General features: G+C 39.7%; 7 protein-coding genes and 1 long non-coding RNA gene across 10 annotated transcripts; 5 read left to right on the forward strand and 3 right to left on the reverse strand.

The window, feature by feature from the left end:
* Positions 1–4,003: 4,003 nt before the first annotated feature.
* LOC146332126 (uncharacterized) lies at positions 4,004–9,090 on the reverse strand. The gene is made up of 5 exons (XM_084739497.1): positions 8,052–9,090; positions 6,693–6,860; positions 6,152–6,330; positions 5,820–6,060; positions 4,004–4,890 (listed from the first exon to the last, which is right to left on the reverse strand). The coding sequence occupies exons 1-5, from the start codon at positions 8,664–8,666 to the stop codon at positions 4,381–4,383; spliced, it is 1,713 nt and encodes a 570-aa protein (XP_084595623.1). The 5' UTR covers positions 8,667–9,090; the 3' UTR covers positions 4,004–4,380.
* kctd6a (potassium channel tetramerization domain containing 6a) lies at positions 8,543–28,244 on the forward strand. 3 transcript variants are annotated; one of them, XM_084739518.1, is made up of 6 exons: positions 8,543–8,564; positions 15,340–15,441; positions 18,370–18,539; positions 23,217–23,469; positions 26,043–26,201; positions 27,454–28,244. In XM_084739518.1, the coding sequence occupies exons 2-6, from the start codon at positions 15,415–15,417 to the stop codon at positions 27,562–27,564; spliced, it is 720 nt and encodes a 239-aa protein (XP_084595644.1). In that variant the 5' UTR covers positions 8,543–8,564; positions 15,340–15,414; the 3' UTR covers positions 27,565–28,244. The 3 variants fall into 3 exon arrangements, with proteins under 3 accessions (XP_084595644.1, XP_084595636.1, XP_084595652.1); XM_084739510.1 differs by lacking the exon at positions 8,543–8,564 and adding an exon at positions 10,204–10,347; XM_084739526.1 differs by lacking the exons at positions 8,543–8,564; positions 15,340–15,441 and adding an exon at positions 10,216–10,347.
* A 5,004-nt stretch (positions 28,245–33,248) lies between these two features.
* ccdc71 (coiled-coil domain containing 71) lies at positions 33,249–56,822 on the forward strand. The gene is made up of 2 exons (XM_084739542.1): positions 33,249–33,404; positions 55,546–56,822. Exon 2 carries the CDS (start codon positions 55,556–55,558, stop codon positions 56,630–56,632), a length of 1,077 nt encoding a protein of 358 aa, XP_084595668.1. The 5' UTR covers positions 33,249–33,404; positions 55,546–55,555; the 3' UTR covers positions 56,633–56,822.
* A 9,885-nt stretch (positions 56,823–66,707) lies between these two features.
* Positions 66,708–92,038, forward strand: LOC146332129 (uncharacterized). The gene is made up of 3 exons (XR_014772080.1): positions 66,708–66,818; positions 90,940–91,095; positions 91,442–92,038. It is a non-coding gene; the product is annotated as an uncharacterized LOC146332129 (long non-coding RNA).
* Positions 86,255–183,021, reverse strand: stab1 (stabilin 1). The gene is made up of 70 exons (XM_084739564.1): positions 182,423–183,021; positions 179,866–179,993; positions 179,619–179,734; positions 175,163–175,248; positions 174,389–174,458; positions 174,164–174,259; positions 172,361–172,474; positions 171,397–171,584; positions 171,050–171,186; positions 170,245–170,372; positions 169,543–169,619; positions 166,240–166,362; positions 160,397–160,534; positions 159,916–159,987; positions 159,179–159,292; positions 158,543–158,596; positions 157,081–157,161; positions 156,827–156,985; positions 156,161–156,223; positions 153,654–153,746; positions 152,130–152,216; positions 151,918–152,029; positions 150,263–150,449; positions 148,786–148,879; positions 147,252–147,410; positions 146,094–146,189; positions 144,876–144,971; positions 144,484–144,531; positions 144,042–144,175; positions 140,535–140,646; positions 139,340–139,417; positions 138,203–138,304; positions 138,001–138,105; positions 137,431–137,565; positions 136,556–136,684; positions 135,112–135,165; positions 133,629–133,742; positions 132,739–132,934; positions 131,633–131,728; positions 131,487–131,532; positions 129,665–129,744; positions 129,442–129,567; positions 127,454–127,527; positions 126,122–126,193; positions 123,760–123,879; positions 123,611–123,658; positions 121,662–121,745; positions 121,311–121,457; positions 118,713–118,847; positions 118,569–118,628; positions 117,036–117,212; positions 116,176–116,265; positions 113,891–114,037; positions 113,248–113,304; positions 112,990–113,152; positions 111,169–111,318; positions 106,245–106,349; positions 104,363–104,479; positions 102,257–102,389; positions 102,048–102,108; positions 101,163–101,307; positions 100,135–100,268; positions 99,541–99,706; positions 97,897–98,003; positions 95,999–96,118; positions 94,920–95,054; positions 94,686–94,790; positions 90,933–91,082; positions 89,172–89,276; positions 86,255–86,937 (listed from the first exon to the last, which is right to left on the reverse strand). The coding sequence occupies exons 1-70, from the start codon at positions 182,474–182,476 to the stop codon at positions 86,869–86,871; spliced, it is 7,653 nt and encodes a 2,550-aa protein (XP_084595690.1). The 5' UTR covers positions 182,477–183,021; the 3' UTR covers positions 86,255–86,868.
* LOC146332131 (nuclear factor 7, ovary-like) lies at positions 162,114–164,524 on the forward strand. Its single transcript, XM_084739557.1, has one exon. It carries the CDS (start codon positions 162,999–163,001, stop codon positions 164,400–164,402), a length of 1,404 nt encoding a protein of 467 aa, XP_084595683.1. The 5' UTR covers positions 162,114–162,998; the 3' UTR covers positions 164,403–164,524.
* Positions 183,022–193,139: 10,118 nt separating the features above from the next.
* On the reverse strand, positions 193,140–225,061 carry nisch (nischarin). Its single transcript, XM_084739583.1, has 28 exons — positions 224,826–225,061; positions 223,178–223,261; positions 221,392–221,574; positions 218,585–218,633; positions 217,562–217,725; positions 217,344–217,439; positions 215,434–215,529; positions 215,184–215,336; positions 214,347–214,415; positions 213,692–213,877; positions 212,674–212,802; positions 211,558–211,671; positions 208,657–208,840; positions 205,716–205,834; positions 204,617–204,708; positions 204,165–204,443; positions 203,752–204,053; positions 202,616–202,827; positions 201,621–202,078; positions 200,074–200,258; positions 199,864–199,927; positions 198,614–198,752; positions 198,270–198,420; positions 197,438–197,557; positions 197,065–197,226; positions 196,687–196,859; positions 195,674–195,864; positions 193,140–193,779 (listed from the first exon to the last, which is right to left on the reverse strand). Exons 1-28 carry the CDS (start codon positions 224,904–224,906, stop codon positions 193,452–193,454), a joined length of 4,563 nt encoding a protein of 1,520 aa, XP_084595709.1. The 5' UTR covers positions 224,907–225,061; the 3' UTR covers positions 193,140–193,451.
* A 4,802-nt stretch (positions 225,062–229,863) lies between these two features.
* LOC146332133 (uncharacterized) lies at positions 229,864–231,677 on the forward strand. The gene has a single exon (XM_084739596.1). It carries the CDS (start codon positions 230,338–230,340, stop codon positions 231,037–231,039), a length of 702 nt encoding a protein of 233 aa, XP_084595722.1. The 5' UTR covers positions 229,864–230,337; the 3' UTR covers positions 231,040–231,677.
* The last annotated feature ends 23,176 nt before the right edge of the window (positions 231,678–254,853 follow it).

Below are 254,853 nucleotides of genomic sequence, written 5' to 3' on the forward strand. Positions count from 1 at the left end.
CAATATAGCCACCTTAATTGGTGGACAGAATCTGAAGGGGACCTTAAATAGTATCAAAACAACACCTGTGTTTACTCTAAGATTTCATATCAATATGGCTGCCGTGAAGAAAGGTCTATGTCGTCGTATAAAGAAGGTAACCCAAGTCGTTTTTGTCTCCAAATTTATGCAGATTTTAACCAAGGCGTTGTCTCATTGTTAAAAACAAAACTAAACAAACAAGCAAACAAACAAAAAGAAGAACGTATATAAATCTCGCGAGAGTTTCGCAGGTCTGGGGTTCCAAAGAACCAACCGTTGGAATCTTCTGTAAGTAAAAACGGAGACGGTTGCTGCTAACATATGAGCTGATCAAACACATTGTTTTAATCCCATCTTTACATTTGAATCACGCCTTCATAAACTGCTGCTGTTGTGCTTTTTGTACTGGACAACATAAGATTAGTTCGACAGGTCTCGCTGTGCCTGGCAACGGTTGCTAAGCTATGATTGGACGGTAGCTGTGTCGGGGGCGGGTAGCAAAAAAAGTTCTCTGCCAAGCCATCATGAGGAGGCTAAGGAGGCCAACACGTTTTTTAGCCAGACAGTGTAACATTTTGTATGTGCTCGCTAGTAATGTAACGTTCTGTTAACTTTCTAGCTACCTAGCAAACAGTATACATTCTGTTAACTTTTCAGCTAGCTAGCAAACAATGTAATGTTCTTTTAACTTTTAAGCTAGCTCAGAAACCGTGTAACATTCTGTTAACTTTTTAGCTAGCTAGCAAACAATGTCACATTTTTTAAAACTTGTTAACTTTTTCACTAGCTCACAATGTAACATTTTGTGATTTTTTTTAGCTAGCAAACAAAATGCCTTTTTTTTTAGAGCAGCCAAAAGTTAATGGTTTGTCTCCTCTTCTACACTTAGAGGTCCTACAAGAACTTTTATTTATTTATTTATTTATGTATTTAAATTTGGGCAGGCAAGCATCTCCATATTTATGAACCTCTGTTTTATTTAGGTTTACATCAATAAACTTTAGATTTACTAAATAGATTAGTGTTTAATTGTGCCAAAGAGCTCTGCTTAATTTTAAATTTGGATTAACTCATAAACTTAATTTTAAAACAGATCAGAAATAATCACAGATTAAACTAATGTACAGTCTCATTATATACTGCATTGATTCTTGTCCCAGTTAATGGACAAGTTATTCACCTATTCCCAGAAAAATCAAGTACAATTAAGGCTAAATAAAAAAGAAAGTAAACATCTAAATGTTTCCCATGTGGCCAAATAAACACAATAACTTGAAGTGAAATAAAAAGTAGTAAGTTGTGAAAGCCTCAGATATGTAACACCTGACTGAGTCACTGACAGAGAAAAAGAGAAAGCTGAAAACCAGGTGAAGCCTTAAACGTTTTTATTGGCAAACTTACAAGAACCAGCAGGATCTGATAATCTTCATCGGACTCGCTGAACACCAGAAACCGTCAAAAACAGTCAGAAAAACACAGTCCTCCTCAAGTAAAACATAAAAATATAAACATTTTCTAAAGAAACTTTGAGAAACTCAGAAAACAAACCGCTCGTTACAAATCAAACTACAGTATATTACAGCATCTCCTGGTTCATAAACTCATCTTCTGACCAGGAGAGAAAAAGTTCAGCCAAGTTTTTGTAAATGGTGGAATAATTCAGTGGATGCCACAGATCAGGATCATTAAAACCATTTATTTTATGAGTCTTTAATTTTATGATAATTTCCTGTAAAAGAATCATATTATCTGGCACTGATTATAGGAAAAAACTGTAAACTTTGTTGTTTCTTCATCTACAGACAAATCACATTCTGCCCATGTACAGCTGACCTTTATTTTAAATGATGAACTACACTCTCTTAGCGATAACGTATCAATTGAATTTTGTCTCTATTTTCACCATAATTAGTACCATATTAAATAATCCTTTATTTGAAATTATTAGGATTTTTCAGAGATTAGACTACCAAATTAAGAGTTACAAAAAAATCTGAGAAATGTCTGAATTTGAAGAAAAAGAATAAAGTCAGATTTATTTATTTTTTTAACAAAATTTACTTTGACGTGGCTCTACTGCTGTGTTCATGTCATTACCAGCTGAACATCTTGGCACTTAATAATCTGTAAAGGCCTGAAAACCAAACATTAATCATTGTTTATTGTTAATCACTGTCTGTTCTAATGGTTATTTAGCGGTTATGGTGATTTATTGTCAACTGACAGTATTTTTAACCCTCACATGACACACTGTAATTATACGACCCTCTTGAGTTGTCAGATAATATTAACACTCGCACATGACGTGAACACAGCACAAAGACCTCAGCATGCTTCAGACGAGCACACCAGAGGCTTGATCCTGTTGGGTTCACTACGGCCATCAAAAATAATAATAATAATAATAATAATAATAATAATAATAATAATAATAATAATGATAATGAATTCCAGGTCCTTTTCTCAGGTGTGCCTCCACTCGGCTCAAAGAAACTGTTTCAAACGCACAACTTTAAACAGAAACATCCACAGTGTCAGAATTAGAAAAAAAAAATCAAGCCGTTTTCTGTTCCTGTGAGTAAATAAACATTACTTTGTGTCAGAAGAACCAAACTCTGAACTAAAAGAGCTGCGGTCACTTTTAATCAGGAAATTTCAACCCTTATCAGGATTAGAAAATAACTTCCATCATACAGCTTCAACAGAAGAGACTCCTGCTGTTCACTCATCTGTAATGTACTTTCCTTTGTGCACTGTTCACCCCATGTGGAGTTTTTTTCCCTTGTGAAGGCCAAACATCAGTCATTGTAGTAAAAAAAATAAAATAAAAAATACCATTGGCAATTTGGTACTAATTACACAGGAATATTCTGAGATAAAGCCCAATGTTCAAAAAGGAACTCTCAGAAATAATACAGTAGTTGGGCTCTAACTAATATACACAAGTTTTACTGTTTGTGAAGTGTAAAGTTTAAAAACTTAAGAAAAAAAAAATCAGTCTGGATCTTGAAAACTATTCTGTTCAAGATACATGGAACCTTGGGGCTAACTAGTGAACCAGCCGCCGTGTTCACCAGTGAGCAGAACCACTGCAATCAAACGGAGAACGTTGCACGCTGACCTGTAGAATATGACCCACCCAAAAGAAAACCTGCAGTTTTTTTGGTTCCAGCTGGGAACCAACCTTCCAGGTTCTGCATTTATTTTTGGTGGAAATGCTCCAAACGGTTAAAAATTAGGTGCTTGAACTGAACAAGGCCAGTTCCAAGTTGGTGGAAAAAGATTTAAAGTAATTTTTTGTGGTCACAGGCTTTACTTACTGTCGACCCGAACAGGATCGATGAAGAAAAGTTAAAAATAACCGTCAGCAGCCATTAAATGTATTTATTAATTAGAACTAGAAATTAGCACTTTCCTTAATCAGTCATTGGTAACATTAATGATCAATTAAAAAAAAAAGTATTACTGAAAAAAAAAACAAATGCATAAAGGCCTACATATTAGATCTTTATTTGATGGTCGAGTGATTACATTTTTTTTTTTACTTGATCTGCCAACCAATTTATTGAGCTTCAATTAATTGTTATCACCCCTAGTTATAATTAACACTTGGCTTGTGTGTCAGATTGCTGCTGGATGTGACAAATGTTCCAAGGCCTGATACTGATCTAATCTACCTATAACTGCAATTTTATTCTCATAATATTGACTTTGTTATGTTAAACTGTGGCTTTAATCTTTTTCTTCCAGATTACGAAATTATTATTTCAAATTATTATTATTACATTATTGTCAAGTGTCAAATTTCCTAGTATTCTCTCACGCGTCCCTATAATTAGTACCAAATCACGTGTTTCTGTCTAGAAACTTATCTAAGATTTGAAAATTTAATATAATTTCCTTTATAGTGAATTACCAGGAAACATTGTAAAAAAAACAAAAACAACAACAAAAAAAAACTATAAAACAAAATGTTACAGGTGTTCCATCATATATGCAGTGGAACTGAAGGTTTGTTGGTTGGTTGATTGATCCAGCGGACCTGAGACACACGACCATCAGGGTTAAAACGATGCAGATGATCATGTGATCAGTCAGCTGTGGGTGTTTTTCAGTGGAGCAGCTTTGCGTTTCAGAGGCTTTTCTGGGCTCAAATTAATCCACCTCCGACTCAAACTGATTATTTTAACGTCACAAAAATGAAAAGATTCAAAGTAAAGCTCTCATCAGTTTCCCTTTTCAGTCACTGACCTCCTACAGTTCCCAGAATGCCGTTCATCATCTTCCTAGACAAGAGGGCGGGACCTCTGTCCTGCTCTCTGATTGGAGGCGGGGGCCTGTTGAGTTCTCGGGCGGAGTCTACAGGGTCGGGAGCAGGTCGCGACAGTCGAGCCTCACCACCACCACCCGCCTCTTCTTCTCCTCCGACCCTTCATCGTCGTCCTCCTCCTCTGCTGCCGCCGCCTCCTCTCTCTCCTTCTTTCGCTTCCCTCTCTCCTTCCTCTTCTCCTCCTTCCTCTGCTTCTTCGCCTTCTTCCTCCTCCTCTTCTTTTCCATCTCTGCCGTTTCCTCCACTGCTTCATCCTCCTCTTCCTCTGCTTGCTTTTGCACTTCATTCAGCACCTCATCCTCTTCCAACTCTACTGTCGTCTCTACCATCTCCTCTTCCTCCTCATCCTCCTCCTCTTCATCTTCTTCTTCTTCTTCTTCCTCCTCCTCTTCTTCTTCTTCCTCCACCTCCTCCTCCTCTTCCTCTTCTTCCTCCTCCTCCTCCATCTCCTCCTCCTCTTCTTCATCTTCTTCCATGTCTGACATCTGTTCTCCTTTGAGGTCTTGTTTCATCTTCATCCTCTGTCGTCCATTTGTGAGCTGACAGGAGGAAACACAAAGTTAAATCTGAACATCTGCTCTGAATGATGCTCCCGTGTGTCAGATCAAACCAAGTAATCTGATTGGTATTTCACATGTTATGTACTTCAGTTCCCTGGTAACACCCGAGGGTTTGACTAATACCTGGAATAAACATTAACACCCCATAAGGTTCCCCGGCTCACTACAGTAAATAGGACAGACCTGAAATACGAATTGGCAACTAAGGAGATATTTCTAGTCTGCTGAACTCATAGAAGCCCCTGGCTTAGCTATTAGCCAGAAAGTTAACATATGCAAGCAAGATTCAAAGTCAATAACATTGAGTACAGTTGACAAAGAGTAAATATAATTTCACAGCGTGTTTGACAAGATTTTTCCAAACAAATGATCAGCTATGAGCGCTGTCGTCTGGCTGGAGACTAGCTGCAGTCGAAAGAAGCGAGTTGAATGGCCAATGGGATGTGAAATAATCATTTATGAGTTCAGAGGGGCACAAAAAGAAGTTCAGATGGACAGTGTACTTCTTTAGATGTATCCTGTCATGAACTTATTTGTTAGACGTGAAAGATTTGACCTGACTTAATGAAAAGTCAGAGGATCCCCAAAAGATTGGGTAAACATTTCAGTTCAGTATTTCAGACATTTTAGGAGTGAATGAATTCCTCTTCAAGCTGTTCTGGTCAGCTGATGCTTGAAAGCCCTCTTTATTGTTAGCTGTTAGCCTTTAGCTGCCAGTGTAGCTGATGAGAGACTGGGAATGCAGACTAGGTGTCAATTATTGTCAGAGGTTAAAGAAAAAGTCAGCTGTGTTCCATATTTTTCTTATTGTCAACAAATTTCAGGAAAACCCAGAGAATCTGGTTTAATAATGGAGAGATTTGTTTGTTTAGCAAGTTAGTTTTGAGCTCTTGAATCGTGACACTCACCATCTTCTTGCCGTTTCGGAGCCTGTTCAGCAGTAACCTGACGGTGTCTTTGTTCTGACACAGTCCCATGGTGTTGAGGGCGTCCAGGGCAGCGCCAGAGCAGCCCTGCAGGCGGAGCTCTGCCCCCAGAGCAGCCTGAAGGAAGTTGTTCTTCCAGATGTTCCTGGTGAAGAGCGGGATGGAGAGCGCCACCACAGCCCGCCGCTCCAGCAGCGTCTGTGCCTGCTCCTCCGTCATCAGGCTGCCACACAAACAAAAAGAACAGATGTTCAACAACTGAAACCAACTGTCTGGACCACCAGGATTCCTCAACTTTCCTGATTTGGACTTACTGGCTGCTCTTGGTGAGGGTGTTGAGGTCAGGGAACAGCGAGGTGAGACAGGAGAGGACGAGTGGAGCTTTGTCCTGGGCCCAGTTCAGACAGCGACGCCAGGGGAATGACGACAGCGGCTTCCTGCTCGACACCTTCTGATGGAAGGGATTGTCTGTCTGCCGCGTCAGCGCCTTCATCTGAACCACCACCACGAAACAGATTATAACACCATCACATAATAAAAAAAAAAAAGCGCTAGTTATCAAGACTTAAAGGGGTAGTTTTAAGTTTCTGAAGCAGGGTTGTATCAAAATAGTAATTTAATAATCGATTTATAATTAATTACATGATTAATGGTTGCAGCTCTACATTGCTTATCTTCGTACACCGGTACACCTGCTGCTTCTTTAAACTGGCAGCGTATCAGCCGCCATCTACTATAATTAACACTCTGACTATTATTAAGTATACCATACAACTCAATTTAAAATAATCAGAACTGTCCATTTAAAGCAGGGCATGTTTGTCCCTGACTGAAAGATGTGTCTTCTGTCCTCACCTCCTCTTTCAGCATTTTGCTCCAGAACTCCATCATGGGTTTCCGGGCACCTTTGGCGGACCAGAGCGTTTTCAAAGCGGCCTTGTAGCAGGACTTGCTCACCAGCTGCGCCGCTCTGCTCTTCTTTCCCATCCTGCGACTCTTCTTTCTTTTCTCTCTCGCATCCGACTGCAGACGCCAACACCAGAAAATAAAGTTGCAATTAGGGAGATGGGTTAAAAAGTTTGAGAGATTATTTTTAGTAGGGCTGCACGATATTGGAAAAAACTGACACTGCGATTTTTTTTAACCCTGCGATATATATTGCGATATGAAAAAATACAGGAATTTTCACCAGATGACTTGAATAGCACTTTATGCTACTGCTGCCATCTCGTGGACAATTAACCTGTACTGATCTTGCGCCTCACTCCATATGCAGGGGCGTGATGATTAAGAATGATTAAGAATGATTGTGATTGGTGGATCACTGCGCACAGTGTGTGTCAGGTACCCTTGAAATCGTTTGCCTCCTACATTGCCTGACCTGCGATGTGACTATTGTGCATACGTACATTGCGATGACGTTGCTCAAACGATATATTGTGCAGTTCTAATTTTTAGTCTCTGATTTTTCAGAAAAATTAATACTTGAACTCTCTGACTTGACTTCATCAAAGGGACAGTTCATCCCAAAATCAAAAGTCTATGGTTTTTCGTCTTACCTGCAGTGCTTTTTATCCATTGATACAGTTTTGGTATGAGTTGCAGAGTTTTGGTGATAACTTCTGCTTTCCATTGAATATTGAGGTGACACTCTGGTGCTCAAAGTGCCACATAGTTTCTGTCATTTTAGGTCGTTCTTATCAGGCAATTTGTTCAAGTGGTTTTAATCCATTATTTGATGCTATAAAGAGGGAGTTTAACATCACGTTTAACACCTGATCACTGCTGACGCCATTAAAGAGCTGTGCGAGCATTTCAGCGACAGAAGTAGGGATAGAGTAGTGTTCGCTGCACACATTGTCAAGTTGTGGTCGGCCATACTGCTGCTGTCAAACTGAGCGTGCAGCTTGCTCATTGTTTACAAACTGTAAGAGGGTCTACAGGTTTTGGAATACAGTATGGCTTCATCTGTCATCCATCTTTAGACAGACATCTCTACGGCTGATTTCTCCAAAGCTCTGCTGCTCTCACCAAAACAATCTAGATGGATAATTTGCACTACAGGTAAGAGGAAAAATGTGCATTTTTGATTTGGGGGGGTGAACTGTCCCTTTAAGAGTACTGTGCAGAGACGATATGGGGCTAATATGGTAGAATCAATTGTGACATCACTGTTATCAGTATATCGTGATAGTATCACAGTATCACACACACCGGTTTGACCACAGGCGGTTTTAGCCACAGAGATCTCTTCCCGCTCGTTTTACGCTTGCATTTGCTCCTGATGACCTGCGCGCAGATCTCACACAGGAAGGACTTCTCGTTCACGGTGGCCTCCGGGAAGGCCCACCGCACAGTGTCCGGGGTGGTGAAGGTGAACACCGCCCTCCGGTTGAAGCTGCGGCCCTGACGCTCGAACTCCGTCCTGCAGCACGAGCAGTTCTTGTCCTCCGGCCGCCTGACGCGCGGACGGCCGCCGACGCTTCGCGGCTTACCGGAGGTGACCACGGTCCTCTGCGAGGGTTCTCCGGTCTCCACGTCGTTTCCACCGGGGCAGTCCACCTCCGCACCCACGGCCGGTTCCGGGAGCTCTACCGACATGGTGTGCTGCCCCGGGGCGCTGTGCTCGGGCTCAGCCGATGCAGTGAAGCTTCCCATCGCGGTGACTCCATTGTCAGCCACCGGTGCACCGGAGGAGGAGGAGGAAGACGCCTCCGTGGAGATGAAGTTAGTGGCAACGGTGTGGGCATAGTCGTGCTCGTTGGTCTCTGTCGGGGGTCCGCTTCCCTCCTCGTTCCCCGCGGCGGTCTCGGTGTTCTCAGTCGCCATGATAAACGGAGGAGCTCCGGTTTTAATCAACAACGTGAATCTGCATAAATAAGAAGCGTGTCGGTGGTCATCTCTGTCCACACAGCAGCAGCTAACAGGACAAGCTAACAGTGGAGCCCGCCACAATAAAACCCGATACTTCACACTGATGTTTCAAAGTAAGAGCCTCCCGAACGCTTCAAACTGCGCGTGCAGTAAAGTCTGCTTAATCTGACAGAACAGCGGGGACTAAAGGAAGACTGTTTTTAGTGTGTATAGATCCAGAGCAGATGGAAAACAGAAGAGCTGTGACCAACAGGATGTGGAAGACAGTCATAAACAAAATAGTTTCCGTGTTTTCTGTTAATGAGCAGGTTGTGCTGGCGCCCCCAGGTGGTGGGAGGTTTATACTACATGTCTCTATTAAGTCCACACCATAGTCTGCACTAGATTAGAGGCTCTCAAGTTTTTTCTAAGACAAGGACTCCACATAAGAACATATACCAGGGATCCCTCCTATGAATGTCGCTTGGAATCATTTTATATTTTTTAAACTTCTACCATGTTATCCTATTCTTTGCAATCTTTATATTTTTATATTCAGTTCTGTTATACTATGTGTATTTGTATACTTGGTATAGTGTATCATTGTATATTACTCTCGTATATTTTTATATTTTAGTATAGTTTGTTCTTGTATATATTTTCTATATTCTCAGATATTCCATAGATATCTATCTTTAATATTTATATAATGTGGCAAGGATTTTCTTATACTGTGTACTCAACTATTTTCATTTAGTTAAATGTTGGGATTTATTTTTCTGTCTATTTTTCTCTTTTGATGTTTACACATATATTTACTGTATACTTACTTTCCACGTGCTGGTGACTTGCTGAAAGAAAAAAAAATAGATGGATTGCAGTGGCATATCCAAGAGGGTTGATAAAAAATTTACTAACTTAATCCTTCAGTTTCTCACAAACATTCAAAATCAGCACATCTGGTGATACATAGTTTTGACTGAACAGGAAGGGTAGTGGAGAACAAGTACAAAGTAGCGGAAAATTTTAAAACTCTTGTAAAGCAGGCTACAAGTGCTTCGAATTTGTACTTAAGTGCAGTACTTGAGTAAAAGTATTTAGTTACTTTTCACCACTGGGAGAAGGGGGCCATTCTTATGAGTTCATTATTTTTTAAAACCTCACCTACATCTCTGAGTATATCCACTATGTTTAATTCTGTTACTCTCATCCTCATAGTAACAACTCTTATTTCATACGGTCTTATTTTGATAGGTCTCACCGGAAGTTTGCTAAGAGTCTGTGCCCGACGGTCGTGCTTAGAAGGGAAACTCAGATTGGCAAAACGCTCGCGAGAATTGTACGCGTTGTTTACTGCATTGTGCACGTTGTGCAAACTAATTATGTTTTAAGCTGCGAAAACACTGTGATTAAAATCTACACAGATTTGGAGACAAAACGAATTAGTTAGAGTCGGGGGGGGGGGGGAAGTCATCTTTTGGATGAAAACGTTGCCTCTCGCGATATCTTTCGCGTGTCTGGGGTTACCTCTAGATCAACCGTGTCAGACTTGAAGTGGTGTATCTGATGGATGTAAATGGACAGGTTAGCTAGGAGCTTTTACCCCCAGCTGTGATTGGTGTGAAAGGAGCAGGCAGCAGTAATGGAGCGGTTATAGGTAAGACACGACTGACTTTCTAAAAAAAAATATTCAATCTGTCAAAATGACGTTGTGACGTCTTCTTTTACACATCATGCTAACTAGCTGTTAACCGCAGCGAGGCACTGCTGCGATTAGCTTAATTCAGGAGGATGGAGAGACAACAGCGTTTAGCTAATCATCACTTACAACAGGTTAACATCACCTAAATTTATCACAATTGTGTGGAAAAACAGTTTACAGTATGACACAGTCAAGTCCAGCACCACCATTGACCACAGTTTAAACAGCTGACAGTGTCAGCAACAGCTGACATGGTGCCTGTATTGTATTGTATTGTATTGCTTTGGACTGCACGTGTATTTAATAAACTGGTCATTCAGGGCGTGATAAGGTGCTAGTAAGGACTGCAAGTTAAGGTTATTGTCATTGTCTGAATAGAGACAGAAATGTCTGAAAATAATGAAAAATTATACAATTTCCTGAAGCCCAAGATAAGTCTTCAAATTCATTGTTTTTCCAACCATCAATTCCAAATATCAAAATTATTCAGTTTACACTGATACAGAATACAGAAAAGTAGAGAATCCTCACAAATAAGAGGGTGGAACTAATTAATGTTTGGCTTGTTACTGTAATTTTATGCCAGTCGGTTTGTTGATAATGTCTTTCCACTATTACTTCTATCTCATCCAATTATATTTACTGTTAATGAAACAATCTTTAATGGCAGAACGCGGGAGAAATGTAATGTAATGTTCGTGTGTGTTTTCATTAGGGCATAGTCACCTAAAAATAAGAATCACTGTGTTTTTGTTACCTTCAAACGAGGGTATGATCATTTTACATCATTTTCATTTTAATCAATATTGTCAGATGTATCATTATTCAAATTTATTTACTCTCTAAGGTTGCTATCAGTATCAGCTCCAAAAGTCCAGTATCAGCTGCTGGACTCAAATTAAAATGATTGTGGTGTGATTTTCATGAGGATCTGTGCCAAACAAAGATGTTTTCTTAGGTCTGTAGAATGTGATGTGTAGACCAGGACATCAGCTTAGAATGAGCCATTTATATCTATCTGTGATGCAGGTTCTCTTCCAAAGACGCCATTTATGTATATTGGTCCTCTTCCACAGATGCCACCATGTTGCATCATCATGTTTCTTTAGCAGCCCACGACAGACAAACCAAACACTGGCTCTAGAGAGCGACTTTCACATTTTGCATGAGTTTTTCATGGCCACCATAGGTTTTCCTACATGCTTGTAGGGGGAAGGTGAGGCAAGTTGTTTGCAACCTGCAAGCTCATCATCAGATACTAAATCCTACACACTAGTTCTTTAACTTAGGGAGACAAGATAAGCGGTCACAGATAATTACCTGCTTTTCATGGCTGACACTAACCAATAATTTCACTTTTTGTATTTGAAAATTATGTGTATATAACCTGCACACCTGGGGGTAAGAAAGGCTAAGCTGTTCACTTCACCAAATATAAGTGACATCACTATTACAATGAGAGCAAAAGAACAGTTCTGACTTTCATTTCTTCTAGTAAAGTACATAAAAAAAACTTCAAATATACTTTGACTTTTATAGAACATTGTGCCTCAGAATTCCAAAGAAATGCTTTGACAAAATCTGTTAGATCAGGTGTTATTATAGTCGATATTTATTGACTGTAATTTAATTATTGGAATAATGAATAACAATTGACATCTTCAAGAGTCCAACAATCCAACAGTCCAAATCCCGAGAATATTCAGTTTATTATGACATTGAAGAGAGAAAAGCAGCAAATCCTCACAATTGAGAAACTGGAAACAGTGAATGTTTAGCATTTGGCTTAATAAGTGCCTCTGATTATCTAATTTTCTATTAAACAATTAATCAAACAATTATTTCAGCTCAAGGACTGATGGAGTCAAAGCTCTGCAAGCAATATTTATGTTGACTTTATTTTTTTAACCTTCAGGTACCTGCAAGTCTGCTTTTTATTCAGTCTTAATCAGTTTATTTGTCAGAATGCACCACTGACTGACAGAAACTGCTGTTAGTCTGGGAAAATACATCAGTGTGTTCATTTCGCTGACCTAAGCCTTTCCTTTAACAGTTCAATAATCAGCTAATGCATCATCTTTATATGCAGGCTATAAATAATTAATATAGAAACACAAATTACTTGTGCTGTGAAAAAAATAACATTTTAAATCCATCATAATTTCACATAATATCATAATATCACATCCAGCAGATATGGAGCAACATTATCATGTATATGTCTATTTTATAAGGACCAATGTGAAGGATTTAGCAGTGTCTAGTGGTGAGCTTGCAGACTGCAAACACCTTGTCTCACTCTCCTCTTCCAAGCATGTAGGAAAACCTAGGTTGGCTGCAAAACTTGCAAAAAAAATACAGAAAAGGCCATTTGTAGAACCAGTGTTTGGAGTGTAAATCCTGTAAATCTTACACGCTGCTCCCGGTTTGGTCTCCACCAACCCCTGAGAAAAATAGCTGATGCTTTAGCTGCCAGGTGTTCAGTTTGATGCTGGGCAGCCAGTGTGCAGTGGGTTAAGCTGCCTGCTGCTGCTGCTGCTGCTGCTGCTGCTGTTGGAAACGGGGTTTATGAAAACAGTGAGACTGACTCAAAACAGTAAAGCTGCGGGCTGGAAAACTTAAATAAGAGGCTATAAAGCTCAGCAGAGGCGAGAGTGACTGCAGAGCAGGGTGATACTTCTCTGTTGGTTTTTCCCCTCTCTTAAATACGCAATGTGTAAATCCTGCCATGTGTACTCTCTCACATTAAAATGACAGAAATGTAGTTTGATGATGTTGTGAAGAAGTGAGAGAGTTATTCACTTTTAAACAACCACCACAGCTAGAGTTATGTTCACATTATGACTTGTCATGTGCACCAACGTCCTTTTTCACTCTCTGATGTATCAGAAAATATCCTGTTTTTTCCTGGAAGCTGTAGCAGTTAGTAGCTTGCTAACAACTGTTAGCAGGAAATGCCCCGTTACCTGGAATAATTAACAGATTTCTCTGCATTTGAACATTGTTGGAAACATTTGATTTGGGATAAAGTCATGTAATGTACACAATTCAGCAAAATATCTAAGACATGCCTAGCCTTTTTAGAGTTTTTAATGTGGAAATGTCACATATTATAGCTTTAAACAACTGAATGTTTGATAATACATTTGGATGCTTAACCAGCTATCTAAATCAGATTACAGATAAATTCATCATCATGGCCTCTAGAGGAAAAAATGCTTCACTGGATGTAAAATTTCACCTATGTGAACATCACAGAACACTGTAAGTTCTGTCTTCAGCCGTGGAAATATTATCAACATCCAAGGACTTCACATCTAATAAAAAGAAACTTTTAAAGTTACAGGGAAGATTAACATCAAACATTAGTTTTACAGAAATCGAGTTAGCCAGCTAACCTGTAATACTACTACTACGGCTGCTGCTGATTTTGATTTTGGGACTTTAGGTCTACTAATGCTGCTGACTGGGATGATGTGTGGGTAAAAACTCAAGCCACAGAAAAAGTTTGTAGCAGTCTAGTTGAAGTTTTAGTGTGAAGTGTGAATAGCGTAAAGGCAGTTAAAGGCATAATATGCAGAATTTTCCTGAAAAATCATGGAAAGTATAGCAATTAGTTACTAGCTAGCAACAATTAGCAGGAAACACGCCATTACCTCAAATAAATTACCCGTTTATTCTCATTTATAGACTCAGAAAAATATTCCCTTTGAATCATCACTTGACTCACTAGAAATGTGTGGTGGCAGCTGTATCTCCCTGCTCTCTGCCTGTATTTTTCATTAAAAAGTAACGGAAAGTAATCAAGTTACATTACTTAAAAGTTGTTTTCCTTTGATTAAGTTACTGCATTTTTTAAACAAGTAATTAGTAACTGTACTGGAGCAAATTGGATAGATTACACACAGCTGTTTTTCATTTTCTTCCTTGAGCTTAAAAAATCTCCACACAGCTGACATGATGGCAGCTCTGCTGACTGGTTACTGTACTCTTCACATGACACATGCTGCTCATCTGTGTTACTGTGACACAGCTCTCTTTACGGCGTGTCGCTCAAAGTTTAATTAAGCATTAACGGGACAGTTTAAGCTAATGAATCGTATCAGATTATACTCTTTGTTTGTTTGTTTGTTTGATTTCCCGATATCTGGTCCAGTGATTTTGGCTAGTATTGGGCCAGTGCTGATACTGAAGCTCAGATCACCACATCTGTAATGCAAAGACTGATAAATTGTCACTTGAGGCAACATCTGGCCAGAGTGAAGACTGTAGGTTTGAAAACTTTAAAAAAAAAGTGGGGGTAAGAAAGAAGTGTGTTTTCCAGACCTCTATAGCCCGCTTCTCAACTCTTAATGAGGCTAGCAGCTACAGGCTAAATTAGCTGCTGCTAGCATAGTACACATGAATATCTGATTAAACTGGTCTAGTGGGCAAGTTTCATTATGGGTAATTTAGGTGCCAGATTTTGACAAGGAAGAAGAATGAGTGCAATAAAAAAAGATGATTTTTCCTGGGTGTTTTTGATAATTTTCTAAAACTGTCTATTAATTAAGACTGGTTTCATACTCAATTTGCAGCACACTGAATTCAAATTGACATTAAAATTAAAATTGAGAGGTATCTAGAGGTTCCCAACCTTTTAAACCACAGCTGGGTCTGAGTTTTGATGTACGATTTAATCACAGCTTGTTAAAATTCAGAGTGAGTTTCATTAATCCGCCACAGGGAGGTTCATTCATGTGTTTTAAATCTCAGTTTGTCTCTGAGACATAAGAAACGAGGTCCACATCCCCTCCTCCTGTGTCTCTCGCTGGCTGGCAGTTTATGGACACATCAGGGACGCAAGACTAATCAGCCAGATGATGTCTGGGCCATGGCAACGCAGCATCAGCTGGCTGCCTATATCCATGGCAACCATCTCACAAGCTGTTCGTCCTCTTGTTGCAGGTGTTGGAAACACAGAAATGATCTCCTCAACAGTCTGACCTGAAGAGAAACAACACACACAGCCCAAGGCTGCAGATGGAGAATGGAGACCTGGGTCACATGGTGTGTGTGTGTGTGTGTGTGTGTGTGTGTGTGTGTGTGTGTGTGTGTGTGTGTGTGTGTGTGTGTGTGTGTGTGTGTGTGTGCAGAGGTGTTTTTTTCCTTTGCTGCAGACATTTTTCTGTCTGAACTGTCCCACTTTCTGGCAGTTCAGCCTTTGGCCAGTTGAACAATGTTTGACATTTCAGTGATGGCACATTCTTTCGTGTGTGTGTGTGTGTGTGTGTGTGTGTTTGTGTGTGCGTTGTCTTGTACGTCCATCTCTGGTCTGTCCTCAAGGTGGGCTGGACATTCAAATAGTTGTTTGAAATAGAGCTGCAACAATTAATTGATTATTTAATTAATTGCCAACTATTTTGATAAATGATTAATCCGTTTGAGTCAAAATTCTCTGATTTCATCTTCTTAAATGTTAGTATTTGTTTGTCTCTTTACTCTTTTATTACAGTAAACTGAATATCTTTGGGTTGTGAGTAAAACGAGACAGTTGAGGATGCCAACTTGAGTTTTTAGAAACCAATGATAAACATTTTTCACAATTTTCTGACATTTAAAAACAAACAACTGTTAATCTACGAATGAAGAAAATAATCGGATTCGGATAATAGATTCACTTTAGCGATGCACCGATTCAACTTCCTCTGTCCTTAAAGCCACTTTTTAATTGGTTATGAAACAGTCTCAGTTTAGCATTGATGCCTCTGTATGACCTACATAAGCAAACATGACCATCCACGAGAAGATTGGCTATTTCCGTATAGTTGCCACCTGGGTCGGATTCTCCATGAAATCAGTTTAAATAAGCCTCGGTTGACATTTTCCCAGGCAAAGTTACAGTGAGTTGTATGTTAGCCAGTCAGATACAAGCAAGAGAGATATTAATTTAGATCGTTTTATTTTTGATGTTATATTTTGTGGTTATTACAGTGGAAACACTAATACCTTTGTCCACAGGGGCCTCCAAAATCAACACAGTATGAAAGTTCCATGTTGTAGCTTTAAGTCTGTGCTGATATTGAGTAAAGATCTGATACAAGAGCTCTTATTTTTCCAAATTCAAGTCAGTATCAGTGTAGCTCACTGTGGATAACTCAATCCCACTGCGACTTGGTTGTCTTGGACCTGTTCTTTTTTGATTATCCATAGACAAAGGTTGTGGATCATAACTGGTAATTTTTGTCGAGGTTCCAAGTGAGATTAGCCGAAACTAAACGTTGGCAAGAAAACACAGATTGGTCAGAAGGAATCATCAGCTGCTTGACACCAAGCAACCAGACTCGTCTGTCTTTTTAGTCTCGCTGCATTCAGCCATTTGTGAAATAAAGTTTGTCTCCCTGCTGTGACAGACATACTGAGAATCAAGAACACTGTTCCCTCAATATCCTCCGTTGTTCCTCTGTTTGTGTTGTGTTGAAGATGATATCACAGCAGCTTCATGCAGAATTGTTATGATGATCAGATAAGGCCCCGTGTTAATAAAGCGTTGTTGTTTTTTTCCTGGCAAAGGGGGCTAGGGAGAAAAAAAAATACACTGCATGTGGTTTATGATTGACATTAGCAAGGAGCTTTATTCTCCTCCATTATCATGATTACCAGGCTGACGAGTTCCAATCTAATGTATTGTTTGCTTGAAAAAAAAGCAAAGGTGACAACACCAGCGCCTTTCTAAAAAGTCAGTTTTATAAGTCGAAGCGCTCGGAGCGGCTGCACAAAAAAGGCGGAGCGCTCAGGAAGTAAAAACTGGGAGCTGCATGCTGCCACGTGTGCTGTGTCCTCATTGGGAACATTTGAAAAAAGAGGCTGATGCTCAGAAAAAAAAAAAAAATACAATGCAGACACCAGCTCTAAGAATCCCACCTGCCTTTAGGGAGTATTACCTGCAGTCGAAAAGAAAATCAAGACATTGAGTTGTATCATGCAAGAAGGCTTAACCAAGAAACAAAGGATCTTTTTGATATTTAGTGTATCTGTAAGAGATCATTCAGTTTTAATGGTTTGGATTAGTCATTTAGGTGTAATGGTGAAAAAAGGGGCCACTGAAGTGATATAAATGACAGTCGTGGTTTTCACAGTTTTCTTTGTCAACAAACAGTTTAGATATCAAATATTTAGTTGATACTTGTTAGTTGAAGTTACTTGAAAATTTGCAACCCTTTGATGTAAATACAACGTATTATGAACATCTTGTAAGACCTGGATACTGGACCCAGAGATGGCGTCTGTTCAGTCCAGTAGGAATGACTTGCCTGGCTATATGCCAAGAAAGCTTCCGGTTTTCCTTAAGAAGTATGCAGCCCGCTGAATATTCACAATAAAGTTTCTCCTGCTGGCCTCGCCCGCGAGTTCCTGCTCGGCCCATAGACTTATAGATTTATCATAACCACATCTTCGAAGAGCTTACGCAAAGATACTTTTACAAATAAAAAACCTCCATGGGTCAAAAATTCATATTAGAAAGAGTCATAATTGATCTTGTTTGCAGATGGAGATGTCCTGTCAACAGGTTTACAGATGTCTTTTTTTTTATAATGGGGGGAAAATTCTTGCTGCAGGGGAATTTTTCGCTGTAATACCTCGAGTGGCCACTGGGCAAAATTAAAACCAAGGCTGAGGGGCGGCACTAGTGTCTCTTTATACGTTGAACATCCATGGGTTGTATATGTAGGTAAAAACAGAGGCACTTTGCTTTATGGTGTCAGATTTGGTTTTATTTTGTTTATACATTACAGTGAAGATAAAAAGGTGTACATGTATTTTTAGGTGTAATCACCTGATTACGTGTCAACAATAGCTACTGTTCTCCCAAATAAAAAACTGAGCTTACTACGTCCTTCTGTTCAAACTTACACAAACACAGATTCCTTCTTGGTGTAATCTGTATTGAGAAATGCCTACAGTGTTGTCTCTGACTGCTGTTTCTGCTCTGTCCAGATGGGGGAGCCAGTGACTCTGAATGTGGGCGGCTGCGTGTACAGCACGTCTCTGTCCACGCTGCAGCGCTACCCAGACTCCATGTTGGGAGCCATGTTCAGAGGAGACCTCCCCACTGTCAGGGACGCGCACGGAAACTACTTCATCGACCGTGACGGGCCGCTGTTTCGGTGAGTGTCAAGTCAACAAATTCAAATTCAAATCCAAAATTCAAATCACAAGGGGCTTTTCAGTCTGTAGAGTGTCCAACTTCCTGTAGCCTTAGACCCTCAATTCAGATCAGGAAAAAATACCTCTGAAACTCTTTTTAATGGACAAAAAAATTGAAGAAACCTTAGAAGGAGCAACTGAGAAGGGATCCATCTTCATAGTTGAACAGATGTGCAGAATTGTGTGTCTGTGTGTGGCAGAAATATATATTTTTGAATAGTAAAATCTCCTGCTAGCTGATCAGATGAATCACTTTTACCCTGCTGTAAACTCCAGCAGGGATGGGAATCAAGAAACGTTCCAAATCGTCTTATCCATCAGAATCGTTTGCGTTCAAGCATATCCATTCATTTTTATCATTTTTTATGTATTTCTGACAGTTACAGATTAGGGCTGAACGATTTTGAAAAAAAACATCTGATTGCAATTATTTTCACTGATATTGCAATGTACGATGTGATTTACGATATTAGAGGTAATGGATATTTTTACATCATTATTCTTATTTTGATTGAAAAACTTTTTTTAAATGACTACAGAGTGATTTCTTTGCAGGATTCTGTATGAAATTAAGATTTTTTTTAAGTCTGTAGAATCTGATTTGTAGGACAGATCATCTCTGCCTCACACCATTCATTAATTTAAAGCTGTCTAACACACTCTACCTTTAAAAGATATTGCACCTCCTGCAATCTGAAAATTGCAGAAAACTGTATTGCGATTTTGATAAACATTTGAATGATTGTGCAGCCCTGTTACAGATTGCAAAACAATGTCAAACTCATGCATCTACGCTGCTGGAAACTTACAACAAGAAGGAGTGATGATGGAGAGGAAGAAGAAGAAACCACCAAAGCGTGGCTTCTTTTCATGACGAAAGATAGACACAGTATTAGTTATAATATCTGTAAAATGAGAATTTCAAGTAAGAGCCAAGACACCAGCAACATGGTTAAACATCTTTTAGCTCAACATGGGCTTGAATTCCAGGAATGCCACTCTACGACACTTAATGCTTGACACTCAACGCACAAGTGCCACTGCTTCTCAACCGAGCAGCACGTCCGTTACTGAGGTCAGATATCCTGTGTTATACTGTAATAACATTAGTTTCACACAGGGGGGATTCAGGATTTTTTTCTTTTTCTGTTCTTCAAGAAAACCTAAAAGAAATGGAATGCAGGACAAATGTTTTCTTATTTCATCCATTATAGATGATGACAGACTGCAGCTAGCTCTGAGGCTACAGCCAACAGAATCACATGTATGTCTTTTTTTCTACACTGTGTTCAGACTCAGAGATAATAAAACAGTAACATTGATGCTGTAAAGCTGCGTAGGCCCACTGTTTTAGGAATGAAAGAATCTGACCAATAAGCAGAATCAATCATTATTGGTCATTATTGTTAGTGTATCGATACATTTCTAGCAATTCCCCTCCCTAGTATTGAAGCATTTGCAAATAAATATGTTTTTGGGTCATCTTTGTGGTAGTCGGCTTGTGAAGCTAGCAAGCTAAACATGCTAAACACTGGCACGTTAACATAATTTATTATTATTGTTCTTGCATAATTTTCATGCATATCAGCATCTTAAAGGGACAGTTTGCCACAAAATCAAACAGAAATATTTTTCCTCTGGCCAACTAGATAGTTTTGGTGTGAGTTGCAGAGTTTTGGAAATATCGGCTGTAGAGATGTCTGCCTTCTCTCCAGTATAATGAGACTAGAAAGAACTCAGCTTGTGGTGCTTGAAGCACCAAAAAAATGCATTTGAACAATTCAACATCAGTGTCTCTTTCCAGAACTCGTGACCCAGTTATTCAAGATAATCCACAGACCATGTTGTGAGCATTGTCATGCAGGAACTGTTTTTTTTTTCCTGCACTAGAATCTACAGGAACTACTTTCTTTCTGCTAGAAAGAAAGTAGTTCCTACATGAAACAACAAGCTCTGTGGATTATCTTGAGTAACCAATTCATGATTTTTGGAAAGAGTTGAATTTAAAAAAATTTTTTTTTTTTTTGCTTTTTTGCTTTGAGCACCACAGGCTGAGTGCCATTAAGTCCCATTACACTGGAGCGAAGGCAGACAGCTTTACAGCCGATATCTCCAAAACTAGATGGATAAATAACACTACAAGTAAGAGCAAAAATCTGTATTTTTGATATGTTATGCTGAAGTCCACGACTGCACAATTTATTGCAATAAATCTGCAGTATGGCCAAGTGCAATATCCAAATCACAGAACCAGAACCAAATCACAATTTTTTTGAAAAAGGAAAAATGTGTGATAAAAACAGCTTTATAATGAGGTACTGTGGTGCTGCACAGATGGCCTGGACTTGACCTCTGTTGCCCCCTTCAGGACAAACGCAGCATGCTAACATGCTAATAGTTACACACTCAGGAGCCACTTTATTAAGTACACCTTTCTTATATTGGTTAGGACGGCCTCTGGCTCCAGAACAGCCTGAATTCTCAGTGTCATGGATTCAACAAGGTGCTCGAAACACTCCTGAGAGTCTCTGCTCCGTGTTTGTTGACATGATAGCATCACGGTCGCTATAGATTTGTAGACTCACAGTGATGTTGCCCAGTCTGACGTTCTACCTCGTCCAAAACGTGTTCTACTGGACTGAGATCTGGTGACTGTTGGGGTCATCTGAGTGCACTGAATTAATTTTCATGTTTATGGATCCAGCTTGAGATAACGTGTGTTTTGTAACATAATGCGTCATCCTGCTTGAAGTACCCGTTAGAAGGTGGCCAGACTGTGGTCATGAAGGGATGCACCTGGTCAACAACAATATTCAGATGGCTGTGGTATTTAAACAATGTTCAATTGGCATTTAGGAGCCTGATGTGTGCCAAGGAAATATTCCCCACACTCTCACACTACCACCACCACCAGCAGCAGCTGGAACCACTGACGCAAGGCAGGATGGATACAGGATGTTTACACCAAAGTCTGAACCGACCATCTGCATATCACAGCAGAAATTGAGATTTTGGCCTTTCTTCTCTGACCTGTATTTTTCTTCATGTCAACAAATCTCATGAAAAGACCCAAACCAGCAATTCTATGATCAAGTATTGTCTGTGTATCAAAGCCTGATATATCTTATTCCTCTGCGTCATAGAGCTCCATTAGTCGCTTTTCCACTGTAGAGACAGAGCGCATTTAAGCCCCACCCACACCTCTTAAAACACCACAGTGAGCCACACTGTTGCTCTGGTTGACATGTTTAGTCATCACCATGAACTCACACTGTAGTTAATTTTGACTGAATCCCACATTCAACATCCTGCTGCTGGAAATACTCACAAGAACAGCAAATGTGGATTAATCCGCCATGGAAAATAGTCCCAAGCAAATTCACAATTTCCTCCTGTTTTCTTCCTGACATTTGTTGACAGCTACGGTGACCAGCTGTTTTAGGACACAACTGAGCCTTTTTAAATTAAAATGATATACATTTGTGAGCTGTTTTTAAAGATTTACATTTTCTACGGGAATTAATGAGCTTAGCTGAGTGCCATTTATCTTGTGAGGCAGCTGGATTCGCAAGATCACGTGTCCATGGAAGTGACTTGTCTTGAAACAATGGCGGCTGGTGAGGAGGTTTGCATAGATACTGTGATAGCATCAGTTATGTCAGAACTAGAGAGTATTTATTTGTTGAAAGAAGAGCAAAGAACGGTACTGAAGGCTTTTCTCCATGGAAAAGATGCTTTCAATCTTCTCCCAACCAACTTCAGCAAGAGTTTGATCTAACTGGTTGAAGTTAGCTCGTGTTAGACCTGAAAGACAGACGGTTCATCCAGTCCCTGTCCTTTTCCAAACATTTTCTAAGGACAACTTCCCAGATCATTCTGTGTAACAAACCATCTGGCATGACTCAACATCATTGACAATAACTGGGGAAACAAAAGGTGTGTCAGAATGACAGCATCAACAAACTCTTGTTTAGGGCTGAAACTAACCATTATTTTCATTAGCAATTCATTTGTTGATCATGTTCTTGCTTAATCGATTAGTTGCTTGGTGCATAATACGTCAGAGAATGGTGAAACAATCAGTTTCCCAAACCTGAAGATGACGTCCTCATATGTCTTGTTTTGTCCACAACCCAAAACTATTTGTCATAGAGGAGTAAAGAAACCAGAAAATATTCACATTTAAGAAGCTGAAATCAAAGAATTTTGATATTTTTTCCTTAAAAAATGGCTCAAAACAATTGTTCGATTGTCAAAAAAGTTGTTAATTGATTTAATCGACCATCAATAATGAATAAATTGTTGCATGTCTAATGAATTAAACTTTGCTTGACTCTAGGGAAATCAAAGCGTAGAGACAAACAAGCACAATTTTGTGTTTGTTTTTTTTTTTTTTTTAATGGGTTTTGCTGACAATACGAATAATTCAGCACAACAAACACCTTGTCCCATAAGAGAGAAGTGAAACAAATTTTGCAGATAAAGGTAAAATTAAATGTCAGACAAACAGAAACAAACATTTCTCACTCTGCAGTTGAACGGCAGCTCGCTCACCTCCTGTCTTGACGGTAACTGACAGCTGAGAATCATCAGCTCAGCAGTCCGGACTGATCCTGTCTTTGTTTCTGCTGTTTCAGCTACATCCTCAACTTCCTGCGGACGTCAGAGCTGACGCTGCCGTGCGACTTCAAGGAGACCGAGCTGCTCAGGAAGGAGGCTGACTTCTATCAGATCGAGCCCCTGATCCAGTGCCTGGGAGACCCCAAACCCCTGCTGCCCTACCCGTCCGACACCTACGAGGAGGTGGTGGAGCTGTCCAGCACCAGGAAGCTGTCCAAGTACTCCAACCCCGTCGCAGTCATCATCACCCAGCTCACCATCACCACCAAGGTCAGTGGGAGCAGGTCTGGTCAGCGAACGGTCGACACGTCATGGACTGTATATTCCCTTCATTCATTCATTATCTTATTTTCCTGTCGATCCTGCTGTCTCCTCCTGTCAATGTATGTTCCCTGATCATTCATGGAGTCAAACGATTCAGAAAAAACACAAATTTTTACTAAATTTTTAACATTTTCTCCACCTGAACAACAGCATTCCTCACACTTGAGGTTTACTTTAAGGGGGGTTCATACATTCACTTGTTCCTTCTGTGAATGGGAACATTTCCATCTGTACATTTTCATATTTCAGTTTTAATGCTGATGAGAATAGAATTTATTTCTGTTTAATTAAATAGCATCATAACAAAAGGTGTATGTAGATGATTCAGAGAACTAGTGCTGTAAATTGTACAAGAAACCCTCTAACCTGGTGCAATATTAAAAATATGAATGTTTACATTAAGAAATGACCCCAAAACAGTTAAATTAACAGTACTATTACTTTGAATGAATTCTTCATTTTTAGACATTTTAATTTAGATACATTAATTTCAAAGTATGTCCGTAAGTTTTCTTCTTTTCTGCAGCTCTGCTGTCTGTCATGTTTCTGGCTTCGTTGTGAACTAGAAGGCTCAGACGATGTGCTGTCAAGCTCATGTTGCACAATATTTGGATTCTCTATCTGTTGTTCATGATTTTGTTCTGTCTAGTTGTTGTTAAGTGTTTTTATCGGACCGGTCTAATGTCTGTAAAGACTCGTTTCAGTAATTATCCTGTGGAAATTTGCCTTACCAAATGATAAGCTAACTGGCTAGCCTAGCTCGGTGTGACTGTGAACACGCAGTTAATCTGGTCACTGCAACGGTTGTATAGTATTCACACAGGGAGTATGCTGATCACATTTTACAGTCCTTACATGCTTCAGTTAATGTTTCTGTCCATAGCAAGTCACAGATATGAAGTAAAGAACTGAAATATAACTGATGACTGACTGACTATGTAGCTAGTGGTCATTTTGCGGCGCATCAGCGAGATCTCGTGCCAAAGGCTGGTCATGTGAGACTAGTGGGGTTAAAACTGCAGGCTGCACCACACATCCATGGGAGAAAAGACACATATTGAAAGACCGATTTGGGGATTTTATTAAAAGATATTGGACTATGCAAAGGAAAATTAATTTGAATTGAAAACCCAGCTCTAATAGCTGGTTAATCAGTAACTCTGCAGGTTGAAACTTGCAGGAAAATTAATGAAGAACTTTTGTAAATGTGTTTGTGCATTTGTCTCTAATTAATTAATTTAATTTTCTCCCACTTTGCATGCTGGGAGGCCACAGCATTTAACTGTTCTGTTACTGGAAATCTGCTGTTATCTCCAGACGTGGGAATACTAAGTTGTTGTTTTGTAAGTCTCAAGTCTTTGCACTCAAGTCCCCAGTGTTACAGACTAGTCACGCTGAGGGGTTTATTTATAAGTTCTGGATACTAGCCCTGACCTGGAGTGTGTCGGAGAGAGAAATCTGGACTGGTTTACAAGAACAGAGATTATAGCCGAGAGGTGGGTTAGTTTACAGCGGTGAGCAGGTCCCTCATCCCAGGCCTCGTCAGCGCTTGTCGCAGCCCTTGAGAGCAGCGAGCTCCATCTTGTTTTTTCAGTTTAGTTTCAGTTGGATGTTTTTTATCATTAAGTTGGAAGTTGTTGCGTCTCCATCTGTAATTGTCGACCTGCACTTTTTGCATACTGCATTTTTTGTTGACCACCTTGTAGATTTGTACAGCAACATAATTATCTTTCCAGCTGGAGCTCAGTAATGCAACGTTACTTCTTCATGTTTCTCTCCTGCAACTTTAGGTTGGATCGGTTCAAACAAAGTGGATCTGAGGAATTAATTAGTTATTGATTAATATTGTAAATGTTAGTTGAATCAGAAAATGAAGGAAAATTAATTGATTTGTGGATTCAGACTTTCTGGTGGAAGGTATCAAGTATTTTCAAGTGAAAAGGCTCAAATTCAAGTGAAGTCTTGAGTCATTTTTGTTTAAGTCCAAGTTCAGTTGCAAGTCTTCTGGATTTTTGTGAAGTTGAGTCTAAAGTCGTCAGATTTGTGACTCAAGTCCACACTTCTCCCTATTTTCTTTTGGGAGTTACAAAATAAGATTGGCTTTTATTTTCTGGCTGTATTAGACCATTTTTGGTAAGGTTGGAAATCAAAGAGCCAATACTGATGTACGGAAATATAAATTTCTATGATTTTTGCATTAATGTGATAAAGTAACTTAATTTTTGAGCTATTTAAATATCTTACCATTGGTTGGTTTATCTGTTTTGTCCATAAGTTTATAACCTTTGTGGAAACTTTCAAGGCTCATGGTGATTGGGATTTTACATAAAAAATATAATTACATAATTTTAAAAAATACCGTAGAACAAAATATATCAAAAATAATATTGATTTTAATGAAGTATAAAAATTCAAATGCATATAAAAACAAAATCATAGTTAATAAATAACACAAGATAGAAAATATTAAATAATACATTTTAAGTAGTCACATGACTCTTTTTTTTTTTTTATTTTAGGTCCACGCAGTGTTGGAGTCCATCTCGAGCAGTTTCACAAAGTGGAACAAACACATGATGGACACCAGAGACTACCAGGTGTCCTTCACCTTCGGACCGTGTGACCACCAACAGGAAGTCAGCCTGCGTGTCCACCTGCTCGACTTCATCTCCAAAGCTGTGAGGAGCTTTTATCTCATCTTTGAAAGTTATCCTCCTGGCAGAAAACAGTTTAGATCAGACAGAGTACTTCAGCGTTAGCTCAGTGGTCGACATTACAGTGTTTATTTGTTTTAAAAACGTGATGTTTCTTCATGAAATCCACAAAAAAAGTCACTTCTTTGGTTTCTGGATGTTAAAAATAAGTGGTCACCAAGAATGAGTCTGTTTTTGGCTGAACTGCAGCAAAGCGTGGCCAGCACCATAAACTTTAGAGTCTGTCCCTGAGTGAATGACTGGTGATGTTATTGATTAGTCATTGATCAGACGGGTGTTGGAGTTTGACCATTGCTCTTTCAAAATGAATATCCAAATCACAGAACTAGAACCAAATCTCAGTTTTGTTTTGTTTTTTTTTGGGGGGGGGGTTGGAAAATGAAAAATGTATGATAAAACACCATTATAATGATGCAATCACAGAGTCCTGACTTACATCTTCACAAGCCTTTTAATCACTGTTTATGCTCACATGACGTGACAAAGGCCTCTGCAGATGGTGTGTGAGCTACAAGCGTGCAGAGAGGCGTGTCGGGGCTCGACATCAAGAACCAATTCCAAAATAAGAATTTCAAAGGAGTCGTTAAGAAGTGCTTATTGATTCCTACACAAACTTCGCTGATGCTACTTTCAGATTAATCCATGTACTGCAGGTCACCAGGCTGCACAGTTGCTAGAGCATTCGCCCCGTGTCCTGAGGCTGTGAGTCCTCTGCAGCAGCCGTGGGTTCGACTCGCGCCAGTGGCCCTTTGCTGCATGTTGTTTCCTCACTCTCTCTCTCCCTGTCCTGTTGTATGTTCAGCTGTCCTAAGAATTAAAGGCATAAAAGCCCCCAAAAACATATTTTTAAAAAATTTATACTGCGAACACCCACTGTACATCGACCTAACGATATGACTGTATGACGACCTGACCTGTCTATCTTAAAATGAAAAACCATCTGCACGCAGCGGACGCATAGACCTCAGAAACTGGGAGGTGCACAACAACACACATGCACCCTTATATTGGGAACACTGTCGAGCATAAACACAGCTTTACAGCGCGATGAAGACAGTCCTCAATTACGTCCTCAGGAGCACATCGACCACATACACACTCCAGCCATATACGAGTCTGAGCTTAGTCTTGTTTTTAATAAAACAGCATTTTTAAAAATCATATGGTGATAATATGTGTTGCGGTGACTCAGTTTGCCTGTGTCTTTATTTTTCAGGGTTTCACAATACGCAACACACGTGTTCACCACATGAGTGAACGGGCCAATGAGAACACAGTGGAACATCACTGGACGTTCTGCCGACGAGCGCGCAAATTTGACGACTGATGAACGGATGGACTTAACTGACAGACAAAAATATATGTGATCGGAGACTTGCTGGTGTTGGTTTTGTTGTTCGTGTTTATGTTCTGTATGTTGTGTTGTTTTTGGATCATTCCCTCTGTCTCCTTGGAGCTGAAGCACAAGTTGGTACATCATCACAGATTACCTTTGCTTTATCGTATACACTATATGGCTAAAAGTTATTGGACAGCCTTCCAGTCTTAACACTACAGCATACAATAACATTTTAGTCAACAGCGTGCCTCTAACTTTGTGTCACCAGTTTGTGGAAGGCTCTTTCCTGTTTCAACATGACAACGCTGTACCACCTTGCACAAAACCAGAAAGAATTTTTTTTCCCCATTTGGTGAGGAAGAACTTATCTCAACTCCATCCAGCAGCTTTGGACTGAATTTTAGCGCTGACTGTGAGCCAGATCACCCAACATCAGTGTTGGAACTCACTAACGCTGCCTGCAGACAGGTTCCAACATCTGGTGGAAAGACTGAAACCAGAAGAGCGGAGGCTTGTTACAGCCTCAGTGTTTGGGTAAAAATATGTCCAGATACTTTTGACCACACAGCATTTGGGACAGGAGCTACTGTACATATCTCTGGAATATCAGCAGTATCACGAATCTATTGTACATCAGTCAATATTAAGTGCAAATAAAAGAATGTGGAAAAATATGATCTCAGGTATTTTCTTTTATTTCGTGTACCATTCTCACAGATATTTTGGACCAATATATCCACATTTTTTAAAAATCTGTCTTGAAACAATAGCCGGGTGAATACTGACGCAGGTGTTTCTTGTTGCAATTATTTCTTTAGTTCATACTGGAATCCTTTCCTAAAGTGCTTCCAGTGTTAATGATGGGTGATAAATTCACAGTCCTCAGTTCTGTGTAAAAATATGTGTTCAGAAGTTTATCTGAAGCTGATATGAGGCTTCTGCAGTCTGAGTTAGACAAACTGAGCATCATCCAAAGGTAGACTCTTTTTTTTTTTGTTTTCATTCCTGCTACTGGATCATGTGAGTGAGTGTATGCGCAAGTGATCAACAGACCTAAAGCTCTTCCTAATCTTGCATGCTGCTTTACCAATCAGACTATTTTTTTGTGCACATTCATGACTGTGTGCTGAAGGACCTCTGTGATTCAGAATTTTTGAAAAACCTTGAGAACCCCTTTTTTTAATGGCTCCACGCCGGCGACAGCTGTGAACACAGGCATTGTGTTTTCCTTTCATTCCATTCTTGTGAACACGATATCTCGCTTTGAGCAGGGGTCTGCAACCTTGATGAGCAAAAGAGCCGTTTTTAGCCCCCAAAAAAGAGAAAAAAAATATCTCTGGAGCCACAACTATTACTACTATTATCTCTTTTCCCTGAACGTTTTTTTTTTTTTATTTGACATCCTTAGCTAGCTTATGGAGACTCAAGAAGACACCGTTTAACTTTAGAGGAAAAGCCATAGATGCAAACGGGCTTCATAACTAAAAACCAGCTGAGACCATTAAAAATTTCAAGGGAAGGTACTGCAATAGATTTTTGAGCCCAACTCAAACTCTTATGCAGTTAGACATTAAAAAGGTTTGGTGATCTAAATCTTTAGTTGAGATAATTTCCTTTTCTTCTGTAGGTAAACTTTGTGTTTTAGAAACTCAAAAAAGTGCTTATAAAAGTTTGGTCACAGTGAGCTGTGAACCTGATTTGTCATTTGGTGCCTGAATATTAAATGGTTTAAACTGAAAATACTAAAATTTAAACACAACATTCACTTCAATTGAATGAATTTACTCTATAACTTTTTTAATACAATTTGTGAGTTTCTAAAACTCAAATATTCAAGTTTATCTAATGAGGAAAAGTAAATAATCTCAACTAAAGATTATTAGTTGGTAAAACTTTTTCAAAACAATCAAAACTCAAAAATCTACTGCTGTATGTTGCCTTGAAATTTTGACTTATCTTAAGTTTTTCATAGACCTAAAACAATGATAATTGAAATTTAAAATGTAAAAAACATGGCTCCAGAGCTGCAGATTGCAGACCTCCAATCTTGAGGAAATTTCTTCAAACTTGGCACAAATGACCACTTGAACTTAAAGATGAACTGATGAGATGTTGGCGGTCAAAGGTCACAGTAACCACACCGCCATAACCCAAGAATTCATGTATTAATTATAACAAAATTACACCAAAATGTGTGAAAATAGTCTCTAAATGAAGACAACATGTTTCTCACTGGGAATTATTGACTGGAATTGTACAAGTGTGTTATAACTTCCATTTCGCAAAAAAATACACTTAACACTTTTTTTTAATTAAATTCCTTCAGAGTTACAGGTCAATATGTTATGAGTTCCATAATAAATTCTTTCAAAGTCTTCACTACATAGATTATATGAGTCTAGAAATAACTTGACGGGTTGATGGAGACAAACAATTGTGAGGCAGTAATTTTATATTTTGATGATCTGTTTTATACGACCACTGACAGCTGACCTCTCACTCTTCTTAACCAGCCACTAGGGGCCACAGGTGATCAACGACAGCTTCAGTTTGAGTTCTTGCTTCAGTTCGGGACGGCGCATGTGGAGGGCATGTTAGAGTTCAAACGATGTGTGCAGAACTTTGCAAATCTCCGCTGTTTGCAGTTGTGGTGGCATTGCAGTAGGTGCTTCACCATCTGTGGCCTTGCTTTATTTCAATCGACCCTTTGCTAAGCCCCGCCTCCAAACAGCAACTGTCCAGTCATAGGTTAGCAGCTATACTTAGAGCTGTCAAGCTTTCCATTTTTCTACATGTTGAAGATGTGCAGGAGGCTCTGAGAAGAGCGATACTTGGTGTGTCATGAGTCTGGAAGGCGACGTCTTTTTGTAGTCTCTCGATTACGTGCAACACAAGAACACGTGTGGTGAATTGATTAAATTTTGTTTTCATCTGCTCTAACATAAGATGCAAACGTTAGCACACTCTGGGGACTGCTTGGGTTTACTTTTTGCTAAAAGAATAAACTCTATTGCATCGAACTCTGACCAGTGACTTCCTTTGAACCTTTGGGACTCCAGCAGACGTGCAGCTGTGTCGTAGGTTAAGTGTTGGTGTAGAGATCCAGGCTTTTCCTCTGTCCCAGTATGGACTTCTCATCTCCAACACTTGGTACCAACCCTCCGCAAGACTCCCACTGTGGAGAAACTGAAAGTTAAACTTTAGGCAAAAGTCCTCTGACGAGCAAGAACAACAACCAGGAAATAAACAATGTATTTTGATTAATCTGAGTAATATGTTTTTAATTTCACTTATTTATGTAAAAGAACTTCAAACAAAATGGAGGAAAAAAATGATTGTAGAGGGCAATGGCTTGTCAATTAAAAAAAAAAGTGACTTGGACTTAAAAGAAGAAAACCAACGTGTGAGACTGAGCAACAGGAGATTAGACTGTGTTCACACTGAAAACAGAACAGCAAAAACAAACACAAGAAGCTGGACTTGTGTTGCCATGTTGCTCCAGTTAAAGGAGGTTTGGTTTAAATAAAACATTTTTGAATTTGAAGACTCATCAGATGGCAAATCACTGCACAGACTCACACTGTTAACAATTTCAGATTAATCCACTCATAATGTGTGATTGCTCATATGTGATGGCCAAGGGCCAAGTGGCCAAGCTCGACTTCCTCTCACCTTTATGTCATTGCTAGAAGCTTCGTGTCAGCTGTCTCTGAATGAGGAGGCAGTGTTTTGTGATGTAGGGCTATTGTTGGTTCAAACGCCACCTGGGTGTCATTTTTAACAGCTTGTTGTGTCAGTACATAGGTGGACCCCAAACAGCCTATGTAAATTCACAAATGGCACATGCACTTTGGTGGTACAAAAGTTTTGGTTAAATTAAATTCATGCAAATAGGTCCAATGTTTGCTGCACAATCAGCCATGTGTTTTAGCTGCCGTTTGGCCTCTGGTAGAAATTCATTATTCAGCTGGTCGTACCATTTTCACAGTATGGACTCAAGTCTATGTGAATACATCTTTTTCAGTGTGGCTCAGGTCTGATCCAGACCTGGAGAAATTCAAGCACAACAACATGTAGACCAGATTCTTCACTTTTTAATTGCTCCAAACCAGCTCAGGGATTTACTTGGCAATTAGATGAAAAGACTGTGAATGTGACACTATGCAGCAAGGCACGGCACTGGCCAAGTACACATGCAGGGTAGGGAGGGTTACTTTAAAAATGTATAAAAATGTATTATGGTACAATTAAAGTTAGCAGTTGGTCTGTGTAGCGAAGGTTAGTGGTTGGTCTACGTAATTAATAGTGGTTGATCTGTTGACTAATATTAGCAGTTGGTCCGCGTAGCTAACATTAGAAGTTGGTCTGTGTAGCTAACGTTAGTGGTTGGTCTGTATAGCTAACATTGGAAGTTGGTCTGTGTAGCTAATGTTAGAAGTTGGTCTGTGTAGCTCATGTTAACAGTTGGTCTGTTAGCTAATATTAGCATTTTGTCTGTGTAGCTAACGTCTGTGGTTAGTCTGTGCAGCGTATGTTAGTGGTTGTTCTGTGTAGCTAATGTTAGCAGTTGGTCTGTGTAGATAATATTAGCAGTTGGTCTGTGTAGCTTATGTTCATAGTTGTTCTTTTGGTAAACATTAGCGGTTGGTCTGTGTAGCTTATGTTCATAGTTGTTCTGTTGGTAAACATTAGCAGTTGGTTTGTGTAATAATGTTAGCGATTGGTCTGTGTAGTTTAAGTTAGCAGTTGGTCTGTGTAGCTAATGTTAGCGGTTGGTCTGTGTAGCTAATGTTGGAAGTTGGTCTGTGTAGGTAATGTTAACAGTTAGTCTGATGGCTAACATTAGCAGTTAGTCTGTGTAGCAAATGTCAGTGGTTAGTCTGTACAGATAATAGTAGTGGTTGTTTTGTGTAGCTAACGTTAGTGGTTGGTTTGTCATGAAATATTAAGGTAAACACAGGTTTTATCAATTAAGGTTCCATTCTATTTAGTTCAAACACAGTGAAAGTAAATGAAGCAGGATATTAATTAGTGTCATTGCTAACACCTGTGTTTACCCTACTATTTCATACCAATATGGCTGCTTTGAAAAAGGTCTGTTACTAAAAAAATATATATAATTGATTCCCTATTATTTTTATTTTTGCAATGGATTATTTCAGTTGAAATGTGTCCAAAAATGTTTTTCTCTCATGACAGATCACATATTTTTCATCCAATAAAGTTTGACATGAATTTTATTTCAGAGATTATGTCTTTTGATCAAAAACATTATTATTATTATTATTATTATTATTATTATTATTATTATTTTACCTAACACTTGTGACTCATGATTATTGGGAGCATCAATTCAGGGTCAAAATTGCTCAATTTGTTCTGCAACTAATGCCTTATGTCACTGGGTTGTTTGTTTGTTTGCCGATGCTAAGACTTTCAGCCACAAACACATAAATAGGTTTAAGCTCCGCCCCGTCATGACGTCACAGATCACTTTCTAGGCTTGGAGAGCCACTGTTTACTTTCCAGATAGTTGTTGTGTTGTGAAATACAACACATGTTTGAGTTCTTGTGAGATTTGTTGCGGATTTCCTTTCAGAATGTGTTTTTTTCTCGATCAAACCTAAGATTATTTTTCTGTCACTTGTGCCCGATCCCCACCCCCACCCCTCGGCGGGGTTAACAGAGCCCGCCCCCTCTCCTCTCTCCCCGGCAGCCTCCGCCTCTCTTCCCGGGTCTGTCATCCACACCGCCGTTGTTGCAGCCATTTTACCGTGGAGCGTCGGCACAGCGGCGACCGGAGGATGCCGAAACAGCAGCGTTGAAAGGTAAACCTGCCTTTTTGTTGAGCACTTTGATTCGCGTTGCCATCGTTCGCGTTCCCGACTCAGTAAATGACGTTAGGCGGGATAATGTGTGGCGAACGTTTGTCCAGGCCGGCCGGAGGGGCTGAGGGAGCCGACACAACTAGTAGCAGCTCAGACAGAGGAAGGATCGCTGGGAGAGTGTTTGGCGGCCCAGGGTTGTCGCTGGCAGTTCACAAGTCTGTGTAAAAAATGGCGACGTTCACCAGACCACTCAAAGTTGTAAATAGGGCTCCGTGTGGGGGGTAGATGACTGTGTATGTGACTACAGTTTAACGGTACTGGTCACAAATTCAACTGAGTCTTATCAGTGCGTTCGTTAGGGGGGCGCTCGAGAGCGATACAACGACGTAGGTTTGCGCACGCATTGTAGCTAAGTCCTTATTGGCTAGGCTAGTTTTTAAGAGCTCTGGAATATTTTTTTGAAGTATAGTTACACTGTTTTGGGTTTCTTTGTTCTTAACCACTGCATAAACATAGCAGTTTGTGTGTGTTGTTAGTCGTACTGCCCGAAGAAAGATTTTCTTAGGTGACTTGTAAGGCTGCACAATTAATTGCAAAAAAGTTTCTTTTCAGTTTCTTTTCAGCGAACATGAAACTTGACACTAACTGCATCACATATCGCAATTTCAGTCGCAATTAGTTGCAATATGACACATTTACTAAATCAGGCTAGTAGTTGTTAGTTAAGCCATTACTTGACTAATCATCACATCTTTGGTGATATTAGCTAATTTAAAAGAGCAGTGTGTAGGATTTAGTGCCATCTAGTGGTGAGTTTGGAGATTACAAACATCTCATCTTTCTGTCCCTTCCAAGTGTGTGGGAGAACCTACGGTGGCTAGGAGACTTTAAAAAAATGCGAAAAGCTGTATCTAGAGCCAGTGCTTGGGTTGTCCTTTCTGGGCTACTGTAGAAATTTGGCAGCCTCCACGAAAGAGCACCCCAAACCTCTGTAGATATAATTGGCTCATTCTATGCTAATAAATCCACGATTCTTGTGTTAGCATGATTATGTGTGCAACTAGATGATTAAACGTCATTACTCATTCTAGTCAGCACCAGAAATACTTGACGCTGAAACTAGGGGCTGCAACAAATGATTATATTTATTATCAATTAATCTGATTATTATATTGTCAATTAATCGATTAATTGTTTGGTTCATTTAATGTCAGAAAATGCTGAAAAATGTTTTCTCCACAACCTAAAGATATTCAGTAGATTTCAGTAGATATTAGATCATCGAAATAGTTGCTGATTAATTTAATAGTCAATTAATTGTTGCAGCTCTAGATCAAAGAATTTATTAATATTTCTTTAATATAGTGGTGGTTAACTGTTGCCTCTAAGATGATACACATCCATTCCAGCAGATGACAGCTCCCCTCTCCCCATGCTAATGCCTGTATGGCCCAGATGTTACTAGCAAAATGGCGCAGATGATCAGGTAAACCAGCGTGGTTTGGCAAAATTGTGATCTAGAAATTTAAAATAATGTTGTGTGTAGACTGTGTCTGAAAATAAACTGGCATACAACCATGTGATTCAGCACAGGTTGGTGGACGTTAACCACCACAGAGAGCAAGCTGCTTTTATGCTGCTAATATTAGCCACATTGTGCGGCAGCTAATGTCGGCTCCAGGTCAACGTTTTGAGCCTGATTGATCTAATAAGATAACTTATATAGTAAATAGCTGACATGTTTTGTTGGATATTGTGTAATGTAGTCATAATGCACTGTGCAAAGTGCCACACATTTAAGCGGCATTTAAAATATAATTTAGTCATTGAATATTATGATTGATGCCTTCAAATGACTCTTAACATGAGAAAAAAAAATTCGGACCCTGTTTTGCATAATCAATTAATTACTTTACTAACTGTTTTCTTGCTTTCAGACTAGCTTACAGACAAGTTACCTTGCTAAACTTGCTTCTCAACCGCCTGATGCTCTGTGTCCCCACCTGAACCCACAGTGTATTCATAGTTTCCGGAGTCAGACTCCTGGTTGGAGCTGTTGTAAATCACCTTGGTACTGTATTCCCGGTTGTGAAACTGTCCACTGTTGGTCTGGGAGGCTGTGTCTGCTGTCTAACAGGGTCGCTAACTGAGCTTACTAACTAATAGCAGCTACAGTACAGTTAACAGCAGCACACCACTGATTTCAATGTTAAAAGAGAAAAGGTCTGTGTTGCAAAGATTACCTGATGCTTTCATCCCAGGCCTAAAAGTAAGGCCAGCTTCTCAATGGAGTTTTTTGGACTTACTTGCACCATTTAATGTTTCTTTGTTCTTATAATTTGCATAAATGTCAGTTTGTGTGAGTTGTTAGTGTTGTTTACCTGTAATCTTGAAACACAGGTCTTGATAGATTCATGGCTAAATACTAGCCTGTTTAGTAATAGGAAATCATTACTGACAGTGCTGACATTTGAAGGAATGAAGAGCCAGTCCCGCCTGGTCCTGTGCCACTGTGCTGTGATTGGCCAGTACTATTGTGCTGTGACTGGCTGGTACTCATTGCCTCAATGTTCTTTGTAGTTGCCCGAAAGACTTTATAACATTATGAAAGGGTCTTAAATCTGCCAAGTAGTTTTGGTGCCTAAACCTAACCAAGTACTTTTGATACCTAAATACAATCAAACAGTTTTGGTATCTAAACCTAATCAAGTAGGTTTATTTCCTAAACCTAACCAAGTAGTTTTGGTGTCAGAACCTATTGAACTAGTTTCCTTTCCTACACTTAACCAAGTAGTTTTGGTGCCTAAAACTAAGCAAGTAATTTTGGTGCCTAAACCTGATAATGTAGTTTTCTCTCCTAAACTTTTCCAAGTACTTTTGGTGCCTAAGCCTAATGATGTAGTTTTCTCATCCAAACCTTACCAAGTACTTTTGGTTTCTATACCTAAAGAAGTAGTTTTGGTGCTTAAACCTAACAAAGACATTTTGGTGCTTAAACTTAATTAAGTTGTTTTCTTTCCAAAACCTGACCCAAGTACTTTTGGTGCCTAAACCTAACCAAGTACTTTTTGTGCCTAAACCCACCCAAGTGTTTTTGGTGCATAAATCCGAACCAAGTCCTTTTGGTGCCTAAACATAACAAAGTAATGTTGGTGCTTAAACCTAACTGATAACTTTTCTTTACAAAACCTAACCAAGTAAATTTGGGGCCTAAACCTAATCTAGTTGTTTTCTTTCCTAAACTCAGTCAAGTAGTTTTGGTGTCTAAACCTAACAAAGTGGTTCTGGTGCTTAAACCTAGGTGTGTTTTTTTTCCCAGAACCTGTTCAAAATAGTTTTGTTTCCAAAACCTAACCAAGTAATTTTAGTACTTAAACCTAGCTCAGTGAAGTGGTTTTGGTGCTTAACCTAACCAAACTGTGACTGAAAACTGAAAATATTTTAAACTAATTAATCAAATTCTAGTCTCCTGGGTAAAAGTCCTCTGTTTGATCTGTTTATCCACTACGACCTTTTTAATATTCATAGAAACAAAACCTATATGCAGGATTTCTATTACAACACAGATGCTTCGTCCCAGCCCTCGGCATCACCCTGCTAGTGCCAGGAAAAAAACCACTCTATTTGTACACGGGTCCTGAGAGAGCCATGTGACAGACTGGTGCTAGCATGTTCCTGGCTAGCTAACATGTTAGGCATTGCCTCACCAGTTGTAGTTGTTCACAAGCCAGCCGTACAGTCCCTAGGTCGCCAAGACTTTAACACAGCTCATTTTGCACAGGAAATTATTATGTTATTTGTTGGTCTGACTTGGTGTAAAGGCCTGTTATAAAAACAACCCACAGTGGACACTCAGCAGAGTATAAACCACATTTCCACATTGTCATGATAACTTAATTTTGGACATGGTTAGTATTTAGAAATGTAGCAGCTTGTTGGAAACCAGTCGAACAATGTTTTACAGGTCAATTTTACCCTTTTAGTACTGTCCCACAATGTAAAATCCATGGACCAGCTCACTAGAAGGTAGTAATTGCTATTTCTGCAGTCTGAGCTAACCAGGTGGGTTCAGTCTTGAGATAACGAACATTTCCACCAGGCTTGAGTGGTATCAATTTTTTTAATGCTTTCATACCTTCCTGGCATTTCTACGGGTAATTGTGTAAAACAGCTCAATTCAACTCTGCTCACTTTTGTTTGGCTTTACTTCAGTTAGTACTCCTTCAACATAGCAGGAACTGATCATCACAGCAATGCTGTTCCCACAGCTGGGAAACAACACACACACACACAGGAGCTCTGCTTTGGTCTTGAGAAGCTGCAGCCTTTATTCACTGACAAACTGAAACCTACACTGTGCTGCCAGACTGACAACTTGACTCCTCACCCTTTCCTGCACTCAGCACACATTGACCGTTATGCACTCTCACTCAACTAAAGTTACACACCTGCTACGATATACTACTTTGACCAGTCAGTGGTCTGCAATGTTTGCTGGTTAAAATTATCATTGGCACTGAATCTAAAGTACCTACAAGCCATCTTCCTGTTCCGTCCTATCTCTGCTGAGAGGTGCATATGCACCGTAGTGACCAAGAAGTGGCAGGTAAACAAACCATAGCAAAATGGTTAAATTCTTGTAGCATTTCACCCTCAGTGCAGCAAGGAAAAGGATTATCTGGCAGATTCGTAAGGCACACCATGCTTATCATGGCAGACAGTCAGTAATGCACTCACATTTGGAGGAGGCATGTTGGACTTGTGTACAATGCGCACTTGGACTTGCATCTGCAAGATAGCTTGTTTGCTTGCTTGCAGTTAAAAGCCAAAACCACCCTATCTATACCTGCATGCAGGATTCCAGAATCAAGAGCAAAAGTTATGGCTTGAATGTCAGTGTTTCCCATACATGTTTTTATTGTGTTGGCGATCTGACACAATAAAAACATGGGCCACCACAAATTAATTTTCTGTTTTTGGATTTGTGCTTCTCTCTCTCTCTCTCGGTCGTGTCAAGAAGGGAACCCTTGATTGTTTTTCTGCTCAGCTGTACAGAGACTGCCCCCTGGTGGTTCAGCAAATATTCCTCACAGTCCACTAGCTCCACATTATGTGTGTGCAGTGGAACTGATGTTTCTACTCAGTCCTGGCTCTGTAAATGGGATATAAACACTGGCATGGACATAGCGACACAACGCTATTTCAGACAATCAGCAACAGGTGGCATTCATGCGCAGGACATGGGAAGGGGGACGGGAGATGAGGGGAGCAAGGCTGACTGTAAACTGACTGGGGTGTTCACACCAAAAGCGAAGTGAATATTCGTCTTATAGTACTCGCGTGAGTTTGATCGCCAAACCGTTTGGGGAATAAGTGTTTTTATTTACATTACTTATGTGGGTGTTTATTCAGCCCTAACAGACAGCTGTAAGATAATGAGCAGCATGTTAACAGCTACAGCCGGCAGGCACCAGCTGCGCGTGTGTGATTATTTGTGTATGACCCTCTGCTTGCACCAGAGAAGCTGGTTCCTTCTGTTTTGTGCGTCCTGTCTCCCTTCTTTCCCCTCTCTTCTCTGTATGTTCACTAAGTAATTTTAAAATACATTACTCCTGCAGTCAGCAGTCAACAGACAGAAAGACAAATTGGCTTACTGTAAACAGTTGAGCGCGGGTGGCTTCTCCGTGGGTTGCTGCTGCAGACAGGTTGAGAAGCAAGAGGGAAGATAAATCTGCTTTTTATTCCCAAAAGTTTGAAACAACTCTGAGCTCTCCTCCTGCCAGAGAAAGAGTTGGCGTTAAGGCTGAACGATTTTGAAAAAATATCTAGTTGAAATTATTTTGACTAATATTGCAGTAATAATAAGTTTTTTGACACACATTTTGCCTTTGAGAAATATTGCACCCCCTGTGATTTGAAAATTGCAGAAAGCCATATTGCGATTTCAGTAAAATTTGGATTTATTGTGCAGCCTGTTGGCATCAGAGCAAAATCAGCGCGACTCCCATGTCTCTTCCTCCAGAAGCTCTGCTCTGTCCCTGGCTGTCTCCCCCAAAGCTCCCTAGCTCTCAGAAGCTGTCTGTTAGTCCCGGGCTCTCTTGCATTTTCGTAGTGATAAAATATTAGCCTCCCTCATTGGGGCTACCAGTAACTTGCCTTTAGACTGCTCTTCATTATGCCATATTGCTCAGTTGTTATTGTTGTTTCCTTAGCAATGCATGTTCATGAGTTTGAGGGGCGGACCTATTGAAGGAGCACTTAAGGGAGGGGGTCTATTCATTTGGCTGTTATGTTCACAAACCATCTGTCTTTCTCCAGCATGACTCATCTCACCTTTAATTACAAATTGGTCAATACTTTATGCTGTTTTTCCTTTAGTAAATCAGGCGCAGGGTGTCATTATAATAAGCCATCCTTTCATCCTTCAGTCATGTGATGCCTACCATGGGGTTGGACTCATTACCGTCACCACCAGGGTTGAAAAAGAACTTTTTAACATGTGAATATCTAACATTCACAAACAGAAAAATATTCAAATTCACCATCAACTTAATAGTAAATCATTATTTTGTACCAGCCACTTTAATATTTTACCAGCATTTGGCTGGTGGCTGCTGTTATTTTCCAACTCTGGATCACCTCATATTTTCTTATGTAGTACTGATGCACAGATGGGCTCTGAGTTCAAAATTTTACACCTAAATTGTCCTTTCACTAGGGTTAGGCTGATGGATGACGCTTTTTTGCATTGCGATGGCTGGCAGGCATCGACCATTGAGCCCTCTATCTCAAATACAGGAGGCCTTTAAATCACAGTGTTGCACTGGTAGTTTGTCTCCTCATAGTTGCCATAGAGTTGTTGCCCAAGTTCTGTTTTTGACATGTGGGAAAGAAAATAACAAGAAGCTGTTGCTGCTGTTCATTGCACTATGGTTCCATGTCATGTTAATTATTTTCTTCTTAAACACAACTAAGTTCTGTGGTGCTGAGATGAAGACCCCTTTAGACCCACCAACATTATTATCTTCCATTGTGATGTTTCACTGTGGACATTGTTATATGTCAATTTAGAAAGCATCACCCAACCTTACCACCTGTCACACTCCAACGTAGAGACCCACACCTCTACCTGTCCCTGTAGTCTATATTACCTTTTGAATTATGATAAGCAGTGCAAGCTTTCCAGGTCATTTCTTTAGGGTGTGTTGTATGTTTTGTGTTCTTTTCATTGTGTGCAGTAATGTCACTGCAGCATGTCTTGTGGCATTCAAGCAGCAAAATTTAAAACTGTTGTCATTAACTTTGCAGGAAAGAACAAACAGATTTAAATAATCAAAGAAGTTGTGCTGCTGCGCCTCGTGCATGAATGTGCATATAGTGACTCCCTCTCTCAGAATATTAATTTTTGTGTTCCAGCCTGCCTGTGTAACTGCAGTCTTTGCATTTCTTATTTGTAGGGCCTCATGTTTTTCCATTGCTCAGATCAGTGCTGTCACACAGGGCAAGTCAGGAAGTGATTGGTCAAAATACTTGATGCAAGACATTGTGGAATTGCCAGTGGACAACTAACAATACGGAAAAAATGCTAAATCATCTCAGAAGACATTCAGTGTTGGATTTTTCATCATGGATTTATTTTACAATGTTTCCAAAAAAGACACTGCAGTCCCAGGCTGGTTTACAAAATTTCTGAAAGGGGTACTGGATCACCAGAGTCGATATTGTATGCACAAAGGTACTTCTATTGTCAGCCTTTCATGCTCAGGTTACTTCGGGGCCAAGCCCCTTCACTTTTTCACCATGAGACATAATTATTTGGGCAGTGGCGGTAAACCATGATCCAGCGGGAACAAACTGCTTTGTCACTGTGGTAAGAAAAAATCTGTATAACCACAGCCTAATTCTGTTTTACCAATCTGTGGTCTGCAGTGTATTCATTCCACGATTTAGTAAATGCTTAGCTTGCTTGGAACCTCAAACAAGGTGATACCAAAAAAAAAAGTTCCCAGTCCTATCCACAACTTTTGATGAGGGAAAACCAAAAGAGAGCAAGCAGAGTCAGCTTGAGACAAGTGAAGTCGTATCATGCAGTTTAAACACAGCAAAAGTGCTTTATTTTGGGACTCTGGCAGAGCAGCGACTTACTTAAAAGCTGTGGCTTTCACCTTGCCTGTGAATGAAATCCCGCTTTGACTAAGCATGTTCGGTGGTGTAACTGGGAAACTGGGCGTTCTTGTCGTCATACCGATGGAATATGAGATTGTGGTGTTTTTGCATCTTTAACAGTATCTGCTGCCTTGCCTTTGAAATGCAGCTCTGCTCGTTCACCGGAGCAGCTTCGTCTGTTCCTGTCTGTGGCACAGAACTTTCAGTGTTGGTAGACTAATGCTTGTGACATAATGCTTGCTTGTAACCAATCACATAGCGCTGTGAGCAAGACGTTTAATGAGACTTCACAGTGGTTTCTAAAGACAGAGAGGGGGACAGTTACATCAGGGCCAACATAGCGATTTTTCAGTTGAATAAAAAAAATCTATTACACACAGCAGAAAGCATGACTAGTCTGCTTGAAGTAGATAGTAAAATGAGCCTGTTATTTGCCAGAAATCATGCATTGACCAATTATTTCTAACTGTTTAATAAACAAAAATGTATTTTATGTATTGGCTAAAGAAACTAAACACAACAATATGTGACCCCCCCTCATACAATTCTTATTTTTTCAACAAAAACGTATTGCACTCTTAGACACTCAAGTAAAAAGCATGTCTGAGACGTTTGCCATCTAGACAGGGCTTCAACCAGACGACATAAACCACTGTTTCCTCTACCATCCCCACACCCGTGAAAAAACAAATATTGTTTTTATTTATTTTGTGAATTCTGCGCATTCAGACATTTATGTTCCAACACCTTTTATTTTGAAATGTATTTGTTTCTGCTTCCTCGCCTCTCTATGTTTCTGCTGTTGTTGTGGCTCAGACAGCACAACAACTTGGATCGTCTCTCTTTCTTACATGATGTCCTGTCTAGTTGATGCTAAGGGCACACATTGTACTGCTGTAATGTCGGTAAAGACTTGTTTCAGTAATTGGCTTGTTCTTAAATTTGCCTTGCCAACTCTTAAGGTAACTAGCTAGCCCAGCTAGCTTGCCTTACGGTGTTAACTATGAACACACAGTTAATATGGTTACTGCTGTAGTTGTTTAGTATTTGTACCTTCTCAATAAGTATATGCTGATCTCATTTTACAGTCCTTAAATATTTGTAGTTGATGCTGGCTGTCAGTAACAAGTTGCAGATCAAACTGTTGACTCCGGTTTCTCTCACCAGAACCATGTAGTGGTCGGTTTTCCACAGCAGTGTGCTGTGAATGAGAAAGTGTAATGAAAGAACATTGACTGAGTTGTACCCGTGAATCCTGTGAATGCAGGGCTGCTTAATATGATAAAAAAAAAGTCATATTGAAATTAGTTGACTGAAATGGCAATATGATATGATTAGTGGGACCATTTTTGCATTATTCGATTTTGATTGTTGTTCAATTGATTATTTCGATTGCCTGTGATATAGTAACTTGGATTGTTAGGAAGTAAATAAGTCAACACAGGAATGCATAGGGAAGTGGGAGCAAGTGAATTGTCTACATAGAGAAATGAAATGACATAGATGTATGAAACAAGGTAGTGTTTTGTTTTGTTTTTAAGATTAATTGTGCAGCAGTAGTTGGTTATAATAGAAAATAATCACTCTATCCTAAAATGCTGTTGCTTTGCTTATTTTAGTAAATACAAAGTATAGAATATTTTTAAGTTTCAACGGGCTGCATACAGTAATGAGCCATGTTGTTGCGGTGGAGCTGTATGTGATGCTGTACTGATCAGGTGGATTTTTAGTAGAAACGTTTTATTACTCTTTAAATGAAGACATGAGCAACATATTTTGACAGTGTGAAATTGTATGAATTAATCATCTGATTAGATGAATTAAAACAAATGTTTGTTCACCGTCAGTAAACTGATCTTGCCCAGACTGTTGGCAATAAAACTCAGATTAAATAGACTACTACTGTTAAAACCACCAGGAGAGTCTGGTACAGGCTGACCATGGAAGCTAACAGAGATCTTATTAGCGCTAGCTTGAGACCCAGACAAAACAATGCAGCTTAGCTGGCTCATCCAGCACCCGCCACGTGTAAAATATAGCAGCTGTGGATGACCGCTGGAAGTCAAATATGTTGTACTCAAGTTCATGCTCTGTTTGTTCAACTGTTTTTAATAAATTGCTATTAAACACATTTGGAGAGGATTTAAATTGCTATTTTAGTTCTGTTGTTTTCATTTTGGCGCTGGTGATTTTCCCTTGTCGCTGACTAAGACCTCTTTGGGGGACGGCAAAAATTCCTCTAAACAGGAAAAAACCCAGTTATTCTGCCAGACCATTCTGCTCTGATTCTAGATTCTTAAATATGAATATTGTCTGGTTTGTTAACTCATCTATGACAGTAAACTGAACATCTTTGGGCTGTGGACAAAACAAAACAGTTAAAGACGTCATATCCTGTTTTAGGAAACACTGATCGCCATTTTTTGCTATTTTCTGACATCTTGGACCAAACAATTAATTGACTTAATCAAGAAAATAATCAGCAGATTAATCAGCAGTTGAAATAAGCTGCAGATTAGTTGCAGCCCTAGAAAACACTAGCATGGTGCTGAGTCTGTCAGTGGATAAATAATGTAATTTGGGGTAAATGCACATTTTATTTTGGACTGAATGGCGCCTCATTCAGTCTGATTAAAGTTGCTCACCGAGCACATACACCTGAAATGTTTTCGGGCTTCCTTGAACATCCATGTTTTTCACAGAGTGTGAGCATTACACAATATCCATATAAAGGGTGAGTCAGTGGCGTCGTCAGGCCTGTTCGTCCAAGGCTACAGCGCCAAATGTTTTATGACCTGGACAGGAGAGGGGAGAGGAGGACAGGAGGAGCGAACAGAGGAGATGAGGAGCGCAACAGACAGATGAGACACCAAAAGAGTATCAGATAGACAGATAAGACACAGAGTTAACACAGTTTGTCACAGTTCAGAGGGAGCCTTTGTCACACAATGGAAGCAGAAGCTATGAGATCAGTGTTGGTCAGTTTTCAAAACTGGACAAAACACTGGAAACATTAAATCTAGTAATGACTGCTTCGTCAACATTAAGGCTCTTATGTTTTTTTTTCTTTGGGTTTTACACCCATTTCTGAAAATAAAAATAATAACAAAGTTGAATGCACAGGTAGACATTTATATTTTAAAGCACATGGGCGCCTAAACCATTCAATTTAGTGGCCAGATGGTGGCCCACAGTGTGAATTAGGGTTGCAGAATTAATCACAATCGCAATAAAATCACAATCTGACCAAGTGCAGTATCCAAATCGCAGAATCAGAACCAAATTGCAAGAGAAAACAGTATTATAATGAGGTACTGTTGTGCTGCATTGATGACTTGGCCTAAAAATCTTTGTTCTCCAGATGAAGGAAAACATGTTTTTTTGGTACACACCTCAATAAATATCACATCATTACAATTTTAATGTTTTTCCCCAGTCGACATGGAAATTGCAATGCAGAACTAATCTTTTCCATTGCTCAGATTGCCTATCGCAATTTCAGTCATAATAATCGCAATATGACTTTTTTGTACTAAATTGTGCAGCCGTAATCTGAATCTGGATCAGTGTAGGTCGGTGCAGAAAATACAAGCAAAAACTTTTGCTTTTTTGCATGGATAGTCATGCTGGAGTGCTGGAAAAAGTCTTTGGGTCAGTGTGTGTCACATGATCCTGCAATGCAAACTGTGGCCACCAGGACAAAGTTTGTAGTTGCTGATGTTGTCAGGTCACATCTGCTCAACCAATCACGGTTGATAGCCCTGCCGTCAACCCCTGAAAGTATCTGGAACTTGAATTTAGAGCTTGGTGCAAATTTTGTTTCAGGAACTGTTTCAGAAACAAGCGGAGAACAGTGGAAATAAAAGCAGAAGCTGCTGCATTGGACACGTTTTAGGTTGCATTTCAACAAGTTCCTGCAGTAGGAAAAGGGGCTGCGTGTGCCTCAACATATTTAAGATGCACATACATACGGTTTCCAACAGTAACTTAGACTGGATCTGGCTTCTAACCTGCCATGCTTTGTATCTAGAGTTCCAGCTTTGGTGCAGCAAATGAAATGCCGCTTAACCACCAGTTAACTGACCAATCACAAGCGTGTGTGGCGGCTCACTCTGATTAACTGCTGTGTAACCACATGACTGCAGCTGCAGGCAGCAGCTGCATTTCTCTATGAAGGAAATCTGCAAGAGAAACGAAACTGTGTTCACATAGGAGCCAGAATTGCTTTTGATTTGGTTACCAGTTATGGTTGGGTGCCGTTCGCATTTAAACCAGTACCGATACCCAACTGTACCTTTTTTCTGTACTTTTCCTTCCCCCCTTCTCCCCTGCCAAACCCATCCCTACAACCTGCAGCTTGTCAGTCTGTCACCAGGCTGTTGTTTGTGTCTCAGAGGAAGCACATGTGATGTCCTTCCTGTTAGGTTGTCGTCACTACTGCAGGGTCTGCATACTCTGTTTCCCGTGCAATTCATGCACTATTGGGTTCAGACTACTCTCACATCTCATACTGTTCTAGCATCTGAAATAGCACATTGCCAAGAATTTTCAGATTAGCTGAGTGGTGACTAAAGTTAGCATCCACCAGGCTAGTGAAAAAAAACGTTATCTGCCCCAACTTTTCCAACTAGCTAATTAATTGCTTGAAGTTGCTGTAGTTTGTTGAGTCGTCCATGGAGGGTTAAGGTTAGCTGCCGTTGCTGCACAGAACTTGCCTTTTCAGGCTATCAAACATGGTACACTGAAGCTCTTCAGCGTTTAGATATATTTTGAGTTTGACCAGGTTAGATCTGTTGCCCTCAGCAGCTTTGCATTTTGCATCACAAATATATCAGCAAGTGTTGTCTGCGCTGAGTAGGGATGAAACGGTATGAAAACACAGTGTTTTATATTGAAATCCTGTCAACAGTTTGAAATAACAACACGTCCTTTTAAACAAACCCACTTAATTGCTGCACCAGCTTCTGGAAGACTGTTGCTAACTTTGGTTGATGTTGGACAATATTTACTGTGAGTTTTTCAAAGCATGGTAATCACAAACAAGCTTATTACAATAATTAAAATTTGAAATGATTTTAATCTGCAGGAATTTGCAGTTTATCATTAAACTGATCATCATTTCATCCCTACGGCTGAGTTTTGAAAAGTGTAACCATAAACCACACTTGCAACCACTTTCAGCTCGGGCTGAATGGTTTTGAAAAAATTTCTGAATTGTCATTGTAATTAATATGATTTATGATACTAGAGGGAATGATAATTGTTACACCATTATTCTCATTTTTATTAAAAAAGATATTAAAACGATTATGGTGTGACTTTTTGCAGGGATCTGTACCACAGATGTTTTCTTAAGTCTGTAGAATATGATGTGTTGGCCAGCGCATCTCTGCAGCATGGCCATATTTAATTGAAATTAAATAGTATTTAAGTATTTTAACACACATTTAGTGCTTTTAACAAATGTTGCGCCTCCTGTTGCCCGATTTGAAAATTGCAGTGGGCCACGATATGATTTCGATAAAATTTCTAGTAATTGTTCAGTGCTACTTTGAGCTTCTCTTTGCCCCCACTCACTGTCACTTGAACAAGCTGTGGAGGGATGCAGCTCTCTCTTTTTCTCTCTGTACCCTGTGACCCAGATGTGCTCTCAGATCCTGACATTTGGCGCAGATTGAACGTGAATCAGTGCTTGGGGGTTGTACCAGGGCAGTTCAGTTGTTACCCCTTAAAAGTACAGACTTGGCCAACCACACACTCTAAGAGGTCACGTGTGAAAAATTGTTGTTTTCACCTCAAATTATGATTTTTTTTTTTTGTTTGTGTTGTTTTTTTATAAATGCAGTATAACAGTTGTCTCGTGTTTTTTTCCAGGTGTGGTGGTGTGAAGTAGGTTCTTTATGTAGGCTTATCTAAAAGTTTAAGCTAATATGTAAAATTTCTGCATTAAAATGTCAAAAAGCACATTCTGTATACTTATATACTTAAATTTAGGGATGTACTAATTGATGGACCAGAGACCGGAACCGGACGGTTATCAGTGTGACTGGCCAAGACCTGTGATGGACAGGTCAGCATATCTGATTCTGTACTGTTCAAATTCACGATGGTCACATCATGCACGCAGTGACACAGACAGTAACGTCACTGCCACCACAGTGCTGGTCACAGCCACACGCTCAAACACATGCATGCGTGAAGTCGGTGTCAGTGACAGATAAAGAGAAAACACAGTCCACAAGGACATGGAGCAGCTCAGTGGCAGATGGTGTGGCCGAACAAAACTAAAATTTCTCACACTTCAGGCTAATATTAATCAGAAGCAGACTGCTGTTCCCAGACTGACAGTTAAAATCTCACCTCCTGTTCTGGCTGAAGAATAAACAACCTGTATTGATCCGTCTCCCTGAACATTTTCTCATCCACACTAGTTTAACTTCTCCCTCTCCCTGCAATATTTTACTACAGAAAGCTGTTGCACTGGGCGCATCTCCGGTTTGTTTACATCTACTTCCACAGAATCACGTGAAATCACTTTTCTTACAATATAAGATATCAAAATTGGCCAGAATCAGAATTGGCAGGTCCGACACTTTTAAAAAAAATTGGAATTGACCAAGAAAATTGTAATCGGTGCGTCTCTACTTACGTTACCCAAATGTTTCTGGCATATGACAGAGAGTCAGGAATTACGTTGGCAAATGGGACTAAACATAATGCGATGCATTACCTCGTCTGTGAACATTTCTGTCTGGTTGTGTCAGATTTTTATTGGCAACGGTTGTTTAACAATGAAGAAAACGACTCCCATGATCCCATGCTACTCCAGATGTCATCAAAGTACGTCTTTTGTTATTGTTTTATTGTGCAAGAGAGACCACTAATGGCAGAACTTACATATAAGTTCGTTGATACTTGGAAAATGTTGCATGTAGCTCTGAAATAACCTGCAGCTATGTCAACTGCCTGCCATGTCAGAAAACTGTTATGTCATTTGTTGCTATTTTTCATGAGTGTCGCTAGCTAGCTTGACCTTGCAAGGCAGCTGGATTCACGAGATCATACAAAAATCCATTTTGCCAGGCTTCAAAGTTCTGTTATCTATCTCAAAAGTGTAACCCTTATATCAGAACTGGGAGTATTTCCTCAATGAGAAGGAGCAAAGAACTGTACTAAAGATGATTCTCTCTGCAAAAGATGTTTTTCCCGGTGTCAGACTTGACAGGTAATTGGTTCATCATCAACCTGCGAAGTGTTTTTGAAAGTGCCTGCCCTTCTCCAAACAGTTTCTAAGGACGACTTCCCAGACGGTTTTGTGTAACAAATCATCTGGCGTGTCAGGGTATAGCTAGCTAGCTATGTGGGAGGATTTTGTCTGGCAGTCGATGACCACAGATCTATTTGAATTACAGAAACTGAGATGTGGCAGTTCAGATTCAGTGGTTTGAACCAGGCAAATACTGTGTGAAAAGGCTTTGTTTGACGCACGAGTGTGTCCGAAAAGTTTAGCATGGATAAAATCACGCCGAACACCAAGTTAACTGTGTTAAACATCAGTGACGATTAACTGTAAATGAATCATGGTTAACTTGTGTGTATCAGGAACTTCACCCTGAAGACACCGGCCTTAACCTTCAAATCCATCCCCCCTCCGTTCATCCCCCTTTCTCTGCCTGAGGAAACTGCTAATGTAGAGAGTCCCTGTGAGCGTCATACAGTCATGGTGAATCATGGGAAGTCGGCTTGTTTGTAATGTCCAGACAGAGATCCTTGGTATGCGAGCCTTTTCTTTCTCCTTGTCGTCTTTTGTCTGGCTCTTCATCTATCCATCATTTACTCCTTTTCCCGTCTTCTCTTTCAGTCCTCCATTCTCTTTTCTTCTTTTTGTCTCTTGTTCCTCTCCTCATTCTGCACGTCATTCTTCTTTTTTCACCTTTGACTGACAATAAGAAATGCATCTTACACCTTAAATAAGCGCTGCACAATTAATCAAAATATTATCAAAAACGCAGTATTTCCAGGGCAGCGTCCCGATCACAGAAGCAAATTACAATTTTTTGGGGAAAAAACAAAACGGCGTTATAATGAGGTACTGTGGTGCATTTTAGAGCAGAGAATCAGGGTCAAATGTGGAGAAAATAAGAGGCGGGGAATCATAAATTTGAGGAGATAATTATTCATGTCATCCTTATCATTTTGTTAAAGCACTGAATTGGATCGTCTTGAATTTATCTATACAGCATGTGGCTTTAGGCACTTAAATGTTTTATTTTCTTAATTTGCTGTGGTCATGATGTTTTTGGGCGTCGGCCTGTGGGCAGTGGTGTGTAGCTCTCTGTAGCCGTTGGTTCCAATAACTCACAACTCTAGTTTAATGTTTTGACAGATTTTTTAGTTTTGAGCCCAACTCAAAGTCGTAAGTTTTGAAAAAGTTACCTCCTACCAGATAAACTCATTCGATAAAATGAAATCTTTGAGTCTCAGAAACCCCAAGAAGTTGAATTTAAAAAAAAAAAGAAGATTAAATGCATTGATATGGAAGTGAATGATACTTAAAATTCTTATATTTTCAATAAAAAACTTTTGGGCACAGCTCACTGTAACCAGTTTGAAATACATATTTTTGTTTGAATTCATAAAACTCAAAGATTCAAGATTATCTAAAGAAGGAAAGTAAATCATCTCAACCAAAGATTACAGGTCAGCAAAACTTTAAAGTGTATCTCAAAAGTCAAAACTCTATTGTGGTACTTGAAATTTCGAGTAGTCTTAACTATTTTTTTTTTACAGTGTGAAGAAATTCTCATTCTCCAACAGTAAACATGTGGCCTATATATCGTGCTTTAAAAAAGTGTGTCATAGCCTTTATCTATGACTTTGTGCCTTTTCTCCAGGCATTTCTTTTTTTTTTTTTTTTTTGGCCAAAAATGTCTCTTTCGATTGTAAAGGTTGCAGACCTCTGACCTAGACAGTAACATTAAGATGTTAATGGCACCTGCATCAGCTGTTACAAACGAGAGTGGCTGAGCGGCACGCACTGCAGCATTAAACGACTTGAACCACAAACCCTGTGTCAGCTCTGCATCCTGCACAGCGACGTCTCCCCTCTCAGAGCCGATGGTGCAGCAGAGACGCTGCTCTCATAACATAAACACCACGGAGGACTCCGCCTCCCCCTCATTTTTTATTCTCTTACAGAAAGGAGACTGTATGATGCTTTCAAACTGATGAAATCATTAATTAATGAAGTTAACTTTTGAAAATAAAAAGGCTGCGGACCATTTAAGTGCCAGTTAGTTTTCATATTGTATTTTTTAGGGAAACTGGAGCAAGAGACTGAAAATTGTTCACCCTATTAATTCAGTCAAGAATATATTCTGAATCAAATTTAACAAAAGGACTCCCACCTCTAATGTAGCCTGTGCGTCATGGTAACTTCCAAGTAGAATAATTCTTGAGTTTTAGGGAGGATGGCTGAGTGCGAGCAGCTGCAGACGGATACGATCAGACGGGCACTTCAAAGCTTAAGATTTTGATGCCTCGAGAATCGTTTTATCAAACCTTAACCTTCTGAACAGGAGTCGAATCTTACGTTAACTTGCTAAGCCTTAAGCCCAGTTCAGACCAAAGCTTCACAATGAGACGAAACTTTGTTGTTGCGGGGAAAAGTTGCCGCAGTGTGAACTTGCACGTGTCGCCTGTGACTCAGCTTGTCAAGTCATCAGTGGCTGATTTTAGAACGAAAGGCGCATCACCTGTTTCAGTGGCAAGAGTGAGTAATGGGTTTTGGGTGGAGGAGGAGGAGATCACTTCATCTCCACTAAACCACACTCCCACCACAAACTAACAAAAAAAACTGTGTTTTTGCCATTTAGTCAATACTAGAAATGCAACTGTCACAAGTAACTCACTATCACTGCGCTTATTATGTAAATTATTTTCAGCGCCAAAAAACTGAACAGCCGTCAGTTAGAATGGAAGTACAAAGAATTGTTGCAATGGAGGTGGTGCACCATCTCGTCCCATCGCATTAGTGTAAACCGGGAGGTTTTCAGAAAGCTGCAGACCAGCGGATTTCAAGTAGTTTCAAGTTTCAGCTCATCTCGTTGCGAATCCGTGGTCTGAACTGAGCTGAAGGCTGGAGTGCAGCTGAATGCTCGGTCAGACTTGAACTTGCAACAGGATCCTGTCGCAGGTCTCCTGTATGTAACCAGGAAATATCGAGCAGAGTATCGGGTAGCAAGCGGTCTGGGCTGTAGCGCTGGTGTCACTGGGCAGGTGATGATTTCCTGAAGAGACAGCTGCCAGTCATCCACTTGATCCAATGCAGTTGTGTTTAATAACAAATAATCTTTATTTATTTTATAGAAAAAAAAACAAGTCAGTTATGCTGAGTAGTGGCAGGGTTGTTGGGGTTCATATTTATTTTTAAAAAGGTGTTTGATACACTGAATCAGTAGGTTTTCTTATCAGAACTGTCACAACTTAACAGAACAACACAGCAAACTGGATGCTCTAGAATAAACTGTCATTGACTGACCTTTCTAGACTACACTATTGGGGTACGTCAAGGTCCATTTTAGGGATCCCTGTGGTTCATTGTAAATATCCGTGATTTTTCTTTTTCCTCATCTGTGCTGATGTCCAAATACAAATGTATGCAGATGATACAGTCATATATGTTCATTCTAAATCAAATTAAACAACTCAGTGGAGAAAATAACTTTTTCACTCATGTTTGTCTTTAAATTTGTCCAAGACTGTCGCCGTGTTATTGTCAATCAGATGTCAGAAACTAGTCCTTCTTAGACTACAATTTCTCCCTTACTAGGATCTAAGGCTGTTTAAAGTATTCAGGCTTTATTGCTGAGTTGTAACTTATATTTGAAAAAAAAAATCATACCAAGGATATTTCAGAGAAAGTCTAATGTAGTAGGACTGCATGATTTGTTTTTGTTTTTTTTAAAAGTTGTATTGCAATTATTTTGACTTAAATTGTGATGCAATATGATTAGTGGAAATGATCAGTTTTACATTATAATTTTCATGTTCACTGTTAAAATGGTGATGATGTGATATTTATTGAGGTCTGTACCAAACAAACATGTTTTCTTTCATCTGAAGAAGTAGGGCATCTCTGCAGCACTGCAGTGCCTCATTATTATGCTGTTTTCTCACATTTTTCCTTTTTCAAAAAAATTGCAATTTGGTTCTGGAACTATGATTTGGCTTTGGCATTTTTATTGCAATTGCGGTTAATTATGCAGCCCTAAATTATAGTTAAATAAATTTTAAATGTATTTGTAATTTCTTAAATACAGGGTCAGCTGTGATGGACATGCACTCTATATCATCACATCTGTCTAATTTTTTCCACCTCCTGGTCTCAGCAACACCTGGAGCAAATTTCTTCACATTTGTTGCAAACGTCATGATTAGAATTTGGGTGTCAAAGGTCGGATGTCAAGGTCAAATTAAATGGAGCACTTGAAAAGTCAGAACTGTTCTTCTTCATGTTTTTTTCTTACCAGTAAGATTTAGTCTTGTTATAGGTAAAGAATCTTGATTGATCGCAGCATCCTTTGTTTTGCTGCTGCGAATAAAAATGATAAATGTAGTATTTGGCAGTTTTCCTTCCTAGAGACTCTCATGAACTACCAGGTCAAGTTTTTCTTATTTTCTGTGTTGGAAGAGGATCCCAGGGCATTGTTTCCCAACGGTCCTGGTTGCCATGGCAGCTAACGAGGCTCATTTAGATGAAGGGTATAAAGGTGTGGAGCCGGAGCTGAACTGAGAGAAGGTCGCAGCGGCTTCTGCTCGACGGCTCAGAGTAACGAGCCAGCTGGGGTCGTTCTCTCAGCGGACATGCAGCTTTACTGTTTCTTAATAATCACTGTGTTCCTGTGTGTCGCGAGGTGTCTGATTACACTGCTGCTGACAGTAAACTAGCTTCTCCCCCGAGCATTAATCTACCTATTAAAAATCTCCAGCCTGTGTGTTCACAGCTGCAGCAGGACGCGTTCATGTTAACATTTTATGTTCAGGCAGGTCTTATCAATAACGGCGTGCAGTGAGCTCAGCTGCAGAACACGCTTTAGTATCTGGATCGCATTTAACGAGCAGTCGTGAGGTCAGGAGGTCACAGCATCTAGAGCCAGCAGAAATGATCCTTATAGAAGAGAAGAAGATGATGTTTAGAAAACTCAAGAGCCAAACCTACCAGAACTAGGACTGTACGATTAATCACAGTATTATCAATATTGCAATATGGCCAAGTGCAATATCTAAAAGTGCAGAACCTGAGCCAAATTGTTATTTTTTTGAAAAAGGAAAAATATGTGAGAAAACATCATCATAATGAAGTACTGCAGTAGGGCTGCAACAATAAGTCAATTATTAAATTAATTGCCAAATGTTTTGATAATTGATAATCAATTCCAGCCTCCTAAATGTGAGTACTTTTTGGTTTCTTTACTCCTGTATGACAGTAAACTGGATATCTTTGGTTTGTGAGTAAAACAAGACAAACAATTTTATGTCGTCATCTCTGGCTTTGGGAAACACCGATCAACATTTTTCACCATTTTCATCATCTTAAAATAAAATAACTATTAATTCGGACATTAATCAACTATGAAAATAATTGTTAGTCGCAGCCCTGTCCTGCAGTGCTGCATAGATGCCCTGACCTAAAAAAATCTTGTTCTCCAGATAAAAGAGAACATGTTTATTTGAAACAGATCCAACAAATGTCACATCATCACGACTTTAATCATTTTTTTCATTAAAAATAAAGATAGTTATGCAAAAAATAATTATTCCCACTAATGGTATTGCATATTGGAGTTTCACTAAAAGTAATCACAATATGACTGCTATTGAATCATGCAGCCCTGACTTAAACATGTCTGCACTAATGTGGATGAAATTGAAAGCAATTTTTTAACTTTTGTTATGTTTTTTCATACACACAATGCTACCACTTTACAAACATATCCAGCTTGGATGTAATAGAATTTAATTGTTTGCATATGAACATATAAACACACCTTGGACCAGTGGTTACTGGTTTTGTAAATTTTGTTGTTGTTGTTACCCGATTGTTGTGCGCTCCTCTCTTGCACGGTGTGCCATGTTTCTAGCAGTTTATAGATGTGCATGAGAGTTGTGCACGCAGCCCCGCTCCACAGGTGCACTCGCTGTGTCTCGTCTCTCTTCTCTCTCCCCTCCTCTCTGTACATTCACAATCATACATTGCTCCTCCACATGGACAGAGAGACAAATTAGCTTACTGTAAACTCCTCCATGGGTTGCTGCTGCAGACATGTTGAGAAGCAGGAGTGAAGATAAATCTGCTACTTAATCCTAAAAGTTTGAAACATAAACTGAGCTCCCCTCCTGCCAGTAAGGAGTCGACAACAGGTCTGTCCCCTGCTCTCTCCTCCAGAGCTCCCCAGCTCTCAGCAGCTGTTTGTCAGCTCTGTGCTGCAGCTCTACCCCAGTCCTCTCCATACTTGTATTTTTATAGTGATAAAATATTACTTTCCCTCATTGAGACTACCGGTAACTTAAGCCTGCGAACGCACTGGATTCAGCAGTATTACTCAGTTGTTACTCTTGTTCCCTTGGCAATGCGCATACACAAATTTGAGGGTTGGAGCTACTGAAGGACCACTAGAGGGAGTGGTGTTTTTGGCTGATGTGTTCAAATACTAACTGTCTTTATTCAAAATGACTCGCCCAAACTTTAACATCTTTTGTTTTAAGACAGAAGTTTTCCTGTTGTCTCAAAATTTACCAAATCTAACTTCCAAGTAGAACCATCAAACTCACTTTGTTATGAACAGGAAAATATTAAGTCCTTAAAAAAAGGAGTTGTAATTATATAATGTTGCAAAATGCATTGTTGAATGCATTGAGAATGTTCCTCTCTGTGATTACGTCTAACTGAATGCTTTCTTTATTTTTCTGGTAGGACTAGAAACATGGCTGACACGGCGCGAGGTCCCGTGGTTGGCCGGCCATTGGCATTCGCCAATGAAGAGCGGAGAGCGGTTCACTCCTGGTCCCGGATCTCGTCAGCTGGGCACAGCATCCTCCTTGATGCTCTGAAGATCCTCAGCCCAATGTCCCGTGACCTCTCAAGCAGCGAGGACCTGGTCAGCTTCCTGCAGGACCTGAGTGAAGAGGGCCACAAGCCCACCGTGCTGCGCAGCAAGGACGTGTACGGCTACCGGTCCTGCACCACCCAGCCCCTGACACAAGACATGCTGAAACCACCCAATAAGAACGTCAGACCAACCGCCAAGAGGAGAGCGAGGAGGCCCCCTGCCAAGAAGAGAGAGGTGCACCCGTCCTGGAACCTCTCTGAGAGCAGCAACCCCAGGATTCGAGGAATCCGCCCTCCAGAGCTGCTGGTGGACCAACATGCCATCGTCTGCAGCAGGACACCCAGTCGGACTGTAGAGATGTCGCAGGCACTGCAGGTGCGGCCGTGTCTCAGACTTACCAACATTGAAGGCCGGTCCGGCTTCCACACGGCCAGACTTCAGATCCACACTTCCTGGGACTCATCCTCTGAGGCGCCCTCTGTTGGCTTTTCACAGCAACAGCATCCTCCAACGCTTTCAGGAATACCTTTGCAGCCTTCTCAGAACGGTGGTGTGGCGCCCACCAAAGCTGTGGCCTTGTTCAGCCAGAAGAGCCAGTCCTGTCCCCTCAGATTGGACGGCGCCCTCATCGGAGATTCTGCTCCAGTCTTCTACGCTAATGGCCGGGCGTTCCCAGAGACTCACACAGAGCTGACCAGCAATGGCTGGCGGAGCAACGGCCTGCACCGGGATGGTCGGGGCCACAAGGAACTGGGCATCCCGACCCGGCAGAGAAATGGCTGGAAGGAAAAGAACCGTTTTAAATGGAAAGTGATAAAGGTGGATGACTCTCGCTCAGTGGCTGAGGCTCGCAGAAAAGCGCAGAAGATCCTACAGGTCAACCTGTCTCCTGTGATTCAGATCCAGCCTCTCAACCACGTGCTGAGAGACTTCAGATACCAGAATAAATGACAATTGCCCTTCAAACCCACACACATTGTTTCGTTTAGCAGATGTTAGTGTTTTACATCCATTAGCCTCTACCTGGCTGAGCCCCAGTGTTCATAGCAGACGTCTTACATGGGTGTTTGTGCTCTCTGCTGAGTGTTGGAGGTAGAGAAGTTAGAGAGAAGTTCTGGTTCCTGACAGAGGCACTCGGGATTAAAAGTTAGGTGATGCTTTTCTCAGCAGGCTGGGAAATGACTATCGGCCGAATGCTGGTACATTTTCACTGTCAGTACTACAACCAACCATCATCCTGCTTTGAGTTGACTGGCTGCTAGCCGATGTTGCTGATTAATTCTGGGACGCAGCATCCACTGTGACTGTTAGGTCAAAGGTGCATTTTCTGCCCTTCAACAAGGCACCGCGTGTGTCTCGCAGTTGTTCGAAGAGTATTTATAACGCATTTGAAGCGTAGCACCGATTTGTTAAAAAGTATTTTTTACTTGGACGACCAGGTGAACTGGTGGATGAGCACGCCAGGTTTCCAAAGTCTACAGACGAGCAGACGTGGTGGTTGGTTGGTTCCAGCAAAACAAATAAACTAAACAAAAGGAGGGAAAAAGAGAACCATGCTTAGTTTGTCTTCCTTTATTGTATTTTTGTTGTTTCCACTGGAAATTAGGAAGTTTCTGGGAGCGAGTACAGCAGGGAATCAAACCCGCGGCCCATACAGAGAGATCGATACCTGAATGAATTATTTGAACTACAGTCCTTCACAAAGTGTTCCTTTTGGTTTAGTTTATCCAGACATGGAGAGTATTTTTGACTGTTGAGAAGATTTGATGTCTGACAGTAAAAAAAAAAATGTGGAAATAGCTGCAGAGAAAAGGAGTGTTTGAAAGAGGACTCCATTCCATGAAGTGTCCGTAGTCCACCTCCATAATTTAAGAGGTTTTACACCAGATACAAAAACACCAAGATGTGCACTTGGGCTGGGAAACAACCATCAGCTGCTGGTCTAATGCTGCTCATGATTTACTTTTGTCCAGTAGATTTTCGTACGATACAGGCAACCAGCTGTTCTTTGGCTAATTTAACAATGTTTGAGGTAGCATTTATTAACTCGAGCCGTTTCCTGAAAAGTTCAATTTGAAACTGCAGCATTAGAACGTTTTATCTTGAATCAGAACTCATCTGGTCTCCCCTCAGTTGGGTTGATGGTGAGACTTGCCCAACAAAGTCAACATGACAGATTTCTTTTTTTTGTTTCTGGAGTTCCTCATCTGTGATCAAACTGTTGTGGCTCATCTTAAAACTAAAAAACTTAGAGAGTGTGAGGCAGCGCTTCATTGTCGCCCATTCCTGATCAAGAAAGTTCTTATTTTCTGTGACATCTAGAAACTATTTGAGATGATCTCTAAGATTTGGTTTGACTTTTTTCCTTTGTACCCACACTGGTTTTGCCACAGGTGCTAACTTTGCAAACGTTGGTGCTGAATTTAAATGACTGGCACAAGAATGTTCTTCTAGTTCAGATTGGAGCATTTCAGAGCAGTGACTTCCTGTGAGACTGATAGCACTGCTGCCCCCTGCAGGTTGGGACGAGCATGCCAAACCGCCTCGTGTGCTTTCCAAAGGGTTTCTACTGTGAGGAACCACCTGAATCCATTTTCATGTTTCCATCTGTGAGAAACCCCCATGTATTCCCCTGAAATAATTTAGTTTGAGATGTCTGGGCATGGGAAAAATCACATTCCTCATAACAGATACATTGTTATTAAGCGCTAAAGATTATTTTTTACCTCAGAATCAGTGCTTAAACAGAAAATCTTAAAGGGACAGCTCAACCCAAAATCAAAAATATGTATTTTTTTCTCCTCTAGCCTGTGTGAGTTTCTGAGTTTTGGAGACATTAGCTTCTCTCCAATATCATGGGACTAGATGGCACTTGACTTGTGATGCTCAAAGCACAAAAAAAAGGAAAGAAAAGAAAAAAAACTCACAGTAATGTCTCTTTCCAAAAATCATGACCCATTTACTGAAGATAATCTACACGCCTTGTTGAGAGCAGTTTCATGTAGGAACTGCTTTGTTTCTATGGTCGAGTCTGCCAGAACGACTTTCTTTCTACTCGAAAGAAAGTGGTTCCTACATGAAACTGCTCATAACAAGGTCTGTGGATTATTTTGAGTAACCAGGTCGTGAATTCTGTAAAAAATAAATAAATAAATAAAAGACACTTTGAGCATCACAGGAGTCAGACATCTTTGTGGCCGATATCTCAAAAACTTGGCTTCTCACACCAAAATTATCTAGAAGGATAAACAGCACTACAGGCCAGAGGAAAAATCTCTGTAATTGATTTTTGGGCGAACTGTCCCTTTAACTCAGTCCCCTTGCTATCCTGTTTTCAGAGCTTTTACTGATCTCAAGAGCATTAAATGTGGATGAAAGCTCTATAAAAAGACAGTGAGCAGACCTAGGTTTACAGTTTTTTGGGTTTTTTTATTTTTTTTGTGAAAGTACATATTTATTTTTCCTTTTTTCCAAAAAAGAGAGGGGAAAAAATATTGACTACTTAAACTACCATATCTAATGGTCTTGGTAAAACAGAACTAGACCACTGTCAGGTCAGTAAATGACTTCGAAACACGGAAAAGATACAACAAAAAATAAAACTGGATTTCTAGACATCTGTTTCTTGTTTAAATGTTGTGGAATCTGTTACAGGCCACTTGGTAGAAAGAACTAATCAGATTTTAAGTGGAAATATGTGTTTTCTGACTTGAGATCCATGCACTATGAATTAGCAATCTGTTACCCCGTTCAAACCGAGACGCTGAGACCACATCCGTGTTTGTTGGTCGGCCCTGCAGATTTCCACGTCTCTGTTCTGGTGAATTTTACGTTCTGGAAGAGTCTCTTGGTTTCCTCGCGCCCCTCTCCTCAGACCTGTCTGTACACAGTCATGTTCACCAACAACAATTCCCTTTTCTAGATCTTCTTTCTGTTAGTCTTGTTTGTGCAACACTTGTATAATATTGTATTTCCTACATGATCTTTGAAAAGTTTTTTTTTTTTTTTTTTTTTTTTTTGTTCAATAAAACTGATTTGAAAAGAATCTGTAGTTGTTGTTTTTTTTTTTACTCAGCTACAAGTTTTCACAGAATGTGACTCACTTCAGCAGGAACAGTACGATCTCTGATGCTGAGAAGGTTTAAAAGGACAGTTCGCTCCAACAGCAGAAATACATATTTTTCCTCTTTTCTGTAATGTGATTTTTAGATTGTTTTGGTGTGAGTTGCAGAGTGTGGAGATGTCTGCTTTTTCTTGCATATAATGGGTCTAAATGGCGCTCGGCTTGTGCTCAAAGCACCAAAAAACACATCTGCAAAACTCAACAGCAGTGTCTCCTTACAGAAATCATGACCTGATTATTTAAGATAATCCACAGACCTCGTTAGCAGTTTCATGTGAGAACTGTTTTTTCTCTACCAGGACTAGATCAATACTTTAAAGGTATTCCAGATAATGATCTACTAAAATAACCAAGTACCAAGGAATATCAAAACTTCTCAAACAATATCTGCAACAATCTTTTTTGTACCCAGATTTTGAGAAAAAATTATTTTATATAGCTTTGCTTCTTCAGTTTAAGGCAAACTGATTGGCCTGACTGCTACATAAAGTTTGTGATGATGAGTTGACAGCTGAACAACCAAAACAAAAGAAAAGTTATTGAATTGGGTGCTCAGTATTGGTATCACTTACAGGGTACTGGTATTGGCATTGGACTGGTAGTTTTTAAACGATACTCAGCCCTTTACGAGAAAGTGTGCATCTACTCATGGAGCAGAGGCTCTTGCTTGTGACAACATGTGATGTAAGCATTAATGGCATCCTCCTCAGCTGAGCTGTAACCTGTCATCTGTGAGTTGACGCACACTTCCCTCTGCGCAGTGATACACTCGCCAGGTGTATTTTGTACATGAAACTGCTCACATCGAGCTCTGCGGACTATCTTGAGTAACTGAGTCACGATTTCTGCAGAGACATTGCTGTTGATTTTTTTTTTTTTTTTGTACTTTGGACACCCAGTCTGTTCCCATTCCCAAGTTGTCACATCCCTCGGCGACTCGCATAGATGCACGAGGTACCTGAGCTACTCTGGGCTTTCAGGTGATTTCCATGTAAACCCATTTGTGGCTGTATGAGACGAACCAGGTCAACAAAACTTTCACCCATGATACCAGGGTTCATGTCACACATGAAACTAAAACATAATAAAAAGTCACATAATGTTAATGTGCATCTTGTGACTTTCATCTTGTTTTTATTTTTTTAGTTATAGTTTTATCATTTTTATAGATGCTACATACAGATGAATGTGTAGACAGATACATTACAAGGATTAAATTATACATAAACAGTGCAGAACAACCCCTTTACAAGGGTAATGCATTAAAGGGATAGTTCACCCAAAAATTAAAATTCAGTCATTATCTACTCACCCTCATGCCAGTTGAAGGTTGAGTTTAGTGTTTCAGTCCACAAAACACTGCTGGAGTTTCACAGGAAAACAGCGATGCAGAATCTTCAAAACAAGTGAAGTGAATGGTGACCAGTTTACAAACATAAAATAACAACAACAACAAAAAAAAACAAAACATGCACATGCACACCATCTGAACTGGGTGAGTGTGGTGTGACAATTAATATGCACAAGTTAACGGTATGTTGGGTCTAGGAGGCTTAGACAAACGGTATTAAGGCATTTTTTTTTTTTTCTGTGTTTTCTTTTAATGTTGGAAAACTGAGGGCGAGTTGATAATGATGATTTTGATTTTTGGGTGAACCATCCATTTAAATAAACCAGTATCTAATTCAAGAAATGGAGGCATGACAAAATATTTGTAGTGCAAACAGAACCTAAAAAGTACCAGAAAAGTAATTTTTGAAAAAAGATAACAAAAATAAATAACTGAGTACACATTAAGATGTCCGCATGTTAATGTTTTCCTATTCATAAGTCTATATGTCAGCTTTTCTGGTGCTCCCAGATGACCAAGCTGGTGAAAACAGGAATTGACAGAGGAAGCATTGGAGACCTTCCATTCACACATAATTGATTTGCGCCTCAGCTCGAACGTTGTCTGAATCCACTCTGCATCTGAGAATCTAAGATGTAAAGGATCACCACAGACAAATGTACAAGGAGAGAAGGGAATTTTGTGTCTCTGAATGCGCTCAGTCTGGGCAAAATGCTCCCCCCGGCATTTCCAGAATAGGTGAACCATATAATTTTGATGGTGTCCAACAAACTCTGTTCAAGATCTTAAAATGAAGGAGTCTTGTTTAAAGATATTTCATCCTGTGACTTGTTTCATTTATGTCACATCGTTGTGATCTTTTCCTAAAGATATACCAAGCAGTTTTGGTGCCTAAACCTAACCAAAGTGCGACCATTTCACAATGTTAACCATGTGTTAAAGGGATAGTTCACCCAAAAATGAAAATTTAGTCGTTATCTAGTTATCCTCATGCCAATTGAAGGTCAGGGTTAGTTTTTTAGTTCACAAAACACAACATTAAAGAATCTCTGAAACAGTGACCAGTTTTCAAGTATTAAAAAAATGGAAAAAAAAACAAACATAAAATGCCTCCATACTGCTCGTCCAGTGTGATCCAAGTCTCCTAAAGCCCTGACATGCAGTTTCAGTTCAGACAGTGTGCGTCTACACATGAACGTGGCTCCAAGCTAAAGATCTACCATGTCTACAGATTCAGGATCAAAATATGGTGTAAATAACTTTTTTTTTTTTTGAGTCAACTTGCCATGTTGGGGCTTTAGGAGACTAAGATTACACCAGATGAGCAGTATGGAGGCATTTTGTTTTTGTGTGTGTTTTTTTTTTTTTTTACATTTGAAAACTGGTCACCATTCACTTCCATTGTTTGGGAGATTCTGCATCGCTGTTTTCCTGTGAAACTCCAGCAGTGTTTTGTGGACTAAAAAACGAAACCCAACCTCCAGTGAGCATGAGGGTGAGTAGATAATGACTGAATTTTAATTTCTGCGCAACCCATTCCTTTAAAAGTGGCTCATACAACCACTAAGGGGTCTCTTGTGCATCGGTATGAGACATCAGTGAGTTTGACAAAGCAGCGTCTGTATGTTGGAGTATTACAAACCAAGTGCCATGTAGCTCCATCACATTGGAGAGAAGGCAAACATCTCTATGGTTGACATCTCCAGAACTCTGCAACTCACACCAAAACAATTTAGATGGATAAATAATGCTACGGGTAAGAGGGAAAATATGACTTTTTGATTTTGAGGTGAACTGTCTCTTTAATTTCATTACCATGTGATCAGACCGTTTGTGTTCTTAGACCCCTGACTCACCAGACCGAAAGTCATGTGTCACTGGGCTGCTGTTGAGCTTCTGAGAAATACTCTTATTCCCTTTCTTTTTGAGCGTGAGAAGACTTTTACTGATAGAGCTGAAACAATAAAGGGATTAGTTAGTCGACAGGAAATTAATCAACATTTTTTTCTATCAAAAACGCCAACATTAATTGACTGCCTTTCATATTCTCTTGTGATAAAAAAAAAAATGAATGTCTGTTTTTTTGGGCTGTTTGTAGGACAAAAGAATTTTTAGATGAGGGCCTTGTGACTCTTGATCCTTTGGTTCCTCTGGTTGCTCTGGAGAGAGTGGATATTTGACTTAAATAAGAGTGGTTTCCTGTTGGAAAAGGCTGTCTGATGGCAAGATAAAGCAGTGAAAATATTCTAAATATGGTGTACACTTAAACTTATATTGATGTTTTTAGATGGACCCTTTTAAAGGGACTATAATACTTAGCTTCCCACACCAGTACTCCTGTTTGCTTTTCCAGACTGGGGGGGTATGTTGACTGCCATCTACTGAACCTCTGCTTCAGAAGATTTGAATTATACCTTTAAATTGTCTGTTGAAAAATCTAATACTGTCTTTTTTTTTTTTTTTTTTAACAAGCAAAGTCAGTGAATATCTCTCTTTTATCTTGATAAAAGGCTGAAGAATCAGTGACACTTTTTAAATCACTTCTCAAAACACAGAAAAAGCTTTTAACTCATGCTAACACCATTTTATTTTTTAATTATTTCTAATTCTGTTGTTCCAGTAAAGCACTTTGTAACTTTGTTTAGAAAAGTGCTGTATAATAATAAGTTTATTATTATGTGTGTATGTTCACTGGTGGGTCTAAAAACCATGATATTGGTAAAACAAGCTGTGGATTTTATGTTTCAGAGTTGAAATTAACAGCGACAGAGAACAACTGACCACACAGCAGTATATTCAGTTAAAATTAGTATTTTTATTTTCCCTGCAGTGGATAGAGGAAATAAAACCCCTGTGAAATGTTCGAAACAAACTTGCCCTCATGGATGCCCCTTTGGTTTATAAAACATGATAAACTGCCGTCTGAGGTGTGGGCCTTTTTATTTTCAACATTTTCACCCAAAGTTGGGATGTTAAAGGAAGGCAAGTTATTTGTATCAGGTCCAGTAAAAGGTAGGAGTGGGATGGATGGATGGATGGATGGATGGATGGATGGATGGATGGATAGATAGATAGATAGATAGACAGATAGATAGATAGATAGATAGATAGATAGATAGATAGATAGATAGATAGATAGATAGATAGATAAAATTCATATCCACATATCATCAGTAAAATGGAAACTATTGTGTCTGCAAACAAATGTAGACTTTGGATGTCGTCTTCATACTAAATGGACAAAATTTGAAGCAGTCTTCACATATAGGTGTGGAAATTCACGCCTGAAACCTGTTTTACATTTATTTTATCTATTAATGACAGAACAGCTGGTGGCGATAATATTCTGCCCAGTTAAAATTCGTCATCAGAAGAAGAAGCAGAAGAAGAAGAAGAAGAAGAAGAAGAAGAAGAAGAAGAAGAAGAAGAAGAAGGAAGAAGAAAGATGGAAACTCAAATTTTGTGAAGATCTCGCGAGATTTCGACGTGTTGTTCTTTCATTGTGCACGTTGTACAAACTAGTCATATTTTACAATGTGACCGCACGTTTTTTAAGTTCTGCTTAGGTTTAGAGACAAGAAAAACTTGGTTACGGTAAGCGAAATATCATGTTTTGAGTTAATTTGACCACTCTCGCGAGATGTCTCACGGGTCTGGGGTTCCTTCTAGACACGAAGAACGAAGACCGTGGTCTACATGACGACCCAAAGTTTGAGAACTCTCGCGAGATTTGTACGCGTTGTTTATTCAGTGTGGACGTTGTCCAAACCAGTTGTCTATTTATAATGTGGGGACACTGTGGTTAAAATCTGTGTATGTGTAGGGACAAAACACACGTAGTCTGGGTTCGGGAAAGATCATGGTTTGAGTTAAAGCGGTAACTCTCGCGAGTCTCGGATCAACTCTGTCCCCACGTCATTTCAAAGCTGATGAACAGCCAGGTGAAGTTAATTAAAAGTCTATAACTCTGCTCACTTCGCGTTTGCCTCCACGAAACGTCCAAAATGTGTAAAAACGACAGTCTGACCTTACAACAAACCAATTATATGAAGTTAAAGTCAAGTCATCAAATCTAGCAACCACATCAAACCACTTAAGCTAGCAGCAAAGCAGGAATACCAGCAACAAGTGCGGACATGTAACATCCTGGATATTGACCGTTTTGCCTCTATGAAGAAGGAGAAAATGACCATCTTTATAATGTGAGTTAAGCTGTAGATTTTTCTGCAACGCTGGAATGTAATTAAGTACAATATGCTGCAATGAGTAATAAATTAATCATTAGTTGTTCAAAAGATAATTAATCGCCAACTGTTTTGATTGTTTATTAATAATTTCAGTCATTTTTCAAGCAACATTTGCTGGTTTCAGCTTTTAAAATGTAGAGTTTGCTGCTTCTCTTAATCATTTATGATAGTAAATGAGCGGTTTTTGTTTTTGACTTAAACCTTTCACTTTTTTTCCTCTTTACATTTCATTGACTAGGCTAACTGATTAATCAATTAATTGTGAAAAAAATCAGCAGGTTAAACAATAATGACAATAATTTTTGGTTACCATCCAAAGTTTCTGGTGACAGAAGTCATTGTAGCATGTCAATGCTTTGTTTCTAATATGCAGTTAGCTGTCTTAGACAAGTCCAGATGGGTTTAAATGCTTAGAATAAAAGAATATATAGGAAATAATTGCCCTTATTCCATAGATTCTTGCTAAAGGATCCAATGACACTTGTTGCCATGGATACCAGAACATCATTTGGCTGAACAGAGATGATTTACAGATGTGGCTGATAAACTGATTTTGTAGTTGGAACATGTACTCTCAAAATAGAAAACAATTATTTCTTTTCTACCTCCAAATAATTATTATTTTGGTTAAGTTCCCCATTGTAATAAATTAATTTCATTCTCTACTTTTATTTTACATCAGAGAAAAAAAAACAGTTGCAACTTCTATGTTTTCAGATAACTTTATTTACGACAAAGGTATTGAAAACCATTTCTAAACACCTCCTTATACCATAACACCTTGATATCTCCAATTAGTTGTATTGTTTTATTGAAACTTTTTTGGTCAAGTTGCGTCAGTGTTCAGCTGTTTCCTTTCTTTTTGTCACAGTATTATTTTCATACTTCTTAATTTTTTCATCCTCCATTCGTTTCACAGATTTCTAGCATTTATTATGTCAGTCACTTGTAGCCACCTCTTCTGCTTGTATGTGTTTGTTACAGCTGGATTAAATTTACTTGCTGACAATACTAAGGCTACTGTCAGCCTCTCTCTCTATATTTATATATTATATTTTGAATGCAGAACTTTTACCTGCAGTGGAGTATTTTCTCGGTGTAAAGGATGTGAATACTTCTTCCACCACTGGATACATGCACTGATTCTTGTCCATGTGAATATCAGCTTTTAATTATTATCTGTGATTGGATACTGCAGTTATACCGAGTACTGTTTATTTTCCAGCCGTTACAGCATGTGTCTAAATAAAGAGACTGGGGTGTTGAAACCTACTGAAACATTATTTGCTTATTGTTTCATTGCAGTAACAGACCAAGGAAGAAAATTAACTTGGAAATCCACTAATGGCCTGGCTCCTCTCACCCAGATGATGGAAGTGACACATCGGGAGATGAGTCGAGCTCAGCGGGGTTCAGGTAAGGCTTGGATCTTTCTTGTTGGTGTCGGCAACAGATGGCACTGAGTACATGCATGTTGTGGCCTGTTTGTTCCTGGTATAGCCTTAAATATAGCCTGAGGCTTAGAGTTAATTAATTCCTACCAGTCCTACCTGTGCTGTGACACTAAAAGATATTTCAAAGCCATTCATTCTGAACAGTTTGTCACTCTGATTTAATTTAGTAATTTATAAAGACAATGCATAATGATAAACATTTATTTAAATATGCCAGTAATAGCCAGCTGGCTAATTTTCACCTCTCTTAACGATTCCTCAGATGCAGTAGAAAAACAAAGAATAATGGACAAAAAGTATAGGCCTAATCCTTTTTGACTAAGTATTTGCAGGAGCTATGAATTCACAGGAACTAAAGCCCAGAAACAGGAAGTCCTGTTTGTGTTTCCGTTGAAAAACATTGAAGATTAGGCAAATTAGTCCGTTGACAGGTAAAACAAGTGATGTTGGCTATTAAAATACAGTTTCCATGCATGAGGAAACAACAACACAGAGTTGGTGTGTTGTTCTTTGTATTTACTGCTGCACGACTCAGGTGTTTGAGTTAGATTTAATGAATAAATGACAAGAAAACAGGAAACTTATCAGTTCTCTCCAAAAGGACAATCTGCTGAGTGTTTTGTAGTTGTCCGCCTGTTTTTTTGTGATCAGAATTTTTTTATTTTCATTTTAGAACAGACAAGACAAACCAACAGACAACAACAACAACAGTGCAGCAAACAAGCCAACAGGTAAAAAAAGTAAAAGTAAAACATTAAATAAATTCGTAACAGTGATAACTGAAAGCAAGAGGCAGAAATACTAAAGCAAAACAGAAATTATTATAGAGTGAAGACTCACTATCCACCATGAAACAGTTTGTTCATGTGAAAAGGGATGTGCTTTCTTATTCAATTAAATGTTGCCTTTTCTAGATGGCACCAGGAATACTAATTAATAATATTTTATTAATGTACAACGCCGGTTAAATGCTGTAATGCTGCAGGGTCCATGCATTTAGTGAATTGTTGTCATGTTTTGTAGGATAATGTGTCATGTTCATAATGTCCGGTGCAAAGTGCCTCACTTGCAGTGGCATTTCACATAGGATTTCATTATTGAAGAATGGGATCAACGGCTTCGGATTGTTTATCACTTCATATTACCTGTGTGACGTCACTGTCACCAGTGTGGCTAACGTTGGCTGTGTGTGTCCAAGAGTCTCAGCGGCTGTGGTGTGATTAGCCTCACTCTGTGCAAGGAGTCATGGTGCTCTCTGTCCAGCAGAACTGCACCTGAGCACCAATGTTTTCATGCTACACAACATTGTCATGTTTCTCCGCTGCTGAATTTCGGCAGTTCTCTTCTTTGAGTGACAAATTTTTGTCAGGTGATGTGTCACAGCGTCCCCTACTGCCAGGCAGTGAAAACGGCAATTGATGGAATATCTCGGCGGGGGGGAGAATTGTGTCTTCAGTGATGAGATATCTTGTTAATGGTGGGGGAAAAGTAAATATTGACTCTAGCAGCTTCCAGTGTTTGTTTACTGTGCAATAGTACACAAGCTGAAGCAGCTGGGGTGTTGCGATTGTTTCTGTGCCAGTGGAAAGCACTAACCCCCAGAGCAGGGACGTTTTTGGAACCAGGAAGTATGGTCAAGGAACTAAATGTAGTCCATGGTTCCTGTGGTCAAAAGAGGTAAAGGTCTTGTAAAAGTTTCTGATCCCCTGCTAAACAGGCTAGTAGTTTTTGAGTCAAGTTACTGGACTGTTTGGTGAAAAAAAAACTCCAGTAGTTTTCTCCATCTTTTCCTTGTCATGACTGGTTGCACTCCATCAATATGCTTGTTCTCTCTGGGCAGTTCACACCAGTGAAATCTGTGATAGAGTTCATTTCCAGAAGAGTCAGTGGAGTGGAGAATCTATTCCCAGGGAGTTTTAGGAAATCTGATGCTGCTCCACCAAGGCGGAGGCTTACCTGTGTGCCCTCCAGGGAGTCGAGGCTTTGTGCTGTCTGCTGGAGCCTGAAAAGTGAGAATACTCACCCAAGTTTTATGATGTTTTTGTGATCAGTGTTTGCCCTTCAGCCCACTTCAAAGACTTGGCTGGGTGAAGGCGGTGTTGTAGTTACCAGACACACTGATCCTGCGTCTTCTGGACCGCAGCTTCCTCTAGAGATCCCTTTGTTCAGGGAGACGCTGGTTCATACCTTTCCAAGGACTTTAACAGGACTGACTACTAAAACCCCTTTCATATATGAATTGCAACTCTGCTCTTTTGTGCACACTCTTAACCCTGCCTCGTCAAAAGTCTGTGCGTGAGCGAGTGGGTGCGTTGATGACATAGAACAGTGTGGAGCTGCTTTCTACTCTTTCATTGATCGTTTCATTTTCATACAGACTGCCGATCAATATCAGGCTACATGAGTAAGTGTTGTCTTGCCCTCTCAGTCATAATATAATATCCACATTACTAATGATTATTTATCAAAAAATCTCTTTGGGTTCATATTTTGTGACCGTAATATTTGATGAAAGTCATCCCTGCAGCATCAAGGTGTTTGGTCAAGAATATTGCGATTTTTACTAATTTTATCACCTCAGCCACTTCCATCCCTTAGAGTGTACAACATATAGTCAGTGACACACTCTCACACCTCATCCTTTTCACAAAATACTACACAAGAGGCACAAGTTGACTGGTTTCCAGTTTGTGTTACAGAAAGCATATAGACCCCTGGCATTGCAGAATATGTTTAAAAGTGAGGTTCCCGATTTGGACCCAGCCTTTGACTGGGATACAGTTTAGTCTAAAATATTTCAGTCACAGAACATATTTAACCCCTAGGAATCTGAAAGCTATTCCTGATCCTTCCTGTTCTCGGTGCCCATGTGATCTGGGAATGTCCTCCAGTGTCCAGGTTTTGAGAATGGTTGTTTCTAACCTCTCTGAGATGTTTGAGGTCAGCATTCCTTGCTTGTTTGTTTTACTGTTCATCTTGTAGGTTATCCTGTTGAATTTGAGTCTAGCATGTTGCTAAATGTAGCTGATCCCTCAGGCTGGGATGATGTTGGACTAATTTTGCAATACTTAGAGGCAGTTAAGAGAACTGTGCAGGGCTGGGGCAGTTTGTCGATGAAATGCATGAGTCTGAGGATGTAGGCAGCGATACAACAGTTCATGAAGCTTGTGGCCGGTCAAGGAAACAGGGCGGGACAATTAAGCGAATTTCAAGTTCAACTTTGGCTTCTCGCGATCATTAAAACAAGATAATCGAAATAAAACGTATTGTGCAGTATGCCATGGTGCAGTGTTGCATTTTGTCTAGTGTTGTACAGCAGCGTGCTTCCTCTCCAGTCGGTTTTGGTTTAAACTCATTTTGATTGGATTTAAGGAAGCCGGCACGGCGGGACAGGACGCTGTTGAGTTACATGTTCGCTGCTGTTTTTATTCCGCATAATTGTCAGCTGTTTTAAGCAGAGAGAGGGAGGGAGATGAACGCACACTTTTTACAGCGCTAACACAGAGCTGCACTAAACAGACACACACACAGAGACAAACGGGAGGAGAGAAATCCTCCCCACAGACAATCTCACAGGACTTTGATCATTTTAATTTATCTTTATCAGAGGAAGCGATGGCCAGGAACATATAAAAAGGTAATCAAGAGGTTATCAGCTCAGTGTGTGATTGTAAACAAGCAGAATCAGCTGATGACCGGTGTGTTGTTGTGTTGAGTCACGCCTCTTTTGATTTTGTGATGTTGGCTCACAGTGTAAAAGGCCACACTGTATAACATAGTTGGTGATATTAATTTTTATTTATTATATACATTTCTTTTTTCTTTTTTTTTTTTTTTTTACAAAAAGTGAAGCGAATGGAAAATGCTGCTACATTTCCAATAGAAAAAGGCTGCGGTGAAACAGGCGCGGTAAAAAAAAGCTGGTACAGCAGTACTAGGCCTTGCTGCCGCACTAATATTAGCCTTGAACTTCTCCAAAATGAACAAAAAACTCAAGCTTCAAGCTGCAACATATATGTCCTGAATAATTTCGGCCCTGTAAAACTCAGGCAGGTGATTTTTACTACTTAATCTCGCAGAAAAATGATCTTTCACAAGCTCTTGGTATTTACCCTGCGATCAGCTGGAATATTCAGTTGAAGCAGAGGCTCATTCTGTTGCTCATGTCAGAAATTTGAATCACCTGCGTCACCTTCAGACATCACTTTACTGTGACTGGATTTACCAGCTGGATATTTGGGCTGTCCCTGACTAAGATTTTCTTTAGTTGATAAAGATTTGCCCATCCTATACAAATATTCAACACTTCATCCTTTTTTTTTTTTCAGTGCAGTGTGCCACACTAAATTCCTGTATGAGCCTACATGAACATGTTTTACCAGATAGACTTTGGTTTTAATGTCTTTTTTTTCATGATTTGTGATGTGAAAATATCAATATTTTCATGGAGTCAGATAAATTAAAAACATGCACCCTCTGTTAGGACAGTGGAAAGAACAAACAAGATGTTTTTGGTGAGTTTTATTTAGTTTCTGAGTTTGAATGAAGCTGATGATGATGATGCAAAAGGATTCTGCTGACGTCGGTGAGATCAATCAAACAGCTGTTTCCGGTTAAACAAAATGTATCTTACTCTTTAAAATAAGGTCTCTCATTGTCGTGATCATTTCCACAATATTGTCAGACATTAACAATAACAATCTGAGCCTGCCAGTGGCGAAAACAAGTGCAAACAACAAACAAATAAGTGTCACCTGCTCTCTCTGCGTCCTCTGAGCGCTCTGCAGGTGAAACTGGATGAGGTGTCTGACAGCACATCGGGCTGTTCTGCATTTCCATAACCAGTCTCATCTTCCATCACAGTTAGTTTTGTGGTTTGTGGTGATTTAGAGACTCGGTTTGTAAAGTTTACGACCTGTCATGCTGTTGCATCGCTCTGTGAACAATGACGCAGATAAAAAAGCATGAGCTGAAACTTGTTTACCAACCACTCCTTTCACTGTCTCTCAGCTGACTGTGTAGTCCAGAGGATGTTTTTTAAGAAGTACACCAGCTAATATAGAAACATATTTATTATTCCCTTTAATTCATCATTGAAATGTTCTCTCTGTGCATTTTTATAAGCTTCTATCTGTTTTATCTTGTAACTGTAATGCACACTGACTGACACAGGAAAGAAAAACAAACGCTCGACTGGAAGAATCTCAGTTGACTACAGGTCACTGATTTGAATCGGCAGCTATCAGGGAGCAGCCTTACTGGAAACATGCTGTGGAAAGTGGCAGAGGACTTATTAAAGCATCCTGCAATGAATGAAAGACCAACAGGTGTGTGAAACTATGGAGAGATAAAGAGACACACGCAGACAGGACAGGGGATCTCCACTCTCATCAATACAGATCAGCTGATGCATGATCAGCACTACCTGTCATCAGTTATTGATGTTGTGGAATTTATCGTGGCGAGCACTCAGAGGAGATCATGATTCATTTGACAGTGTGGATGAGGCTGGAAGTGGATTATTCTTGTCCTTATTTGAAGACAGTATGAGCAAAGGTCAAGAACTGGCCAAAACAGCACAGACTGTACCTCACAACAGGTCCACCAGTGTGTCTGTGACCAAGTGTGATAGGCATGGGAGGAATGCATGTGTACCCAACTCCCTCGAAGACTGGAGAAAATGTAACCACCATTGTTTTCAGACAAGAGGTAATTTTGTGGAAAGTATCAAGGCAGTGAGATAACGGTGTCTTATCTATTCAAGTTATAAATAAGTGATGATGGGAGTCAACTCACATTAAAGAGAGAGTTCACCGAAATATGAAAATTGAGTCATTATCTACTCGCCCTCATGCTGATTGAAGGTCGAGTTTAGTTTTTTAGTCCACAAAACACTGCTGGAGTTTCTCAGGAAACACTGTTGCAGAATCTCCCAAACAATGGAAGTGAATGATGACCAGTTTTCAAACATAAAAAACAAACGGACAACAAAAACATAAAAAGGCTCCATACTGCTCGTCTGGTGTAGTCCAAGTCTCCTAAAGTCCTGACATGCTGTTTGCACATCGTAACAATGCACACTCAGGTTCAGACTGTGCATGAACGTGGCTCCAAACTAAGGATCTCCAGTAAAAATTCAGGCTAAAAACATGGTGCATATTGGGCGAAGTTGACTCTAGATCCTTATCTTGGAGCCACGTTCACCTGCGTGTGCACACCATCTGAACTGGTTGTGCGTGGTGTGATACTGTGTGCACAAAAGTAATCGGCATGTTTGGATTTAGGAGACTTGGACTACACCGGAAGAGCAGTATTGAGTAGAGTTGGGTGATACGTTAAAAATGACCATCGCCAGGCCATCAATCAGCCATTGGCGATATCTTTGTCCCCCCTCCCACCTCCTCCAATCCTCTCCAGTCTCAGCTGGGAGATGTGCGCAAGTGGTGAATTCACTACGTTACGCACACTGTGTACATTCAATACGTCTTGTAGACAAAATAAGCTCTCAAAGTGTGTAGAAATTAAATATTCTCACACTTACACACTTACTTTTCTTTTTAAAAGGAGAAACCGTACACCTTCTAAATTCATGTTTCTGTCTTTTACTGAACTAATACGACCTTAATTGGCTCATTAAATCCCCAGAAAATTCACTTCATTCAAATTCGACAGAAAAACACAACCACCAATTCTGGTTTGGTCAAATTAAAGCCTTAATTCAGCGTGTGAAAAGAGTGCAAAGAGTCTGATTGTGCAGGCTGTTCCTCTCACTCCTCATCCAGCTCAGTGCACTCATGGCCCATGAGTGGGTGTGTACTGTGCCGCTGGATGAGAGCGCGGTGCGGAGCTGCAGACCATTACATCAGCAAAATAAATGACAAATATCGCCCCCAAAAAAGCAACCAGCAATGGATTCAGCCCATCGTCAGTAGACGATATATTAGTCCCATCACCCAACCCTAGTATGGAGGCATTTTCCAGCTCCAACCTGTTTGAAACTTCTGTCCAATTACTTTCTTTGGGAGTTTCTGCAACAATGATTTACCGTGAAACTCCATCAGTGTTTTGTGGACTAAAAAAAAAACAAACTAAACCTGACTTTCAATCAGTATGAAGGTGAGTAGATAATGATTGAATTTTCATTATTTGGTGAACTATCCCTTTTATTTTGAAGGTTGAAAAGTTGTGGTGTAGAACCTGAAGACACCTGGCACAGCTGAGGAGTCTTCAGCGACACCAGCCACGTCATTCAGATTCACATTCACAGTAAGTGAATTGATAAGGATCTTGTTGACAGATGAAACCGAGCGATTTGAGAGTCATTCTGCACGATAAACCATCATGTGACCTGATGGGAACAGAAAACATCTGGATTGTTAATCATTTCTAAATAAAGCCTCTGATGTCTGTGAATAACCATCACGACTGCCGACCGAGAGGATGCTGTCACACCAACAAACACTCTCATTCAGGAGCTAATGAGGTGTGTGACGGTGCCGCCTTGATGTCAGGGAAACATGGAGGTGCGAAGAAGCTTCTCCAGGAGAAAGTAGGCCGTGACGTTCTTTTGCTTCAGTCGTCAGCTACATTTGGTTATTGTGCATGCTTTGTCAGGTGAGCAGGCTGTGACTGACGTCTTCAGTTTGTGTTTTACAACTTCTTAACAAACTTTGCTGATTTAATGGTCTGCAGAGTGGCAGGTGCTGCTGTCGCTGAGGACGTGAGAGTAAAACGGCCTGTAGGGTCCGGTTGTTTTCACATCGAACACAGTGAATTTAAGGATTTATTTCGACCAAATTGGTGATTGTTACAACAGTGGAGAGACGGGACTGGATGGTTTTGGGGAGTTTAATTGAGTTGTGTTTTATGGAGTTTAGAAAAAACTTTAATTCAGAAGGCGATCTGTTTGTTAAGGGAAAAAAATGTGAGAATATTTCCTTTCTTATCATTTTGTTTATTTTGTCGCGTCTCTCACACATCTCCAAGGTTTCACATAGAGGTCACATGATCGGTGGTGGACATAATGAAGTACTTTTACTTGAGTACTTAAGTACATTTTTTGAGTATCTGTACTTTACTTGAGTATTTTTAATTTTTAAAATTTTTTTTTAAACTTATTACTTTCACTCCAATACATTTCAAAGAAATGACTCCACTACATTTCTAGGAAGGTTGTCGTTACTCGTTACTTTTAGGCTCAGCAGAGTTTTGAAGTCAGCTGTTGCTGTTTCTTCTTTTCTAAAATGTGATTGGCCGCACGCTGCGTTCCTCACAGAAGGAAACCAATCACAGAACCCGCTCTCAGGTGGGACTAATGTAAAAGCAGAAATGCATCATCCAGGCGCTCTGTAACAAGCACAAGCAAGCTCTCCATCTTTTATTCAAACAAACTCGGTAATGACGACGGCAGGAGGAAGACAAAATTAAATCTCAAGACGTTATGTTATGTATATGCTGCCCCTGAAGCCAGAAAGAAATCTCAGTTATTTAACAGACCTGGAGAACTTCCTACAGTTGGCTTCAACGTGGTGATTTTAATAGTTATATCAGAAAATGACAATAGCTGTCCTTTTTATTTTTGATTGCATTTTTATTCTGAAGTTTTTATAGGTGTTTCTATAGACTTTGTGTAGCTGAGTGGTTCTATAAGCAAGTCAGTGCATCATCAGGTGGTTTCAGAGTTACAAGGTTCTGTAAATGCACTGTGAAAACAATACAGCAATGTATTGATATCAGTGGTGGACAAAGTACTTGACGCCAGTACTTGAGTCAAAGATACTCCTGGTCAAATATTACTCAACTACAAGTGAAAGTTGCTCAGTCAAAACTTTACTCAAGTTAAAGTATTAGAGTACTTGCTTTTAAAAATACTTAAGTATTCACAAGTACATGTTTTTAAAAACACTTAAGTATTCAAAAGTACAAATTACAAAGTACATTTTCTAATATCAATACATGCTGTATTGTTTTCATGATGCATTTACAGGAGCTTGTAACTCTCTGAAACCACCTGATGATGCACTGACCTGCTTGTTGAACCACTCTGCTACACAAAGTCTGTAGAAACACCTATAAAAACTTCAGCATAGAAATGCAATCAAAAATTTAAATAACTGAGATTTCTTTCTGTCTTCAGAGGCAGTATATATACATAAATTATGTCGTATTTTTCACCCTTATAAAAACAATCCAACTTTAAAAGCTACCTGGAATAATGAATAATTATAATAACATCTTGAGATTTAATTTTGTCTTTCTCCTGCCGTCACCATTACCGCTTTTTGTTTGAATGAAAGAGGGAGAGTTTGCTTGTGCTTGTTAGTGAGACTGGACGTATTTCTGCTTTTACATCAGTCCCATTTGAGAGGAGCTAATGTGATTGTTTTCTTTCTGTGAGGAACACAGCATGTGACCAATTATATTTTAGAAAAGAAAAAACACCAACAGCTGACTTCGATGTGTTCAGTGAAAAAAGTAACAACAACCTTCCTAGAAATGTAGTGGAGTCAAAAGTACAATATTTGTCTTTGAAATGTAATGGAGTGAAAGTCATAAGTTTCCAAAAAAACAAATACTCAAGTAAAGTACAGATACTCAAAAAATGGACTTAAGTACAGTACTCAAGTAAATATACTTCACTACTGTCCACCACTGATTGATATTAGAAAATGTACTTTGTAATTTGTACTTTTGAATACTTAAGTACTTTTAAGAGCATGTACTCTAGTACTTTAACTAAGTTAAATTTTGACTGAGGTTGAGTACTTAATCCACCACTGCCCCTGATGGTGTTACAACTAACCAAATCGACCTCATCTTAATCAATGTGAAGTGGCACAGGTCCAGTGTTAGTGGTCTCTGTTGGCATCTGCATGTCACAAGCTCTGTCTGGTGACATTTTATATCAAGCTGAAACTCTGCAAAGTAAAACTGCCGTGTCAATGCAAAAGACAAGGTGACACTGGCAAACTGAAATGCCAGAATATCAGTGAACAGTTTGTGCTGGAGATGAGAAATCGCTTCGGTGCTCTTGATGCTCTGGCTGATTCATCTGATGATGACCATGATATTCACACCAAATGGGAAACCATCAAGAACACCTGTGTTCAGACAGAAGAGAAAAACAAAGACTGGCTGTTATCTGGCACTTGGCAGAAAATTTAACCAAAAAAAAAAAAAAAGAACCAAGAGGCTGAGCACCAAGTCGCTGAGGCTCCAGAAACAAGTCCAGAAAGTGTTTAAGACCAAGGATAAGGAGGCCAAAAAGAGTGCAAGGAATTACAAAAGGGCCTTTGATGAGATGCTAGCAGAAGCAGAATGTGCCGAACTACATAAAACATGTAACAAGACAAAAACGATGTTAAAATGTAGCAAGATGAAAACAATGTAAGATGAAAAATGAAGGAAAAGACAAGATGAAACATGATGATGTGACGTAAAAGACATAAGACAAAAACTGACCGATGAAAATGACATGAAAGATGTAACAAGATAAAAACACTGTAAAAAAATCAAATGAAAATATTTAACAAGATGAAAACGACAAAATGAAGAATGACGTAAAAGACAAAACAAGATGAAAACGATGCAAAAGACGTAACAAGATGAAAAATGATGTAATGAGATAAGAACTCTGTAAAAGATAAAACAAGATAAAAACAATGTAAAAGACTTGAGATGAAGGAGATGCTAAAGATGTAAAAAGATGAAAATGACATTTAAGGGAAAATAACAGCAGACAAAACAAGACAAAAATGACGCAACACAACGTGAACGTTAGAGACGCAACAAGATGAAAATGACATGAAAAAAAGAGACATACAAGACATAACAAGACAAAAAAGATGTTAAAAATCTAACGAGACAAAAATGACATAAGAGATAAAAAACAATGAAAAAGATGGAGAGGCAGAGAGAGAGAGAGAGAGAGAGGGAGACTCGACCATGGAGTAAAAGAGGTTCAGTTTAGTTTTGCACAGAAACAGCCAGTAGAAATGTCCTTCAGAGGACGACTTTTTACTTTTATTCTTTGAGATCGTTTCAGAGCCTGTATTTTTTTTCCACTTTTATTTGAGTAAAGAAGTTGAATCTGTCTACTCGAGTACAGAATGTGTGCACTTTTGCCACCTCTGAAGAACTCGTCGTCCATAATGGTGATAAGTCGCAAAGTGTTTTGTTTTTTTGTAGTTGGAAGTTTTTTATTCTTGTGTTTTATACAACGAGACTTGTGTTATAATGTTATAATGTGTTGAAACATATGTACAAAACGTTCAGTCTCCTGCTGGTTGTTCTGACACTTTCAGAATCATTACCAGTTTTGCAAATGGCCCCCAAAAATATATATTTAAATTAAACTAGTGTCATTAATGTGCTAGTCGACCAGTGGCTTAAACTGACAACTACGTGTCGACTTGGTAGCCCTAATATTTATATAATATTTATATTCCGGTTGTACATAAGACTGTAGGCTACAGGCAACATATGTAGTAGGCCTGCATTTCGCGCAATTCAGTGTACCGTCTATTGTCCCCACCCCCAAAAAATCGAATGCCGCCCATTGTCAGTAAACCTGCCGTCGGGTCTGCAGTGGCGGCAAACAGCCAGCCAGCCTGTAGCAGTGGAGGTTGGGGTCTTCGGTCTTCACCGGCCCCCCCTTTCTCCCCCACAGCGTTCAGCTTCTCAGGCAGAACCATTTCCAAGCTGCTCCGCTCTGCAGCCGCGCAGCTCTTTGTGTGTTGGGGGGGGAAGGGAGCTCAGCAGGCAGAGAAACAGCCGGAACGGTAACCTCCGCAGCTGCTCGCGCTCCATTTTGGAAAGGTTACCTCGTCACAGATATTCTCATCTCGGTGTGGCTTGAATGTGTAATTACACTCCACGTAGACTGTGTGCAATGCTCTGAGCTGAACTGTCAAACCAATAAACCGTCTGACAGCCACATGGACGGCAGAGGGAGGAGGTCAGGCTTGTTTTTGTGTCTTGAACGTCAGCAGCAGAGGTGGAAAGCTATTTAAAGTGAAGGTCTACAGAGAGAGGAAGCGTTTGGGGTTTTTCAGTGCGAGCCAGCCGTAGACGCAGCAGAATAACAACAATCTCTTTTTCTGCCTGGTTATTCGAAAAGACGAGCCGAGAAGCAGAGGAAGAAGAAGAAGAAGGACGAGAAGAAACAAACTGGCTCCTTTCATCGTAAACAACATGGCTGCTTTTGCACAGAAAAACCAGAGTGAAAAAAAAACTGCTGGCTGTGTAAACAACACACATTTCTCGTGTTTAGACAGCCACAAGGAAAATAAGGAGTGAGAAGAGAACAGATGTGGAGGCCAATGAGAGACACAGACACATCAAATACAATCAGCCTGACGACTGAAACAGATTTCTGTGGTTTTGATGTTTAAACAAAACGAGTAAATATTCAGTTCTGGCAGCAAAGAAATTAACAAAAAAAAAAAAAAACAACAGAGGATCATAACTTCATGTTGTTGTAATTGAAACACCAGCAGTTCTCAGCTTTGACAGATGTTACCATCACAAGACTGTTCTTATTTGTTTACGTGTAGGGGCGGGCGGAGCAGCATCACCAGACATGGGGGCAGCGTAACCAATGGTCAGCCAATAGTTAAAGCTCAACACAACCACAGGACACAACAAGTTGAAGATCCTGGATGGAAATAAAAATGACATTTGCCGTCAATTAACGGCCACATAGACCACTAATTAAGACCATTAATCGATAATTAATTGATAATTAAATTAATGGCCAACTGTTTTGATAATTGATTGATCAGTTTGAGTGATTTTCTAAGAAAAAAAGGTAAAAATTCTCTGATTTCAGCTTCTTAAATGTGAATATTTGCTGGTTTCTTCACTCTTCGCTGACAGTAAACTGAATATTTTAAGATGTGGACAAAACATTTGAGGACGTCATTTTAGGTTTTTGGAAAAAACTGATCTGCATTTTTTACCATTTTCTCACATTTTAAAGCAAACAATATTAACTGATTAATCGAGAAAAGAAAATGACCGTTAGTTGCAGCCCTTTCTACAACACTGCCTCTTTCTCAAGAACGTTCCTCCTCCAGCGTCGCCGTGTTTGCTGATGTCAGACACTTTTAATTTTCTGTCTTCCTCAGGATAACTTTTGACTGTTGTCTTGCTTGTTTGTTCCAGAGGATGTGTTCCACTCATTCCTGAGAACTGGGGGAAAAAAAATCGTATTTTGAGAGTGCTTTGATTTTTACTCTTCAATTATGCTGGAAAATACATTTTAAAAGATCAAACTCCTGGCTGTTAAATCTTGTAAAAGACAAAAGTTGATGAAATGTTATTCCTTTTCATTTCGCAGCACAGTTGTAGTGAACAGCCATTTTATGTTTGTAAAGTTGTTGACAGTCCTCTTAACTCTGTCACAAAATGTTCAGTTCTTTGAATATATTAACGTTGAATATATCAAAAGAAAGTACAGATCTTCTAGTTCCAGACACAAAAAACATTTTGTTCAAGCTTCATTCGGCATTTTTGTGAAAGACACATTTATAAGCAGAATATCAACTTCATGTTTTTGTTTATCTCTTCATATAATGTGTGTGACATCACTGTCAGCAGTGTGGTTAATATTAGGTGTGTGTCCCGCCCCCCCGTCTGTAACTCTGTCCGAGTGGCCTGGGGGGGGTGGAGCGCCCTCTGCCCCGGCTGCAGTGTGATTCTCTGGGGCTGTGGTGCAAGCAGTCCTGCTCTGTGCCCGGGTCACGATGCTCTCTGACCCGCGGATCTGCAGCTGAGCACCGATGATTTCATGCTAAAGAACATCATCATCTTCTACTGCTGCTCACTTTATAAAAATGTATAAAATTTATAAAACTTTATAAATTAAAAAATAAATAAATAAAGCAGACCAAGACATTTCATAAATCAAATATATATAAATCCTGAGAGAATACATTTTCACCAAAAATTGGAATTAGAGTGTTTGTAGTGTGACTTATGTCTGCTTTACGGACCTCCTGCCACTCGGCTTCTGGTGTCAAATCTGCATTTTACATCTATGATCACCAAAGTTCTTTTTTATCCCGAAGTTATTAAAAGTTCGATTTGTACACATTGTTAATAGTTTACCATTTGCTTTGTATACAGTGTGTATTTGTGTTAAGGTTGTATTTTTGATCAGTTTGGTAATCACATAGGTGTTTTTAAACAGTGAGGTTAGCCAGTTAGCTAGCCTTGCTGGCTGTAAACATGACGAAAACCAAAGTGAAGTTTACAAGGAGGGCGGTCAGCTGCACAGAAGACCTTTTTACACCGATTTCCAGACTTTAAGCTGCCTTTGTGTTTTACACTGACCGAGCAGTGCCGCTGTCTGTGTCTGCTCGGTGCACACAGCTCGGTGTCAGCGCTGCAAACAGTGTCCTCTCGCCTTCCTACCAGCTCAAAACAGCTGACGGATATGTGGAATAAGTTTTTAATTTACCCCAAACAGCAGCAAACACGTTATGCTCACGTTTACAATACAGTGTACGTTTGTCACCCTCACTATTGGCAGCTCTTCCGAGCACAGTGTGTAGAAAAGAGCTATAGCAACCTAATGCTTGTGGCTTAATAACAGTTATCTGTACATCAGAGTGATCCTAACTATTAATACGAAACACAAATACACACTATATACAAAGTGAACAGAAAAAACTATAAACTATATGTTAACATCGACCTGTAAAAAGTGAAGTATTTTAATAACTTGGGGGTAAAAAAGACACTCTGGTGGCCGTAGACGTATACTGAATCATGGGTGGTCCGTAAAGCAGATATATGTCACGCTACATTGTGCAAGTGGAGAATGTGTGTAGGGCTGCAACTTAAGTGATTACTTGCTTGGTCCACAAAATGTCAGAAAATGGTGAAAAATGTTGACCAGTGTTTCCTAAAGCCCATGATGACGTCCTCAAATGTCTTGTTTTGTCCTCAACCCAAAGTTATTCAGTTTACCGTCACGGAAAACAGAAACTTTTCACTTTTTTCCCCCCCATGTATTTCTGTACATAAAGGGGACATAAATGAGTCTTAAGCAGTACTTTGTTTTTCACGTAATGGATGCCATAGCTGATAGAGAGATGGAGCATCACCAGTAGGCACCTCCTACTACATATATTGCTTTGAATATTTTTGTGTCTTCTCTCGTTTGTCCTTACCTGTAACTGTTAGGTTAGCAGCAGTTGTAGCATGGCTAATGTTAGCTGTGTTAGCCTCACTCTCCGCACTTTCACCAGTGGTTTCTTGAGGTGGAGGGGTCAGAGTCTCGTGCTCGTGAAGTTACACAACGATCCATTGTGACTCACAAGAGTGTCTGTGCGCTTGGGATAATAATATAGATAACGTTCACGGGTATGGATAGGTGCCGCACAGTGATTTAGTAAGTTAGCTAAGTCGCATCGCTGTTAAGGTAAAGGCCAACGTTATAGTGATCACCCAACCATACAGAGTACGACTATACAGAAAAATTCATTCTGTATATTTGACCAATCATAGTGCAGTAGCAGTGGGCAGCTACTTTACACACTGGGAAGTCCTCCAGCTGTGAGACATGACCTTGGTGGAGAATTCCAAGGTGCATATCGCCCACAATGCTCTTATGCATTTGGTGCAAAAAATATTTATTTATTCAGTTACCAGTGACAAGACACGTTAATCAAGATATCACAAATGGGGAAAAAAAACAGACACTTGCTTAAAACACCTTTGCCTCTTTGAAATGAGTCTGCAGCTATTTCTGATTAACTGTAAAAAGAAGTATAGTGCTACGCTAAAACCGGCGGTCAGTCCACGACAGTTTGGGCTCAAAGTGAACGAGGACGAGTGTGTTTCATTAAAATCCCTCTCTCCTCTCCCGCCTGCTGCTCTCCAGGTGGCCTCCGTGCATCGTATGCCATTACGTCACGCGGGGGGCTGAGGATAAAGTCAATGAGGGGGAAGTGGAGCTCCTAATGAAACGCAGCGTCGAGCTGTAAGCTAGCAGGCAACGGGCGCGCCAAGTGAGCGTGTGGGAGTGTGTCTGTGTGTGTTTGTGTTCACCGTGGCCTCTGACTGAACTCAGAAACTCTTTGTCCTCTCTGTTATTTTCTTCCTGTCTTTGTACATTGATGAAACAGGTTCATAAGCACAAATTGTTTAGATCAAGTTGCACCGCCTGAAGCAAATTCAAGTCTAATCACGCTGATGTAGAAAATTTTGATGAGAATTAACTGGAGTCCCAGTTGTTTTTACTTTAATATGATTTTTTTTATTGCGCAAATCTGTTATCACAGATGATCTTGTGCATCATGTATGCGTGAACACAGTCAGATATAAAAGCTTTAAACAATCCTAGTCCATCCTACAGCTTTATAAGGCACCTAAAGTCCTCAGGAATCACACCACCTGGGAGGAAGAAAACAAATACGGGTTACTTTCGGTCAATGTCGTCTCTCCGTCAGTATTATCAAGGGAGTCTGGAACCCCTCCAAGGTCCGTCTTATCAGTACCTCCGGACAGACAGAGCCTCCCATCATAAAGCATAAAGCGTGCCAAGTGTGTAGGACTGTGGAGCCTCTCAGGTCAGCAGCCATGAAGCATAAATTAGACATTATTTCATATCCATAAACTGTGTTAATGGGTGAATGAGCTTAGTTCAGTGAGGTAGAAAAGTGCTAAATAAGTGCAGTCCATTTACCAGTAGCGCTGCCAATAAAACCTGCTCAGTATTCTGTATGAAAACTTGATTTACTAAGATCCCAAATAAAGAGTGCCAAATTGCGTGTGCGTGTTAACATACTGCACGTTTGGTTGGTGTGCGCTTTGCAGGTGAACAACGAATTGAATAATTGTGTAAATGACAACAGGTGCAAACACTGTGGAGGCAACAGGATTTAAATGAGGGTTTTGAGCGTTGTGCAGGTTTCTGCCATGAGGAGTTTGGACAGAAAGCAGAATGACTGCAAGCGCAACATGAAATTCGATCCCATGTAGGTGTTAGTGGAAGAGGCAAATAAACATACTGTTGAGCTTCAGCAAAAGGGGAAAAAAAAGTCAAGAACAAAAAGATAGAATTAAGAGAAGATAGCAAAATATAAGGGAGGAGAGGCGAACGCTGTTGGAGAGAAGTGGGAGGGGACGCGCCCCAGTGAAAAATTTAATGTTGCCAAAAGGAGGAGTCAGTCAAAGGTCACTGTTAATTTTCTTTAGGCTACAGCGGCTGTTAATGTTCAGCTCTGTTTGGCTGCAAATAGGCTGCAATAAATGTATGTTTAATCATGATGGGGTTTTTTTGTGATTATTGAATGAAAACAAAAATAAATGCATACTGCAAACAGCTCAAAAAATTACTTTAAATCAGAATGTCTCCTCCTCGCCACGGTAACGGCAGCCATCTGTGGGTGCCGCTCAGCCGATTAGCACATTTCTATCAAACGTATTAAATACAAATGCAGTCAGAGTCACCGGAAATTATTTTCAGGCTCCGTAAATCGCAGTGTGTGCGCTAAATGAACCTATCTGCATTTTCTCTTCCCAGTATTTTGCACACCTTAAGGTAGAAAAGCCCCATATTGCATATTCATTAAGGCAGACGCACTAAATGGACAGTGTGTGCTCGTCTCGCACACCTGAAAGACACAATCCTCAGTGCACACCGTTAACAAATCAGTTTGTACATTTGTGCGGGTGATATCAAGTTTGCACAAGTTTTTACACAAACATTTAGTAAATCATAGTCTTGTTTTTTTTAATGAAGATTCCAGACAATGGTGAAAAATAAATAATATTTTTCATCTTACAAGATGTTTGTCCTCTGAGAATCCAGTGCCTTTGTTTGGCATTTTATTCATAATAAGTGACTTTTTGCACATAGTCTACTTTACACCTGAACATAGATTTAAATTGAAACTCACTGACAGTGATGTTTGTGGTGTTTTCACTCTGAAATAGGAACTTCTATGCGTTTGTTTTGGGGTTGTGTAAGTGTGAAATCTCTCTGGGTCTTCTGCTGCTGATACATCGGTAAATTTCCTTGATAGCCCTCCTCCATTTTGCCCTTCAAATTTGGCTCTTTGTTGTAACCCAAATGTTACACTGCCATATGCAGTAAAACAAATAATTCCTGCTGCCTCAGCAGCTGCAAAAAAGTACCATTCTGCAAAGCTGGTTTGAACTGAGTATTGTTATGAACAGAGTCTGTTTTATGGTATCTGTCCTCTAGAAAAATCTACAGCCAGGGTTAATGACGCAAAACCCGAGACATTATCCACCTGCTCTCATGCAATTGTTTATATCCCTGGGCTGTTCTAGGGTCTGTTGTTTCATTACAACAGGCCGTTGCTATGGACAGCAGGCCGTTGCTATGGATGCAGTTCTGATCATAGACTGTAGATCGTAGACTCCGGAGGAGATGATTTTTAAAATCCATAAAATCATTTTAAAATTGAGTTGTTGTTTTTTTTGGTAGGTAGCCATGTTATAGGCGGGGTGATGTGTGGTGGGCACGTCTCTTAAATAAACCGCTCATTGTTTTTATTGCTAACGTGTGGTTAACGTTATCTTGTTGTGTGCGGTTCGCTCTGTGGACTGGATGCATTGACAGATATTTTCTGTTGAAGTGCTGCAGTAAACAACGCTGTTTTCTGTTTTACAGTAGTCTTCTGAGTGTGCAAGTTCACGGATGAGGCTGATAACAAATATATACGTTCTTTTTTTTTTTTTTAAGGTTCAGTCATTTCCTAAAACAGCTGTTACATGTTACTGAAACAGGAGGAAGTAGTTGACTTATTTGGAACTATTTTCAGTCATATTTGGCACTCTTAAGTGAATATTCCCGGCAGCAGGAAGGTGTGAGACTGACTCATAATGAGTTTCACTGTGTGTCAGTGATGATGAAGGAACATGTCACCTAGTCAAACAGTGTTTCTCATTGTTTTTAATAGTATTTGGACAACAACAGAGCTCTATGGCACAGAGGAATAAGACATTACAGGATGTGAATTAAGAAGCAGCTCTGCACCTCTATGCAGCTTGCTTTGGCTTCCTGGACTGACAAAACCTGGCTTGTGTAAAATCTGCCGAGCATCAAAAGGCACAGAAAGTTCAAGATTTGCTGGTGAAGAAAGTGGAACATTTTGCAGCTAAAGATTCAGATATTTCTCTCAGGCGTTGGTGGAGCCCAAACCAGAGCTTCATCAGAGCTTGTTTGATGAGAACAGCTGCTTTCTGCTGCAGGAAACACTGAGATTGAACAAAACGTTAAAGGGACAGTTCACCCAAAGATGTTTTTCCCCTGGCCTGTAGTGTTATTTTCTCCAGCTAGATTTTTTTGGCATAAGTTGCAGAGTTTCTGATATATCGACTTTCTTTCTGGTAAAAGAAAGTAGTTCCTATATGAACCTGTTTACATGGAGGTCTGTGGAAAATCTTGAAAAACCAGAACATGATTTTTGAAAACAGACACTGGTTTTGAATTTTTCAAAGGTACTTCTGATGCTTTGAGCCACACAAGTGTCCTTTAGTCCAATTACATTGGAGGGAAGGCAGACATCTCTACAGCCGATACCTCCAAAACTCTGCAACTCACATCAAAACTATCTAGAAAAGCACTGCACAGGAAGGAGGAAAAATATGTAGTTTTCATTTTGGGGTGAACTGTGCCTCTCGATGTAAAACTAGAGGCTAAAATGCATCATAGAGCTGCAGAGTTGGTGACAGTCTCTCTGTGTGTAAACAACTTCCAGAAACACTTTCACATTGCACAGAGTCATTTGATCCATTGCTGATAAATAGTATTGATTTGGTTCTCCTCCCAGAGAGCATCTGAGTTTAGTAAACAGAGAATTTTCATTTCTTATTTGGAGTAAAAGCTGAACCATGATGAAGCCAACAAGTAAACAGACAGCTCCAGTTGTATTGATACGACAGGTTTCTTTGATGAGATGTTATAACATGAGAAGATGACAATAAACAGGTTGTTTAAAAAATGTAAACACGCAGCTCCAGTTTGACTGGTTCTATTGGTCCAGGTCCAGAATCTTTGGAGGTTCTTCAGGTTCTTCTGGCTCCACCTCTGGACTGGCCTCCTGTAGTGGGGAGAGGAAATAGTCAAACCAGGAAACCCACATCAAACGTACACTCAAGTATGTCCACATACTTTGGTCATTAAGTGAATATTTATGACCATTCAGAGATTAATCCTGTCTGTGTGTTCAAGGACAGTAGAGGGGAGGACAAGGCAAAGACAACAGGGAAGACAGATTCATGCACAGAGGTAAAGGAGAAATATGATTTCAGTCTCTTGCTGAACTCGAGAGAGCAGAAAGTGTCCTGGACTTAATGAGTCTCTTCACCTTTGACCTTTACAGTTTCATATAGAGGCTATAACCTCTGAGGGTAAACAAGAAGCCAGTTGGGTTTTTTTGGCTAATTTTTGGGGGTGTTTTTTGTAATTTTTGCTGCTTTCCACTCTTTTAATGCGCTGAATTAAGGATTTAATTTGACAAAACCAGAGTTGGTGATTGTCGAGACAGTGGACAGACTAACAAAGACGGTTTTAGTGAGTTTAACACATTTTTCCTGTTAATTTTGAATGAAGTGTGTTTTAAAAGGATTTAACGAGCCGATTATGCTTTTCTTAGGCTCAGTAAAAGACAGCAGGGCTGCACAATTAATCGTAATTGCAATAAAATTGCAAGAGCAATATCCACATTTTAGAACCAAATCAAAAGACAAAATGTATGATTAAGCATTATAATGAGGTACTGTAGTGCTGCATAGATGACCTGGCCTAAAATTTTGTTCTTCAGATGAAAGAAAACATGTTAATTTGGTACAGACCTCAATAAGAATATTTAATTTCTTGACATGTTGTGACGTTATTCAGTTTATTGGGCGTAGTCAACGTACGCAGCGTACAATATTTGTTAAAGGCAAAATGTGTCAAAAACCTTTAAATGAATGAATGTTGTGAGACAGAGATGTCCTGTCCTACAAATTAGATTCTACAGACTTAAACCATAGTTATTTTAACATGTATTTCAATCAAAATAAAAAGAATAATGTAAAAATTATCATTACCTCTAATATTGCATATCATATCACAACTGCTATACCAGTCCAAATAATCACAATTAGATCATTTTCAAAATCGTTCAGCCCTACTGATGACTGTCTTCATCAGCAGGAAGTTTTATAAATTCGCCTTTTGGATTTTTTTCACCCATGATTCTATTTTTTACAGCAGCAGTTGAGCTGCAAGTAGGAGACTCCTTGTTAATGATGGAGCCGATTAAATCGTTCGAACCAATGTGGCACTGAATGATTGAAACCAACCAGGTGCACTAAGGAGCGTTTATAAAACAACTGCGTAAGTAGACATGCATATTAAACAGGAGACTCTCTGCTCTGCGCAGTAACACACAGACAGAGTGTGACGGTCACACAGACTGCAGCAGCTGTGCGTACAGGAGAGGGAGGGGGAGAGCGCGGCAGAGCGTGTGGAGATCGTCCACTAGACCAAGTTACTCGATCACATATGGCGTCATTCTCTTGATGGATAAAAAAAAAAATGTTAAATGGGTAACCAAATCTACTTTGACGGCCGTTAATTTACCTGGGCGGCCCTCAAAGGTGCTAAGATGCTACTTTGACAGCTGTGAGCGCTAACAGCAGCCATGTTTGTTGTTTACATTCATAATGGTAACGGTCAGTGTCAGGCAGTGTGTCTTCATGTGTTTTGACTGAGTGGCTTTGGAGAAGGAGCTGAATGGTGGGATTTTGTTTTTGGATGGATACTTTCAAAATCTATCTTGTGTTCACTGGTTTCTCCAACGTTGCCATCAGGGTTCAGCATTAACATTTTTATCATTTGCCTGGTCAGGTAAGTTGGTCAGAAATCTGCTTGCCTGAAGTCGATGTTTACTTGCTCCTGTACAAATTGTTTGAGTCATTAGCTGTTTCAAAAAACAACAATTAAGTTAACTGTAAGGTCGTTAAATGTCTCATTTTGCATAAAACCCAAAGATATTCAGTTTAATATGATGATGATCAAAGAAAAGCAGGAAATCTCCATATTTTAGAAGCTAAGAACAGCATTACATTAAGGATGAAGTGAGTTGCTGAACCAGGCAAGTGGGCGAGTCTTATCGTTGAGCCCTGACCACGCCTACTAGACTAGAGAAAGCGACTCAGCACCAGCTAAAACACGAGACGTTTCTCACTTCTTTGCTAATGATAAGTAGCATTGTACCTTAGCAAAACTGTGCACTTTGCCAACCTCATAATGTTTCACATTCACACTCAGTTTTCTTCGACTCACCCCAAACGGCTCGGTAAAGGCTCTGGAGCCGCTGTACAGAGGGTTGGGGATGGAGACCAGCGTGGGCTTCTTCCTGCCGCCTGCTGCACCATCCTCATCCTCATTCTGTCACAGAGGAAACAACAGGAATGACTGTCAGATGTTGGAAGGGCGACTGTAAACTACCAGCGGCTGAATCGGGCTCAGCTCTGATTATAATTTGTAATGTTATGAAAAATGTTGCGGTGATTAAAGCACTGATTTGGAGACGTGCAGACTTTAAAGGGATAGTTCGGATTGTTGAAGTGAGGTTGTACGAGACACTTATTCATAGTCAGTGTACAGTATTGTAGTCAGACAGCTTTTGAAGCTGTATCACTCTTTATATCACTCTCACCAAAGCAACCAGACTCCTTTGACAAAACCTGTAATTTACATCACAGAGCTCTGCCGCGATCAGTTAGTTAGTTTGTGTTATTATAGTAATTTGGTAACACTCATCTAACCTTTTAAAACAAGTAAGTCATACAATATTTCAAACTAATTAACTGATGGAGACAGTGGTAGACCAGCAGCTCCATTTTCTGTGGGGTAAAATTACTGTTTCTGTCAAAAGAGTTTAGTTTGTTCGAGAAAGTGATGTTTGTCTTATTTAACAGTGGTCTTCTGTCGGAAGTCTGGCTGTCTGACAGCAAGGTAACACAGTGAAAATATTATAAATATAGCATATACTTAAATTGCAGGTAACACACTGACTATGGATAAGTACGTCATACAACCCCACTTAAACCAGACAACACATGATTTAAAACATATTTCAGTTAAATTCAACTTTGTTTTGAAGAAAATGACTTCCTAACTGTATTTATTTATTTTATGGCAGCATAGAAGCAGCAGATATAACAATAACACACCAGTCAAAACAATACTAGAAGGAAAAAGAAAACTAAGAACAGAGATTCCCGTGGAGTGGCCAAGGAAGAAAAGCTGTTATAAATCATATTTTCTACAACTTAAAAGGGATAGTTCAACCAAAAATGAAAATTCAGTCATTATCTGCTCGCCCTCATGTCGATTTAAGGTCTAGTTTAGTTTTTTACTTCACAAAACACTGCTGGAGTTTCACAGGAAAAAAGTGTTGCAGAGTCTCCCAAACAATTGAAGTGAATGGTGACCAGTTTTCAGATAGAAAGAACAACCCAAAAAAAAAAAAAAAACCTCCATACTGCTTGTGTGGTGTAATCCAAGTCTCCTAAAGCCCCAACATGCCAAGTTGACTTGTAAGACGTCATTTACACCATGTTTTCAACCTAAATCTTAACTGTATATCCTTAGCTTGGAGCCATGGACACCATCTGAACTTGGTGTGTGTTCAGGCAAGAGCTGAAGAGAAAATATCTAATTGTGATTATTTTGATGTAAAAACTGGTCACCATTCACTTCCATTGTTTGGGAGATCCTGCAACACTGTTTTCCTGTGAAACTTCAGCAGTGTTTTTTGGACTAAAAAATGAAACGTGACCTTTAATCGTCATGAGGGTGAGTAGATAATGCCTGAACTGTCCCTTTAAATGAATTAATAAGTTAATTAAGGGATGTTACTGACAGCTGTTGTAAAAATGTGTCCTGTAACCTTGACAACTAAAAACAGTTTCACTTTTGAACCAAATCCGGTCTTGCTTTAACCTGCAGGTCACCGAGTCGGTGCTTAGAACAATATCAGCTCACATCAGCTCTGTCACTGTGTGTGTGTGTGTGTGTGTGTGTGTCTGTCTGTCTTACTCTGAAGTAGTGGAAGCGGAAGGCGTCGGTCTTGTTTTTGAAGACGTAGTAGCCGAGTGCAGCCAACACACACATCAGCAACAGCGATACCAAGATGGCCGACACTGTGCCACTTGAGTGGGCGTGGCCTCGGGAAGCATGAGGGGAGATCTGGAGACGACAGGTGAGACAAACACATGAGAATCACTTGATATATGAGGACGTCGCACCGAACCTTTTAACCCTCACCACACACACATACTTCATCTGTCCAACTCTAATTACCATGGCAGCTACACTGTGCTGCACTGTCACCATGGAGACAGAGCGACCCTGTGTGCTGGGTCATCATTTTACCAGAAGAAGACATAAGAATATTCATCGAATTAAAATGAGCCACTCTGGCAGCCATTTTGTTTTTCATCACAGGAAGAAGAAGTTGATCACAGGATGTGGAGGGAAGACATAAAGATGGAGCTCTTCTCATTTCCCTGTTTTGTGTCTCCTCTCTCCTCCTGCCTGTGACCCAGGAATCGATCTCAGCCCTCTTGAAGGTCTCGATTTTCTAAAATGCATCTCGGGGAGAGAGGAGGCTTGTCAGAGGAGCTGTCAGCGAGGATCCACAGGTGCGTCCTTAAAGGAAGTCCCATGATGTATAAAACAGGTGTGACACACAGCTGGAAGATCCAAAGCATGGTGGGAGCAGGACTCTACAGATGTAAGTCTTCCTTTTATATTCCCGTTAGTATTCCTTATTATGCATCATGTATTACTCCTGTATTTATTGTTGAATGAAGGCTACAACTGACAGAGACATAAAATAAGCTCTAGTTGTCTACAACGAAACAATCAACAAACAATAGTCTTCTGATCAGGACTCGAGTTTAGTTTAATTAAATAAAATGACCTGGTTTAAGGAGGTTCTGTGATACTCGAGTGTTGTGTTTACCAAACTGAACGCTGTGAGTTTGACTGTTTCTGACCTCATGTAGGTGTGTGATAATCTGATGATGCTCAGAGGAGACCATAAAACAGCAGCACTCAGGCCTGTTTGTGGTTAATCCTCCAGGCTCCATGTTGTCTCTCATCTGACCCTTGGGAATGTGCTCAAAAAAAACAAAAAACAAACAAACAACAAAAAAAAAAACACCGCTGTGATTTCAAAAAACAAAGAAAAAGAAAAAACAGAAGTTGTTTATATAGTTCAAATGGTGAGGATCATAGAAGGAAATAGTTCTCCAGACACTGATTTAGAGAGAAAAAATAATGTGACATTCTATACTTAATGAATGATATGGATGGTGTTTGAGTATGGTTGAATCTTTTTATTGACTGTATTCGATTACATATTGTTGAAGCTTTTTATGTGGTCTGTGAAAACGAAAAAGACCATCTGTAGTTATGTTATTATTAGGAAAGGGGCAGGTAATGTAAAATTTATCTTCCTCCTGCTTCTTTTTCAGTCATTGAATGTGTATAAGTTGTTTGTATTAGTGTACTCTCTGTTTTGTTAAATAGTTGTTGGAAAATACACTGAAATGAGTGAAATAAGCAAATTTAAATTATTTTTATATACATAGATATTTGAGTTTGTTGCAATCTATGTTTGTCTTTTTATAATGACCATAATTCTGTATTTTTTTAATTGCAATTTATAAGTGTTTCACAGTAATTTATGGAACTGCCAGACGGCCCCATTAATTCAGGTGTGTTCCTCCCTTCACGTGTCGCAAACAGCAGTGAGTGTTTTTCGCCGCAGTGAAAACGTTGTTGAAAAATGCTAAACACCTGCAAATATGAATCAAAGCTAAAAATAACTGTTAGATGAAAACGTGTTGTGAATTTTGCAGATGATTACATCAATAAATTTTGACTTTTGGACTTAACAATGTTCTGGAGTTATTGGAAATGTTTGGATAACACAAACGAGAAAGAGTCCTACTGTTATGACCCTCGGACACTTGTGGATTTATGTCTGTCGTTTGCTGCAGTTTTCTCCCTCCTGCCCTCAGTGAGTGTGTGTGTGTGTGTGATCTCTCTCTCTCTCCCTCCCCCTCTCTCCACTGAGGAGTGTCTGTGTAATTGTGAACAGGTGGGGCCTGGTGATTGGCCCATTCAACTTGATTGCTACCGCAGGATTGGTCGGGAGTGTTTGACATGCGTTAGTAGAGTAACTATCCTCCTAGGAGAGTTTTGTGGAGGTTTTGTTGTATTTTGTAACTTAGAGCTGCAGAGATATTAACGTAGTTGGGAGTTTAGTCTTTTCGTTGTTTATTTAGATTTTATTTTTGAACAGGAAGAATTAGGGGTTATTCAGGAAGTGCTGTTTGTTGTTGTAGGCAGTGATCTCCCTCTGACCCTGAATGAAAACAGCCATCACTGGAATCTAATTATACATATAGTTTAAATCTAATAGTATTGTAGCCTAATCTGCATGTGCAACTGTGCAGAAATACCAGGCAAATGTGTGCAACTAGAAGTTAATTCATTTACGTCCATCAGCTTTTATAATTTTTCACATAATATTAGCAACCTTGTTTAGGGTTTGTATACAAGTGTTTTTTGTTCCTTTTATTTACTTTTTTAAAATGTTTGTTTATTCCATTCTTTGCTATTCACTTTGGTTAAAGGTCACAATGGTACATCACATTTTGAAAAAACACAAAGAAGCCTATTCGCAGTTTATCTTGACGAAATAATTGCAGATTAGAACTTTAATGTTAAAGTTCAAAAACCAGAAGAAGATTACCGTCTGAGATCAAGATGTGTTAAACCGTTTCCACAGTGGGTGGGGGAGGAAGGGGATGAAGACGAGTGGAAATAAGGTGAACGTCAGTCTTTTGGGGGAATAAAATAATTTAGCCGAAGGCTTCGTATTAATCTGTTGTGATTCTCATCTTTTGTGTCCCACATCATGAATATTGATCAGAGTTCTGATGTTATCAGGGTGGAAACTCGGCTGATTGAATCTTCATTTCCTGAAAACTGTGCCAAGAAACTAAACACAGCCATCTGCTCTCTGCCCACAACTGTAGCTGTTGCCTAGCAACAACAGACAGGACATTCTATCAGGAAGCGCCGCAGACCGGAGGTCGTCGCGTTGCCTCCTGGTGGGAGCGGTCAGAACTGCAGCTGTTCACGACACAACATGTCAGCTCGTTATTAGCAAACTTATAAAATTTAGAAATATATATATATATATATTTCTGATGAATTAAGTTTTTGTTTTGGAACAACAAAATTTCAGTTCACTTCCAGAGAGCAGGAAGGTTTCATCAGGATTAAATTATTTTTCTGTTAAAGTTAACATGCTGCTGCTGAGGGTCAGAACGGAAACAGGAGTAAAGCGAGTCCATTGGCATTTAAAATACGATAAAGTTATTGAAGAATGTGATTAATGGCTTCACATGGCTCATTATACACGCATTATTTTTTGGCCTGTTTATTTTTATCAATTCATCAAGTGTGCTACATTGTGATGGCTATATGATTGTTACACACACAAATACGATAGATACAATAACATCTTAAGTTAACTAATGTAGAGACACTAGCTAACTTCTCTGCTAACTATTGACGTAGCATTAGCTATCTAGTTAGCTAGCATTTGGCTAACATTTGATGAGAGACTATATGTCACTTTTACAGGAAAGTTGTCTGAAGTTCTACCTGGTATCAAGCTTGCTCAACTGTTATTGGACCACAGAGCGAAAAGGAGTGGGACATAGGAAGGGTTAACTTTCTGCAAACTCTGGGTTAAACATCATCACTCACCAGTGGGGGGGGCGCCGTGAGCGGGGCCTCAATGACGTGGATGATCCCGTTTACAGCAGGAATGTCCCAGTCCAACAGCAGCCGCTTGTTCACCAGCTTAAAGCTCTGAGGAGAGAGCATTTTAAAGAATCACAAAGGCATGCAATCAAAAAAAACTAACTTCTTAGATTTTTGTCTTCCTGGGGGAGGTGTGTGTGTGTGTGTGTGTGTGTGTGTGTGTGTGCATACACTGACCTCATTGTTGCCATGGGTAACAGTCAGGTTGAACCCAAGCCTGGATATGATGACCTCGTGATGTTTTAGATCCTTGAATGGTCGTCGGCTGTGATTAGCTGAAATGTGATACTCGAGATCTCTACCAGACAGAGTCTAGACACACACACACACACACACACACACACACACACACACACACACACACACACACACACACAGTAGAAACTGATTAGATTTAATTGAAAATTCAGTTGTAAAGGTTACAAATTTAATTTTGATCCATTAAGTAAAGGTTAATTGTGTCAGTCTGGATCTGTCTGTTTCTTGAAAATTGAAGCATATAGTTCCATGTTCTCTGTATAAATCCTTTAATAAAAAGCAGAAAATATAAAACACAATGAAGATATTAAAAATGTTAAAATACTACTGTACTCTCTACCCTCCATAGCTTCATTTAAAGTCTAACAAGCACAGTGATGACTTACTCTAAATATTAACCAATCAGAAGTGAGAGCTTTCTGAGGTTGTATTTGGTTACTAGAAATACAGACCTAGTTATATTTTAAGTATTTATTCCCACAATATGTATTGATAAACAGTTAACTTGTGTATTTTAAAGTGCTCATAGACTTACTGACTGAGGCTAATATGTGTATCAACTGAATCTAAGATATAATGTATGATTAACAGTTAAATATTAAAAAATGTATGCATGTTTTTAGTAAATATATGGATTAGTATTTTCACTTTTAAAAAATGAAGTATGTTGATAAAGGCCCTACCTTTATTTTAATTGCTAATTATGGATGTAACTATACTAACATGATTGGAGTTCCCCAGGGCTCACAACCTGGGCCCCTTTTTCTCCTTTAGATGTTTCCAGTATCCAACCTAATTCTTTATTTCTAAATGTTTTTCCATGTCTTATTTAAAGCTCTTTTAGTTGCCTTTGAGTATTAAATGTATCATTATTGTTAATGAAATGGTAATAGACTTATTAAGGATATTATTATCTTTTGCAAATCATGTAAAAAAAAGTAATTGGTGTTATATTTGTAATGAGTTTAGTAATTAATAAGTGATTATTGAAGGGTTACCTTGTTTGGGATGAAGCCGGTGTTATGAGGAACAAACAGTGTGACCTCAGATGTCCTGTGAGACAGAAATTCAACAAGCTGTTTCCCCTCTGAGGACGAGCCGCTGTAGTCCAACAATAACTAGAGAGACAGACAGACAGACAGACATAGGGGTTATTTAAATTTACTACTGACTTCTTGTCAACAGTCAAAAATATTCCGTGATGTGTGCTCATAATTTATAAAAACCTAAAACTATAACACCAAACGTAGACGACGGTGTGGACGTGGTCAGGTTGAGTCATCAGAGGGGCGTTCCATCAACGTCTGGATTATTTTGATAAATCTGGATAATTTACGACTGTAACCTGCTCAGTAACCATGACATCTGATAATCTGAACTAACTGTCAAGATTAATTTGTGCCAGAAAATTCCCAACGGGTGGAAACGGAACCTCAAAAGACAGATCCACCAAGTGTCTTCACATCCGTCTGTGTGGAAACAGAAGTTCAGACATGTTCGTGTCTTACAACTTTTACTGTCTTCAAAAGCCAACTGGTTATTTGACATGGAGTGAACCCTTTTACTTAAAGTCCAGTCGTGTTTTTAATTAGACTACAAGACCCGAAGACATCTGTCGTTCACAAGTTCTGTCCCATAGCTGAAAGCAGCTGACTTTTTTTCATTAATTTTTCCTTGTTGTCTGGAAGTTGCGGTGGTGGTGTATTTTCACTACCCTGTCCACATTCCATTCCTGTTCATGTTGGCGCTTTTTGGAAATGTCAGCATCTTCTTTTCTTAGATGAAGGTCAAACATAGAGATAAGAGAACACCTGGTATACTTACTACTATACTGCCAGGAAATGTATCCACTGAGTTGTTTTTATAAGTAATATTTTTTTAAAAACAGCTGACTAAACCTAAAGATGGTAGACATTCTTGACCGTGGCTCATGAAAAGAGCTGTAGGACAGGAAAAAGCCATACACTGCTATCAAAACGTTCAAGAAACTCTCCAGAGTCTCTAGGTAGTATAAAGGGAGATGTGTTAGGTCTCTTTCTTCAGTCTGATACTGGAAGTTTGTTGTTTTTGTGGCACCAGAAAGACTAATAAACTCTATATAGCAGAAGTTGCTAATTTACAACCCAGTTCTGATCTCCTGTAACGACCAGGCTGTGCATTTTTTGCAGCTGAACCAGTAAAATGGTGAAACTGAAACATGTGAGGGATGTTTAAACTCTAAATCAGTTTACTTCTTGAGCTTTGTTGAGGATGGCTGAGCTTGAGCAACTGCAGATGGCATCTAGCAGTGAGCTTACAGATTACAAACACTTCTTCTCACTCTCCCCTCTTGAGCATGTAGAGGACCTTGCGGAGGCTGCAAGACTTGAGCAAAATGTGAACGGCCGTATCTAGAGCCCGTGTTTTGTTTGTCAGTTCTGGGCTAGTGTAGAAACATGGCGGTGCAACATGGTGAGCTCTGTGGAGGAGGACCTGCATCCTCTGCAGATATAAATGGCTCATTCTAAGGTAGCAAAAACACAATGATTCTTATTTTTCAGGTGATTATAAACTAATGAAAACATATATATGAATATTATATGCCATTTCTGCCATATTCTGCGAACTGATCTCCACAAATCTTACACACTGGACCTTCAATGTGTTGGTATGAATGTATCAGCAGAGTAATATTGAGTTAAGGCAGTGATGTACACCTGCATAAATATGACAGGACTTGAGTCAGCTGACTGCCAAACAGTTTGTATTTAAATATGAATGAAACAGCTAATCAGCTCATGCAAACAACACTGCACTGAAAACAGTGTGTTATTATTACTGTATGGAATGACAGACAAAACAAACAAAAGAACACAATTATCATTTTACTAATAAACGGTCAAACTGTCACACTCACCTTGTAAAAGATGGAGAAGTTACTGTATGTCGCGAGGACGTTTGTCAGGACGCCGTTACAGAAGTCTCCGTTTCCAACGTAACCGGCGGGACACACACATGAAACATCTGCACGCAAGCACACACACACGCACACACTTTAGCATCACTGGGAATATTTTGCTTGTTTAAAGAGCATCGTGTGTGTCCTTCTCAGGTTTGGAGTTTTAGGTCTGATGTCTCAACTCAAACCATTGATTTGTTGTTCAGTAATTTTTCACCAGAAGTCAAGGTTGTGTAATTGAGTTATAACTATTATTATTGTTGTAGTGAACAACTCCCACCATCTATCAAGTCAGTCTTTAATGTTCTGGAGAGTTCCTGCTACAGTGAAATAAACTGTGATGGATGTTAGACTTGCTGTTCACACTAATTTAATTTATTGATCTGTTGTTTCAGTGTATTGCACCACATAATTTAAATTATTAGCTTGACACAAACAATTTGTCTCCTAATTGAAAACCTAATGGGCACACACTGCAGTCAACAACAGTTCTGATAATGACTTAATAATTTAACATTCAATTTTCCAATTTTTTAGTTATTTCCTGACAAGTTTTTTATATTAACTGTCTGCTGGAAATAGGTCCAGGACTTAATCCCTCTTTTCTTATTAAAATCTAACATGTCGAATTTTAAGAATATATTACAATATTGGCAATAACGTAAACCAAATAATATTGTAATCTAAATGTTTGAAATTTTAAGACGTCACATAGAACTCTGGGAAATCTTGATTTGCATGTTTCACCATTTTCTTTGTTTGGTAACATTTTATGTATGTTTATGACAGTTGTCATTAAGTGTCATTTGGTCAAATATGTCATTTTTAATGCTACATTGACATTGTTTGAGATTTTTATGACAACTTGACATAAACATCTCACAGCAGGCCTATTTATCAGACTTAAGAAACTACTGTACTGTACTGTACTGTTGGTGCTGACATTGGTTGTCATAATGGTGTCATGAATTATTCCTTTGACCTCAACTAAAGTGGAATATATTTTATATCACTTTACTTGAGGTCAAAGAAAATATTTATGACACAGTTATAATGGTCTCATGACAGCCAATGTCAAAATTAACATGACAATATGATAATAAAGCTAAATAGTTTCTCGAAGTTCGAGAATTAGGCCTGCTATGTCATATTTATGACAGGTTATGTCATCTAGGTTAATGTCAAATTGTCATAACAAAGACATCTGCAACAGTCATCTTTGCATTACAAATGACATAACTGACTGAATGTGCCTTCATGACAACAGTCATAAACATTCATTAAGACTGTTCATGACAGCTGTCATGTAATGGTTATGAAGAGTGTCACGTTAGTGTTTTGCACACCCCTTCAAATAAAGTGTCGCCTGTTACTTAATTAGTTTCTGATTAATTAGTTGAATTAATTAGTGACAGAATAAATAATCCCTGGATTAAAGAGCCAATAAAATCATCCTGTTTGTGTCTGAATCCACAGAGAGCTCGTCTGTGATGCTGCAGCAGACCAAAACAACAAGATTCACTCGTCAGGAACTAAAACCTCCACTGATAAAGACAACAGGGAGCTGCATGTGTCTGTAGACAGACTGGACGGCTGTAATACCTGTGACCCTGTAGCAGTAGGCGTCGTACGTGCTGCTCTGGTCCACAGGGTCTTTGTAGATCACCAGGCCCACGTGGTTGTCACCACACCTGACCGAAGGAAAGCGGGTCGGGTACCCCACTTTTCCCCCCTCAAACCAACCGGCCACACACAGATGCATCCCCAGCTGTCCAGACAAGACGGCAAAAGCAGAATAAATGACTGATCACACGTACTGGCATGGGGAAATATACTTTTCGGCTTTCTTTTCAAGAGTGAACAAGAGGATTGATACTCATGCATTAATGGATTACAGGTTCAATAAACTGTTTTTAATCGAGACAACAAAAGGACCGGTAATTTCCATAAACAGCTGAACACTGTCCTTTTTTAAACAAACATCACTCAAATGAGGAATTTAAAAAAAGTCCAAGGTGATCTCACTCCCACAGCTGCACAGGAGAATGCAGCTGCTGTCTATATTAAACACAATGGTCTTCATCTTTTCAAACAACTGCTGTATGTGTATGTACATATGTATATATATATATATATATGTATATAGAGTGAGGGGTCTGATGTCTCTACAGAAACCCCCTCTGTAGGTGTGTTTACCTGTTGTGCATCTCCCAGCTGTTTAAAGCTGGCCAGCGTGGTGCCCTCAGCCTGGCAGGCAGCATCGGCCTGACTGAAGTTCATCTTGTACTTCCCCTCCGGAGAGCGTAGGTGGAACACTCCAGCTGTCTTGGCTGAAACACAATAACCAAGTTACCTCAGATTACTGCTGTCTCTTACTGCTCAGTGCAACACATTAATCTCTGCAGGTGACGACAAATGCTTAATTTAATTTTGTTTTCACCTGTAGAGATTAAACATAAAGGACTACATTACAGCTCAAGAAAATCCTGGTCTCCGATTGGCTGTCAGGTGTCTACATGAAAATTAATGAACTTTGACCACAATACTACACTATGTATCAAGTCCATCTCTAGGGATTAACAGGCTTTCAGCCTTAACGAGCTCCATGTTTAACAAGCCTTAACGAGCTCTGGGCCGTAACGAGCTCTGGGCGTTACCTGCCATATTCCAGCTGAGAGCTTGTGGACGTTTGTTTACCAGTGTCAGAAAAATCAGTATTCCAACCTAGAGCTAAAAAAACCCAAAAGTTCTCCATAGCATCACTTGGTGACATGAAGGCTATAAAGGTCAGCTGCGGTAGAATCAAACAGTTACCATAGCAACTGTAGGTCTGTTGTGCCAACATGGCTCCCGCTCAGAGGCAATACAACACATGATTACACTGCAGCTACTGGTTCATTTCAGGTGAAACAACATCTACTCTTACCATGGTGACACAAGATAGATGTCTGGACACAGTAGAGATGTGTTACTATGGTAATTACCAGTGTAATAACAATCAGTATAGACGTGTTAACACTGTAATAACCATTGCAATAAAAGTCTGTATAAGTGTGTTAACCACTGTCATAAAAGTGAGCACAGCTGTGTTACCATGGTAATATTTATTGCACTAAAAGTCTGCACAGATGTGTTACCACAGTGATAACCACTGTAATAAAAGTCAGTACTGATGTGTTACCATGGCAATAACATTGTGATAAAAGTCAGTACTGATGTGTTACCATGGTAATGCAGGTCCTTGCAGGTGGCCACAGGGTCACAGTCTCCGTTGTTCTCCAGGCAACGGTCGACAGGAGGCACCACCTTCTCCATACACTGGACTCCATTACCCACGTACCCCGGCAGGCACTCACACTCGCGCTTGTTCTGGAGAAACCAGATTACTGAGTGATCAGTTCAAAGCAGGAAATCATGCTTTATGTTTAATATGCCTGTATCATGTTCATTACGAATATTTGACGATTTGTTCTTTTATTTGTTTTTTTCCCCACAGTTCAGTGCACCATGAATGTGTCAGAAGGATTAAAATAGACTGTTCGTTACTGAGATTTGAAGATCAGTTACAGATTTTGAGGATGATATGAAGCACGGTGTCCTAGATGTGTGTCCAAGATGCATGAACCATCACACAGGTGACAGGTGTGTTAGCACAGTCATTTTAAATGTCTTTTTTCAGCAGATGTCATTAATCAGCAGGAGCTTATAAACACACTTTTTTTTTTTTTTAGATGTTTTGTTGTTATTTTACAAAAAAGAAACAGGACATTTTAATAACTAAAAGATGGAATTATAGCCTTCAAAAGTGATTTGATTAGAATATTTTCACTGATTCATGTGTTGTTCATATGATCTATCACTATAACTGTTAATTTTTTTGGGGGGGGGAGTCCGGAAGATTCGGGACATCCTAGCATATTCATATGCAGGTATCTTTTTAAAGAGATCAGCTGTACTGCTGCCTGCTAAACTTTTTCTGTCCTGGATCTTGTTGAAACAAACAAAAAAATCCAACAAAAGAACCACAAATTCTCACAGGTACTGTAAACACACTGTGAAGAACAAAAAGAACATTTCAAAGAAAAAAAGACAAACAGGTTTATACTCACTGGACCAGTGAACTTGCAGGTGGCAAAGTCACTGCAACCTCCATTATTCTCTTCAACACACCTGAATTACAGACAGAAAAACAGCAGCCTGATGTCACACCTCTGACCGGGAACGTCTGACATTCGTATAAAATCCCCTTTGATAAAGGGGAGAAAAACACAGGAGCGAAGCAGAAATTTAATTCAGAGAAAAGACGGACCACGCCCACCTGTTGATGGGGTCGCAGGAGTAGCCGTCTCCTTGGTAACCACTGTGACAGGTGCAGTTGACGAGAAGTCCCGTCTGGTTACAGTCTGCGTTCTGGTGACAGCCACCGTTATACTCTGAGCAGAGGTCTGGAGCTGCAGAGTGTTTAATAAAACTGTCATCTGATCGGCTCACATGCTGGATTCATGTCAGAACAAATGACAATATCTGATCTGTAAATATGTGTCATCCTCACATATTACACAATCACATCATTATTACTGTATGAACAATGTTGACAGCATACACTATGAGATTTCAATCAAATTTTACTTAATTGTTTGCCATTTATTCTTTAAAATGCTATAAATTGTTCAGATGATATATAATAAATATAAGAAGATGAAAACCTGTGGAAAATATATCAGTTTTTGGTACATTTTTATCATCTGTTTTCTATCATATTGGATTTGAAGCAGTGACTGTAAGTTTTAAGACTTTCAACCTTGAGGGGTTTTTATATCCAGTATGGGTGAATAGTGTTTGACGTGTGGGACGATAACAAATCGAACAGAAACCTGATGAAAGCGAGCTTTCCCTCCCCCACCCCTCATCACCTTCTGTTGAGACCAGCTGCACCATTATTGGGTGTGGAAATTGTAGTCAATCAGACAGAAAAATCAACCTGATCATGTGCTTCACTGCTAAAGACCAGGCTGAAGGTAAAAATACGAAAACCCCAAAGCTGGCTGCGCTCCAGACCTGACAGAGCGTTGCAGGGAAGAGACCAGGAGTCCACTGAATTTATTCCAGTTTATGTAAGCTTTTCCAGTAGTGATGCACGGATCAGCCCCAGGTTCATCCACATCAGCATGTACGCATAAATCATCCACCCGCCACCCAAACTGTTTTCTTCACTTTAGAGTCTGCACCTGCATGGTCATTTAATTCCAACTCTGCCGGTCCCTGCAGGCTACGCTGCCTTTTAAATTATGTGGAACAGAGTAGAGCTGCAACAATCAGTGGACTTATCGACTGTTTTGATGATTGATTAGTCATTTAAGTAATTTTATATGCAAAAATGGCAGAAAATGCTGGATTTGGCCCTCCAATAGGGAGATTTCCTGCTTTTCTTTGTTTTATTTCATATTAAACTGAATATCTTTGGGTTTTCCCCCAGCCGGCTGGGGAGTTTGTAGCTGAGCCAAGGCTTTTCTTTGTGGAGTTTGCATGTTCTCCTAGTGTCCGTGTGGGTTCTCTCCAGGTACTCCAGCTTCCTCCCACAGTCCATAAGTTAACTGCTGACTAAAAACTGTGTGTAGGTGTGAATGTGAGCGTGAGTGGTTGTCTGTCTGTATTTGTCAGCCCTGCGATGAACTGGTGACTTGTTCAGGGTGTACCCTGCGTCTTGTCAAGGGTGTACTACAACTTTTTCAAGTCAAGTTCGAGCACTTTTCAAAGTGCATTTTCAAGCTTAGTTTCCATATTTAAATACAAATATTTAAAATGATTATTTCACTTCTTCATCACATTAAATCCAATGTCATTATACTATAAAACAGCCAAAATTATTATTAATTAATTATTATTATGCATTATTATGCATCTACAGAGGGGTGACAAATTAAATGAAAACACAACAAAGTGTTTTCAAGGATTTCCAGCACCCATACAAACCCTGTTGTGAGGTAAAAGTTGCAGTTCCTCCGCTGTTGATTCAACATGGATGTAAACTCCCTCAAATTAAAGCTGAAAGTCAACACTAGAACTCCAGAGTCACAGCTTTTTTTCACCAGAATGAGAAAAAAAAGTCTGAAGTTGTTTATTTGAGCCACAGTGAGGTTAGGGTGACCTGACATCCTGCAGCAGGTCTTCAGCCAAACACGTAGCAGTATTCATTATTATGAAGTTTTATGGTGTTTCTGCTTTCTCATTCTTTTGTGACTTTAGCACTTTATAATCCCTTATTTAGTTATTATTACTTTTATTTTATGACAGCATCACTCTGATCTGGTTAGTTTGATATGTCCTACTATGTTGCTACTAAAAGAATCACTGTGATCATGCAGACTACAATGCTGCAGAAGTTGAGTACCTCTGCGTGATAAAAGAGCTGCAGAACACTCACGTGGCTCTGGACTGCAGAAGGTGCCGTTCCCCTGAAACCCAGATTTACACTGACAGCCAACACCTGGCACACAGTCGGCCTGATCATGGCACTGCTGGCACTCCTCTGGGATCGATCCTGGACGGACGGACAGACAGACAGATGGACGGATGGATGATTCATCAGAGAAGGAAGTTAAACAGGGCTTTCAAACTATCAAATAAGTTGATATAAGCAAACTAGAAAGCACTCAATAGAGAGGAAATCTCCCCAGAGCTGCACAATCTCCTAAATTAATTTTAATCTGCATCTACAACCTGATCAAAATACACACATACATTAAAGTATATTAGTTGATGAAACCTAAATCCTGTCTGGGAGTATTAAACAGATGAATTCAAGGGAGTTATGACCATGTTACACCTTTTAAAATGTGTCATGTTGCCGGGACACCCCCTGTTGGTGAAATGTTCATAACAAGAATACAGTTAAAGGGGCAGTTTGAATTACCAGAAGTGGGGTTACATGAGGTACTTATTAATAGTCAGATGGCGGCTGGCATGGCAGCACCTAAAAAAAACAAAAAATCTATATCACTTTAAGTGTAAGCTGTATTTCAAATATTTCCACTACTTAACCTTGCTGTCAGATAGCCTTTTCCAATGGGACACTGCCGTTATATAAACCAAATACTGATCTCTGCAAAGCAACGAAACTCCATTGAAGATGGGAGTTGCTGGTCTACCGCTGCCTCCATCAGTTACTTTGTGTTATTTTATGACTTTAATGAAAACGTTCTACACACACAATAACACAAACTATCAAACAAATCGAGGCAGCTATAGACCAGCAACTCCCGTGTTCGGCAAGCTACAATTGTTGATTTTATCCAACAGAGTTTGATTGGTTTGAAGAGAGCAATATTTACTTGTACAACAGCGGCTTCCCATCAGAAAAGGCTGTGCGTCTGACTGCAAGGTAAAGCTGTGAAAATATTCAATATACAGCATACACTTAAACTGATACTGATTTCTTTTTAGGTGGCTAAAATATGTTTTGCTGCTGCAGTACACTGCTCAGCCCCCGTGCTGGTACTCCTGGAGGCGAGTCAACCACCATCTACTGTAAATAATACACTGACTATAAGTAAGAACCTCATACACTTTTGATTTCTGTAAATAATTTAAACAGCTTAAAATTTTGTGAGATGCAGTATGAGAGTTACACTCCAAATACTGAAGGAGTTACAGTTTCATTTGAAGAACTGGCAGTGAAGTCAGTTGAACTGTCAGTTAAAGAGTAAGTCAGAAAAGTAGTGGAAACTTAAGGTGTATTCATTTTGTAACAGTGGGGGAAAAAAACATCAAAACCATTTGCAAGTCCTTAACCAAGAAGTCTTGGAAATACAGAATTTTGCTGCTAAAGACAAAATTTCGTAATAAAAGGAAAGTCTGATAGTAGTAGTAGTTTATTCCTCTCTGCCATAGAACTTTGTTGTTGTGCAAAAACTATTAAAAACACATCAGTGAGCCACAATGTTGCACTGACATGCCCTTTCATCACGACATACTGTTTAGTGTTTAGTTTAAGATCCCCAAAAGTGCACTTTATCTTCCAGTTTGTTGTTACAAACTAGCCTTTATAAAGAAATGAAACTAAATGTATGTGAGATGTTTTCAAGATATACAGTCTGTCTTTAGTAGGAGCCAATGTGCTCCGGGCTGAGTGCAACAGACAGGGTGGAGAGGTCAGAACGCACTGAGTGAGAGACTAACACTGTTGGTTTTTGTTTTTTCATTCATTTGTTGACAGTGAAAAAATATAGAAAATCAGCAGACTGGTCGTTTTAATATCCTACAACATTCATTTTGCTCATCTCCTCACATTCAGGAGGGAAACTCACCGATTTCGATCTCACAGCGATCACCCTTCCAGCCCGCGTTACAGACGCACTCTCCAGAACCTTCGATGCCCGAATCACACCGTCCGTGTTTCCCACAGTTGCAGACTGAGAGAGAGAAACAACATGACTCAACCTCCCTGACACTGATTATTCAAAAGTAATCTGACAATAGAACTGTGAAGATGAAGGAGTTATTTCAGGCCTCCAGGTATCCTACAGTAACAGTCTATTTAATTTTCTCTAAACACAATGTTAGGCTGACTGACAGTCGGGGCTCTTTGAGGCTTGGAAAGATGAGAAGAAGATGAGCGATTGCATTGGAAGATTGTAAGTAAAGTAAAAGGTACAAGCCTGTGGACACAAAACATGAAGAGGACAAGTTAACTACAGCTTCCAAGGTGCACTAAAAACACTCAAATTCTGTTATGTGCTCCACTGACATGAACACTGAAGCTACAAATTATATTTTGCAGAACCCTGATGCAACATTCAGCAGTTCAAATCAGTTCACTTTCTGTTTATGGATGACTGTAAAAGATGGACGCTTTTCATACTTGCCAACCTTGAGAAAAACAGAGATGATTTTGATACCAAAAAACCTGAGTTATGGAGACTTTGTTTCCTGTATTCTGGAGACTTTTTCATGCACGTTTCATTTTACTTTAAATTCTTAGGAAAGAATACAGAATAATTTGCACATCCATACACCTGGCTGAATCAATCTTAGGCAGAGCTCAGCTGTCAATCCTGATGTGAACCCCCCCTTTATATAGAACCCTGATTCCCTGACTTTTGTAAAACTGACAGTATCATGATTGGGTATGAAAAGGACATCCTCAAAAGGCTCAGTTGTTCACAGCCAGGATAAGAGCTAAGCTAACTCAGCTTTCTCCTGAGACAGTGAGCCAGAGAGAGATGCATCGTTGTCGACCCACTTTGATTCTGCATCAACCCACATCCTCCTCCTCAAACCCCCACAGAACAAATGCATGATGCAGCGGTATCTAACAAGTTTGGATGGAGGTGAAGTTACTGTAGCTAGTAAGCTAGTCTCAGTTAGTCAGACATGCTAACATTTGCAGCTTATGTTAGAGCAGATGAAGACAGAGTTTAATCCATTCATCACATGTGTGCTCTTGTGTTTCACATTTCTGAAAGACCACAAAAAAGACATCACTGTCCAGACTCATGAAACGCAGACTATCGCTCCTCTCAGAGCTTCCTGCACACTGCGTCAATATGGAGAGAAATGGAAATTCTAGTTATGGTTGCAAAGCTATGGTTGAACAGATGCTGTTTGGAGGTGGGGCAAAAGTGACATGATTGTATAAATGATATTACATCATGGACTTGGGAACACATTGGAGCTGTTAAACACAGTTTGTTGCTGGATCTACAAAGACTCTACCAGACGAAGTGAAAGCCATATATCATCAACAACCAGAAACTCTGCAGACTTCTCTGGGCCCAAGCTCGTTTGAGATGGACTGACACAAAGTAGAAAAGTGATGCTGTGGTCTGACGAGTTCAAATTTCAGATTAGTTTTCGAAATGGCTGATTGTTACCAGCATAAAAGTTCAAATCCCAGCATCTGTGATGGTATGAGGATGTGTTAGTGTCCATAACATCATGGTAAACTGTCACATCTTTGAAGGCCCCAGTGATGCTGAAAGGTTCATACAAGTTTTGGAGCAACATATGCTGCCATCCAAACAACAGGTCTTTTTCAGGGATGCCCCTGATTATTTCATTATCATTATGTTTTTACGTACATTTTACACAGCTTCCCAACTATTTTGGAATCTGAGTTGTAGCTTCAAATTACTAAGTTAACCAAACTTATCAGAAATACATCAGTGTCATAAGAACTACCTAAAATTATAGAAAGCATCTTTGGGGAAATTGTATTTTGACATGTATTTTGGTTTTTTTTTAGTTTGGCCCATGTCTCATCATTCAACATGGAGGGGTTGGAATTTAAGACCTATACTGAAGCCAGCCACCAGGGGGCGATCAATATTGTTTCTACACATAGATTCGTATTCCTGTTTTCTTAGACAGTCACGGGAAATTTAAAATGGAGGACAAGAGAAACTAATTCTGGTTTGTGTAAAAATAACTTAAAAATAAAACCCCATTTGTTATATGACATTTGTCGGGATTTTTCCTAAAACTAACCAAGTATTTTTGGTGCCTAACCCTTAACCAAACTGCGGCCGTTTCACATTTCAACACGCAGAGGCAAACAGTGAACAAGCTTCATTCTTATTGCGTTCTCCGCACCGTGTTCTCAGCAACAGGCATACAGAGTTTTGAATTTGCTACAGCTCTGATTCACACCTCTGACTGGCTTTTCTCTCCATAGCAACAAGACTCGTGTGTTGACAAACACTGAGGAAACCACTGAAACTTTGAAACCTCAATGGAAGACGATCAGCAGCTGTTTCATATTTTTAACTCGATCTGCTGCGCGACCCTGAGTGAAGACAGCTGGCAGGTTCGTCCTGAGCGAGAAGCACACCCAGCTGTGTGATGGTGAGTGTGGAGGGTTGCTATGGCGACAGACTGCAGGAGAGCTTATGGGGGTGAGACTGTCTGCTGACTTGCTGACAGATTTTTGTGTGGGTGGGGTTGGGTGGATTAAAAAGACATTAATGGAGGATAAAGAAAAGTTTTTATGTCCGTTGTGGTCCAATAGCTGTATTCAAAATTGTAAGGGTTTACACCGCAGCTACGGTAGCTACTGTAGCTAACGCTCGTTTCCTCAGAAATATAACAAGACATAGGAGCTACTGCGGAAATAGAGATATCCCATGGTAGAGCTGTTCTGAATGTCTTTTTTAAATGTTTTTGGGGTTTTTTACATTCAAAGCTTCTACTGACATTTTCGAAAAGAAGTTTCAAGTTTCTCTTGTCAAGGAAAAAGAAAAGCTGTAGTGGGCTTTCTTTCAATGGCGACAACATCTTGACAATTTCTGCAAATTTGCTGTTTGTGTTTTTTGCTGAAAAAGCATGCTGCAGCTGTGTACAACAACAAAAACTGCAGACAAATCAGGTGAAAATAGAATAGTGCAAGAATGAGATCTATAACCTGGAACTGATTTCGCATTTAAGAATGTTTTTTTGCCTGAAATAAGGTCTGTGGTTAACACAAGCTTAAGAGATTTTTGTATTTTGTTCCACGACATTAAATGCGTCTTAAGAAACGTTGCCAACAAGAGGCTAAATGAGGCGACAGATTGGTACAGACATCAAACGTCATCTAGTTGCTTTGTGGCGGTGACGTGGAGAAATCCTATTTTTTTTTCTATCGAGGGAACCAGAGTGATGGTAACTTCCAGGTTTGCCTACAACAATACAATACATGCAATATATTAATATCTATTTGTATCTTTTGCTGTTTAACTGTCCACAGAGGATCATATTACACAAAACTACCACCATGACTATTACTGCTGCCATGAAGGCCATCAGTGATAAAACTGAAGCGCTAGATAACACGCTGTGCTTTCTTACTCTAACATATGGATTTTTTCTAAGGCCTTTAATACCGTTACTCACAATACTTTAACTGAACATCTTATAGCTATTGGTTTTTCTGAAAGTGCATTTAGCTGGTTGCAAATAATGTCATACACAAAACCCCGGCTATTCAATTAGATGGTGCTACCTCACACATACTGCAAGTCCAAACAGGAGCCCCACAAGGTTTTGTCCTCTATTATCACTCTATTCATAGTTTTAGTACGTGACGTCACATCCATATGGGAACGCTCCCTCGGAGGGCAAAACAATGCTGTCTTCCACTGCCCACCAGCACATCTTTGTCTTGCTTTAGTTGAGAGGTGATCCAAATATTTGTGGCTTGAAACTGAGGGAAATTTTAGCAGCTTGTGCTGTGTCGCTACAGAGGGTCCAGTGTGAGTCGCCATGTTGGCCCGGTGTTTTTGCCCTCCAGGTCACCGTCCATGTCACATGACTCAAAACTGTGACTTAATTGCATTGGTCAGAATATTCCAAACTCAGCTTTTCATTTCTACACCAGTGACGCTGTCATTTATTGCTCGGTACCCACTCACGCTAAGGTTTTTGATTATCTTCAGCAAGCGATTGATAGAGAACAAGAACAGTTTTGCCAGCTGCAAGTTGTTCTGAATGCAGATAAAACAAAACTCACCACTTCAAGAACAATCAGATGAGCTTTGTCCCAGAAAATTGTTACTGGCAATGGCTCACAAATGGACTTGGTCTACTTTTAAATACCTTGGGATGTTAATTGTTGACAGCTTGTCTTTTAAGGTGCATATCCAGTTTGTTGGTCTTAATTTGCTTCTTGTGTGAAACGGAAGCAGCAGTGTCTTTTATATAAAATGCCTCAGCTCATTGTCTTCACATGCTGGATAGCGTGTATTACAGGGCTCTGACATGAGATAACTGTGGTTATATTACTCACCACTGCGGATTATATTCAAAAGTGAACTGGTCTGCTTTATTTGCATGCTGCCTCAGTCAGCATTATGTGTTTATTTAAAGAGCCATTCTTGGCAAAATTCCTACTTATTTATCTTCTCTTCTAATCTTGAAATATGGAAATAATAATTTTTGCTTTCTGCAAAATGTTGTGGTTTGTTGTTCCCAAAGAAGGAAAGTTTTTAGGTCTTCTGCGCCTGGAAAAATCTACAGAATGATCTTAAACTTTAAAGCTTAGCAATCCCTTCACGATTTTAAAGTTATGGTGAAATCCTTTCAGTCCAGGTTGTCTGTGTGAAAATGTTTTATATGATACTTTCAGTGTCATTCAATTCTAAATGTCTGACTGTAATTTACTGGTCTCCCCTGTAAATACACGCACATACGCACTCTTGTGTTCCTGTTTTGGGCTAAAATAAAACTCAACGGTGTGTTTCTTTTCTTTTGGTCTACCTGTGCAGTTGGGGCCGTAGCGGCCGGCGCTACAAATTTCGCAGGCTACTCCTCTGAAGCCTTCGTGGCATTTACATCTTCCTGAACCACGCACATCATCGTCGCAGTCGCCGTGGTGGTTACAAGGGGCCTCCACGCCACCTGGACAAACTGAGACACACAGGGAAGGGTGGAGTTAAAACACACAGTGAGGACAGTGAGGAGAGGTCTTTCTGGTAACAAAAGAGACACTGTGCCTCAAACAAACTGCTCTTTGTCATGGCTGACATTTTGATTTGTTAAACACAGGTGTAATTAACAACTTCAGCTGAGGCTGCATTCCTGAGGCGATTCATTGTCACCTGTACTTCTACTGTAGCTGTTTTCAGATATGAACTCCGAACAATGAGCCTCATGCATGAATGTTTTCTCATTTTTCCCTTGTATTTGTTTTTAACAAAGCAGAAAGAGGAAAATGCAAAAATCCAACATGGGATTCACGACACATGCACTGACAGCCAAATCTTTTCTTATCCACCAGAATGTGTTGATGAATTGGGTTTGTTCTTAAATTGGATGCACGTGCCTGGAAGTTTGTAATTATCATATGGAAGCGCCCCAACAGCAGCAGACTGAAGTGCTGTGTGCAAAACTCTAAGCAACAAGCCACTGACATTTGAGAGGTGACGTTAAAAACATTAAAAGAAAGAAAATAAATGAACAGGAAAGGGAAAAAAAAAACGCTTGAACAGGTATGGATGAGCACACTGGAGCATCACTGGAGAGGTTTCTCTGTTGGGGGTGTCCACCAGGTGCGGCCAGGTCATTCACCACACCATGACGAGGAGGATTAGATTGCTTTGTCTCTGATCAAAGTTGAGGCTCCAGAATCACACAGAAATTTTGAGGAATCTGTTTCCAAAACCAAATCATCTTTAAATGTAAAAATTTATGGTAAAAAGTTGTATAACATTTGCTCTGTAGGTTCATAAAGTTGGCTGTAATTACTTTTTCTTCATTTCACAGCACAAAAATGCTTTTGCGCATATTTGCTTGTGTGTGGTCAAGTGCACTCATGATCTTACCTAAGAACAAACAGAAAATACAAAACTACTACTGAATGCCACAGAAGTTCTTCGACTGTTCCCACGTAAAAATAAAGATCTGTGCGAAAGAACAATTCATGACCTGAGAAACAGGTCAGGCCACAGCACGGAGCCGCCACCACAAGACAGAAATGAAAAAGTGAAAAAGGGTGATTGAAATGGAGGGCAGCACAACTGACTGTAGGTAGCTGCTAACTATAGCTGCAATAGTGGGTCACCCACATGCCACCTTAAATCAAAGAATGCTACACACCAAACTACACAATTCTTAATATTTTCTAGACCCGGATAAAAAAAAGTACTGAATGTATTAATCATCTGACTGGAGAAGTTTCAGTATTGCTTGATTTATTTCAATCACTGCCTTAAAGGTACTGAGTACTGATACCCAGCCCTGCTTATGAAAAATCCCTACCATGGAAAAGTAAAATTACAATAGTGGGAAGATGTTCGTAACAAAAATAAAAATAACCAGAGGATAATTTCAATTGTTTTTGGTGACATTTTTTTTTACAGCAGCAACACAATTTATCTTTTAATCTAATGTGCAGATTGGTATGAAATGTCTTGATCCCATCCAGGCCAAACCTAGATTTCAATGACCCAAAGACCTGTCCCCCTTCACAAATTTTAAGGCTCTAAAAATGAACACTGTACTGTCAAGGGGACACAAGGGGACACTCCAGGCCCCAGTGGGCTGAGGTCTGAATACAGGTGGCCTTCCTTCCTTCCTTACCTCGACATTCTCGGCCGTAGTGGTTTTTGCAGCACTTTTGGACCCAGGAGGCAACCTGACAAACTCTCTTACAGCCTCTCCGGCTGAAAGGACTATCCAGGTGCCAAGATGTGTACATGCCTCCGTACCTGTAGCGATTGTTGTAACAACTCTCCGTCTTTCCCTGGAAGAAGGCAGGACTGACATTTATCTTTATAAATTCTATATGTTGTACAAGCTGCTGATGTTCAGAGTTGTTAGCGTACAGGCAGGTCTTACCGTGTCGAAGTGTCCGTAGGGGCAGGGTGAAGGGCTGATGCAGCTTCCACAGCGCCCCTGAGAAAATTTAAGAGAGAAAATTTCAGTCCAGCTTCCAACATGAGGACAAAGGATAACATCAATACAATAACCATAGCAGTGTGGTATCAGTATTTGTAGTAGTGGCTTCATACTTGAAAAAGTTGTTCTAGTAACAATAATTATGACAGTATTGAGGCCTGGTCACATCAAAAAGTGGCAGAGTGAGTGTAATCCGTAAAATATTTATTCAGTGCCTTTTTATTGGGCGTCAACCTCACATTTACACACGTATTTAAAAAACAGACTTGAAGCGTAAATAAATGCTTCAGATGAGATTTTACCTCACAGCTGAGCGGGCTGAGCTGTAATATTGCTAGAAGTGCATTATGTATTAACTTAGTTTTGTGTTTTGTACTTCCTGTCAGCTCTCACTGTCATGTTACATTTGGCTGTGTCTGAGATTTTGTTTTGTGATGTTCTGTGTTAAAGAAAAAAAAAAGGCCTGATCTCAACACATTATCCAAGTTAAACAGAGGTAAAAAAGAAAAAAGTTGGACTAGTAATTAATTTTGTTATAATTAGTAGTAGCAGTATTAAAAGTAATCGTATTAGCACTACTAACGTTAGTGGTTTTGTTCTCCAAGGTGTCGCAGTGCGCTCCCAGGCCAGGGGGCTCCAGTAACTGGTCGATGCCATAGGCCATGCCCTCTTTGAAGATCATGAAGCGCTCCACTACCTTCGCTGCGTTTTCATTGATCAACACGGCTCCCTGAAAACACAAACACAAAACGGTCCACCACAAGTAGAGAGCAAGAACGGAACAGAATAATAAAGCAGCAAACCCCAAGATGCTGTGGTTTACAGTTATTTTAGGACAGCTAAGAGGCACAGCTGCTCAAAAATCAGTGTAAATCCCAGCCTTGGACGGCTTATTAGCTTTATAAAATGGTTACTAAATATACCTGGTGGTCTTTCATAAAATAAACACAGAGCAACAAAAAAATGCAATAATTAATTGATAACAATCATTCGACCGCCAGCGATGTAATTCTTCAGTGAAATTTAGCAGAATGGTTGCCAAGCAACACAGACGCAGCAACACAAAGCTGCAGAGGAAATCAGGTCTCACGATACGTAGGCTACGTGTCTACCGTCGGAAACTATTACGCTCACTCTCTGTTTTCACTTTCCTATAATCGTGTTTGTTACAGTGCAGAGTAACCACACTGTAACACTATAAACATTACATCACTGGCAACTGACAACTAGAGAAAGATGAGCATAATAGGCGATAAATAAAGACGTGCAAGTTAAAGTTACATTGTTAGCAGTTATGTTGGCCTACGTGCGGAACTTAAGAAGTCAGTTCACCCAAAATCCAAAACATGTTTGTCCTCTGGCCCGTTGTTCTATTTATCTATCTATGATGTTTTGGTATGAGCTGCAGTGTTTTGGAGATATTGGCCATAGAGATGTCTGCCTTTTCCCTAATCTAATGGGACCAAATAGCACTCATCCTGTGGTGCTCAAAGTGCCAAAAAATACAATTATTTTATAATCTTCAAATAGAAACAAGTTATTCCTACATGAAATTGCTCAAAACAAGGCCTGTGGATTATCTCGAGTAACTGGGCCATTTTCATCTAGTCCCATTATATTGGAGAGAAGGCAGACATCTCTACAGCTGATATCTGCAACTCACACAGATGGATAAACAGCACTACAGGCCAGGAGAAAAATATGTGTTCTTGATTTTGGGGTGAACTGTCCCTTTAAGCTCACACGTAGGCCAACATAACTGCTGAAACCATAGAGATTTTCTTTCCCGTTTTTCACTGTGGCATAAACGTGATGGACTCCCTGTTTAAGCTCCATTTTGGAGATTGTTTTAAAATCAATATCCAGATTTTCTCTGCACACCGAATCTAAAAACAACAAATAGACCACATGCCGGCTTTGTTTCTTGAGTTTTCCAGCTCTTCACTTTCTCTGTCATTAATTTCAACGTGTCTCCTTTCTTTTTTTATATTCCTCCTCTATCCCGTTCACCTCTCTGTGCCACCAATCCTCGCTTAGCCCACACAGAAACTCAAAATTCATGACAAAAGCTGACATTTTGAAGCAGTTTGTTTCTTTTGTCATAGTGACGAAACAGTCACACACAATGTGTATTTTTATAGAGGTTTTGAAAGTGGCTCAGCCAATCATAATCAAGGACCAGAATGATCAGTTTTATAAAATAGATTACAACAATATAAGCTGCTTTCACACCTGACCGGTTTGGTTCAGTTCATTCATATGAAAGTTGTCAATGAACCTCTGGTGTGAATTCAAATGAACTATTATTAAATCCATCTGCTGATCATCAGCAGTGAGGAAAGCAATCCGTATATTTGGGTTGTAAATTTCTGTAAAATCACTGACTGACCACGGTAATATGTCACATCTGAGCGTGGGAACTTCCACTTATACACCAGAAAGTGAAAAGCAAGAGACCACATAGTAAATAAACCCCATAATATCTAAGAGGAAAATGTCTCTTTTTATTTCCATCTGTTTGTCACTATTAATAATAAAGGAGGTCCAGTTACAGATCTGAGCATTAATACACACCACCTGGCCAATAAAAGTCACCACCTGGAGTTAACAAAGCAAATAGTTCAGTCTTCAACTGGATAATTACTGCAGTGGTTCATATGTTTCAGCTGGTAACAAGTTATTTAACCCTGACTGATGCAGTGAGTAGCTGCACTACATGACTACTCCGCTCTTTTAGCCCCGTTTCACACTGGCACAATGAGAAAAAGTGTTCTCTCCAGCATCACCGTGGTAACACGAGACAACAGCAGCACACCAGTCACTATAGCAACAGCCAGCTGCCACGTGTGTTTGTGAGTGTTTTCCTACCACCAGGGTCCTGTCACAGCTGTACTTGATGATGGATCCGTGCATGGTGCGATACGACGAGTATTTATCCGGCTGACTGACACGCATCACCTACACACACACACACACACACACACACACACACAGTTGAAAAATAGGTAAAAAATTGTGGACCTATGTTCATGTGCATGCTGTTGCTTGGTCCATAAAATGTTGATCAGTGTTTCCAAGATGATGTCATCAGAAAGCTGAACATATTCACATTCAAGACACTAAAATCAGATGATGCTGGCATTTTTTCTAAAAAAAAAAAAAAATACTCAAACTGATTTATCAATTATCAAAACAGCTGATGATTAATTTTACAATCAATTCATCATCAGTTATTTGACTAATCGTTACAGCTCTAGAAGGGATCAATATTTTTTCTATTTTGATTTTTTACTCTGGGAATAGAGGCAAAACACACTGATCATATTTCATGCAACACTAAATGCAATAAGGAGAAATAAGGGCTTCCAACCTGACCGCATTAGTATAGTATTTGCTGGTATTAACAAACATTTAAGGCAAAAGGACATAATTTATGTTAATCATCATTGAAATGAAGATAACATAAACTGTGCATGCAGCTTGGACTCGGACACTACAGCTGTGAGGTTGAAATGGCAGGCTCAGTCTGTGATGGTAATTGTTTGTCTGAACAGCCTCATGGAAAGAAGCAACAGACATCTCTACAGCTGATATCTCCAAAACTCAGCTCACACAAAAAAATCTAGACTGTTAAAAATAGCTCTACAGGCGAGAGGAAAAATCTGTATTTTTTATTTGGGGGTGAACTGTTCCTTTAACTGATGTGGCCACCCTCCTCCTCCTCTTACCCTGGCGTTGCGGATGATGTGAGCCTTCACCAGGGCAGCCAGTTGTTCTTGGTGGTCGGGGCTGGACAGCCAGAGTTGTCTCTCAGCTGGCAGTGAGTTGAGGGCCTCGTCTGTGGGCCAGAACATGGTGAACGGCTGGTGGATGGTCATCTTGAGCACAGGGAGTAACCCTGCATCCTGCACAAACAGAACGCAATACAGATTAGCCCTTCCACCAGCAGGGTATCTTTTGGTTACCTGACTTCATTAAAACTAACAAAAGAAATGACACTACGTGGTCACACAACGGTGGTCATCACCCGAGGGTTTTCCCAATCTGGTTATGAGTGTGTGCACAGAAAAGAGGTGAAGTTTGCAGCATACGACCAATCACAACATGGACCTCTCTGGCAGCAGAGTAGCATATTTTACAAAGAGCTCTAAACTATAAAATTAGACAGATATGAAGAACTATCTTAACCATTTAAAACCAACACAGCTGCAGCTGCCAAACACAGGATGGACAACTGGAAAAAAAAACAATTACCGGTAGTTTATTTTCTAGACACTGTTCAGGATACTCCAAGACACTTTATGATGTTAAATAATCATGAAGAAAAACACTGAAAATATGTAAAACAAATCATTTGTCACAATATCACTGCCCCATCTCAGGGCACAAGTACATCTGACTATAATTAGATTTGTTAAATTACATTAATTAAATCAGTGTGTTGCTTAGATGTAAGTTCACTCAGGAGAGTGCAAATCTCTGCCAGGTGACCTGAAAAAAATATTTGGATGTAACCCCTTTGTAATCACCTGCATTTTGATTAGTAACTGTGATTTAAGTACATATTTTTTCTCTAATAGAACATAATTAATTATATGCAACTTATATGTAACACTATGATGTCACAGTGAATTTGACCTTTAACCTTTTTTATGATTTAAAATATCATCCTTTTATCATTTTCTCCTATTACACATTTGGGTGAAACTTGAGTTATGGCTAAAAATGTGTTTTGTGAAGTCAAAGCGACCTTTGAGCTCTGAGTCAAAGTGAAGAAATTCTCGTGTGTTCCTGAGATATCACATTCACAAGAACAGGATAGACAGAAGACCCAAAAACATAATGTGTCAGGCCATAAAAAAAAAAAAAGAAAAAAAACAGAATGTTTTGTCAAGGTTTTTTTTAAAAAAATTGTAAATCACAGAGGTATGGGAGCAGCAAGTAGGCTTTCTTTCATATCTAACAAGTGCATCCAGCACAAGGCTTGAATGCTACAATCAGTCTTTGCTGTAGGATGATATGAGTACACAAAAGCAAAATGAAATGTCTTTTCTGGTCTTTGAACACTGAACACTGAAGCATCACCTGCTCGGGAGCAGATTAAGTGTTTATCATGGTCCTGTTAGTGTCATAGGACTATAAATCCAGGGTTAATCATGAAGTCTCCTCACTAACCCCTGTAATGGAACCCCCTGGAGGTGTGGTGTGTTATTGATACTCTGACCAGTTCAGGTTATTGATACTGTAGTTGATGATTTTACCTCCACAAGTTTGTAAAAGCGTTTGTAGCCATAAAACTCAGCTGCTGAAGTCAAGTTCATCTAAACAGAGAGAGAAAGAGAGAGAGATCTGTCAAGTCTGATTAATCATTAATAAGTTATTAATGCTAATCAAACTCAGCACACTGTCTGTGGCTTGATCTTTGGTTTGTCCTGCAGCCTGTATGGTGTCAACATCGTGTCGATGTGGTGAATGACTCCGTTAGACGTGGTGTAATCACTCTTCACGATCCTCGATCTGTTGTTGATCCACACTGAACCCTGCAGAGAGAGCGAGAGCGAGAGCGAGAGCGAGAGAGAGAGAGAGAGAGAGAGAGAGAGGTGTGGAGACGGAGAGGACACAGACAGGCAGAAACAAAGACAGGGTCATTGAGGAGGTGGATTGTGAGACAGCTGAAGACAAAGGTCTTCTTCAAACTGCAGGCAAATCTGACTCTTTTCTCAAATCAGATCTTCAAATGGACAGTTCACCTCTAAGCCAAAAATACATATTTCTCCTCTGCCCTGTAGTGCTGTTTATCCATCTGTATTTTTTGGTGTGAGTTGCAGAGTTTTGGAGATATCAGCTGTAGAGATGTATGTCTTCTCTCCAATACGATGGGACTGAATGGCACTTGGCACAAAAAATAACTTATATATATAAATGACTGACATCAGTTGTTAAAAGTAACTAATACTCTGAGTAGTTTTTGCAGTGGATACTTTGTACTTTTACTAAAGTATATTTCCAACACCAGTACTTTTACTTGTAATTGAGTATCATTATAGCAATGTAACAGTACTTGAGTACAGATTTGCAACACTCTCTCCACTGGTTGTGAGTGACACAAAAGACACTGTGAAATTGGATTTGAGCGACCGCAGCGTCCTGACTGACTTAAATCTGTAATAATCTGACTGGAATCACAATTCAAATCACCTCCGAATGTGGCTTTTACTCAATTAGCAAAATTTGCATTTCTTGTGGGTTTTTCTTTCTCTTTCTTTCTCTCCTTATTTTTTTTTTTTTTTTTGCTGTCCAGATTCTCTTAAATCAGTCTGGACATGACGAAAAACAGATTTTTGGGCTGGCAGTCCGAACAAGGCCATGGAGACAGTTGGAGGCAGAGAGGGATTTTCATCTTATCTCAGGCTCGCTCATCGGGCTCGACAGTTTTCTGTTGACAGACTTGAATCAATTTGAGTGATTCTGAGTTATAAAACAGCACATGTCACGTCACCAGAGGTCACACTGTCTGCTAACAGCTCCATGACAACCTGTTTCACGTAGAGTTACTAAAGATGTACTCCACTGAAAATCACAAAAAAAAAAAAAAAAAAACCTGTCATGCCCTCTACCTCTGCTGAGCCTGCAGAGCCTCTCCTCCTCTCTCTCTCTTTTCTGTGTCTGTGTGATTGCCTGAGTGGAGACAGGTGTGGAGCAGAGCTTCACAAGCTTGATTACCATCCAGTAATCAGGACTTCTACAAAGACTCAGCTCTTCCACCTCGCTGGATCGTAGTGCCTGCTCAGTCAGTCTGTGTTCCAGCCTTTCTAGTAAATTTGCTTGCTGCCTGTTTTCTTGAAACTAAGCCTGTTTCTAGACTGTCAACATGTGTGTTCGTGTGTTCCTGTGAAATCATCACACGCAATAAATTTTCTCATACTGTGAAACGACACCGTGAATTTTGCTACGTGTCCTGTGCAACAAGTGTCCATCTCTGTGCAATTATTATTATTTTTATGTTATTTTCTTTTACATGGGAATATTTATCTGTATTTGTATCTTTTGGTATAATGTTACAGTACTCACCATGTATGTATAACAATACTTGTGCAATTACTCTGTACAAATATCCATATGTCTCTGTAAGTGAAAGGTATATACAGTGTTATACAGTGTACATGGTTTGTGTATAGCTTTTAATTCATGTCATCTTGCGAGGCAGCTGGATCCGTGAGATTGTGATTGCTAGTTTGTGTCTGCACCAGAGGTGGTGCAAGCCAGTCAGCGTCCTCTGAGGGACTACTGGCAGATACGGGCGTGGTTTTAGGTGTGTCCATGGAAACTACTCATCTTGAACAAACAATGGTGACAAAGAATGACACTAAAAGCCTCTTTTCACTCTTCTTCTCTGTTTTTTTTTTTTGAAAGCACCTGCCCGTTTCCAAATGCTTTCTATAGATGGCTTCCCAGATGGTTGTGTGTAATAACCCATCTGGCGTGTCAGGTTACCCGCTCAGCTCTTCCATTTCCATGTTACAACCTGGACCTGCTAAGCTTCCCACCTCTACCCAGCTCCTTCCTGGCTCACATCCATTCCCTTTAAGCTTTGCAATTAACAATCTTAATTTATTCAAACTCCAGTCATTGTGCAAGAGTTTCTGGTGCTCATGTTGCTGTGTATCAACACCCTATAGTCATTACTTTACAAACATACCGCTGGGTGCAAAATACGAGAGTAAGACTCTAAATTTTTCCTTACCACTCATTAAGAGACACTAACTCATTCTGACAACACATTTAACATGATTCAGTATTAGTTTTAGGTGAAATGGGCAGCATGCAGACTCACACAGGCCAAAACAAAAACAGACACTAGGAGAACATGCTGGCTGCAGCACTGCTGTCAGAGAAGCGAATATTTTAACTTAGCATGTCTCCTCTCTAGTTTAGTTTTTGAAAAGACGTGTGTTTGTGTGTGTGTGTGTGTGTGTGTGCGTGTGTGTGTGTGTATGTTTTACCTGTTGAAAGCTGAAGTGCAGTGTGTATCCCGATGCAGAGACTGCAAGCTTGGTGGTTTTGAGGTCACTGAAGGTCAAAGTCTCACAGGAAACGATGTGGTAATGAACCAGGTTATCAAGACGACCATACGTGTTCCATTCCCCATACTAAACACACACACACAAACACACACATCATTCAATGATGTACAGTACAAATTCTGCACCAGCAACTGTACTCCAGGCTTATGATTTACATACAAATTGATTTATCATTAGATTCATATTATAATTTAGTTTGTAAATATACAAGATTGTATATAATCTGATGTGACAATAAAACTATCACCAAACAGCAGATATTATACACACAGAGTTTTTGGTAGTGTTGGTTTCCTCTAGAGGGGAGAATACGGTGTACGGTCCATCACCATAAAGACCCCGGGAGCTAGACATCTGAGAAACACAAAGAAAACGAAGTGAATGTATGTGATGATGGATCCAGGAGTCTGCATCACGAGTCAGGTTCAACTGAAACTCCTTTTGGACCAAAAAGCTACAAAAAATATGGAACCAGAGAAAGAATTTTTAGCAACTGAACTAGGAGCTTAAAGTCCCTTTTGAGCATTCCTGCTGGCGTTCCCACTGATCACAGCGATTTCAACAAAATGGTGTGATTTTGCCGAGGTCTGCTGGAGTTGAAGTGGCATTACAAACTATTTTTAGTGCCACAAACATTATTAAGGCTAACTTGCTAGAGTATTCAGGCTTAACTGAAATGAATAAGAGGTTAGTTTCACAAGTAAGGAGTTATTTACAAATAAGTTATCATTATGTTACAATTTTATTTTATTTCCACCACTGCAAGAACTACTACAGCCCGAACCTGTCACCAGAGGACAATGACTGTTTGGCTTCCCTATGAATCTCGCTTTCATCAGTCTGCCAGGCATGATTTTTCCTGGGAAAATGATCACTAACTCCTAATATTTTCTTCTCGCATTACTTTCCCCTCCATCCCGACATGAACCCCTACTGGTGCAAAACAATAAAGTTATTCTATGTTATTACTATGCAGTGCACATTGTAGCTTATCCCGTTCCCAAATTTAATGTAAATTTCTGACTATTTCAATTCACCTCTTCAGTGAACATGCTTCTATCTTCTATCTGGGAATCTGAGCTGTACTAACCTCATATCAAGTAGCATCAAAACTTTTCCAATCAAACGACAGTTCCAGCCAATTTTTTTGTACCCAGATTATGATGATGACTATTTGAATGTTTCCGCCATCAAAACATTTTAAAGTATTGCTGTATTACACACCTGCCGTGTCAGATGAAAAATAAAAGCATAAGATCTGGAAGGATTATTTCAGGGAAAACTGTGAAGATGACTAACATGATGAGGCATCAGTATCACTTTCTGCATTTTTTTAAATAATACCCAGCAACTTCTCTCTTATTTCAATTTCTTGGGAGAGTTGGGCTGTGAGGAAACAGAAAGTGATCTGGTGTTGTGTTGAAGTGTGTTTCCATGTCAGATAGTGGTTTCCATGGTGGTGCCCGCTGCGACTGAGGGGTAGATCACAGTTAGAAGTAGACTACTTGGAGAAAGGTCTCCACACATACACATTCTGCTGTACGGGATAAAACACCCTGCCTTGTTTGCATTCCCTTAAACCACTCATGAATGTCTTGGGCAGCGTTAAGCCCAGGATGATGTGATGGTGCTGCTCCAAAATAGTGTTGAGGGGGAACTTGTTTTGGTGGAATATTCACACACATTTTCAGCATGTATGCTGCAGCTCAGACGTTTTTTTGTTGTTTCCCAGGGACTTTGAAAACATAGACGCAGGCATCGCAATGTCACTTGAAGCAAGTCACCAAAGACAGGAGTTACACCAGCAGTGTGCTTCCAGTGAGTCAGACTAGAAGTAGGCAGAGTAAAGTAAGGGGGAACACATCGACAAGGATTTTGCTGCTGTCATCACCATGGTGATACAACAATAATAACCCTTGGAGACACAAGGGACTACAAATTTGTCTGTTTCCACTTAAACTAAATGAGGACACAAGTTGAAACATAGAGCTACCGTTTATATGGATTTCTTAACAAAAATTTATTTTAACTTTAGTTGGACTACTGTTGAGATTTTGTGAGTGCTTTAATTTTATCATGTGTCAGCACTGTGCCACCTAAAATTAGAAGAAAGAAAAGAATTAGGAAATTAGAGAAGTAGAAGAAAATTTAAAAAGTCCAACGTACAGAGCAGCAGGGAGTTAAGTTTTATTTACTGCGTGAAATTCAACAGGACTCACCGACAACATTTGACGGAAGAAGGAGTTCTCCGGCTGCTGGTGAATCTCCTGAAAGACAGACGGACAACACAACTTTTGTTGAGGGGGGGAGGGGTGCTTGTAGTGGGCGGTCAGAGGTCAGGGAGAGGTCAAGAGGTCATGTGACTCACATTGTAGGTGCTTCCTCGACAATCGAAGCCGTCGCCCACGTAGCCTCTGTAGCAGGTGCAGTTCCTTTGACCCTGACCCATATACTGACAGCTAGCGTGCCTGCTGCAGCCACCATTTTGCTGCACACACAGACACACACATGCAAAAATCTCTCTAATTGCTGATACAGGACAGACATTGAAATGAACTTTTTCCCATGTTTTTGTGTCTAAGTGACTAAAGCCATGGCCACACTACTAATTTTAGCAGGGCTCTCCCATTCGCCGATAAATCCTAGAGATTGACGACAAGCCCCCTGATCAGAGGCACATCGATGTGTGCCCCCTGAGAGCGACGATCGCGATGTGTAAATTGCTGAAAGACATGATCCAGAGCTTAAAGAGAGCTTGCTGGTGACTTTGCAATGCAGAGACAGAGGGTTTAATGTCTGGTCATGTTGGGGACAACTTGAGGAGCCAGACAGCAGCTCTGCTAATGAGAGCAGATGCAGCACACCAGGCTGAGAGGAGCCGAGAGGGAGGCAGAGGAGGGAGAGATGGAAGAGCAATGCAGCAGACAGAGAAGCCCAAATTTAGAAATATTACAACTTTAATACATATCTGTATCTAACAAGGAGCAAAACGAAATTATAAAGCTGCAGTGACTATACTGAAAATACTGGACTGATTAATTAACATAATTGTTACTTGCAGCCCTAGTGGAGACACACAGGTCTGACAGTGCAAGACAACACACACTAGACATTGATGTCACTTACAGGTGTGTTTTCATGACAACACATAGTTTCAGTGTTTCCTCTATATGCAAATAGATACGACTGAGTGTCGCTGATAAGAGAAGAGGAGAGGAGAGGAGAGGAGAGGAGAGGAGAATGAACTAATGTTTTATTATATTGCGCTACGGATGCTTCATATCAAAGTTAATTAACACACTTATGACTTAAAGCATATAAACTGAGAGGAAAGGGGCTCCGTCTTCACTGTAAAAATTTTCTTGGTCGCTATGGATGCTACATATCCAGGTCATTTAGATGCGATGTGAACACAACAGTAACGTGCTGTATACCGATGCTTCAGTGTTAATAATCTAATGTCACCTCTAGTGTGTTTTTGTGACAAAACAGTTTGATCAGTCATGTAGTCTGCAAAGCACAGCAACTTTAAAACTCACAATTACAAGGCAGAGAGTGGCGTAGTGTCAACGGCACAGTGATCTTACGACTTTGAAAGTGTTGTAGTGTGGCTCAGGCAGACATTTTTTTCAAGTGGCCTAGTATTAAGTCCAAGGTATGCAAGTGTACAACAGGGATTTAACTGAAGAGAAAAGAAGGAAACATACGAGTTGTTTTAGTTGTTCTTGTGGTTTTTGGACACATCTGAGTAAGCACTTTTACTAATAAGCCATGAAAATTGCTTTTGGTGCTTAAACCTGCTACAGGAGTTTTTAAATGGTTATGAAACAGTCTCAATTTAATACAGATGCCTCTTTTCACCAAGTTAAGCAAACAAACCATTCGAGTACATTAGCCAGCTGAAAAGAATCAGGAGATCATTTTATTTTTGATGTTATATTACACATATACACTGCACTTTCGTCAACAATGGCCTCCAAAATCAACACAATAGGAAAGTTCCTTGTAGTGCCTTTAATTAGCTGGATGTATCATTGGGTTGGCTGTATTTATTTTTATAATTTATTTATCTTTTTAGTCATTTCCCTGGCTGTGTTGCACACCCCTGTAACCCTCCTGTCAGAAGCCAATTAATATTTATTTATCATTTATATATCCTCAACTGTGCAATACTGATCTAACAGTACAGTCATTTTGTACAATAATTCAATCGTACAATAATAACTCAGTAGTACAATACACTGGTTTACAACAGCATAAATATCAAATTATTTTATTTAGACTGTGCATTTCAACTAACCTATAGTCTTATTTATGATCTTCAGCATTATTGTTCATATTTACATTCCGTATACTATTTGTTATATATTGTGGTATACATATATTTACACATTTCTTATTTTCTATTTTTCTATATATTGTAGTGTAATGCACTTTTTAAATCATATTTTACTTAATATTCCTATTTTCAATGCTTTATTTATTTCTATTCTTGAATAGAGTAACTGTAAAATACCCCAAGTCATTCTGTCCTTCAATATTTATTCTCATAAAATAAGAAAATAAAAAATCCTGCCAATGGGATGAAATAATTCCTGTTTTTCTTGTTACATCAGTTTCCCTTGTGGTTGTGTTTTTTTGTTTTTATAACACAAGTATCTGTATGTCGCAGCAGAAGAGAATAAAGCAAACGGCTGCATTAGAATCAGCAAAACAACACACATACGTACATTTCTGCAGGGGTTGACAGGATAACAGAACTTCCCTGATCCTTGAAAGCCCATCCGACAATTGCAGGCTGTCTGGAGATGACAACAGAGCAGAGAAAACAGTCAGCCGGTAAAACAGTCAATCACTTGATCCATCTGTTCCCTCCTTCCCCCTGTGGCGTGCCAATCAACAAATCAAATAATAATTTCTCACAAACTTCTGTTTTTTTTTCAGCCATGATTTAGCACAATATCACTTTTTGAGTTGCAAACCTGGCACTATTGTTTCTGAAGAGAATTATTATTATTATTATTATTATTAGTGGTTATTAAGTAACAACAAAGCCTTAAGTTAAATGTCATGTTTAATGTAGGGCTGCAATGTCTATAAAATGTCAAAAATAGTGAAAATGTCCATAGTTTTATTCTTTTGCTAGATTTACTTGCCCCAGACAAGCAGGCAATCCTTAATGTTGAGCTCTGAGGGGAATGGAAGGAAGTGCAGGACAGAGAGAGGAGATGAGAGCAGAGATAAACCTAAATGATTAAAGACGTACTGTAACACATTGATATATACTAACTGCCGTGTAAAATAGAGCCATTTCGCTTTTGCACAAACTCTATAGTCTGCCTTGGACTGTTTTTAAGGCGACTAGCATTTTGGACTTTGTATTAAGACTATACTTCCTCATGCATGAAATGAGCCCTACACCAAGATGAAATACACCTGAAGTATCCAAAGAGGACCTGTATGTGATGACCACAAAAACCCAGCAGCACCTCCACTTCATGGTCTTTGCGACCACACTAATGTTTGTCGGTCGTTTTCATTAAAACCTCCACTAACAGCAAAACATCTGAATGTCAGACAACCAGCTCAATCTCTCCTTCTTTGTCCTCTTCTGGTGTTGGCTTGATGCTGTATCAGCGGCTATATAGACATTTAAATTGTGATCCCAGAGAATGTTAAGCAGAAGAGTTAAGAGAACTGCTTTCTGCCGTCTCTGTCGGTTACTCTGCCAGAGTGAGAACCTGTTCCCCCTCTGTTCAGTGTTTACTCTCTGTGGTCACCTACACTGTGTTTCACACAGCCGAATTCACAATACAGTTGCTCAAATTCACATATTTTTTTTGTTTCTGTTGACATACAACTGAATGGTATGAAATTATCATTTAAACCTGCCTATACACACATGATGTTAACCAGCAGTCCTTCTCACACTGCAGCGCTGCTAAAATCCTTATTTAGGAAACAAAACATCATCTCACACAATAACAAACACACATATTATAGTCTCAGTTTTGGGTTAATTCGAATATGAAAAATTTTCCTGCAGTACAGTGTCGTCTTACAGTGTTGGGGCCTGTTCTGATGCAATCTGCTGACTTGTGGCAGCCGCCATTGTTGACCAGACAACCGTCAATCTCTGTGAAGACACAACAGACCGGGAATTAATTTTTATAACACATAAAACATGCAAATCAGACAGCTTTTGAGTGTTTGGATGTTGTTTCTCCATGCTTTATGCTAAGCTAATCTAGGCTAAACATGTCCTGGACTTTTCTCTGCAGCTATCTTTGCACTGGGCACACAAAGGATTCCTAAATGTATCTGAATTTAACTTCAAAACATATAACGCATTTAGGCACCGAAGGTCCTGAGAGGGCCAAAGAGCCTTTTGTGTTAGCTTCACCTGCCAACTTACTTCCAGCTGATTAAATGAAGAATAATAAAAAACTGTTAACGTGTGGACAGATGTAGCTACAGCAGCTTTACAGGACTGATTGAGCACACATACTGGCAGATGTTATATCATATCAAATATGTTGATGATGTGGTGATCACGAAAAAAAAAAAATCAGAGATGCACTGTTTCCAATTTTCTTGGCCAATTCCGATTTTTTATGGGTCTGACCTGCTGATTCTGATTTTGGCCGATTCCGATTTTTAGTCTTTCTAACAAATATAATTGACAGCATTCACAAATATTTTGCGACTTCTCTTGTAAAACTAAATTGGATGTTCATAATAAAACACTGACTTTTAAACATACTTATACATTTTCTCCAAAAGTCCTCCAGATTACAGCCAGTCCTTAATATATTATTATATTAATATTATGTACGAGAGGGAACATTATCTCACGAGATTTAGCGGGACATGATTTCACTTCATTTCATGTGGAAGCAGATGTAAACAGACCAGGGACTGATACAGGGACTGATACTGAGCATGTGTCTGAGTGTGTGCTGAGTGTGTGCTGCAGTGATCAGCGCTGTGGTGGGTGTGACATTACGGTGAGTGTCTGCTGTGCGCATGACGTGACCATCATACAGAGCTTGTGTGCGAATATGAGCAGCACAGAATTGGATATGTGGCACTGACTGTTCGGTCAGGGCCAGTCGCACAGAAAACCGCCCAGTTCCGGTCTCTGGCCGATTGAGCGGTGCATCCCTAAAAGAAATATTTCCCAATCAGAAAGTCTGAATGGAGAGGTGATGGCCCCATCTAGAGCCAAAAAATACACCATCCAGAGCCAGACTGAAAGCTGGCATCCAGGAGGCAAAGCGGAGGCATCAGCAGAGACTTCAAAAACACCACAGGCTACAAAAGCAGGAGCAACCCCATCACGTGTGAGGCAACATTGCCAGATGAGGTAAACACATTTTCTGGATAGTTTGATATCAATCTCAATTAACAAAGAGTCAGATATAAAGTCTGCTCTGCCTCCAGAAAAGTGAAGTTGTTGGGCCTGATAACATCACTGCATATTCAAGGTGTTTACTGATATCACATGTCATTGTCCAGCTAATGAATATATCAACAGCCAGAATGTCTGTTGGAAAATTGTGCCTAATAGACCAAACATCTAAAAGAGAAATAGCATATTACAAAAAAAAAGAATTACACAAGCTTGCTGCACGCTGTGCACAGAGCTGAATTAAACAGTAACTCGTAAGAATGACATTTATTGCCTGTCATGGATGTCACACATCTCCACTGTGGTAAAGTAGCTCAGATGAGGTGAGGCGTGTACAGAGGGGGAAGGACGAACAGGACAAACATGAGGTCACATTGACCTTGACCTATAACCAACAAAATCTAATCAATTCATCTTTGAGTCCAAGTGGTTGTTTTTGCCAAGTCTGAAGAAATTCCCTCACGACAATGGGACGGACAATCCAAAAACATAACGCCTCTGGCCACAGCTGTTGCTGCTGCAGAGGCATAAAATATCTGCAGCATGATCCTTTGGAGTTTCATATTTAATATTTTAAGACTTTTCCAGGTCTTGGTAAGATGTCAGGAGGTTCAGAAGTCAGGGGTCAGGACTACGTACCCAGGCAGACGACCCCGTCTCCGGTGTATCCCTCTCTACAGGTACAGGTCCTCTCTCCTGCCGAGACCTTTGTGCAGATGGCGAATTCTGAACATCCACCGTTAGACCAGCTGCACATGTCCAGCTCTGAGAGACAAAGAGGGAAAAATGTCTTCAGATTTGATATTTGTACAGGGCGTGTGTGTGTGTGTGTGTGTGTGTGTGTGTGTGTGTGTGTTTTTACCTTTGCAGTAGGTTCCATTGCCTACATATCCAGCCACACACACACAGGCAGCCGCTGAACCCTTTGGACCTGTGATACAGCTGCAGCAGAGGACAAACAAATATTTCAAAGAATAAATATGTCATATTTTCATTTCTACTGATGCTGAGAGCAGCGGTCATCTGCACCCTTTTTGCTGTGAAGTCAAGCGATAATCTTAAGTTTTCTTATCTTGCAGACCCAAACAACTACAAATTGATCCGACTAACACACGTTGCCTGTGTACCCAATGTGTATATTAAGCTGTATATATCCAATTTCTCAGTGCCACGGAGCAAAATTAAAATACATACGCAAGTTTAACTGTTGCAATGGGTGACCTGTTTCTTCATTACCAGGAATGCACACAAACAACTACAGTGACCAGCTGTTAAAGAACATTATTTAATATCTAATATTTTTAAATATTTGGTAGGAGCAAACAGCCTTGGGCCTGAGTGACACAGTCAGAAACTATTAAAAGGCAAACTAACACAATAGGCCTCATGCAAGAATATTTTTGTATTCTTATCTTAAATTTCTCTTTTGTTGCATGAAGGGCTCGCATAAACATGCTACATCAAATTTAGCGAACGCTCTTAACTTCTGTGTGTATTTGAGTGCATGGTCATGAGACTTGTAAATAAGCATAATTAACGCTCCAATAATACCATATAGAGCTACACTGTCTGCCCCATGTGTCAGAAAGTGTTCATTTACAAAAATGGCACCAAACAGTAAAAAGAAAAACTGAGTTTTGAGTTTGCAGTCCTGCTTTCAGAAATCCATAAATAAAAGTCTCTCAGCAGTGGAATTAAAGGTCCTCATAGGACAAAGAATCAGAAAAACGAGTGCTGCTGATGCCGTGTTACCTGAGGACTGTCACTGAGGAAACATCTTGAAATGAAAATTGCTTCAAAGAAAAAGAAAAAGGCCTCGCCACAGTAAGACGATCAATGACTGCAGCGGTAGGAGAAGGTCAAGGAGAAGTTTCCATCACAGAGGACAGAATAAGTGAGGATGTTCTCATGGACAGAGTGTAATTTATTTTTCAAACTCAAAATGTCTTCAAACTAATTAAATATACAGTGACTACTGAAAAACTTTGGTCTGGATAACAGCAGAACAATTGCACAACGTCTATGACAGGTGTGAACCTGGTAAATTGTGTATCTGACAGTGGTTCTGGAGTGGTTCTTGCATGAGGCCCATTGTTGGGATTTGTTATATTATCATATAAAAAATACAGATAATGTCAGAATTATACCTTAAATGTCTTCCTGTTTGACTTGTGTGCCATATAAAGTAACTTTGTGTACATTTCCTATTGGCTGTAATTCAATTTAAGGTCCAGAGGTTTAGATTTGCAGGGATTTATTTACGACAGAAATGCCCTCTGTAGATATAAAGTGCTCATTCTAATGTATAATTTTTTTAAATTAATTATTTCTTTTAAAAAAAGTTCTTATTTTCAGGTGATTCTGCACAAATGAAAACATACTTATGAATACTATGTTCAATGTCATTTTCTGCCAGTAGATCCCTGTAAATCTTACAGACTGGACCTTTAACTCGATTGACTTGATAATATGAGTCATCTAACAAAGGGTTTCACAGTTTTTACAAGACGTCTAGAAATCACTACAAATTAGTGAACTTGCTACAGTGAACGATTGCAGGCAAGCCCGTTCGTTCATCCCATTGTATTCTGGGTAAATTTACAGCTTCTCCAACCCCAGTGGTTCCTGATCCAGATCACACACACACACAAACCAGCTGTAGACACAATAACAGGAGGACTTACTTGGCGTTCTCGTCACACACACCTCCACAGGCATCGTCCTTAATCTCTGAGAGAGACACACACATAAAGATTTCAGGTGAGAAAATATTGAGTGTGGTTATTTTTTACTGTGTGTGTGTGTGTGTGTGTGTGTGTGTGTGTCTTACCTACAGAGCAGGATGCTCCTTTCCAACCTTTGTAACACACACACCTGCCACTTCCTGCCAGACCATCCTCACACTTCCCATGGTCACACACACACTCTGCAACACAGACAAACACACACAGGTTAATTGTGAAAGCAGCTTGATATACTATACATATTTTCCACACATGTGATGGCCTGGCTCGGCTCGGTTTGACTCTGCATGGCAGGCAGTCTGGTGCAGCAGGGGTTTGCATCTCCATTACAACATGGCTACCCGCTTTAAGGTGTGTCTTTTAACTTAAGAAGAGTTTAGTTCAATATGAGCGGCTTCTTCACAATAAAAGTGCCATGATATTTTGTTGTTCCAAAGCTTTTATTATGAAACAGCTAAATCACGAAATGCTGTGTTTTCATCTGCAGGAACTTAACACAACTCCTATATGGCCAAAAACAACATGAAATAGTCAAATAGAGCAGATACCTGAACTTAAAAACAACGATGCATGAAAGAATATATCGCCTATCAACAATGAGCTGAATCCATCAGTGGTTGCTTTTTTGGCTGATTTTTTGGGTGATATTTGTCATCTTAAACTCTCTGCACTTTTCTCACACAGTGAATTAAGGATGTAATTATACCAAACCAGAGCTAGTGATTGTTGGAAGAGTGGACAGACTAACAAAGATAATTTTGGTGAGATAAAAGTTTTTCTGTCGAGTTTGAATGGAGTGTGTTTTATGAGGAGTTAACGAAACGTCGTTTTTCATCATTTTTTGACAATTTATAGACCAAACAACTAATCAGTTAATTGAGAAAATAATCAACAGATTCAACGGCAATTGAAATAATCATTAGCTGCAGCCCTGTAAATAAGTAAGAGCATCAGCAAGAAGAGTGTAGTGGACAGTAAAACTGAAACACCTTGTTGTCTTAATGAAGATTAAAAATAAAATATCGTTTTAGCATTCAACAACAACAACTACCACGAGGTTTTGACAAAGTCTGCTCTGGTTCTTTGGTCAGTCTGCCTCCTTGTGGCAGAAATACATTATGGTAAACAATACAAACAAACTGTACTCAGAACTGTTTCTGTCAGGATGCGTGTGTGAGTGTCTGTTCCTCACTGGAGGTGCAGTTGACTCCATATCGTCCCGGTTCACAGTCCTCGCACGCAGTACCATGGAAACCCTCGTAGCAACGGCACTCCCCGTTGCCATAGTTACCGTCCTGACACTCCCCATGATTGGAGCACCAGCTGCCGACGTCTCCGGGGCATTTGAAGCACTCATGGCCGTAGTAACCGGGGCAACAGGAGTGATCCTGCAGGACAGACCATCAGTGTTACAAGTATTATTATTACTGCTATGCCCTTTTCAGACTTGGAATCTGTAACATTGCTGACTTCATCTGTTAAAAGTGATGTTTTTGTCATTCAGACACGAGGGCCTGTTGTGTAAATGTTAACTATACTTCTATTCTGACATCACAAGGCCATAAGAGAAGTTGTAAATAATTCTATCAACAAAAAAGAGTGTTTGCAGTTCTCTCACAGGCTGATAAATTTTAAAATTTATTCTGCTGTTCAAGATTAACTGACCTTTTAATAGCCCCACCCAGAAAAACAAACATTAGAGATGTTTATTTATAGCAAAGGAACAACAATCTGTCTTCATTAAAGTGACACAGAAATGGGCAAGAACAACATGTCACACTGGAAAAACTAAATTTTACACCTATAATGCATTTTTCTAATAAATAATCTAATATATATAATATATAATTCACTAATATATAAAAGTAAAATATAAGTCATATTAAAACAAAACATAGAATTTGTATTTCTGTATGTTTTACCATGAGCTCAACAGTCTTTTCAGACTATTCAGTTTTGGTATAAAGTATTGGAGGTAGTTTGAAAATCTCTTGTGGTTAAAGTCTGTAAATTTGAATTAAAATGTCAGAGTGAGTTTTATAGTGGTAGAATTAAAAATGTTGGTGTGAAGTGCCAGCAGACCTTCAATAACCGAAGACATTTGATGACACAACCGGGCACCGACTTCCTCCTTCCTCCAACTCGCTTCCTGTATTTACAGTTGGATTTCATGTTGACCGGAAACTGTTGTCGGATCTGCAGTAAAACACACATTGAAACACAGCGGAAACCCAAACTGAGAGCTTTATGAGAACAAAGACACAAAGACAGAGATGACCTGGGGGCTGGACTACAAAGCAACTACGTCTTAGCCAGGCATTATTTGCATGAGCTGGCTCGCCAAAACCTAAAACCCTAAAAAGAGATTAATGGGTATCTGTGCATGTTCACATAAAGTGTTTCATACATCAGTTGACTCTTCTTCCGCAAAATGGACCAATAATATAACACCTACTTCAGACAAGATTAACAGATTTTTACTACGGAGAGTCATGAAAAACATAATCAAACATTACAGCAAAATGCAACACCATTGCTGCAAACAAGGTAAAGGGAGAAATGCTATCAGAAAATTACTAATCCACTCAATGCACCTTCCATGCCTCCTACTTATTTCTACAAACTGTACATTAAACTTTAAAAGAGCAGTACATAGCCGCTGCACTTGCAAAAATAAGCGTAGCAGTCTAAACAGTGAGTTGGAGCCACAGACTTATATCAAATAGGTTGTAATCCTGTTAAATATATGATCAATGGTTGAAGTGAGTTGCCAGTTTTCTAATCAGTGTCCTGAGCTGCAAACGCACATGACAGCAAATGAGGAGTGAGCATAAAAACTTCACTCATCACGTCTGTAGTTCATTCTTTATCGTGTGGGTGATCAGCTATGAAAAATTTAAAGTTTTAATATGGCGTGAAGCAAACAGGAGAAAAATTATGTGTGCATATGAGTTCCAATGGCAAAGTGATGCATATGGTTTGCGCTGCTGTAATTACATTACACAGCTTGTTCTGTGACATTAATAAAATAAATCTCAGCAACTTTGCAGAGGCCTGTATAACATCTTCCCTCAGCTGAGAATTGCTCATATCATCATAGCATCAGCAAAAGAATTAGTTAAAGAGCGGCACAGCTTTTTACAGCTGATTTAATCAGAAACTCTGAACATAACCCTCTCCTGACGAGGTTATGAGCTCATCATAAGTTACCATGGTGATCTATCCAGGTTAGAATTGAGCCACCTTAGTGACATTCATAAAATCTTGGCTTTAAACTTGACATACCTTGCTAACCCATTAATCTTGCTTCAAAAAGTAAAGACATGACTCAGATGACTAAACAGATTATATCTAGTGTGGTGTAAATAATACCAGCAACATCTGTACACTACCGTGTGGTTAAATATAATCTACTCCTCTTAGTCCTCACTTTGTGAAGGTTCAAGTTTGGAAGGTAATTTAACTCTGAGGTCACTTTTGAGGAGTTAGATCATGTTTCTGAATGATGTTGCACAGGTGTTCATGTTATTGTGTCCACCCCCCTGGAGACAAGCAGCTTTCTTACTGGCTGGTAGTTTAACAGACATCGAGGTGGTCCGTCACAGTCTGAACACCGTCCCTGGAGACAAGGACAGAGAGAGAAAGGGACTGAGGGGTTGGAATAATTGATCCATCCATCCATCCATCCATCCATCCATCCATCCATCCATCCATCCATCCATCCATCCTAACAACAGATGTCTCAGGACCACGTCTGTATCTAAAGTCTCTCCACTGCCAATCTGATGATGATTTATCCACAAGAACAAACTGAATACTTCAATAGTGGTCACCAAAAGTAGTTCACACCAAAATCAGTCAAATCAATCAAAGATTTTTTCCCCTGGCCTGTAGTGCAGTTTCTCCATCTAGACTTTGGAGATGTCTGCCTTCTCTCTAATATAATGGAACTATGATTGCGGTGCTCAAAGCTCAAAAAAATACATTTGAAAAACTCAAAAGCAAAGTCTCTTTCCAGAAATCACGACCTTGTTGCGCAAAATAATCTACAGACCTTGCTGTGAGCAGTTTCATGTAGGAACATTTATGTCTTTACCAAACTACATTTGCCAAACACATCACCACACAGAAGGAACCCTTTCAGTGGGTTCTACCTAGAACCCAACATAAAAGGTTATACCTAGAACGACCTATGAAAAGTTCCACCCAGAACCCCATATGAGAGGTTCTAGAGATCTGTACCAAACAAAGTCTGTAAATATATGTTGTGCTGGCCAGGACATTCTGCAGACTATATTTAAATTAAAATGGTAGTTTAACACATATTTTGCAACTTAACACACATTGCGCCTCCTGCAATTTCAAAATTGCTGTGGGCCATCTTGCAATTTCCATAAAATTTTGATAAATTGTTCAGCCTTAGATTCCAGATACATCTACATCTAAAAATACTTTTTAAAACATGGGTAAACATTAGAATATTTGAGGGTAAGGATCACTGAACACCCATGTCTTCTTCCTGAATAGAACCCACAGTCTTACAAAGAACACTTTTTACAAACATTTCTTCTTCTTCTTGAAAAAAAATGAAAAAATGATTCATCAAAAGCAAATGGTTCTGAATAGAACCCCTGCCCTTAAGAATGATAGAGCATGAAGAGTGAAGCACAAGAGAGGAGACGAGAGTACATAACATGGATCTATCTGTATGGTTTCTCTCTGCAACACAGTCTCCAGTCTGCAGTGGGGCTCTTTTGGGACGTCATGCACAACACTGATCACCACACACTCCGATTTATATTCACCTTCACCCAGCACTTTAATACTGTGCAGCTGCACATACAACCAAAACAGCAGTTTCATCCTTCCATTCATTCAATCATCCCTCAATGTGACTCATCATCTGTCTATCATTCTATCTTTCCATTTGTCCATCTATCTGTCCATATGTCTATTAATCTATCCTTCCGTCCATTCATTCATTCATCCCGCCATCCCTCCGTCCTTACGGTGACCTGCACGGCGACCTGTTTGCTGCATCTGTTGCGTCGGGGTTTGAGGACTTGATTGAGGACCATGATGACACCGTACTGTGTCTCCATGAACGTACCATCAAGAGGAACGTCGTTCACAACTGTCTGGAGGACGAGAGAAGGAGAATCAAATCAGACTGTTTGCCTATTTCAGCACATTAAATTTGAATCTGCTGCACTTATAAAAATGCTTCATATGCATGTCATCTTTTTAATCATTTTTAGATTGATTTCGTTCTTTCCCAGCAGCCGTCAGTTTAGGTTCACTTCATTAAAATTAACTTGCGGAGACTTGAAAGTTGCTGCACAGAGACAGTCCTTCATAGTCAGACTTTAGGAAGGTTTAATTTTCTGTCAAAGTCTTGTATCATCACCAGCATATTGCAGCAGTGAGCAGGAACTCTCCTCAGCGGAGCGTTAATCCTCAAACTGACAGTCAGACGCTGAAGAGCATTTTATTGACAAACACGGTTGTCATAAAATCAAACTCAGAAGACAAATGAGAAGCACATATGAATGCAGTGAAAAATGTAATGTGAGTTTACTTGTTTATTCCATTCATTCCGTTTTTTCTGCAGCTCACTGTTAGATGTCATAATGTCCTTGAACACACCATCACGTAAATATTTTAAAAAAGCTCCTCACAGCTGCCTCACCAGATAAAAATTATGTAGTTTTATAATCTGATAAATTTGTTTACATATTGACTGTGACAACTTTTCTGCATTTTGATTTTGAAATGAACTGAAATCTGTAGCTGCCTGTAAGGAAGGAAATCTGTCTAAAATCTCATGGAATACAAAAGCAGCAGCGTGGTCCTGTGACGCTTGTGCTGGTCCAGCTTTTGTTACCTGGTTGTCTTTGTTTAAGTGGAACTGGACCTGGTAGTCACTGCCCAGCATTGTGCTTTTCACTGTGCCGTCATGTAGGTGGTCAGGGAAGAGCAGGTCACTGAGAATCAGGTGGTACTTGAACACATCAGAGTCCTGAACAGACAAACAGTCAAATACGGAGTTCTTCAGATTGAGTTCAGTTACCAAGTTGGAAAAACAACGGACCAGGAGGTTTTTAGATAGAATTAGGTCTGAGGACGTCATCTTCATGTGAAAGAGCCAGAAAAATGTCTCAAAGTGCGGATGTGATGTTTGCAGCTGTACAGGTTTGTGTGAGTCAACTTACAGAAAATAAACCATTGATACATGTCTATCATTGACAAAAGTTTACTGCTCATAATAACCACTGTGTTGCCTGAAAAAGATGCTGATGGGACGGATACATTAGTCACTACTGATTGGTAGAAATAAAATAACTTCAAGCAGCTAAATCAAACACCATGTCAGACTGAAGAATGAAGTGAAAATGTTATTTAGTTGCAGTTCAGACTTCCCTCAATCCATTTTTGTGTTATTATCAGGACCTACCAGGATGGAGGAGTTAGTCCTGCTGAGGTGCTGCCTGATGGCGTCATCTGTTGGCAGCAGGAGGGTGAATTCAGCCCCACGCAGCTCCTCTGACAGATTGTACATCTGTGAAAGAACACGTGCACACACACACACAATAAAACACACTGGGAAAAAAAAACAAAAAAAAAACTAAAAAGGTTCAGACAGACAGATGTCTCACCAGAGCGTATTGTCTAAACAGAGTGAAGTTGGAGGATGAGTTCAGGAAGGCCATCAGGGTGGGGGGCTCGGGGGGGAGGTCTGAGCGGGATGGGAACAGAACCTGACAACAAACAAACAAAAACAAATGAAGAGAATATCAGTTTATATCTTTAAGAAACCAAAAGACTCAAATTTGCTTTCATTCAGTGATACTCTGCCTTCAAATTCCTTCCTGATTCAGACATTAGGAAAACTAAGACTGTTTTACTGGACCTTTAAAGGGATAGTCCAGATTTTTCGAAGTGGGGGTGTATGAGATACTTACCCATAGTCAGTGTATTACCTACAGTAGATGGCCATTGACACACCTCCAGTTTGGGGAAGCAGAGAGGAGTACCAGCACAGACACAAAGCAATGTACTGCTGTGGACAGGGTCAGCAGCAAAACATATTTTAGCCACTAAAAAGGGCCTACCCATAAATCAGCTTAAATGATATGGCAAAACCAGATGAGAGGAAACTTCTGTTACATAAGCCAAATATCATGCTCTCCAAAGCAACCAGACTCCTTTTGCAAAAACAGTAATTTTACCTCACAGAACACCGGTGCTCCTAGTCTACTACCGGCTTGAACAGTTAGTTTGTTTGTGTTATTCCATGACTTTGGTGAATCTGAACTAAACACAAAAGCCACAAAATAACATGAACAAACTAACAGATTGAGGCAGTGGTAGACCAGCAACACTGGTGTTCAATTAGGTAAAATTACAGTTTTTGCCAAAGATGTTTTAGATGGGCCTTTTTCAAGAGGCTAAAATATGTTTTACTGCTGACCCTGTCCACAGCAGTTCAGCAGGCAAACTCTGGCGTTAAAACCACTACATCACTGCATTGACTATCCATAAGTACCTCATACAACCTCACTTAAAATGATCTGAATATATATCTACATCTTTAAGGATAAATCTGACTGTTCAACACACCAGTTTATTGTGGACCTCCAGAGGATGAACAAACAACTCCATGATTATTCCTTTAGTTCCACCATCAGGACAAACTAGCTCAACTACTGGTAAAGCTCTAAGAGTAGTTAAGTCAGCAGTATGTTGTATGCTGCTCTACTTGGCCCTCTGGCTGTTAAGCAGCTGACTCTCACCTGGTCTATGACGTGGATGTAACCATTGAGTGCAGGCAGGTTGTGGGTAAGGATCAAGGCGTTTCCAATGCGGACCACCTGGAACAAAACAAGAACAGTAAAATATATACTGGCTTGTTCAGTAAGTGTCAACATGTGGAAAATGTGCACATTGTTCAAATACATTTGATATGAAACATTCAATCACTCCCATTCAGGTAAGAAATATAACAAAAAATAATTAATTGTCTCTCCACTCGTGTCATTTATATTTTTTTATTTCAACCAAAGTAGAGTTGGTGATTGTTGGAACAGCGGAAACACAAACCAAGACATTTTTGGTGAGTTTTCTTTGGTTTCTGTTAAGTTTGAGTGAAGCTGATGATGATGCAAAAGGAGGAGAGCTTGGCAAGAACAATTTAACAGTCATTTCTGGTTAAACAAAACATATTTTACTCCTTAAAATAAGGTCTCTCACTGTCATGATCCTTTCCATAATGTTGTCAGACATTAACAATAACAGTCTGGCCCAAAACAAGCACAAAAAAACCGAGAAAACAAGCACCACCTGCTCTGTGTGCATCACGGGTGCACTTGGATGATGGTGAGGTGGCTGACAGTGCACCACACAGCTCTGTGTTTCCATCACTCTTGTCCTCTTCTATCACAGTTAGTTTTGTGGTGATTCTGAGACTTGGTTTGTAAAGTTTACAGCCTGTCATGCTGTTGAACTGCTCTGTGTACATTGGCACAGATGAAAAATGAGAGCTGAAACTTGTTTACCAACCACTCCTTTCACCCTCTCTCATCAGTCAAACGACAGCATGTAACTGTAATGCACACTGACTGACACATGAAAAACAAAAAAACAAATGCTTGACTGGAAGAATCTCAGCCAATTTTAGGGGCTCTGACAAATGATTTGAAACTTCAACTATCAGAGGGCATCTCTGATAAAATGGCATAATTCTTCTAACTCTATTAATCTTACTTTGTTTTTTGATAAATGTAATTTTGTGTACAACTCTCATGCTGTTTGGATTCATGTTTATTTTTTGAAAAATGTTGAAACACTGTTCAGTTATGTGTATGGTTGTTTGTTCTTTGTTTATACTGTATGTGTATGTATGTCAGCGCTCGGATAATATGCTAATCTCCCAATTCCATACTATCACAATATTTCATTGTGATTCCTAAAGTATTACCCCATTCTTACCCCACTGCTGTTGCTGATCTCCCAGTAGGTGGGGGGATTCAGGGTGGGGAGCTTGCTCCCAACCAGTCCGTAAAGATCTTCTAATGAGTAGATCCCCTGCAGGAAATGGGCCCTGCAACCAGGAAGAGCATAAGGAAGTAGTTACAAGTCACTGAACTCAAACTCACAATGTGCTGTTGTGGATGTGGTTTTGAGTCTGAGGGATCTGCGTTCTCTCACAGTTCACACGACGACAGATGGGTCAGTGAAGTTCAGTGAAAAATGGTTGCTCAGCTTCCTGGTGGATCCAGTTCAAGCATGATTAAGCATCAACATTGTCAGAGAAAACAGCTTCCTGAGCAGGTCAAAGGTAACAACAAAGGACAATGCTGACAATCCATCTTATTGTCAACAAATCTCTTGAGGAGGCCAACAATGTGCCACGTAAATCTGTCAACTGGCTAACTTTTTTTTTCTTTAAAGGCTTAGTTATTTCCTAAACTTTTGTGCAAAGTAGTTTTTAGCAAAGATGACTTAAACAGGCAGACATTGCAGACATTTGTTGGAGACCATTTTCCACATTTTGGTGTTTGGTGTTTCCAGTAGCAGGACCGTGTATGTGTGACTGAGTCAAAATAAACTACAGAGTGTGAGTTCATGGTGATGAAGGAACACGTCATCCGGTGTAACAATTAAGCTTTGTGAGACACAGAAACAAGATATATCAGGTTTTGGAAACAAAGGCAATACTTGTTACTCAATCAGTTTCTATGTTGTTGTGTTGGACTTTTTGTGATGTAGTGACAACCTGTGGAGTAAGTTGAGACCTACAGTGGCTGGTGAGCAGACTTAGAACATGGAAGCGCTGACCAGCCAGAACAAGCTAGCTTTAGTACTTTTACTATTAGTAACAGTTTCAAAAATTACATGCAAAAGTTTATCATAGTTGAAGTCGAAACACAACTGTGAATATTGTCACTGTTGGGTGCAAACCTTGCATCTCTATATTTTGACTTTTTCAAAAATCAGTGTTATTTATATCAATTTTTTTTGTTGTTACAAATATGTAACTATTGAAAAAACTATTGAAAAAAGAGCTACAAAAACACAGTTGTTAAAAACACAGGTTATTTTTTCATTTCCTGGACATACAAGGTTTTTGCCCAACAGTGACAGCAAGCAAATCCAATGAACTGATTTAGCACTGAAATTTTGCCCTCATAAATGCCAATTAGATTAAGATAATATCCATCCACATCATGAGAAATCCTTATTTCTGCTCCTCTCATGTTTTGATAAGTTACTCTGATCAGAGATCTTACTCATAAAAGTGTGGTCGTCATGTAGTCAACCAGAGTAACAACAGAACGGACCCAAATGCAGACATACAACAATCTGAGTTGAGATCCAAAGTTTAATAGGAATGCAAAAGCAGCACTGGGCATCACCAAGATCCTGTGGAGCTCGGTGCACAGAGGAAGGAAAGTGTTTTTCTTTGTGCTTCTTTTTCATTGTGCTTTTATACACTGATTTCATCCAGCAACAATGGTTGATTGAAGACCTAAAACCTTGAACTTGCTGTACTTAAAAAGATATGAAAGTCAGCCTACTGACCATTTTGAATGATGTTTTTATATTTACTTTTTATTTGCTCCCGAGTCTGTTTTATTCTGTGCTCTGACCGAAAGACGAGAGATTTTACTCACACATATATAATTTAATACATTTGATCATCTGTCTGCAGATAAGATGACAGATGATCAGTACATATATTAAATTATATATTTCTCTCCGAAGTCAGTGTGACAGCGCTGGGTGCAGCTGAAAGACTGAACTAAAACTGTCTCACACTCCATAAGACTACGTCTAAGCAGCACATTAATTTAATTGAATACATTAATGTAATTAGAGTCAGATCTACTCATGCTCTAATGATGGAGCAGTGATATTGTAAGGCTCTGTGTCCAAAGTGTTTTTTTTCCAGCTGAAAACAAGAATCCTTGTGAAAACACCCTGCTGAGAATCTTTGAAGACGCAGTGAGAAGATTTTAATTTACGCCTTTAACTGATTTTAATGTGTGATTAATGTTGTGCGTTAAAAATATTTTGGAGTGTTTTTTTGATCATTTTAATTGATGTAAAGTGTCTTTGAAGATCCTGAAAAGCACCATGTAGAATAAATGTATTATCATTATCATTATTCACAAAGCTATTTTTTTTTTTTGCCAGCTGTCCTTCCTGCATGTGTCAGCTGCAGGAGTTTTTCTTTCAGTCTGGATTATGATGGTTATTATAGCTATCCTCTTTATGCTTCTTTTTTAGGTGTGCTGTCAGTAGGCTTGTCCATGATGCAATTTGTCAGATGCTGCAAACGCCGCCCTTTTCATGTGAACACGCTAGATTGGGAAGCCCTGGGTTGATTTACCGAGTTGATAACCAGCTTCATGTGACCGCTTATCCTTGACGGCCTTTGTTAGGTTTAGTCAAGCCAGATCACTTATTGATATCCTGGGTATGTTGAACCTGCTTCATAGTATAGGCCCAAAGGCCGAAGTGTGCGAAGTCCAACTAATAATACAAAAATGTACAAGGAGACACAAAGAAAACACTGGGAGTCTTGACCACAAACATACAGACAATGCCATCGCCAATCAGTCAAGTTGTACTTTACATCTGTCTGACTTACAACATATGTAGTGAAAAGTTTGAAGGAATTAAATAAAAGGTATTAAATAAATAAATATATGTGAAATTTTGTCATAATAATCGTTGAGTCCAAGTGGACGTTTGCGTCAAGTTTGAAGAAATTCTCTCAAGGCCTTCCTGAGATATCGGTTGGACAACCCAAAACCATGATGCCTCCTTGTTGCTCACATTATTCAAAAGCTGAAGAAGAAGTTAGACAGTTTGGTCCACTGCAGACCTCTTGTCTGGATGTCACTCACAAAATAAAGTTGCTTGATACATATTTATCTGTAAATCATGTCTCTGAAGAAATCGTCCAAGCAAATAGTTTAGTTGATATTATTTTCTGATGAGATGTCTGTCATCAAGCTCACGCTGACCTGGAGGAAATCTCTGAAAACACTCTGCACCACACATATGACTTCTCTGTAGCCTCACTGTTTATTATTTAAGTGTTGCTGTGTAAGATTATGTTTTCAGGGTTAAAAAAATGAACCAAAGTTTTCTCCACTGAACTAATTTTAGCCGGCAAAGTAAAGCAACAGTCACACATTTTGGGAAATCCTTCTTGCAGCTAGTCACATGACAAGATTTGCAGATTTTCTTCTTTGTGCTACACTAGGTTTGACATGTCTTGGACGTCTCTGTAGAGGACACACAGAGAGAAAAGTGATATTCATCTTCTCATCCGACTCTGGAGAAGACGGAAAACGAGGATTTACAGACGCGATGTCTCTTGTGGATCTTGACACACAAAATCAAAGTACTGCTACATTCCTGAGCTTAGTGAGCAAAGTATTTGTGTGTGTTACACCTGTAACAGCAGTGTGTGAGGTGACTCACCGCAGGAAGTGAGGCAGGTGGTGTCGGCTGTGCCAGAACGAGCTATCAGCTGAACTCATGTTCCTCAGAGCTTCTCTGGACGGAACCAACACCGTGATGTTCCCACTCAGGTCCTCAGCGGTGGCAGAGTACCTCTGACAACAAACAGACACACACACAAAAGAACAATTTATGTCATCTTTTACTGATGAATTATTTGTTAAACCACTGACCAGCCTCATAACTACAGCAGCTACATCTACTGGGAAAGAAAGGATTTACAGGCAGGGTCTATTCTTATTTTTTGGGTGCATTTCAGTTTAGATAAAACGAGATAACTTTAGTAAAAACTGGTCTGGTCGCCAAGATGTTGCTTAGTCTGAATCTGTGGCATTCAGATGCATCACACAAGTTTTAAAGTAGAACAGTGAATAAGTGAGCAGTGAGTCTGTTTCTTACACACCTGTGTCAGTCGGTAGAAACTGTACAGCTTTAAGTATATGTCCAGCTCCTAAAAACACACACACACACACACACACACACACACACACACACACACACACACACAGAGTTATTATGGGATTCCAGACTGTGCACTCTTGATGAATATAGTGGCAGTAGGGATGTAACAATATATTGAACAATAAAAAAATGACTCATTGACAACAGGGTGGGCTCAATTCAATCTCAGATTTGACTCTTTTTTTGGACGAAAAATGGCTCTTTTTCAAGTAAAGGTTGCAGACCCCTGATTTAGGTAAAGAGAACTATCAAATCGAATGCAGATCAGCAGAAACTCAGTATTAAGGGACTTGGATCGGGACATTAGTACATTATTCCAGTCTGAATACTTACGTCCATTAATGTTCCGTAACAGGTGGTTCCGTCTCCACCGTAGCCGTCGGGACAGGTACAGGTGTGAGTTCCGGCCTCCTTCGGCTCACACTTTGCCTGACAGAGTGTGCAGCAGATAGAGATCACTGTCACTCATAACACGAACATACTGCACATCAATATCCTTAGTAGAAGTATTACAACTTTAATCTCTGGAAGTCTGAAAATGTTAACAATGTCAGCAGGGACTTTCATAGCTTTCATCAATACTTCCATACTTCCCGTTTGCTCCAGACCACTCGTAAGCCAGTACATACAGAGGTCAACTTGCGTTTTGTGCTGAGGAATATCATGATGAAAAAGTAATGTTGGCCAGCCTTATGAACACATGCAAGAAAATGCTATACAAACATTTATTCATTTAATAATTATAAATGTTTATACTTAAAGATGACTAGGTTACAGAGACTGATTCTGTAATGTGTGCCGTAATGAAGCCTCAACTTAGATCAGAGACACAATGAGCCCCTCATGTACAAGTACTTACTGCTATCTACTGGGATCTTCCAAAAAGAGACTGGTGACATATCACAGTCCACTGTTTACTGAGGCTGGATTAGTCCCAAATGGACATGTACATGGACAGCTGCATGCATCTATAGTTCTCCTATTAAGCCCACAGTTTAAATCAGTTTATATTCGGCTTTACTCATGAGTGCATCAAGGCATCGTCTCCACAAGGCTCAATAATCGCGATCGATGAATCGTCAAATGCATGCAAAAAAGGCAGAAAATGTATAACTATAACTGCTTGTCTTGTTTTCATCTTACTGCTCTGTTTAAACACAAATATAAGAGAAAAACATTCATGCATGAGGCCCATATTTTTCAGCTGTAACTAGTGGATGTTTTGGGATCAACAAATCATTTACCACCGTTACGATGAAGGCAGAAGTCTCAGCAACAGAGATTCAGCGACTGAGAGGAAAAACATCTGAAGTCATTTATGTTGAAACTGAAACACGTTTGGAAAGTGTTGTGAGGCCCGTGGTGCTTTTTCTGACATATAATGTTTTGTTTCATTTCATGAATTTCTACAACAGAGGAGGTGAGTTAGTTACTGTGACCCACAATGACGACAACAAAACCCGTACTTTAAATCCTCAGAAATTACAAAAGTTATCATGGCTGACATGATATGATCCACTTTGTGTGTTTTGTGTGTGAGTGTGTGTTTACCAGTTCATGGCAGCCTCCATTCTTCTTCAGGCAGGGGTTAACGAGGTCACACACGATACCGTCCCCCATGTAACCTGTTTTACACACACACTCACTCTGCACATACACACAGTTACACAGCATTTACTGTCAGGCCGCTTACTTTTAACTACAGTAGTTAAAGCTACTACAAGGAGTTTTTAACTGATTATTAAACCAACTCACTGACACCTCTTTATGACCTACACAAGCAAACAAGACCATCTGCCAGCTGCCACTGGGCTGGATTCTCTTTGAAATCAGGTGAAACAAGCCCGTGTTTACATTCTCTCTGGCAAAGTTACAGTTAATAGTATGTCAGCCAGTTAAAATGAAGCGGGAGAAGATTTTTATTAAAATAATTTTATTTTTCACATTATATTTTGCAGTTACTATGCCGAAAACACTACCGCATATATCCACAGGGAGCCTTCAAAATCAACAAATTAGAAAAGTTCCTCGTAGTAGCTTTAATAAATCATATATACAATATAATAACGACAATAAAAGAGAATAGACTTGGACTGGAGTGTACTGTAGTGCCACACATCTCTCTGAGTTGATGTGGATTGTTGTATTTGTGAGACAGAAGAGTGAAAAAATCAAAAAACACTTAAGAAAACACTGCCAGTGTCAGTTTCCCTTCAGTAAGATGAGAACATTGAGCAGTTCCCAAGTGTTAATAGCAATATAGCTGAAATACCTATCAAGACAGTGAAGTTTCATATCAGTCAAGATCGACAATTATTGATCATGCAGGTCATAACTGACAACATGTTGTGTAGTCCAAGGGAAGGAAGCAGCTGAGGTGATAAAATGAGTAAATATCACAATATTTTTAATGTGGGGGTGATTATTGTTGCTTTCACAAAAGATCAAACCAATGAGATTTTTTGATAAATAGTCATAAGTAAACTGGATATAATGACTAAGCAGGTAAAGGCAAATAATAGCACAGGTAGAACAGTCTGTAAGTTCAGAAAATCACATCACTTTATACCTTTAAACCAGGAAAAGACAACACTTATGCTACATCACTACATAACGATATTCACGATATCTAGTGTCATACACTGATATGCTGCCCTGCTGTTAAATTAATAACAGCTCATTATCCATCATTAATAATTAGGAACTGACCTGTCCGGGTCCAATGTGGTTACAATCAGCGTTGGGGCTGCAGCCTCCTCGATTATCCAGCTGACAGTTATTGATCTCCACGCACACTATGCCGTCACCTGTCCAACCCTCAACACACACGCACGACGCGTTACCTGGAGCCACATACACACACCCCGCCTGTGGAGAGAGATGGGGGGGGTTTATGATGGCATGTTTGAATCTGAAAGTCAACAACACACCACAGAAACTGGCAGTTGACCAATATTATATATTCTGTATGTGAATCCATATGAACAGAGGTGATCCTGGACACGGTGGCATGTGTTTGTTTACATTCAGAGCAGGTGTTTAGCAGGCGGTCCTCACAGGATGAACACGAGAAAGATCATGTGGAAATCCAAGCAGCTTTTATTGCAGGACTCAGGTACTTAGGTATAATATGCAGGAAATTCCTAAAAAAATAATATATGGAATACACAAATAATCCTCACTCATCACTTGTGACACACTAGAAGTGTTGTGGCACTTGTCTGTATCTGTAGAATCTCTGCGCTCTGCCTTTATTTATTTTTTTGTCGTGTTCTGAATCATTTTCGTTGTCAGCCTTTGGGCAGCAGTGTGTCTCCCCCAGCCAAGGACAGCGCGCAGAGCGTGAGGCCAGGACTCTATAAAAATGTGTTTACTCAAGTAAACAAATATAAAAGTATTAAGCTTACTTTGTTTTTCCCACTTGCTTTCCCTGTCTCTTCTCGGTTCACTCTTTTCTGTTCTGTGTTCAGGGACACTGAGGTTCTCTCTTGAAAATTATTTGAGTGGATTCTATGAACTGGTTCTTTTTCTTTAAGAATCCACTTTAAAATTCTGCTCATTACTCACGAGGCTTTACGTGACCAGTACATCAGTGAGCTTTTAACTCTTTACTGTCCAAACAAAGGATGCACAATATTTGATTTTTTGCTGATATGGTGATATTTCCCAACTAATTTTGGCCATTTTCAATATGTGTACATATTTTTTTAGTCTCTCTTGTAATGGTATTAGCATATTATTATTCCTATTCTTATCATGATGTTCCACTGGCATATGCAGATATACAATACAGTGCTTTTCAAAATGGACACATTAACTGGGCAAAATAAGAAAACTACTGCTGACAGGCTTTTTCTCACGGGTGCCGGTTTCTTTGTCCTTCACAAATTCATCATAATGATCAGGATAATTGCTCTTAAGATTGATAATTAAATTTGTAGCATTGAAGGAATGTGATTTGGCTTCTCCTTGAATGGCCGACACTAAACAATCATTCTTGTGCATCCCTAACAAGAAGGACTCTTAGATGAGCTACTTAAGACCTTACAGACACGGGGTGATAAAACTGTGTCCAGTTAGTATTCAGTCTGCTTGCACTGTCTCAGCTGTTAAATAAGGCTTTAAACATCTTTATAGACTCAACATTTTGTCTGTCCGCCAGACTTGTTTGCATAAAACAACGCATTGAAATATTAGTGCTACTCAGATCAGTTTACACACACCAATGAGCTGTAAGTCTTACGTTGGTGTCACAGCCTCCTCGGTTGCTCTTCAGGCAGGGGTTGATGGGAGAACAGGAATGACCGTCACCGTCGTATCCATCCCTGCACACACACCTGGTGCAACACACAAACATAGCGTGCTAAATGTAATGAGTAATGAAGCAATTAGATCACTTTGAATAATATTTCTAAGCTTCATCCTGATTTGCTGCTTATAAGTGAATTCTATGTATCCTTCACTATGGGACTGTGTCAGACCGACAGTATCATGTTTAAATCTGCCGTATCGAGTTTCATTGTTTCATGTGCAGCTGTCATTAAGAGATAAATGGAAGCATTGAGATCACATTCAGTCGATTTGTCATTTTCTGACAGCATTCTCCTCCTGCCTTATTTGCAGCAACAGTGTTGTTTTTGCCACAACATATTTTTAATGTTTTTACAGCTATCCATTATAATTACTTCATCATTTGGACTAAAGTGGGAGGCTCAGGATGAACCAAACACCCCTTCTTATGTGAGTGTACACAGAGCCTGAAGAAGAGAGCCTGGGTTAACAAATTAAGTTCATAACGACCATCATAATACCCGTTTTCTCTGACTGGGGTTTTAGGTTTTGTCAAGCAAGCTCATAGAGAGAAAGCCTGGCAGTGCTGAGCTTCCTGTGGACTGTCACTGAAGGAATGTTACTGCATTAATGTTATCTGATGTTTTAGCTGCTCATCTCAAGCTCAACTCACACAGTGACCAGTATTTCAGTGAACAATAAGTGAATGCAGCCTTTTGCTGATCAGCTGCTCTGCAGCGGAGAGCAGAAAACTGCATGGTGTCAACTGAGCACAAACGACAGTCACAGACTGAGTAGTTCTGTTCAAACAGCCAGAGTTTGGGATGACAGCTGGATTTACTGAGGTTTTCTGCTGTATAACTGCAGAGCAGAATGATTTAAGCAATCTGTAAACACACTGTAAGCAGCAAGATGGTGAGAGCTGAAGCTTCTGAGTGCTTACTAAAAATTCACCACAAAAATGAAACTCATGTCAAAAACAAGATACTAATACACATTTTAGTTAAAGGACCAATGTGTAAGATTAGGTGGCATCTAGCAGTGAGGTTGGAGATTGCAACCCAGTGAATACCACTCGCCTCACACTCCCCTACAAAGCATGTAGGAAAAACTACTGGGGCCATGAAACCCACAATAAAATGTGACTGACTATATCTAAAGCCAGTGTTTGGTTTGTCCATTCTGGACTACTGTAGAAACAACATGACTGCTGCCATGGATGAAAGAGGATCCACACCCTCTGTAGATATAAACTGTTCATTCTAGTGTAATGAAAACACAATCATTCTTATTTTCAGGTGATTATACATGAAACATAAATATCACTAACTGTTACACACCAGACCTTTGAAAGATTTAAAATAAAAAAGAATCAGATGCCAAAATTAACACTGGCAGTTGCAGTAATAGTAGCAGTGGTCGTATCTTACTGAGTATGCAGTCCTGTTTGTGTGCAGTATGCGTGGATGTGACAGTGTTCATGCAGTCCATCAGAGTTGCAGGGCGTTGCCGTCCTGTCACAGTTGTCTCCAGAATATCCCTCCAAACAGGATCCTCTCCGACACACACCACCGCTGCCTGGACGGTTATCACACACACCGTGGACACAGTGACACTCTGCAGATGCACAAACACACACACACAATGTGATAACTTCAGGTTAGTTGCATATGTCACAGTGGGGATACTGTTTGTCACACCAGGTGAAACACACTGCCACAATAGGGCTGCATGATATGGTAACAATTAGGGGTGGGGGAAATTTCAGATTCTTAGATGCATCGCGATTCGGACATGGATGAATCTGAATCGATTCACAAACGTCCAAATTCTGATCATTTAAATCTGTTAATTAGAGTAATACAGAAGGTCCTAAATAATGCGGAACTAAGAAGCGCAGTACGCGTCATCTCCGGGACACTTTGGGGTGCACACCTGGAGCGGACACGCCAACACGCGCACAGAGGAAAACAAACATGGCTGACCACCAGCCACCTCGCCGTGAGATCCGAACACCTCCTTCTAATTTAAAAGCAGACATGTGGAGACCCTTCCGCTTCTACAATGTCGACGGCAGAAGCGAACTGGACAAGAGCCACGTTATATGTAAGCTGTGTCGTGCTAAAATAAAATATTTTGGCAGCACAACAAACATGAGAAGCCATGTAACTCGATTAGTTTAATAAAATATAATGGAAATGAATTCAATTCAATTCTCTTGTTTCTTATTACAAATGCACTGTTTTTAAAAAATGGCAAGTGATGAATCCTTATTCAGTGAGACAAAAAGAAGTGTGTGTTGTGAAAATATACAATATATATAAATTAAAGATGCATCAATAATTGTTTTACAATTGAATCGTATCCTCTGAATCGTAATCGAATCAGCAGGTGCCCAAAGATTCCCACCCCTAGTAACAATATATTGTGATTATTTTGACTGATGTTGCAGTATAATTCAAGATGAGTGGGAATGAACATTTTAGCATCACAAATTTCATTTTAATTTTCAATGTGATGTTTTTTTTCTTTCATCTGGAGAACAAGATTTGTAGGTCAGTGCATCTCTGCAGCGCTACAGTACTTCAATATAATCAAAGTTTTTTTTTCAGTGAACATTAAAACTGTAATGCAATACTGATAATTTCCACTAATGTGGCTCTCTTTGTTTTCAACCACTCTTTATTTATAGTGCACTATATTTACTGTCCACCATTATCACCTATAAAGTGTCCTTAAATGTTTTCAAATGTTGTCCATGGCATGTATATTACTTTCTGCTAACAATCCCATAAGGCAATGCTTTGCATTTTATAGATGCAAAAATTACTGTGGTGAGAATCTACAGTGATAATGTGATAATGACAATGATTAACAGGTGTGCAAAATCTCAATGTTGAGTTGAGTGTTTATTGTGTAGGATGATGTCAAATTGAGTAGAGGAGTCGGAGCAGTGAATGAGTGACTGAGAATAATGTCAGACTTGTTTGAATATGTGACGAGAGAGAGAGAGAGAGACGTGTTAGAGCTGAAACAGATTAAACATTACGTTGCTCTCCGACTGTTCAAGAGGAGGAGCTGTTACCTTCGTCACACTTGTCTCCATGCTTGGATGGATCTGAGCAGATGTGGCAGGCGACACCCTTGAAACCTGACTGACAGCTGCACGAGCCGTTGCCATGGATACCGTCAAAGCACTGCATGTGGTTAAGAAAAAAAAAAGACATAAATAAATAAATAAGACACATCAGTTGGGAAATGAAGCTTCAGTGACAGAGCTGTTTGTTTGTTGCTCACCGTTCCTTTGTCGTAGCAGGGATGCTGGAATCCTCCAATACAGGGTTTACAGTCCGGACCGTAGAAACCTTTACAGCACTCTGCTACCTGTGAAACACACACACACACACACACACATGCACACACACATACACACACAGTTTAAAACAGCAGACAGGTGCTGACTACATATACAGATTAAAACACAAAGATCCTGAACACAAGCAGTGAACACAATGTTTTATTACATTTTAAACACGCAATATGTTATTGCTGCTGCTAGGGGTCTCTCACATTAAAAAAACCAAAAAAATACATAGTTTGATGACATCATGAAGTGTGGGATCATGAGAGACAACCACCTGCGCAGATGAAAACCTGTCTCAAAAAATCATGTTCACAGATATGATAATGCACTAAAGTTTTATTCATGTTACATTTAGTCACGTTCTGACAAACCCGATGTATCCCGTGTTTTCCCAGAAGTTACAGCAACTACAAGCCTTAGGAAATGTACCTTTTCATTGTGTAAATTGTGATTTTTTTGGGGGCTATGAACATTTGGGATAACGCAAGTGCACAGCTCAATAAAATATATAACATATGTCTAGCATTTTTAAACATTTTACTGTGGAAAGGTTACATATTATACCTGCTTATTTACACATCCAGCAACATTATCGTTCATTTAGAGACATGTTTCTGGCCACCTGATTAATCTTAATCCAATCTGTTCTTCTTTTAGCTCTGTTTTTCATCTCCACCAACTATCTGGCTCTTTAGCTGCTAAATGTTACACTAAGTACATGTAGCGAACTTAGACTGGCTGCTGTTTGTTGCTGGGCAGGTAGCGGACAAGGTGTTCTGGAAGCTGATGAAGAAAATCAACAGATCAGACACAAGCAGGGAGAAAGGTGAGCATATTAAAGTAGTAAACATTTTCACACTTCAGGCAGAATTAGTAGGAAAGACAGCTGAGGGGAAGATGAATGAAGCTAAAAATAAAGCATCTGATGCCATGTTTATTTATTTATTTATTTAATGTTTATTTGTATAGGGACAAGTATGTATCTTAAATCAATGCCACACCCCGTAGCATTTGTAGCCTGCGCTAATTTGCACTGCCCATCCCTCGCTGGGCCTTTAATATACAAAAGACTCAGCAACAAATACACAAGAGACGGCACAAAACACAAACAACCAGCAAATACCAAAAGAACAATACAATACACAAACTGCAATACATAATATAGCACCAAAGAATAAGAAGCACCAGATTATTCATGACTATGTGACTAATTCCACTCCAGAAACTGGTTCATCTTGAGTTTAAAGTGATCTAAATCACAATGCATTTTGAGTTCTGTAGATAAAGAATTCCACAGACAGAAAAAGAAATTTGTCCAAATGAGGATTTACAATTCCCATGGGATGTTCCACGTGTTACTGAGCCTGAAGCTCTGAGTGGAACCACAAGGTCAGTGAGCACCTGAGGAGCCTGATTATGTCGGCATTTATGGATGAGTTTACTGAGCTCGCTCTCACCTGTCTGGTGGTGTTGCAGTATTTTGCGCAGCCTTTACTGAGCGTCGGTCTGAGAGGAGACGTGACGTAATCACAGCCGACATGATGACGGTCCTGGAGACAAACACACAGATTTATTGGCTTTCTGTTCTTGTCCAGGTTTCATGGGGTAGGAAATAATATTGTTGAGAAAAAAACTGTGCACAAATTGCACAACTGAATCAGAAAAAAAGCAGGAAATTCTTTGTAAAAAAAAAAAAAAAGGTTTAAAGCAATGTAATAAACTATTTAATTGTCACACCAAGAAGACTAAAGCACAGGCTAAAATCCGATGTCAGAAAATAATTTAAATGCCCATATTCTATATCTGGGAATTTTCTGGAAGATTCTGGCTCTCAGTGTCAAATGCATACTCTCAATGTCATACTCTGCTCTGATTGCCTGATAGAAAATGTATTATGTCGCAAGATGGATGAAAATGTATAAGAACAAATGGTGAAAACCAAAAACATGATAATTTTCCAGATTAATATTGTAACATCTATATGGAATTTGGAGTACTTATTTATATTTATGACAAACTATGATGCTTAAAATAAAAATCACAATATTTTTTACTAATTTTAGAGAATCAAAAATGCCTGTAGTTGAAGAAACACTTTTTTTTACCTTACAGTTGCTTAATCTTTGCTCATGGACTGCCAAACTCACAATTTATGACTTTTTGCGCAGATTCCCACATCAGTAGTTATTTTCTATAATATGGGCGCTCTGGATAGAATCTAATAGACATGTTCTGTCATGCTCTCTACCTCTGCTGAGCCTGCAGCCTCTCTCTCTCTCTCTCTCTCTCTCTCTCTCTGTGGTGTGTGATTGCCTGAGTGGAGACAGGTGTGCCAGAGCAGAGACTCACCAGCTGCATCCCATCCTGTAATCAAGACTCCTACTGTACAAGAACTCAGTTCTGCCACACTGTAGTTCACGGAAGTCTTGCCTGTTTCTCCTCTCCCTGCAGTTCCATCTGCTCTGCTCCGGTTCCTGTCTCCAGGCCTTTGTCCTCTTGGCCTCATATCTTTACCCTGGATCCCCGCTCGGCTCAGCTACGCTACAGATTTTTCTCTGGACCAGCTCAGCTCAGTTGTCCGTCCCTCTCTCGACACACTTCTCAGCTTAGCCCTGGTTCCCCTCCCCTGCTCAGCTTAACTACCCACCAGCCCAGATCCCCACGCTCCCAGGCTTCCCCTCTTCCCAGCTCATTCCTGGCTTATATCCATTCCCTCAGCCTCCAAAAATTCTTCATATTAACTCTAGTCTCCTCGCCTCTCTGGCCGTGTTCAGACCTGCTATTAACATGCGTCCTGAGTAGGACTGGATATTGTTTTCTAAGTCTGGATATGGAAAGGATTGATCGCAGGTATCGTTTCACTGGAGAAGTTTCAGTGCTGCTTGGTGTTTATGGTGGTTACCTTAGAGTACTGATAACCAGCCCTAGTCCTGAGTGACCGGATCACAAGTGGACAGTTCTGAGCACAAGTGTGAACGAACTCTGGATGCATTTGAGATCCGCTCTGTCTGACCACATTCGGAGGTGTTCTGGGCCGCATGTGACCACACTGCTTTATCAGTGGCTATGTTTACATGCACACAATATTACAGGTTTTACCTTTACTCTGAAAAAGACAATATCCCATTCCTGTTTACATGCAGCCATGCATTCTCTGGTTATCGATGCTTCTTTTTGTCATATTATTTTTTCAAAGTTTTCTAATGTGACAGACATGCTTGACCATGAAAACTCAGCCTCCCTCTTTCATTCATTTAACCACCCTCTAGAAAACTTCAGCAGTGTGATATTTGTGCGTATCCAAAAGTATGTTTATCAAAGGTTTACAATAATGCTTAAAAGTAGGTGTTTTTCCCTCTGACCACAAATTCTCTTTTGTGCATGTATCTCTATGCCAGACCTGAAAACTATTTGGCTTGTTTGCAGCACAGAGCAGATGACATTATGTATCACAAACTGAGATGCATATTCTGGATTTGATGTTTACATGTGCTCCTAAAACCTGAATAATATCAGCGTTCAACATGTCTTAATCAGAATATCCTCCATTCAGATTAAAGTCTAATTAAGAAAAGCCAACTGAAATATGCTTATATATGTTTAAATGACTTGTTTCAAATCCAGGATACTGCAAGAGCAAGAGTGGACAACAAAGTGTCCTGTGTAGCTGATAGGAGTTTAATGTGGTGCTGAACTGAAAAAAGAATAAATAAATGGCCTTATGGACATTAAACTGACAAAACAGCCCTGTATTTATTTGCATACAGAGCAGACAAGTGAGATCTGATCACAAGTGGTCACTCATTTTAATGTCAGATGTGAACTCACATGTTCAAAGCAGTCCACTTGGGATCAGATCACCAAGGACGCACATTAAAACCAGGTCTTAACGGGGCCTCTGTGTCTCACACTTGGGTTCAGTAGCTCAGCTTTAACATATTGCAGTAATAAAAATTTGTTTTACCAGTTCAGTGCTGCCTTCGGGACACTCGGTCTCATAGAGGTAATTGCAGTGAACACATGGACCCTGAGAACACAAACACAGAAAAAATTAATACTTACCCTTTAATGTTAGCATTACAATTAGCTTTAAGCTTCTACTGGCCTTTTTATTTCCTTCATTATAAATCTGGAGATGCTGGAAGAAGTAATTTTGTCCGTGATGACTACTGTTATCACTGCTGGCATGTAGTTAAAGTACTGAACAAGCCGGTTAGACAGGTAACTGGACAGATCAGAGTTACAGTCTTTGACAGGTGTGCACGCCTTTACACGGTGATTTATTACCTCATTCAATGTTTATTCTTTATTTTTATAAGAAATAGTTCAGATTATACTAACAGTGTGCACAGCTGCCATCAAAAGCAAAAGGTGGCTACTTTGAAGAATCTAAAATATCAAAGAGCAAAGAACTTTTCCACATTTGTAAGTTGATAGTGCAGAAGACGACCATGGATTGACGATAAAAAGCAAAAACACCCTTACACACTGTCTTCCGCACTTTTAATCTAAGATTAAATGTTATACAATGTTATTAAATCTTGGACTCCAAGTGCAGAAGACAGTGTGACTCTTTTTTGCTTTTTGAGAATCTAAAATACACAACATATTTTTGTGAGTGTCTACTCACTATGGTGATCTTGTTATCGATGACATCACAGCGGTGAGGCAGGATGGGAAGGATGGACGGCGGGTACAGAAGCCCGTCGATCATATGGATGATCCCATTGGAAGCCACAATGTTGGTGCTCACCAGATGGACGCCCTTCTCACCCAGCAGGATCTTACCCTGGAGAGGGAAGAGGGAGCACCTGGTGTAAATGTAAAACTGCTAATGTTAGAAAACAAATGAAATCATGAGAGACGCTGTGAAGAGACACTTACATCATCGGACACAGTGATGGTGACAATCTGATTGGCCATCGTCTGAATCTGAGGGAGAGCAGCCAACTCGTCGACTGTCAGCTACAGACAGAAAATAATCATCAACTAGAAAGATTTTTTTGTTGTTTTCTTTCTTTTTTTAATTAAAGTCTCATTTGTGGCTGGTTTAGATACTCTTACTACTTTACAAACAGTGGAGCTACAAATGTAAAGTTTGTCCTGAGGGTGGTGTTATAGGAAAGGTCATGGGGTCATTTAAATTTAAGGGTTCATCATCTGCAGAAAAGAAATTGACTAATTGACTCTAAGCCCCACCTCCAAACAGCAACTGTCCAATCACAGCTTAGCAACCGTAACTAAAGCTGTCAACCTTTGCACCTCTCTACATGTTGAAGGTGATCAGGAGGCTCTGAGAGGAGCGATACTCAGCGTTTCATGAGTCTGGACAGTGAAATCTTTCTTGTACTCTTTCAAAAAACATGAAAGCAAGAGCACACGTGGTGAACAGACAACTTCTCTTCTTCGTCTTCATCTGCTTTAACATAAGCTGCAAACATTAGCATCTCCGGCAAACTAACACTAGCTTACTAGCTGCAGTAACTTCACCTCCAGCCAAACTTGTTAGATACCACTGCATCTGCATTTGTTCTGTGGGGGTTTGAGGAGGAGGAGGAGGATGAGGGCTGATGCAGAATCAAAGTAGGTCAGTGATGATGCATCTCACTCTGGCTCGCTGTCTCATGTCTAAGCTGTGTTAGCTTAGCTTGTATCCCGGCTATCTTCCACGGACATGGCCCACCTGGTCTGGCTCGGTGACCCGTCTCAAGCACTAATCTCATCCCTGTGTTTACTTTTCCCACGTTAATGAGCGCATTTCTGTCATCTATCATTCAGATATACCTGCTGTATTTCACCATCTGACCAATGTTTGCTGAGATGTAAGCTAGCTTTAGCCTCAGTCTTTTAGCATTAATGTTATATCATGTATGCAGCTGTTAGGTACAAATACAGTTTCACAGGGTTCTTGTTTTACAATGTGTCAAATGGAAACATTAAAACATCAGCTTGAAACAGACTTCTCAGCCAACTCAGTCAGCTACACTTATGAAATAGTTGTTATTTTAGCCAACAATATTCACAGTCATCACCTTGAAATGAGAAGCTGCTTTAGTTTGCTTCTCCAATGAATCAAAGACATCATGTTTCAACGATTTCTCCCAACACTGATGTTAAATCTGCCACCGTTATCACCATAAACTGCATAAATGCAGTGCAAGAATGGAAGACAGGTGTAGCAACAGTAACTAAGAAGGTGGTGCTTACTGAAGGGTTAATTGGATCATGTCAATTTGCCCAAGAGTTGGACAGAAAAGCATTTCTTTCTCTGCCGTTTTCACTAGCAACTGTATCAAAAAGACAGAAAAGGAGAAAGAAGGTGATGGAGGTGGTGGGGGTGTCTTACCACTGCCTGGGAGAAAACATGGTGTCTGAGAAGTTCCTGAAGTTTATATTTGGCCTGAAAAAAGAGAGAACATTATTTTTTCACAGCAGCCATACTGACATTAAATCCAAACAAGTTCAAACATTTAACTGACATGGCAGATCAACTATTTCTGCTCTGCAACTTTTCAACAGAATCAAGTGTCTCTTGCTCATAATAATACAATTAAAGTGAAAGGATGCTTGTGACTTGTTTATTCCATTGTACTCAGAGAGTTATTTGCAACAAATAATTGACAAAATATTCTGTGTGACCCTGTTGCTACTGAAGTTGAATAACCCGGCTGATCAACTGTTTCTGCTCTGAGAAGAGAAGAAGAAGACCTCTCTCGATTTCCTCTTGTAAATGGCCAAAGCAAGTGGTTTTGTTTTATGGTTCGCAACCTTTACTTCTGTCTCTTTAATATGCAGTATAATGTCAACTTCTGACATCACTACGTTTTGCGTAACATTTCAAAAGTTTGTTTCAAATTCGCTTGACAACTATATGGAAACACAAATGCTGTTGGTTTCGGTCTTTTCATTGGATTTGTTTATAATAAGAAAAATATAGAAAAATATAGAAATTAATGAAAATAATAGTACTAATTACACCTACATCGTTCAGCATGTACAAGATGCTGCCATCTCTGGCTTGGTCCACAGCCTGGTTGGTGGGAACGAACACAGTCAGGGGTCCTGGACCCCGTAGAGGAGGCGGCGACCCGCAATTCTACAAACACACACAAACACATTATATCAGATGAGCACCAAGTATTTAGCAAAGATACTCATGCAGAAGTGGTTCCAACTTGTCTGAGAACTGACTGTTCACTAACCCACACCTAGCTACTGTTGCTATGGCTGTCAATATCTGCATTCTTCAACAGAAAATGTAGTTTACAATGATAACAGTGGCAGATTTACCCTTCAGAATGTTTAATAATTTTTCAGACAGCGAGTCCTTGAAGTCAGAGAGAAGAAAAAAACACTGCTTTTAATTTCTAGCCAGCAACTGTGGATTTTGCTGAAGTGACAACTGTCATTGGCAGACTGTATCAGGTGTAACAAGCTGACTGATGTTAGCTCCATCAGTTGGTTGAAAATGTGGTCTATAACTAAATTCTTGATGTTTCCAACCAGGCCATTTGAAGCAATAATATTGTAGGAGGGTCTAATTCGCAAAGGCACATGATATCCTGCTAAAAGACTGAGGCTAAAGCTAACTGACATTATGTACGATAATGACGGTGGGTGCAGTGAAAAGCACAATAAAGTTTGAGTGATTTCTTCTCATGTGGGGATAAAACCAAAGATCTGTGTGATCTGTGTTACTGTCCAGAACAAAATACTCACGTCAACCAGAGACAGGAAGCGGTTGAATTTTTCATCCTTAGTCAGAATCTCTGCGATCGTCTTATCAGCAAACTGTACAGAAGAAGAAGATCAAATGTCTGACAGCAGTTTTTAAAAAACTATTTTATTACTGGATTTTGTGTGATTTTGTGATTTCATACTTTCATTTGTTTCATAGCTGTGTGTAATATTTGTTTACGTACTTTTACATGGACAATTTGATACATGTCATGTTGTTCTGCTGACGTTTTTGGACCTGTCTAATAAATGGACATGTAATAACTACAACATTAGATCAGGTGTATTCAACTAGTTCAGTAGTGAACTATACTCAAAGAGTTATTTGCATAAAATAATTATTTTCTGTGTGACTCCCAGTGATTTTACTATCTGGCCTACTTGTTGAGGTTGAATAGCCCTGATGCACATGTTGTATTTTCAGATAGTTTTCCATATTTGTTGAAGCGAGCCTTAAACTTACCTGTTCATCACGAGAAGGTCTGGTAAGTAGCGTGCTTATGATTGGCCTGTCAATGATGTGGATGATCCCATTGGCTGCTGGCAGGTCCTCCTGGATGACGGTGTAACCTCTGCTGGGGTCGTCCATCAGGATGAATCTCTACATCAACCAGACAGACAGAATCAGTGTGTGTGTGTTGAACTTCAGTGATCTGGTTATTGTGGAAATAAGACTCCAGGTGTAGCAGACACAGGCCAGCATCGTCGCAGTGGGTGCATTCAGTTTGTTTATGGACTCACAGATGCTCCTCCACTTCTTCACAATAAAACTATCACACTGATCTTAAACAGAGTGGAGGAACTACCCGCTCACAGGAAGCTTTTAGCATAACAGAAGAATTTATGACAGAAACCTGGTGGATTAACAGCTCAAACTGACACAGAGTGAACAAAAAGTCCAGATCCATCATCATCCCGCTCAGAGAAAATGCTTAGTGGGTAACTTTTCTTTCTGAAAGTTTTCACAAGTTCCTGGCAATACTTTGGATAATCTCTCAGAAGGAAATATTAGTTAATCATACCAGATTAATAAAGCAGGTGAATAAACATCAAGCTAAACATGCAGGATTGAAAAGTGTGTGGCCTGCAGTGAAGGAGTTCACACCAAGAATGTATTGATTTGAATCCGTTACTATTTTTGGCCTTTATTGAGGAGCAGAGGCAGACAGGAAAGAGGAGAGAGAGAGAAAGAGAGAGAGAAAGAGAGGTGTATGACATGAAACAACGATCGCCAGCTGGAATCGATCAAACGATAGTGGCCATGCAGCCATACAACCAGAACCATCTGACTACCAAGACAGTCATCATTACTTTTTTAATGACAAGAAACTGTGTCAAGTTAATTACTCTGCAGAGTCCAGAGGAAATGCATTAATTATCTTATAATGGGCCTCATGCAAGAACCACTTGTACGAACAGATTTGTTCTTAAGCGGTGCGTACGAGTGATTTAGGAGAACTTGCTGCATTCACCAATTTTCTCATATATTGAATTTTCTTGCGGATATGAAGACAACTGCCGAGTGGTTCAGACCTGTCGTGGAGTCACGTACAGTCAGTCTGCTGGTATCCAAAGTTTTTCACTAATCACTGTATATTTCATTAGTTTGAAGACATTTTGAGTTTGAAATGTAGTCAAGCAGATAATGTTGACATAATTATACAGTATAATTTATTTTTCAAATTATAATTGTAAATTTACATATCAGGCCTATCATCATTCATTCAGTGATCTGTTATTACCTGCTGTGTACTGGCCGCATATCTGCACATGCAGGTTTATGACATCTCTGTCCAGGAGAACAGCCTCACTTATTCTGTCATCTTTCTCTGTGATGAAAACTCTCCCTCACCCTCTCCTTTGAGATCACCTGTAGAACAACTATGTACATTTGTTTTTACTTTCTTCATTTTCTTTTCTTGCAATTTCATTCTTGTTATTAATTTTATTTTCCTTTATTTTTGGATTTTTCATTATTTGGGATTATGATTTTCTATAATTTGTCATCCTTACATACCATACTATGCCTCATTGTTTGTAAATGTTAATTTTTCTGTAAAGGAAAAATGAAAAAATAACAACTGGTCATATACCTTATGTAGGTCATTACTTTCTTAGTAAGTGTTGCTTTCATTACAAGATTGTCAGTTACATTTTTTTATTGTATTTGATCAATCCATTGTAAGTGTTACGAGCAGCAGGAAGTCACTGTGCAGCGCTTGCAGACGAACTCCAGAAATAAGCCAGCACCTCGGTCAAGGGCACTGACAGGAGAAATTAACTTAACGTGCATGCTTTTGATGGTGGGGGAAAAATGAAGCAGCTGGAGGAAACCCACACAAACATGGTCAGAACATGTAAACTCCACACAGAAAGGAAATATTAAAATAACTCCTAATTGTATAGATAATTTATAAAAGTGGACATCTGACTAAAAGAATTAGTATTCAAGTGTCAGTGTCTCTTGTATTTCTGCTCTCTACATCATGTTAGGGTTTTACAAATAAATCTATAAACATAAGATGAAAGATTTGAACTCATGAAAGGTTAGCATTTTTGTACTATACAGACTGTAACTTTGCACAAATCTCTACTTGATTGAACTTTGGAAGTCTCTTACACAGAGAAAGGACAAAATGACCTGAAAGTATCCTTTAACATGCATTAACTAAAGACACACACAAGGCACTAGTGAAGTTTCTTGCAACACTCCAAATATGATAAACATGCGCTCTCAGCAGAAATGTCATGACAAAAACTCCACCCACTCTTTGACTCAAACAGCAGCCAAACAGGAAACACAGCTTAGTCCTGGTTGTTCCTGAGCGGAGACACACACTTGGAAATAAACTATAAGATTGACACCAAAACCACCAAGTCCACTGGGAGAGGAAAAGAGGCTGGATTTACTGGATTATTGGATACTTGCACTTCAACCTACTGTTGATTCTACATAAAGAACTGGAAGAGCCACGAGTAAAAGTGAAAGTAAAATTCAAAGATTCATCTTTAGCGACTGACTTCCCTGTCTGCTTGCTGTGTTTTCAGCTTCACTCAGAGACAAAATGTCTTTCACATCAGAGGAGGATCTCTCCTGTCCTATCTGTCAGGACATCTTCAAAGACCCTGTTGTCCTGTCATGCAGCCACAGCTTCTGTAAATCTTGTCTGCAGGAATGGTGGAGCGGGAAAAAAAGGCTTGAGTGTCCGTGCTGCAAGACAAGCCACTCAAAAGGTGATCCACCTCGTAACCTGGCATTAAAGAACTTGTGTGAGGCCTACATGCTGCAGAAAGAGCAAAGAGCTTCAGCAGGGTCTGAGGCTCTCTGCAGTCTGCACTCTGAGAGACTCAAACTCTTCTGTCTGGACCATCAGCAGCCAGTGTGTGTCGTTTGTCGTGATTCAAGAGCACACAACAACCACAAATTCAGACCCATCAATGAAGCTGCACAGGATCACAGAGAGGAGCTCCAGAAGTCCCTGAAGCCCTTACAGGAGAAACTGAAGCTGTTTGAACAAGTTAAAGGAAACTGTGATCAAACAGCAAAACACATTAAGGTCCAGGCTCGACATACAGAGACGCAGATTAAGAAGCAGTTTGAGAAGCTTCATCAGTTTCTACAAAAGGAGGAGGCGGCCAGGATCGCTGCTCTGAGGGAGGAAGAGCAGCAGAAGAGTCAGATGATGAAGGAGGAGATTCAGGCTCTCAACAGACGGATAGCAGCTCTTTCAGACACAATCAGAGCCACAGAGGAGGAGCTGAGAGCTGAAGACGTCTCATTCCTGCAGAACTACAAGGCTGCAGTGAAAAGAGTCCAGCAGCGCACCCTGCTGGACGATCCACAGCTGGTCTCAGGAGCTCTGATAGATGAGGCCAGACATCTGGGCAACCTGAGCTTCAACATCTGGAACAAGATGAAAGAGATGGTCTCCTTTACTCCTGTGATTCTGGATCCAAACACAGCCGACCCTGAGCTCGTCGTGTCTGAAGATCTGACCGCGGTGAGAGCTGGAGAGCGACGACAGCTTCCAAAAAACCCGAAAAGGACCAAATTCTCCTGCTCCGTCCAGAGCTCTGAAGGCTTTAACTCGGGGACTCACAGCTGGGATGTTGGGGTCGGAGACAACAAGGACTGGGAAGTGGGCGTGTTGGGAGAGTACATCATGACGAATGGGCGCCTACAGTCTGGACTGTGGAGAATTTTGTTCTCTGATGGTAAATTCACCGCGTTCTCCACGACACATCCAGAGAAAGATCTGACAGTGAAGACAAAGCTCCAGAGGATCAGAGTTCATCTGGACTTTGACGGAGGAAAGCTGTCATTTTACGATCTTGACACCAACACACACATACACACCTTCTCACACACCTTCACTGACACCCTGTTTCCATACATTTACACTGAGGATCGCGTCCCGCTGAGCATTTTATCAAAGAAGGTGTCTGTGATGGTGGAAAAGCACAATTAGAGATTATTATGATGGGGTTGGGCAACATGACTATATCTACTGTGATTCAAAATCTGTCAAATGTCACTGATGTTGACCTTTTACCGAGGAATATATTACTAATATCTCTGGTTGAATCAGACCGCTGTTTTTGAGGGCAGGGTTTTTGAGCATGTTTTATGGCAATGTTGGATTTACAGGATTAATGCATCAATGTGATGGAGCACTCTGATTCTGTTTTCAAATGTTACAATGTTTGCTTGTTCTTGAAGTTGCACAGATTACTAAGCTAATGAAAATTCTAGGATGGCAGGATGTACTGGGAATGCTGTGTTATGACTTTTGGTAGTGATGTGGCTTATCAGTTTTAAAAAAAATCATAAAAAAGAGAACTTTTCTTGAAGCTACTACAAGGTAATTTTACTGGTTATGAAATGGTCTCAGTTTATTACAGATGCCTCTAAATGATCAGTTATTTCTATGGAGTTATTCTTAACAGTTGCCACTGGACCAGATTCTACTTGAAATCCGATGAAATGTAATAGCTTTAAAACAAACTAGGACTGCAACTATCAATTGTTAGATTAATCAGACAATTATTTACATCTTTTTAAAGTATGTTTTTTAGTCTTTTCATGGGTTTTATTGACAGGACAGAGAAAGATATGACAGGAAAGGGGGAAACAGAGTGGAGAGATTACACGCAGCAAATAGCTGCAGGCAGGAGTCGAACCCTCAGCCGCTGGAGAGGATTCACAGCCAGATTTTTAACACAATTATTTTCATAATATGATGATGAAGCTGTGATGAAGTTTTTACAGATAACATTATATTGTATTGTAACTCTCTTTGTGTGATATAATTCCTTTTAAAGCAGGGTGTTGGAAGGGGGAAAAATCTAAAGGACATCACTGGAGTATATCATTAATTAGAAAAAGCTGGTTTCATTTGACAGAACAGGGAAAAGAAAATATTAATAAATTGAGTTATGCTATATTAACAGTATAAAAGTCAACAAAACTGAAGAAATTAAAACTTTCTGTAGCAGAAAACAAATGTTGTTGTGGTTTATATGTTTTTTTTTATTCTGATTGTGGGACTAATAAAAAGAGAAGTTTACATCAGCTTCTGTGTCCTTGTGATCATCTTCAACTATCTCATCAGTTTTAAAATCTTCAATTTAGCTGCTAAACATTCACACTACTTTGTTTTAACTTACGAGAAATGAAGTTTTTCCTCTTTCCAGTCACATCTAAACTGCCTTTTAAACTCCTTTAACCTTTAAATCTTTGTTATTCTTTACTTCATACTTGTGAGAGGAAAGAGAGAAGAAACAAGTGTGTGGCTTTGTTTTGCATGATCTCCAGCCCCATTTCCAAAAGAAGCTGTGATGCTGTGGGGGAAAAAAAACACCTTTCTGACCTATATTCAATTTAACGCAGTACAAAGAGAAGATATTTTTGTTCAAACTGGCAAACTGTTTTTTGCAAATTTACTGAATTTGATGCCTTCTACAGATTCCCAAAAAGTTGAGGCAGGGGCAACACAAGACTAAAAAAAAACACCTGTTTGGACCATGCCTGTGACCTTCGACCCCTCAGATGACACTGCATTAAAAACCCACATAATTGTCTAAAGGATACTACATGGACTCAGGATCACTTACATTAAATACATAAACATTAGATATCTCATCTCTGTACTGTATTCAAGTGAATACAGGTTGAAATGGATTTGCTTTGCATCATCGCATTCTGTTTTTATTTACATTTTACACAACATCCCAACTTCTTAAGAATCAGGGCTGTGGATTGAATAGTTGTTAACCGGGTTGTCGAGTTCGGAGAGGAAGCATTACCTTGTTGTCTTTAGTCCTTAATCTGGCTCCGCTGTACAGGTTGAAGTCTTGTCCCCCCATATTCTTGTAGAGGTGCTGACCCAGGATCAGGTGGTTTTTACACACCTGCTCCTCATTGACACCCTGTAGAGACACACGAGTAGATCAGTGATCTGGAATTCATTTATTGATCATTTTCTGTCAACTACTTCTTGAAAACAGACTGTCAGAGGTGTGTTGTATCCTGTGTTACAGCACATCTGCACTCTTCCTTTAAAAAAATATGAAAATCTTTGAAGGCTCTGATCCAACAGAACTGATGCAACAAGACATTTTACTCACACAGTGAAAATGACATAAAAGGCACAGATGATTCTGAGACACACCCTGGGGTGCACTTGGACACACAACTGTGATGTAACCAGGGATCATAGGGAGTTTTGGGTCTTTTAACATCAGACACTCTCAGTGAGGATTAACCAGACCCCAGAGATTACTCCTTCTGATCCGCAGCCATTTGGAGGCTCTCTCAGTCGTCTCTGGTGTGGTCCTGATGTGGCCATTAAGGAATGGTTTCTGTTACTTTCATTGCTTGATTTTTTTTTTTTTTTATGCATCAGCTGGCTTTGTCTTTCGTTTCCTTTATTTGCTTTTTAGTACAGATTTAGCCCCTCCTGCTAACAGCAACTGTCCTATCATAGCTTAGCAACCATAACTAGGGCGCAGGTCTGACAAGGTTTGAATTTTTCCACGTTGAAGAGGTATGCATGGGGCTGGAGAGTCTGGGAGATGGCATCTTCTTTGTGGTCTTTCAAAAACAATCTGCTCTAATGAAAGCTACATGAAACTACTCATAACAAGGTCTGTGGATTATAATGAGGTTGTGGTTTTTGGACAAGGGCCACAAGTTTTGAGTTTTCCAAATGTAATTTTTTTGTGCTTTGAGTCCCATTGTGTTGGAGAGAAGGCAGACATCTCTTCGGCTGATATCTCCAAAACTCTGCAACTGACACCAAAAAAATCTAGATGGATAACTAGCACTAACTAGCACAGCAAGAGGAAAATATATATTTTTGGATTTGGGGTGAACTGTCCCTTTAAGTCACAAGTCTTCATTGATTTTATCAAGTTGAAAAGGAAACCTACCCACATCTGCTCTTCAAGGTCTGCAGGTTCCGTTTAGTGTTTTAATATAACGTCTTTGAAACTTCTTTTTTTTTGAATTCTTGCTTCAAATATAAAAAAATTTGAAATTTCCAACTGAGGTTTCTATGGTTACATCAGATTTCACATTCAGGGCGCCTGTGTGTATCTGTGTGTGTGTGTGTGTGTGTGTGTGTGTGCGTGTGTGTGCGCCCAGAGGCCTCACGCTCTGTTTTGTTCTAGTTTGTACTGACCATCTGTCACTAGCTGTCTGTTTTCAGGATGAGCTGAGAGTGTGTGTGTGTGTGTGTGTGTGTGTGTGTGTGTGTGTGTGTGTGTGTGTGTGTGTGTGTGTGCGTGTGCACGCGTGTGTGTATAGATGGCACAAGGCGATGACAGAGGAGTGGAATTTATATCTGTTATCATCTGACATTTTTTATCTGCCGATGCGGTTTCACTGTGTTTGATGATTTATGAGGCAGACCTACTGCACATTCAGACATGCAGCTACAAACAGACAAGAAGCAGCAGGATATCAGTCATTTTCAAAAAAAAAACAAAAAAAACAAAACAAAAAACCTTGCAACACAGCAAGACATCAGAGGAGCAAAGCCGCTCGATCATGCTGAGAAAACTTGATCCACATGTCCTACAGCACGGGGGAGCAGCACCTCAGACAAAACAATGGAGTAGTGAAGTGTGGAAAGTTATTTTGAGTGTCCAAGTTTCCTGCAGTAACAGTGGTTTATTTCCTTATAGACAATGTTAGTTTACTGACAGTTGGGCCTCTTGAAGACTTGGATAGACAGGAAACTCTCCTGACTTAATCATCTGTACAAAAGATGGACGTAACAACTGAAGGAGAGAAAACAACTGACGGAGGGAAAACGACTCCTAAGGTGCATTTCAGTTAAGAAAAAATCCAATCACTGAGCTGTTGTCTGCTCCACTTACCGTGAGCTCAGACTAAAGACTAGACATTGTGGAAAACTGATTAGACATTCAGCCATTTAAAATCTGTTCACTTTCACATACTCGATCAGATTGGGATGAATTTGAATTTGAAAGAGCTCTGATTCACACCTCTTTGGAGACATTCAACAAAATAACAGATATCCATGAAGACTGTGTATTTATATGAGGTGATAATTAATAAAGAAATACGTGATATATTTACTGTACAAAGTCATAAAATGACCATGAAATGTCTTAAGAGATTGAGCAAACATGCTAAGTTGTAAGATTGGGACAATACACTTATCTCTTGATTCAATACTATCATAATACTTTGATGCTGATTCCATAAGTATTGTAATTCTTAAGTAATGCAATTTGATATTACTATTTAAAGCATCACTGCTATACTGGATATAAAAGCAGTAAATTACATACTTTTGAAAGTAAACTTTAGCTGTTCCTCATCAAGCTGGTGCCATCAGAAAATAATAAATACAATAAAATGTTTGGCCAAAATGAACAGAGCCCCAGAAAACTGCACACATCACAATGTGAGCGTTTAAATTAACTTTCCTCACATATGAAACTGAACTTGTGCTGCCCTATGAGGTTGCTGCTGTAGCTGGTCGGTGGGGAGTGTTGAGGCCATAGTAGATTGAGTTATTAATGGAAAATCTACTGCTATTAGTTTGTTTCCGCAGAGCAGAGGAAATGTATACCTAAAAGTCTGAGTACACATTGTTTTATGTTAAGCATGTGAAGTAAAATGGATCAGTTTGTTATGTTACTATTACCCTGATAGCAATGTCAATTTCCATTAGCAATAACAATGTGAATTCTCATTATGTGTTAGCATCAAGCTAACGGACAGAGAACTAGTGATTTATATACATTTTTATTTTTATTTTTCACTATACTGAAGAAAATCTATTTCTTCTTTCACCCCTACAAAGTTGAAATACTGGCTTCTCCAACAACAATACTACAGCAAGCATGTCCTCATTGAAATACATATTCCAGCCCAGAACCTGTGTTTTTGGTTTCCCCTTTCACATTTAGTGTTAAATGAAAAAACTCACTATCTGTACTACAGAACTCATTTTTGAACAACAGGGTCCTACATATTTCTCCTTTAAAATACAACTTTGAGATAGTAGAGTCAAACAGGCAGTCAGGTGGCTGTCTACAGACACACAAGTGACACCAGACAGACAGGCGACCTACAGTCAGAGGTGCTTTCAGCAGAGGGATGAAAGCCGTGAAGGGTCCATTGTGACTCAGCAGCAGTAAGCAGCCTTTCTCTGAAACACATGCACATATCCAAATGGTCAAAGGTCAAAGGAAAAATGCAACATAGAAACATCTCCACTGACCTCCATAACTTTACAGCAAAAATAAACATGCTTCCAGCCTAGTACAAAAAACTATATATCCCGTTAATGACAACTGTACAGGGGGTGAATTTTGACAGAATTCTCCTGTAGATTATATTAAGACAGATATTATGCTGATAATCACACTGAAATCTTCAAAATGGCTCTTCACAAAACTATGGGTGATGTCACGGTTGGAGACTAAAAATTTTAGACATTCAAAGGACAAGTGTGTAGGAGTTTGAGGTATCTGTTGGTGAGCTTACAGACCTCATCTCACTCTCCACAGTCACATCTAGAGGATGATAGATATAAACAGACCATCCTAAGCTAAAAAAAGAATCACAACAATTCTTTCAGGTGATTGTACACTAATGAAAACATATTTATGAATATTACATTTCATTTCTGCCATTCTTAAATCTATTCATTTAATCAATATGCAGTTTTGCTCCAAATCGATAAAGAGAAGTAACACTTGAATCACATTACTAACTTTAAGAATATAATTCTGCTTAACATCATGTTTACAGTGTATTTGTGCTGCTTTTACCAAACAGAGCGACTGTTCCTGTCAGATTTTCTCTGTGTCTTCCACTCCCGTCCAGCTCTATCAGACGCTCCATCAGGGTACCATAGCAACGCCGGCCATCACCAATCTGACCCCCTAAACACAAACACCTGAGAGAGAGGAGCAACGAATGACAAAAATATGGACAAACATTCATGAAAACTAACAGAGAGCTGGAGAAAGAAACAATGTCTGAAATCAGATGTTTTTATTCTAGTCCTAGTTCTAGACCTGACTCTCCATTTAGTACTAGGCCTGGTTTTAGACCCAACTCTAACTTCAGTAATAGTCCCAGTCCTGACTCTAACTTCAGTACTAGTCCTAGACCTGATTCTCCCTTCAGTAGTAGTTTGGGTTCTAGACTTGACTTTCACTTTGGTAAAAGTCCTAATTCTTTACCTTTAACTCACTTTAATAATAATCCTTGGGACAGAAATTTCTGAATTAAGCTATCCTAACTAAAAATAGGAAAAGTGTATTATAGAAGCATAAGAACTTTATAGAATCTTAAATAAACTCTCCTAACTTTAGAATAACTGTTAAGTTATGCCAAGTTTCACTTTCCATCTGTAATAGCTAACTTTTTAAAAAGCTAATGGAGGGATCTCCTAACCTGATATAAGATAGGATTCCTAAAATTAGTAAGGATTTGCTTCTGTAATACTAAATTGGGAAAAAAAATCCTTCCTAAGAATTTTCCTATCTCATTTTAAATCAGGAAGTTTCTGTAATATGGCCTCTGAATGTAGATCTAGTTCTAGACAGCAGAGGTGTTTGTGTGTCTGACCTGGGTTGTCCGTCCAGTCCAGTTTGACATATAGCTGAGGGGTCACAGGCGTCCTCTGTGCAGGCAGAGACGAGCTCACAACCCAACTCAGCGTTGCCACCAATAGGGGACATACCGAACATACACTCACAGCCGGACTGAGAGACGGACAGAGACACAATGAGGTTAAACGCAGTTTCGGGATTAACTCCGGTTTTGATTCTGGACTTAATATTGGCATGTGAATTTTTGCTATGACATCAACTCTTTGTACTGTTGGTTTTGGTACTGGCTTTACTATCATTCTAATCCTGGTTCCAGTCTAGTTCTAGACCTGGTTCTCAACACGGTTCTGTAGGCATGCTAACCTTGTTGGGTCCTTTGAAGACACAGATGGTGGAGTTGATGGGACACCCGCCATTGTTCTTGGAGCAGGGGTTTTTGGGTACGCAGATCTTGCCGTCTCCCTCGTAGTCAGGTTTACAGGTGCAGCTGACCTTTGACCCCTGTGAGGAGCACTGGGCATTCACATCACAATCCGTCGGTGAGCAAATGCCTGGACAGGAAAATGAAGATCTAACTCAGTCCAGATGAGAATTTTTATCCCAAAAACATTCACAAAACGTTTCTGGTCTAGTAGAAGTCCTGCTTCTAGTTTAGTTCTCATGGGTAAAAAACAGAAAGATTTTGCTATGGGTCAAGGTCTTGTCCTGGCCTTGATTCAAGTGCTGGAGACAAAGAAACAGATGTCACACTAGTTCTGGCTCTATTTCGGGCTCTAGTCCTTGTCTAGTTCTATTCTTAGGGCGGGTTTACAGCCAAATATTGCCGTCTCCAAAGCCACAAGACTCCTGTGGCAAAAGAGTAATTTTACCTCACAGAACATGGGAGTTGGTCTCCTGCTGCCTCGATCAATCTGTGTTAACTTGGTGAATCCAAACTAATAATTTAAAAATGCCAAAGTTGCACAATAACAGAAACTATCAAACGGATACAGACTAGCAACTTCTATACGGTAAAATCACTGATTTTGCCAAGGTTGTCTGACAGTGAAGTAAGCAGTGAATAATTTAAATATAGGCTACCCTTTAAGTAATACTGATTTTTAAGGTGCTCCTCTTTTAGGTTGTTAAAATATGTTTTGCTGCTTCCTACATCAGTATTCCAGCTGCTTCTCCAAACTGGGGCATGTCAACACACCATCTACTGTAGGTAATACACTAACTATAGATAGGTACCTCATACAACCTCACTTAAAAAAAAATCCTTAAAACAAAAAACTGGGATTAAGAAAAACAGAAATCTGAGAGGACTCTTGAGTTGTGTGTTTACTTGCGCATCTTCCCTCTGACGTTTTCCTGTATCCGGGCAAACATTCACAGTAGGCGGCGTCTCCCTCTCCTTTACAGTACGAGTACGGGCTGCAGTTACTGCACCTGGTACTCACTGAGAACAACACAGACACAACAGATGTTCACTGTGGGCAACAATTAAACACCATACAGACAGGCAGCAGTGGAGCAGTAAATGCAGTATGTGCCACGTTGTGTTTAACTGACACCAAGATGACTAGAAGAAAACAGTTAGAGCAAAGTATCAAATCTCAGTATTGATTGAATGATTGATGGCATATAAAAACAGACAGAAGCACAGAAACACAGACAAAAGCACAGACAATTATTATTATGCCCTTATTGCTATTATTATTATTATCATCATTTAGGGGTTTTTTTTGACTGACTACAACTGAAAGAACAAATATTGAGTAGAAACATCAAAAATATTAAACAATATGCAATGACACAATTTATGAGAATTATTATTATAATTAAGATTATTTTTTAGGCTCTTTGCCTTTATTTGCTAGGAACAGCTGAGGAGCAGACAGGAAGGGGGTAGAGAAAGGGGGTGATACACAGCAAAGGGCTGCAGGCAAGAGTCGAGCTGGCAGCTGCTGCGGAGAAGAGAGAGAGATAGCCTCAGTACATGGGGTGCATGCTGTACCAACTGAGCTACAGGGGCGCCCCAGTACAAGACAAATTTGACAGACAGGGCAGGACTGCGAGGCAAAGGTGCAATTACTAATCCGTCTGCTACTTCAGCACCATGGCTAGTGACATAGATTTATCAACACACAGCAGAGTTAGGCTGCTGACAGTTCAGACCCATGGTCAGGGCCATAGACTCTACCTTGCATAAACTTCAGTCAAGATAAAAAAAAATAAAAAAAATAAAAAAAGAATCCAGTAGACATGTTCAACTAAACTGCCCCTCTGCCTCTGCACTCCCTGCTACTAGTGGATGGAGAGGGGGGTGGTAGTTTAACAACGGGGATGTATTTTGGTCATTTTGCTAACAAGGGAGGTGGCCTCCTTCCTCAAATCGCCTTCTGCTCTCATGCTGTGCTGCAGACAACGTCGAAAGTCAGTGTTTCCCAGTTAAAGCTTCCAACTTCCAGCCTCAAAGCCTTCCTGGTACACAACGCAAAATGTAAATGACAACATGGCTGACACTGACAAATTGATGACTTTCTTTGGCAAGCACGCACTCAATTGAACCCTGGGCAGTACAGCCTCCTTGCATAAATGACACAGAGGAGGAAAAATGACGCCTGAGGTAACAAGACACCATGATATATTTCATTCCATGGTACATGGCATATAAACATATTTTGACATCAATTTACATGCAAAACAGTTTTTACTATGTGATGGTATGTATTGTTTTAGGTCATTGGTATGTGACATCAGACAACTGCTTCTACATGAAGTCAAGGTAGATGGATTTGCCCCGAGTTCACAAGTAGGAACTCCGACTTTGAGCGGCTTTCCATCGTACTTTTTGTTGTATGAGTTGGGAAAATTCCGACCTCCGACATTATCTAGAATGCAGCATGACTGGTGGGGCTTAAAAGGAATACCTGCTGACACCACGCCATGAGTTCATTGTGCCCTGAATTTCAAATGGATACCTTGTCTGAGTGTGTGTGAATGACATCCGCAAATCATATCATTATATATAATGGTAATTATTTGATACAATTTATTATTATCCTAATAACATGCAGTAATATGATCTGCTGTATCTTAAAACTGTTTATATAATATACTGATACAGTAAAACCCAGCATGTCACCTTGGTCACAGCGCCTCCCGGTGTATGGTGGCTGACACAAACACTGTCCATCACCGTCTGGACCTTTGTTACACACTCCATGCTCACAGTCGCACTCTGTACAAACACACACACACACACACACAGTGGACAGTCAAATAACTGTGTGATGTTCTTTCAGCTGTCAAACAAACATAAAAACATTATTCCTCCAGTTTCTTCTGACTCAGAAATGAGTAAGCCTACCTTTATCGCAATTTTCTCCATAATGATTTGGATTATTACACTCCTGACAGGCAAAGCCAGAGAAGCCTTCCTAAAGAGAGAAAATTATTTTTTATCACTTCATCATCAATACATCAACAATATTATATGACTAACATACTGTGTCCAAACTCACAACTCTCCACCCAAACGCAAGAAACACACCCCAAAAAACTGTCAGAGATGTAAAAAACAATGCAAGAACAATAATTTTACCTCACAGAACACAGGAGTTGCTGGTCTCCCACTGCCTCAGCTGGTTGGTTGGTTTGTTTGTGTTGTGTGAATTCAACATTTTATAACCAAACTCACACAATAACAAAACCAAACTAACTGATCAAGGCAAGTTACTCCTCTGTTCTGCAAGGTAAAATTATTTATTTTGCTATTTTGATTGGTTTGGAGAGATCCATATTTGGCTTCACATCAATTATATCTGTGGTTTCTCATCGTAAAAGCCTGTCTGACTGCAAGGTAAAGTGGCGAAAATATTCTATCACACACACATAAACTGACAATTTTTGTAAGTGGCTAAAATATGTTTTGCTGTTGACCCTGTCCACAGCAGTACATTGCTCAACTTCCTACACCAATACTCTTGTTGCCTCTCCAAACTGGGGGCCTGTTGATTACCAACTGTAGATGGTGGTCAACAGGTCCCCAGTTTGGATATATATACACAATATATATGCAATATTGATCTCTGAACTGAACATGAAGGACAGTCACAGCCAGACAGTCAGGCAGGATACTGACATCACAGACACAGGTCCCATTGCCGAGGTTTCCACCCACACAGGTTCCATGGAAGTTACAGGTCTTTCCTGACCAGCTGGGACAGGCTACAGACAGAAGGAAAGGTGATTAGGAGTGATTAGTATTCATTGATTATAAGATTCCATTTTGTTTCTGTTTAAGGCTCGTAAGCAGTGACAGCAGTCTCGCAGGGTCAAACGAATGTGTCACGGTCACATGGCTGTCATTTGTCCTATTGATTGGCTGGAGAGCAGATGCCAAGAGGAAGAGAGAGGAGGAGGAGGAGGAAGGAAACACGAAGGCAAGAAAATGCTGCAGACACAGCAAGGAATTCTTTTGTTGATGACAGTGAATAATAACATTTATCCCTGGGGTATTTTGTTTTTCCTTCTGCCTACTTTCATATGCTATCTTAAAATGAACTGAGACCAACACGGAGCTGCAAGCAGGTTGTTCATGGTTTGGCGACAAACCAGAGCATATCAAGTCCTTTTTTTCCCAGCAGTCAAGTCAAAGGAGGCGACTCTGTGTGAGACAAGGGTTCAGGCTGACCAACATCTCTTCTCTGGTGTCGGCAGCCACAAGCACTCAGTATCAGTGGTAGCAGGTACAGCTGTCAGGCTTAGTGGTAATTAATTCACCTAGACAAAAAAAAAAAACATCTGTGTATGCTTCTGCGTAATGTCTTGATGTATTCTGTCTCTGGCTTGTTTGGAGATGTGGGTCATAGCAGCAGTCACATTGTGAACTAACAGCTAACCACTAACCAGTGCTGCTCCTAGTCTCGAGCTTCACTTCCTCTAATGGCCATTGCTCCAAAAACAGTCAAACTGAACTGAACAGGAAAACCCCGAATGCTTTCTACAAATAAACACATTTCTACAAAAAATGTCAATGTCCAAATGTTTGGGTATTTTTTTAATCTAATATTTATCTTGGCAGAGATTCTAATAATTTTTTTGTTATTGTTTGATTGAGGCAGGGGTCGTAATAATTTTAATCTTATAAACTGCATACTTTATCGGTAATGGTGGAATGGTAGTCATTGCTGAACATGTAATGTTGGAAGTTAAATAACATATGATTTCTAGTAATGAAATATTTTAATTTGAAAAGAATACCTCTTTTTTAATACATTCTTTTTTTTATGTCAGCCTTATATCTTTTGGGGTTGTTCAGGAGTTTACGCACCTACCCAGTATCATGTATTTTACGAGCCCCAAAACATAACTCCTCTATGAATATATCATCCATAAAAGCAGTTTTCAGTGCACTTCTGTTAATAAATTGATTATTTTCTAAACACACTGGTATAAGATCAGTATTCTGTATCAGCCAGTACACAAAGTTCATTTACTGGAAACAGTACTGGCATTTTTTTATTATTATTATTTTATTATTTTTTTTATGGTATCTCTAATGTCTTTATATGTAATTTCCTGCTGGTGACTTCAAGGGGTGACATTTCTTTTAGGAAAAAAACAACAAGTGTCTGATATTAAAAATAAACTATACTCAACTTGCTGAAACTGCAAAACATTTAGACTAAGTCAAAAACTCAGGTTGCTAAAATTGAACTGGGGGTGTGTTATGGCAAATAATAACGTACACATGGTTAGAAACAAATTATTCACATTAATCATTAACTATCTACAATGAACCGCTTAACCGACCACTATAAGCCAAATAACAAAAATGCAAAATGAACTGTCATTTCTCCTAACTGAGCAGCGGCGTAAACAAACTGTGTAGCTGACAGTGACTGTTAGCTCTGGGTGTGGCTCGACGTTGCTAATTAGGCTACTTTCAAGTTAAGCTAATCTTTAATTGCAAACACCTGACCAGTAGTACAATCGGGGCATTTTACGGCCAACCAACTCACATGAAATTCGCTGAAGCAAAGCGGTGAATGTAAAAACATATAACTAGTTAGGCTAAAGCAAACGTTAAGAAACAAAAATTGCATTGAACAAGCTAACAGCAGCTTCGGTCATGAACTGAGCAGTAACAGAAATAAATTTTCACTCACTACTTGTCGAAAAGCGACGGTAACAACAGAACAGGTCGAAGTTTTCTAAACCAAACGTTTACCACTTCTTTTCTATCTTTTACCTGATTTACCAAAATCTGTCCTGTCTGGTGTGACCACATCGGTACATGATTGGCGTAAAGGGCTGACAATCAATTTAACAACCAATCAAAACTACAGAAACAGAACAGCCCCGCCCTCTCATTGAGTAAACGTTAAATGCCGTTAAGTGGCGTTTTTAAATATTCTTTTTTTAAAAATTCTTGAACAGCAGCTACCTGTTGTTTTCATCATCAGTTAACCAGCTGATTATTTACCCAATTATCATTTAATCAATGAAATGTTAAAAAAAAAAAAAAATACTGCATATTTTCCCAGAGCTTGATGTCTTCAAATGTCTTGTTTTGTCAGACCAACAGACCAGATATAAAATAGAGAAAAGCAGAATATCCTCACACTGGGGTTTTGAGAAGTTTTTTAAAGCTCATTACAGACAGGGCCCTAACTGAATGTAATCACTCTTGGATTTACCTTGGTCGGATGATCTGAACAGCCTAGAGGTGGAAAACGGCTTAAAAAGTTCAAAAATGTATGAAGGGGAAAGATTGTGTGGGCACCCTGCAAGTGATGAGTGTCTATTCTATTCTATCTATATCTCTAGAATAAGAATAGAACTAGAATGGTCACGTCCAGTGTTTCCCAATTTTTTTTTTTTTTTTTTTCTGGGGACCCACTTTTTTAAAAATGACAAACCATCAGTAGGTCTTAGAAATAGGCTAATTTGTGCATAGATGGACATTCCTAACCATTATTACAGCCATTTCTGTATCACCTTATATTATCTTGACATGTAATTAAAACATATACTCATTAAATACTCAAGTAGCTATGGGCAAACACTTCAAGATTAAAATGTTTCCTCTTACAACATCCAAAAGAAATCCTCATGGTGATTTATGCAACTCATTTTTCATAAGGTATCTTTCTGTGAAGATTTAGGGGAAACCTTAGACTGAATCGTTTCACGCAACCAGGCACAGGTTTCCACAAGCTTGGGTCAAAGTTCAGGTTCTGGTCAAAGATTATACACAGGTTTCTTGAGGAGGGTTTAACATTGGTGGCCAGGATTGTTTAGCCGAAGGAAGCTGAGTGACATCCATTCCTTCAAAAACAGCCTGGCAGCCATGTAGGATACCAATATTACCCGTACTGTTTGCCTTAACTGAAAAATATTGCTGAATGTTGTCAGCATAGCAGCAGTGGAAGATGCCATTATCCTCTCCCAAGTCCCACCCTGTTTTCCTCTGTGCTGCAGTAACAGCTGAGCAAGGTTAGTCACTTTTCTCCTTTTCCTGTAAAAGTGACATATAGGGTCACATCTTAAGTTAGCAAAACACTACTACTTATGTAGATTTGATAATAAGTTTGGTAGCGTTTTGCCAACATTATCTCACTTAAGATGTAAGATAATGTCGCTTTTACAGGTCATCTAGCAACAGCTTTTAAATTATCTGCAAACGTGGTTTTCTTTTCTACACAGACAAGCCTAGCGCAGAGTATATAAAAATATAGGAAACAGGAAAGGAGAAAGTTGACCAAGGTACCAGGCTTGCTCAGCTGTCATTGGAGCACAGAGTGAAAAGGGGCGGGAATTGAGCTGGCTAACCAAGTTTCCCAGAAGTAACATTTAGAGTGAGAAGAGGATGGGACCAAGGATTGAACTTTGTGGGACTCCACAGTGTATAGGGCAGAGGCATATTATAAGGAACTAGATAGTGAATGCAAAGTTGGCGCCCCCTTCAGTCCAGTGAGAGTTACTTGCCTGGCGCATAAGCTGCAAAACTTTTCTAGCTTCCAGGTTTACTTCCTGGTTATACAGCCAACTAAATATGTAGTACTGTTTCCCCCCTTGCCCCCACCTGCCTCATATACTTTACATTGTGGTGATGTTGTATATTTTTAAAATGAGAGGAAAGCTTTACAAATATAAAACCTCTGCAGGTCAATAGTAACCTATGGAGGAAAATACTTTTTGGGCTGGTGGGGATTTTTTGCTGCAATTCTGCGAGTGGCCACTGGAAAGCAAGGCTGCAAGGCCGAGCAGCAAAGCCCTGACTAGTTCTATAATAAGTCAATGGTATAGGGGCGGTTGAGGACACAAAGTTGTCTGTGATGACATCTACTTAATCCTCAGGAAGAAATCACAGGAAAACCATCCATCCTCCTCCACAGCAGCTTATAAAACTAAGAGCAATGGTTTTAAGACAAAGATCTTTCTGCCTCTGTGACATGACCCTCCCTGAACAAGCACGGCCGTCTGCTTAAAATGAATGAGGAGGCCGCATTCTTTTCATGTGTTGCTGCTGTCAGCCTTAATGAAAATACTCTGTGTGCATGTGTATGTGTACGTGTGTGTGTTTGTCTTACGTAGACACAGAGGTCCCCAGTACTGTGAGCAGCATACGGGCTGCATGTACCTCTTGGAACACACATGCTGACATCCATCCAGCTCCATCTCCCTGCCGCCGATCTGCACCACATAACTGCAGCACACAGTAGACGTGAGATGACGTAACTGTTCCTTCACACCATAGTACTACTATTACTACTGCTACTACTAAGCCACAGTTAGTGTGTATCTGTTTGAAGAGCTGTGGGTTTGTAAGCTAAGTACCTGCAGTTAGTCGTGCCAGTGCTGGTGAAGCTGTGAGGGCAGCTGCTGGTGGCACAGGCAGCCCAGGAGGTACAGGTGGAGTACACGTCCTCCCCCTGCAGGATGTCACACCGACCAGGAGGAGGAGTCTGAGGGAGCAGAGGAGATCTATGACTGCACGACCAATATTACAATCTCATACCACCTTCTCTCTGTGCTGTATTTCTCTTTATATTCACAGAAATGTGTTCTTCTAAGGTGGCATATAACAAATATCACTTGTGGCATAATTTAAATATTTGCGTACTGCTCAAACTTTTTCTGATGTAGGGTCCCATGCTGGTCCGCCAGAAGATGAGCGACTTCAGCTCTCTATATTGTTTTACTTCCATTCACTGAGCTTCCCCTGATGTGGGTTGGAGCCTCCCAGTATATTCAAGGTACCTTAATAAGTTTATTAAGTTAATCAGTTTTAACATGAAATATCTTGCCTTTGTACTGTACTCAATTCAATATAGGTTGAAAAGTATTTGCAAATCATTGCATTCTGTTTTTATTTATGTTTTACACAGCGTCCCAATGTTAAGGATAAATTTAAAATATTAAATTCACTCTGAAAAGAAAAAAAAAAACACCAACCACGTATGACATCGGCTATATTTTGTATTTTGGACTGATTATAAAATGTTGGCACGTTCAGGCTAAACTAGGATTGTGAATCAGGTAAATATTACCTGTAAAACAGCAGCTTTGTCATTAGCATTTTCACTGTGAGTATGTTAGCATGCTGATGGGACAGCAGTAGTTCAGTCTGCAAGGACCTGACTTGGGAACTGGAGGGTCGCTGGTTCAAGTCCAGCACGAACCAGACAGCCGGACAAATGTCAGTTCACCTCTTGGGCATTGCTGAGGTGCACTTGGTAAGGTACTGAACCCCTAACTGCCTGGGGCGCTTGACTGTATATACTGTATGTACATATATGCATATGTGCAGCCTCTCTCCAATAATATGTCTGTAAGCCTTGTTTGTGCATGTGTGTGTATTTCTGGCCTCTGATTGTAAAATAACAACAAAGTGAAAATATGTAATTTCCCCAGGGGATAAATAAAGAATGTCTTCTTCTTATATCAGCATTTAGCCAGTGGTGGAAAGTAACTAAGTACATTTACTCAAGCACTATATTTAAGTACAGTTTCGAGGTACTTTGAGTATTTCTATTACATGCTACTTTATAATTTTACTCCACTATATTTTGGAAGGTGTACTTTATACTCTACTAGATTGAATTATTTTTTGCATTTAACTAGTTACTAGTTAATTCTGAATTTGCTGCCTGAAACAGGTTCCAAAAAAGTTGTGACAGGAGCCTGTTAACCACTGTGATACATCACAGTTTCTATTAACAACACTCATTAAGTGTTTGGGAACTGAGGACACTAATTGTTGAAGTTTTTAAAGTGAATTTCTTTCTCATTCTTGATGGATATACGATTTCAGGTGCTCAACAGTCTGGGGGCTTGTCTCATATTTTGTGCTTCATAATGCACCACACATATTCACTGGGAGACAGTTCTGGACTGCAGGCAGGTCAGGTGAGTACCTGAACTCTTTCACTACAAAGCCACGCTATTGTAACATGCAGAAAGTGTCTTGGCATTGTCTTGCTTAAATAAGTAGGGATGTCTTTGAAAAAGACATCATCTGGATGGCAGCGTATGTTGCTCCAATACCTGTGTGTACCTTTCAGTTGAGAGTTACCCATGATGCCATGGGCACTAACACACTGCCATACCATCACAGATGCTGGTTTTCAATCTGGATGGTCCTTTTCTTCTGTAGTCAATCATGATACCGTCACTGGGCGACACGGTGGTGCAGTGGTTAGCACTGCTGCCTCACAGCAAGAAGGTTCAAATTCCCCAGCTGGCTGGGACAGCTCAGTTTGCATGTTCTCCTCGTGTCTGTATGGGTTCTCTCCGGGTTCTCCGGCTTCCTCCCACAGCCCAAAGACATGCATGCTAACTGGTGACTCTAAATTGCCTGTAGGTGTGAGTGTGAGTGGTTGTCTGTCTCTATGTGTTAGCCTTGCGTTGAACTGGCGACTTGTGTACCCTGCATCTCGCCCAACGTTGGCTGGGATAGGCTCCAGCAGCCCGCGACCCTTAGGGAATAAGCGGTTACAGAAAATGAATAAATGAATGAAATCTGTCTTTTGAGAGTCCTCCAACTTCCTAGAAGTACAATAATGAATTGCTAGGGTATTTTTTTACGGGTCCATTAGAGCTTTTGTCAGGACTGTATCAGTACTGTTCTTGATGTTGTGCTACAAACAGTAATTCAGAGTAGAAATTTTCACTTTGTTCAAAAAGCCACATGATCCACAACTTTTCATTCATTCTGTGCACAAATCAGCCTTAGATTCTGCACAAATGTGCAAAAGTATTCTGTGAGATCAGGTTCTGGAAGAAAAACAATGAATGGTTCATTTGGATCCATCAGAGAGTGAAGCAAACCTCTTGTAATTTAGAGATTTAAAGAGAGTAAACAGGTGATACAGCTTTGTTGGAGGTGTCTTACCTGCTCTTGCAGTGAAGTTTGCAGGCAGAGCAGCAGCAGCAGGAGCAGCAGCATGGCTCACATCCAGCGGGAAAAATAAATCCACCAACCCAGCGTCCTCCTCAGTCAGTAGCAAAAAAAAAAAAAAAAAATCAGTAAAAAAAGTGGAGAATGTGTTGAGGCGGTGTTGGTTCTTTACATTAGTTTTCTCCTATCACATCTAGTCTGAACTTAAAACACACCCTGGTCTACTTGCTACAGGAAAAAACACACAGATAACAACATCCTCTGTGCAGGAAAAACTATTAAAAAACAATTGACTATTATTCCAACAGCAATGAATGTAGTAAAACTGAAAGCAACCTGCTGTTAATAGACAAAAAATAAAAATACTTAAGATTAAAAAAAATAAACTACAGGGTGGGTCCAGGCAGTGTTGGCATTATCAGCAGAACTCCTCACTCAAGTTCAGCCAGAAGGCAACAATCCCTGTTATGTAGGAGCTAACAAATTACAACTAACAAATTAACCCTCAGCTCAGCGTCCTGCGAGGCAGACGGCAGCCAGAGCGGCTAGAGCGACTGCTGGCGTCACGTCTTTTCCTCTCTAATCTAGGAAGAGAAAGACGGGGGGGAAAAAATCAACAACAGAAACTGGCACATTAGGAACCTCCCAGCAGAGGTCATCTCCTCCTCCTGCTGCTGCTGCCCGGGTACTAACAGCAGCAGTACTAGTAGTAGGCACAGTATTAGTACAAGTAAAGTAGCAGCTGTAACAGTAGCACTTGTTTCAGTCACAATAACACTAATAAGTGTACAGTAGAAGTAAAAGTATGAATAAGTACTACAGTGTCTATAGATCACTGCTGGGACCCACCAAGCACTTATAAGATAATTTACAAATAAGGAGATAAGAAGGAAAAGAATTTCAGCTATGCCAAATAATAGTAAGTTTCCTTTTTATCTAATCTTTTCTTGTGAAATACTGGACAGTTTTACTCCAGGACTCTGAGAAGGGAACATCTTTCTGGGTCAACTTTTCACAACCAACAGACGGATGCAACCTGTGACAAAGCGTGGCATATGATCAGTTATGTGGAACTATTGATAGAAAAAGAAAATATTGGCAAAGCAGGTAATATTAAACCCTCCTGGCCTCTTAGAATGATATCTGTCTGAAAGGAGAGACTAAGAGAAGTCGAGCTGTTGTTGTGGCCGTGTTAGAAATCCTCTCACTTCCTGACAGGAAGTGTTTCCAGTGGGGCGGTGTGATTTGAACGGATTTCCTCGTCAGCTGACACAACTCCTCGCCTGCCTCCCGGAATGAAAAGGAACAAATGGGAAAACTGAGTTTCTTTCCTGTTTTAATTTAGTTTGACTTAACGAACACATGACAGACGCAGCGAGGTGAGTCTGACAGAGAGACAGGTGTCAAAGGTCAAACTGCAAGCAGGCAGAACAATAGCAGGAAGCAGGCAGACAAACGGCTGTGGTATTCTGGGTTTACTGCCTTGCTCACTGGCTCTTCAGCGGTGACAGATTTCCCAACACAGTTGAGAGATTTCAAGCTAGCAACCTTCAAGCTCACCAAGAAGTCCTTTTTTTTTTTTGTCTAAACTCACATGGTCACACCTTAGTCATATTTTGTGCCATCAGGGGCAAATGTAAACGTCTACGTCTGTCTCTGCATTGACTTTATATTCAGTCATGCCGCCTTTAAAATTTGCTTCACATTTGGTCTGAAACACTGACATAAAGAAGGACGATGCAAACGTGAAGCCAAAACACATCCGCTGCCTCCTGGTGGCTGGTTGCAGTACAGGTCATAAATCCCTCCTCCTCCATGTTAGCAGATGGGACACGGGTCAAACTAAAACATCATAGTACACGTCAAATTATTTTTTCCCAAAGAGGTTCCTTGATATTTTAGGTAGTTCTTATCATGCTGATGTTTGTTCATGTGTTAATTTTTCTGATTAGTTTGGTTTAAAAAAAAAGGTGTTACTTGTCATGATTGACCGCTGAGCTCTGCTCGTAAACGGGTCAGCTAGTTTTGGGTGGGTGCTCGAAGCGTGGCTCCAGACTCTGGCTCAAAATGAAGTCACCAGTGACGTGCTGGGGGTCCCTGCTCTGTCTCTCTATCAGCCAAGGCGTCCACAGCATAGAAGACCTCTGGGGCCAGTTTCACAAAGATAATTTAGACTAGTCTGTAGTGTTTGACTAGTCTCAGTTTTGCTTGTAGATAAGTCTGTTGCAAGTTAAACAATTTCACAAAAGTAAAGACTGACTAACTGTAAGCCAAATTACACACTTTGGGCCAGTTTCAGAAAGGAGGAGAGAGAGGGGATGACATGCAGCAAATCAGCTGCAGGTGGGAGTCAAACCGACGGCCGCTGTAGAGGACTGATAGCCTGAGTACATGGGGTGCACGCTCCACCAGCTGAGCTACAGGGGCCACCTAATTAAGATTTTTTTTTTCAAAATAAATAAAAAAATGGCCGAGTGACCACCACTCCAACCTCTCAGCTCTGTTTACTCCAGCAGAAAATATTTCTTTTGGAGGAACTCATCAGTTAGGGGGACATTTTACATGTAAAGTTTAGCAAAGAGCCCAACATACAGAAAAAAAAAATAAAAATAAATAAATAAAAATCTGATATGGAAGAAATTGCAGTGTCAGTATACAGTGTTAATCCCACCGTTGAGAGGAACATCAAGAATGTGCAAAAAATATCTAAAAATATGGTACAAGATGCAAAGAAATCACTGCTCTCTCCATAAGGACGTTATCAAACCACAAATTATGAGCCATGTTCTCCTCTTTCCTCTTTATCAGTTGGTGGCACTGATTGTTACCATGGTAACATGGATCTTAAGCCTGAGTCAGCCTCGGGGTTAAGGTTTCTTATTTTGTCTAACAGTTAGTCAGACTTTACTTCTGTGAAGTGATCTAACTTGCAGCAGACTAATCTCTGAGCAAATTAGGGCTAGTCTAAAATATCTTTGTGAAACCGACCGCTCACTCCCAGACTAACTTAAGATCCATGTTACCATGGTAACAATTAGTGTCACCAACTCATCAGTAGCACCCAGCAACAAAAGAAGAAGAAAACATGGAGTAACGTACTTATGGAGAAAGCAATGCGGTTTTTGTGGTTTGTACCACATTTTTATATATTTTTTAGGATGTTTGATGCTCCTCTAAATGGTGGGATTGACACTTTTTATGTGTTATTTATTTTTTTTGTATTGTTACACTCTTCGCTAAACTTTCCATGTAAAAAGCCCTTGTAACGGTCGAGTTCCTCCAAAATACATAGACCAAAATAGTACACTGGAAAGAAAGACAGACCAACATGGCCACCCATAGAGCCACACTGCGAAAAACATTTTAAAAATCCTTAAACTTAGATGTAATGGAGTGACCCCATCAGCAGATTTGTCCAGTACGAAGGATTATGAAATGATAAAATGTTGTCTGACATGACAAAAAGAGGAGTTACTGTTGGACCACACAAGATTAATTCAGTTACATGCTGATATTTATCAGTTGTTTGACATAATGTCTGTCCCTGCATACTGCTGACGGCTGATATTGTCCATTTATCAGGGTGTTCTTTGGTCTGATCAAATGTGGTCGAAGCCTTGAGACTAACTGATTACAAGACAAATGAATTAAAACACCGTCTGAAGGACGCCATCTTTGAATGTTGCATAACAGCACCAACACACACACACACACACACACACACACACACACACTTTACTCACTGCTGACTGTGAGAAATGTGACAAAAAAAAAACATGAATCAAGGATTGAAGAGAGACAGAGGCCTGAGCCAAAGGTCATGGATGCCCGTGTCCTGGTGACCGTCTCAACCTCAACAAATTTCTCCAATCAGCACTCTGAGCCGGAAAACAGACGGACAGACAAGAAAAACCATGAAAGATAAGAGGAAGTGAGAAAGGATTTACTATCAGTGTCACATCCCTCTGATGTTCCCTGGTGTCTTTCTGCTCCAACTGTTTATCAAAGGACACTTTTAACTGTATTCAACAGAATATCTGGGGAAAAAGACTCGCAGTAGGCTTGCAATGAACTTTAATGGTCCAACTTTACTGGGTCATCAGTGCCTGTCAAACTACAGGGTGACCAAGGGAACATATCTGTATTCCCAGGGTTCAAAGTCTATGCTATCCCTGCCCGTGTGTTATGAAGCCGGGGAACACAGGACCCTGGAAACATTAGGACAATAGGACAATAGGAGAGCACATGTGGAATTGGAGAACCTTGGATCCTTGGTAAGGTTGGCCTTGTTAGTTTCCTTGTTGGAAAAGACTGAAAAGTAATCCCATTATTGTTTTTATTGTTCATTGCTTGTGTGAACTTTAAACCAGGTTACTCCAGTTGAACGTGTTCAGACTACTGGGCTAGATGAGTGGTGACGGTGCACAGGTAATTGTTTGTATCCTTCAAAAATGGATGACTCTCTGGCAACCTTTCCTTATTAATCTACTTTACCCAAAAACAACAAACAACAATTAATGACCTTCAAATCACATACAACTTAAAACATTCATTGACTTTGCTATGCTAGTCTTTAACTAACTTGAATCAAACAGCTAGCTGCTAGACAGAACTGTTAAATAAACCTGACCAATGAAGGTGTTAAACTGTAGTGTTACCTTACCTGAACCACACATTAGTCTAACTGAAAATCTGAACTGTTACTAACTGAAACCAAGCTGCTAAACAAGCACTTAGCTAACCTGAACCAAACTGTTTTAGCAACTGCTAGCTGCTGACCAACATATTAGGTGCTAAACTGAACTGTTAGTTTACTGTAACTGACCCAAATATTAATTGAAAACCTGACTTAAACTAGCTAATCTGAAGCAAACTGTTGTACCTGCTAAATCTAACCTGCATAAAAAAAAATTGTTGCTAAACTGCTAGTTAAACTAACTAGAACGATTATAGCTGCTAAACCAAATTGTTAGCCAACCTGAATAATAATAATAAAAGTTAACTACCCTGCACAAAACTGTTTCCTTCTAAACTGGACAGTTAGCTAACTTGTACCAAAGTTTTTGCTATTATGATTATTATTTTGCAAACTGAGTGGTCACAGCTCATTTTCAGGTAGGGAAAATGTTTTTGACGCCTGAAGACCTCTTGTAGGCCTTTTCCACCAACATGGAAGCAGTTTCCCTCCAGTTTGCGCACCTAGCTTTGAATCATTTGGAGCAATTTAACCGAAAATAACCTACAAGGTTTGTTGTCCGGCTGGAATCAAAGTAGCATATTTTCTTGAACTGAAATGAGAACCAAAGTGGGTGTGGTGTATGCTACAGGTCATTGTGCACTGAGCAACATCCTCTGTTGATGATGCATCCTTCTGCTTAAAAATTGTGAAAAAGTGGGCTGTTTGCTAGATAGTTCCCAGAATCTAGAACGGAACCAGTCAAAGAACCAGAGCTAATTTGGCAGAGAAGCTGGAAAGCATTCACAGAAGCGCTTAATACCTCCAAGGCAGTGAGGTCCTCTAATTTTGTTATTTTAATAAAAGAAAATGTAACACCTCAATCTGCATCTGAATATGCATCAAAAATCAGATTAACAGACAAACAAAGCATACATGAGCTGATTGTTTTCACTTGAGCAAGTGCAGCACTTCATGAGAAAACGGTAAAATGTCCAACTTGCAATGTGGATTTATTGGAAATATGTTGATAAGTTTGATACAGGAGATATCCTGCTGACACACTAAAGAGATAAAACACACGAACACACTCCAGAGCAGTTTCCCAGCTGGACTGTTTGTTCTTCAAAATGCACTGTCATGTCGTCTTGGCACACTGACTGTCACTTTGTTTGGAAATCCTGTTTGGATCCAAACTCTTCATGTGATGTGAAGTTCTGGGATGCTGATGTAGTGTCTTCATTACAGTGTTTCTCTTCACATGAAAGCAGAGTCTGAAACTGAAATTCTTCCCTATCGGCTGACCTGATGGAACCCAGAAGATGCCAGTCAGAGGTCAGTTCACCATTTCTGCTGATCAGACACTTCCTGGTACAGTATCTCTGTCCTCGGTCTGTTAAAGTGTCCCTAAAAAGGAAATTTCATGAGTTGCCTCTCCGACAGACAGGAAATAGAGGAAGTAGAATCAGTTGAAAGGTGGCGGTATGTATGTTTTGTGCAGCTGAACCGCCAAGTCATCAAAACCTCACTGAGCGGCGAGAGCGATTAACTGCTGACGGGAACTTTTGGTAAATTCTTTGTTTCCATGTTTTTAAGATGTTTTTTTTGTCTCATATGGAAAACAAATGGTTCTCGGCCTGACCATAACCAGCAGTTCAGAAATACAAAGGAGTCAAAGTCTTGCCCAACAACCCCTTCCAGAAAAGTTTTAAAGTCATTTATGTTTCATATAGTTCTTATTAAAAGTCCAGTGTGTAAGATTTATGAGGATTTATTGGCAGAATATAGCAAAAAAGTTACATAATATCCATTAGTATGTTTTTATTAGTGTACAATCACTTGAAAATATGAATATTTGTGTGTTTTCTTTACCTTAGAATGAGCCCTTTATATCTGCAGCAGGTGCAGGTCCTCTTCCATAGTGGTCGCCATGTTGCAGCATCATGTTTCTACAGTAGCCCAGAACAGACAACCCAACCTGGCTTGATGTGGCTATTTGCATTTTGCACAATATTTTTGTGGCCACCAACGATTCTCCATCATAAACACTTGGAAGAGAAAGGTGACATGAAGTGTCTGCAAGCTCACTGATAGATGCCACTAAATCCATCAAAACATCATATTTGTGCTTTAAGTTACTCTTCACTTATATTTCCTGCAAGTTTCTACTCTGTGTGTATACACACATTTGCATTTATCCATTGTATTAAATTGCATTCTTTGATGTAACAAAACACTGAAGATTCAACATGAAACTCTTTATTTTAGATTTGTTTATTTTATCTTTTTTCTTTCGCTTCTTTGTCTCCCCTGAGTTGATGTTTTATATTTTGTTTTTGTATTGTTATTCTACGTCACTAGTGCGGTTTATAAAATAAGCACAGCAGGAATGTTGGAGAGGTCCGACCACCGTGTTTAACTTTTAACTCTTTTAGTTACAGCTGAAAATGAGAACAGAAATTAACGAGTTTTTTTTTTTTATTTTTTTTTTTATACAATTTTACATATGTCAGCAATTCAAATCAACTGCCATTTTTTTTAATCTGGAAGTGACTGTTGTTGTTAACGTGACAAGAGAGTGATTTAGTCTATTGGCTAATTTTCTTCACTTGAAGTAAGACGCTAAATTTCCAGAGTTATGTGTAAATATCCTTTTTTTAGATGATACACCCTCAGGGCTGGGTTTCTGGTGTAATTGCTGCATCAGCTGAAAAGTGCCAAGTGTGGTTAAATCCTGCTGACTTTCTAAGAACATCCAAAAAACCACCACCTTCGCAGGAATTATTGTTACATGTTTTCATTTTCACTTTAATTCAGTGGCATTCCCCTTTAACAAGACAACAACTTGTAACGTAAACAACAGTGGTGAAGGGTGGGGAGGGTCCAGCGCTGGCTGGCTTCCCATTTGTCGATAATAATGTACGAAAAACATAACATACAATAAAATAAAACACAAAGAAAATATAAAAATAATACTGGATGATAATACTAAATATGACATTTCAGAGTTCATGTTGGAAACGTCATCAGAAGCTTCGTGTTTAGTACAAAATCCGCTTCAGGATGGAAAACATCCGTCTGTCCCAAAGCAACAATTATATTAATATAATATTAATAACAATATACAGTTCAGGAATACTGCTTAATTAATTACAGTGTGCAAGAAATAAAATGTTCAGAGAGCAGATTGTGCCAAGCAGCAGTGTGAGTGTGTGTGTGTGAGTGTGTGTGTGCTAATTAAAACAGCAGTCATTTTGGGAAATCCTCTCGTCGCCTCACCCAGAGTCAGACTGCCGAAATGTAAAAATGGAAATATATAAAAGTGATTTTTGGTTTTAAGAGCAACTTTACACAAATAACAAAATGAAAATCAAAGAGCTTTGGATTTGTTGTAAGATGGATTTTTTTTTTCTCTTTTGATGGAGCTAGGCTAGCAGTTTCTCCCTGCTTCCAGTCTTTGTGCTAAGCTAGGCTAACACCGCTTCCTAACTGGAGGCGATGCGAACGAGCGAGTGAGCAAACAGCTGATTGCTCCAGTCAGTTTCTGGTAATGAGGATGTCCTAACCTGCTCCATGTGCTGAAATAAAATTAAGAAACACTGACTGAAATGTGACGTGGATTGTTTTCAGAAATACGACTTATGATTTAGTTTCTCTAGAAGTGTATGATTAAACTTTTTGCCCCATGATCTAATGTTAAAAAAGCCAACAAAAATTACAATAAATCCTAATATTGAACTGCAATATTAATCAACTTGACACCCAAGTATCTGATTGAATTGGGAGGTAAGAATCGTTTCAGCCCTAATTAGGAAGGAAAACAGGACTATAGGAAGTTACAAGTGAGTAAACTGCCCCCCAGTTATATAGAAACATGGCTGATTTAAGAAAATGATGTTATGAAGAAAAGAGTTAGACACTAAACTTAGTCCTCTGTATTACATCTGGAGAATTTTTCACCCTCCATCAGCTCGCGTTCGCTGACTTCCAGTTAGGAAGCGGTTTAATACATCCTGGATCTTTGCTCTGGACACAGAGATGAAACTGATCTTGTAATCTGACTCTGGAGAGGACAGAGAGGATTTACCAGAAACGACACGCTGTTGGTTAAAATCTTGTAGAACTCCTGTGGACTGTCTGCAGCGCCCCCTGCTGTGCAACACCAGTCTGTCAGTCTGCCTGTCTGTCTGTCTGTCTGTCAGTCTGTCAGTGAAGTCATCCACCAAGTAAGTGAATCTGCTCTGAGTGAGGTTGTGCCAGAAAATCCAACTGTTTCGGCTCCATGTGAGGTCAGAGGCTCCTCCTGCTGTCTGTAATGGCAGTCTGGTGTCCGTTGAGTCCGACTAAGCCTCAGTTTTTTTCTGTGGCGGACACCAAACTGTGCGCGATCAGCGCAGCATCCCTTCAAATCTGTAAGAAGTACGACTAAAGGCCCCAGTATGCTTCAAAACAAGTGCATGATGGATCATCTCAACAGGGAAAGCTGAAAAGTTACAATTATCGTGACTTTCGGAAACGAATAATCACAACAACAGTACGCAGTGAAGTAAAGAGTCATAAAGAACGGGAAGAATCATTGAGTTAGGCCTGGGTGGTAAAACACAGCAATATGTATCTGTATTTTGTGTGTAGCTTGAAGGAACTACAAGTCAAATTCTGTGGTACAACCCTGTGTTTTATAACAATAATAAAAAAAACTTGAATCCTTGAAAATGGAGCATGCTACAAGTGAAATGCAAACAGTCAGTCATTTGACAGGTGTTGTACATGTGACACAACGGAAACTGTGAGGAAACTGTTACTAAAAACGACATAAAAATTAGCACACCAATATTCAATGTGTATCAGCATGAGATGATTAATTTATCTATATTTATTTATTTATTTATTTATTAATTTGTGTGCTTTTTTCAGTGTTAACTTCAAAATTATTGCCTGTGTGCCTCCATAGATAAAGTGGTTAATTTCAGCCTTTCATCCTCTGGTCTTTATTGAAAATACGTTATTAAAACTTGTCTATAACTACTGAAATGAAATAGTTTGTTGTGATAATTTTTATATCATTTATCATTCAGCCCTACTTTCACTTTTATTGTGATCAGACAACACAGCGTATGAACTAATTCCTCTGAGCACACAGAGACGAAAATCGCGTTTAAAGACGGGGGCCTCGTTGACAATAAAACACCAACTCATCCAGCAAAAAGTTTAACTTGGCTCAACTTTTGTCGCAACACAATGTCAAGACACAACCCCTCTATTTGTTTTCTCTGGCGTGTTTACTGAGAGTAAACTCTGATCAAATCACAAAAATATCCTGCTGTGATATGATGTGACTGGTGAGATCTTTGCAAGTAGACGCTGGGGTTTAAACTTTCTTGAGCTATTTTTTTTCTTCCCCCACTTCTCCACACAACTGTGTCACTTTTACGGCTGCACAATATCGTAAAAGAATCATATTGCAATTAATTAGACAGATATTGCAAGTGCGATATGAGTCGGTTAATGGAATGATAATTTTTGCATCACAATTTTCATGTTTGCCAAAAAAAAAAATCAAATCATGATGGTGTGACATTTGTTGGGGTCTGTGCCAAACAAACATGTTTTCTTTCATCTGGAGAATAAAATTTGTAGGCCAGAGCATCTCTGCAGAACTACGATTCTTCATTATTATGATGTTTTGTCACACATTTTTACTCTGTGATTTGAATATTGTGATTTCAATAATATGTTCATTACTTGTGCAGCCCAAGACACTTTTCATATGGAAAACTGAGAGTGTCACCATAGACTCACAAGTGAGTCTCTTACCGCTTTGCTCAACTGAGGACAATATTCCAGGATTTGATACTAAAACTGGGTGGAAACAATTCGAGATAGTCGAACCAATCCAAAGTCTTCTGGGGGGCCGTTCTTACTGGGGTGGTGACGCTGTGTGCATAATATGGAGGAGAACGGGGAGTAGAGCATCGTGACCTTTAAAAAACTAAAGGGTGTATGTTTGTTAAGTGGACATTCTTCCCTCTTTTCAAGCAACTCTGGTATCACGACGCTAGCAGCACCATGACTCCCTTTAAGGACAAGCTGAAAGTGTGTATCACTGATTCATTGCTGTTCTCTGTGAACATTCAGAGCAGTTTGAAAATGCTTTCCCTTCAGACCTGGTCGAACACTTGGTACAAACTGTTTTGTTTGAAGCATACTGAGGCCTTTCGACGGCCAATCGAGCCCTGAATACATGTGTGAATAATCTTGGTCATACGCTGACTCCTCCTGCCAGTTCACTCCCAGAGACCAACACGGTGCTGAAGAGTCACCCAGCTGTCTCTCGTCCTCGTCGACCAATCAGCCGGTGAGCTCAACGGGTAGCTCCCGGCTGCACAGCGCCTCCCACTGGCGAGCGAGGAGCGAGATCAGCCTCTCCCTGCTGTCGGCTCCCGGGACAAAGACGCACCACTGGACCTCGCCCTCTGCGCCCCCACCGGCTCCGCCCCCTCTGGGTGTGGCCTCCTCTCCTCCGGCAGCAAAGTGGTCCATGGTGAGGTGGCAGAGCAGGTCGGGGCCGGGCAGGTCGTCGAACACCAGGGTCAGAGCCTGAGGGTACGTCTGGTAACCCAGCAGCACCCGGTCCAGGTCCCGGATCCTCCGAGCCTCACGCAGCTGGTACCGCTCCCTGCAGGAGGAAGATGATGATAAGGAGGTGAATGACTACTATCATGCTGTCAGTAACCATCACAATAATGAATTAATTCATTCAACCTTTATTTAATCTCATGGAATAATTGAGGGAGTTTGAACAGAAAAATACAAGCAAACAAAACAAAATGTAGAAATATATAATAAACAATTAAATTAACCTTTATTAACCTGAAAAGCATTACATAATCACACAACAATCCTACTTTTCCCTGAGAAAAAAGGGATGATCAATCACATTTAATTTGTCAAGAAAGCTTTTTAACATGTTATGAGATGGTCTATGGAAGTCTTGGCTCAACAAAAGCAGCTCCAGACCAATTAAAAACCTCTTTTTAAACATGTAACTTAAAAGCCTCTGGGGAACTGTTTCTTTTTTTTTTAGTATTACTTGTGATGTATGTAGGGAAATGAAAGTTTGCTGATGCTATCGTGATGATCTTTTAATCAGCTGTTTCCCCCAATTATTGTTAATGACCGATGATATCTTGACAATGACTTTGGCGCATGAAGGGGGGGAATTCCAGAAAAAGTTTGGGAACCACTGCTCTCTACTATGCTTTTCTTTTTTATGTACAGTTGTACTCCTAATGATATCACTGCTGAGTGAAATTACAGGTGCAACAGAGCAACCTTACAGCCAAAGGTAAATCGAACATTCACTCCTTTTTTAAGCCCTGCAGTCTCAACCAACTCCTGAGGGAAACGTCTCTCTTTAGCTGCTAAATGCTTCATTATGTTCGCCTGCTACTCTCTGACTGTGTATGTCTGCTGTTGAGTGCTGAGCAGGTAGTGTACAGCGATTTTCTAGAGGTTTTTTTTTTTTTGCTGCAAACAGCTGCCTGTGGCCCAAAATACCATATGAGAACGGTGAGAGGAAACCAGAACAGTAAATTTGTGGCTGGACAGCTAAACAATGAGCTGAAACTCAGTATGAAGCTCCGTAAGAGGCACACTGCTCATTCTCATCTTGACTCCAAAGCCTTTCGCATTTTCACATTCATCTCTATTATTAGGTATGACAGTTGATAAAGACATTTGTGGTGCAGCAGTATCGGCTGTTGAATTGTCACATTCTGAAATGGTCTCCTCCTGAGCAACATAGTGAGTCAGTTAACTGCAGAGAAACACAACCAAACAGCAGCCATTAGCGCCAGTTAATGATCACAGGACTAAGAGAGCGCAGCAGATCTGCTCTGCCTCAGGGCTGATAAAACCGTCACTTTTCACGTTCGGCAACATTTCTCTCAGGTGGTTAACTGAAGTGTTGCTATGTGTTAAAAACTGCATTTACAACCTCAAATGTTTTGCTTACGGGGGAGATAAAAACAGGTCGTTTTAAATCTGGTTCATGTTTTTCAACTGTACCAGATCCATAAAGACAAATATTATGTAACCACACATATATGATCAGTGATTAAAATAGGTTTTGTGCTCATACGTTGCCCTGGTTGGAAGAAGTACTGAGCAAGGACAGGATTAAGAATCAGGACATCGTCTTCCTGTGTCAGAGACAGAAAATGGTCACAAAAATGTGATGAAATGGTTGCAGCTGTATATATATATTTTTTTAATTTAAATTACATAAACTGATTAATTGATTATTAAAATAGTGATTTATTTCATGATTGATTGATTGATTGAAAAAGATACCATGATTTTTTATTTCTTGCTCAGTCACAGCTTCCTGTTCCTCCTCACAATGACCGATTCAATGTTCAGCTTGTCTGTTTTTAGGCCTCAGTGAATATTGATTTCAGCTGGGCCGTCATTTTAAATAATTCTGCTTTTAAGCGACTCTTCTGGGATAAAGATAGGTAAAGGTTTCGAAATGTTGCGATACAGGAGGGCGGGGCTTCCTGTGTGCTCACCTGGAGGGAGGTTCTTTGGCGAAGTCGGGCAGAGGATAGCTGACGTAGTCCTCGTCCAGTAGGAAGACGTCGGTGCTGGTCAGGATCAAAGTCCTGGGCTGGAGGACAGGGGATAGGGTGGAGCCACTAACAGAGGAGGAGTGGCCTGAGAGAGTCAAGCCTTGGCTGGGCGGGCTGCTGGGTACCTGGACCTGCAGGAAAGGAACACAATCATCATCATCACTACATAACAAGTCAGTCACAAGGATTTTTAAAACTGCAATAACTTATTTTGCCACTCGTAGGCAGAGGACAAAAGCTGAGTGCGCAACACTGTTGATTTTATTCCCCCAAAGGTTGAAATGGCAAACTTGTTGTCCATTTAATTCATTCAGCAGATACAGAGCAACATTAGCTTTTATTGTCCATCTGATGAGTGTGAGTCCAAAATTCGCTCTTAATTTGGGCTGGTTTGGTCCCTTTTAAGTCCTGAATATAATAAATAATATAAAGCTGCTCAGATTGATCAGCAGCTGATTATTATCAGTCAATTTTTGTTTAAAGTAGTTTGACTGGTGATCTCTATAAAGGTCAATCAGAAGAGCCAATCAATGAAGCAGCAGGGGTTGAAATTAACTTCTGCCAAGTGTAAAATGTGGATAAATTTTCCCTTTGGTGAGTAAATCCTGGAAGGCTATCTGCCACACTGGTTTGGATTAATCTGTTCATTAATTTCTTGATTAATCAATTTGTTGTTTGGTCTATAACGTCAAAGAAAATGTGAAAAATGATATTTAAATATCAATTATAGCCGCTTTATTGAATAGTTCAGCATTTGGAGAAATATTCTTATGCTCTGTCTGTCCAGATTTCAAAAATGCACCTACCAACACCTCGCTAATGTTATCCTGTTTGCTTACTCTGTACACGATCAGAAAAAAAAAAAAAAAAAAAAAAACTGTTACTCTTCTAGAAATACATCCAGTACATTAACTTCTCCTAAAATGACAAACTACAAAGGAAGAAGTCGATACCTGGAAGACCAGCAGGTACAGCAGGACATTGAAGGAGCGTGAGGATGAGGATGCTGCGCTCGCCGTAGTCTTCCTCTCTGCCACGATGAAGGTCAGGTCTCCCATCTCCTCCTCACTGGGGTAGATAAATTTCACCCTGCTGCTGTGGACCAGCTCGTAGTTCTGCATCTTACCTGCAGAGGGAGACAAAATCACATCCATAACCACTGTAAGGTCACACCAGGTCAGCACCTCCTCACTCAATAAATCCGATCATTTGTTGTAATTCTGCACAAACATAATAAGTAGTAGGATGATTTTTTCTTTTAGATATTAACAAATCCATACATCAGAATGATGAGTTAAATCATCGTCAGGGTTGTCTCCCTGCATGGTTACCTGTGTTTGTGTTGGTGAACTGGGAGTAGAAGTCCTGATCTGATGGCTCTGGAGGAGGAAGCTGCTGCTGCAGGCTGAGAGCCGACATCAGCTCCTGGAGGAAGACACCCGTCCCATAACTGTCCCTGCTGAGACAGCACACGATGTGATCGGCTGAACGACCTACAAACACAGAGACAGAGACAGAGAGAGAGAGAGAGAGAGAGAGAGAGAGAGAGAGAGAGAGAGAGAGAGAGAGAGAGAGAGAGAGAGAGAGGGTCCACGGGCAGGTGAGAAGGTGACACAGAGTGAAATCAGCCTTAATCAGCAGTTTGTTTAACTTTGTATGGCCTCTACAAACACAAGGAGACCAAGTGTGTCTTCATCCACTGACCTACGACTCTGAAGTACTGGTCAAACAGTCCCACGTTGACAGACAGCAGCTCAGACAGTCTGATGGACAGACAGCAGCACAGACACACGTCCAGATCTCCAGAGTCCATTACGTCCAACACTAACAGAAAGAAGAGATTTAACATAAGTGAAAGTCTACAGACGCACGTTGCTCTTTTGAGGCAGTAGTGTTCACCGGGTCAGGAGCTTCGCCCTCACTGCCGCTCCTCTGCCTCTTTCCTGTCAAAAAGATTTTTAGACACCAGTGTCTTTTGTTGAGATTCTGAATTCCTATCGAGCAACATTAAGTGAAACACTGCACAAATAACCAGTAGTGGGTTTGATTTCTAGCTTGTTATGAACCTCTGGAAAACCACTGGGCTATTTATGATTAAAGTTTGATAAATTAACGAAGGAATAAAACCAGAAACTCAACATGTAATATTACGCATTGCTTGTACGTCACTACACTGACTGAGCTGACCCAGTGTCATGAGCCAAACGATTATTATAGCCTAATGTTTATAACATTAATGTTAACAAATGTAATGTCAGTGCCTCTGACTCTCCATCCCCATTTTCAAATGAGTCCAGTGACTGATTAGTCCATGGCCAAGCATGTATGACTAAGGAGTTCATAGAAATATTGATAATTCGCAAATAATAATTATTTTGTGAAATAAAGATTCTTTGAAAATGTTATCTAGGCCTATTAAAAATTTTTTATTTTAGATTCCCATTATCTTTGCATTTACTCTTCCTGAGGTCCAAGATAAAAAATTAAATACAACAATTTCATGTGATTATGACAATCAAAAGTCAGTTCATCCCACCTGAGTGATGACCAAGGGTGGAGGCGGAGTCTTCCAACAGGAAGTAGATTGCATCAGTGGAGAGCAGCAGACAGCAGGTGAGCTCAGACTCAGGAGACTTGTAGAGAACCACAGACAGCCACAAGACCTGTCTCACCTCCTCAGCCTCAGACTGATAGAAGTGGCACAAAAAGTAAAACAAATTTAGCCAAAATTTTGAAAAAGGACAGACAAGAAAATGAATTCTTTGGGCTCTGGGAACTTCTTGATGGACACTTTGCACACACAAGTTTAGGGACTGTGTGTGTGTGTGTGTGTGTGTGTGTGTGTGTGTGTGTGTGTTTGTGTTTGTGTGTGTGTCCTACCATCGCTATATATCTGTGGAAGTAGGCCAACAGTTGCTGTCCTCTGAGCCCAGACAGGAGCTTCAGTCCAGGGGACAGACCTGGAGCGAGGTGAGGTGATGGCTGGTTCTCCTCCATCTGGAGGCGGGACGAGTCCCAGCTGAGGATGAGCGAGGAGAAGTGAAGAAAAGACAGAAATATCAACAACAGTAACAAATCATCTCTTATCATCGCTTCAGAGCTGCTGTGCTTGATCAAAAAATTAAACCATGCAGTAGGGTTGCACAATTCATTGAAATTTTAATCAAATCTGCAATATGGCTGCAATTTTCCAGTCACAGGAGGGGCAACATTTATTAAAAGCAAAATGTGTCAAACACCTTTTAAATTAATGAATATCATTAGCAGGGATGTCCTGTCCTACAAACCAGATTCTACAGACTTAAAAAAAAGTCAGTCAAAATAAGAATAAAGATGTAAAAAATAAAAAATAAAAAATCACCAGCTATGCTGCACAGAATCAAAAGAGGTGTGACACAACACAACAGCATGCCGGTCACCAGGTGATTCTGCTCATTTGTAATCACACACAGAGCTGATAACCTCTTGGATTTATTACACAAATAGTTTTAAATGTTCCTGGATAAACAGGTCATTGCTTCCACTGCTACAGATAAGTTAAAATGACCAACTCCCTGTGGGATGGTGGAGGATTTCTCTCCTCCTGTCTGTGTGTGTGTGTGTGTGTGTGTCTGTTTAGTGCAGCTCTGTGGCAGTGCTGTAAAAAGTTTCTGCTCATCTCCCTCCCTCTCTCTGTTTAAAACAGCTCATAATTATGTGGAATAAGTTTGTAATTTAACACAATAAGCAATAAACATGTGACTCAACAGCGTCCTGTTGCTCCGTGCATGCTTAGCTTAAATTCAACCAAACAAAACTGGCTGGAAAGGAAGGGCGTGCTGTATTTTCAACACACAACATTCCTTATAATGCTGTTTTCTAACATATTTTAACTTTTTCAAAATATTGCGATTTGGTTCTGTGATTTGGATATTGCACTTGGCCATACAGCGATTATATTGCAATTGCGACTAACTGTGCAGCCCTAATGTCCTGATCAGATTAATACATCATGTTGATAGTATCATTACAGTGTCAAAATGTGACACTTTAGTACAAGTGTGGTATTAGCATGCAGCTGTAAATGAAGGCATAAGAAGGAGAGGAATTCTGCTGTTACATGGAGAGAAAGTAATCTTTCAGAAGTCTACCTGCGGGTGCTGTGGGATTTCCCCGTACTGGTACAACAGCACTGGTCTCTGGATCTGTGACGGCCTGAGAACACAACGAGAAGGAGGATTCAAACAAACAGAGGGAAGAAACCAGCAAAGGTCATCCGAACTGAAACCATCAGCTGAAAAAAAGGCCCGAGGGTAATGCCCTTCATGGTCTGAGGTTATGAACAGGTAGCTGGTCTTCACCTTGTGCGTGTTGGCTTTGGTGTGGACAGGACGTGCAGGGTCGGGGCAAGGCCACCATCTTCAGCCCCTCCAGAGAGGCTCTCCGCTGGCTCAGCTCCCCCATAAAGGAGCTCCTGTCCTTGGCTAGAGGAAAGAGCAGCAGCAGCCTCTGACCGCCCAGCAGCAGCTCCACAGTGTGACTCCTCCTGGACACAGCATGATGGTTTAGATACAGATAATAACAATACTTACAGGGTAACTTCGGAATATTTCAACCTGGACACTATTTCCCTATTTTTTGTGTCTAGGTAACTAATGAAACAGGCTGCAGTTTTATTCCTCATGTATAATTGTTCACTATCAATGTACGTCAACTAAAAGTGCTTGTTTTCTTGCCACCAACAGGTTCAGATTGTTATTATAGGTATCAACATTCCATGAAGGCCCCACAGAAACAGACATTTTTGTTTAAGAAGTAATTTGTGATGTATTTACTGTAGTAAATGATAACATGACCACGATATGTCATCAGAAATTATGGAAAAATGCTAACTTGAATTACTCACTACTCTGACAACAACGCTGCAGCTGCCAGGTCATCCTTTGAAATCTGCATTCCACGCAGGAATGACTTTCATTTTACCCGTTTCACATTAACTGCACATGAATTCAAATTAATGAATAATGTGTTTTGTTTTGTTTTTTAACCTTTATTTATTCAGGGTAGGTACACTGAGAGTAATGCTCTCTTTTGCAGGAACGCTCTGATCACATTCACACACAGTTACACATTCACACCTGGAAGCTGCCCAGTATAACCACAGTCTTATCTGCCGGCCACTGAGCAGCTCCACTGGAGCGGTTGGGGTTAAGGGCCTTGCTCAAGGGCACCTCAGTGGTGGTAATGAGGGAGGGGCAAGCACTGCCTTTCACTTTCCCCACCCAGATTTATCCTGCCGGTCGGGAGATTGAACCGGCGACCTTCTGGTCACAAGCTCGCTTCTGGTCACAAGCTCGCTTCTCTAACCTTTGGGCCTTTGCTGAATAAGTGTTTATGAGTCGTAAGAAATCATTAACAATCTTTTAGAGGAGTTGGTGTTTATCACGGTTAAAAATTGAGTAATATGGTAATGGAGTCTGGCAGGCATTATGTTTTACAATGATAAAATTACTGTTTCAGTAAATGGAGTCTAATGGCTTTAACATGAAAGATACAACACCTGTTTCTAGTTTAGCAAAAAGGATCTTAGTCTTCAACAAAAAGTTCTATTTCTGTGGTGACTGTTTTCATAATGTCACACTTAGAATAACAATCTGAGCCTGTCAGAAAAACAAGAGGAAGAAGAGCAAGAAGAACAACAACGAGAACAAGAAGAACAAGTACAAGAAGAAGAACAACAACAACAACAAGAACAATCACAAGAGGAAAAACAAGAAGAAGAAGAGAAGAAGGAGAACAACAAGTAGATTACATACATAATACATACATAATCATCTGTTTGACAAAAATACACAAAACTCAAAAAAAGTCCATAGAACATCTATTCATCCAATCACAGCCTCTGTACCTGCGGTGGTGTTTGGGGTCGGGGCAGGAGGTGTTGCTGGTTCTGTCCCCGACCTGAGATTCTCGCTCTCTTGGGTGAAGCACCACGGAGCCCAGGGGCACACGGACCAGCCTGCACCAGGAGGAGGAGGAGGAGGAGGAGGAAGTGGAGGAGTGATGAAGGTCAGTGCTCCTCTTCTCTCTTTCTGCCAGCTCTCTGAAGTCCATCTTCAGCACCCAGAGGTGTCGGTGGGTGAGAAAGAGGAGAGAAGGGAGGCTAGGCTCCTCGCTGCTGGATAAGATGTCCGACAGGAGGGGGTGAGGAGGGTCTGTGGTGGAGGAGGAAGAAGAAGGGAGGAGGTGGGCAGGATAACCTCCCTGGGCTCCCTGACTCTCCTCCAGCTCCCAGGAGTTGATGAGCGAGCAGGGGAGGAGGTGAGGAGCGCTGGAATGCTTTGGGTCAGTCTGAGACGCTCTTCCCTGGAAAAACAAGTCAGAAGGTTTTTGTTGGCTGTTGCTTAAGTAGTAGTAAATGGTTTGGTTACCGTTTATACAAAATGAAACAGATGGAACCTTTTCCATCATTCAATCAGTCAAATGTTGGATTTATAAACATAATTTATAGACGTATGATATCAACAAGTACACTTGTCTATGTGCCAATCTGATACCATGTAATTTATTGACCCCCAAAACAGGATCCTGCTACTTCACAAGCAGCATCCAGTACATCTAATCACAAACTATACTGTGTCTAATAACCTGTTTAATACTTGTTAGTTGGATCTTATCACATTTAATTGTGTCAATTTTATACCTTTACTTCAGAAAAGCAAATTAAATTTCCCTTTTTGGGCAATAAAATACTGAACTGCACAAGCTGTAATATTTAAAACACCTCAAATGATGTAAATACTTACAATGCTACAAAAAAACATTGCCTGTGATGGAAAACTAAGCAGAGTCTACACTTTTAATTTAGGGACTCTATAAATTGTTCATGTGCTGTTCCCTGACCTGGATCAACTCTGTCAGCTCGGTCCTGGTCTGCCGGAGATCTTCGGCCACTGAGAAGATGTACCAGCTGGTTGAACCGGCTTGGAGGCCGAAGGCGAGGCAGGTGTCAGGGAGCTCGGCTTCAGAGGAGAGCAGGAGCTGGGAGTATGGCACCAGGAGGTCCACATGCAGGCTGGACAGCACCTCCTCCACAAGAGGACTCTGCTCCTGGTCTGGAAACAAAAGAGCAGATCGCTTTTATAATTTTTGCATGCAGCAAAATCATTTCTGCACTACACATTAATTTACTGTATATTAAGTCAGCAACTAACGATCTTTTAATTCATTATTAATCTTCATAATTTTCTAGATTAATGGGTTAATTGTTGGTCCATAAAATTTCTGAGGTGCTGTCTTCATATTGCTTGCTTTGCCAACTAACAGTCTAAAACCCAAAGATATTCAGTTAACTATCACATAAAACAAAGAAAAGCTTGAGGCTTTTCTTTGTCCTCACATTTGAGAGCTGAAAATGGATGTAAAAGCTACAGATTCATTTTCTGTTGATCAGCTTGATTGTTTACTGTAGATATCTGATAGATATTTTTGTTTCCAGTTCTGTTCATTCTGATACATTATCCCAGATTTATTTCTATCTCACACCACAGTAGGTGATCTGAGGAGGTTCCAGGTTTCAGACAGTAAACTTATCTAACAAACACAGTAATTCTGCAACATTAGGAAGGTCTACGATGGGTAGAAAAACACAATTCATGCAAACAAATAGAGCGTCAACCATAGCTTCCATATTTCTTGTGATTTTCTGGCTATTCTGGCCCACAATGCTTTGTGCCTCAAAGTCACACTGACTGAGCGGCAGAGAGAGCACACAGACTAATGACAGATCATTAATTCTGTTCCAAATTCCATACTCATACTTGTACTACATACTTGTATTTCAAATGTTGTGCTATGAACTGTGATGGATATATTAGCCAGAGGGTGAAGACGCAGTGTTATGATGAAGTAGTCTGTCTCACCTGTATGCATACTGCATAACTCTGCATAAGCAGCTGCAGTAAGAAATAAAAGTTGAAAAAAAGACGTATGCAATTTGGAATGCAACTAAGTTTAACTGAAGCTGATAGAGCATCTACCTGCGTCCTGATTGGTCCATGTGAAATCATCTGATAGGTACAGCAGGCAAAGCAGCCGGTCCATCAGCACCAGACATGCCTGCTTCTGTTCCACCTCCTCTTTCACCTGAAGACAGTAGCACCACAGAACCCTGTTGACCTGCACCTCCTCCTCCTCTTCTTCTTCTTCTTCATACAGCTCCCCCTGGTGGCCACCAGTCTCCTCTGCAGGAGGTACAGGGAGTGACGTGGAGGAAGAGCAGACGGATTCCTCAACAGAGTCATCGAGTCCCATTTCAAAGTATCCGTCCCTGGAACCTGGACTGGAATAAAGAGCATCAAACAGTGGACGAATCAACAATCATACATTTGTAATTTTTTTGTAATTGTCAAGTTTTATGTAAAAAATACAAGACGCTTTCTGGTTAAATTACCTTGGACTTCCCACCTCAGTGCCCTCCACAGGGGACTGAACCTCTCTGGATTCAGGTATCTTCTCATCCTCCCTCTCCTCCTCCTTCTCTTCCTCCTCCTTCGTCCTCCTCTTCTGCTCCTTCAGGGTGGAGCTGACACGACAGGAGAGCTGGGTAATGAAGTCTTTGTTGGAGGAGGAGAAGGAGAGCAGCTGAGTTGGAAGAAGAGGACAAGAGGCTGTGCTGCAGGAAAAGCAAGTGGTTTCAGCTGGTCTGGAGGAGGAAGAGGAGCAGACACAACTGGAGGAGAAAAAGATAAGGATGGAGATTTTTTTAATATACTGTTACTCATTCATTTGCTTCAGTTGTCCAGTCAGCTCATTTTACTTTGATAACCATGCCATTTTCATTCTTTTGTTTGACTGATATAGGTCAATAAAGGTCAACTGAACAGACAGTTATTTGATACTGACCAGACAGTAGTAGTAGTAGGAGTCATAGTAGTAATACTTGTGGGAGCTCCACAGTGTGTGTGTTCAGACAGACTGACAGCAGGTTGTTGTACCTGCAGACAAACACATGAAGCAACATTAGAACCTGACAAACACAAATATCTGAACAAAGTCTACTTCAATCTGCACAGCTCCATCGCTACATACAGTAAGCATCGCTCTGGTTCCCTCCACAGAAAGCCAATGAGATTTTTCAATTATATTTAGGATTAGTCCAGAAAATAAGCAAAAAAAGTTACTTGTATGTTTTGTTCAGCAATGAACCACTTTCATGATTTAAATACAATCGCCAAAAGTAAAAAGCAAACGCCAGGCTATAAACAAACTACACCACAGTCACAAGAAAAGTGACCAGTGTTCAGCGTGATGACATTTAATGTCCGCAATAAACCTCTGTAATCCCAGACGTTTTTTATGTTATTGAATAAAATGTGAAACTCTCTAAAGTGTTAACGACCAACCTTATTAAAACAAATCTGTTACACACAGAAAACTACACACTGAAAACGATGCATTTGATTCTATTTGATGCACAATATGAGACAAAATGGGGTTGTCAAACAGTAAGGATGATTTTGTGGTCCTAGCTTTGTCTTCTAGGATACGCTCTGTGGAGTAAGTCTCCTCACGCTGGGAGCCAAGCTGCAGAGAAAGGTGCGCATTATCTGTCTGCAGCTTCTGCAAGACAGATAATGCGGTTGCTCTGTCTCTCGCTCCTTCTTTCATTTCCTCCGATGCTTCTCCCTACTGGAGTTCCCTCCCTGTCTCCTCTCTCTTCACAGGATGTATTGGAGTGCACCCTTGAAATACCACATTTACATTTGTATCCTCTGGCATTCACACAATTCACATTTTTGTGTCAAATATTTTGTTAAACACTGTCATACTCCCACTAATCTAAATGATTAAGTTAAAATCTGTTAATACATAATTCTTCTTATACAGATTCCTGAACAGTCCCTGCCATCCAATCAAACTGCCTCTCCTCCTAATAAATATCCTACAGGTTGTCATGGTAACAGACCCCTCCCCTCGCTGGTGTTGCAGGTGCGTGTCTGACCTGGGTGGGGTCAGCAGACAGGAGGTGTGTTTTGGTGTTAAAGGTTGCAGGGGGAGGTGCAGCGTCCACAGGAGGGAGGACACTGGGGGGAACTGCGGCTTCTTCTCTGCTCGTCACTTCTGAAACAGGACAAAAACAAACACATCAGCAACGCTGGACCTGATTGATTTTGGATTGATTTCGACATTCTGTGCCACAACATCTTCTTTATATATGAGCAGAATAATGTCAAACGTTCATAAAGTTTTGACTAAATAAAACTAAATTGTGTTCAGAACATGCTGCAATGATTAAATGTGAATAATAAAAGATTTTCCTTGTCCTAAAATGAGTTAATTAAATATAATTGTGTTTTGGACTGTTGGCAATTTTAAGACAATCCCTCAGGCTATAGGAATTTGTGATGTAGGCATTTTTCACAGGTTTATACATCAAACAATTAATTAATTATTCAAGAAAATAATCAGCAGATCAATCAGTTAGTTGCAACCCTACATAAGCGTGAAGTAATTAATGGCTTCTGTAAGTTTTAGTCAAAATTATATTCATGCTGCATATTCTGACAGAAATATTTTACCAAAAGTAATGGGCACCATGCAGAGTTTAACTGAATTAGATAAAAAAAAATCATTAAAAAAACAAATAAACAAATAAAACATCAATGCACCATAACAGTCAAATCCCGTTTCACAGGACAGGCATCACAAAACACAGACATGCAGCTGGTTCTTACTTATTATTAGTTTAGATTCAGACACTCGCACAGTGTGCAGCCTGTACTCAGCCAGAACAAATATTAGTGTCACAGACGAAGGTTAGTGAGCATCAGCAGGTTGTCACGGCAGCCTCCAGCCAAACATCAGTGAACATCAGTTTCTCTTTAATTATTCTCCTGTCGAGTTTCACCGGCTGTTTGTAAATCCATCGCATCACTGAGGCTGTGTGCAAAATCTAACTGGTTATTATGTATGTGAGACATGGTTTCTAAATGACCTCTTTGATATTTCTGTACTGATATTTATCATCAGTTATCAGCCAACAATTTTCCAATAATACTGGACTCTCAGATGTATTGGTGGGACTTTCATAACAAGATTAACCGTGTTAAGCAGCAGTTTGTTCAACTTATAGTCTGATAAATTTCCTTTCTCTTCATTCTTCAGCGGGTATTTAGCTGTAACCAATCAACAGACATGAGATATAATTTATCTACCTATTAAAGATTTTTTTGCCTGCAAAGAAGCTGTGGCAGTGATGTTGACTGAAGAAACAATTATTTAAGAGTTGTTAGTCAACTCACAACAATGTGGAAAGCTGCAAACATCTAAAACACACATGAACACATTTTTGTGGCCAGTTTTGTGTCTCTGGCACATTTTAATCTTATTTAACATTAAGCCATCTAGAACTAGGCTTTTCTAATTGTTGGTTGGTACAAATATAATGAAAGCTGCATCTTATGTAAAAATTATTGAGTCTGTTTCCACCTGTGTGATGAACAAATGGCAAATTTGTGAACATTTATGTTATAAGGCAGAATCTGAGCTTATGAACAGCTGAAGCAACAGGCAACTGATCACAACCTATATGTTATAAACAGTGAAAAGAGCTGTGTCCCTTTCAGTCTGAGCAGGAAGCAAAGCATGTACAACAGGAAAAATACAGCTGAGGAGATTTGGTTTAGATGCTAAAACAAGACGCACGTCAGCTTCATTAGATAACCTGATGAAAATTTAGTGTTTTTTTCCACTGCAGCAGAGTGACGTCCTGCAATTTGTTCACATGTTAATAGTTCCAATTACAGCTCTGAGGAACATTCATATGACATAAATCACAAAGGAAAACTAAAGAGCTCCTCTTTGTAGCTAATCAGGACAAAGCACCACATGACTGCAATGGAAAAAACATCCGTGTTAGCCATTGTCATGCAAATCCTCATTATCAAAAGACAAGAGACAAAACCAGTGAGAATGAAATAAAACTTTGTCCTCACTGAAAGCAGCCGTCAGACAGATTTCATGTGTTCAAGTTTTTACATTTCTGTCTCTAAACCTGCTCAATAAAAAAAAGACAAATGGATGGTGTCAGGCTGACATCACCCCTGATTCCTGTGTTTGTGGGCTAAACACGTCTGGAGTGAATACACTGTATTAAGCCTCTGGCTTTCAGTAATTTTTTATCTGCCATCCGACACATATTAGAGCATCTTTATTAAGATACAAATCAATAGAAAAGTTGCTATATTTAAATATTCAGTTGTGAAGGAAATTAAGCTCCTTGACTGTGGGATGCAAATTTCAACTAACCTGTCAATGTCACATGAATGTGCAAATTGATTAAATGGAACCGGAACAAAAAATAAATAATAAATGGACATTTATGAAATTTTGAGAAGTGAAGATTCCTATTCCTATTCCAGCCCTATTCTATATAATACTTTCATTATTAAGCTGACATGTAACTGCATAGTATCTTAATTCTTCAAGCTATAAGGTGACTAAAAACGGCAACCGTATTTTAAGTTTCAGCAATTACAAGCTGACACCTGACACTGAGCCCTGGTTAAGTCAGTTAATCAAATAGTTGACTAACAGGAAACTAATAAAATTATTAATTAAAACAATAATTTTGATTTGCTGCTTTCTCGGTTTTATATCATTGTAAACTGAGCATTTTAACTGTTGGTCCAACATAACACATCATTTGAAGATGTCACCCTCAACTCCGGGAAACTGTCCGGTATTTTTCACTGTTTTCTGACTAAGCAAGTGCCAGATTAACTGCTGATGGAAATATCTGCAGCTCCAACACAGTTTCACAATGAGACAGAAAGAGAGTAACACTCTCATCTGTCTGGCTGCTGCCTTACAGCAGAAATAAAAACCACCGCAACCTCCCCCCCTCCCTCCCGCCCTGCACAGCCTGATACATACATGATTACCTTGGCTGGGGCAGGCAGCCTGCTGGGCCGGACAGGAAGAGGAGGAGGAGGATGAAGAGGAAGAGGAGGTGACAGCAGGAGGAACAACAGCAGAGGAGCAGCAGGAGGAGGAGGAGGAGGAGGGGGGAGAGGAGGAGGAGAGGTGAGGAGGTGCAGCAGCAGACAGCCTGGTCTCCTCACTGATCTGACGAGAGGACAGAGAGGAGGAAGCCTTCAGAGAGCAGCAGTCACCTACTACATCATCATCATCATCATCATCATCATCATCATCATCATCCACCAGATCGCACCCTGAAACCTGCAGTCAGCAGCTTCATCAGCAGCGGAGCCATTTCACCAATTTTATTTTATAATCTTAATTTTGGGTTTATAGTGTGTTTCATTGTCTTATTCATTTTTTGTGATTCTTTTGTTGTTTTTGTGTGGAGCCCAGGAAGACTGGCGACCACTTTTTAAAGCTCATGGGGACCCAAATAAAGAATAAAGAATAATTGTCAATCTGGGTGTTTAAAGGCAACCAGTTTGGAGAAGCAGCCAAAGTACCTGCAGCTTAGTGAAGCTGAGTGAAGCTAAGTGATGTTCAGGGTCAGCAGCATGTCAGGAACATAAATGTAAGGCCAACCTGAATATTCCCTATCACTGTAATTAGTATTTAAAATATTTTCACTATCCTATCTTACCCTCAGACAACCCTTTTCAACAGCAAACTGCCCCTACATAAACAGTTGAACCACTCTTTCCAAAACCATCAGACTGCTTTGGCAAATTTTAATTTACCTCGGAGAATTGGGGCCGTGCCGACCTCCATCTACTGCAGGTAATACACCGACTATGGATAGGTACATTTTACAACCCCATCTCAAAAAAAATCCAAACTATCCCTTTAAGACTGATTCTTTCAGCAATTCTACAGAGACAGATTTGTTCTTTTCTAAATGAAAACAAAAAACAAAGCAAATCCTGTAACATAAATGTAGCACTGCTCTGGCTGTACATGTATGAAGCTGTGTGAAAAGGTATTAATCAAACTGAAGTTCAAGAGCTAAATCTCTGTGTTGAAACTTAAACAAAACCTTCATGACAGGTTTTGTTTTCTTTTTAAAAATCTGTAAATGTGCAGAAATCTGTGAACAAGGTGTAATCAACAGAATGCTAATGTATTACATATTTGCTTTTGAAAATCTCTTGGTTCCCTCTGCAGAAAGACCTTGATATTATTACACCTCCCAGTATGACAGAGATCTTTTCCTGTGTGGGCGTTCAGCCTTCAGCACGAAGGTTCTTTTAGTTTTAAACATTCTGCATGAAGGAAGGACAAACGTGTCTTAAATGTATTGATTCAGGATTTTTTACTGTGCACGGCAGTCAAACAAAAACTTTCTAGGGATCAAAGCCTAACACACACAATAATGATCCTTTGCTGAACCTATTTGTTACCAAAGCAAGAACATTAAGGCCTCTAAATATGGCTTCATCAAAATTAAAAACTGCACTGACACATATGCATACGATAAATAATACGTAAAAGCTAACTAAAATAATTGGATTAGAGATGCACAGTCATAATGGCTCGGTATCAGCTTTATACTGAAATATTGTATTGGTTAGTTAACATCTCTGCTGACATAAGAGGCCACTAAGATGACACTTTAATTACGTGCAAGTGACGTGTCTGCGGTGTGACGGTGTTTTGTCTGAAATGGACAGCAAAGTCGCTATTTCCAACGGACGCTCCTCATCAGTTATGCAAGGAGGAGCAAAATCTCATACCTTCAACAATGAACAGAAAGAAAACTTAAAAACTTCTTCTGCAGGAGGAAACATTACATTACATTTTCCCATCTCAAAAAAGTGACTTAATTGTACAGATGTTGCTCCCCAGTCTGTTTCCCTTGCTGAATTTTTATTTCCAAGTAAGATAAGAACCTCATACACTTAATCATGCCAGTTTTTATACCCATACCTCTTTTTGTTTTACTGACTGTATCTGTATTACTTCTTATCTCTGCTGCTGATATGCACAATCGCTTTCATCGACTTGGGTCAACTTGGCTGATAATTGTTGTTACTCCAGTTGTAGCTGCTGATCTGCAGGTTGTGACTCCAACACACACTAAAGCCGCTCGTCACTCTCATGTAGTTACACAGTAACAGAACAGGCTGCTGCAGTGACACAATGTGTTTTCAAAACAGCCGGTCAGTCTTCAGAGATCTGTTAGTAATTAACTTGATATCAACTGATGTGATGTCTGACTGGTCTATAATCAGGTTAGAATTATTCAACCACTACAGCAGGTTTCAGGGTTCATCTATTTGGAGGCTGAGATTATAGAACACGACTAAGAAAGATAAAACATTCACCAGTGGTTTGAGGTCAAGATTGTTTACTGCTTTTAAGAGGTCAAAGAACAAAGTCTGAGGAGTCCAGTCAGCGGACATGAGTTCATTTACTTCCTCTGATACTGATAACATTGAAAAATAATATTCAGCGCTGTTGGGTAAATGTCCAGAAAACAGTCTTGGTTTAAGCTCTGCTGCCTCACAGTCTTAAAAGAGATTCATAAAGTACTGATCTACACTGGATATATAAATGAAAACAAATTATTTAGATTCTTAACATTTCTGAACTTTTTAACAATGTTTTAAGTGCAAACTGTAAGTCAAAGTAACTGACATAAATACTGATAATTTAATAATAATTATAACAACAACAAACTTAATTACGTAGTGCGAGTTACAAGGTGCTTCACAGTTTAAAACAGAAAAATAAAACAATTTAAGACCACATCATATACAAAAAATGCAATAATCCGTTTTTTTTTTGTTAATTTAACTGTATAAACTGGTCTCTGCAGGTGTGATGGTGCCTCCTGCTGTATGATTCAGTGTGACCGAACGTACCTTCTTGTCGCCGCTGCTCATCCTGTCTTTGACTTCTTTGGCTTTCTGAATGGCTTTCAACACTTCCACTGTGTCCAGCTCCTTCTCTGTCGTCACTTTACCGTCCAGACAAACCTGACGACAGAATGTTTTCTTTAAAAACATGTCACCTTGCACACATGCGTTTTGTCTGAAAAGCAGTAGAGTCAATGCTATTAAAAGCAGCTGCTGAAGTAGCATAGACAGAGGCAGAAGTATTACTCGCAATCCTTGTTTTATTTGAATGATGGGTTAAGTTAGGAGCAAAATGTTTCTCCTGTATTGAGAAAAATGGTCTGTTAATATATGGTACAAACAAAAACTATGAACCCATAAAGAATAACTAGAGTGTAGAACCTTATGTGAAGTAGAACTTAAACAAAAGACAAAGATCTGTATGTGCACAATTATTGTCTGGAATATTACTATTACCCCTTGAGTCTGGCAGGTTTAATGCCACTCCAGAGAAGGAGGGACTTTATTTGTTGCTCAGTGAAATTAGGAATGAGGTCCATTTTTTGTTTTGCTGTCCTGTCTACAAGGACACAAGGAATGTAATTTTTTTTTCCTAGAATGTCCTCCATTTATGCTGATTTCTTTTAGCTGAATGATTATGAAAAAAATGAGTTGTGCTTTATGAAGGGAGGAGGCTTTATTTGCCAACCTTGGGAGAGAAGGGAAGATGTTTTGTTGAAGACCGAGCTGTAAAATAACCTGTAATTTTGTAATGAAAGGAAACATAATGAAACGCTTGAACACTGCAACTGTAATTTTGGTGTCTTGTAAACTCATGACAGAAAGGTACTCTGTGTGCATGACACAAAAATAAACGAAACAAATCAATCATTACTAATAGTAGTATAAGCAGTTTCTATAGTAGAGGTACTTGTAGTGACAGTAATATCAGCCTAGCAGCATCCAAGACAGAGAAGCAGTGTGGTGGTGTTGGTTGTTTACCTCTGCAGTAGTAATATTACACAGTACATTAATAATAAACAATCCAAGCAACAGAAAGAAGCAAGAAAAACATCTTGGTGCTGCTGCTGGTAGTAATAGTACCACAGTAATATTAACATTGTGGTGGTTTTGTTGGTGTACCTCTGCTGCACGGTCTCCAAACTGGGCCAGGACTTTGGTTCTGTAGTCTGGGATGATGCACATGGGGTTACTGGACAGGTTGAGTTTCTCCAGACACGGCAGAGAGCCGATGTTCCTGATCTCCTCCAACTGAAAACACACACACACATCATGAACAACCAAAATCAACAGTAGAGAGAGGACAAAATGATGACGAAAACATGGAACGATAAAGAAGGGATGGATGAGGACCTCTCTTGCAATTATCAACAGGTTGGATGTTTCAATAATTTATTTATTTTTTCTTTTTTGGTAATATTGTAGCATATTTAGTACCCTTTGTAATTATCTACATATTTCCTTTTCTTTTAATGCACAAAATGATGCTAGAAATAAATCTTTTGCGCTCTTAAACCCAGTTCAGACCAAAGATTTGTAATTAGGCATTCTGTTTTAGAAGACTGCAGGAAAAAGTTGCAGCAGTGTGAACTGGCTGATCTCAGTTTGATTCAAGCCGTCTGACTGCGTAGTTCAAGACTCAGCTTGTAAAGTCAGCAGTGGCTGGTTTCAGACTATGGCACATTAATGGTTTCGACAGCCAATGAGCTCATAGGAAAGTCAACTAGTCAAGAAATTGGCAAAAAGAGGGGACACGTCCCATCTCAAGTTCATGGCAAAAATTTGCAGAAGTCTCCTTGGTATTCTGTTGAAGCACCCATTGATGCTACAAACTCTTAAAAACCTTGTTTTTTATGTTTTCACCATTTCATCAATACAAGAAATACAACTGCAGCAAGTAACTCACAATCACTGTGCTCATTCATATTTTAAGAGGCTACACATTTTATCCAGCAACAAAGGACCCTGAAAAGCCAACACTAAGAACAGAGGTACAGATTGTCGTTGCTATGGATACAATACAAGGTTTCATTCAGTCACATCTTTGGTCTGAACAGGCCTTTACAATAAAGTAGTAAAAGACAGATTTTCTGTATGTAGCTACATGACTTTGTCCACCGGACGTGCACAGTGCAATTACCTGAGCCAGCTGGTTGTGGCTGAGGTCCAGGTTGACCAGGGAGTAGAGCTTGGTGAGGCCGGTCAGCTGGTCCAGCTGGTTCCCCGCCAGGCTCAGAGTTTTGATGTTGCCCAGACGGGTGTGAGCAGCTTCCAAGACCCGCAGGCTGTTGTAGGACAGATCCACGTGGACCAGATTGTACAGGTGCTGCAACCACAGGACAGTTGCTTTAGTACAGCTGATAATGGACAAACTACACATCTGTAGGGGCGTCAAACTGCAGCTGTCAGGACCGGCTGCCTTATGATCTTAAGTTTTAGCGTAAAATGAACACTAACTGCTATGTTGCAACTAGTTTCACATTAAATGCCAACATTTTATTAATAGATTAGATAGTCATTTATTGAGCAGAAATGTCAAATATTTTCATATTCTAACCTCCACCTCCATTGTGAGGATTTGCTGCTTGTCTCTGTTTTGTATCATAGTAAACTGATTGTGTTTGGGTTTTTGTCAGACAAAACACCACATGTGAAAGCATCACCTTGGGCTCTGGAAAACTGTGAAAATTTTTCACTATTTTCTTTTTTTGAAACCCTAAGAATGATGCTGACACAGACATACAGGCCGAGCGTCCTCACAGAGCTGATGGATTCTGCATCACGCGGTCACATACCTGGAGGTTTTCCACTGTGGACAGCTGGTTGTAGCTCAGATCCAGAAACTCCACCTTAGGAATCAGTTTCTACAGCAGAGAAAAACTCAGCATCAGCACAAAAAAACCTAAACTTCCCTTTATTCATATAATCAGCTTGTTCTTTGCCCAGTTTAAAGAAGAAAGTGTGATATCAGGAACATTGTGACCTGACCTCCTGAGACAACAGCTTGCTGACTAATCAGTGCAGCAGAAGAACCAGCACGTTTGCATGAAACAAAATCGTTAAATGAACCAACACCAGCAAATGTGGTAAAATCATCTGGATCTCAAAATATTAAACAAAAACACAAATTGATCACCTGACACAACTGCTTTGTGTGCTACAACTGTGCTGTAACTGTATTACTGTTAGGTGGTGAGTGTTTTTTCCCTTCGCTGAAAAAAAAACTAAAAAAACAGCCGCTCTTCTGAAAACAACCAGAGCTGAGACATTTTGGCTGACGTAGAAATGTCAGCACATGGTTGCTCTGAATGAGAGGGAGGGCTGACGCATGTAGGGAGGGACGCAGACACGCTGGCCTTTGTGGGTCATGAGATTTTTGTGGGCGAGGAAACATATCGTGCAGTAGTATCGTTTGGTTCAAGAGAAAAAATTAGAGAGAGCCTAGTTCAAGCCTCGGAGTCCTTACATATGAGCAGGACAGAGTTTGTGGTGCCTATTTGTCCCGCCCTTCGTCCACTGTGATTGGACGGCTGGGTAAAAAGTGACAATGACGAGTGCAGAATTCAAAAACTTTTAAACCCTGTTATCAACTGAAGTTCACACTGTGTGTAGGTTTGGTGGGTGTGTCTCACCACAGAGCTGTCGATGGTGCTGATGCAGTTGTGACTCATGTCCAGCGTGGTCAGGTTTCTCCACACGGGGATGACAGCTGTGACGGGACAGCCAGACTCCGCCCCCTCTGCTTCCCACTGTGAGAACTCACTCGCCTCCGGGACCAGGATCGCCTGCATGAAGCCACCACACAAAACACACATTAGTACAAAACAAACAAGACGTGCATGAACATGAATACTACAGAGTTGTATTTAGTCTAAACCGTACCATCATAGTTTCCGTGGAGCGGTGGATACTCAGAGTCGCCAGACTCGACCTCAGAGACGACAAACCTCGAATCTGCTGAGAGCTGCACTCGCTGATCTGAAGACAGATGGAGAGACAGAAGTTACTATCAAAATTTTGGCAGATTTTAAGTGAATATCTTAAAAGCCAAAATACAATCCTCATCCGTTTATTCCCATCAAACTGTTATTGGAATATACTCAAGGGAATATGACATAATAATATTGTTAACTGAGCAGCAATACCTCAGATAAAACCTGGCATTTCACGGCTGCTAATCATTTTCATTGGACTTTGTATCATAATAAAATTTATTTGTCCCCTCTGTTATTGTTTTTACTTTGTGATTAGATAGAGGAGTGACATGCAACAAAGCTCTGTGGACAGACTTGTGCTTGGAAAATAAACGCTTGTTCTCTGGCCTCTGAATGATGCGACACAGGTACTCAGGAAGTACAACATCAGCGTCCACTGATTAAAGTCTGAAAGGATGAAAAGCCTAAAAAGATGAAAGTCTGTCTTTTGAGGCAAATGCTTTTTAAAGACTGAAGAGGCTGCTGTGTGAGAGCAGTGCAGTTATGCAAACATAATAATTTTCAGCCAATCAGTTTCTGGTATTCCCTTGTTGTATGGATAAATAAAGTTACCAGTAACACCACAAATATTTCTACCCGACCCAGCCAGTCTGAAACACTGCAGAGACTAGATTTAATAATTTGATCCACAGCTGTGCTTCAGCATACAGCTTCAATCTCACACACACACACACACACACACACACACACACACACACACACACACACACACACACACACACACACACACACACACACACACACACAGAGGTGCAAACCAGTGAAAGCAGCATGAGTCAAACATCTCTCCTGGTTTAGCATGTGTACGTTTTCGGCTCTCAAGCCTTCAACGACATTAAAGATCCTGTCAGATAGAAATTCATTCTGCGTTCACTTCTGTGCGGAGAGAACTGAGACATATTTTCTTCCGCTCCAAAACTGATCCGCCTCCTTCGCTTTGTGCATTGTTCAATCCGATTTAAATTTGGCACAGGAAATTCCTGGGCTCGCCAATATCCAGCCAGTTCGAGAAATTGGGTGGAACTGACCTCTTATTCGGGGAATATATATATAGTTTATGTTCTTGTTTTATAACTGCACAGCAAAATAAACCAAGCAGAGGAGAATAACGAATGCTGTTTGGCTGCAGTGACTCAGATTTCTGTTAAAACACTGTATAATTAACAACCTTCTCAACTGCTGCTGGTAGCCCACTAGCCATGTTAGTTTCTGCAAACCATGTTTATAACTCTACCCACGCTAATTCCTGTTGGTAATATCACAGGAGTTTATTCTGGCAGGCGTATTTTAGTCTGACTGTGTGTTATAGTGACATGACACAGCTGCAAACATTAAGCCCTGTTCACACCAGCATTTACCTTTCAGACAAAAAAAAACAAACACAAGGAACAGCAGCTTTATTTGTGGATGTAAAGTAAAGTTTGGTGTAAGTGAACCTTGACTCACTAATTTGTACAGTTAACTACCAACAGTCTTGTCAGTGCTGACCTCTGAGGGAACTTAGAGCCTGAGAGTCCAGCATGGAATAAATTATCATATTAGCTGAAATCCAATTTGATATAATGAGAAGCAACGTCAGTAATGCATCAGTGACGTGTTCACTGCTTACTGGTGTGACCATACACCACCTGAGTCCACAGTCTGGTATAAATTATAGAACGTGGGTGGACCTGCTGCTCATTATTATTATTATTATTATTATTAACAAATATGAGGGTTTTCTGTGATACAAATGAGGCAGGAATTCTGCACGTGTACAGACAAGAGTATTTTAAGGAGAGGCAGTCAGACAGTTACCTCTATCTGCAGCAGTGACTTGAAAACTGATAGGTCGAAGGGGAGGCTGCTCTCCTGGATGTTACTGGTTCCTACTGGACCTCTGGTACCAGATATCTGAATAACAGAAAGAAAACAAGCGAGGACATTCATTCACCAACTCTGCTCCCCACAGGGAAGTCAGAACTCAACACCACAATGTACGATGGGGATTTGTGTTGAATAAAGCAATGTTTGACCTTGAGGTACCGCAGCCTGCAGGTGAAGTCGAGGATGTGTCCCAGGTCGGTTTTGGCGTCTCCGTTACAGCAGGTTGGTTTGGCCAGACGTAGCTGCTGGGAGACGGAGTAAAGCTGCAGAGGATGTAGAGAAAACACCTCGCCAGCCTGCAGCAACTGCTCACCTACAACAAACAAACACACAGAAGTCTGACACTGCTCACTGTGTAAGATTTCATCTGAACAGTCTACTTTGTTTGTCAGTTTTCTGTTCACAGCTGCTGTTTCACGGAACAACATCTACAAACCAGACGCTGACAATACCTGGAACATTCACAACAATGTTTTTAATAAAGTTATATTTGGGTGTATAAACATGAACAGGGATAGATGAAACTTTTAAATCCTTTTAAACATTTCTTTTGAAGAAACTGGGCCGATGCAGCTGCAACAGATATAAACTATTAAAGCTGGTATTTAAATATTTTGGGATTCTAAGCAACTAAAAAAACAGAAAACCAAAAGGTTCGAAACTTATGAAACTTAACAGACTGCTGTTTCACATCATTTCACTCACTGTGGATGAAAACCAGCTATTTGACTAAATCTGCCACGTTTACTTCCTTATGTTGTGTCGTTGCTGATTAATAAAATACACTAGATTCAGAGCATTTTGGCTCAGTGCATTTCATCTCATAAACTTGCAGTATAGCAACAACTACAGGGAGAAAGGCTCTGCAACTACAGAGAGTGAAACACACAACTCCACTGACGGAGTCTCATTAATTGTTAACACAGGTCTTGGCTTTCAGAATAAGAGGAGGAACACACACCAGACACACCAAATAATTTTCCAACGTTTTTGGAACGGTCTTGTTCAGGGTAGATAAAGAAGAAGACAAGTGTCGTCTTTAAATGTTGGTAAATTATTAAGACAATTTTTTGCATTTTGGCCATGAGTATTTGACTATCTTCTGACACAACACAGTTGTAGAAACACTACATGAGAGAAGAGAGAGGTAAAAGGTCAGAAAGGAAGCAAACCTTTATGAAACAACTCCTCAGCCAGTGCTGCTGTGATGCCGTTGATCTCCTGGAGGAGACAAAGAGTTTGTTAAGAACTGGATTCACTTCAAAATAACAAACACTTAAACTTGTAGAGTAAAATAATCTTCAGCAGACAGGTGCTCATGGTTTCAACTGCTGCCTTCCTGTAAAGGGGCTGTTCACCTCAAAACCTAAAATACATAGTTTTGCGATGGCCTGCGGTGCTTTTTATCCATCTAGACTTTTTTGGTGTGAAGAAATGTAATGAGACAACAAGGTCTGTGGATAATCTTGAGTAACTGTGTCACAATTTGTAAAAAGAGACGCTTGTTTTGAATTCTTCAAATGTAATTTTTTTTTGGTGCTTTGAGCACATGAGTACCATTTAGTCTCATTATATTGGAGAGAAGGCAGACATCAGGCTGATGTTTCAATTCAGACCAAAAAAATTTAGATGGATAAACAGCACTACAGGCCAGAAAATATGTATTTTTGATTTGGGGGTGAACTGTCCCTTTAAAAACGTTTTTCCAACACACTCTTCTGTCAAGGTAACTTCATGGAGGCCTGATAAATAACACCTCTGATTATGTTTGAATAATTATAGCTGGATAACATCACATTAGCCCCAAGTTTGGGGCTGAATGATATCCCCCTAAAAAAAAATCATGAAAAATCATATTGCAATTATTTGATTTTGTCATTTCATTATCACTGATTTTTTTTCCTATAACTTCTAATGTATTTTTTCTAGGAACTGCATGTTCTCTTACGTACGGAGAATATGATTTGTAGACCAGGGCATCTCGCAGCCCCACAACACCTTATTTATTGATAAAAGGTACGTTGTGATGTGAGCCAAATAAATAAGTGAAATGTGAGTATTTTATCCTCCTTTACTTGAAGACTTGAGATGTGCCACCTTTTCAATTTTTTGGAATATGTTCACTGGAATTTGGGTCTAGCACTCCACTGGGAACCCCGCTGTTTAAGGAGCAACCTCCTTTTCTAAATTATGGAGTGACACATTTTACCTTTGTTAAAAAATGTTAGTAAAAGCTTGTGTGATTTGGATATTGCATTAGGTCATACTGCGACTTCCATAACATTTTGATTAATTGTTCAGCCCTACTGGAGTTGCACAGCATGTGAAGAACAGGACGTGGCGTGACCCCTGACCTCAGGCTGCGAGCATCATGTTTTCATCACAGTTACATTATGCAGCTGTTATGTGAAACGGTTTTCTGTGATCATTTAAACTTATCTCTGACAGTCATGTGTTGATCATTTCATGTCACATGAGAAGATTTTGCGTGTTGGCTGTTTACTCTGCAGAGTCCTGAGGACTCGGATAACACTGGTCTATTGTTCTACTGACATCATCATATGATCACAGTTAGCGACATCGCAAAGCTTTTAACTGCTGCTAACAGCAGCCTGCAGCAACACTTCTTAATCTGGGAAATAATCATTAGTTACTGAATAGGAAAACATGGTTTTCTCATTACATGACACGTTTTATCATATCAGCAACTCTGATGTGTTGAAAAACAGAACCCAAAGAAGTTTGGACAGAACTGGTGCAACTGAGACAAAAATATTTCTGACCTGGTTTCAGAGTAGTAAAGATTGTTTCACAACATGTAGTAAAGGTTGTGTCACAGTATTTAGTTGAAGAGGGTAGTCATTTAGCTGAACACACATTTATTTAGATTAATAAACACAAGTGATTAATATATAAAATGTCTATACATATATATATATATATATATATATATATATATATATATATATATATACACATACATATATATATATATATATATATATATATATATATATATATATACATACATACATACATACATATATATATATATATATATATATATATATATATACATATATGTATAAAACCCAAAGACAATTATTTTACAATTATTATATATTATAAAGTAGAAAACAAATCCTCACATTGGAGAAGCAGAAATCCCCTAAAAGGTCGGCATTTCTTGCAAGTGCTCCACCTTTATGGGAAAACAATAAATCCCTGGAAATTTACCAGTAATTTACTGTTGTGCTTCAAAAGATTGTTGCGCCAACCGTTCGTCCTTTCCTGTTTCAACATGACATGATGTGCACAAAGCCAGGTCCATACAGAAATGTTTTCCCCAGTTTGTTATGACAGAACTTAACTGATCTGCATAATCATGAACTCAACCCCATCCAACACCCTGGGGATAAACTGAAACGCTGACTGCCAGCCAGACCTCTTCACCAGGGAAATTAACTTCATAAAATGTGGACATCAACCAGCCATTACAAGATAAATGTAATGTGATTTCACCAGCCACTCAATAGTAATCATTATTGTGTCTTTGAAATCTACCAGCCACTTTCATATTTTACCAGCATTTGGCTGGTGGATGGTGTTAATTTCCCACCCAGCTTATTGCCAGATATCAGTGGCGGATCTCACCATTTCTCATGAAGCTGATTTCCAAAATCTGGAGGAAAGTCTGAAACCAGAGAGCTGTTATAGCGCCAGATTAATGCCCATGGTTTGGATTTGGAATATCATGTTAAACTGTAACATACAGCAACATTTTTCACAATGCACATACTTTTTGATGTGCTGTTTACAGGATCTGAGCATAAACTCAAACCTGTTATATTTTCCTCTTATTATGTTTGAAGTAGCAGCATCCTGAGTGCTATTAGGTGCAGAACCAGGTTGAAGCACCTACAGGTTACTATACAATGCAGGGAGGTTGCAGGGTTGTAGCAGCTTCAGGCGTACTCACGTAGAGATGAAAGTGCAGGAAGCAGGCGAGAGGAGTGGGCGTGGCCTGCGGGAACTGCTGCAGCAGAGTCTGCAGGTAGAGTTCCAGCTCCTTCTGCCGCCGCTCCACCAGACTCTTCGAGTTCTTCCCCAACATCTTCTTTGGAGGAAGCAGCCGTCGGTCCACCTTCTTCTCTGCCGTCAACTGAAGGGGAAACACACATCAGGATAAAAGATTCATTTACCAAGCAAAAATGCCAAATATTCTTTGGTTGCAGCTTCTCCAAAGCGGGATTTGCTGCTTTTCTCTGTTTGTATCACTGTGAACTGAATATCTTTGTGACAGGACAAGATTTGTCACCATGGACTCTATGAAACTGTGATGGCTGTTTTTAGTATTATATAAACAATTTATTAGCAAACCAAAAAAAATAATAGACAGAACAATTGAAACTAAAAATAATCTGCAGACCTAGTCTGCTTTGTTGGCTCTCTATTTATGTCCATGAGAAGTGTAAACCCAGTGATGTTTTCTAGACAGTCTGAAGCTCCTGTTTTCTGAGAAGCTCTGTTTTTCCTGTTGCAGTTTGAAGTCAGACTCCCGTCTCTCCTGTCGTAGAGTCATATTGTCATTTATTTCATGTTCACTTTACATTATTGGCAACTATTTTTCAGACAAGCAGACTGCTTATCAATCACAGGCAACATTTGGTCACTAACACACTCTAAGAATAGATGTGGTGCATCATTGATGTGGTGCATTATGGGTATTAATGTGTGATGATGAATAATTTATTTGTGGCAGCTATATTATCCTCTGGTAGATGAAAATTTTCAATTAGGAATTATTTCCAGGTAATGGAATTTCAGGAAATAGTAATGTCCCATAACATGGAGCATTTTCTTAAAACAGCTTTAAGGTGTGGTTCTTTTGTGATTGTGAGTTAACACTACAAGTATTTTTGGTATAAATATAAGTATGTCACACAGGTGAGAAAATAAATTTATAGCAATTGCAATTAAGGGTGGGTAATATGGTTTAGAACTCACAACAGCTGTTCTCCTAGCAGGATTTTTGGCTCTCATCGTTCTCAACCAGGTTCTTCTGTTTGAGGTGCGAAATTAGTTCCTTGTATTGTCCCCTTTTGTTGTTAGAGTCTCCTTGCACTGTTCACATATTACTGCATCTGATCTTTTGTAACCAAAACATGTCCAAACTAGTTAAGTCACTACCCTTTCTGGAACTAGCCCCTTCCCCTGGAATATTGCCAGTATCACTATATATTTTTTTAATCAGAAAAAAACATATAACAGTATATTGTGATGCCATATGACACACCCCTAATTGCATTACTGCTTGTTAACAAATGCAGGACAAGAAAGAATATCTATAAAAACTCATTCTTATGGTAACTACACGTTGTTTGCAAATTTGTTTTGACAGCAGGAAAATAAACTGGTTAATCAGAAAAGTTAGCCTTTATTCTTCACTTAACATTTCTGCAATTGCAAGACAGACAATTATAGTTATTGGACCTAAGTTTCTAAGTATGATTATGGAAATATGAAGTTGAATAATAACATGTAGTTCATTGCTGCATAAAGTTAAAATGTTTAAATATTCATTGAGTAATAAACACATCACAGAACAAAACAGACTTCAAAACAAAAACAATTTTTTCTTGCTGTTAATTTCTGGACAGATTATAAAGTAAATATTTAGTCAAACCGATCACACCTATCATACCAAGCAAATTAATTATTAATGGGGCAAACAGCCATCAGCTGACCTGCTTCTGGTCTCTTACCTTCTCATGGAGGTCGTGGAAGTCACTGTATCTGTGCTTCACAGTCCACTTGTGTTCTCCATCTGTCACCTCAATGATATAGACCTGAAACACAGCAGCAGGACAATCAGTGATTGCAATCTGTGAGAATTAAACACTGCTGCGATCGTCCTGAGCTGCATGGGTGCTCCAAGTAATTACATGGACAGAGGTCAAGGAACACCAAAGACCATCTCTGAACAGACACGGAAGTCACAGACACAGAATTTCCCATTATTGGCTGATAATAGGAAACTTATATTATTACATTTTAGATAGCTATATAAATATCATTATAAATATCGACTGTAGTAATATCTGATTTGACAGATCATGTCATAGAATTCAATTTGACTTCTTAGGAAAAATACTCTACTCTTTTGCTATATTAGCGATATTAGTTAAATTTCAGTAAGGTCAGAGCTAGGGCTGCAGAATATGCTAAAAAAAAAACTCACTGGGATTGTTTTGACAGATACAGCAATTGTGATATAATTCACAACTGGAGAAAAGATCATTTTAACATTAAAACTTTCATTTTCTCAAAAAAATAAAAATAAAATAAAATCATGATGATGTAACATTTGTTGAGGTCTGTATCAGCTGGAGAACAAGATTTGTGGGCCAGGACATCTCTACAGCACTTCAGTATGATTATACTGTTTTGTTGCACATTTTTCTTTTAGCAAAACATTGCAGCTTCTGCTTTATTGCACTGATGTGTGCTGTATTAAAAAATATTATTTTAGAAAAATGCAGCTTCTGCAGTTTGGATATTACAGTTTTTGGCCTTGTTGCAGTTTCTATAATATTCCAAATAATTGTGCAGCCCTAGTCAAAGCAGGTTTCATGAGTTTCTTTTAAAAGTACACGTGTGAAATTATCGATTCAGTATTGGCCATGATAACTAAGTAATTGTCGGTATCAGCTGAAAAGTATCCATATCTTGTATACCTACATACAGCCACCTGTTATCAGGAAAAGACACTACCACTTGAACTGCCTCAATCCACTGAGGATGGCCACGAGATGCAGCTGAAAGCTCCGCAACAGTTCGAGTATGCAGACCCTTTACTCAAACTGCTTTGAGGAGAGAAATTATAATTCCTAGACGTTTACTCTTATCATGAACGAAATCTGCTTTCTTACAAAATAGTTTAAACCTGAGTAAAACAAAATAAAGAGGAGCTATGGGGCTGGTGAACTATCATGATTTTTTTTTTTAATAAGCCATGTGCGTGGCAACTGTCAGTACAGAAAGTTACACGGTGTAGACATAAAGTATCATCCCTGACAGAGAAAGAAAAGGCTACACTGGACTGTCAGGTCTCTAACCTTTAGAATAAACCCTGTAAGCACTCTGACAACCGGCTGACAGCTGAGTTAAGACGACAGTTAGCGGCAGTTAGCCTTTCAGTTCTGTCGGGTTCTTCTAGTCTAGCCTTATGGGATTAAAGACATGGCGACCGACCAAATAAAGTATAGTAATTGAACAGTTTGAGCATCAACTAGTAGTAGTTTGGAGCAGTTTCTTCCACTTTAACTCACTGTCATTTTAACAGACCTGAAGCTAAAATAGCTACAAGCTAAGCTAACTGGCTAGCGCTAGAGAAAGCAGGACGCAGCTTACAGTGTAGTTTTCCACCAGCTCCGAACCGACAACACACACTTTCCTCTCCGAAACCTCCTCTGGGAACGGGGCGGACTCCATCTTCAGACCGGGACGACAAAATATTCACTGCTATTAAGTAAAAAACTGTTAATTAAAACGGCGGTGGAGCATTTCCAGCACTTCTTCTCAGCTAGCCGCCTCCCGACGCCATGTTTGTTGTGGTGCCGAACGGAGCAGCTGACTGCTTTTACAACTTTATTTACAGATGCTCTGTGACAATTTCTGGTTGCGTCTAGAGGGAACCCCAGACACGCGAAAGATCTCGCGAGAGTTATCGCTTCCATCATGCTTCTCTAACCTTAACTGTGTGTTTTTGCCCTTTTAACCTAAAATTACATTAACCACACATTTGTGACATTATAAAATATGATTTGTTTATACGACGTTCACAATGAAGAAACAATATGTACAAGTCTCGTGAGAGTTATGCGAATCAAGGGATCCCGTCTAAGCAGGACCATTTCTTTATCCTTCTACGGTTTCATTCCGCGAAAAACTGTTTTATATTAACCGTTTATGAAACATGCGGACAATATATGAGCAATCAAACTTCGTAATTAGATTACATGTACAGTAAACGTCAAAATAAAACAGAAAGTTATTCTACGACCTTTGTCCGGTAATAGGAATATGTCTCATCGAGAATTATGATATCTTTATTATCAGAAACAGCGAAGTGAAGGCGGTAGGCGAAGGTACAATATGAGATAACAGACAGGTATGAGGAGCGGTTGTGTTGTGACTTGATACAGACCACAAAATATAAACCTTGGACCATTAAATGTACAAATATGTTCACATACAGTTTTTACATGCAGATTTCAGGAAATTCATATTTAACCAAATGAGAATCAGCTGGATCAAGGCAGTGGTTCATTATTAAATGGTTCAGAAATGTTCCTCTCATGGGGCCATGTTACAGAAACTTCCTATCTTAGTCAGCAAGAGACTAAAATGTGTTTTCTCAGCTTGGTATTACGGAAGCAAATCATAACTAATTTCAGGAATTCTATTTTATCTTACTTAATTCTATTGTATCTCAGGTTAGGAAAATCCCAAATATTTAATCCATCATCGCTTATCAACTGTTATGTCCGTTACCTAGCAACCAACTCTACTTTTCTTATCTTGCCTTGGTGTAGAAGTGAAGAACAGCCAACAAGTTAGTTGTCTTGGCACTACCTTATCTGGTGGATTGGTGAACGTTTGGACAGCTTTTGGACGGTTATCCTAACATTAGGAGTGTTATTTCAGATTTTGGGAAGTTAGGCTTCTTTTCCTATTATAAATTAAGATCTGTTCATATATAATGGCTTTTTTTCCCTCTATCCTGGCTCCAGACTTTTGAATCCACTCACTCCACTGAGTTGGCTGTTTCTTTGAAGAAAAATACAGTTCTCTGAATGTGGAAATGAAGCATAACAAGTCGACAGCTTAGTCTGATATCAGGGTTCTTTTTTTTTTTTCCAAGATCAGACCTGAACCCTAATTACCATGTTACCAAACAACTGAGACAGGATCTGCTAGTTTGGAATGTTTTTCTTTTTATTTCTTTTTTATTAATTAAAAAAAAAAAAAAATCACATTTACAATAATGAGGCATTGTAATAACAGAATAAACCAATACCTTACTGTGTATAAATTTTAAAATTAAAATACAAAGTAATAAATAATGATAACATAAAAGATGTAGCAAGACAAAAAATGACTTTATACTTTAATACTATACTTTAATACTTTTTGACTTGTATTGTAGTACAGAAGTTTAATCAGTACTTCTACTTTTACCAGACACTTTCTTTTACATAAGTATGTGTACTTCTACTTGAGTAAAGAATGTGTCTATCACCTCTGGCCATCTGTGGTTTCTCACTTGGCAGGTAGTCTTGATGTCACATGTTAAGTTTTATACAAATATGATCCTGGCAGTTCTGCTTATGGACCCTCATTTGTTCTCCTTTGTCTTCCTTTTTTATCCTCCCCCTCTCCCTCCGCCTTCTTCTTCCTCCCTTAAAATGTCAGCCCCGACTCACTGCTGTGCGGCAGCTATAACTGTACTTTATATTCCCGAATATCAACCAAGGAAGGTCATAAAAAAATAAGTTTTATGCTCCTGTTAGGACTAATAAACTCCAACCTGCTGGAGTGTGAGGACAGGTGGTGATGATTTGTTGGATCAAAGTAGTCTAAATAGTCAGTGCATGTTATACTGCATGTGTCATCAGTGATAGTTTACTGTTGCCCAATGTGATCATCATCTACACACCCTGTGTTTGTTCTGCAGATTGCTCAGGACTCCATTATAGGAATAAATCAAATCAGATCCGTGTTCTCAACAAATGCAGTCAGCTTTCTAAACTCACACAGTCCAGGACTGCCAGCCCGGACGTCACACATCAGTGAGTCCGTCAGCTCTCAGCACAAACTTAACATCCCTAAAACAACACACTACAGAGGTAATGATCTAAGTTTAGCAAGTCAGTCTCTTGGAATCCTTTCAACGATTTTGCACCCCCCCCCCCCTCCTTCTGCTTCAGGCTGTCCTGTGTAATATACATCTCGGCCACGTGGGGGCACCAGAGCAGCTGCACACTTACAGACATGTTATGTCATGTTAATGGTCCATTGATCTAAATGTGTTCAATTGAATTCTGACAGCAGGGAAAGTTAACTGCAGGAAGAAGTTCTAGTTTTCATGGCGTAACTGACGAGGAACTGATTTGTCAGGAGATTTAGGTGACTTTGAAGATAAAGTTCATTATGGGCTGTTCTTTCCTGGTAAAATATCCTTAATTTCTAATTACCTCTTCTGCAGTGTGTGAAGTACCTGGTGGCAGTGGCTTAGTCTTACACAGACTCGATCTGCAAACAGACAAGGTTTGAGTCCGTATTTTTAACGGAATAAAACAATGTCAAATCAGAAAAATATACGCACACTGCTTTTCAGGTTGTACAGGGTAATGTTAGGTTTTCTAAACTACACAACTTTTGGATTACGGACCTTACCAGGCCTTACCAGAAACAAACTGGTATTCAGTGGCAGTATAAAAAGAAACACCACAACATTTTCTCTATTCAGATTTATGAACATATGTTTTGCAATTTGCAATGAATACTGGATATAATAAGCTTTTAAAATATGTTTTAGTGATGATGATGAAAGACAGCTTTATTCACAGACACCCCAAAATGTAGCTGTTGATTCTTTCTGGGTGTCCAAAGCGTCATTCAAGGGCTTTCAGAATTCCCCCAAGACACTCTGTATTTTGCACCATTCTTCCTGTGGTCAGCTGATCATAAACAATACTTCTACAGCCAAGCAGCAGCTCTGTCAGGCTGTACTTACACTGCATTCATGCGATGTTGGAATAATAGGAAAAATTATTTCCCAGCTGGGAAAGTTCACATGAATGCCTCCCTTCAAGTCGGAGCAACAACTCAGAAAGTCAGAGAAAACTTTCTCACACGTGTTGCTCAGTTGTTGATACATACGCAGAAATATGGTGGATGTGAGTAAATGTTTGTTTGACCTTTATATTCATTTACATATTGCATATGGTTTTTGTTATGGTTCTGTTGGTTGCTGTCCACATGCAGTTTTTTTACTGCAGCCATTTTGACATGAAATAGTAGAGTAAACACAGATGTTACCAATGATACTGATTGGCTCTGTTTAGGTCAGACAGAGTCAGGGTGCTGGTATTATACATCTTGACTTACTGGAAAGTCTCTGCTACACTAAATGAAACAGGACCCTAATTAGTATCATTGGTACCACCTGTGTTTACCCTACGATTTCAAATCAATATGGCTGCCATGAAAAGGGTCTATTTAGTCATAAAGCAAAGTACCAAGTCAAAGTTTTGACCTGATGATGGTGCTAGATGCAAAGTCAAGGAATCACAATAGCTTGCACAAACGGAACTACGATTCAGTGTGAGGGGTACGTGACTTTCTGGACCTTTATCTTTTCTTTATCCACTAGTTGACTGATATTGATGTTTTTTTTACTAAGCGGCATTAGATGAAAAGTCAGGGGTCAGTAGGATTTAAAGTCTGAGGAACGTGAGCAGGATTTTCCTTAAAACTATGCGTAGACTCTTACAAAGGATCCCTCTAAATCATCACGTATGACCCACTAGAAGTGTGCGGTGGTGTCTCTATCATCCAAGACCCTACCCCCTACCATACCATCATTATTTATCTGTGTTCAAGGCGCTTTACCGACCCAAAGCTTTGGCATTTGACAACATGGGAATTAGACTCAACAATTAATCATTCAGGTGTTTTTACAAACAGTAACTGAGAAATCCTATGTATTCTACCTTTAAACCATCTGGTATTTTTTTTAGATATTCCTGCCATAGTGATGGACTGAGCGACATTGCTATTCTTAGAGCCATGCGAGCAGCATGACTGAGTGTCCTGAAGTGAAGATGTTTTGAGGCAGGTTTTATTTGGAGGGGTCTGTCATGACGGACAAGGTCCTTTGTGTACAATGTGATGTTTTATATCTATGTAGAGATGTTCTTTTCAGCCAAACACTTCACCACTTTAACTGTATTTTTTTTGGTGTCTCGCGTCCATGTGGGCTGGGTGCTTGTACGACGATGACACAATCACTATCAACTGTCACTGCTGTTACAGTACCATGGTCCTCCTGCCCCAGTGCTGCTGGTTGTTGTTGCTGTCTGTTGTCAGAGGGGCGGGCAGTAACGGCAGCAGCTGTGGATCAGATTTCAGCTGCTAAAAACTGAAGCGGACTGAACCATCCGTGCTGCAGGGGAGCAGCTTTCTGCTAAACGCGACCCCAGCACACAGCCTGAGGCACCTGCGCTGCAAAAGATATCTCGTACACATATGTGGAAATAGTAACGCATAAAATATGTCACACTGCAATGTTGTTAGTAAGAAGTGGACAATCCTGCAAACCCTGTCCCCCTCCTTCTGTTAAACCCTTGAATGGATCCTCCCAGCTCTTTATCCAGGCTGTGAGAGGAGGGCAGAGCCACAGTCAGAGCTGTTCAGAGCTGAGAACACCACACTCACTGGCTTGAAACTTAAAAACAACAGCCTTAAATCATCTAGAAGACTCTTAACACCCCTCAGTCGCTCACCTCAGTTCACTAATCAGAGCTGTAAAGAGCTGATTTGACTTTCAGAAGGGTGAAGAAGAGACATTAGAGAGACAGAGGAGGGCGTGACAGGGAGACAGCCGAGCAGGCAAGCTGCTGCTGCAAGGGGAGGAAGAGCAGGCTATGCATCAGCCAAAGCCAGAGGTCAAGAAAAAAAGCGAAAGAATAGTGAAAAGGTAGACTCTGAGCGAGACCGAGGTCATTTGTGATCTGAGCCAGAAAACCAGAAAGCCAGCAGCCTCTCTTTGTTGTTGTGTGGGCCACTGAGCAGGGAGGAGGATGTGAAGGAGAGCAGCGGGTGAGGAAGGGAGACGACAGCGAGAAAGACAAGAAAAATGCTCTCAGAGATGATGTGCAGGAGGAGCTGCCAGCAGCAGAAGCAGCAGCAGCAGCAGCAGCAACATCAGGATGGAAAAGGGGCTCCGCAGAGGGACCCTTCCAGCCGCAGGAAGCACGGCTGGTCCAAGAGCTGCAGGGGGCGCCTGCAGGGGCGGAGGACAGGAGGGGGAGGGTGGCCGAGAGGGCGAAATCACCACCACCAACACCCTCAACGTCATCATCACCATCATCCCCTACACCTCCAGAGGCCGGCGATGAGGTCCCTCCGGCCCATTAACGTAAAAGGGAACAGAGCGAGGGGGATGCGGGCGCCCAAGAACACCAACCAGTTCTTGATGCACGAGAAGTACCAGATGCTCCACATGCGCTCCGACTCTGTCGGGAGCGACAGCGGCTGCAGCTCGGACAGCGACATGGAGCTCACAGACATGGACTCATACCTGGGCGTCCTGGAGAATGCCAGAGGAGCCCTCTTGGACAGTCCCAACCCACACGGATCGACGACACCACCAGGAGAGATCGTGGTACTGCATGAAGACAGTCTGCACCTGCACGAGGACAGTCTGCGTCTGCATCAGGACAGTCTGCGCCTGCAGGAGGACAGCATGCAGTATTTCCCCTCTGAAGACGACCTGATTCAGAGCCAGAACTTCATGCAGAGGGACTTTGTCGAGTTCTGTGACATCCTGACGCCCTGAAGGGAAACTTTCAGGGAGCCATTTTGTTCTCAGCAGTGTGAGACTCAAACCTCAGACTGAACGGGGTCAGGTTTGTTCTGCTTCATGTTCACAGAATTTTTTTTTTTAAAAAGTCTCCCAAGTCATTTAAGCCTTAAAGTGTTAAGAATGTGCTCGCAGGGTGAGATAATTCCACCGATTTCCAGCATTTTTAAAATAGTTTTTTTTTATAAAAAGTGTCATTTTTTAATACTCGTGCATTGTTCTGCCTTACTTTGTCTTTTTTTTTTTTTTAAGGGGAAATGCACTGATAAAAAGTGAAATTATGTCACCCTGCTGGTATTTTTCTAGGTTTAAGAACTTTTCCTGAATGAGAGATTAAATGACATTATTGAGATGGACGTTTTTTTTACAGTTCATGTTTCATGTACAGTGTGTCCGGGTGCTGTAAAGTGCTGCCTTTCTGTTGTTGTTGTTGCACACAAAGGGAGATGGGCTGGGTGGTGGGAGTGAGCCCAGATAGCCAATCGGCATCGAGCTGCCTGGATTAGGCTGCAGATGATTGGCTGGTGCAGACTGTCATTAACAAAAAAAAAAAGCTCTTTACTGTACCGAATAAAAAGAAAAAAAGATAAATAAATATTTGATTGGTGTAACAATGAGGTGATTGATTTTCTTTATGAATATTAATCAATGTGAGTGAGTTTTTCATAAAGTGTTATCAAAGTTAACTACAGTTATCAGGGCAGTGTGTCACTGAGTCAACAGGGTAGCAAGGTAAAGTGAATAAAGAACAGTTAAATTAATAAAAAATAAATAATCTCATGACAGCATGTGAGAGGAGAGACAAGCAGTCAATCAAAAAAGCTTATATCGGAAATATAACATTAATTATTCAAGTGCAGAAATAAGCACTTTTAAACTTTTTTGAGATACATAAATTAATAGGTAACACTAATTTGATTTTATTCCGCCATAAACCTGCACACATATAACACGTCACATCTGCAGATATTCACAAAACAAGTGGTTCAATCCAAAACTGGACATGGACTCGCAAAGACAACAAAAGAAATAACATTGACAAAGTGTAATGAATAAACCTGAAGCATGACACAACACAACACAACACACTTAAAAAGTTAATGTACCTTATTGCCAAAGTGGTCCTGACCACCAAAAATCACGATATCAACAAAGACCAGGGATGTCAGCTACAGTAACACACAGATTAATTATTATACAAATAAAATACAAACGAAGACACTGAATACCTTAATTCATGCATACAGAAATCGTTCCATTTCCCTAAATAAAAAGTTTTTTCATCTGTTTTTAAACTAATTTATTCTTAGAACCTCTTAGCCCTTCGTACTGAAAGGATTTAGACCCCAAAGACCCAGATCAATGGATGCAGACTGAATTTTGACAATGCATAGCTGTACTGAACCTATGTTGGTTTAGTAGTCTGGCACGTGGCCATCGAGGCATTCATACACACACCCTGCAGCTAAATACCTACTGTGACACTGTTAGTTATGTTTAACAGGTATTTTCTTATAACTGCTAGCACAAAAAATGTTTTATGTTTCTTGTCAGAAGTTTTAGGTGGGCATTAAAGGGGGAAGGAGGGCAGGGGAGACACCGTGTCCCTGCATACAGAGCGGTTGAAGTGGATTACATAAAGTGATGTGGGCGGGTCACACCCACTTGGGGCGGGCAGCAGGGAGGCATAAGCCTCTTTGTGTCTCTGTGTCATAAACTAATAATGGTACTGGCCGGTCAAAGTTTGAGGAGCAGGCAGGTCCTGGAGAGCAGTGATGACAGAAATTCTGAAAATGAGAAAAAGTTTCTGATGTTTTCAGGCTGCTGGTAAACTGAATAGAGACACATAAAGAGAGAGGGGTTATAGACAGAAATGTTGTAATGCCCTTTTTGTCTTCTTAGGCTATTTAACCCCCAAATACGATGGACTGTAGCTTTGATATATTGATGCTGTGGCTACATTTCATGCAGATACTGTATTCAGGAACTGTGAGAGGAGAAAGTTGTGTTTTCCCCATTTCCCTTAGAGTCAGGCTGAGATGCCAGTTAGCCTACTGCTGCTCTGTCAAGACAGGTTAGTAAGCAGGACTTGAGCACAGCGCATCATACTCTGAAAACCACGCCCACCGGGGGGGAAAAGACCGATGCTACAATATGAAACAAATGCTTAAACTGCGACAAAGTGATGGTAGCTTGCTAAAGACATTGGATTTCAGCTTGCCATCAGGTTTTTTTTTTTTTAGCTCCTTCTGTCTACTAGAGAGGAAAAGTTAAACTCATTATTTCCAGAGAGTTTTTATAAACACCCTGTGAATATAATATTAATATCCCACAGTTCATCCTGCTGACGTTTCACGTCTGTATCCACTGTTTTCTTCTTAAAGACTTATTTTTTTGGTTGGGTAGCTCATAAAAACTTAGTTCTGGTTCCTTTGAGTTTATTGGTAGTGCATCCCAGCACATAGCAGTTTTTAGACACTTTTCTGTTTCTGGTGTTGTTTTCCCCTCCGGTGTGGGCGGGGCTTAAATGTGCTTTGTCTTTATCATATCATGTGTGGATTTAGCCACTGCTTCATGTATCAATGCAGGATAACAAACTGAATCCCACTGTGTTTTGATTACATTGCAGCTTTGATTAGATCACAGCTCAGTAGGAGAAAAGGTAGTTTTCACTTTATCTCAAAGGTTAGATTAAATTTGATATGACTCTCTTGCTTTAGTTGTCTAGGTGGCTGTTCCTCTGTCGCAGAGAAGTGGTTTGGTTTTTAATCCCATTTGTAATTACTTCACATTTTTAGATACTTTTTTTTTTTACTTGATTTATACATTTATTTGAAATATTTTCTTATATGCTAAACAAGATGTTAAAGCTCTTAAAGTTTCACCAAACATTTTGTGTTTTGCTTTGTAGTGTAGAATTACTATATTTTATTGGGTCTTCAGCATTTTTCAGGCCTATAAAACTAGTTAACCGTTATAAATGCATGCCACACAGTCATTTAGTAGACTGGCTAGCTCACATGATTGGTTAAGGGTTTAAGGTAACCTTTTGTCATTGTAGTGAAAATTGAATATACTGATTTATCTTTGCTAATAATATGTTGGATTCAAATTTTTAAAAAATCAAACAGTTTGGCAGCTCCTTTGGGGTCTCTGTGTTGAACCCACGTTTTATTGTATTGTTATAAATTTACAGTTGATCAGGTATCAGTTCAGTTTTCATGCTCTGAACCAGATTTATGCTGATGTCAGAGTATTTACAGTGTAAAATAATGCTTGATTTTGAGATTTGAGGGTGTGAAAAGCTTTTTAATTGTTACAAAGTGACCAGGTTTGACTAGCTCGGGGGACCTGGAGCAAAATTGAGCTGTTGGACCTGTTTCTCTAAATCTCTGTCCTGTTAGTGAGGAATATACGTCCTGTGTGCACAATATAAACTGGAATAATGACATCGTTAAAAGTAGTAGACATGAGATTAAACAACAGATTCATCAAAACTATCAACTGAAAATAAAAGAGAGCCTATTTCAAACAACCGTGGTTGATCAAAAATACAAAGCGGATCTTTTAAAAAATATATATACATATGGGCCTATAAAAAAAAACAATATAATATTGTGACAACTTGTGCTCTGGGGCTTTGGATCAGCAACCCTCTGTTAGCTTTGGATGTTTTAATCTATTCAGATCACTACAGTGAGTACTAGAGGTGCACAGAGACGTCATAATTTATATCTGTCTGTTCAACTAAATAATCTGTCTCTGTATCTGTACTGGGATAGAAGAACATAAGTGGACATTGTTTACACCACAAATCATGTTAAATAGGGCAAAGGTTTTATTTTCTAACCAAACATTCATTGGCAATGAATTAATATTAGCTTATTATTAATTGTGAAACATATCTCCAAATCCTCATGCTGAACTCTTTCTCTCTTTTTAATTCTAACTAAACTTTCTGAATTGTCTGAAGCAAACCACTGTCACCCTTTTATCTGAAAATTCAGATAAACAAATACAGAAAAAAATATTGATCAGTTGAAGGGAATAATCTTGGTGCATTAGTTGATCAACATTTTCTGAATGAGCAATATTTGGAAAGTATAAATATTTGTTTCTGATGCATTATTTGTGCTTTCCCTGACTTGGGTGCACCCCTAGTGAGTATAATTCCTGCAACCTTTCGTGCCAAAGTCCTGCCTGACTGTAAACATGGTGGTAGAAGTGACTTCAGCAGGTCTGACCTCTACAGACTGACCTTTGACCTTCTGATCAGCTCAGGTACGAGCTGAAATCTATACTGAGAGTGTGTTAACCAGAACACACACACACACAGAGACACACTGACCTGTAGTGTGTTTACAATTATATCTTATCAGAGGCTTGCTCAGGAACACTGTGGCAGGTCACACCTGCTTTGTCTCGACTGTCTCCGTTGTTTCTACTGTAGCTCCTGTTTCTACTTCCACTGCTGTTGTCAACACTCAGCAGCAGCCTCTACTTTAAAGTCTGAGCTGTTGCGCAATGCTGCCTGTGATTGGTCAGCTGACACTGCCAAACAGGAAGACAGAGTGAGCTGGCACACGCACACGCGCACACACACACGCACACAAACACACATACAGAGCACGGCAGTGGTGTGTGCGGCAGATTACAGAAAGTAGATCAGTGCTGCAAAGACTTCCTTTGCCATCTACGCTAATGCTAATCTGTGCGCTCACAAATACGTCTGACATTTCCTAACCTAAACTTTTACATAAACTGAATTCTAAACTTTAAGCTAAAACCAAGTTTTAACAACCAGGCATCCCTTTCACAAAGCGAACAAAACTTTCCAAAATGTCAATGTCACTCTGAAACCTGCATTGGTCCTCACAAAGACAGACAAGAGCTCACAAACACACACTGACTGAGGAGTATGAATTGCTGTTGAAGGGGCAGCCGTCCAACAACAAGTAGAGACACAGTTATAGTATGAATGACGGTTGTAGATCAACGACACACCCACTCACACACACACACACACTCACACACACACACACACACACACACACACACACACACACACACTCACACACACACACACAATGCCCTCCACTAGTTGCTATAAACTGTGAGTTTAAAGTTTGATATTTTAGGTGTTAATGATTATCTTCTGTCTTTTATAATCTTGTCAGTTTAGAAACTTTTTTCCAGGAAGTTGAACTGTGCAGCTAAGTTGTTGATGAACAGATAAACAGTTTTGCAGCAAAGCATTTTAACAGAAGATAGATATATTGACACGTACACTGTGTGGTTTATCTGTGCACATTTGAAATACTTCTCTTTTAGTCCTCTTTTTATTTATTTTTTAAGGCATTTTAAACATGTATACTGACTGAAGCAAAGTAGATAGAGATGCAGCAACATCTCCTGGCCAAATCCAAACATTGGAACTTTAGTTTATTTTTGCACAATAATGAGATACAAATACAAACAATAATTGCAGTGCAGGAGAGGAAGGAAGTCTGAAAAGATTATTCAGAATCCTTCCTTATTTAAAGGAGCAATATGTAGTTATTCTGTGTGACCGAATAGCAAGTCAGTGCCATAGACTGTATATTAAATAAGATGGAATCCTGTTTAATATTCAATTTATTTTTGAAGCAAATTGTTTTCCCCACCCCCTCCTCCCCTGACTTGGAGAAGCTCAATCAGGGTGCAAAACCTCTGCAGGAGCACAAGACATGATTGCAAGATTGTAATTTGTCCATAACAAGCGACGATGGGTCCTAAATTGTAAGTTGATTAAGTTTATAACTGTCAGTTGTCAATGTTAAGTTAAGCCTGTTACCCTGAAAACAAAAGCCCACACACACTCTGGACTTTGAGAGTGACTGCCTGTCTCATTGCATATTAACTTATTGCTCAGTTAACCGTTATTATAAACATCTACTCCTTCTGAAAGATTATTTATGATTTCTTATGACTCATAAACAGACACTAATTCATTTGGCAATAATTATATTATATTGTATTATATTATTAATTAAATTAACGTGAAACGTGCAAAAGAAAGTTATTGAGACCCAAAACAGAAATTTCAAACTGTTGCTGCAGCATTGTGAAGCGAGTATTTCAACTCAGCATGTTTTCTTGATCTCTGATGACATATCCTGGTCGTAATATACCACATATTTCTCTTTTAAACAAATAAATGGCATTATTTCTATTCTATCTATTATTTCTATCTCTATCTATTCTATTTATTAATGAAAAACGTTGTAGTCTACAGTCAATGTCCTAACAACCACAGGGACACCTCCAAACACCTGTAATATACAGTATATAGATCACAGCTTAATTACTGATAAGCCATAGATCACTGAGCCTTTCAACTGGCGAATTAAAATAAAGCACGTAATCTGTGGTGATCATGAAATTTGTCAGTGACTGACACGCACAATTAACACTAAGTATAGTCAATCAAAATACCCAAAATGATTGTGTGTTTACATTCAACTGACAAATCTTGTTAATATTTATAATAATTATAAGTAAAACTCCAGCAGAGAACATGACCTTACTTAGCAGTATGTTAGATAAGAAAGATAGAAAGTAGGTAATGTATTTTAGAAGTATTTTGGCTATATTTGTTAAAAGTTCTCTTTACATTAAAAAAAAATCCAGTATCTGTGGCTGTCAGACCTCCAGTAAGCTCACCCATACATTTAATTTGGTCTGAATGAAATGACCAGCCTGCCTGTCTACCTCTGTACCTGCCTACAGGTGCACACTGAGTCCATGCACTAACTGTTCACACAGAGTGTGCAGGTCTGAAGAGTGAAGCCAATATGAACGTGCCTCACTGGCTGCAAAAGAGGTTTGATTGTATGTAGTATTATGAGAAAATGACCCTACTTCTCACTTGATTTATGACCTCAGTAAACAGTTTTCTAATTAGTTGATGGTCTTAATAGCTAGTTTAAAGTCAAGATTTGTAAATTATGGTCCCATTTAGAGTAAAATACTGTATGATTGACAAGTGAGTGACAGTGAGTCTGTCCAATGCAACACACAGGGCTCACAAAACTCGGATCAAACTATCAAACTAGCCAGTGCTGATCAAATATGGGACAAGATGATGTTGCTTCTTTACCTATTTTTCTTCTAAATGTTCTCAGAAACATTTTTGGTGCACTGTTTACCAATAATACGACAAAGGTTGAGACAAAGCGGCCACCATTTTGTGTTTGTAAAATTATGTTTTAAATTGATGCACAGCAATATGTGTAATTTGTGGCACAGTTCAAAGGGAATAAAAAAAATATTTGTCTCTTGCCGTAGACTACTGGTCATACTTTGTACAAAATGTTGGTCCCATTGGGCTTCACTGAAACAGGCGGGACGTAGGCACTAGATGACCTCCAGTCCTCCAGCAGCAGGCAGGCTGTGTGCGTTCATGTGTTTGGGGGAGTTGCTTTGAAAGGGAGGCCTGAGGGTAGGGGGAGGGATTGTTTTTGGTTGGATACTTTCAAAATCAAACTTACTCTTCCAGGTTTCTCCCACGTCACCAATCCCAGCTTTAAAGGCATAATATGTTAAGACTCATAAAAGCATAATCCTTCTCAATCATCACTTATGACACACCAGAAGTGTGTTTTGCTGTCTGTATCTGCAGAGATCCTGCCCTCTGCCTGTATTTCTCATTACTTTGCTGTGCTCGGGACGCTATAGCAACCCAAAAATGTCAGTTAACAATAAACTACCTCTCTGGTTCATTTTTACAACCAGCTCAAAAAAATCCTACGCATTCTACTTTTAAAATCATGGCTCGTCACAGGAGGCGACCGAACAGTCAGTGGATGCTGTTCAGATTCAGACATGATAACAGCAGCAGAGAGACTTCAGAAAGACAGACAAAATAAATGAAAAGCTGCACCGAGTTACAGAAGCTCGTGGAGCAGAAGCTCGGACATGACGTCAGGACTTTGACTTTCTGCACCCCTCCTCTCTCTCCCCTTGTTTCCTGTCTGTTTCTACAATCAGCGGTTCAATAAAAGCAAAACGCCGAAATAAATAATTAACCATGATGATGATGATGCTGCACCCCGTGATCAGAGCTGATCAGTCTGCTTGGATCAACTGTAGAATTAGACATATTCATATGAGACCTGCAGCAACACAACAGGACTGGACCTGATTAGATTGAACATCATTTGGGTTTGTTGTTGTGTGTTTGAAAGGGAAACACACAGATTCACATGTGACAGGAAGAAAATCGCGATCTCTCTAAGTTTTTTTAGAGTCGTGGTCGTGCCTGGCCTGGTGTTTCCTCGCTGGTCACATGACACGAAAGCAAATGATACTAAAACAACATTTTGAAACATCTGCAGTGGACGCAGATTGAACGCAGCACGCTGGTTTTTGTTTTTCTACCACAACTCAATAAGAGAGGAACCTCAGTCGCTGTGGGTCTGTGTGCAACCAAAAATCCTGAAAGCTCTGTTAACCCACTGTGTGTGTTTGGGGAGGGGGTGTGTGTGTGTGTGTTATGAATACATGAAGTGAAGGGGGAGAGGAGGAGGAGGAGCAGCAGGAGTGGACAGAGTTGGATGCAATCTCAGTTTGGAGTGGAAAAGTACAGCTGTCTGCTCCGGAAGGCGGAGACTTCTCTGTTGAGTACACAAGCCGGCCAATCGGACGACAGAAAAACACATTGATTGACAGCTGTGCTCAGCGGCGTGACAAACCAGCAGCGAGGCTCCAGCTCTGAACTCTGTCTTCATATTAACCTCAGGCTCGTGTTTTCATTGAGGAGCCTCAGTCTCAGAGATTCCTCATTGAAGTGAGAGAGAATTTAATGTGGAGAAGATTTGCATTTCCCGAGCAGAGCTGAACTCAGCTGTGAAGATGTTAAAGTAACTTTATCAAAACAGTTAAAAAAGTTTATTTGACTTAACATTGGAACGTCTGTAAAGAACCAAAACTGTTGAGTTTTTTGTGTGTTAATCAAAAACTTGTACTTGAAGTTAAATATTCACATTTTAAGTAGTATCGTCAAAGTAAAACACAACTAAAAAGTTATTGTCCGTTCACTAAACCCCTACCCCAGTGAGCGACTGTCCAATCGTAGCTTAGCAACCGTAACCACTGTCAGCATGGCAGGTATGTTGAGCTTTGGCTTCCTCCACATGTGTGTGCACGGAGCTGTAGAAAAGATAAACAGTGAGGTTGTGACTTCTGTACCTCCTTTTAAATTCTCATTTCAAAAGCCACATGTGTAAGGAATGTATTGAACGGAGTGTTTATCTGACGCTAAGCCTCTAACGTTTGCATCCCCAGCTACAAGTGTTTAATCTGCGTGAGGGATGGATATATTAAAAATGGAAATGTGTCTCTGTTCTAATGAATGTAGAAGCAAGACATCTGAAACCAGCTATCGTGCTCCGGTGGATCAGTTTGCTGGTTGGTGTAGGTCCAAGTTTCTACACTAAGAAAACTAAAGAGATTACTTTTGACTTCAGGACTGGTACCATCACCCACTGACAAATGATTATTGATGGGGAGAATACTCAAGTGGTCATGGAACTAAAATACAGATGCTATTTATAAGAAAGGTTAGCAGCGTCTATTATTATGCATAAACTGAGACCGTTAAGAGTAGGCGGACATATATTTGTCGCCTTCTATTGCTCCGTTGTGGAGAGCATTTTAACCTTTCTGTGTCTGTGAATAACAAAAACAAACTGCATAAGATGGTCAGCATGTCCTGTAAGATTCCTGGACAACAGTAAAACTGCATGACAGTGATCTGCAAGTCCAGAGTGGTGAAGAAGGGACACAGAGGAAGCACGTCCCCTGTTTAGTGCAGACGGGCTGATCAGGTGCCCTTCCTCCAAACAAACAGGGTTCACAGATTACCAGTATTTTACTGCTAAACACACTGTGAAATAAAATGACTGAACGTCTGTGTGTGAGGACGCTGCACTTTGTGTTATGTGGAGCGCTTTGATAGGTCTGTTGTTGATGATAATTATTGATGTTGGTGCACAACCAAAATAAGAAAAGCTAAGCTGTCTGTGTTTATGTGTGTCCTTTTATTTATTTGTTAATTTTTTAAAAACTGGACACAATCTGAACAACCAAAAGACTTGAGATGTCAACGCAACGGACTGCGTATTGTTGAGTTTTGAGCCCGACTCAGTTTTGAAATAAACTTTAAAAAGTTTTGCTGACCAATAATCTTTAGCTGACATAATTCACTTTTCTTCTTCTTTAGATAAACTTGAAAGAGTTTCAGAAACTTAAAAAAATGCCTGAAAATTTGAATAGTTTTAACTGAGAATATTAAAATTTTTACATTTACTTCACTTAAATTAATTCACTCATTTTTTTTTAAAATACAATGTTTTGAGTTTCTAACATTCAAAGCTTCATGTCTATCTAAAGAAGAAAAGTAAACTATCTCAACAAAAGAACTCAAAAAATGTATCGCAGTCCGTTGCTGTGAAATTTTTAGTTCTCTCAACTTTTTCATTTTTACAGTGAAGGAACCAGCCAATCACAGAGACAGACGAGGGTCATCCAGGGGACACTTTGAATCTGAAAACTGTGTGCGCCATTTTGCTACGGTTTCTGGGCTGAAAGACACGTTTCTCTGAAATGGTGTGAAACAGGCCTTGAGGTTCGGTTTGTCTCTTTTCGGTGTGTGTGTCAGAAGTGTAATCCAGTCAGCAGCAACATGTAAACACCGCTGTATTTAAAAAGACAGTACAGTGTTCAGTGTGCTACTGTTGCTGTTTAAATTAATGTTTTTCTTTATCAAGGCTGAACGCGGCTCAGGTTCTACATGTCATGGTTCCTCTCTGCTCGATGGCACGATTATTTACCCTTCACTGTTGTAGTAGAACAGACATTACAGTTTGCTGGTTAGTTACAACAGTTGACAACCTTGACGTTGTGTTTCAAGCCCAGCAAAATGCGCATCCACGTTTAGTGCGTCATTGGTGGGAGAGTGACGCAAGGCTGCAGCGAGAGAAGAGGAACGTTTTGCATGTTCAATACGGTGCGAAACATCAAACTGAACTCCTGTTTCCTGTTTGTGTTCATGTCAGCCTGCAACAGAGAACACAACAGCTGTAGATCACTCACACATCCACCACAGAAGTAAAACACAGCCTGTTGAAATCACAGCAGCATCGATGCGCGTGTTAAATAAACCAGGGTGTTACTGCAGTTGTTAATGAACGCATGTGTTCGGATGTTTTTCACTCTGACAGACACTCAGTCACTTGCAGTCATGGAAGAAATATTCAGATCCTTTACTTGAGTGAAAGTAGCAACACCAGGCTGTGAAAATACTCCTGCATTTAAAACCGTACTCAAGTAAAAGTATTTCAGTATTATCAGCAAAATAGGGACGCAAGTAACTCCATTGTTCATTAATCAGTCGATCATTTTGTCTTTCTTAATCAATTTATTAATCCTGTCACTTGTTTTGTCCACAACTTAAAGCTGTTCAGAAAGAAAACAGAAAATATTCACATATAAGAAGCTGAAATCAGAGAATTTTGACTTTTTTCTTTAAAGAAAATGACTCAAATAGATTAATCAAATTATTGAAATGGTTGCAGATTGATTTAATAATCGATTAATAATGGATTCATGGATTAATTGTTGCAGCAAAATGCACTTAAAAGTGTAAAAAATAAGAAATACTCATTCTGAAGTCCCCGTCAGTGTTTTATTGTTATATATGATGTGTAATATTATTTTAAATAATATTACTGCTGCATTTGCATATAACAATTTTAATTGCCGTATATACTAATACTGGTAGTATTTAGCTTAAGAAGTAGGACAATTTCCTCAACACATAAAGGAACACTTACATTTTGTCAGAAAAATTTACAAGGAAAATCAACAAATTTGGAGATACGTGATTTTTACTTGACAGGACGGGTATGAACAATTGTAATCTGAAAAGTAACTAGTAACTAAAGCTGGAGTAAAGTACAAGTACCTTAAATTTGTACATAACTACAGTACTTCAGTAAATACTTTGCACCACTAGTAACTTGTTTTATGAAAACTGGGGGTGTGGTTGATTTGTCACCACACCACACTATCATTGTGTTCTTGGTTAAAACGCTCACAGGTGGCAATTATGTGCACCAAAACACGTATTGTGGCAAACTGTCCTTACCACTGTGTGTGTGTGTGTGTGTGTGTGTGTGTGTGTGTGTGTGTGTGTGTGTGTGTGTGTGTGTGTGTGTGTCTGTGTCTGTGTGTGTGTCTCTGTGTGTGAGTGTGTGTGTTTTACTGAACATCCAACGTGTAGCTGCTGGTTAAAGAGTTAATACTTAAAATACAGAGAAAATCTTCAAAACATGCTATTTTATGACTTACATGAGTAATCCTGTGTTGCCTCTTAAGGACAAAAGTTTGCATATCATTGGCTCACTACATCATTTTGTGGGTTTTTGAGGTTATGATATAAAAATCCTTGTTCAGGACTGGAGGACCCGTCTACTGTGCGGGTCCAGTCCTGGATCAGAGCTCAGGCTTTAAGGACATAAGTGGCTTTGTCGAGATCGTCGTTCGATTTGGTAGAAGTTTACCAGAAATATCTTTGCAAATAATAGCCCCTTTGCACAGCAGCCATTCTGACATGTCATAGTAGAGTAAACACAGGTGATACCAATGATACTGATTAAGGTTCTGTTCCATCCACGTCAGACGGAGTCAGGATGCTGCTGTTGTGCATGTTGGCTCTCTGGAGAAGCTTTGATACTCTAAACTGAATGACTTATCATTGGTAACACCTGTGTTTTCTCTACAATTTTATGTCAAAATGGGCGTAAACTGGTCTATAGCGTCTTCTCGGAGTCTTGCTGCATCAACACATGGGATAAATTAGCCTTTTGCCAGGAAGCCTTTTCTGTTTATTTTAACTCCCCGCCAAACCTAACCAAGAATACTTTTATGGCAGAAAATACCAGACTGCCATAATGAGATGCCAGGTAAAACCAGCAGAGGTGCTGCCGAGAAGTAATACTGGGAAAATCTGATGACACAACTCCCCCTAAAACTGTTGTTTTTCACATTTCTATTTGCGTGATGAAACAGATATGCACTATTTAAAGAACTTTACAGATGTTGGTATGTGCATTTTTTTTTTTTTGCGAACCATATGTGTTGCTGGGTGGCTGAGTAAGTAATTCAGTATAGTGCTGAAGTTACACCACCGGTCAGTCGAGTGCATCCCATGACGTCATCGACGGCACGTCACCAACACACCTGGCTGCATGTCAGCACATTTCACCTGGAAAACAAGCTGCAGCTAAAACAAGTCACTCACGATCACCTTAAAGGGATAGTTCACCCGAAAATGAAAATTCAGCCATTATCTACTCACCCTTATGCCGATTGAGGGTCGGGTTTATTTCGTTAGTCTGCAAAACTCTGCTGGAGTTTCACGGGAAAGCGGTGTTGCAGAATCTCCCAAACAATGGAAGTGAATGGTGACCAGGTTTCAAACATAAAAAAACAAAAGAATAAAAACATAAAATGCCTTCATCCTGCTTATCTGGCATATCCCAAGTCTCCTAAAGTCCCAGCATGCAAAGTTTACTAAAAAAAATGTTTTTTATGCCATGTTTTTAGCCTGAATCTTCACTGTAGATCCTTAGCTTGGAGCCACATTCACATGCACATGCACACTGTCTGAACTGTGTGTGTGTTGTGATGGTGTGCATTGTATTCCTTGAAGTGTTTTAGACACAATGTGGCTCTTTCCAAACTCTTCACATCAGACATGGCTTATCAGGCCAGGACTTTCACGGTGGCCGTGCCCGTTCAGTTCAGCCTCATGCCCCTCAAACAGATCATATTCCCTGTGGCCACAGCAGTGTCGATGCTCCGTCTGCACTGTATGAACTGCTGGAAAACCACCCAGCTGTTTTGTGCGATGACTCCCAGCAAAGAGCACAGGAGAAGTAGCGAGTAAGTATGAACAGAAGTGTTGACGCGATAAAAACTTTGTTTGATCATGAAGCCTGATGTTACTCTATAATTCTGTGGCTGCAGCCTGGAGTCTGTTAGTGATGAGTTAGTTAAGTTAGGTTTTTACTTTAAATTTGAGGTTGGTCCAGCACCTAGTCTTGTTAACTTTGGACAGAGCCAGGCCAGCTGTTTCCCACTGCTTCTCATTTTTATGCTAAGCTAAGCTAACTATGTCCTGACAGATAGGTGTCTGTTTTATTAAATGCCTTCCATCAACATAGAAGAGCGACATTCTTTTTATGTTCTCTGTCCTCTAAAGATTATGTAAGTAGTGTCTTGTAACCCGGTGTGGGCTGGGCACCTTCAAGTGTGTGCATTCATTCATTCATTCATTCATTCATTCATTCATTCGTTTGTTTGGTATCACTCCCAGATCTACACTGTGTTCAAGATGTGCACTGATAAACCTCCAGGCTTCAACACAGCAGCCATTTTTACTTGTACAGTCTGTGAGGCCAACCAGAGAGTGAGTGTGTGATCTGTTTCCTGCTGCTCCACTGACCTGACAGCTTGTACTACACACACACACACACACACACACACACACACACACACACACACACACACACACACACACACACACAGAGGAGCTCAACTCAAGACGAGAGAGAGAGAGTGTGAGGGAGTCGATATCCTCTCAGCAGTGTGGTGAATGTTTCACAGGACTGACAATCCCCTCAAGGTTCACACACACACACACACACACACACACACACACACACACACACACACACACACACACACACACACACACACACACACACACACACACACACACACACAGGCTGTGTGATTAGCTCGGCTGGAGAGAGCAGAGCGAGAGACTCAGTAGATATAAAGAGATCTACAGTTCTGTATCACTTCCAGGATAATGTTGAGCTAATGTCCAAGTATAATAAGATTCAAGATGTTTATTGTCACACCAGTATAACAAGTACCTTCATGTGGAAAAAAAAAACTTTTGGCTGGCAAGCCACATTTAAAAAACTAGTAAGTTAGTAGCAAAAATTAGGTAAGTTATGTAATAAGACAGAACAATTATAAGAAGAGACATAAAGAACAATAAATACAAGAGAAGTGGAAGTTTGAATATTTGTAAAATATTGCACCCGTGTTGTTTTGTATTGGACCTACATGGAAAAGAGCTCACTTGAGTTAGAGTTTTGTCTACTCAGCACCAAACAAACTGCCCTACGGATGTATTTATGATGACTCTGTACTGTCTTTACTTGTATGCTGCTGCTGTGTTAAGTTTGTGTGTTTTTGTGTTGAATGGACTGTGAAAACAAATCTCCCTCTGGGACAGTAAAGGTCTAATCTAAGAGTCTCTCTCTCTCTCTCTCTCTCTGTGTGTGTGTGTGTGTGTGTGTGTGTGTGTGTGTTGAATGTTGCATAAGGGTTGATTGCACCTTGTGTGTGGCACCAAGTCATTGATTATAGTTTAGTTGCATGTAATATTTTTTATTTTGCAAAAAAAAAAAAGTCCAAGTCATGCGACTTCTGTCCATAAATCTGACATTTACTGTTTACCATATCTATAAAGGTGCACAAAAAGTAAAATGGAGGGATCATGCTTATGATTACTGTAACATAGAGTATAATCAACAGTGTCAGTCCACATGAACCTAATCTACCTCAGCCCTCTGCTTGTACACTGTTATATCCTCTGTGTTAAGTAGGCCTACTTTACACAGTAACATGTTGACTGTAGTGCAGCCTGCAGTGTCCTCCTGACAATACTCTCTTCCTTGCAACTTTGTTTGTTCCAAAAAATGAACTATGTAGTTTGTAGTATATGGAAAGTTTGAAAGAACAAAATTTATTTCATCACCTTAGTCGCGTCCACACTTTGAAGTACACAACATGTTGTCAGTCATGACCAACATAATCAATAATTATCAATATCGACTGATATGAAACATCACTATTATATCACCCAGGCCTAGTAGAGGTACCCAGTTGTTTAAAAAATAATCACATATATAAGTTCCCACATTGTTACCCCTTTTATTCCCTAGCTTCACATTTTGTTCCCTTGCATCCACATGCACAGACATGTCCCCCTCAATATTTAGAACAAGTGGATTTGTTCTCCTATTAAAACATGAAAGTAGCACAATACTTTTATTTTGATGAACAAACTATTTATTTATTTCTCAAGGACAGTGCTTATTAAAAACCATTTTGGTTACCCGGTCAGGAGAGATGTGTATATAAACACTAATTAAAAAGATGTTGCAGTGCAGTGCGCTTGTAGACACAACAAGGGTGTTTAACACGCCACCATTTCTGTTTAAATAAACGCTTTGCTACGTTTGTACAAGGCTGGACGTGGCCCTGGAGGGTCTCATAAAGCCACGGATCAGTTTACATTGAAGTCACTTGAAAGCCCAGTGCTTCTCTTAAAGCTGTTAAAGTGCATGTCTGTTTGAGTCACAGAGGGGCGGCGACAAAAACCTGGTATTTTGTGTTTTCATATACATACATAATTTTTTTTTCACTATGAATTGATGCATAAAAATAGCGTAGTGGCTATTCGTCAAAAAAAGAGTCTCTTAAACTTTCAACAAAAAGTAATTGATGCAACATTTAGTTGGGTTTTACTCGAGCGATTAATAAGTCCAATGTTCAGGCAAGATCCTTGTTTTAAGGGTATTTATTTTCCAAGTCAAAAGTAAACATACATGTCCATGATGCCGCCTCTCTCCCTGGCAAAAAAACAAAACAAAAACAAAGAACATATCCCTTCCTGATGCATGACCTGGCACTGACACACCTACCTTCCTATATGCCTACGTACCTGATTAATGCCTCTACTGTCTACAACAACAACAGCAACAACAACAAAATAACTAATTGCAAAAATGGCAAATAACAATCAAACTAATGAAATAGCTCTCACATGTAGAATATAGGAAATGCAGTGTTTGAGGGTCAAAATTTTCTAAGAGGATGCCCCCATATCCCCCACTTAAAATGTATCTGCCCCTCAGTGCTGGAATGAAACCTACTCCTTTGTGTACATGTATCAGTAGATACTGTACTGGTACATCCTTTAAAAATTACACTCTATAAATGACACTGTGTCATTATGTGCAGGCCATAATCTAGAGCCAATAGAGGGACAATGTCCGAAAAACATTATGCGTAAAAGTGCATTGCTGAAACACTGTAATCAGAATTTTTTTTAAAATTTTATAAAGATAAAAATATTACTTGAAATGTGGCATTTTGGTGGTTTCTTGTTTCTGCAGACATCAATGTTAACAGCATGAAAATGGAGCCATTCATTCTTCGAGACAGTAACGCTGTCGGTTGTGAAGGATGCAGTCAATGATAAATAATAAAATACGGTAAAATTTGCATCACATCTCTTTAGATTATCATATATTTTGCATGTAAATGCTTATTACAGTGTAACGTAATTGCTGACTCCAGCTGTGAGGTACATGTGTAGGAACAAATACTACTACAGTACTACAGTACACACTGTGCTCTTTTCAAGCTGTGACGAAAATGGGTCAGATCAGTCTGACAACACAGACAACACAACTGTTGGTGTGTGGGACACGTCTGACACGTAATACATGTGTGTGAGCCCCTGTGGATACACACAAGGAAGTGAAACAGGAAACCTCGATGTCTGACTGGCTGGCTGGGACACACAGACCCGCCCAGTTACTAAACGGCCCAGTGACGCCGTGCGATCGTTCAACACAAGTCTTCTTTCTTTTCCTTCCAGTATTTTCTCCCTCCAGTGAACAAAAATGCAGCCGTGTGTTGAGTCTCAACATGTTCTCTCATTCAGGAGCAGCTCTCCTGGCCGTGGCTCAACTGAAACCATTGAACTTAAACTAAAAATCAGTGCCTGGTTACAAAGCACCACTTAGGCTAAGGTTTCCCTCGGGTTTCCATCTAAGGATGCCTTAGGAAAAAAAATGGGTTACATAATTTCTTCAGGCTGTTGTCAGGGAACCCCTCTTAATCGCTTACGTGTTTGCCCTCAGCCTCTCAAGTATTTCCCTATTTCCTCACCAGCTTCCTCATAAAATTTGAACAGACCCATAACAGTTCCTTAAAAGTAATATAATTGGTGGAATGGCTGAATTTATGGTGATTTATAGTGATATACTGTATTTTCAGAACAGAGAAAGCCCACTGGACACTGTGAGTGATGTGCACCTTGTTAGAAAGTATAGATTTGATATTAGCACAAGCAAATTTGTAGCTAGCCAAATGTAAACAACATTCATATTCTTTTACTGAAACGCCTGTTGATGTTTAGCTGTCTCCTTTTCTTGCTGTCACAGTAATATTTAAATTTTTCTTCATTTCTTCATCTATAGTTAGCTTCACAGCAGATTTCTCACATTGATTTTGTCAGTTAGTTAGTTTATTTCTGGCTACATCTTCTGCGTTTGTGTCTTTGTTATGACTGCTTGTTTATTTTACTATTTACTTTATAAATTCTTCAAGGGGAACAACATTCTCATCTTCTTTTTCTTCCTTTTCTTGTCCATTTTGTAGAAGGTAGCCAACAGGTTGAGTAAATGTCTTAGCTAAACATTAATGAATGATGTGAGTGCAGTGTAACCATGGTAACTGGAATGCACATGAGCTGTATCATGACAATAATGTCTGTGAAAGTCTAAATACTTAAGAGGGTTAAGACACCTAGGTGAATCCCTTAGCTTCGGGAAATATATAGTTTAAGCGTCAAAAGTTTAAAGGTGGTTTATGTGTCCCGGTATTTGGGTAAAAAACATCATTACCTACAGTCTCATAATAATATTTTTTGTTAGTAGTAGTAGATATTGACAGTTAGCTGGTTAACTGGATATCTGTGTAGCTCACGTTAGTGGCTGGTCTGTAATAGCTAACATTAGGAATTGGTCTGTATAGTTAGTCTGTGTACCTAACAATAGCAGGTGGTCTGCGTAGATAATGTTAGTGGTTGGTCTGTATAACTATGTTAGCAGTTAGTCTGTGTAGCTAACGATAGTAGTTGGTCTGCGTAGCTAACCTTAGCAGTCTGTATAGCTAAGATTAGCGGTTAATTTGTATAGCTAACTTTAGTAATTTGCTCTGTTAATGGTAGCAGCTGGTCTGTGTAGCTAATGTTAGTGGTTGGTCTGTATAACTAATGTTAGCAGTTGGTCTGTATAACCACACTAGCAGTTAGTCTGTCTGGCTAATGGTAGCAGTAGGTTTGTGTAGCTTATGTTAGTAGTTGGTCTGTATAGCTAACATTAGCAGTTTGCTATAGCTAACATTAGCAGCTGTCTGTGTAGCTAATGTTAGTGGTTGGTCTGTATAGCTAACATTAGTGGTTCAGTCTGTATAGCTAATATTAGCAGTTTGCTTTGTAGTTAACATTGGCAGTTGGACTGCGTTGCTAATGTTAGTGGTTGATTTGTATAGCTAATATTAGCAGTTTGCTTTGCAGTTAACATTAGCAGTTGGTCTTTCCTGTAAATATATATATTTTTTAATTAGATCTTGAGTACTTCAATCAAGACAATGTTTTCACAGCTGAAGGCAGAACTGTCACTGTACTAAGATGTTGTTTCATTTTTCTGATTTAAAGACAAAATAGTGTGAAATTTCCACTTAGTGAAATCATTTTTTCTCTAGACACCACGAGTATGAATTGAAAAGATTAGCACAAGACCAGAGTGGTGTTATGAGACTCATTCACTGTTTTAATGTGTGTACACTGTATATGGTAGTAAATCACTCTGTATTTAATCTTGCCAACAATCCCTCGTTTTACTAAAATATATCTGTGATCCGATCTGTAATCTGTCTTTTAACTTCACACTTGGTGGGTGTATTGCTGAGGACCTGAGGGAGAGCAGTGTTGAGTGTGAAATCGATCGGTTGAGTGATTCTCGACAACACTACAAGCAGCACGTCTGGGGGCCAAACAGTCGGCGCTGTCCCCGTCTGGTCAGTGTGGATTAACTTGACATGAAAGAGAACGCTGAATTATGTAACAGCTGTTCCTCTGACATGGTTCTGTTTGGTAGCTATAGGTGAATAAAAGGTTAAGTGACGAGGTGCTCGACTCATTTTTCTGTTCTCTTTTTCGCTTGACAGAGGAGTCAGATAGAAGGAAGAATAACTTCCAACTGACATTAATAACTTTAGAAAGATGAAATCACTTCAAAGTTCAAAGCTAATGATCCCTTTTTTTCCCCACTTCATGTAAGTAAGTTAAATTGATTTGTGCATACTGACGTTGAGACCTCAAAAATAGGGATAAAAAATTGAGTTTCTGAGACTTTGTTTCCTGCATTTTGGCTTATTTTACAGAATGAACAAATAAATTAAAACCCTAATAATAAAAGTACACTACAACAGTATTTTTTTATGTTAAATACTTCTAATTTTCAGAAGAGAATACAGAATAATTTGCTTCTCTGGCATGAACTTTGCTTCTGCTACTAAAAGAAACTTGACGTGGCAGATTTTGCAAAATACATGTCTTTAAAACTTTCCTTTAAAAAAAAAAAAGGGAATTCCTCTTTCCAGGAAGTCTGGTTTGGTGTAGCTGTACTGTTGTCCAGGTGGAAACAATTGTCTTTTGGAGTCACAGGCCTTATAAACACTGTTGTTGGAGGAAAAAGTGTGAAAATTAAGGAAGAAAGAAATAAAGGAGAATTACGATCCTGGGAGGAAATAGGAAGAGAGCAATGAAAAATGGGAGTCTACTTGGAAAATCAAGGGTGGGCAAGTATACTTTTCATGACATAAATGATAAAATTCTTTACAAAAAGTAGTATACAACATACAAGAAAGAAATTAAGAAGATGAAGTAACCACATGAGCCACATGTTTAAAAAGTGTGAAAACTGAAAACACAATAAATACGTAAAATGCAGACCTGGTGTGTGCAGGTTATCCAAACACCTGTGTTAACTTACATAAGAGAGAAGTTACATGTTTCAGTGTGAAGTGATTTCCTGCACTGTTTAGACGTGACCTTGTGCCGAGGTGGAAAAACTCACAGAGACGCTGATAAAGAAACACCTGGTCAGCACACAAACGCTAATGCTAATCCGCTGACACACAGAAAATAGTTTGTACTTCTGACGTACCTGTGAGGACTCAGGATGCTTTCGAACACAATTACGTTATTCAGGAAAGCACAAATAAACAATGCAAGGGACACAGTTATTTCTTCTATCAAAATATGCTTGTCATTATTTGAGAAAAAAATATTTTCCAAAATATAATGCAGTACCACTTTTTACTTTTATTTCAGTTAATTTGAATAAAAGTGCATATTAATATTAGCATAATATATTAATATGTATGTGTAATATTCTAGCACTAAGCGGTTGGTCTGTATAAATAATGTTAGCAGTTGTTCTGTGTAGCTAATGATGGCAGTGGGTCTGTGTAGCTAACATTAGGGGTTGGTATGTATAGCTAACGTTTGCACTTTGTCTTTCCTGTAAATGTTTTTTTTAAACTGAGTGCTTGAAACAAGAAAATATTTTCATAGCTGAAGGCTGAACTGTCATTGTACTATGAAACTTCCACTCAGTGAAAGCATTTTTTTCTTCTGGTCTTCTGTCTGAATACAGCACTGTACTTAAGGACAAAGTCAAGGTACTTGTAATTTACTTGAATATTTACATTTTATGCAACTTTATAATTCTACTCCACTACATCTCAGAGGCAAACTTTGTACTTTTTACTCCACTGAATTTGTCTAACAGCTTTAATAACTAGTCACTTTTCAAAGTAAAATTTTTCATACCCTTCCTGTCAAGTGAAAACCATGTATCTACAGATTTGGTGAGTTTGAATAATTCTGATGAATGATTAATGAGTCAGTGTTGAGAAAATTTCCCTCAGCCTTAAGATCAATGAACCATGTAAGAACCCTCTTGAAGTAGCTGGAAAATACATCATCACAAAGTTTAAAATGGAATTTTTAGAGATATGTGGTTCTTACAGGACAGCCACATAACAAACATATGATGATTTTATATAATACAATGCATTTCTGTGGATTAAACTACCCAACGTATGTAAAGTAGTTCAAATGAGCTTAAAAAGCATCAGATTTATAACAGTAAAACACTGACAGGGAGCATTTAACTGCAGAATAAGTACTTTTACTTTTCATACGTTATGCACATTTTGCTGTACACACTTTCACTTAAACGCAGGGCTTTTAACTGCAGTGAAGTATTTTCACAGTGTGATATTACTTCAGTAAAGGATCTGAATATGTCTTTGACCACCGGTCAAATCTGAATCCTCAAACACCCCTTTGAGGAAGTGAGAACTGGACAAAATGTCCTCACTTTTAAAAACGCTCTGACCTTTTCAAATTGCTCTCACTTGCCTACTTTCCAAAAAATGTCCTCACTTTCTGCAAATTACCAAAATTATCCCCAGTTTCCCTGAGAGGTTTTAACTCCCACGGAGTCTCCTCACTCACCAAAATGTCCTCACTTAAGTTTTCAGCAGCGTCTTTACTTTTAAAAACTGTTCCCACTTTCCAGAAATGTCTTCAGTCTTAAGAGTTTAAACTCAAACTGGTCCTCACAAAGACAGAAGAACAGAGGACACACGCAGACATACAGAGTTGAGGACAGATGTGTTTTAGTTCCTGGTTTTATCTTGTCAGCCTCACACATGAAAAGGTTGAAGTTTATTGCAGTTTTTAAATCAGAGTTGATCCAATCAGAGTTTTTTTCTGAATGTAGCAGCAGTTTGACAAATAAACTACAAAATTATGACAAAAATGATAAGCACTTACAGCGTTAAAATGGCTCGACTTTAAGCTTTTTTTTGACTAACTACTGAGTCATATTGTGAGATTGCTGTGAGTTTTGAACCATTATTACATTTTCTTCAGTTTATTTTCAAGTTAAGGATGAACTTCCGCAGAGAGGAGAGCAGCAGTGCAGCAGCCGAATGTTTTTAAATCAACATCAGTGTGGAGAAACAACAGAAACTATAAAAGCTCTGACGCCCCCTTCTGGTCATTCATTTAAAAAGTGCCTCCAAGGAGCAAGCAGAGGATAAATAGATCCTTTTATAAAGACTGGAACTCCTCTTTAAAAGGGACAGTACACCCCAAAATTACCAAATTTACGTTTCTTCTCTTGTAATGATACCAGAATGTATTGAGAAATATCAACAAACACAGTCACACAGTCACACACACACTTTAGCTTTGATTACGGCACACGTAAACCATGGCATCATTTCGACAAGCTTATGCAGTGTCACAGCATTTATTTCAATTTATTTTTCAATTTCCAAAGAGTCAAAATCTGTCAGGATGGACTTTGACGAACTGTGTCTGAAATGATGCAGCAGGAGACATGTGGAATATTTCTATTTGGTGGAAAGGTGAAACCATAAAAATTATCTTGGGTCTGAATATCAGTCAGTGTGAATTCAGTGAAGAAGTGGAAAAACACGATACACAATCTTCAGGACATGATACTGACAGACAGAGTGGAATAAGGCAACATTTTCAACTGCTGGTTTGGTTTCTACCAGGAACTGCATAAATAAAAATCAAGCCTTTTTCAAGGAGTATATTCAAATTTAAACATATTCCTAACATTGAAAACATAATGGTTGAAAAGTAAGCATTTTGCAAACTTTCAAAATCTTTGTAGGAACCCTGTGAGGAGTGAACTACAAAACTGAACTGAAAATGGCCTGACAACCCAACCAGAGGGTGAGGCTCAGTTTACAGCAGAAATACAC

The sequence above is a fragment of the Lutjanus erythropterus genome, chromosome 2 (genome assembly GCF_056507025.1).
Source record: "Lutjanus erythropterus isolate fLutEry1 chromosome 2, fLutEry1.hap2, whole genome shotgun sequence".
Lineage (NCBI taxonomy): Eukaryota > Metazoa > Chordata > Actinopteri > Lutjaniformes > Lutjanidae > Lutjanus > Lutjanus erythropterus.

What these genes read in the sequence shown, in the direction of transcription:
- LOC146332126 (XM_084739497.1), bottom strand. Translation starts at nt 8,666, where the DNA reads ATGGCGACTGAGAACACCGAGACCGCCGCGGGGAACGAGGAGGGAAGC. An exon ending in GCAAAATGCTGAAAGAGGAG is followed by an intron (nt 6,331 to 6,692) that starts GTGAGGACAGAA and finishes GTGGTGGTTCAG; the next exon opens with ATGAAGGCGCTGACGCGGCA. An exon ending in ACCCTCACCAAGAGCAGCCA is followed by an intron (nt 6,061 to 6,151) that starts GTAAGTCCAAAT and finishes TTTGTGTGGCAG; the next exon opens with CCTGATGACGGAGGAGCAGG.
- kctd6a (XM_084739518.1), top strand. Translation starts at nt 15,415, where the DNA reads ATGGAGAATGGAGACCTGGGTCACATG. An exon ending in CGTGACGGGCCGCTGTTTCG is followed by an intron (nt 18,540 to 23,216) that starts GTGAGTGTCAAG and finishes CTGCTGTTTCAG; the next exon opens with CTACATCCTCAACTTCCTGC. An exon ending in TCGACTTCATCTCCAAAGCT is followed by an intron (nt 26,202 to 27,453) that starts GTGAGGAGCTTT and finishes TTTATTTTTCAG; the next exon opens with GGTTTCACAATACGCAACAC.
- ccdc71 (XM_084739542.1), top strand. Translation starts at nt 55,556, where the DNA reads ATGGCTGACACGGCGCGAGGTCCCGTGGTTGGCCGGCCATTGGCATTC.
- LOC146332131 (XM_084739557.1), top strand. Translation starts at nt 162,999, where the DNA reads ATGTCTTTCACATCAGAGGAGGATCTCTCCTGTCCTATCTGTCAGGAC.
- stab1 (XM_084739564.1), bottom strand. Translation starts at nt 182,476, where the DNA reads ATGCTGCTGCTCCTGCTGCTGCTGCTCTGCCTGCAAACTTCACTGCAA. An exon ending in GCTTCCTGTCTCTGGTTGAC is followed by an intron (nt 159,293 to 159,915) that starts GTGAGTATTTTG and finishes GTGTGTTTGTAG; the next exon opens with AATTGCGGGTCGCCGCCTCC. An exon ending in CCTACGGACACTTCGACACG is followed by an intron (nt 113,153 to 113,247) that starts GTAAGACCTGCC and finishes GCCTTCTTCCAG; the next exon opens with GGAAAGACGGAGAGTTGTTA.
- nisch (XM_084739583.1), bottom strand. Translation starts at nt 224,906, where the DNA reads ATGGAGTCCGCCCCGTTCCCAGAGGAGGTTTCGGAGAGGAAAGTGTGT. An exon ending in TGAGGAGTTGTTTCATAAAG is followed by an intron (nt 217,726 to 218,584) that starts GTTTGCTTCCTT and finishes TGTTTGTTGTAG; the next exon opens with GTGAGCAGTTGCTGCAGGCT. An exon ending in CCACAGTGGAAAACCTCCAG is followed by an intron (nt 213,878 to 214,346) that starts GTATGTGACCGC and finishes CTGTGGTTGCAG; the next exon opens with CACCTGTACAATCTGGTCCA.
- LOC146332133 (XM_084739596.1), top strand. Translation starts at nt 230,338, where the DNA reads ATGCTCTCAGAGATGATGTGCAGGAGGAGCTGCCAGCAGCAGAAGCAG.